The sequence below is a fragment of the Sphaerodactylus townsendi genome, linkage group LG15 (genome assembly GCF_021028975.2).
Source record: "Sphaerodactylus townsendi isolate TG3544 linkage group LG15, MPM_Stown_v2.3, whole genome shotgun sequence".
Taxonomy (NCBI): Eukaryota; Metazoa; Chordata; class Lepidosauria; order Squamata; family Sphaerodactylidae; genus Sphaerodactylus; species Sphaerodactylus townsendi.
The window spans coordinates 521,962-807,183 of record NC_059439.1 but is presented as its reverse complement, the minus strand read 5'-3'; the positions used below and the strand labels follow the sequence as shown (position 1 = coordinate 807,183).

At 49.6% G+C, this 285,222-nt stretch overlaps 5 protein-coding genes and 1 long non-coding RNA gene across 11 annotated transcripts in view; 2 read left to right on the top strand and 4 right to left on the bottom strand.

Annotated features, from left to right (window-relative positions):
* Positions 1 to 7,031: 7,031 nt before the first annotated feature.
* On the bottom strand, positions 7,032 to 47,829 carry C1QL1 (complement C1q like 1). The gene is made up of 2 exons (XM_048517328.1): positions 47,168 to 47,829; positions 7,032 to 8,411 (listed from the first exon to the last, which is right to left on the bottom strand). Exons 1-2 carry the CDS (start codon positions 47,735 to 47,737, stop codon positions 8,232 to 8,234), a joined length of 750 nt encoding a protein of 249 aa, XP_048373285.1. The 5' UTR covers positions 47,738 to 47,829; the 3' UTR covers positions 7,032 to 8,231.
* A 91,404-nt stretch (positions 47,830 to 139,233) lies between these two features.
* DCAKD (dephospho-CoA kinase domain containing) lies at positions 139,234 to 157,153 on the bottom strand. 4 transcript variants are annotated; one of them, XM_048516870.1, is made up of 6 exons: positions 156,973 to 157,046; positions 156,541 to 156,754; positions 151,437 to 151,554; positions 145,379 to 145,582; positions 144,350 to 144,437; positions 139,234 to 140,244 (listed from the first exon to the last, which is right to left on the bottom strand). In XM_048516870.1, the coding sequence occupies exons 3-6, from the start codon at positions 151,546 to 151,548 to the stop codon at positions 139,959 to 139,961; spliced, it is 690 nt and encodes a 229-aa protein (XP_048372827.1). In that variant the 5' UTR covers positions 151,549 to 151,554; positions 156,541 to 156,754; positions 156,973 to 157,046; the 3' UTR covers positions 139,234 to 139,958. The 4 variants fall into 4 exon arrangements, with proteins under 4 accessions (XP_048372827.1, XP_048372824.1, XP_048372823.1 ...); XM_048516867.1 differs by lacking the exon at positions 156,541 to 156,754 and having other exon boundaries at positions 157,033 to 157,153; XM_048516866.1 differs by lacking the exon at positions 156,541 to 156,754 and having other exon boundaries at positions 156,973 to 157,120.
* A 1,715-nt stretch (positions 157,154 to 158,868) lies between these two features.
* On the top strand, positions 158,869 to 188,960 carry NMT1 (N-myristoyltransferase 1). The gene is made up of 12 exons (XM_048518131.1): positions 158,869 to 159,027; positions 172,914 to 173,022; positions 174,489 to 174,654; positions 175,384 to 175,502; positions 177,210 to 177,301; positions 178,543 to 178,659; positions 179,360 to 179,530; positions 180,825 to 180,933; positions 182,717 to 182,887; positions 185,892 to 186,059; positions 186,400 to 186,537; positions 188,577 to 188,960. The coding sequence occupies exons 1-12, from the start codon at positions 158,921 to 158,923 to the stop codon at positions 188,595 to 188,597; spliced, it is 1,488 nt and encodes a 495-aa protein (XP_048374088.1). The 5' UTR covers positions 158,869 to 158,920; the 3' UTR covers positions 188,598 to 188,960.
* Positions 188,961 to 198,177: 9,217 nt separating this feature from the next.
* Positions 198,178 to 269,849, bottom strand: PLCD3 (phospholipase C delta 3). Of its 3 annotated transcripts, none has more exons than XM_048517589.1 (16): positions 269,630 to 269,849; positions 239,843 to 240,004; positions 234,234 to 234,462; positions 232,808 to 232,937; positions 228,573 to 228,798; positions 226,569 to 226,770; positions 225,036 to 225,180; positions 221,072 to 221,224; positions 217,572 to 217,688; positions 216,358 to 216,393; positions 213,535 to 213,694; positions 205,927 to 206,043; positions 202,415 to 202,593; positions 201,672 to 201,807; positions 200,431 to 200,580; positions 198,178 to 199,164 (listed from the first exon to the last, which is right to left on the bottom strand). In XM_048517589.1, exons 1-16 carry the CDS (start codon positions 269,754 to 269,756, stop codon positions 199,076 to 199,078), a joined length of 2,358 nt encoding a protein of 785 aa, XP_048373546.1. In that variant the 5' UTR covers positions 269,757 to 269,849; the 3' UTR covers positions 198,178 to 199,075. The 3 variants fall into 3 exon arrangements, with proteins under 3 accessions (XP_048373546.1, XP_048373547.1, XP_048373548.1); XM_048517590.1 differs by having other exon boundaries at positions 221,072 to 221,221; XM_048517591.1 differs by lacking the exons at positions 216,358 to 216,393; positions 217,572 to 217,688.
* A 2,879-nt stretch (positions 269,850 to 272,728) lies between these two features.
* On the top strand, positions 272,729 to 274,837 carry LOC125444838 (leucine-rich repeat-containing protein 37A2-like). Its single transcript, XM_048517556.1, has one exon. The coding sequence runs from the start codon at positions 272,729 to 272,731 to the stop codon at positions 274,835 to 274,837; it is 2,109 nt and encodes a 702-aa protein (XP_048373513.1).
* Positions 274,838 to 282,434: 7,597 nt separating this feature from the next.
* The window catches only part of LOC125445049, a 3,084-nt gene continuing 296 nt past the window's right edge, over positions 282,435 to 285,222 (bottom strand). Inside the window, exons 1-2 of the long non-coding RNA XR_007246263.1 lie at positions 285,220 to 285,222; positions 282,435 to 282,993 (exon numbers count right to left, since the gene is read on the bottom strand). The exon at positions 285,220 to 285,222 is cut by the window's right edge and continues 296 nt beyond it. This is a non-coding gene — a long non-coding RNA (uncharacterized LOC125445049). The remainder of the gene's footprint in view (positions 282,994 to 285,219) is intronic.

Here is a 285,222-nt window from a genome sequence, read left to right as displayed (position 1 = left end):
ATGTTTTGCTATTTTCAGAAGTGCATATGGCAATATTGTCTCAGTTTCTGAGATTGAAAGCTAAGTTTTATATGGAGACATATCAGCACATTAATGAACCCCCACTCAGCATATTTAAATGCGGTTTGCATGCTCTGGCTATGGAAATAATGATTAGAAAGAAGGGGATTGCTGATGAAGAGCTTAAGTTCTATGTTCAGGAACAATTCTTTAGGGATGCTGGCATGAAGCATTGTTCACAACAGCCAGCCCTCAAAAAATAAGCGGTAGAACATAAGGAGTGCAGTAGTGTAATGTGAACTAAAAAAGAAGGTCAATATGTTGCTCCTCCTTCATGCAGTAGAGATCCTTAGAGAAAGAAATCTCTAGTAAAGCATGGAAAGAAAACTGAAGCAAGAGATGAGGGAAAAGGAAAGCCTTCAAATAAAATTGTGGGACTATTTGATAAAAAAAATACAGAAAAAGACTGAAAAGAGTGGGTACTAACAAAGAGAGATAGACTGGGAAATCCTAAATACTTACAATCTGGAGAGGGAGGTGGCTAAATTGAAGACTACCCTTCATCAAGCAAGGGATTGTAGCAATTCAAAGTCTCAGTTCTCCCAGGGTCTGAGAGACAAAGGAGAGATGAGTAGGCCTCTAAAGACCCACAGTAAGATATGGTGCTTTAACTGTGGATTAAAGGGTCATGTTATTAAACGCGTGAATGTGTCAACTTCAGCCCAAATCCAGAGAATTGAGACATCAAAATAATTACTAAATACAGTTGGTAACCAAGAAGAAAAACTTGTTTAGATGGACCATCTAAAAAAACAGCACTAGCAGAGTTTTTCCAGGTGGGCATCTGGAGAGAAAGCAGACTATAGGTATGGAGTGGAAAGAAACTATTGCAAAAGGTTTGATAGGACCTGTATGCTATGACCTCGTGATATTTGGATGGAGTGAAATGCTGCTGTTTAATAGATACAGGTTCACAAGTGACATGCATTTGTGAGAGACCTTTTATAAAGCCCACTTATCTCATAAAGTGAAACTATGCAGCCTATTAGGGAGTTTATTGGATATAGAAAGGAGCAGGAGAGGTCAGAACCAGTGCCCCTATTTGGGATTTATATTTCTAGAATTGCACATTCAATTAATACTGAAGGTATAGAAGAGAAATATGAAATTTTAGCTCTAGTTTACTTGAATAGCATGAATCAACAAGTTTCAGCCATTAGTGGTACTAAGGCATGAAGATGGGTTACTTATGTCAATATTGATGTAGTTGGGATCAGTTTTGCAACTTTCAAAGACTCGCCATATCGTTGGAAAGAAGCACAGCTATTTAGAGACACAAAGGAAGAAGAATTGAAGTGGAAGAGGGAAGTGAAGTATGGCTGCAGGGTGGAAGGCCTGTACATGTCCCAGCAGGAAGTGCATGCACAGTGACAGGTGTGTTGCAAACTTCACCACAGAAAATAGGAACAACAGTCCTTTTAAGAGGCCAGAAGTGGCAGCTGGACCAGGAGGGTTATCCATCTTTCCACAAATAAAATCCAAAACCTATGGTATCAAAACAGAATAGGGGTCTGTGTCAAGAATTTGACACAAAAGGATATTGTATTGAAGCCTCATACAGTAGTTGCTAAAGCTTCTGAAGTAGAATGGACAAGAGCTCTAGCCCTGTGGGTTTGGACCTCACAAATATAAATGGAAATGAATTCCCAGTTTTAAATTTTGGAAGCTTCAGCATTAAGTCAGTCAGAACAGGAAAGAATTTCTAGCGATATAGCAACAGAAACACCAAGGGTCTTTGCAATGCATGATTTAGACCTTGGGAGAGTTTCAGGTGTTGCCCACAAAATTTATTTAAAAAGTGATGTGCCCTTTAGAGAGAACTAGGCGAGTTTAAGCCTTCAGATTTTGAAGACCCTCTACGGCAACATTTGGGGAGTTGGCTACACTAGGTGTAGTGAAGAAACCAACAGTCCATATGCATCACCAATAGTATTGGTAAGGGAAGAAAAATGGGGCTCTTAGGATGGTAGTGGACTATAGGAAACTAAATAATTTAACAGAAAAGGATGCTTACCCTCTGCCAAGAATAGAAGAAATTTTTTGCTTTACTTGCGGGATCACAGTGGTTCTCTGTCTTAGATTTAAAAGTGGATATTATCAGATTTGTGCCAATGGACCCAGCAGATTTCAAAGACAGCATTTACCACCCCATTTGGTAATTGGCAGTTCAAGATGATGCCCCAAGGGTTAACAAATGCCCCTTCAACCTTTCAACGAATGATGGAAAATGTGATGCAAGGCTTAAACCTTACTGAAACTATTGCCTTTTTGGATGATTTGATCATATTCTCTGCAACTAAAGAGAGCAGAAGAGCGTCTCCTCAAGGTTTTGCAAAGACTTCAGACATATGGATTAAGTTGGCCTTCTAAATGTAAACTATTTTCAATCATCAGTGAAATATTTAGGTCACATCATATCAGCCTCTGGAATAGAGAGCCAGACAAGGAAAAGACAAGATGCCATTACCACCTGGCGGTGCCTACAAACCTCAGTGAACGAAGATTTCTTGGGTTTGCTGGATATTATAGGAGGAGGGTTGTGTCAGGATATTCGGTCATTGCTAAGCCAGTAAATTCATTGCTAGCAGTTAGTTCTAGAGTAAGTAAAATAAAGGAAACCAGTCTCTCAAAGACAAATGGGATTCATAGGCTGTCAAGGAGCCTTTGAGACTTTAAAGTTAAAGTTGACCACAGCACCAGTATTGGGATTTGCAGACTGGAAGTTGCCATATATATTGCATCACGGATGCTAGTCTCACAGGATTAGGTGCAGCCCTATACAAGTGCAAAATAACTGTCTCCGTGTCATACCATATGCCAGTAGAGAGGTTTAAGCCGTGAGTAGACGCAATTATCCAGTGCACAAATTGGAGTTTTGGCATTAAAATAGGCAGTTTGTGACAAGTTCCATGATTTTTTGTATGGATCCAGAGTTCAAGGTGTGACTGATAACAACCCACTGACTTATGTTCTAACCTCTGCCAAATTAAGTGCTGCAGGAGGGTAGAGGTGGGTGTCAGCATTATCTTTATATAATTTTGAAATAGTCTACAGATCTGGAAAAGCTAATATAGATGCTGACTCACTTTCTTAGGAGACATGAAAGAAAGGCTCACTGTGAGGATGAGGAAGGAGATAAACAACTACAGAAAGAATTTCTAAAATGCTCCTAAAGATTCAACATGATCCTAATGCACTAAAGTCATGGGATGCTGAAGTCTGTAAGGCAGTTATCCAGTTCATAGTGTCACGCCCCAAACATCCAGTAGTGCCAAAGATGTAATGAAGTGGACCACAGTTATATTGAGACCTTACCTGCCTCTGAGGACAGTATTCCAGAAGGGTACCAAATGAAGGATGTCATATTAAATCCTTCTGATCAAAATGGCGAGTTTCCTGACTGGAAGAAGTTGCAAAGAAAGAGGGACAAATATATAGCTAGAATAATACACTTTTTTGGAGAGAAGGCATAAACCCACCTGGGATGAAGAAAGAAAAGAGGAATATGAAACTAGACTGTACTTGAGAGAGTGGCCCCAACTTTTTTCTGTCAAATGGAGTTCTATATACCGGAAGGTTCAACGAAAAGGAGAAGATGTAGAGCAACTTGCGATCCCTTACACTCATCGGAAGAGAGCTCTGGAAGGCATTCATGATGCAATGGGTCATTTTGGAATTGAAAGAACTTTGGAATTGGCTAGGGATAGATTCTTCTGGCCTACAATGGCACAAGCTATAGAACAGAAGTGCCGCAATTGTGAACGCCGCATGAACAGGAAAGCTCGAGTAGAAAGAGCAGCTGAATTAGTTAACATAAAAACATATGCTCCTTTAGAGTTAGTCTGTATAGATTTTTTAACTCTTGAACCTGATGTAAAATGGCACCAAAATATTTTAGTAGTTACTGATCATTTTACCAAGTATGCACAAGCATACCCCCACTCGAGATCAGACTGCAAGAACAGTAGCTACAACTCTCTGGGAAAATTTTATATGCCATTATGGATTTCCTAGAAGATTCCACAGTGATCAAGGAGCAGCCTTTGAGTCAGAACTGGTTACAGAACTGAGTAAAATTGCAGGAACTAAGTCCCATACAACACCATATCACCCAAGAGGAAACCCTGTTGAGAGGTTCAATCGTACCACTTTTAGACATGTTGGGCACATTAGAGGTAAATAAGAAATCTGGTGGAGAGAAAGTACATAAAACCATTAGTTCATGCTTATAATTGTACCAAAAAAGTAGTACTACTGGAGAATCTCCTTATTTTTTAATGTTTGGAAGACAACCATTACTACCAATTGATTTGTGTTTCGGGATAAAGTCGAAGGAGCAAACAGAAACTCATCAAGAATATGTAAGAGACTTAAAGCATGAGCTTCGTTATGCATATGATCTGGCCACTCCAGGAAAGTGAAAACATCAACAAGCCAACAAGCGAATGGGATAGGAAAGTCATCAAATCCAACCATTTCAACAGGAGACAGAGTGCTAGTTCGTAACTTAAGCCCCGTGGAATGCAGAAATTAGCTGACCGATGGGAACCTGTTGTGCATATAGTTCTGGAGCAACCTGATGAAACCCTTCCTGTTTACAGAGTCCAATCAGAAGATGGCAAAGGTGTTGTTGAACTCTGCACCGGGATATGCTGAGACCATGTGGTTTTATTTCCTCCTCTGAGGATATGAGTGATTTGGACAGTCCAGAGAGTCCTATTGGTGGTAGGGCCGAGACAAAAGTTAGCTGATGTGAACTCAGAGTAGGAGAAAGATTGTGCATCCACATCTAACTCTCTTTCAGACCTCAATCCCATGGCAGGAATTCACACCAAGCTCCCTTCCAATGAGGTTACTGCAGTCAGAAATCCTTGTAAGAAAGACAAAAGGAAAGAAAAGGTTGTGCAGTCAGATTCACCAAATGTGGTCCCTACCAGTACAGGGATCTCTGGGAAATTAGTAACCTACCCTTAGACCGCCAAAGGAGTTAGAACCCAGCCTACTAAGTTAGCTGATTATGTTCTGAATTTTTCAATGAGGTTAGTGGAGTCAACACTCCTACTGTAATATGTCATTGTTCAATCATTTCAAGAGTTAAATTGTAAATACTGTCGAGGCGACAGAGATTTTTTAGTAGGAGAATGTAACCGCTGTGTCAGAATGGGATGACCCAGAAAGGGGTGGAGTCTGAAATGAAGTAGAATGCTGCAGAACTCATGAGGTTGGAGGAAGCGAGACTACCAGGCTGGGACCTTGATTGATTTTATTAAGCCCTGAACACCTTGTTTAAGGTAACTGCAATGTTGTGGGGAACTAGTGGGAAGGGAGTTTATTTTTTTGCTATATTGTAAATGTTAGAATTTATTGTTTCAGGGTTTTTGTGTATGTCAATGGTGAGAGTTTTCTGGGAACCTTCATCATCTTGAAGCCCATTCACCAAGCCTCAGAAGTCTTCAAAACCAACCACCAGCAAAGAAGAATTGGACTTGGCAATATCAGTAGACTGTAAATAAGGACTTGAAAATGCAAACTTAACAGGACTGCAAAGTGTAAATGTTAAATGTTTTAAAAGTGTTATTTGTTAAGTAAAGTAAACTGTTTTGTTTAAATTTGGTTCTTTGCAACTCCTTCCAAGTACTGCCCCACAGAACCCACAAGCTGAGGTTACACATGCTCCAGCGTTTTTATTTTTTTGGTGTTTTTTCATGTTTCAGCCTTCAGGGGGCGCATTTTTAGAGATATCGGCACCAAAATTTCAGGGTATCATCAAGGGATACCTGACAGGGGAGCTCCACCTCCTTCCGCTGCCCATAGGGGGCATCAAACTCAGGTTTTGCCCAGGGCTCCAGTTTGCCTCGTTACACCCCTGGTTTTCCCTCTTTCCTAAGAGGCCGGCCATGAACTGATGGACTGCTTCTGCAGCCCCCGGTCGGGTGTTCCTTTTGGGTAAGGAAAATGAAATTGGAGGGGGGGGGGAGGCTGAAGCTGCTTCTCTCAGGGATACTCGAGAAACAGAATACTTCGGGGCTGAATGAGTCAAAGTCAAGTCAACCAATCCAGGCACTCCTTGTTAAAAATCATAACAGGTAGCTTGCCAAACTCTTGTCTGCAACCTGTGGCTCTCCAGATGTGCGTGGACTACAATTCCCATCAGCCCCTGCCAGCATGGCCAGCATGGCAGGGGCTGATGGGAATTGTAGTCCATGCACATCTGGAGAGCCACAGGTTGCAGACCCCTATTTAAACCATGTGAGAAGATATTTGCAAGGGTCAAAAGAGAGATTCCCTTGTTACGAGTCTGAAGAAAATGTGCATAAATCTTGCTTGCCTTTCTTCCTGCTTTGGTAGGTACAAGAGCTGAAAAGGACCCCCCAACGCCCCCCACAGGAAAGAGCCAAAGCCCCCCTTTCCCCACAAACAACACAGGATCAGCCGGAGGAAGAAAAAACCAGGAGTCCAGGAAGTTCTTCTTATTAAGGTCCCATAGATTCTGCTTGGACATCATTAATAAAAATCAATCCCTTACTCTACCCTGCAGGTCTGCCTGCTGGATGCGGTTGGGATGGGAGGAAAAACTGATAGGCCACAAATGTTGGCGACGCTGTGGGGGACGGAGAGAGCAGATCCTGTTCCGTTGGGCTGTTGGCTTTCCTCATTATGCAAATGCAGTATTCCTGTCATGGGACCTATCTGAAGAATATATATATGTATATGTATATGTGTGTGTGTGTATATGTATGTATATGTATATGTGTGTGTGTATATATGTATATGTGTGTGTATATATATGTATATGTATGTATGTGTGTGTGTGTGTGTGTATATACACATATGTATATGTGTGTATGTATATATATGTATATATATGTATATATGTGTGTGTGTGTATGTGTGTGTGTGTGTGTATATGTGTGTATATATGTGTGTGTGTATATATGTATGTGTGTGTATGTGTGTATGTATGTATATATATATTTATATGTGTGTGTATATATGTGTGTGTGTGTACGTGTGTGTGTGTACGTGTGTGTGTGTGTGTGTAGAGCCAGAATGGTAGGGTGACTACAGGAATTGATCTCTCAGTGGAGAAAGGAATACTTGTGATTGAGAGCACTTAAGAAGACTGTTTGGGGCTGCTTGGGGGCTGGTGGCTGTCCTTTCTCGGGGGGGGGGGGGGGTTTCCAGGTCACTTTAAGAAATAAGAACACCTGGTGCAGGTAAGCAGGGGGAAAGGATGCATTCGTATGTCCTAAGGTGTTATCTAAGTTTAGAATACGTTACAGGTGGGGAACACTGGGATAAATAACTGCATGCTGTGTTTGTTTGGTATTTTGTGTTTTGATGTTGCGATGGACCAGGGAGGCCACTTGCAGATTCTGGGATGATCAGGAATTGCTAACTTCTCCAGGACAGCAACTGCAGACCAGCAACTGCAGACTCAAAGGGGCTGACAACAGCCAGGAGAGTCTGTTGGTAAAACCCCTGCCTGCCTACGGAGGGAAACGGAACCAAGCCCTGAATTTCACAGCACTTTGGGATGTCAGCATTTTGCAAAATTCGGAATGTTGATATTAATTGCATTTCAGGAAATGGGTTTTCCGTGTTTTAAACAACATGCGTTTCCCCTGCAATGGAACACAGAGGTGGAATCTGTCCTGAACTCTGTCCTGAACTCCAGATCTGGAACTTTGGCTTTTTGGTGTGAAGACTTAGGGATCTTAACTGAAATTCCCTCCTCCGGTTCCCCTTCAAATGTCAGCAAACTCCACGGGAGAGAGATGAACTGAACGTATGTTTCAGTGAAATGACCGATTCTCCGGATTCCCACAACCTCCGCCCCCCCCCCCAAGTCCCTTGAGCAAGACCTCCCCTTCCGTTAGTCCTCCTCTTCCCATATACACAAGTGCCCCGTTGGAAGGCTTCACGGCAGGGGTTGCTCCAGCAGAGGCAGGAGTGGTGGGGGTCGCCAGTTGTTTGTTGCTCATCTGCTGTGGCCCCGAGATGTCACGGCAAGAGGCCCTCAACAGCCACACCTCCTGCCTCCCAGGGGGGGGAGCTCAGCCATGGGCAAAGATGTTATTGGGGGGTGTAGGGGAGAGAGGATTCCTCTGCCGCCTTTGCCTTGTATAGAGACCTGCAGGAGGCTTGGGGTCCACGTGGCCGCGCGGCCCTTAGTCCGAGTAGATGATAAAACCCGAAAAGGTGCTATATTTGTTATTGTTGCCGCCGTGGGCTTTGCCTCCGTCCAGCTTGATGAAAACCTCGTCTCCGGCGTCCAGGTGGAGGATGACACTGTTGCTGGCGTAGTCGTAGTTCTGGTCCGCGTCTTGCGCGATGGCGCTGGCCCTCACCTGCAGCGGGGAAGGTCAGGGGCAGGGGGCAGGGGGCAGGGCAAGACAGGAGGCGGGAGGGGAGGAAGGCCAACAGGGGAAAAGGCAACACTGTTAGTGGCCGTGGGGGAAACAAAAACCCACCTTTCTTTCTTCTGGCTCTGCCAGGATTCTCATATTTGCAGTCCAGCATCATCCCTACCGAGGGTTTGCATCATCCCTACCGAGGGTTTGCATCAGCCCTACCGAGGGTTGGGAAGGTTCTGGGGGGTGAATCCTGAGGAGGGCGGGGCTTAGGGACGGGAGTGGCTTCAGTGGGGCGCAAGGCCATAGGGTCCGCCTTCCAAAGCAGCCATTTTATCCAGGGGAACGGATCTCTGCTGCTTGGAGATGAGTGGGAGACTTCCTGGAGTTTGGCAGCTCTTGGCTTGTCCCCATTATTTGGCCCACAAGATAGGCCCCAATTCCACCTTGTGTCGAATTCCAACCTCTCCAGCTCACAGAAAGAGTCCCGTGTGCAGGTACCCCTGCTGGCACATCCCTGAGGGACAGATTTCTGGTTCTACCTTAGCAAGGGACTATTAGTGTGAAGCATAAAATAGGCCTTTGCCCAGGTTCTTGGCATTCTTTAGTCCAGGGGGATCCCTTCAGATCCTCTGAAGATACCTCAGCCACAGATGCAGGTGAAACATCAGGAAAGAATGCTACTAGAACACGGCCATACAGCCCGGAAAACCCACAAAACCCTAAAGAAGAAGAAGAAGAAGAAGAAGAAGAAGAAGAAGAAGAAGAAGAAGAAGAAGAAGAAGAAGAGGAGGAGGAGGAGGAGGAGGAGGAGGAGGAGGAGGAGGAGGAGGAGGAGGAGTTTGGATTTATATCCCCCCTTTCTCTCCTGCAGGAGACTCAAAGGGGCTGACAATCTCCTTGCCCTTCCCCCCTCACCACAAACACCCTGTGAGGTGGGTGGGGCTGAGAGAGCTCCAAGAAGCTGTGACTAGCCCAAGGTCACCCAGCTGGCATGTGTGGGAGTGCACAGGCTAAACTGAATTCCCCAGATAAGCCTCCACAGCTCAGGCGGCAGAGCTGGGAATCAAACCCGGTTCCTCCAGATTAGATACACGAGCTCTTAACCTCCTACGCCACTGCTGCTCCTAAAGAAAATTCTGTTTGCCCCATTTGCAGGGGCGGTGGGGGTGTGTGTGTATGACATATGGTTATCAGAGGCAGAGAAGAAACCCTCCCACTCCCACAAGAGGTCAGGAAAACAGTAAATATGAAGCAATAAATATGAAATCCAGCCTCAGTGATATTTGTGTGCTGAGACGGCTTCGCTCCCTTCAGGTGGTCCCCCTGAAACTAACATAAGGGGCAGAATCTTGTTTCTTTCAGAAAACCAACAATAACATTAAGCAGAGGAGATTTTCGGAGGGATGCTGTAGATTCTGGGCTCATCCTGCTGCCTGCAGCCCCGCCACTGCCACAAAGATTTCCAGTCTGGCAGGCGAAAGTTAAGCCCTCTGCTCCTCTTTCCAGAGCCCGCGACTCCGTCAGGGATGGATGTTTTGTTGTTATTTTTAACCCCCCTGATCTTCCCGCTTGTTGATCTTCTACAAAAATAGGCAGAGCCCCTGTGGCGGATAAGCCTCCTTCCTGCCACAACGAATATTCCACACAATGAACTCCTGCTTCTGATCGCAGACAAATCCCACCCTGGGCCGCCGTAAGCGGGGATCAGTTGCTTCTCTCCCGGAGGTGCCCAGATATACAGCTGTAATTAAAACCAAACAGTTCGATGAAACTGCAGTACAGAAAAGAAGGACTTTCCTCCATATCCACTCTTCATAAGCCCCTCTGTCTTGGCTCCCAGCCCAGAGTGACACAGCTCAGTGTCGAGGTCTGGAGACGTGTGGTCAAGGGAGGGCGGCCCGCCAGCTGCCCAGGTGGTGCTTGAATGACACTGCTCCGAATCAGGGTCCAAACCAGAGACAGCAGCTTCGTAGAACCAGCCGCAGGGGTCTGCAACCTGCGGCTCTCCAGATGTTCATGGACTACAATTCCCATCAGCCCCTGCAAGCATGTTCATCAGCCCCTGCCAGCATGTTCGTGGACTACAATTCCCATCAGCCCATGCCAATTTGACATGCTGGCAGGGGTTGATGGGATTTGTAGTCCATGAACATCTGGAGAGTCGCAGAATGCAGACCCCTGGTGTAGCCCTTTCAAATGCCACTTTACCATCCACCAAAAGACAGGCTGAGGGAACAGAGGTGAAGCCCTCTTGTTGGGGGTTTTGTGGCTGAGCACGAGCAACCGTGCCTACAGACACTGCAGGGGTCTGCATCCTGCGGCTCTCCAGATGTTCATGGACTACAAATCCCATCAGCCCCTGCCAGCATGTCAAATTGGCATGGGCTGATGGGAATTGTAGTCCACGAACATGCTGGCAGGGGCTGATGAACATGCTTGCAGGGGCTGATGGGAATTGTAGTCCATGAACATCTGGAGAGCCGCAGGATGCAGACCCCTGGTGTAGCCCTTTCAAATGCCACTTTACCATCCACCAAAAGACAGGCTGAGGGAACAGAGGTGAAGCCCTCTTGTTGGGGGTTTTGTGGCTGAGCACGAGCAACCGTGCCACCAAGCCCACCTATTGTGCCACCAAGCCCACCTATTGATTTCCAGCTTCAAACTAAGGAGATTGCCGTTAGTCCCTCTAAAGCTCAGCTGCTGTGCTGTGACGGTGGAGGCTGTCTGTCTGCAGAAGCCGGAGGTCCCGTCCCTCCTGGCCTACAGACACTGCAAAAGGCATTCTGGGATATTCTGGTGCTCTGATTTGCTGGCCTTTGGTCACTAGCGCGCACACACACACACACACACACACACACACACACACACACACACACACACACACACACACACAAACACTCTCACTCACTCACTCACTCAGTCACACCATGGCTGGATCATTTGTAGGATGAGGCAAACTCCAACGGAGGTATGTTTTGCATGTGGTAAAGTCTGTGATGCCCAGCATCTGAGCAGGCTGGGAGGTTTGCCCTGATCATAAACAGTTTGGTGTTTTCCCCTTAAGTAGAAAATGTGTTTGGTTTTATACCCCACCTTTCTCTATTTTTAGGAAGTTTCAAAGCATAATTGCCTCCTTGGGTTGCAAATGCAGTCATCATTGGACAGACCGAGATATCACACAGGATAAAGATGGTATTTGGGGTGCCTGTTTCCTGGGTACATCCCCTTTTGATGTCCTTAAACTGCCTACCTCTTGCTGGCTCAGTCAAAATGGGTCTCAGCCCACTGAGGGTCTTTGCAAACAATATGCTCCTTCAACTGGCAAATACCGCAGTCAAGTTCTGCTTCTTTGCCCTCCTCCCCCCTTCTTGTTTTTTTGCTTCTGTTGAAATCCTTTCAGGAGCTGCCTCTGAGGTGCCTCTGAGGTGCATCTCTCCTCCTCCCCAGAAACCAGCCTGTCCACTGTCACGTGTAGTTGTCATGTGCCTCAAAAACCACGGCAACGGAACATCCCCACAGAGTCCCCCCCCCATGTTCTCCTTGCCTACATAGCTCCCTACATGCCTTGCCACCAGAAGCCTCTTTTAAGCTTTAACACACAACTTTAACACGCAACGTGTAATTGGTGTTTGGAAGATGCTGCCTACATGCCTTGCCACCAGAAGCCTCTTTTAAGCTTTAACACACAACTTTAACACACAACTTTAACACGCAACGTGTAATTGGTGTTTGGAAGATGCTGCCACAGGAGGTGGTGATGGCCACTCACCTGGATAGCTTTAAAAGGGGCTTGGACAGATTTATGGAGGAGAAGTCGATCTCTGGCTACCAATCTTGACCCTCCATATCCATATGCTTTAGCAGACCAGGTGCTCGGGAGCAGCAGCAGCAGCAGAAGGCCATTGCTTTCACCTCCTGCACGTGAGCTCCCCAAGGCACCTGGTGGGCCACTCAAGTAGCAGAGTGCTGGACTAGATGGACTCTGGTCTGATCCAGCAGGCTCATTCTTATGTTCTTATGAATGCACGGAGCTCATTTGCGTATGACCACAGGCCTCTGCGAAGCACCGTAAACTAATCTGGCGCTTTATAAACTACAAACGAACATTAAAATGGCAGTAAAACGATAATCATCACCTTACAAAATAAATGTTGGGAGCTGTTCTCATGGACACTACTCTAGCCCTTGTTTTCCTTATTTATTGCCAGGGAATACATTGACATTCTGTCAGATATAAAACCATCAGAGTCTGAGTGGAAAAATATTAATTTCCTAGTAACAGAATGTAAATGTACATGGGCACAAATAAGAAACTTTGGTCTGATCCAGCTGACTTGTTCTTATGTTCTTATGTTCTAACTATGCAATTGACATATTGCTGTAATGTTATGACAATCTAACAAGTTCCCTAAATAAATAAATTCCTTCCTTTTATCCATCTTTAAAAATCAAGTTTCTAACTCTTTTCACTGTGGAGATATAAGGGGAAAGGCCAAGCCTCCAGGACAAAAAAGGGTTAGATACTTGTTTTCAGTGCTCTCTGCTCCAAAGGGAAATAACCCAGGTAAAAGCTGGGCGTTCTCTTCACTTGGGGAAGTGGGGCAGAGGTGGGATCCAGCAGGTTCTCACCAGTTCCCGAGAGTGGGTTACTAATTATTTGTGTGTGCTGAGAGGGGGTTACTAATTGGGTACGCTTTTCCATCTCCACACCCTCGCCTCCCCGAGAGGCATCCTGCCTTTGAACGTGAAGGTTCCATATAGCAATTGCGACTAATAATGTCACTCCCTGAACTGGGTTAATCCCTTTCAGGTACTGCAGTTCGTTGACTCTCAGCCTTTTGTACCTTTTATCTCACCAGTCTCTATCAAAGAACCGGTGTGTTTCACCATTGCTGTGTTCAGATTTGTGAGTTGGGGCATTTTCTATAATGTGATAATGATTTAGAAATGACCTGGTGCAAAAAAATTTGGGGGGGTCGTGGTGGGGTGGCTGCCCATGGGGGGGCATCCAACTCAGGTTTTGCCCAGGGCTCAGGTTTGCCTAGGTACGCCTCGGCCCCCTTTGCTGAGAGGGGGCTGGCGAGGGAACCTGTTACTAAAATTTTTGGATCCCACCACTGAAGTGGGGGTGCAACTCTGACTGATTCAGCCATTAGCTCAGCATGACGTGTGCCACACAAGGCAAGGGAGTCCTAATATTCCCAAGTGCTGCTGGGGAAAATGGCATGGGAGGGAAGGCCAAACTCCCTCTTTGCCACACTCACAAGCAAAATCCAGCCCTACGGACCTTGAAAAATGTTACCTCCCCACAGTCCCATATGCCAGGAGTTGGGTCAGAGGGCCCCTGACCTGACTCTTTCCCCCTGTATTTTCTGGTATTTGGGCAGGATCCCCTCCACTCCCCTGCTGTCTTCAGAGAGCACCCACACTCGCTCCGCAAGAGAGGAAAGAATCACAGCCAGATCACCTCCTGCCTCTGCTTCCGTTTCTAAATCCACGCGCGTGGCATTGCGCACTCTGTCCTAGCTGTCATGTTCCCACGCCTTCCGGGTGTAAATCAAGGGTGCAGCGGCTCCTGTGTCAAAAGCAGATCGCTTCCTTTTAAGCACTCCTCCCCAGCATTGGCCCCTCCAGTGGGTGTTTGACAGCGAGAACCATGTGACCGGCTTCTCTCCCAAGAGCTCTCTTAATTAGGACGGAGGCACAGTTGCTGCGCATTTGCAAACCCCCCAAGGGGAAGGAGGGCTTCGTTATCTGCATGAGCTTGAAAACCGTGCCCCCGGCTACCATGCCCATGTTTTGCAGCATGGTCATCTCCCAACCACCACCAGTGTAGAACCAAAGACTGGGTGCGAGGAGGTCAGGAGCCAATGGGAGGGACCGTAGCTCAGTCGCTGGGCACCTTCAGTCGCTGGGCCCAGGAACAGTCGCTGGCCAGAAGGATCGGGCAGAAAGAGACCGTTCAGAGAAGGTAGAGAGGGGGGCTGGTTGGAGCAGTTCCAGGAAGGCAATGTTTTGGGCCCAAATGCTACCTCTGGCTCAAAAGGCCACTCAGAGGCTCATTCCGCACATGGAGAATAATGCACTTTCACACTGCTTTCAGTGCTCTTTGAAGCTGTGCGGAATGGCAAAATCCACTTGCAAACAGTTGTGAAAGTGGTTTGAAAACGCATTATTTTGCGTGTGCGGAAGGGGCCAGTCTGTCATCCACCAAAGGACAGGGGGAGGGAAGAGGGAGAGAGAAGGGCCACGCTTGGCCAGTCCCGTGGGTGGGAGCTGTCGTGGGGTTGGTGCTGGGGCCTCAGTGAGTCACCTGGGGCCTGTCTGGCGGCTGTGCAGGTTTGGGAGCCTTGCCCATTTCTTTCCACTGAGCCCAGCGATACCTGCGCGGCTTGGTCAATTTTGCCCTGTGCGGACGAGAAACTGGCACGGGGCTCTAGACAGGTGCACGTGTGGAGGGGAGGGTGTGGAGGAGTTGCTCCCTAGGCACCTGAGAGTACAGGTGAGCAGGTCTGAGAACAGACACTTCTGATCCAGGCCTCTTTTCAAGCAGGCATCAGCAGGTGCTGCACACGAAGTCTCGTGATACGGAGCCACCCGGCCCAGCCTGTCCGCTCCAACAGGGAACAGAGCGACTGCTGTCTCCTCAGAGACTCAGCCCTGCCACCTCTTCCATGGCCGATTCAGGGAAGGAAATGGCCTGGCGGAATGGACAAGCTGGAACGGGTCCAGAGGAGGGCAACCAAAACTGTCAAAGGTCTGGAACCCATTCCCCACAAGGAGAGCCTTAGGGAGCTGGGGATGGTTAGTTTGGTGATGAGAAGGTGAAGAGGTGACATGGTAGCCATGTTTAGATATTGGAAGGGAGGTCCTGTTGGTGAGGGAGCAAGCTCGTTTTCTGCAGCTCCAGACACCAGGACTGGGAGTGATGGATTCAAGGTGAAGGAAAAGAGATTCCCACTAAACATTAGGAAGAACTTCCTGACTGTCAGGGCTGTTTTCACTGCCTCGGAGAATGGTGGAGTCTCCTTCTTTGGAGGTTTTGAAAGAGAGGCTGGATGGCCATCTGTCAGGAGTGCTTTTGATAGCAGAGTCACAACTGAATTATCCCATTTCTGATCTTGTTGTTAATAAAGGTGAAATTATGTTTTGTTTCTTTATAAGTTAGATAGGAACAAGTTGTATTAGGTAGAATGAAGGAATTACTGTTGTATTTTTGTATTTGTGTCTGCATGGAACCTCCTGTGCTCAAGGCAGGAATCCACCCCTGCTCCACCTGGGCACGACCCTTTCATTTGCTAAAACCAGGAATGGACGTTTGACAAAAGGGTCCCGGAAGAAGCGCCTCCATCTGCCTTAATCCCACCAGCAGGCAGATAAGGGTGCCGTCGTCGTTAGGTTTAGTCTCCTGACCTCAAGCACCCAAAGGACTCTTTTGTGTTTTTCCCGCCTGTGCCTACGTCATCGCCTCGCCCTGCTTCGGCCGCGAAATTCAAGAAGGGAGTGCCCTCTGGACTCTAATTGGTTCCCATGTATTTGCGAATGAATGGTTGTAGGTTGTCCTGTACCCTCCTGGATTCCCAGGCGGGGGATCGAAGCCACCTGTGGGCAATTCACGCATCAATTCACGTTGTTGTAAAGCTGCTAGGCAGTTCCAGTTGCTGTAGTGTGGAGGTGCTGACACGTAGGTCAGCATCTCAATAAACTCATTTTTATTTTCATTATTCTCACTGTGTTGGGTCCTGTTTCTGTTCCTCTGCGCTGCTGAGAACTGGCGGATCTGGGAGAATAAAAGTTACCCAGGCAGCACGGTAACACTTTGATGGTGTGTTCCTGCATTGAGGAGGGTTGGACTTGATGGCCCTCAGGGTCTCTTCCAACTCTATGATTCTATGGAACTTAACAAACTAATCATATGCATATTTTGAACAAATACGAGATCTGTATTCTCTGCGGCAGTCCTCCAATACAACACGGAAGCCGTAAAGAGCATAAGCGGGCAGTCTAGACGTCGCTGTTCACAACACCGTAATTCCGGGTTCTTCCTTCACCGCTGTATGTCAGGATACGAAACAGCGCGTTGCTAAAAGAGGGAGCCACAGCAGTGCATCAGGGACAGTCAATTGGAAGACCACCAGGCATTTCTCTTGAGCGGTTCCCTTTTTTAGCAACACGCTGTTTTGCATCCTGACATGTAGCATTGAAGGAAGCCCCCCACCAAAGGGCCCGAGGCAGCTTCTGTCGTTGCCCAATGGCGAAGACCGTCCCTGCCAGCAAGGAAGATGAGCAGAAACCTCCCAGAGGGCCAAGCACGGGGCGTGGTGGGGGGTGGGGGGGTGGTATATGTTTGCTGCTGGTGGATTTGCCTGCTGATCCAGAAGGGCTACTTAAATCTTTGGCTGCTGGCTTTTGTGCAGTTTTAAAAATAAAATAAAGAACTAGCAAGGACGGTCGTAATTAGCTGCCTGCGTGCCAACACAGTATGGCTCTCCACATTCTCCACCCAGCCCTATTTCTGTCCTTCCCGTCACAGCGTTGCCTCCCGCACCCCCCACCCCCCCCCAGCTGCGTCTGCTAGCTCAATGCCAGGGCGGGGAGAGGCAGTTGGGGGGCTGTCACCAGGGCCATTTATCTCCCCTTGTTAAAGGGGCTGCTGCCTTGTCACAGCGCCGGAGCCCGTTTATGACATTATCCTCCAACTAGTGAAGATAAATTGCTGCTCCGGAGCAGTCTCCTGCCAGGCTGATTCCTTTCCTAGGTGAATGTCAGGGAAATGGGCTTCAGCTGATTGGATTTGAATGTGTGGAGCCGAGTCTGGGGGTGCCGGGGAGACACCCCCCGTGGGACTTCTGTTCTCCAATCCCAGAAGTCTCAGAGGCTCCAAACTGTGGGAGTTACGGGATCGAAACCACCCGTGGGCAAGTCACGCAGCAGCACTGCCGTGCCGCCGGGGAACACCCCAGTTTCTTCCATTGGAAGCTGCCCTCTGGGGAGCTGCTTTTCATTCCAGCAGGCCCTCCGGAGGACCCAGATATGGGGCTTCCTAACTAGAATTGGGGGGAAAAACGCTCATAAATCATGGGCATAAAAAGTTGCAAAACGTATCAGATGCCAGAAACACAACCAGGGTCTAAATCGGAAGCCTCCAACGACCAGACGGTCTTCCTGCCCCCCCCCCACGCCCACCCCCCCAGCCCTGTTTCTTGCGCTTTATTCCTTGGGAGGGAGTTTTGATCAGGGAAACGGTTTAAGAGGAGAGTGTGTGGTGTCCTGCCTTGCCATCAAAGACCTGCTTATTTATTATTAAGTCACCCAGTTGAAAAACTGAGATAAACGCTTTTCAAATAGGACCCCTGAAATAAATCATTAAATAAAATAGCCCCCTCCTTCCCCCACCCCCTAGGCAAAAGGAAAGGCACAGTTTCCCCCCGCCCACCCCCAGCACTCCTGCCAGCCCTCCAGACTCCAAGTTCAAATTCCCTCATTCATCCCTGAAGCTGTTAGGACTTGGGCTGCCTTCTTTGGCTCATTCCGCACATGCAGAATAATGGACTTTCAAACTGCTTTCGGTGCTCTTTGAAGCAGTGCGGAATAGCAAAATCCACTTGCAAACAGTTGTGAAAAGTGGTTTGAAAACGCATTATTTTGCGTGTGCGGAAGGGGCTATCGAGCAAAAGGGGCCAAGAACTAATCTGGAACCAGAAAGGCTGTTTTGCATGGGGAGAGCAACAGCTAAGAAAGGCCGAGCACAGCCTTGGGAGGACCCCCACAGCCGCTCCCCTCTGGGAGTCTGGGGTAGGGTTCGCAGCCTCGCCGCTAGTGGAAAGAGCCCGTTTGGTTTGGCTGAGCTCATGTGGTTCGGCTGAGATCTTTGCAAGTCCTGGTGCTGTCATCCATGAGAAACTGCTTCTCCCAGAGATTGGGATGCAGAACTTATCCCCGCTTGGGGAAAGGCAGAGAGCAGCGAGGCACCCTCGGCAGACCCCTGCCCCCCCGGCCTCACCGAAGCGGCTTCGAGGCTTCCAAAAAAAGAGCTGTATAAATTCATCATAAATATAATTTTCAAAGAACAGGGGAATGACATAAATATCAATCATATCATAAATATCATAAATATCAATAAGGAAAAATTTGGAAGTGAAAATGGAAAAACGTGCCACACACACACACACACACACACACACACACCAAGGTTGTGCTACAAGACTCCGGAACCCTCAAGTCTGAATGTTACAAATACAGTTAGAGATTTTTTTCCCCAAGGAGTTTCTCAAGCATAAGTTTGACGCCTTCCCCATTTACCATTCGGGCAGTTCCCAAATAGGAGAGATGTGCTACATTTCCAATGTATGCTGAATTTGTCAGGGTACAAAACAACAGGACAGAAGCAGCGAGGCTCTGAATGTTACAACCCTGACCTGCCTCTCCGAAGCTGGCACAAAGCAGACAACTCTCTCTCTCTCTCCCGTGTGGGAATGTATCGGGATGCCTCAACTCCACGCTCTGGCCCCGAAAAACCACTGGGTGTCTAAAACAAGTTGCAGCACATTCATTCTGAAAGTCGACAACAGACAATGTGGAATTGAAATGTCCGCTTGGCAGTGATCCCCTGGCTTCTGTCAAGGCCCACAACGTGCCGGTGGGGACTTCAGCTGGCTCTGGCCATTTCCAGCAGGGTGCCCGGCAGCCCCAGATTAATTAATGCAGAGTGTACAGGAGAAAAAGGACAGGGGAACGTCTGTCTGTTTAAAGGCAGCCAAATGCACTGTGGCATAAGCGTTCCTGGCCTCCGTTTGCAGAATTTGTTCACATTTGTGAAAAACCCCGTCTGTGTTAGCAAATTCACACAATCGGAAAAACACCCTGAGTAAACCAGCTGATGAAGAAGAAGAAGGAGAGGAGGAGGAGGAGGAGAAGAGGAGGAGAAGGAGAAGGGAGGAGAAGGAGAAGAGGAGAAGGAGAAGAGGAGAAGGAGAAGAGGAGAAGGAGAAGGAGAAGAAGAGGAGGAGGAGGAGGAGGAGAGGAGGAGGAGGAGGAGGAGAAGGAGAAGGAGAAGGAGAAGGAGAAGGAGAAGGAGAAGGAGAAGGAGAAGGAGAAGGAGAAGAAGAAGAAGAGGAGGAGGACGAGGAGGAGGAGGAGAGGAAGAGGAAGAGGAAGAGGAAGAGGAAGAAGATAAGGCCCTGTCTGTGTTAGTAAATTCACACCATCGGAAAAACACCCTGAGTAAACCAGCTGATGAAGAAGAAGAAGAGGAGGAGGAGGAGGAGGAGGAGGAGGAGGAGGAGGAGGAGGAGGAGGAGAAGGAGAAGGAGGAGAAGAAGAAGAAGAAGAAGAAGAAGAAGAAGAAGAAGAAGAAGAAGAAGAAGAACAACAACAACAACAACAACAACAACAACAACAACAACAACAACAACAACAACAACATAATAGATAGATAGTTTAATACGGCCAAAGGCCAGCAAAGACAAAACAAAACAACAGCACACATCCACAACAGCAAATTACAACAATTATTACAGCTAACCATTTACATGAATGTTTGACTTTCAGCTCATCCCTGATTAAGTAGGCCCTTGCGTTTTTTATACGCCAATGCACAGAACTTTGCTACCTGCTGGGAGATGGTTGCATCCTTGTCTTCCTAATCTCTTGGTCAGAATCCCTTGCAATTATCAAGCTGTGTTGCACAAGCAGAGGTAAAATAAAGAGCTCTCTTTCTGCCTTATGCAGCATGCAGTGTAGCAAGATATGTATCATAGAATCAACATCCCCAGAATTACAAACACATTTCCTCAAATGCCAAGGGGTTTTCCCAAATCTGCCTATAAGCATGGATGATGGAAATGCGTCAAACCGTGCTCTAGAAAAGGCCCATCGGTATTTGGCTATGGTAATGTGTTGAATGTAGGGGGCCATTACTGTACCACTACCAGATTTCAATGGTCTATATAGAGCAGGAAGTGAGGCATTATCATTTTGGTAGTCAATGTCATCCAATCGTTGATATACCATCTTAAGAGCTAAGGGCAAGTCCCATTCAAGCATCAGCATAGGGTCTAGCCCAATCTGTTTAAGCTTCAGGATAATCTTCTCCGACCAGATTGGATATGGTGATGTTGACAGAAATGCTGGTAATAGGCCCTGGGGGTGTAGGTGGACTTTAATCCAATATTTGATGGCTCTCTTCCAGACTATAGTTTCCACTTTAGCTATTCCTGCTTCATGTCTCAATACAGTGTCAACAACAACATAAGAACTAGCTTGCTGGATCTGAAGAGAGTTCATCTAGTCCAGCACTCTGCTACTTCCAGTGGCCCACCAGGTGCCTTTGGGAGCTCATATGCAGGATGTGAAAGCAATGGCCTTCTGCTGCTGCTGCTGCTCCTGAGCACCTGGTCTGCTAAGGCATTTGCAATCTGAGATCAAGGAGGATCCAGATTGGGAACCATGGATCGACTTCTCCTCCATAAATCTGTCCAAGCCCCTTTTAAAGCTATCCAGGTGAGTGGCCGTGACCACCTCCTGTGGCAGCATCTTCCAAACACCGATCACACGTTGCGTGAAGAAGTGTTTCCTTTTATTAGTCCTAATTCTTCCCCCCAGCATTTTCAATGGATGCCCCCTGGTTCTAGCATTGTGAGAAAGAGAGAAAAATTTCTCTCTGTCAACATTTTCTACCCCAAGAAGAAGAAGAAGAAGAAGAAGAAGAAGAAGAAGAAGAAGAAGAAGAAGAAGAAGAAGAAGAAGAAGAAGAAGAAGAAGAAGAAGAAGAAGAAGAAGAAGAAGAAGAAGAAGAAGAAGAAGAAGAAGAAGAAAGGCAGCCCACACCATCCCCCTTCTGTAAGCATACTAGATACGCGGCCGTGAATAAGACTAGTGACCTAGAAATGCTGGGGCAGATTCTGTCACGCTGTCAGTGTTTCGATCCTCCGCGCGTGGCTGCGCCTTCTGTATAGCTCCTCCGGAGAGATAGATTTGTTGCTAGAGGTGGCAAATTATTGTCAAGCAAGCACAATAGACTCAAAGTGATATTGACAGTTCGAGGGCCGGATCCTTACTCCACCACCACGCCAGCAACTCCTCGCACCACCAGAAAAGAATACTAATGGCCCCCAGCCCGTCTCCAAGTACAATGTACGTGCGTGCGGAAGGGGGAGGGGCTCTCTCCAGGTGCTCGTCAAATGGCCAAAGCAAGCAGCCGCTTCAGGTGGCGAACGCGGTTTCCAGGGGCTCCAATGAAGCCGTGCGCCAATCCAAAGAGGAGCCCCCAGGATTTCCTTATAACCTTGCAGAGGGTGCTTGGGGGTCGTGTGTGCGTGTGTGTGTGTGTGTGTGTGTGTGTGTGTGTGTGTGTGTGTGTCCTGGCCAGATAAGCAGGACAGTGAAATGCTTTGGTCCGGTTCTGCAAAGCTGCTTGTCAAAATCTTGTGGGGACAGTTAAATTTTAACTTCCCAGTCAGTTGTCAGAAACGGAGGGCGCCTCGTGGTGGGCTGGGGGCAGATGCACAGCTCTGGGTGTTAAATGTGCAGTATACACAGGATTGCCGTGTGCTGCCTTTCTGGGAGGAACGCGCGCAGATTGCGAACACAAATGTCTGGACCTTGTGGGATCCCAGGGAACGCTGCCCTTTAGTGGGAACAGGTGTATACATTGGGAGAACACACTCTTACGTTATCAGTTTGGGAATTCACTCTGCCTGGTTCTGAGAGTCCCTGAGCGCCGCCGCCCCCCCCCCCCCGCAGTTCACCTCTAGGTAGGGGTCATGCCCCCAGAAAAGCTCTTATTAAGCCTCGGTTGTTCCTTCAGTCACAATGGGTTTAGTGCCTTTTGTTTAAGGGAGGGAACTTTAGTTGGACCCTGTCCCTTTGAGAAATCCCCCTAGAGGCTGTCTTCCTTTCATTACCCAGTAGTACCCCTGTTCAGTTTAGTTTTTAGTCTAAGGTGCCAGGGAAGCCGGAAGGCTGTACCATCTGCTATGTCTAAGGTGTATAGAGGATCAAGTGAAGGTGTCAACAGAAAGTAGAATGCAAATAAAGGACAGTGAAGGAGCCAAGAGGAAGCCCAGACAAAGTGGACTTTCCTGGAAGGAGTCATGAAAGGATAAAAGTCTCAAGCTTCAAGTTGTTCTAGTCCAGCTTTATTTTAATCAGACCCTGAGAGGAGGAGGAGGAGGAGGAGGAGGAGGAGGAGGAGAAGGAAGAGGAAGAGGAAGAGGAAGAGGAAGAGGAAGAGGAAGAAGAAGAAGAAGAAGAAGAAGAAGAAGAAGAAGAAGAAGAGGAGGAGGAGGAGGAGGAGGAGGAGGAGGAGGAGGAGGAGGAGGAGGAGGAGGAGGAGGAGGAGGAGGAGGAAGAGTTTGGATTTATATCCCCCTTTCTCTCCTGCAGGAGACTCAAAGGGGCTGACAACCTCCTTGCCCTTCCCCCCTCACAACAAACACCCTGTGAGGTAGGTGGGGCTGAGAAAGCTCCGAGAAGCTGTGACTAGCCCAAGGTCACCCAGCTGGCATGTGTGGGAGTGCACAGGCTAATCTGAATTCCCCAGATAAGCCTCCACAGCTCAGGCGGCAGAGCTGGGAATCAAACCCGGTTCCTCCAGACTAGATACACGAGCTCTTAACCTCCTACACCACTTCTAAGCTACAAAACCTCTCTCTTTTTTTGAACTGTTAAACCTTGCTTGTGAGTCTCCCACTCTGTTCTGGCCGAGTACAGGGCACCTCAGACTGTTTAACTTGGGGGACAGAGCAGCAGGGTCAGGGTCACCTGAAGTGGGCCGCGGAGAGGCCAAATATGCTCAGGACACTTCCAGACGACAACTTCTTTCTTGCCCAATAACTTTGCCATCATTCCTCATCTGCTGGAGGAGGTTGGATCATACTCCACTCAGCCCTGCCATGCTGGCAGGGGCTGATGGGAATTGTAGTCCATAACATCTGGAGTGCCAAAGGTTCGCCACCACGGTTCTAGCCTCTTTCCTGCTCCTGCAGAGGTGGGGAGCTGTCGCACGCCAGCCTACACTCCACAGATGTAAGTTCACATAATGATTATTTATTTCCCTTGTGGAACTTGGGTTTTGCCAATTTATAGGGGGCAGAATTCTTAGTGTCTTTGCCAAAGAACAATTCCCAGGATCTTGAAGGAAAGGGACTGAAATTTACACCGGTATAAAATCAATACCTGTCTGTTGTGCATTTCATCTCAATTACAGTACTTTGTCATGAGGAAACAGCTACAAGAGGGACTCTGCTGCATCCCAATAAAATGTTGGCTGGTGGGTGGGATCACTCCGATTTGCGTTCCTTCCTTTGGATACACATTTGGCGTCAGGGAAGGGGCCTTATCACAGGTTCCCGAGAGTAGGTTACTAATTATCTGTGTGTGCCGAGAGGGGGTTACTAATGGGTGATTTTGCCCCATGATTTTTGCCTTAGTTACGCCCCTCCTCTCAGCAGTAGCGCGCAGAACTGGAAGCAGTCTAGCAGGAGGTGCACCGGCGTGCGTGGTAGCCTTCCGTTTCGCGCAGCATCTGCGTTTCACAGTGGCTGCCGCCCCGCCACAGCCCTGCCCAGGAATGCCCATCCCCGAATGCCTGGCCACGCCCCCGTCGTGCCCCGCCCAGCCCCATTGGCGCTACGCCACAGTTTGAATCCCACCACCATGGGAACCTGTTACTAAAATTTCTGGATCCCACCACTGGCGTAAGTGCCTCTGCACCAATGTAAATACCCCTTACGCTGGCATCAGTGACATTTACATGGGCACTGGGGTCACACTGCATCCACAGCCTTTCCCCCTGCCCCCTTTCTGGACTGCCCAGTGAGTCTTCTTGTACTGAACGGGATTTCTTTCTGAGTGCACCTGCGTAGGGTCGTTCTGCCGCTCAGCGGAGGACGGCGCTTCCTCCTCGCACTTGCCAGCAAAGCCCCTCCGGCAGCAGAGAGTTGCCAAAATAGTTCAAGAGACAGATCACAGTCATTGAGAGGTGAGTTATTTCCCCTGGAGACTGGAATAGCTCTGATCACTGGTAGACATCTATTACAAGGGACGCTGGCTGTCCCGAGCTGCCACGGTTGATTTACGGACATAACGATCCTGCCTCGTTCATCCAGGGTGACCAGGCACGGGCGGCTCCGCTGCTCTCCTGAGACGCAGAGCCCTTCTAAGTGGCTCTTCTGAGTGACTGGGGAGTGGGTGGGGGGGGGGCACAGAAGACCCTCCACATTATACGCTTTTCCGCCCTCTGATGATCCTGAACTCTGAGAAGCACCAGAGAGGGCTTGACATGCATTGCTTGAGCCGGCTTCCTCACAGAGGTTTTTCTCAGCTGTGGCTTTCAAAGGCATTTTCCCCACAGACCAGATATCCTGGGATAAGGAGGTGAAACAGCCCAGTTCCGCCATGACTTCCACACGGCTTCTGGGCTTAAATTGGGCCCGCCCCGCAAGATTTCCCTTATCCTGCAGCTATCAAAAAATGATACAATACTAGAACCAGGGGGCATTCATTGAAAATGCTGGGGGGAAGAATTAGGACTAATAAAAGGAAACACTTCTTCACGCAACGTGTGATTGGTGTTTGGAATATGCTGCCATAGGAGGTGGTGATGGCCACTCACCTGGATGGCTTTAAAAAGCGCTTGGACAGATTGATGGAGGAGAAGTCGATCTCTGGCTACCAATCTTGATCCTCCTTGATCTGAGGTTGCAAATGCCTTAGCAGACCAGGTGCTTGGGAGCAGCAACAGCAGAAGGCCCTTGCTTTCACCTCCTGCACGTGAGCTCCCAAAGGCCACTGGTGGGCCACTGCGAGTAGCAGAGTGCTGGACTAGATGGACTCTGGTCTGATCCAGCAGGGGCGTTCTTATGTACTTATGATAAAATTGGAGGGTCTTTTTTAAAAGCCTGGGCCGCTCCCACTCCTGTGCAAACACCGCGGAAGATGCACCCGTTTATTATTCCTGCTTTGCCGCCTGCTCTCCCCGCCTCATGGCTACAGCCAATCAGAACGTCAGAAAAAACAGGAATGTTCGTGCATGCTCAGAAATCTACTTAAACTACATAAACGTATGTAGGCTAGGTAAACATAAACGTTCATGTGGAAAATGAAAATAAACCGGGGGCTCGTGCATAATTCACCGGAGTTCTTCCTCCTGGCCCGAAGACGCTGATGGGGCAGCTGTTCGAAGGGAGAAGCCGAGATACAAACAACCCAGTACGTTTGATCCTGGTTTTCCCTCGGGATATTATGTCTGTGGGGAAAATGCCCAACAGGAGTATTTCTTTTTTGGGAACATCTACATGAGATGCTCCGGTTGTCCTTTCTGGGTCCTGCGTATGCTCTTCTCCCAACCTCTTTGGACAGAGGGCAACCCAAGAGCCTGGAAAGGAAGTTGTACATTTTCCGAGGACTCTCCCGCACCAAGACCATTTTCCTCACCAGCCCCTGGCAGACACCATTTTCCTTTTTTCACCATCAGAGGTCTATATGAGGGGCTCAAAATAAATTGGTAAAAACTTTACAGCTGTAGCACCAGAGCAGATTTTTAAACTTAATCAATAGACAACAACACATTGAACACATCCCATATGTGGCCTTTTGGGCAGATCAGCAGGCAAAGAGCAGTTAGGAGTGGCTGATGGAGTGCCCAGAGCACTCCTGTGCGAGAGGGCTCCATTTCCAGCCCCTCGGCCTTCACAGCGACAACGAATGCAGAACAGAGAATCCCCCCCCCCCCAATGAGGAGGCAGCTTTGGTAAGCCTGGCGACCCCCTTGTAAGGTAGGCCACACTTGGGAGCTGAGTGCAAAAATACTTTTAGGGCACTGAGTTAATTACCAAGTTGAGATTCAAACTCAGGGGCCGTTTGCTTAACTACTATGCTGCACGATCTCACTGCCCGGCATTTGGCCCTTGAGCAGAAGTAGTGGGCTATATCGAGGGACCCCTCCCAAAGATCACACGAGGAGGAAGAAGAGTTGGTGTTTATACCCTGCTTTTCTCTACCAAGTCTCAAAGGGGCTTGCAATCACCTTCCCTACACAGACACCTGGCAAGGTTTAAGAGAGTTCTGACTGAACCGTGACTAGCTCAAGATCACCCAGCAGGCTTCATAGAGTAGAGGGTTTCTCCAGATGCCAGGAAGTCCACTCCCATCAGCTCTCTCTACCAGCATGGCCAATTGGCCATGCTGACAGAGGCTGATGGGAATTGTAGTTCCTGAACATCTGGAGAGCCGCAGGTTCCCTACCCCTGATGTAGAGGAACAGGGAATCAAACCCGGTTTTCCAGATTAGAGTCTGACACTTTTAACCACAACACTGAAAAAAGGGGCGGGGCGGGGCTGTTAAGCCTTCCTTCTTGCATCATTTTCCCAACTGGGAATAGCCCCTCAGAACTACAATTTGCCCAACTGATATAATACATTCATTCAACAAGTCTAATTGGGATTTGTTATGTTTCCCCAGTGGAGGAGACGACAGCTGGGGGGGGCATACCGTGGTGGTGAACCTATGGCACTCCAGATGTTCATGGACTACAATTCCCATCAGCCTCTGCCAGCATGGCCAATTGACCATGCTGGCAGGGGTTGATGGGGATTGTAGTCCATGAACATCTGGAGTGCCATAGGCTCACCACCACAGCTGGGAGGAAAATTCTGGGCACCACAGTCCCAGTAGGAAAATTGTGCTTGCTTTTTGATGGATGAAAAATGCTCCTTAACTCATCTGCAAGGAATGCACGCAGCTTGGCCATTCATCTCCTGGGCAAAATCCCCCGTATCCCAAGGGACCTTTACATCCCTGTTGGGCACCCACTGGGACACGGTCACGAGCTGTGTGGAGAAATGCCCTCCACGTTGGGCTACATCACACTGCTAAGAATGTTGGGGCTGCAAAACCCGCACATTCATTCTAAGGCATTTCTCTGTGAGTGCCAGGACAAGAAATAGGAGAGCGCTTAATTGCTCTCGAGTACCTCTGTCCTACTGATGGCCACTGCAACCACCCAGTACTTAAGGGCCTGGTTGTTCAACTGCTTCCTAGAGCTACCTCACTCCTTGGCAGGGGTGAGACAACAGGGAGACAGAGATGCTATTCATGGAAAATAATAGGACTGACCTGTGGGGCACACAGGGGGTGGGGGGGGGGGCGGGGGCGTCAATCAAAGGAGTTAAGTTCCCTGCACACAGCGGGAATGATGTCTGTCCTGGGTGATTCCATCTTGGGATAACTTGGAGGAAGACTCTCTCCCAGGTGGGCTGCAGCTGGAGGGCTGCCGTTTCCCCGTGAAGCTGACCGGGGGCAGGCGGGGGGCCTGGCCGAGGACTGAAATCCTCTCCCTCTCTGTGTGGCATGTTCATTCAGCAGGTGGGCTATGGAGATGTCGCCAGAGCCCCTGTTTCTGCAAGGATTTCTTAAATTGAACTTGATAAGGTTAACAATAAAATGCAGTGACGCTATAAATCGTATTTTTACATTTCGGATCTAAGCCCGGGTGCAGCTTTGCAAACTTCAAACCACATTCACTGTTATGGGCACAGGAGCCTCCTGGGGGGAGAGGAATCAATCACCGTCCATGCTGGGAACTGCTGTATGCCCAAGGTGACCAGATGTCCCGCTTTTGGCGGGACAGTCACGCTTTTGAGCAATTTGTCCCGCGTCCCGCTTTTTAATTCTTCCTGATTTAGTATTACAAGATTACCTTCTGGGGTGCTCTTTCCACCCTGTCACAGGGGCGGGAAACGGGAGCACCCCAGAAGGCAGTGCGGCAGCCTCCCGCGCACGCGACTGCAGGAGCACACTGCCTTTTGGGGTGCTCCCCAGTTTCCTGCCCTGTCATAGGGTGGGAAACTGGAGAGCGCCCCAAAAGGCAGTGCACTCCTGTGGCCACGTGTGCGTGCGTCCCGCGTTAAAAAGGTGAAAATCTGGTCACCTTATGTATGCCCCAAATGTGTGCTATGTTGGCATTAAGGAGGGGATCAGTTCTCCAGCCAAGCCAAAGTCAACTCACTGGCACAAGGACAGCATTGCCAGTCCTCCTAGCAGGATGTGTGTGCATGCAGAGGCAGAGCTGCAAGGGGAACCAGGGGGTGCACGTTGCACCAGGCACGTGCCTGCAGGGGGGCGCAAAATTCAGGTTATTGGTTTTTTTGTATTTTTTAGTGTTTTTCAGGTTTTGGCCTGCAGGGGGCGCAGTTTTTAGGCTAGCAGCACCAAATTTTCAGGGATTTTTTGGGTGACACTCCTAATGATACCACCCAAGTTAGGTAAGGTTTGGTTCAGAGGATCCAAAGTTATGGACTCCCAACGGGGGTGCCCCATCCCCCATTGTTTCCAATGGGAGCTAATAGGAGATGGGGGCTACACATTTGAGAGTCCATACCTTTGGACTTGAACCAAACTTCACCAAACCTGGGTGGTATCATCAGAGGAGTCTCCTAAAGATTCCCTGACATTTTAGTGCTGCTAAGCCTAATCACTGCGCCCCCTTCAGGCCAAAAACTGAAAAAACACTAAAATACAAAAAAACAAACAAACGGGGAGCAAAACCCAGATTTTGCATTGAGCTCCATTTTATCTAGCTACGCCTCTGTGTGCCTGTTACTAAGTTCAGTTTGGGAGATGGCTGGAGATTTGGTGGCAGAGACTGGGGAGGGCAGGGCTCTCAGTGGGGCACATTGTCCACTCTCCGATGTATCCATTTTCTTCAGGGGACCCTCTCTCTAGCATCTGGAGAGGAGCTGCAATTCTGTGAGATCCCCACGCCCTGCCTGGAGGCTGGCATCCCCATGCTGGGTGTGTGTGGACATACATGCCCTTCTGGGCCTGGGCCAGCGGGCTGGTGGGGGTACCTTAGTGGAGAAAACAGCATTCCTTGACCAGTCCCTGGATTTAAACCTGCAACCTGGGCACTCCCACCAACAGTTTTAAAGGGGGGGAGGGGAACCCACCCAGAAAACCTATCCGTGACCTTCTTTAGCCTTGAGAATAACCTACTTCCAGTATTTACCACTAACTGATCACGAAATACAGCCTGCTATGGTCTGTCTCAGAAAAAGATGCTAGTAGAGTTGTACATTCCTCTGCCACAGAACTCAACAACAGGTTGGACCTTCTTTGTAGCCGAACGCTCTTCCTGTGTACCAACGCCTACCGCGTATGATGCAGTTTGCAAAAGGCAAGTATTGCTTTTGCATCGAAGGACCATGTTTGATTGTGCACAAAATGATAGTTTTGATAAAGGCACCACGTAAAATGAACAATAATTCTTATATTCATTTGGGACTATATTCTAGTGCGGAAGCATATACTTTTCTCAATGGCTGAACCTCAGCTGAGAAGAAGAAGAAGAAGAAGAAGAAGAAGAAGAAGAAGAAGAAGAAGAAGAAGAAGAAGAAGAAGAAGAAGAAGAAGAAGAAGAGGAGGAGGAGGAGGAGGAGGAGGAGGAGGAGGAGGAGGAGGAGGAGGAGGAGGAAGGAGGAGGAGGAGTTTTGATTTATATCCCCCTTTCTCTCCTATGGGGCTGACAATCTCCTTGCCTTTCCCCCCTCACAACAAACACCCTGTGAGGTGGGTGGGGCTGAGAGAGCTCAGAAGATCTGTGACTAGCCCAAGGTCACCCAGCTGGTGTGTGCGGGAGTCCACAGGCTAATCTGAATTCCCCAGAGAAGCCTCCACAGCTCAAGTGGCAGAGCGGGGAATCAAACCCGGTTCCTCCAGATTAGAATGCACCTGCTCTTAACCACTACGCCACTGAGCTGACCATACTAACATCAAATTAGTGAACACCACTCAACCCTGCCCCATGTCCATGGCTCCCAATCTTGAAGCTCTCGTTTTGTGTTGGGAGCCGCCGTCACGATACCTGCCCGAATTTATAGCATCTTTCTTTAGGGGTCCCCACTGAGACAGCCTGCTTTCAAACTACATCCAATTTGTAGAATAATTGTGCGCGCTTGTGTCAGTGTCTGGACCTGTTTCCTGTTTGCAGTTGTGACCAGAAGGAGGAAGTAGCAAAGAGCTTCACTTCTGATTGCAGGGAACCAGAGGCTGCCCCGAAGCCTCGCGAGCAGAAAGCTAAGGCGAAAGAGTCCGGCCGAACAATGTACACGGCAAGCTAGTTTTCTGCATGCAGCGAGTGGCACGTTTTGTTTGCCTGGGAATCGTCCAGCATCTACCCAATGAGGCAATAAAACCCCGCTGGGATTGTAAAGTCGGATAATGTGGACTTTTCCTGATTAAGTGTTCTTTGCAGCTCAAGCATGATGATCTGCTCATATCAAATATCACTTAAATCACTAATACCTACTTCGATATCTAACTGCTGGAGAGGAGGCGGCTGAGGGGGGATATGATTGAAGTCTATGAAATTATGCCTGGGGTAGAAAATGTCGACAGAGAGAAATTTTCCTCTCTTTCTCACAATACTAGAACCAGGGGGCATCCATTGAAAATGCTGGGGGGAAGAATTAGGACTAATTAAAGGAAACACCTCTTCACGCAACGTGTGACTGGTGTTTGGAATATGCTGCCACAGGAGGTGGTGATGGCCACTAACCTGGATAGCTTAAAAGGGCTTTATGGAGGAGAAGTCGATCTATGGCTACCAATCTTGATCCTCTTTGATCTGAGATTGCAAATGCCTTAACAGACCAGGTGCTCAGAAGCAACAGCCGCAGAAGGCCCTTGCTTTCACATCCTGCAGGTGAGCTCCCAAAGGCACCTGGTGGGCCACTGCGAGTAGCAGAGAGCTGGACTAGATGGACTCTGGTCTGATCCAGCTGGCTTGTTCTTATGTTCTTATGTTCTTATGCTTTCAAAGGCAGAGTTACCAGTTTCAAAAGCTGGCAGTTCTAATAGGAAATATTTGAGCCTCGGCTATTCCCACATTAGACATTTTGTCCTGATTAACCATAATTTGTTCATTGAGTGCAAACTGTCAGGGACTATGTCAGCCACCTGTAATTTTTCCAGACTTTGCGGCTTTTTGTTCTGTTTTGTTCGGCTTTGAACAAAATTGCAGCATTCATTTGTTGACCGAGGACTTGCTAAGCTTTATTGATGTAGTACTCAGGAGGGGGGCTTTAGGTCAGGGACGTGGCTGGTAATTCCTGATTATTTTAAAGAACCCCTGGCTTGCAAAGATGAAATGAGATCAGCATTGTGTAATTGAAGGGCCAATTACACTAATGAGGGGTGAATGGGAAGCTAAGCTCTTAATGTGTTTGTTTGTAAGCAGGAATGCCTTTTTTTGTTTGAGATTCTGTTGCACAACCGTGAACATCTCACCGCATTTCATTCCAGAGCAAGATCTGTAGCCTGCTTCTTCAGAGGCTGTCAGTAGATCTGGGCTTGCCATGAGAGGATCTTATGTAGAAGTTTTGATAGAAAGCTGGTGTGGGCTAGGGGTTAAGGTGTCGGACTAACCCCACTGGCACCAGGGGAACTTGCGGGGTGACCCCGGGCCACCCTCGCCTCGACCCCAGCAAGTATTTGGAGGGGAGATCTTCAAGGAATGCCAGAGTCGTGACTCAGAGGCAGGAAATGACAAACCACCTACTCCAGAGTTCCTTGCCTTGAAAACACTATTGGGTTGCCACATGTCAGTTGTGACTTGATGGCAAAAAGGAAAGCTTTTTTATTTTTCAGAGAGGGAACCAAATGTATGGATGTAGGAGCAGCAGTGGCGCAGTGGTTAAGAGCAGGTGCACTCTAATCTGGAGGAACCAGGTTTGATTCCCCGCTCTGCCTCCTGAGCTGTGGAGGCTTATCTGGGGAATTCAGATTAGCCTGGGCACTCCAACACACGCCAGCTGGGTGACCTTGGGCTAGTCACAGCTCTACGGAGCTCTCTCAGCCCCATCTACATCACAAGGTGTCTGTTGGGGGGAGAGGAAGGGAAAGGAGATTGTAAGCCCCTTTGAGTCTCCTACAGGAGAGAAAGGAGGGTTATAAATCCAACTCTTCTTCTATAACTGTCTGCCTGCCTGCCTGCTTACCTGCCTGCCTGTCTGCCTGCCTGTCTGTCTGTCTGTCTGTCTGTCTGTCTGTCTGTCTGTATGTATGTATGTATGTATGTATGTATGTATGCATTTGTTTGTTTGTTTGTTTGTTTGTTTGTTTGATTTCTTATACCTCCCACCCCTGAAGGGCTCTGGGCGGTGCGGTGCACAACATATAAAATTCAATAATATAAACCCAATTACAACATAAAACCAGTTAAAATTAATAAATACAATCTCAGAGTCAGAAGGCCATTAAATGCAGGGAGTCCCGGGTGAAACAAAATGATATAAAATTCTCATATAATCAAGAGAAACACAGATCAATCCCAGTAGCAACGTTAAGCTAGTCAACCCCTAGTCTGCAACCTGCGGCTCTCCAGATGTTCATGGACTACACTTCCCATCAGCCCCTACCAGCATGGCCAATTGCCCTCGTCACATGTTTTGTCTGGGTGGTGCAGAATGGCCGACTGTGATCAGGAGAGTGGGGTTCAATTCTTGCTCCACCTGAAGCCCGCTGGGTGACCTTGGGCCAGTCCTAGTTCTCTCAGAACTTTCTCAGTCCCACCTACCTCACAAGGCACCTGTTGTGGGAAGAGGAACGGAAAAGCGTTTGTAAGCTGCTTTGAGACTCCTCAGAGGAAAGAAATGCAGGGCAGAAGTACAAACTCTTCTTATTCTCCAGTTACTTATCGTGACGTGAAAATCTTCAACCGCCTTCCTGCCATGAACTGCACTTTCGGATTTTTATCTCCTGATAATTGTGTCCATGCCGTTTGTTTGTTTGTTTGTTTTCCAAACTGCCTACAAGAAATGACTGTGTGGTACAGATGCACTCGTCACACCTGAAGAATTCCTGGAAAGCTTCTTCTACTAGAATAAAATTCTGTTTAGTCTTTTAGGCGCCCCTATCAGTGATGGCGAACCTTTGGCACTCCAGATGCCATAGGAGCAGCAGTGGCGTAGGAGGTTAAGAGCTTGTGTATCTAATCTGGAGGAACCGGGTTTGATTCCCAGCTCTGCCGCTTGAGTTGTGGAGGCTTATCTGGGGAATTCAGATTAGCCTGTGCACTCCCAAACACACCAGCTGGGTGACCTTGGGCTAGTCACAGCTTCTCGGAGCTCTCTCAGCCCCACCCACCTCACAGGGTGTTTGTTGTGAGGGGGGAAGGGCCAGGAGATTGTCAGCCCCTTTGAGTCTCCTGCAGGAGAGAAAGGGGGGATATAAATCCAAACTGTTCTTCCTCTTCTTCTTCTTCAGATGTTATGGACTACAATTCCCATCAGCCCCTGCTAGCATGGCCAATTGGCCAATCCCTTTTCTGCAGCAGGTGAATCAAGCTACACCTCTGGAACAACGAAATCGTTCAAGGGGTTTGTGATTTTGGGCAGTTTTGACCAAAAGGACAGAGCTGGACAGAGCCGGCTGAAATTGACTAGAATACGGCCTTTCCCAAGATTATTAATTGATTTTGGCAGCTTTCCTTAAAGTGTGACATTTTAAGAAAACACAGGGGACCCCGTTCCTGGCTCTAGTCTTTGCAATACTGAAGCACCTCTCGTTGGATAACTCAAAAGATGGTCTTTTGGGCCCAGGAAGCACAGAGATGGGCCAGTGGCCAGTGTAGTGGTTTCAAGCATGGACGTATCTCAGGTGCAGGTCTGGACCTGCTGTCAACTGACCAGAGAAGTGTGCCTTAACATCCGACATCCGACATGCTCACCAACTAACATCTGGAGGTCAGGATACTGGTAAAGGCAAAGCTACAAGGAACCGGTTCAAAAACATATCAGTTCATTGCAGTGGTGTACTACTCACGGGGACAGGCAGGGTCAAACGACCCCGGGCGCAACAGCGCCCACCCCTGCAAAATTGCCCCCCTCCTTCCCCATGCTGCCCCGGCTTGGAAGAGCTAAAGACAGAGCCGGCCTGCTGCCGTGGCACCTGTCTGAGCCAACTCCTTCCCTCCTCAGGCCCTCAGGGACGGCTCGGACAGGTACCGCAGTGGCAGGCCGGCTCCTGGGGTGGCCGGGCTAGGCGCCTCGTCTTCAATCTCCCCTGTAGGCTGTAGCTTCTGCCTCCCTGGGCCTGAGGAGGACAGGAGGCAGCCTGCAGGGAGGCAGGGGGCGGCTTGGGGGTGGCTTGCATGGGCGCTGTGACAGCAGGCCGGCCCAGGAGCCAGCCTGGTGCTGCGTTGCCTGTCCGAGCTGCCCGACCCCAAGCCCCAACCCCAAGCACAGGGGGGGCACAGGGGTGGGAAGGGCACGGAGCAGGTGTTGTCCCCAGGTGCCATTTCCCCCCGATACGCCTCTGGTTCACCCATGAACTGGAATGAGACATGCCATAGAGCCCAGGGCGGAATTCAGATATTAGGATTGTTTCTCATCAGCCCCCCGCCAACATGGCCACCACATGCTGGCAGGGGCTGATGGGAATTGTAGTCCATAACATCTGGAGTGCCAAAGGTTCGCCACCACTGCCATATTCTGTCCACCCTACAGTTTGCAGTATTTATTTATTTATTTGCTTATTTGCTTATTTGCTTATTTATTTATTTATTTATTTATTTATTTATTTATTTATTTATTTATTTATTTATATTTGTATACCACCCTCCCCAAAGGCTCAGGGCGGTGTGATAATGGGGTGATAATCCTGATCTAGCCAACAGGAAAAGTTGGCTTTCATACCCTGCTTTCCTCTGCCTTTCAGCAGTCTCAAAGCGGCTTACAAAGGCCTTCCCTCCCTCTCCCCACGGCAGACACCTTGTGCCAGAGATGGGGCTGAGAGAGTCCTGAGGGAACTCTGACCGGCCCAACGGTCCCCCACGGGCTTCATGTGCAGGAGTGGGGGAATCAAACCAGAAGAGTCCACCGCTCTGAACCACTCCACCAAATCACACTACAAGGCCTTTGCAGGGGTCACTGAAATGTTCATGGACTACAAATCCCATCAGTCCCTGCCAGCATGGCCAATTGAACATCTGGAGAGCCGCAGGTTGCAGACCCCTGGCTGGACAAAGGGACCTGAGCATTACAGATCCAAATGGCATGAATGGAGTCTGAATGGGAGGAAAAAGATTGAGCGGGCGATTTTCCAGGCCATTTTGCACTGAGCCTCCATTTAAAGTACAGGATCGGGGGGCCCCCGGCCCCCGCCGCCTTCTGTTTACAACCCTGCTGTGTAGAAATTTGCCAGCGTTTAAATTCCCCGTCTAGCTGCCCCTTTAACAACAACTTGATTTGCAGCGAACATCAGGCGATGTCATAAGAACATAAGAACTAGCCTGCTGGATCAGACCAGAGTCCATCTAGTCCAGCTCTCTGCTACTCGCAGTGGCCCACCAGGTGCCTTTGGGAGCTCACCTGCAGGAGGTGAAAGCAATGGCCTTCTGCGGCTGCTGCTGCTGCTCCCGAGCACCTGGTCTGCTAAGGCATCTGCAATCTCAGATCAAGGAGCATAAAGATTGGTAGCCATAGATCAACTTAGATGTCATTTAAATCCTGCCAACGAAAAGCTTCCACTGCCCCTGTTTTAGCATTAAGCCTCATTTGAAGAAACTACCCCGTGGGGCTGCCATAAGTCAGCTGTGACTTGGCAGAAACCAACCAACCTTGAAGGGACTGGAGATTCTTTTCCAGGATAGCCGGCAGTTTTAATTGTGCAGATACCGGTTGTCTTAAGGCCTGTCCAGCTCCAAGCATTGTTCATTTCCCAGACTCTATTCTGACCACCTGAGCTGTGAACAGCTCTATGGCGCCTACTCTCTTAGATCTTTGCAAATAAATATAATAGGTGCAAAATAGCGTTTATTTATTCTTTCGTTACCTATATTTCACTGCCACCAGGAATTTAATTCCAAACCCCTTTATAATTTCTTTAAAGCAGCTCTGAAGGGTTACAGAGTCCTCAGGAAATTGCTAGTGCGGGATTCAGGATACACTTAACAAATTTAATTTTTTATTTATATTATGTTCTTTAGCTGAAAAGTTTGCAAAAAACAATTTACACGGAATAAAACTGTCTGAGGCAACAACCTCTGTTTATTTATTTTATTTATTTATTATATTTATATACCGCCATCCCCGAAGGCTCAGGGCGGTTTCCATCAACAATAAAAGTTTAAAACATCATATATATAAGGTGACTTTCAGTCCACTCTCTCGCTCCTTGACCATCTGTGAGGCCCTCTTAGGATCTGACTCCATTTCTATTCTCTCAATGCTTCTGCCTATTTCTTTGGGCAGTTCTACACTTCATGTAACACTCTAAGTTTAGCACAGACAGCCTCTCTCTCTCAGTTCAGCACAGACTCTTCCCAGTCACTCTCCAGTCGCAACCCATCACCTTGCAGCTCTCGCAACCCCCTCTCACCCCGCCTCTTTCTACAACTTTATCTCTCATCATTTTAAAGAAACACACACACAATATTTTAAATTGTTCCCAGCTCTCCTGTCCCCATGTGAATTCCAAGTAAAGTTGCCAGCTTTTGAACCAGTCTTTGTAGCTGTGCCTTTATCAGCTGCTATTTGGATCACCAGGTCAGAGAGAGCCGTTCGAGCTGCTGTTGAAAGCACAAAGACCAGCAGGGCTGGACGGGGAGGGCTGGTCAGTTGTCCACTCTGTTGCTAAGATAAAACTTAATACGTCGCAAAGAGCTCATGCCTGGCTAGTGGCAAGTCACCTGGTGGGATCCTCTTTTCCATTCTTAACACTGAGCACGGGGGGAAAGAGCCATATCTGTGCAGTTAGCACAGAATGATTTGGGATCCTGGCAAAACATATTTCCTCTGGAACAGAGGCAGAGCCACAGGGGGGCCGGGGGGTGCGCGTTGCCTGTGGGGCGTGAAAAATTTTCAGGTTTGTTTTTTAGTATTTTTTAGTATTTTTCAGTTTTTGGCCTGCAGGGGGCACAGCTTTTAGGCTAGCACCACCAAAATTTCCGGAATTTTTTGGGAGACTCTCCTGATGATACCACCCAAGTTAAGTGAGGTTTGGTTGAGGTGGTCCAAAGTTATGGACTCCCAAAGGGGGTGCCCTATTGTTTCCAATGGGAGTTAATAGGAGATGGGGGCTACACTTTGAGAGTCCATAACTTTGGACCCCCTGAACCAAACTTCACCAAACCTGGGTGGTATCATCAGGAGTGTCTCCCAAAGGCACCCTGAAATTTGGTGCTGCTAGCCTTAAAAACTGTGCCCCCTGCAGGCCAAAAACTGAAAAAACACTAAAAATACAAAGAACACAAATATACAAAAAACACAAACGAACATGGGGGGTGGAGGTGGCGGCGGGGCTGCGCAAAACTCAGATTTTGCACTGGGCTCCATTTCCCCTAGCTACACCTCTTCTCTGGAAGGATTCCCAGCCCCAAAGACTGCTGGGTTCCGCTTTTCTCTTCTGGGGATGCACACCCGGTTCCTCCATAATGCAAGCAGGCAAGGGAGGAAAAGCATACAGCTGTGGATTGGAAACGAGCCGTCTTCCTCTTTTCCTCACTCTTTTGCTCTCACACCTGAAGAAAATGCAGGTGTGACATTCAAGGTGACAAGAGCATCCCCATTAAAAGTTGACAATCTATGCTTTAAGTCACATGCTGTTTATTTCAAGGGATTGGTTGAAAGAACTGTGCGGTGTGCATAGAGAAATTTGTCTTTAGCGTGTAGATCACTCCCTGTGATAGAGCAGGAATTCTGAAAAAATATATTCTACAGTACTTCCCAAACTGAGCTGTGATGAAAGGAAGGCAACGGCCTCCTCGGCTGCGTCTGCCTCAGATACTGACTCCCTCCAGGCTCCTTTGCACCCCCTTGGCATGATTTATCACTGCCTGTGATAAATCAAGTGGTGATCAACAGGTGCCAATAACCTGGAAGAAAATCCTTCTCCATCCCTTTAATAGACACATATGCACGTATAAAGTGCCATCAAGTCACAGTCTGTAGGGTTTTCAAGGCAAGAGATATTCATGTAGGGGTTAAGAGCAGATGGACTGTAATCCAGAGAACTGAGTTTGTTTCCCCAATTCCTACACATGAAGCCCGCTGGGTGATTTTGGGCCAGTTCTTGCCGAACTCTTTCAGCCCCTCATGCCCCACAAAGCATCTGTTGTGGGGAAAGGAAGGGAAGGAGTTTGTAAGCTGTTTTGAGACTCCTAATGGTTGAGAAAAGAGGGGTAGAAATCCAAACTCTTCTTCTTCTCTACACAGGTGAGGGAGTTCAGAGAGAACTGTGACAGGCCCAAAGTCACCCAGCAGGCGTCATGTGGAAGAGTGGGGAACCGAACCCAGTTCTCTAAGGCCCCTTCCACACACGCAAAATAATGTGTTTTCAAACCACTTTCACAACTGTTTGAAAGTGGATTTTGCTATTCCGTACAGCTTCAAAGAGCACTGAAAGCAGTTTGAAAGTGCATTATTCTGCATGTGCGGAATGAGCCTAAGATTAGAGCCTGCTGCTCTTAACTAGTACAGTATGCTGGATTACCCTGATATTATTTGCCAAGTGGTTTGATTTACCTTTGTTCCCTGAAAAGGTTCACAGACCAGTGTTTGACTGACCACACTACTAAATTATTAATCTATATCTAATATACAGGGTTGTAAATAAGATTTTATGTAGGGATATAGTTCTGTGTGGGGGGGGGGGTTATTTGTTGGCCTTGGAAGAAGATCCAGCAGGATCAAAATCCATGGCTGATTCCGCACGGTCCAAAAGCAGCAGTGTGAAAACAGTGTGAAAATGGAGTAAAGGGGTTTAAAACGGTGTAAAAGGGTTTATACTGTTTTCACACCGTTTTCACACCACTGGTTTTGGACCGTGCGGAATCAACCCCTCAGAATTTTTTGGGTCTCTTGGGGGATATTTTGCGTATGACCTGAACAATTGAGGTCTTGAGGTTATTTGTGGTATATTTTATACTATTTTACATGTGTTTTTAGATATTGATGTATCGTTTTCTACTGAGATTTTAATGTATAGTTTTCTATTGTCAAGCACAATGCCATAAAATGTGTACCTATTAGGCTCGCCAACCTTTTTGGATCCCTCGCTGGTTTCTTGGGTGGGTCTGGGTTTCTTCCCCTCCCCCCTCTTCTTGGGCAGCTAAAACCTTTGGGGTTTCCCAGAGGCTCATTGGGAGTTTCTCATTGAGAAGCACAGAAACCTTGGACAAGCTTCCCATTGGACGTCAGGCGGAGAATTCAGGATGTTCAGGAGTGGGCTGGCTGATCGTGGTGCAACCCAAGAAGCTTGGCTGGCATTTCCACGCATTTCCTCCATCCGTGGAATCCTCTGCAGTGCACAGGATCCACTGAAGACAGAAAGTAGGAAAAACCTCTCCTTTAGGTTGTAGGCGCAGAAACAGAAAAATATATTTTCCCTTCCTAGCCAGGCCTCGGATGGCAGCGGCCATAATCTGCTAAGCGAGAGGCCATGTAGGCTCTTTGACCTAGTCTATTAGCATTTGGCCTAATGGAATTCATAGTGTCATCAAAAGACCCCTTTTGTTCTAAATCATGCTCAAGAATCAAAGCATCCCAATGATAGACAACTCCCGTCTTCTGCCTAGAGACAAAACCTCCCTGGCACCAATGTTCTGAGATACTCCAGAGAAGTGTCCATAGTTCGCTTCTTTTGTTTAGTTTAAGTCAGGGCCATAAAAGGCACATTTAGATAAGAGAATAGGAACATCCGAGGAACAGGATGTCAATGTTGGAAGAAAGGGACTGTACGCTGTTTCCTGCCTCATCCTGCAGAGGGGGGTTTTTACTAGCGAGCTAGTGGCTAGATAGGGACTTAGGAATTTGTCACCTTTACTCTATCATGCTGTGTCTATCCCTTTGATGTAGACTGATACTCTTAGGGACTTCCTCCCTCTCTTCCGCCTTCTTCTCGACCTCTCCATTACTCTTACCTTCACCATGCCTAGGGAGAGGATGTGTCTCCTACGCATCTGCCTCCATCCAGCTAGATTAGACTAGATAGTGAACCTATCTCTACACCTTTCTATCCAGAATGGAGTTCACTAATAAATACTCTTTTTATTAGACTAGAAACTACAAATGACTCTGACTTTCTTTTGTGTCTGAAGTTCTCTCTAGCAAGCTCAACCACGTGTTTGTACCCAGGTAAGCTTCCCTGTGTTTTTAGCCTCTGTGCACTCTGCTACTTTTCAAGGGATACACACGCACCAGGTGTGGTTCCTCCAACAGGTTAATGGGCCCCAGCATTTAAGAGGTTAATTTTTGCCTCAGCTGTTTTTGGGCACCAACCGTGTTTTTTGCTTTTAAGTTTTGAGTGTATGCACATGCTAACGGGAGCACCTTTGAGAAAGCACATTTTGAAGTTTTGGAGCTTTTGAATGAGAGAGGAACTTGACACTAAGGAGTTAACTTTTGTTTGTTTTTCCTCAGAACTCTGAAGAGGGGTTTGCCGGAGGGCTTTTTTTTTTTTTGAATCCTTCTTTTGTTCACAATGACGGCAAATTACAACGCAAAGTATTCACTTTTGATTTTGACACGGGACAATTATTTGGAATGGAGAGATCGTATTACATTAGCATTGGACGCAGAAAATTATCTGGAGGTCTCTAAGCAGGATCCGCCCCCAGAAGGGAATTCGAATGAAACCCGCGCCGTGTTACAGAAATGGATCTGAATTGACGCAAGGGCGAGACACCTGATCTCCTTGTCTGTGAGTAATACCGCGTTATCACATATTCGTCATTTAAAAACAGCGAAATTGATGCTGGAAAAGCTGCACAACTTATTTGGCGACAGCCCTTGGTGTTCTGTCCACACATTACGAGCCGGACTGTATAGTCTACGGTATAGAGAAGGGGAGGATTTCCTCACCCATCTGACAAAAGTTGAAGACTATTTTACTAAGTTGACAAACGCAGGGGAACCCCTAACTGAGAGTGCTAAAACGTCTGCCTTATTTCTAACAATGCCATCTTCATTTAAATCGATTATATCTCAGTTGGAACGTGATAAGACTATGACATTTGATCAAGCTGCATCTAGATTATCCTCTGAGATCAGCTTAAGTCGCACATTAGAACTTCAGGAAAGCCATCCAGCAAGGGAAAACTTTGCCTTCTTGACTAATCATTCCAAACAAAGGGTAATTAACAGACACCCAAGGCAAACGAATGTCCATGAGGTTGCCAGGGCAACGCAGCCAGAAGGACGTGGTCACATGTCTGTAACCAGAGATCAGTCCTTTGAAGTCCGCATGAGAACAAACGGACAATCAGGCTCTTCGACCAGAGGGCATCACAAAGCCAACCGCCCCAAGTGTTATCGGTGTCACCAAGAAGGACATCTAGTGGACGAATGTCCAAATAACACCCAACGAAAATATTCTCCACCAAATGAGACGAAGTTTAAAGACAGGACAGGTCGTAACTATTTCTTAAAACCACCAAAAGAGGGCATCCGTGAAATTATTCTTGATAGTGGAGCAACCCAAAGTATTTTTAATGATTTAAACTATTTCACAAATCTTCATGTGACTCCTCAGCAACATATTTTTATGGCTAATGGCTCTAGTTTAATAGCTAAACAAAAAGGCACTGTGCTTATTGAGTGCAAGCTACCTGATAATTCAATCAGAAATTTTACTCTAGAGAATGTGCTGTATGTACCAAATATGGATACATCTCTGATAGCAATCTCTGATCTAGAAAGACGAGGCTATGCCATCACATTTCAAAAAGGAAGATGCCATGTCACCAAAGATCACAAATTATGCATGACTGCTTATAATATTGAAGGAGTGTATGCTGTGCAACACTGTACAGGAAACAATGACTGTTTTGATGAATCTGAGAACAATGATGTTTATTATGACTCTGATTTTAAAGTCCATGAGGTGAATTTTGCTAAGTCATGTAAACCAGACAACAGAGAGAGACAATTTATTCAGCAAAGCCATGCAGCTGAAAAAGTGTTTTGGAACAAGGATTTTAAGAAACAATGCTTTAATAACAAGTATGGTTCCTTCAACAGTCAATAGTGTGAAATATGCTAAATCAGGTCAAACTACGGATCTAAATCTCTGCATGTTTTGGGAACATTAAGAACATCTTTTGGCATATTGATGACTTCATTGTGACACTTACGCTGTAATCCTAGATGCACCAATCGGTCTTTTCTTCTTTTGATGTACTCTGGCTTGTACCCTTTCAAAAACCCTAGTGGCAGGGTGGGGATCTGAACCCCGGTCTTCTGGGTTCGAGTGAGTCCAGGGGTCTGCAACCTGCGGCTCTCCAGAGGTTCATGGACTACAAATCCCAATTGGCCATGATGGCAGGGGCTGGTGGGAATTGTAGTCCATGAACATCTGGAGAGCCGCAGGTTGCAGACCTCTGCACTCACTACACCCCCCCCCCTCTCTCTTTCAAATTTCAGTGTATTTTAATTTATGCTATCTTAAAGTGTGTTCACTGTTCTTTTAAATTCTGGCACAATATTTAGTTCCTTTCCATTTCAATTTTTTTTAAAAAAAGATGTGTCTAAAATTCAGTGTGTTGTATAGATTTCTCAATTAAAAACAGAGATGAGCAGAGATGAATGGACTTTGGAGAAGTCCAGTGTAGACCAATCTAACCATCAGATCCAGACCAGCACAGCCACGTTCTAAGCACAGGACTTCTCTTGCTTGGATTGTCTAAAATGCATCCAGAATCCATCAGAAAGGTTCACCGCATCTCTGAGCCTGCTAAGCAAAGCGCTTCCTCCTCGTCTGTTTCAGCATTCCAAGGATATAAAACCATTTCTCTCTCTTGGACTCAGCACTTGAGGACAAATAAGGTTTGTAATCTGACTGAAGCTGTTTTAGCATTCTGAACACTGATAATAGCAATTCAATAATAGGAAATAACTTTTTTTTATCTGATTGAAACTTTTTCTGCACACAGAGCAGAAAATTTCCCCTTGTGTGGGTGTTACGATGTGAAGAGAGACAGTGGCTACGGCTGGAGCTCTTTCCACATTCAAAGCATTTGTACGCCCCCCCCCCGCCCCCTGTGTGGATTTTTTGATGGGAAATAAGGCCTGATCCAGCCTGGCTCTTCCCCCCCGCCCCATATTCTCCCACTACATGGACAGTTCCATCAGGTGAAGACGTCAAAAAAGAGAGACCAGAACGATTCCAAAGCCTTCAGTTCTGCTCCACCAATCCATCATGCTCCAAGGGGTTATGATTGCTCAAAGGCAGGAGAAGGGCATTTTTCACATGTTCAGGGGCACTCTCGTTCCTCCACACAGGCGAGTATGACATTGCAAACAAGGTCTCCTGAGCAGCAGGCTGGACGGACCAGTTTTTCTTTCTTATGTCCCTGTCCATGTGACCTTTGGTTATGTTTATTGAAGCTACACTGAATGGCAAAACCCATCAGACAATTGTTGCCCATTTCTAAGGGGGAGTCCTGAGCACTGAACACCACACACCAAAAGGCAAAAGGAAGCAAGGCCTTCAAGGAAAGGTATAAGCACTTAGGAGGGAATGCCACAACCACAAAAAGTCATCATGGCTAAGCTTTCTCAAGAACTAGTCAGGCCAGCAGACCCCAGCTCTCCAGATGTTCATGGACTACAATTCCCAGCATGTCTGGCAGGGGCTGATATGAATTGTGGTCCATGAACATCTGGAGAGCCGCAAATTGCAGACCCCTGGGCCAGACGAATCTTATATCTCTCTTTTTTTTTGATAGAGTGACAAGCTTGGTAGATGAAGGGAATGCTGTGGACGTATCATACCTTGATTTTAGTAAAGCTTTTGACAAGGTGCCCCATAATATTCTCACAAGTAAGCTAGTGAAATGTGGACTAGACAATGCTACTTTTAGATGGATTTCTAATTGGCCGACTGACCGAACCGAAAGGGTGGTGATTAATGGCTCATCTTCATCCTGGAGAGAAGTGACTAGTGGGGTCCCACAGGATTCTGTCCTGGGTTCAATATGTGGAGGCTGGACCAATGGAGGGATTCAAACATTTTAACAACAGGTTCCGAAGGGGTTGGGATTCAAATAATGACTGTTAAAAAGTATTTAAAATATTTTAATATCACTTTTTTATTTTAAGTATTAAAAATATTAATTCTTAATAAAACATATTTTAAGTATTTAAAAAGTGATATTTTAAATTTTAACAACGGGTTCTACAGAACCTTCGGAACCCCCCGAATCCTACCTCTGGGCCGGACTTAATTATCACATTTGCAGATGGCATCAAATTAGGAAGAGTCGCTAATCCCCCGGAGGACAGAGTCAGAATTCAAAACGGCCTGGACAGATTAAAGAACTGGACCGAAACAAAGAAAACTAATTTCAACAGAGATAAATGTAAGATACTTTACTTAGGCAGAAAAAATGAAATGCACAGATATAGGATGGGGGACACCTGGTTTGACCACAGTACATGCGAAAGGGATCTGGGAGACTGAGTAGACCACAAACTGAACATGTGTGATGCGACAGCCAAGAAAGTCAATGCAATTCTGGGCTGCATCAATAGGAATATAGTGTTGAGATCGAGGAACGTAACAGTACCTCTCTATTCTGCACTGGCTAGACCTCACCTGGAATGCTGTATCCTGTTCTGGGCCCTGAAATTCAAGAAGGGTATTGAAAAGCTGGAATGGGTCTAGAGGAGGGTAACCAAAATGGTTCCTGCATAGCAAGAGGCTGGACTTGATGGCCCCTGGAGTCTCTTCCAACCCTTCGATTCTATATTCCCCCCCTTCTTAAATGCGTTGTGCTCTTAAACTCTGAAAAGCCTCCCTGTCCCCTCTGAAAAGGGAAATAATCTACTTTTGTATTTGTTGATGGCGGCACTTGAAGTATCTGCCTGGAAGGAATTGTTCCCGGCTGTTTCTGTGGGAACTTGAAGGCCCAGAAAGGTGCACAGGTCCCCACAGGTACACATGTGCTTTGCTTTACGCTTAAGAAGATGCTATACAGATGAATCATCCTTTGATGCACCAACGCCCTCCTGTCACACTCGCAGGAAGTTCGCCTCAGCCTTCCCACGCTCCCCTCTGACTGAGGAGGGGATACTCAGCAGCCCCGAGCAGAAGAGGGGCCAGACAATTTCCTTCAGCGTTAATTCAGAGCACAAAGGTGCAAGATGATGTCTGTGGGAGCATCCAGGTGTTAAGCGCAGCCCAGTTATCTCTGGGGGGGGGGGGTGTATGCGCGCACGCAGACAAAAGGAGACAGAGATGGATCTGTGAGTGGATGGGGCTTGAAAAGCAGTTCTGTGGAGGCTGGACTTAATTATGAAATTCAATTAGAAAGCATCAAGAGGCCTTTGCCGGTCCCCCTCTGGCAGGATTAACTGGCGCTATCGCAAAGGGCCAGTTTGATTAAGAAGACAACGGCAGGGCTGGAGGAGGAGGAGGAGGAGGAGGAGGAGGAGGAAGCAAGGAGGGGGGCAGCCCTTTCCTGCTCCCGCAACCCATTTTTAGTTTTTAAATTACCTGAACTGGCCCAGCAGAGCCCTGCTCCAAAACAATCCACAAAGTACAAACACCTTCCAAAGATCTAAAAAGCTTCACAATATCCCGACGGACCCTCCATCTATCCACTCACGGGGGTCCCGGCCTTTATTCCCCCCTTTTTGATTAGAGTCCTGTAGAAGAAATGGAATCAAAATGCTAAGGGGGGGGGGCGTTCACAAGAAGGCTTGGCAGGTGGAAGAGTGGTCGAGAAAGGGGGGTTATGGATGGATTTCTCGAAGAGAAAGAGGATGCTGGGCCACACTGGAAGCAGAGAAGCCCAGAACTTAGGCCGAGGGAGACTCAGAGACTTCTGCGCTTTTCCCCCAGAAGTGTGGGGGGGGGGGGGGGGGAAAACAGGCGACCCAGGAAATGGGCTGAAGGCTGCTCCTCTGACTTGGGGGTGGGGGAGAGGTTACACGTGCCTGCCTGTGTAGGTCCCGCTGGCTCCCCATACCCGGGGATGTTACCAAATTATATTTAGATAATTCCCAAGAAAAAGGATAGGCATTTGCGGGGGGGGGGGGGGGGCGGAGTGGCTTCCTCTCGACCCTTTTGTCATCTCTGGGAAGGCTGCACATTTTGTGTGTGTGAGGAGAGTCGTCTGCCTGGGCCAAGGGTCTGCAACCTGCAGCTCTCCAGATGTTCATGGACTACAAATCCCATCAGCCCCTTCCACTCATTCTGGAGCCTGTTCCAGGGGGTCTCTTCCACTGGGTGGGTTTAGAGCCCCTCAACACAGGAGAGGGGAGTCGAGGGCAGCTAGGAGGGGCTCGCAATGAATGGGTGACGATCCTGTCACCCTCGAGTGTCTCCCAAATATCTGGATCGGCAGAAGGCACCCCATGCGGACAGGCGGCGACGGGGTGCTGTCGTGCCCGGGCGAAGCCAAGAGAAGAGGAAGATTTCTCGCCACCTCTGCGCTGAAATGTCTTCCTAGAGTGCCCGTTCCCTCTCCCCCCCCCCCGCCTTTCCCCTTTGTCTGGGGGAGCGCCCCGACCCGCGGCCCCCTCTTTGGGGTCCTGGGGTTCGATCCCAAGGCAAGGCGACTTTGGGACAGGTTGCCTCCGGCGAGGAGAGGCTGCGCCCCTTTGGGCCCGGGGTCTCTCCCTCCCCCGGAGGGACGGGGGAGTGCGGCGGTGCAGTTGGCTCCAGCGCCGTGCGCTTTTACGCCCCGGGGGCCCGGAGACGGGGGGGGGGCAGGGTTGGCTCCGTCGTGGGCGCCGTCGGGGCGGCCTACCTGCCCGTTCTTGCAGAGGTCGGCCCACATGGAGGTGCCGTCGCCGCCCCGCATCAGGACGTGGTAGGTGAAGAAGTAGGTGCCGGGGATGTTGCAGGTGAACTTGCCGGTGGCCGCCTCGTAGTTGTTGCCCAGGTTGGTGACCACGTCGTCGAACTTGAGCACCTCGTAGCCCTCGTGCGGGTTCTTGAGGCCGGCGTAGAAGGCCACGCGCGGCACGGTGGTGTAGGTGGCCGTGCTGATGGCCCCGCTGGCCAGGGCCGGGCCCGGCAGCCCCGGGGCCCCGGCCTTGCCCGCCTCGCCCTTCTCGCCCGGCGGCCCCACGGGCCCCGGCGGCCCCGGCTCCCCCGGCGGCCCCGGCTTGCCCGGCCGGCCGGGCTTGCCCTGGGGGCCCTGGAGCAGCGTGGAGGGCGGCAGGGGCGGCCCGCTGGCGCGGATGCTGGCGCTGGTGGGGGCGGCCGGGCCGTAGGGCTCGCAGACCATGCGGCAGGCGCCCAGCATCTCGTAGTGGCCGTCCAGGCCCACCGAGCTGACCAGCACCGGGATCAGCACCACCAGCAGCAGCAGCATCACCACCCCGACGGCCGCCGCCACCAGCGTCTTCCTGCCCAGGCTGAGCCGCGGCAGGGGCTGGACGCGCTGCCTCCCGGCGCCCGGAATGGTGGCGGAGGGCCCGGCTCGCCGCGCGGAGAAGGAACGGCCGCCCCGGCAGGGAGCCCCGTCGAGCGCGAGGGCACCGCGAGCGCCCCCCGGGCAGCCCCCCGCCCGCCCGCCCCTCTGGCCGCCGCAGGGGACGCCTCAAGCCAGCGGGGGCCGGGCGGCCGGCGCGGGGTCCCAAAGGGGGCGAGCCCGGGGCGCGGCGGCGGCGGCGGTGGCGGAAGAGCCGGGGGGCGGGGGAGCCGCCGAGGAGGAGAGCCGGAGCCGGAGCCGGAGCCGGAGCGGGACTGCCCTTCTCTCCTCTCCTCTCCTGTCCGCGCCTGGCGCTCTGGCTGTGCTCAGCGCATCTCCGCGAGAGGCCCGCATCGATCCCCCCCCAGCCCGCCCGCCCCGCCCGTCCACTCCCTTCCTCACTCGGCCCTTCTCCTCCTCCTCTTCCTCCTCCCCCTTTTAGGGAAAAAAGGCAGGCGGGGAGGAGGGGGCGGCGGGCAGCCCTTCGACCCCCTCCCCTTCCCCTGGGGAGGGCAGCGAGCCTGGCTGGGGACCCCCCTCCCCCCCTCCCCTCGGGGCCGCCCCGTCCGGGCTGCGGGGCTCGGCGCTCGGGAGCTGTCCGCGGAGCGCCGGTGCTGAAAAGGAGCGCCGCTGCGGGGCGGCCGAGGGGCTCCCTCTCTCGCTCTCTCGCTCGCTCGCTCTTTTTCTGGGTCCGGGTCTCCCTCAGCCGCCAGGCGCTCGTGCAGCCGCCCAGATCCCCCCCCCCCACGCTGCTGCCCCTCAGAGAAGGAGCCCGAGTCGTCCCCCCCACGTCTTGCACGAGTCTGTTGGGCTTTTTGGCTGATCCGAAAAGGAAGGGTCGGTCGGGACTCCTCGACCACCGCGCGACCCTGTCTGGAAACTTTGCTTCCTCGCGAGAAGGCCGCTCGCTCGGGCGCGCCCTGGACGGACCTCTCCAGACGCCCTCGTTCGGCCGATGCCGGGACCCGGGACCTGAACCAGCCTCGGAACCAAGCCGGCCCAGGCAGCCCCCGGAAGCCCCCCGGAATCAACCGGGGCTGCCCCGATTAACGTCCGGGGCTCTTTTACCAGGAGGCAGAAGCAGCCGTGGAAAGGAAGCGGCGGGCCGGCACTCCACGCGTCGCGGTCGGGGCAGACAGACCAGACAGTCAGGAAATACGAATGGTGGAGAGGTTGTGCCATATTGCATCTTCCTGGCTGTGCAGCTTTGCGATATTTTAAACTTTAGGAACTAGCTGTTGGGGGGGGGGGTATTTTCATGCTAAAGTGCTCATTTTTTAAAAAAGGATCCAGCAAATTCACGATTAAAAAAAACCTTTAAAAGGGGGGAGGAGATCCAGCAAAAACACTGCTGTGAGCCACAATGGCTAACAATGAAACCTCCATGTACAAAGGCAGGAGAACTCTTGTAAAAAGAAGCCCGTCGATGCGGTGGGGCGGTTAACGCAGGATCACTGCATGAGCTTTTTGGGGTTCAGAGTTATGGGGTCAAACCTTAACCCTGAAACAGCAAGAGTTTTCAGAATTCTATTTGGGAGAGAAAGTGGCAAACCACGCCCGACCCCAAAAAAGTGGGGTGGGGGGCTATAATTCTGATAGGAACGTCTATTTCACGGGGAGAGCTTTTCAGAGAGAGAAGCCAGCCAAGCCGACGCGAACAGTTCTTTGTGCCTTCGGCAGATCCTTGCTTTGCAAGTTAAAGAATTATTTGGGGGAGGGCGGGGGGGTTGGTGGGGGAGGGCAGCAATATTCTTGATCCATCTTAGAGGGACGGTCCTCAGTTGCCCATGTAGAGAGTGAGGGCGAGGGGAGAGAGAAGTTCCAACATATTTCTGCCATCCAAAGGAATATGATCTAGTTCTGTCTGCAGCTCCTGCCTGGCTATCATCTCTGATCTCTTGCCTTCATTTGCTGATTCCCCGTGACTGGTCTGTCAGCTCACAACCACTTCGTGCCCCTCCAAGCTCCCCCCCTCCCCTCCCTTCCATGTCTGCATCCTTTGTTGGCTGGAGGAGAGCAGTTGAATGATTCGAAAGGATGGCTCATAGGGAGAGACTCGTTTAGAGAGAGACTAGCGCTGGCAGTGTAATGGTTAATTCTCTCTCCTCGTCCCCTTCAACACACAACCTTTTCCACTGTTTTTCTCCTTTCCCGTGACCTCTTCACTCCTTTTTTGTCAAGATGCTCTCCTTTGACTTGCACGGAGTGTCTTCATTTGCACAAACTGACACAAATCTCAATCAATTTGTCACAAACCCACATCTAAAGGATCCCTTGAGAACCTTTGTTTTAAAAGTCAACGCAATGTGCGTTTGCTGTGGACCAAGTCAGGCTGTGTAAGATTGTAGCCCTATCCTAAGATCGCAACCGTTCACATTACAGGCGTTTCTGAAGCGTGTTTGTGCGAACTGGATGCCTGTCTAGTCTTTCAGCCTCGGGAGTGACCCTTTTCAGGGGAAATGGCGACTTGTCTGGGTGTTCAGGAAGTTCACCCCCTCCACATGATATGGTCAACTTCAGCACTGAAGGCTGCTGTTGTCAGCGTTTGCCACGAGGCCTGTGCCATCCTTGACCTGGCAAATTGCACGTCCACACCTCAGCTGCAGACGGCCCAGCCGTTATCATCGCCCAAGGCTGTGGGGCCTCTTTCTTTTGCTCGCCAGTAACTAGCTCAATAGTGCTTAACTGTTTCTCCTTATCTGCCTTCCAGAGGGAGTAAACTGCCTGTCCCAACAACAACAATGTCTCTTTCTCACTGTCCTTTCACATGCTGATATTGTGGGAATGGGAGGGCGGGGGGAGGGGGAGGTTGAGTCAAACTGTAACCTTCAGGGGCCAGAGAGCCAAACCCCAGTTTCGGCCGTCTGGCTGTTGGGCTGACACAGTTCCAAATAAAGCTCTTGAACCTTCCCTGAGTCTTATTGTTGACTGGAGTAACAGACCCTGACCCACCAGGCCAGTCCAACTGCAGAGTCCTTTGCCATGTTTTCCTTCCTTCCTTTGCTGTTGCCCAGACTCTGGCTGACTCCATCTCCTCAGATTTCCAAAGCTCAGCAGGATCAGCCCTGGATGGAGGACCACTAAAGAAGTCCAGGGTCGCCCACGGAGCACGGAGCGGAGGAGGCGGGCAGGGGCCAGCCAATCACCTCTCTTGCCTTGAAAAGGCGATGGGGTCACCAGACAGAAAACAGATACTGGTTCCTTTCGCTGCCTCTGAAGGTCAGCAGTGGACCACAGTGGACCACACTCGCTTCCTCAGCCAGACGGGAGACCCTTATGCAGACGTTACCGTGGCAATAGACCTTCAAGTCAAAATCCTTGGGCAGTGAGGAGGGGATAATGTGCTACTACCCTGCCACCTTTGCCTTCTTGAAATAGGCCCAAAATAGCCCCCTCCAGTTGCTGACCAGTATCTTAGGCCCCTTCCGCACACGCAAAATAATGCGTTTTCAAACCACTTTCACAACTGTTTGCAAGGAGCAGCAGTGGCGTAGGAGGTTAAGAGCTCATGTATCTAATCTGGAGGAACCGGGTTTGATTCCCAGCTCCGCCGCCTGAGCTGTGGAGGCTTATCTGGGGAATTCAGATTAGCCTGTGCACTTCCACACACGCCAGCTGGGTGACCTTGGGCTAGTCACACACGCCAGCTGGGTGACCTTGGGCTAGTCACAGCTTCTCGGAGCTCTCTCAGCCCCACCCACCTCACAGGGTGTTTGTTGTGAGGGGGGAAGGGCAAGGAGATTGTAAGCCCCTTTGAGTCTTCTGCAGGAGAGAAAGGGGGGATAAACATCCAAACTCTTCTTCTTCTTCTTCTTCAAGTGGATTTTGCTATTCCGCACAGCTTCAAAGAGCACTGAAAGCAGTTTGAAAGTGCATTATTCTGCTTGTGCGGAATGAGCCTTAGTCTTATCCAAGTTTCCCATCTTTTAATTCATCTTTAGCGTGGCATAGCGGTTAAGAGCGGTGGATTCTAATCTGGTGAACTGGTTTCCCTGCCCCTGCCCCTGAAGCCTGCTGGTTGACCTTGGATTAGTCACAGTCCTCTCGGAACTCTCTCATCCCCACCCACCTCACAAGAGGTTTGCCGGGGAAACTATCGTTAAGCCACTTCGAGATTTCTTGCAGTTAAGAAAAGTGGGGGTCAAAATCCAAACTCCTCTTCTTCTTCTAGTGAGAAAGGCAGACTATTTTAAAAAGTCAATAATAAATCAATAATAAGTCACTTTCCGTCCCCGAGTTTGAACTTAGGAATGGGTCACAGAGATGGAAATGCACAAAATTAGCACAGATTTTTTTTTTTTAAAAGCTACCCCTCCAATTTTAGGAGGACAGACGCAGCATCGCGTGAGGCAAAGCTCCACCAGCCCCTGCGCTGGGACGAGAAGGAGTGGGGTGACCAGGTCGCAAAATCCTAACAGCAACTTCTGTCGAAAATGCACTGGAGTGGCGCATGGATGCAGCAATAGATTTCTTTTAGCTCTGGATCCCCCCTCTAATTTTTCTTGTCTGGGGTTTTTTTTTGCCATCAAGTCATACCTGACTTATAGCAACCCCTGGTGGGGTTTTCAAGACAAGAGATGTTTGGAGGTGGTTTGTCATTTCCTGCCACTGGTTTTCTTTGGAGCTCTCCCATCCAAATACTAGCCAAGGTCAGTGTGCAGCTGGCCCACAGGCAACCCGCAAGCTTCCAGGGTGCAAGAGAGATTTAAACCAGGGTTTCCCAGATCCTAGCACCCCATGCTGGCAAGACACTTTGGCTCCTGAAGCAGAAAATGCCAAAAAATATAACATTTTATGCTTCGTTTTCAGATTTCTATAATCCTACCCCTGTTGCTTTGGTTATCACCTGTCTTATTCTGTTGGTTGCGCTGACTTGCGATGTGTCCCCCACCTTGAAAAAGGGGACTATAAATAATGTGGTGAAAAATCCATTTTAAAACAGTGGACAATAGGCTACCCTGTCATGATATTCCCGCCCCCCTCCCAAGTCTGCTCCCTTGCCTCACCTAACAGCTGCCCCCCTCCCCTATCTTGTAAGTAATAACGCCCAGCTGTGGTCCTTCAATCTCATTCGCTCTGCAACGCAGATGGAAACAGGGAACCTCTCTTGATCTTGGGAAGTCTGGGTGGGGAGGGAGCACCAAATGCCTCAGGGGACAGCTGGATGTGGACCTCTGTAGACACCCTACCCAGTCTGGACTGCAGAAACAAGTGACTGAGCCCCTCCTCCAAGACAGGAGCCCCTCCCCCCCCCGTGCCATAGGACTTGCACCATTTTTATTTATTTATTTTATTTATTTATTATTGCATTTATAAACCTCCCCATCCCCTAAGGGCTCTGGGTGGTGAACAACAAATATTACCAAACAATATAACAATAACAATAAAATTAAGATATCAACATCATTAAAATATATAAAATTACAGCGTTCTATGAGTCATTTGGCGTACGACATTAAAACTATCAGTAAACCCCCCCCCCCCAGAGAGGGGGACGGTATTGATGTCACAAACTCCCAAGATGTTAAAGGGAGGGACAGGAGGGGCACACACCATCAGCGGCTGGCCTCCCCAAAGGCCGGGTGGAACAACTCAGTCTTACAGGCCCTGCGGAACTCTCCAAGGTCCCGCAGGGCCCGGACAGCTGGTGGTAGAGTGTTCCACCAGGCAGGGGCCAGGGCCGTAAAAGCCCTGGCCCGGGTGGAGGCCAGCCGTGTCATTGAGGGGCCGGGAACCACCAGTAGATTGGCCTCTGCTGAGCGCAGAGGCAGTGTAAGGACATATGGGGTAAGGCGGTCCCGAAGGTACGAGGGCCCCATTAGAAGACCGCAAGCTTAGACCCTCCTCCTAGTTCCATCTGCTTGGAATCCATTCCTTTCAGTAGTAAACAGAAAGAAAACTCTGCACATGCCCGAGTCCCAGAGGTGGTAGACATACCTACCAGCAGCCCACCTCAGCCTCTGGAATGGATTCCGGGAAGGGTTGGATTTTGCATTTGCCACCGTTCTCTGAACTGAAGAAAGATTGCTAAGAGGAGCTGTTGTGAGAAATGTGAGTTAAAGCTGCATGTCAAGACCCTCTCCAGAACAATAAAGCCACACACGACAGAACTCGCCGGCCTGTGGCAATTGGATCCCACCAAGCCCGTTCAGCACAGAAAGATGCGTGGTCTCTTTTCAAGGCCTGTGGTGCGGGGCCTGGGCGTGCCTCTCAGGTCGAGCTCCTGACTCCACAATTGGTTTCAGCTCAGACTGAGCCCTGCCCTTTGCCCCCACCCAGTTTTGTGGTTCTGACTGCAGGTCAGCCCCTCCCCCAAATGTTCCTCCTTGTTTACAGTTTCTCGCCACCCATTTTGCAGACTCTTGATTAGTAAGGGAAGACATATCTTTATTCCAGTGGATCCCAACCCAGCCCTCAAGAAGATCTTCTTCTCCTAAGCACTGGCCCTGTCTACCCTAGACGGATTTTCTGTTATTGGCACTAGCTGGACTGGAAAATAGTAGCAGCTGAAACTTCAGCAGAGATTGTGCTACTCCCTTCATGTCTGACAGAGACCTTCCTGACCCTCCTTGCATTGTGAGGTGGATTTAGAGTGTTGTGTGGTGTAGTGGTTAAGTGTGCTATACTCTAATCAGTAAACCGGGTTTGATTCCCACTTCATGAGTGGTGGACTCTATCCTGTTGAACTTCAGGTTTGTTCCACACTCCCTTCACATGAAGCCTGCTGGGTGACCTTGAGCTGAAAGTCACAGTTCTCTCTGAATTCTCTCAGCCAACCTTATCTCCACAAGGGGAGGGAAGGAAAAGGAGAGATATTAACTGCTGAGACTCCTTAGAGTAGAAAGGTGGGATATAAATCCAAACTCTTCTTCTTGTCCAATGACCTTGACCCTCAACCATATCCCTTGGCTAGAATGGGAGTCCATTCTTGGCAGCAAGAAAGTTCTCTACCCTGTTTTCTGACAGGCCCAGATTTTAGAAGAGACTGACCCACTGCATAGTAGTAGAAAGAAGAGTTTGGTTATATCCCCCCTTTCTTCCCTGCAGGAAGCTCAAGGGGCTAACCATCTCCTTGCCCTTCCCCGCTCCCAACAAACACCCTGTGGTGGGTGGGACTGAGAGAGCTCAGCTGTGACTAGCCCAAGGTCACCCAGCTGGCGTGTGTGGGAGTGCCCAGGCTAGTCTGAATTCCCCCAGATAAGCCTCCAGCTCGAAGGCAGAAGCGAGGGAATCAAACCGGTTCCTCTAGATTAGATACGAGCTCTTAACCTCCTACGCCACTGCTGCTCCTATCATTGCAGTATCACTACCTGCAGTATCATTGCAACATGCTGGCTACCACTTTTCGTTCCCATTTCAAGAGTATCACCATCTCTTTTACCTTGCCCGTGATGCAGTCCTTGGAGGCAAGCTCTGCAGAAATATCCAACAAAAGAAATAGATCTGCGTTGCTACGACATCAAAATCAAAAGTATGAATTGCAAAGTTTAATTTGGGTTTCTAGCAACTGCACGGAGTTTAGTGGTGTGTGACTGAAGGGAGATTTAAAGAGACACATGCTGTCAAAGGTTATAATCAGACACAGTGTACAGTGTAACCACGGCATAATTTTTGTTGTCACAATGCCATATTGAGTGCATGCCAAAGGATTACAGATGTGCTAAAATCTTGTTTTCTACATGGGGCTTAGAAGTTCTCTGGTTAGGACCTCTAAAAGTAGTACATAAATATGTTAACAAATGGCTGGTTTCAGATCTTCCAGGAGAAAAAAATGAGCTAAAATGAGCAAAGAGTTTTAAAAAACCCCTCTGAAGATGGCATTTCCCTGGAATTATTATTCAGTTCTTTGTATGACAAACATAATCCCATTAACTTTTAAATATAAATTCTGCAGAAACAAACAATTCACCAAGAAAACTGTTCAGGAATCACCTATGGATACCAGTCAGCAATACTCCTTTCTTTTCACGAACTGTGTCTTCCATTGACTGGCAAGAATTAACTGCGTATTCTGTTTAGATTTAGCAAGTCAGTGATATTTGTAATGTGCTGTGCACAGGCACTGAATGGTATGGGCTATTGGTTCTGATTGAATTCCTGAGCCTACTGATCCTTTACTCCTAAAATTGATTAATACTCAAGGTGAAGTTTGCTGCGTGGATGTTTGTTGAAGCATTAGATCGGTAGAGGAGAGACCTCAAAGGCAAGTCTTCCCCTTTGAGGCATGTTATCACAACCCACGAATATTCAATAGGAATGTAAATAGAAGGTGTGGAGGAGGTACAGCTGTGTTAACAGGAGGTTTGGAAACGAGCCAACTGATAGTTTAGCTGCTCAGGGCTGACCACACGGATTGCTGAGAGTATAGAACACAGGGTTGTGGAATGCTGATTTTTGTATAGCCGTTCTTTATTTCGTTCCTGCTTAGCCAGGTGTTAATGTGCTTTCTCTTTGACTTTTTTTAAGAATACTTGGTAATATGCGACTTGGAGCTGAACAAAGGACATACAAGCACTGCGCACTTAACTCTTGATTTCATTGGAACAATTCTTGCCACGAAGAGAAACAGTTCATGAAGCAAAGCACAGCTAGTCATTTTTCACAATAGAGACAGCACCCACTAATGCCAACAAAGTTTTAATTGTACCTATGATTTCCCATTTCACAAGTGTTTCTTCTTCTGTGCTCTGTATCACCAAAACTGATTCCTGTTGCTGTTCCACTGCCCAGGGTTGCTGTTTGGGGGTCTGGAGGGCAGGCGGTGGGAGGTTTTGGACAGACCAGCAGGGTGGCAAGAAGTGCAATCTTCTTGCTGTTTGGAGAACTGATAGAGGGCCCGAGCAAGTGGGGCCTGGCTTGGCCTGGCGGAGGTGGGAAGCAGTTAAAGGCGAAGTGGGGAGAAGGTGGTGGGGAAATGGGAGGATGCTGGTGGGCTTCCTGCCCACCCTCCCCAGTGGAGCCAGCTTAGCTCCTCAGACATGGGGAAAGCGATTGGAATGTGGGGAGGCCACTTCAATAATGGAAGTGCAGGACTCTAGCCGGAGTCCGGTGGCCCTTTGGTAGGAAGTGCATCTTTGCCATGTTCCATTCCTTGACAGTATGTCTAGGATGTATCATTCCTACTGATGATCCACCTAGAGGATATCACACAAAATTGTTGCTTGCCCCACAATTATTTTTTGCTTCATCGGTGGAAGCTTACAATGCAGCTGATCCAGAAGTGGGAGGATATTCCAGGTCTTACATAGAGTTCCTGCTTGAGCGATTCTACCATTCACTTCAATGCTGAAAGAAGTCTTAGCGAGCAAAAAAAGTTCCATGTGTACATTTGTTTCAGCAGAAAGTGTAATAATACACCAACATAAAAGGAGTCTGACTGCCATTGCTATCTCTCTCTGAAGGTAGGGAGCCAAGTAATGGCTGCCCAGTTTTATAGAAACCTACAAATAGATGTGGAGCAAATTGGTTGTTATTTCCTTTGTGTTAACTTGAATGTGTTTATGAATGCAAGAATGCATGAGACCTCCAAAAGCCAAATTGATTAGTAGGATCAACCACAAACCCGCCTCTTCTTTGAAGAACTTCCTGTAGTCTACTTTCCAGTTACTGATGGCGGGGCAATAAACAGATTTCTGGGCTGACTCTGAAGTGTACCAGATCTGAAAATGGCGAAGAGCACCAAATGATGTACTCTTTGCACAACCATGAAAGCTGTTTTCTCAGGGAAGAAACAATTTGTGTGCGTGCTTTCCTGCTGCATTCAAGACCACCACTATGGATGTACATAGTAGGGCACTGCAGTTACCAACTGGGGAGCAGCAGTGGTACGTAGGAAGGTTAAGAGCTCGTGTATCTAATCTGGAGGAACCCGGGTTTGATTCCAGCTCTGCCGCCTGAGCTGTAGAGGCTTATCTGGGAATTCAGATTAGCCTGTACCTCCACCGCCAACTGGGTGACCTTGGGCTGAATCACAGCTTCTGCGAGACTCTCTCAGAAGTCACCTACCTCACAGGGTGTTTGTTGTGAGGGGAAGGGCAAGAAGTTGTAGCCGGAGTCTCCTGCAGGAGGGGATATAAATCAAACTCTTCTTCTTCTTCCTTCTTCAATGAGAGTGAGATGCCATCTGGTCCATGAAGTCTGTGAAGAAATGATCAGAAGATCCTGGCTTGCCTCCTTTCTCTGAGCTGCCGTCAGTCTGCCTGTCCTGATTACTCACTTGCTGCTAGACTGTCCTTTTGCATTCCAGCTCAACTGGCATGATTGATACCTGCGTAATTCCAGCCTGCTGGCACGGATGGTGGTTGTTTTTCTTCCCATTCTGTGGGTGTCTGCAAACAGCTTATCTGCACACAGAAATCTGTTTCCACATAAGACTGCAAGTCTTTGTAGCAAATCCACACGGTTAGTGGTCTGCATTACAATTGAGTTTTCAATTTGACCTGAACATCGATGCTTAATGCCAATACTGGTAATGTAGCAATGTGAGGGAGTATTCAGAGTGGATTTTACATGCAAGAACTGATTTCAGAGCCACTTTGTTTATATTCTGCGTGACAAGATTCTTTTTCTAATAAAATGAGAGTCTCTACATCTGTTCTTGTTAAAATGTCTTTTTTAGGAGGCGGAGCTGTTTTAAAACCAAAAGCGCAGCTATGTAAAGCGTAATAAAGTCATGGAGGTATGGGATATTTTATGAAAATGTTTAATTCAACTGTTCTTTGGAATGTAGTAGTCATTGTTTGGAAATTTAAATTACAATTCAATCCTATGTGGTTTTTTTTTTTTCTTTAATGCTACTCCAGTGTCCTTGAATACAAAAAGCGTCATTTAAAGTTAAAAGGCTTTGCTGTTCATTTTGAAATAACAATTTAAAAGTGTCATATTGTCATAGAAAATAAAAATTTCTGTAAAAAAAAATTTGCACAAAGTTTATGATTTTATAAAACATGAAACAATATTATACCAGTAAAGGAAATCATTACATACAGAAGATTTTATAGGTCTTTTTTTTTTTTGAGAAAGAAAAAATATGTTATTTTACACTTTCAAAATTGGCAAACAATCTAAAACAATATAAACTGAACATTTTATAACACTGCCTTTACAAATTAATAACTTTATAAACATATAATTTTTAAATATATTTATCAGTGCAAGATACTTTTTCCCCATTTTAAAAGGTTGCAGTATCGTTTTCCTTTGTCAGCGGGCAGTTTTCCTCAATCCTTCTTTTGAGAAATCACAAATCCAGAATCCTGATTTAACATGGCTGATGGCTGCATTGATGAGGGTCTCCTTAAGCTTGTCTGCAATGCGATTGACACTTGGCTTTAGCTGTGCTGCTGGCTTCTCGGCTTCCTGTGCAAATGTCATCATTCACTGTCAGAGTGGTGCTCTGTAAGTAACATGCCTCTCCTGGGTATTAAAAGGCTGGCAATAATGGCAAGGTTTGAAAGAGCCAAAACAGATGCCAACCACCAAGCACGACTCTTGTATAGCTTTGTTTCGCGGGTACGTACTGAAACGAATGGTGGATCAGAGCAGCCAATGGACTGCAGCCAAAACTTTCCGTTCTAACTGGAACAAAACAAACAGCAGAGCTCCACATCTATTAAAACCAATCGAAACATTTGGGTTTTCCCCCTCTCTCTCCGATTGGAAGTATGTGCGTGTATGTATTCAGACCTCTATTCATACTAATAAGTTTTCATGTTGTCAGCCAGGAGCTTCTTGCGATATAATTCTTGCATTGCAACTTAAAAGATCCATGCAAGATCATTTTAAAGATTTTTAGTGGTTTTAATATCTTCTCCAGCATTGAACATGGCATTTGGGGGGGTCTCTGGAAGTGCCAAGCATGTTTTCTTGGACTTAATGAATGCCAAATGGTAGAGCCTGTATTTCTCAAGGTAATTTGGCATGTGAGTTCATCGCCGCGTTGAATACAGGATCAAGCTGGCCCCAACTTTAGCAATGTGTGAACAAGTGGCAACAGATACAACTTTCACCTCACCAGGCATTGGCTCAAACACAATACTTTCCAATACAGAGAGTTCACATGTTTGTGTGAAAGTGATTAAGATTTAAGAATCATCAATAAGGAGGCAGTGTATGGATGAAACAATCCAAACATGTTACTACAGTTCCCATCATCCCCTGCCAGCATCATGCTGGCAGGGGATGATGGGAACTGTAGTCCATAACATCTGGAGGGCTGCGAGTTTGACACCTATGGCCTAAAGGCACTGCAACTGTGCTCGAGCTCAAAAGACGATACAAGTTAGGTTGGGGGAGAGAAATCGGAGGGGCCCACCTCAAAGTGTCTGCCATGGGGGAGAACTATCAGAAAATGCTTGGCAGTCCCGAGCCAAGTGTCCTACAGGGATGGGGACAGCTGTTTCCAGATAGACAGCCCCCCCCCCCCCGCAGAATCAAAGGTCTGGGATCTTTGGAAGTACCTTGCAACTCAAATAGCAACATTTTGCTGTGGAAAGAAGTGCTTGGGGAAGATGCAACTTGGTGCCAGGGAACACATCAACAGGCACTGTAGGGCTGGCAGTTGCTACTTTGGGGGCCCTGGCATCGGCCGTTTCCCCACTCACCTTTTGTTGTGCGCTACTCGCTCCAAATAACGCGGGTTCCAGCGGCACTCCCCACTACCAGAACGGCAACAACGCAGCCGCCCCGATTCTGCTGCCCTCGCGACCCCTCAGCACGCGTCATTTCTGTTCCTGTTCGGAACAGCGCCTTTTGGGAAACCCCGCGCGACTACCTGCGGTGGGGAGCGTGGCTGCGCGCTCAAAAACACCAGAAGCTTGCAAAACCGTTTTGCCTCTGCTTTTTTTTTAAAGTGAGGAAACGGACGTAGAACCTGTTGGACATGGGGACGGGATTGCCAGTTCTGGGATGGAAAATACCTGGAGATTTTGGGTGTGAAACCTGAGGAGGTTTAAGGAGGGACCTCGTCAAGGTATAATGTCTTAGAGCCCACCCTCTGAAACAGAGGCGTAGGGGGGGAATGGCGTCCAGGGACCACTCCTTCTCCAAGCACCCCTCCGCACGGGTGTGGGCTCAGGGTGGGGCTCGTGGTGCTGAGCGACAGCCCCAGCCTCCATGCAGACCAGCTTTTGAAAGCCTGCCTGCACTTATGCTGGGAGGCGTAGCTTGTGGAACAGGGGCAGGAGCAGTGGTGGGATCCAAAAATTTTAGTAGGTTCCCATGGTAGTGGGATTCAAACTGTGGCGTAGTGCCAATGGGGCTGGGCTGGGCATGATGGGGGCGTGGCCAGGCATTCTGGGGTGCGGCATTGCTGGGCGGGGCTGTGGCAAGGACGCAGCCGCTGCGCAGGTCCTTGGGCGGGAAACGAATGCACGCAGGCGCAGGCTGCCACGCACGCCGGCGCACCTCCTGCTAGACTGCTTCAAGTTCTGCACACTACTGCTGAGAGGAGGGCGTAACTCAGGCAAAAATCACGTGGCAAAATCACCAATTAGTAACCCCCTCTCGGCACACACAAATAATTAGTAACCTACTCTCCGGGACCTGTGAGAACCTGCTGGATCCCACCTCTGGGCATGCCCCCTGTGCTTGGGGTGTATGCAGTGGTGGGATCCAAAAATGTTAATAACAGGTTCCGATGGTGGTGGGGTTCAAACAGTGGTGCTGCCACACACACGCACCCCTCCAGTCCCTATTGGGCAGGGAGGTTGCTTTAGTAACCCCTTCTCGGCACTCAGAAAAAATTAGTAACCACTTCTAGAAAAGTAGTGAGAACTGATTGAATAGAATAGAATAACTTTAATGTCGTTGTGCACACACATTGGGCCTTGTGTCCACACAACGAAAATACAAAACAGCGAAAATACAAAAATACAAAACATCCCCCGATGAACATCTCTACAATCCGCACTAGGCATTGGGGGGCTGCAATCCGCACACCCCCAACTTACAGCCATCCCTACACAACCATCTCTACGCAGCCCCCACCACGTCAACACATCGCCATGGAGTTAATCATAGCCACAGCTCTAGGATACAAGCTGTCTCTGAGTCTAGTTGTCCTGGTCTTCATGATCCTGTATCTTCTGCCAGATGGTAATAGTTCAAAAAAAGAAAAAGCAGGATCCCACCTCTGGGTGTGTGGCTCAGGGGTGTGGCTCAGGGGCACTGAGCCACGCCCCCAGCCTCTCAGCCAATTACTTTTTCCCTCGGAGACCTGAGAAAGAAGTTAAATAGCTTTAAATTGCAGACCCAATTCTGAGACCAGAAACCAGGGGATGGAGAAGCCGGGGCAACCGACAGGCCTGATTTTTGCTTTCTTCTGCTTTCAACGAGGGGTGCTACAGAGTCCACATTTAATGTGTTTTGACAGTGGAACATACTATGTGATCATCCACTGTGATGATCAGATGCGAGCTGATTGACAGGTTGATTCAGTTTGGCAATGAACAACTCAAACACCTTCTGAATATATTTGCATGTCGGTTTGGTTTTTTTCAGAACTGTTCGGGAGCGAAACCTCCACCAGCCCAGGCAGATAGGGAGCGACTCATGATGATAAGGACAGCTTGGATATACTTATTTCTCGCTTGACGTTTCGCCTGCATCTGTGGCTGGCATCTTCAGAGGATGCAGGGGAAACGTGAGGAGAGAATGCTGCTAGAACATGGCCCTACAGCCCGGAAACCACACAGCACCCCAGTGATTCCGGCCGTGAAAGCCTTCGACAATACACTTTACAAAGTTCTTCCCCAAAACTCTTTTTATAACCTTATATTTAGGATGTTATATCTATGCTGTGCGAAATCCACTAATGTCCATGTTCTGTGTGAACTTCACCTGGCATTGTCGGACTGCCGGCACTGCAGTAGAACAAATGCCCGGTCTCAGGGGCTGTCAGGTTGGGGAGGAGAGCCAGACCAGAGAAGAGATGATGACCAGGAGCAATAGTTAGGATGAGGCATCTGAGTCCATCACGCCAGACAGACAGATTCCCCTCTGTCCAAAGCACTGGGCACCATCAGGTCAAATGTTCTTTTTCAATGTTAATGATTTCCACAGGCTAGCTCAAGGCTCTGCAACTTGCGGCTCTCCAGATGTTCATGGACTACAATTCCCATCAATCCCTGCCACCATGGCCAAACGAAACAGAAATCAACTTTTAAGACTGCAAGTGGTAAAACCATAACCAGGCTATCAGATAATTAAAATAAACCAGTCCTCAATGAATATCCCAACAAAATTGCTTTAATCGTGTATAAATAAGAACTGTCCCTTGAAGAGTGCATGGAATTAATCACAGACTCATGTGTGCGCACATTAACAAAATCCTCTGCTGACATGTTCCTATGTAGGACTGCAGAATAACAGAAGAAGCTGTTTGTGGGAGATTTCGTCTAAGTTATTACTGTTAAGGTATCTTGTTGTAAGGCTGTTCTAAAAGATGCATGATGGTTTCTACATAGGAATGGGGCATCAGAGAATTTTGTTAATGTGCTCACATGTATCTGTGACAAATTCTACATATCCTGTTTCCCCGAATATAAGACATCCCCAGAAAATAAGACGTAGTAGAGGTTTTGCTGAAGTGCGAAATATAAGGCATCCCCCAAAAGTAAGACGTAGCAAAGTTTTTGTTTGGAAGCATGTCCGACGAACAGAACACAGAAAAACAAGACATCCCCTGAAAATAAGACATAGTGCATCTTTGGGAGCAAAAATTATTATAAGACGCTGTCTTATTTTCAGGGAAACACGGTACTTTTAAAGGGACAGTTCTTATTTAAACATGATTAAGGTAGGTTTGCTAGTATATGTACTGGTTTATATTAATTATATTATAGCCTGGTTACGTTTTTGCTGGTGGTCGTTTCCATCACATACAATTATCCCTCGTCACGTGGGCACCTTTAAGACTAGACAGGCGTATTCTGACATATCAGCGTTCATGAGTCAGAGCTCTCTCTGCCAGATGTAGAGGGCCTGGAAAATCTTGTTGGAGATCATTATAACCAACTTCGTGGAAAAGGGAGATGAGGAGTTATAGCAGAAATATACCTGTTATAACCCATTCAGGTGTCCAGCCCTTGTGTGAGGGGTTAGAATATTTGAGGGAGGTCAGAGGTTCTGAACTCAGGAGTGCACAGAAGAACAGCAGAGTAAACAGTATCTAATCAAGAAAAATCCAGTATGAAGCATAAGGGGGGGGGGGGGAGTCTGTAAAGGGTTTCAACATCTCTAATGTGAGTCCTGTTGAGCCATTAGCAACACACAAGCATGAGAACTCTGTCATGCGTAAATCAGTGGTCCCCAACATGGCGTCCGTGGACATCAAGGCCTAACCTTTTTTGGCCCTCCCAAAGTGTTTTTTAGGAAGCGGATGGAGCTAGGTAGGGTTTTCGCCCAGCAAAGTTCTGATTAACTATTGGAGATTTGATTGGGTATACAGAGGTTTTCTTAAACATTGCTGTGGCAGCATCTGCCCTTGCAGCACAAGGATCTCCATTGTGTTACTGCAGTTAAGCTGTGACAATCATTTTGAGCCTGTCACTGCTCCCCCACCCCCCCCGGCAGCCATTTTATGGCAGCCATCTTGTTGCTGTGCCCACCATGCCGTGTCAGGAGTGCGGAAAAACATCTGGTTCACTACAGAAGAGTTGGCTGCTCAGGTTCTCGACCCCAGAGAGTCTGAATGGACAATACTGAGGCTGACGGCCCCACGGCCTGATTCAGTGCGAGGCAACTGAGGGTGCTCATGGCACAGATTCAGCGTCCGTGCAGAAGGGGAGCTGAAACTGCTGGATTCCAACAAGCTGCAGTTCTGAACTGGGTTTGGGGGCCCAAGGCAGGTCTTTCTGGCTTTTGTAAGTGGTTGGAAATCGCAGTCTGAGTCAGCTGAGTTCTGTTCCAGAGGTGTGACCCACTTTGGCTCTACTCTAACCTGGGAGTTCATGCTGTGCAAAGCAAATCCTGCTGTGGATATTTCAGTAGACCAAACAAAAAGGCCCCACACGAAAGAAGCAAAAGGTCCAAATGTCCATTCAGAGAGAGGTCGGAGCACGCCTGCACCTGCTTCCTCCTTGTGTCCTTGCCCTGGTCAAGCTTTCATTGGCGGAGCGGCTTCCTGGGCTGTCGGGGGTTAAAAGCCTCTTCGGTCATGCAACGGATCTGGCTAAACTGACTTAGTATGTTTGTATCAGGAAAGAGACACTACAAAGCAAAGATTGCGCGGAGAGGTCTGGGGGGCATCTGCAGATTACTGGAATAAATGTGACATATGTTGATTGTGTTGTACATGAGCTGGCAGCAGTTTTTAAAGGGAGAAAAACAGAGCGCTTCTGTATCACCACCAACCATCCTTTGCCCGGAAGAGCCCCCCGCAGCCACCACGCGTGACGTTCCCTCAGTCACGGAGCAGCTCCTTCTGATCCCAGACTGTCTGTTTGTCCTCCTGCACTTGGGGGACCCCTGGAGGGGCGGGAGGGGAAAGGAATGAAGCACAGATGGGGCGGGAGGGGAGTCGCAGCGTCTTGTTCAGAGTAGACTGCTATGAGTCTTAGTGGAAGGACTGGGTGTCACATGAAGTACGCCAGCCCATAGCCCAGGGGTCTGCAACCTGAGGCTCTCCAGATGTTCATGGACAACAATTCCCATCAGCCCCTGCCAGCATGGCCAATTGGCCATGGGATCTGCAACCTGTGTCTCTCCAGATGTTCATGGACTACAAATCCCATCAGCCAATTGGCCATGCTGGCAGGGACTGATGGGAATTGTAGTCCATGGACATCTGGAGAGTCACAGGTTGCAGACCCCTGCCACAGCCAGTTTAGAACAGGGGTGTCAAACATATGGGCCGCAGCCCTGATTTGGCCCCCTGAGGGCTCTTATTTGGCCCCTGAGCTTCTCCAGCACTAGCCAGGCTGAGCCAAGGGTTGAACTGTGGGCTCTGCCTCCAAAGTCCATATGGATTCAGGCCAGGCCGAGCCCAACGCTAGATTCAGGCTTCGCAGAGCTAGGGATGGGTTCAGCTTCAAACTGCGGACTTCACTTCCAAAGCTAACAGCTCCAAGCTGTGTCCATCGTATTGAACGGCAGGCCCAGCCAGGCTGGGTCCAGCTCTATTCTGCCGGCCACGGCGGCCATTGGCCCCATCCTCCCAAGCACAGGCAGGACTCTCCGTTCAGTTCAACCAGTTGCTCATTAGTTCCTTCAGACTCACAATGCAATGAGGCAGAAGCGTATCTATCTATTTATTTTTATTTATTTATTTTTCAAATTTATATCCCGCCCAACCCCCGAAGGGCTCTAGGCAAACTGGGGCCCGTGGGGCAAGACCTGAGTTTGGTGCCCCCCCAATGGGTGGCCACCCTCCAGAGTGGGCGGGGCGTAGACATTTTGGCACCCCCATGTGACTGAAAATTGTTGCGCCTGAGGGCAAGTGCCCTCCCTTACCCATAGGCAGATACGCCACTGCAATGAGGCTGTTGGCTCTTGCACGCCTCCTGCCTCATGGCTCCACAGTTCCCTTTGCAGTGGCAGCTGCGCTTCCCTAGCAAGCCTCTCCCTGCTGCTTGTAAAAGCCTTTCCACTTGACTGCCCCGCTGCCCCATCTACTCCCCACTGCTGCTGACAGCTGGGCCGATCCCCGGAGCGGTTAGCTCCCACCAGCAACACCTGGGTCCATCTTGCCTCTTCTGAGCAGACTCCTCAGAGCTGCAGGTGGATCCTTTTGCTTCCAGCCAAGCCTGAGGGCTTTCCTCACAAGGAGCACTTCCTGGCGTCCCTTTCAGAGTCACTATCATGTCCACAACAGACGGTTCCCAGGGATGCCAAGACAGGGAGCTACTGCTGGCTCACTCCTTCCCCACCACGAGTCTGTCAGGAGACGATAACTCTATGGGAAGGTTGCCCCACTCAACATCTGCTCTGACATCCAACCCCCAGCTGTCCGGAGTGGCTGGGATTTGCTGTGATTCTGCTGTGCTTCTATCCTTGCTTTTTGGAGTCAGAGGAAGAGACACAGAGGAGCATATTTTGTCACATCAGAAAAGGATTGTGTGCGATGCACGGCTGGACTGAGCTCTGGGGTCAGGCTTGGGAGGGTCACTTTTCCCAGGGTCTGTGATTTCACCTCTAGGAATATCACACGGGCAGCGCCTCCCACCCCCACCCCCAATTTAGCACCGTCAGCAGTGGCTCCTCCTCAGCCCTGCACTAGCTCCTCACCCACCCAAGTCCCCAGGCAAGCAGCAGACAGGGGCTCCAGCTGCCACTCAAGGATGGTGACCTCATGGCCTTGTGTGATGTCACTGTGTTCAGAGCTTCCTTGGCCATTGGCAGCTAATCGTTTTATGGTACTCTCATAGTACTTTATTTTATAGTCCTATGAGAGCAGCAGTGGCGTAGGAGGTTAAGAGCTCATGTATCTAATCTAGAGGGACCGGGTTTGATTCCCAGCTCTGCCGCCTGAGCTGTGGAGGCTTATCTGGGGGATTCACGCCACACACGCCAGCTGGGTGACTTTGGGCTAGTCACAGCTTCTCGGAGCTCTCTCAGCCCCACCTACCTCGCAGGGTGTTTGTTGTGAGGGGGGAAGGGCAAGGAGATTGTGAGCCCCTTTGAGTCTCCTGCAGGAGAGAAAGGGGGGGATATAAATCCAAACTCTTCTTCTTCAAATGAAGTTTAAATGCTTATTCCTGAGTTTACTGCTTCATAATAAAGAAATCAACTGAAGCAGACACAGACGCTCACTATCAAACAGTCCAGGAACACGACAATGCCACCGAAACGGTTAATGCAAACATGGACCCATCTGGGAGAAGAGATGGGGGGAAGGTTTGACTTGGCCGGGTAGCTGGGAGCCATTGGCTCCGTCCAGCCCGTCCCGTTGTCTGCCACGTCAATCGCCATCGATAAGGAATGACAGGCACCCAGGGGGAAGCGGGGCTCTGGAATGAAATGAAGACGCACGCAGCCTCACGGGCTCTCTGCGGAATGACAACATTGTGAGGACATCTGTGCATCTGAAAAGGCATTTTGCACTCGCTGGCTCTGTGGACCCGGCCAGGGCAGTGGAGAGCCAAAGAGAGAGGGCCTTCAGTCACAAATGTACCAGGTGGCTCGAAAGAAGGCTCAGCTCCCCCGGTCTGTTAAAATGTGGTCATAACGCCCACCCGACCTAACAGAATTGCAGAAATAACATGTCGCCCCTGACGTGCAGAGTGACTCCGCTGCAGAGTGACTCCGATCTCAGTCTGCCGAAAGCAACAGGCTTGGGATCACTCTGCACTATAAAGTTTTTCCCAAACGCTCAACAGTCTTTGCAAAGGGATCTGTTGTCAACGCCAGCCAGTCGACCGTGGCATGTATGAAATACAAATAAACAAAATGACTCCCGAGCCCAACGCAGGGGGAAGTTGCATCACCGCTAAGCATCAAGAATCCCTACAGAAGGAAGACTTCCAGAAGGACTTTGGGAACAGGGAGCGCCGAGATCAGAAACGCAACATCTGCTCAGAAGAGGGCAGTCTTAAAAGCGGCCTGGTCCCTGCAGGGGAGGGTAAATTGAACAACAAGGAATCTCATGGCAAAGCAAAGCATGTTTTCTGTGTGTTGCTGCGAGTCCTCTCCCAGTGGCTCTGGTGTCACGGATGAGGGACAGACACCAGGCACCGTGGAAGCCAAGCGCCAAACCAGACAGGCTGGTTTTGAAAGAGCTGGGTTTGGGTTCACGTTTCTGGAACAGAATTATTCTTCTTAGGCATTCATTTATTTTATTTTATTTAGAACAGGGGTCTGCAACCTGCGGCTCTCCAGAAGTTCGTGGACTACAATTCCCATCAGCCCCTGCCGGCATGGCTGATGGGAATTGTAGTCCGTGAACATCTGGAGAGCCGCAGGTCGCAGACCCCTGATTTAGAACATTTTCATACCACCTCTCAAGGGACAGGTCTGAGGTGGACAAAAACAAAACATTAAACGGTATTAAATTGAAATCTAGCATTAAAAACATAGCCAGCAATAAAAGATAATTTAAAAAAACCATCGACAACTTACAATACCAGTTTCCAGACTAAAACAGAGTCAAAAGCATCAGCCCCTGAATTAAAAACCTGGGCGAACAGAAACATTTGGCCTGGCACGTAAAAGAAAGCAACACAGGTGCCAGGTGAGCCTTCCGCAAGCAAGGTGCTCTGAGTGGAAAGGCCTGTCTCTGCTTGCCACCTGCCTACCTCTGAAGGTGTGGGCACAAAGGGCGGGGCTGGTGAGGCAAATTTAACTGGTGGGGCTGGATATTATAGGCAGTGATGGTGAACCTTTCCGAGACCAAGTGCCCAAACTGCAACCCAAAACCCACTTATTTATTCCAAAGTGCCAACATGGCAATTTAACCTGAATGCTGAGGTTTTAGTTTAGAAAAAACGGTTGGCTCCGAGGCGTGCATTACTCAGGAGTAAGTGGTAGTTGGTGGCTTTGCTTTGAAGAAACCATGCATCTCTTCCAACGGGTGAATCACAACCCTAGGAGGATTTACTCAGAAGCAAGCCCCGTTGCCAGCAACCGAGCTTACTCCCAGGTAAGGGATTGCACTTTAGTTCTTTGCATGAAAATCAGCGGGGTTTAACAGCGCTTAACAGGGTTACCTGCACTGGTTCCCCAAAACTAGGTCTTAAGTTTAATGCTAATAATCGAGCCCAGCAGCTCAGGCCAGCCTAGATGTGTGTGTGTGGGGGGGGTGACTCTGCGCGTGCCCACAGAGAGGGCTCTGAGTGCCACCTCTGGCACCCGTGCCACAGGTTCGCCACCACTGGTATAGGAGGAGAAGATCCCACAGGTACCTCGACCCCGAGTCATTTAGGGCCTTAAAGCAGCTCAAATTGTGTCCAGAAACAAATTCACAGCCAGTACAGGTCTGACACGTTTGCTCCAGATGTTTTGCAGTTCCCACATCTGGATGCTGCTCAAAAGAAGACGGCATCGCAGGGCTGGCAGAGGGTCCCTGGGGCCAGACACAGCTGTGTCTTGGGCACGCAAATGACCGGCTGCCCTGGTTTGTGCTCCTCCGGACAAGAATGTTCTCCATTAACAAACGGCCATCCTTTCAGCTGGTCCTCCTGACCACCGGGTCTAATACAATCCTGACTTTGATTCAGACAGGGTGTCTGCCTGCAAGAGGCCGGGGCGGTGGAAGGCCGGGCCCAGCTTCTCCACTTTCCCGGCCTGCCTCCTTTAAACCGAGATGATCCCGGCTCCATCTCTATGAGCGCTGCTCTCTCACGCTCTCTCTGCCTGTCTCTCTCTCTCTCTCTCTTTTCAACCCACAAGGTTTGCTCGTACATCTTTCTCCAAATACCTCATTAGATGTGACAGTTCCAGCCTCACACTTGGCAAATAAATGAGATTCTTCCAATAAAATGAGATGAAACGGTGGGGAAGGAAACGGGAAGGCTTGGAAGGGGTGGAAGCAACTTCGGGCTGCAAGTGACAGAACTAGTGACTCCCCTCACTTAATATCCTAGTTTGGAAAAGGGTGTTCTTACGAGAAGCTGCAACCCACTGAATCCTGGACCCGTTCACATTAGAAATGTGCGTTTATTTCATCATTAATTACAATCATTATGAAAATGGGGGGTCTCTTAATTACTGTAATTCGTATCAAAAGAAAACATATCGCCCAACTAAAGAGGCTGAAATGGCAAAAAAGGAACAAACAAGATTTTCTGTTCTTGTTTCTTTTGTTATCACAGCCTCTGCCTCTACTGGTTCCAATTTTACAAGATAGTCCGCATTTTTCTAATAAAGGAATAGAGATAGCCTAGTGTTCCTTTGGGCTTGGGTGGGGGGGACAAAATCCTCTGGACGTCCTTGATTGACTGCATGTTGTAGCCACTAGGAAAATATACATGTAACCAGTGGTGGGATTCAAATAATTTAACAACCTGTTCCGGTGGTGGGATTCATATAACTTAACAACTGGTTGTTTACCATTTTAACAACTGTTTCTGCCGAAGTGGTGCGAACCGGCTGAATCCCACCATTGCATGTAACTCTCTATATTTATATAACTTGTCTTATCTTTCTATAGAAGTCTTCATGATTGTGTCAGAGAAGCAGGGACTGCTTTCCTCACCTCTTTCCAGCCCAGCTGATCCGGCTAAAAATTTCCCTCCTATCTATCCGAGATCTGGAAACTCCACTGTTCACTTTGCCTGTGGTGATTCCTACTGTGGGCTTTTCTGCATGTTAAACCCACCAACCAACCCCCACACACACCAAGTTCTAGTCCCATATTGCTTTGGTTTATTCCATGACTTCTGCAGGTGTTTTTGAGCCTTTAGCTTTCACTTCAGGTTTTGTTGTCGTGATCCCCTCCATTTGCCCCCCCTCCCCCCCCCCCCGGGGAAGGAGTTTCTATTTCTTTGGAGAGCATTTTTAATCCGATCTCTTTCTGGAAGTCAGTTTTGAGTCACCTTTTTCTTCATGCGTAATGTTTCTGTTGGTTTTCATTGTCCCACCTACTCCCACGCACAGTGGTGGGATCCAAAAATCTTAGTAACAGGTTCCCATGGTGGTGGGATTCAAACTGTGGCGTAGCGCCAATGGGGCTGGGCGGGGCACGATGGGGGCGTGGCTGGGCATTCTGGGGTGGAGCATTCCTGGGCGGGGCTGTGGCAAGGACGCAGCTGCTGTGCCGGTCCTTGGGCGGGAAACGAATGCACGCAGGCGCAGGGTGCCACGCACGCCGGTGCACCTCCTGCTAGACTGCTTCAAGTTCTGCACGCTACTGCTGAGAGGAGGGGCGTAACTCAGGCAACAATCACGTGGCAAAATCACCAATTAGTAACCCCCTCTCGGCACACACAAATAATTAGTAACCTACTCTCGGGAACCTGTGAGAACCTGCTGGATCCCACCTCCGCCCATGCTCCTCCACCCCCCCCTTTTCAGTGATTGGATGGTTGTCATTATCAAACTCTCCCTTTCCTCCCCCACCCCCACCTTGAAGATGAGCAGTTTCATTTTTAAAGGCATTAACATGTCAGTGTATCAATATACTACTGATCTACTCAGTTTGTTCAACCTGGGCCACTCAATATTTCTCTCTGCAGCAATCTGTCTAACTGTAGGTGTCTTCCAACATATGATATACTCTGTGGTGGGATTCAGCCGGTTCGCACCACTTCGGCAGAACCGGTTGTTAAAATGATGCTTGTAAACAACCAGTTGTTACATTCTTTGAATCCCACCACTGGATATACTTCTTATATTTGAATAAAGCGGTCTCCAGTTTTAAAAAGTTCATTCACAACCATCTTTAGTAAATAAACCCATAAGAAATCTAGCTCAGCTTACTCTTGTACCTTGATCAAGCACAAAACCAGGGGCCAAACAGGGAGCGGCTCACATAGTAGTGGTAAATGAGAAGCTCTGGAAACAGGGGATTAATTTTGCTGAAACTTTTTTTTGAGGTTGTTTGTCATATAACATGAAGTTTAATGCCTGCAGTAGCAAAGCTGAATTTACAAATGGACAAGTAACAGAAATCCCACCAATATAACAGTACTAGTATATTTTATCCTCACAACAACCCAGTGAGGTAGGTTAGGCTGAGATGGTATGAGCTTCCATGGCAGAGTTGTGGATATGACGTTCTAAATGCTGCCTCCAGGCCTGTCTTATAACAAGAATGTGTTCAAGCACTTTAACTTGTTCCGGACTTGAGGAGGAGGAGGAGGAGGAGGAGGAGAACAAGGAGAAGAAGAGGAGGAGGAGGAGGAGGAGGAGGAGTTTGGATTTATACCCCACCTTTCTCTCCTGTAAGGAGACAAAGGCCCCTTCTGCACACGCAAAATAATGCGTTTTCAAACCACCTTCACAACTGTTTGCAAGTGGATTTTGCCATTCCACACAGCTTCAAAGAGCACTGAAAGCAGTTTGAAAGTGCATTATTCTGCATGTGCGGAATGAGCCTCAGAGGGACCTACAAACTTGTTTCCCTTCCTCTCCCCACAACAGACACCTGGGCTGATTCCGCATGGGCCAAAAACAGCAGTGTGAAAATGGTGTGAAAATGGTGTAAAAGGGTTTAAAACGGTGTAAAAGGGTTTATACTGTTTTCACACCATTTTCACACCACTGTTTTTGGCCCATGCGGAATCAGCCCTGGTGAGGTAGGTGGGGCTGAGAGAGTTTGGAAAAACTGTAAGAATGTAGGAGTGTGGAAACACATCTGGTTCACAGGAGATTTTCACCTTCTTCTGTTTCCTCGAATACCCACTTAAAGAGGCTTGGAATTCTACCAGAATTTTAACTGGTCTCCGGACTACAGAGGTCACTGATTTGCCCTGGAGGAATGGCTGTTTTGGGAGGTGGCAGCAGGACATCCCTGCCCGGCTACTTCCCCGCCCCAAACTCTGCCCTCCGCGGGCACCACTGACCTGTCTCTAGGAATTTCCCAAGCAAGAGTTGGCAAATGTAAATGCCTTCGGAATATTCCTCAAAACCACCCGTGAGGGGTAGGGGGATAAGGTTGGCTGGAGCCTGCACTCAGCTGTCTGTTGCCAGGGGAGGGGAAACACTGGAATAGCCTCAGAAGCTACCTGCAAGGGAGACCTCCAGTGGCGTTCCTGCCTAGGGACAGGGGGTACCCTATGTCCCCGGGCGCCCCCCATTTGGTCACGTGGGGACGCGCCAACATTTCAGGGTCGTTTGTGTGTTTTTAAATTTTTAAGTGTTTTTTCACGTTCCAGCCTGCAGGGGCGCATGTTTAAGGCTAGCGGCACCAAAATTTCAGGGTATCATACAGAGACTGTCCTGATGATACCACCCAAATCTGGTGATGTTTGGTTCAGGGGAAGCAAAGTTATGGACCCCCAAAGGGGGTGCCCCATCCCCATTGTTTTCAATGGGAGATAACCTGAGATGGGGGCTACCCATTTGAAGGATCATAACTTTGGTCCCCCTGAACATAACTTCACCAAACTTGGGTGGCATCATAAGAATAGTTAACAGATGATATCCTGAAAATTTGGTGTCACTAGCTTTAAAAATACACCCCTTCCAGGCACCCCAATAAATTTGCCCAAGATTCTTTGTTTTGCAGTGATTTTGCTCCATTATAGCTAATGGGGAATTTCTGAGTGTGTAGGCACAGACCTCCAAGGAAGACGGCAGAGGAATGTGATGCCAAACCACCTCACTTGACTTGAAAGGCCCTTGCTGGGGTCCCCTTAAGTCAGCTGAGGCTCGACAGCACTTTACCGATACACACCTGTAGCCAAACACCTCCGAAAATGGGCCAGGTGCACGCACTGGGACTGGCTTTTCACATCAAATACTTCAAAGGTTATTTCAAAGAATGGATTTCCTCCAAACCTCTGCATACGCAGCACCTTGAAAAAGGGAAAGCAAAGCAAATGTCTTCCTCTCTCTTTGAGCATCGCTGCATCACTCCAGGACACCCCCCCCCCCCCCCCGACCCTCCCACGGAACAATTAAAACTGACCAGAACAGAAAAATGCCTGCAATTTGGTTGGTTTCATGACTCTGACTGACAGGGAAGGCAGCTGTAATTAGGACCTGCATCTACTTCCCGGCTCCCCTCTGCAATGGAGTTTTCCTTCCTCCTGCATTAAATGGGTACAGTTAACCAGTCCCTGGCCTGGGATCGTGTCACAACTGTGTGATAGAGGAAGTCGATCGCCTCCAGCTTCCAGGAGCCACGTTTCGTGACCTGGCTTCCCGAAAGGATCTTTGTCCAGGTGCCGCTGTTTTGCAAAGGGGCATGAAGAGTGTCAGAGCTGGAATTCCAGCTTCCCCAAAAGGGGCAAGATGTCACATTTCTTCACAATGCTGGCGGGCGGCTGCACACCGACTCTTCCCTTCCGCGCCACACGCTCAGGGCCTCTCAATCGCCTCCTCCTTTCTTGTCAATGTAGCAGGTTAGAGGAACAAATCGGAGCGGGAACACAGCGTCCCACCGGCATCCGTAGAGTCTTCTAATTAATTCATCTCTGCAAGAACCTCAGAGACTCATTTAGGTCCATTCTGGCAAGGAGAACATTTAATCATTTCTCAAAGCATTGATTTTCAAATCAATTTCTTTGTCTCCCTCACAACGCAGCGCAGCCTCTGTGACCTCCTTATTTTCCCCCCATTGCTCGCGCAAAGTGCTTCAAATTTAATCCATGTACCAAAATCAATTAGACATTTATGAGCTGCAGTTTTACTTACTGTGGCAGCAGATAAAGACACCACCCCAGTTAAAAAAAATTGTTTTAGAACAGGCAGACAATTATTCTTACTTAATTTATCTTAACTAGAGTGGTTTTTTAAAAAGGATTTCAAAAGACCTATTTGCTAGCGTATGGAACTTATCGTTTTTAGGAAGGAAATTTGTTCTCGGAAAAAGCCTTCCGGGTTGCCTGGGGAATTGGATAACTGTTTTGTGAATCCCTCCCCAGAGTGAAGGGGTGTGGTAGAGCTAATCAGAATTAATTGGGCTGCTGTGAGGACTGCCATGTTCGTTCCCGGTCAGGCGCATGCCCGCGCACACAAGCGCTCGCCAAGAAGGTCTCTCATTAAAAGCTGAACTCCTTGCCACACGCTGGAAGCCCACAGAGAAATACCAAATGCAAGATTCAGATTTGGTACCCTTTGACTTTTCAGCATCGTTCAGAGTTTGAAACTCAAGGGACAGCTTTCCCGTTCTGCTACCCAGCCACCTAATTTGTCGCCCATCTAAAACAATCAGCACACAGTTGGAATCGTGCCCAAATTTGAGAGAAGAAGCCAAAATTCCTGCTGACTTCTGAAGTTCCTTCTGACCACGGGTAAGACTGCTTGCTCCCCAGGGAACAATCTACACCAGTTAGTCTGCTATCACTAGAATACACCTGGACTTCCTTTCCTGGAATTATTTCGGTGGATTCCCTTCTTCTAACATTCTTAAATTTATTTATTTATTTATTTATTATTTAAATTTATAGACCGCCCAATCCCCAAGGGGCTCTGGGCGGTGCACAACATCATCCATGTACAATATATAACAAGGGTCACAATAGTGGCCATATGTACTAAAATTCATTAAACACCTCTATCACTTACCCACCTGCTGCCTTTACAGCTTGATCTTAAATAACCATGCTAATTTGGCTTCTTTCAGGCTGCATTGCTAAATGCAAACAACCCCCCCCCCCCGCACACACACACACATTACAGCTTTAGATACCATTAGCCCTGCAGTCCCAGCATGGAAAACCCAGAAAATCCAGGAATACAAACTTACAGGAATAGAAACTTACTAGCTCCCGCCCCAAACTGCTCACAGGTGTATAAACATAAGAACATAAGAACAAGCCAGCTGGATCAGACCAGAGTCCATCTAGTCCAGCTCTCTGCTACTCGCAGTGGCCCACCAGGTGCCTTTGGGAGCTCACAGGCAGGATGTGAAAGCAATGGCCTTCTGCGGCTGTTGCTCCTGAGCACCTGGTCTGTTAAGGCATTTGCAATCTCAGATCAAAGAGGATCAAGATTGGGAGCCGTAAATCGACTTCTCCTCCATCAATCTGTCCAAGCCCCTTTTAAAGCGATCCAGGTTAGTGGCCATCACTACCTCCTGTGGCAGCATATTCCAAACACCCATCACACGTTGCGTGAAGAAGTGTTTCCTTTTATTAGTCCTAATTCTTCCCCCCAGCATTTTCAATGAATGCCCCCTGGTTCTAGTATTGTGAGAAAGAGAGAAAAATTTCTCTCTGCCAGCATTTTCTATCCCATGCATAATTTTATAGACTTCAATCATATCCCCCCTCAGACATCTCCTCTCCAAACTAAACAGTCCCAAATGCTGCAGCCTCTCCTCATAAGGAAGGTGCTCCAGTCCCTCAATCATCCTCGTTGCCTTTCTCTGCACTTTTTCTATCTCTTCAATATCCTTTTTGAGATGTGGCGACCAGAACTGAACACAGGACTCCAAGTGCGGTCGCACCACTGCTTTATATAAGGGCATGACAATCTTTGCCGTTTTATTCTCAATTCCTTTCCTAATTATCCCCAGCATAGAGTTTGCCTTTTTCACAGCTGCCATGCATTGAGTTGACATTCCCATGGAACTATCAACTAAGACGCCCAAATAAAAACACAGTGCACCCCAAGTTCCACGTTCTCAATTCTGGCTCTCAATGCTGGCTCAAGCCACATTTTAACATTATTGCTTGCTACTGAAAATCTGCAATGCACACACCAGTGGTCAGACTGGCAAGCAAGAATCAGGAATGCGTGCCGGAACTGACGTCGCTCTGGCAGGGACAAGGCTAGTGTGGATAGCCGTTCTCCTCTGCCAGTGGGCAGCTGCATTACGACGGTCTCTTAGATACACAGGTAAGTGCCATCAAGATGCAACCAACTTATGGCCACCCCAGCAAGGAGATTTCCAGGCAAAGGAGAAACAGAAGAGGTTTACCAGATGAGGTTTTCCCTGCCTCTGCAGAGCCTTCCTTGGCGCTGTCCCATCCAAGTACCAATCCTGCTTAGGTTTCAAGATGTGACAAGATTAGATGACACCATACTTCTGTCCCTCCACCACCTCTTAGATGGGGAGGAAGGAAGAGGGGCAGAGAGATGATAACATTGAGCAGAAGAATGTGAGAACAGGATAAAGACAGACTACATGGACGGGCTGACACGACAGGCTGTTAAAGGGGGATCCGATATTGCAAAGGAAGGCGGGACATGAATCGGAGTCGTGGAATGACAGAAGGGCATTTGTTGCTGTTGCCCGGGCTGGCGTGGATTCCTGCCCCCTTTTACAAATGTGGATGAGGCTCTGCCAGCACGGAACTCACAACTCACATCTGATTGTTCAGAGCGGGTCTGGGGGGAACCTCACGTGTGGGTAGACCCCCTATTCAAGATGACACAAAAGATAAATGAGTGGGTGGTTTCTCTTAAATGAATACACTCCCAGCTTCTACTAGACCCGCGGTGGCAAACCTATGGCACTCCAGATGTTCATGGACTACAATTCCCATCACCTGCATCTGTGGCTGGCATCTTCAGAGGACCTGATAGTAGGAAAGCAAGAGGAGTATATATACCTGTTGGAGTGTCCAGGGTGGGGGAAAGAACCATTGTCTGTTAACAAGAAAAGGGTGCAATTAGCAAGCTAGATACTCTGAAGATGCCAGCCACAGATGCAGGAGAGAATGCTGCGAGAACACGGCCATACAGCCCGGAAACCACACAGCACCCCAGTGATTCCGGCTGTGAAAGCCTTCGGCAATACATTAAACTAGCAATAGTGCTTAAACTGTTTCTCCTTATCTGCCTTATGGAGGGAGTAACTGCCTGTTCCAAAAACAGTGTCTCTTTCTCACTGTCCTTTCACTTGCTGATACTATGGCTCATTCTGCACACGCAAAATAATGCACTTTCAAGCTGCTTTCACAACTGTTTTTGCCATCCACACAGCTTCGAAGAGCCCTGAAAGCAGCTTGAAAGTGCATTATTCTGCGTGTGCGGAATGAGCCTATGGGAATGTTACACTGGCTAAGGATCAGAGCAAAGAAACCAGTGTTGTCCAAAAGCCTCCACAAGTCCTGGAAAGAACATGTATATACAAATGTGCTGATATTTCACATGGTTTCCTTCTTGCCTTTGTCCCTTTTAAGGTTTAATGTAAGCCCCTCAGTGTTGGCTTTTTTATTTAGCTAGGTTCTCCAGTTGATTTAAGGTTTTGTTACTGTTGTTGCTGATACTTTGTTACTGTTACTGTTACTGTTTGTTACTGTTGTTGCTGATACTTTGTTACTGTTGTTACTGTTTTGTTACTGTTGTTGCTGATACTCTTGCTTATATGTTTATATGGGCTTGTACTGTATTGGAGGTTCTTTGTTATAAGGTTAAGGGATTCTATAGAGTTACTTTAAGTGATAGACAAGAAGAGAAATGGATTAGAAATATTCTTCTTACTTTATTGTATTAATAGAAGAAGCCTCTTAGGATTTTAGTAGTTTTATTTTAGCTAGGTAACAAGGAAGTAGATCAGAAAATGCAAAGTAAGGACAACTCCTCCTTACAATCTGATAAATTTGTCAACACCAACAAAAGACCTTTTGGACTTACAAGGTGTGCCTTGGCCGTTTGGAGGACATCACCCCATTGGACTATTTGAATTTTCACTTTTAGGATCTCAAGACCCATTGGACTATTGCATTTTCCATTTCTAGGATCTCAAGATTCATTGGCAGCCTTTTCTTCTGGGACTTAATCCCATCAGCAAAAACAAAAGACTGTTTTCCTCCTCTTTGTTTTAGATTGTCTGTATTATGTGGCAGGGGACTGCCCCCTTCCTCCTCTGATTGGGTGAAAAACTGTATAAAAAGGGCTGTGTTTCGTTCTGTACTGGGCAGTCTGGCCTGGAAAGAGCTTGAAATCACAATAAAGAACCTCTGCTCTGAAGGCAGCCTGCCTCTGCATCCACTCACTGCTGCTAATGCTGAAATCACTCCGAAATCACTTTCTAGTTACCCCTGGCAGTGGGTAACAGGAATGCGAGGGTGGGGGGGGGGATATGGGGTTGAGTCAAACTGTAACCTTCAGGTATATACCAGGGGCCAGAGAGCCAAACCCCAGTTTTGGCTATCTGGCTGTTGGGCTGACACAGTTCCAATAAAGCTCTTGAACCATTCTTGAGACATTGACTGGGGTAACAGACCCTTACAATCTGGCCATCAAGGAGGGGAACTGCCTGGAACATGAGTAGCTGGCATCTCTTCTCCTCCCTCTATCAGCATCCACGGCTGGCTTCACAGAAACATCATGTTCGATACCCCTGAGAAGTGTGTGTGTGTGGGGAGGCTGTATTTTTCATATTTGGGGAATGACGGTGGGTGAGTCAATAATCTTTCTCTTCTGACATTGTTTTAAAATCTTCCCCATGTTCATCTGAGTCACTCTTTTGTTGAAATAAAAAATGTGCCACGTGCTTGGGTTTTACACCTTCCTGTGACTCCCAAGTTTTCTTGTGGTCACTGTAGAACAAACCATTGTTTGGGGGCTGCAGCAGGTCACATGTACAAGAATCCCTCTGAAGACCGGCTGCTCTCTCACGTAGGTGAGTGTGCTGAAGACCCCAACCAGATTAGTCTCAGACATGCAAATTCTGCTTCTGACAGGCCCGGTGGCACCGCTAAGAGCTGTCACTGGAGTGAAAAATAATAGCCACGCTTTAGCTCCCTTCCTTTCCCTCGCCATAGTCTCTTTCTTATTATTATTATTCAGTCTCCTTTCTCTTTTAATGAGCTCCTAAAAATATTCTCCGCTGTGAGGCTGTGGGCTAAATGAGTCAGCGGCTCCCCGTTTTGACCAATTGCCAGCAAATCCCAAGACATCCAGACCCAGATGGGATTCTGACATTTGAACCAGGCATCTCCCTCTCCCTGAGACTTGGGGGGGAAGCGGGTTGCTGGCACTGCCATGTTTAAAAGGGGCTATTCACACTTTAAAAAAAATAAAGTTTGTGCTTCTTTTCTCCTTTAAAGTCTGCTGCGGGAGAATGGAGAAAGAGGGCAGGCTGCTTGGCGAAGCTTATCTTTTGTGCGGGGAAATCCTAAATTCAGATCCTTCACCACAGGATGCGACTCCACAGGATGCGAAGAAAAGGCGTTCCGTGGGCCCCATCTTTCTTCCAGGTAGCCCCCTTCCCCCATCCATTTGGATTGCTGTATCATATACACTTCAGACTCTGCTCTGCCTACTAGGACCAACAGCCAAAGCCACTATAGCAGTGATGGCGAACCTATGGCACGGGTGCCAGAGGTGGCACTCAGAGCCCTCTCTGTGGGCACGCATGCACAGAGTTTGTCATGTTGGAGGGGGGGCAAAAATCGCCCCCCACACACACATCTAGGTTAGCCTGGGCTGCTGGGCACGACATGTAGGTAACCCTGTTCTGTTAAACCCCACTGATTTTCATGGGAAGAACTAAAGCACAATCCTTTACCTGGGAGTAAGCTCGATTGCTGACAATGAGGCTTGCTGCTAAACCCTCCTAGGGTCATGATTCACCCATTCAAAGCGTTGCACGATTGCTTCAAAGCAAAGCCGCTGACTACCACCAAGCTTACTCCCAAGTAATGCGTGCCTTGGAGCCAACCGTTTTTTCTAAACTAAAACCTCAGTGTTCAGGTTAAATTGCCGTGTTGGCACTTTGCGATAAATAAGTGGGTTTTGGGTTGCAATTTGGGCACTCGGTCTCGAAAAAGTTTGCCATCCCTGCACTATAGAGTAGTCTGTGCCTTCATGTCCCAGTGGCTCACCCCACTTGAATCCTTTGCGGAAAACAACACCTGTGGCGGATTCCACATGGATAAAAAACAGCGGTGTGAAAATGGTGTAAAAATGGTGTAAACCCTTTAATACCGTTTTAAACCATTTGACACCATTTTCACATTTTCACACCACTGGGTTTTTTTGCCTATGCGGAATCCGCCTAAGACCTTACAGCTCCCACCTAAAGGTTGCACGCTTGCTTTTAAAATAAGAACCTTCCTGATTTTACAGAAGGCAGCAGCAACTGTTCATTCTCCAGGGCAGGGGTCCCAAAACTTTCTGAGCCTTTGGAATTCTGACACGGTGTGGGCACAGAAACAAAATGGCTGCCACAAAATGGTTGCTGCAGGAGGCGGAGCCAACCACAAAATGATTGCCGCGGCTTAACTTTAGTAATACAGTGCAGATCCTTATGCCATGATGGCAGCTGCTGCCGAAGCAACATGTTAAAAAAACCTTCACAGCCAATTAAATCTCTACTAGAAACTCAGAAGCCTTCACTGCGCCAAAGCCCAGCCGGGTCTCACCCATTTCCTAGATCACTTAGGCCGTTTCCGCACGGCCTTCTTCCACTACGCCCGCCAAGAGTGCGAGGCGGCATGAAGCGAGAAGCCCGTTCGCATGCAAGCATCCGAACGGGCGAAGCGGAGGCCGGCAGACGGCAGGCGGCTCCGCACGGAGCCGCCTCTGCGCCCTCCTCCGCCCCACTCACGGTGTCCTCCTCGTTGCCTGCAGAGCGTCACAGCTCAAGCCCTTACGCTGCCCTCCGAGCCCCTGGAGGTCGGAGGACAGTGTGGGCGGGCTGCGATGCCCTGCAAGTGTAGAATCGCACCCGCGAGGAGGAGCAATGAGCAGCGTGAAGTATGGAGAAAGCAGGAACTGAAGAACAGCTGCAGGGTGGCGGACGCCCTCCCAACAACAAACCTTTTGAAGAAAGGGTTGTTGTTTAGGCGTTTGGCTTGACAGCCACCCCTGGGGAGGAAGAAGGAGTCAGATCACGAAAGGCGCCACCAATGCGAATGGCGGCCGAGTGCACTGGGAAGCGCCTTTTTAGTTTCCCCTGGTGGCCGTCATAGCAATGGAAACGTCAGGCGTCTTGAGCGCCTCCTTCCTAGTGGAGTTCCAGAAGTGTATTGACGAGGTGCCATCCACGGAACCCACCAGGCCCCTACATTGGTCACCCCTACTCTAAAAAAGTACCAAGACCACCCCTCCGAAAGCTTGCACAAGGGACAGAGTTAGAAGCTTCAAGATGCTTCCAGCACCACTTGCCTGTTAGGGGAGGAACCGGCTGTTTCCTGTTTAGGGCGAGGCGTTAAAAATATCCTCCTATCAAAGGTCCTATGCTGTTACACATCTCTTCTCAGCCTCTAATAACTCCGGTAGCTTGCGGCAATTTTCCACCTGGAAGCTACAGACCCGTCTGTTCTTCGCAGCCTCTAGGCTTTTTGTAGCCAGGGGTCTGGAAACTTTTAGAATCTGGGCTCTGCAGATCTGTCATGGACTTCAAGTGTTCATGGACACAAATCCCATCAGCCTGGCTCTGCTACAATGGCCAAATTGCTTATGCCATGACGGTGTAGTCGCATGAACATCTGGCTTCTGAGCCGCAGGTTGCAGACCCCCTGTTTTAGACTCATTGTTTAAAAGCCTGTACCCATTTCTCCAGCCAGTTAATGCTCCAGGACAGGGGACGGCGCCCAGTCCAACTTCTTTTACAGACGAGCCCGTCATGATGTCGGAAGAGAAGGACTTTTCGCTGTTCCTGCCTCGACCCACAGAGGGTTTTACTAGATAGCCAGTGGCCAAATAGGGACCTAGGGATGGACAGCTTTACTCTATCATGCTGGCTGTATCCCTTAGACTGATACTTTCAGGGACGAACTTCCCTCCTTCCGGGCCTTCTTCTCGAGACTTCTCCATCGTACTTTCTCCATGCCTTAGATGGAGGATGGGTGAGTTACTCCAATGCCATCCGGGCTCTCCATCCAGCTAGATTAGGATAGATTAGTGAACCTTTCCACCTACCTTTCTATCCAGAATGGAGTTCACTAATAAATACTACAAGTGACTCCGACTTTCTTTTGTGCAAGCTTACACACACATGCAGGCAGGATCCCCTCACACGCGCGCTAAGGCCACCAGGCTCAGGCTTCACTGCTGGGCTCTCAGCTCCTCCCATGCACTTGTAACCCCCCATGGCTCCAGGAAATCGGGTTGACCCAGTAAGGGTGGAGACTCAAAGCAGCAAGAGGCTGCAGACCTCATTTAATTGGAGGAGATGAGGCTACCAGACTTCTCGGACCTTGATTTTGCATAAGCCCCTTCTGCCACCTTGTTAAGGGTTTCTTTCGTAATTGTAATGGGTGAGAGTTCTCCTGGAAACCTTCATCATGTCCCGAATCCCTGTTCATCCAAGCCCTTTGAGTCTTCAGGGAGCCAACCCACTTGCAAAGGAAGGATTGGACTTGGCAATTATCAGTAGACTGTAACTAGAAGGACTTGAAGTGGAAACCTGAACAGGGACCTTGAAGTGTGATGTTACAGCAAATGTTGATGTTTCCCGATGTTAAGAAAATAAACCATTTTGTTTTAAAATTTGTTGTTACTCAAACTCATTTCCAAGTTCTGTCCCCACAGAACCCCTTTGGCCAAGCGGAGGGTTACACTCTACTCAAATCAATGTGGTTTTCACAGGAATAAACTCCACTAAACAGCAGTGTCTCTGTCTCGAAAGCGACAACTGCCTCGTTCCAGCAAAAGCCCGCCCCTTTTGGAAACTGCGTAAGCCTTCCCGGGCCCCATCATTCATCCCACATCCAAAGAACCTCTTGGGGCTACAATGGTTCTAATTTAACTGTGTCACTTTAAGGAGAGAACCTTGACAGAGCCCTTTTCTTGCAACTACCAGGCATTGATGGAGGAGATCTTGTGCCTCTGCGAGGGGAGTTGATGGCGGTAGGATCTGTCAATGAACCAGGAAAAGACTTCCAGCAAACAAGTAAGCTGCAAGGCAGACGAATGAATTCCTCACTTGCATGTGTAAACAGAGAAGCACTTAGTTATTCCCACTCCTACAGCCCCACTGCACAGCTAAGAGCCGGAGGTAAGTGTTCCATGCATAACGTGTCCAAATGTGCACAAGGCCTGTAACCACTAACCTGGCCCTTTTAAGACTAAAAGGGTTACCTTTGGCAGGGTCTGTCCAAGATGCAGCGTCCCAAGATTGTTCCCCTGTTCAATGCCTGAAACTATTTTTTTGCTGAAAAATCAGAATATTATGACACTGCATATCCTGTATAATATGGCAGCACATTTGTTAGAAGGCTCGCGTAAGGGGATTTTTACAGATTCAAATAAATCTTTTCTGATAACAATTATTCCTGAGGTGCACAGTGAAGGGACGAAAAAAGACCCCGAGGGTATGGAGCGTAAGTTCGTGGGATTATACTCAGGATGAAGGACACTGCTGATGCTGCACGGCGTGAGCTGAAAATGCCAGTTGAAGCTTTGCAAATCTCAAGTAAAGTTATAACGGAGCATCCAGTTTGGAAGTTTACAACTAGTTCAGATAATTTGTTTAGTAGGGTGCAGTGTGGTTTCCGGGCTGCATGGCCGTGTTCTAGCAGCATTTTCTCCTGACGTTTTGCCTGCATCTGTGGCTGGCATCTTCAGAGGATCTGATGGAGTTTTAGAAAGGGGCTACAATATCAATTTAACCGCACTTTAAAGGGCTTTTAACAGAGCCCTTTTTCTTGCAACTACCAGGTGTGATGAGATCTGTGCCTTTAAGAGGGAGTTGATTTCGCCATTCAAAATATGGCTGTCTGGAATGGTAATGAGGAAACCTGGCGCTTTTGTCGTTAGAACCATCATCCCGTTTAACAAGTGTACAGGGTGCAATTAGCATAAGCTCCAGGTGAAAGCAGCGGCGTAGGCGGTGGTAAGAGCAAGGTGTACCTTTAATCTGGAGAAACCGGGTTTTGATTCCCAGCTCTGCCGTCACTGAAGCTGTGTGGGAGTGCTTATCTGGGGATCGACAAAGTTACCCCAGTGCACTCCTGTACACCAGCTGGGGTGGACCTTGGTTGGGTCACAGTTCTTTGGGAGTTCTCTCAGCCACCACCCACCTCACAGAGTGTTTGTTGTGCTGGGGGAAGGGAAAAGAGAAAGAGGTTTGTCAGCTCCTTTGAGGTGCCCCTACTGCTTGAGAGAGAAGGGGGGATATAGAGACCAAACTCTTCTTTTCTTCTTCTTGATTTGCATGTGAGTAACCATGAAGATAGCATAATCAATTGGTGAGAGTATCTGCACCATAGATCCTCTGAAGATGCCAGCCACTGATGCAGGCAAAACATCAGGAGAAAATGCTGCTAGAACATGGCCATGCAGCCTGGAAACCACACAGCACCCCAGTGATTCCGGCCGTGAAAGCCTTCGACAATTTGTTTAGTACTTCAGAGTTGAAATTGCTAAAGAGAATGATCTGTTTCTTGGGGGGGGGGGGGGGGGGGAGCCAAGAAAGATGTTTAAGATTTACTGGGCAGTACTTCTTCTATGCTGACTCCAAATATTGCTGCCTCTCCTGAGGCATGGGCTCAAGGATTTGGAAAAGCAGTGGGAAATGTTATTCATCCTCACTTGGCATCCGTTCCCTGTTGGAAGCTAAAACTTTCCCCAGGGGCAACTGTACAAAACACCTGGGGAAAGGGAAGTTTTGTCACGTGCAGTGGTGTGAGAATGGCTCAGAGATGCCATAAAAATGACCTGTGTCAGATGGGGAAAAGTGAAGATGGGGGGGGGGGGTTAGCGCGATGATTCAAGAGCAACAGTCCAGAAGTCAGTGCCTTTGATAATTTGGTGTCTATCAGGGGTCTGCAACCTGCGGCTCTCCAGATGTTCATGGACTGCAAATCCCATCAGCCCCTGCCAGCATGGCCAATTGGGATTTGTAGTCCATGAACATCTGGAGAGCCGCTGGTTGCAGACCCCTGCTTTAGATCACGTTTCTGGCAGCATGGAGAGTCCTGAGGAGTTGTATTTTAAGTTTTATACCACCTACTAGCAGAGGGAGGGAAGGAGGAGGGGAGGGAAGGAGGGGAGGGAGGGAGGGAGGGAGGGAGGGAGGGAGGAGAAAAAAAGAGAAGGGGAGGGAGGAGGGAAGGGAGGGAGGGAGGGAGGGAGGGAGGAGGAGGAGGGAGGGAGGGAGGGAGGGAGGGAGGGAGGGAGGGAGGGGAGGAGGGAAGGAGGGGAGGGAGGGAGGGAGGGGGGGGGGGAGGGAGGGGAGAAGGAAGGAGAAGGAGGAGAAGGAGAAGGAGGAGGAGGAGGGAGAAAGGAGGAGGAGAAGAGAGGAGGGAGGAGAGAAAAAAAGGAAGGAGGAGGGAGGAGGAGAAAAAGGAAGGAGGAGGGAGGAGGAGGAGCGAGAAGGAGAGAAGGAGAAGGGGAAGGGAGGGAGGGAGGAGAAAAGAAGAAGGAGGGAGGGAGGAGGAGGAGAAGGGGAAGGAGAAGGAGAAAAAGAAGAAGGAGGAGGAGGAGGAGGAGGAGGAGGAGGAGGAGGAGGAAAAGAAGAAGGAGGAGGAGGAGAAGGAGAAGGAGGAGAAAAAGAAGAAGGAGGAGGAGGAGGAGGAGGAGGAGAAGGAGAAGGAGAAGGAGGAGAAGAAGGAGGAGGAGGAGGAGGAGGAGGAGAAGAAGAAGAAGGAAGAGGAGGAGTTTTTATATCCCCCCTTTCTCTCCTGCAGGAGACTCAAAGGGGCTTACAATCTCCTTTCCCTTCCCCATCACAACAAACACCCTGTGAGGTGGGTGGGGCTGAGAGAGCTCCGAAGAACCGTGACTAGCCCAAGGTCACCCAGCTGGTGTGTGTGGGAGTGCACTGGCTAATCTGAATTCCCCAGATAAGCCTCCACAGCTCAGGTGGCAGAGCAGGGAATCAAAGCCTGGATTGCGCATTCAGATTAGAGGGCACGAGCTCTTAACCCTCCTACGCCACTGCTGCAGAAGCCAGGGGGACTCATGGGCCTGCTTGACACGCTTGACCTGACACTTCAGTCCCATCTTCCTGCGCTACCCAACTACAAAGGAAAGCTGTGAAATGGTGAGACAGAACTCCAAGGCCCAAGGAAGAGAGCAGCAGCCACCCTGAGCACCCCTACTTGTTTCAGCTGAGCAGAAAAGAACGTAACTCCCCAACCCAGATGCCTGGCTCCCCCTCCCAAATGCAGACAGACTCCCCCGAGGCCAGACTCCCGCCTGACGACTTTCCAATGAAATTACTTCAATCAAACACAGGCTTGGTGAACGGAAAGACTTGACCCTCTAAATCAGGGGTCTGTCACCTGCGGCTCTCCAGATGTTCGTGGACCACATTTCCCAATTGGCCGTGCTGGCAGGGGCTGATGGGATTTGTAATCCATGAACATCTGGAGAGCTGCAGTTGGCAGACCCTGCTCTAAATATTTCCAGCTGATGAAGGAGGACTGAAAAGGGAGAAGAGAGCAGGCTAACAAGGAGCTCGGTTGTGATAATGCTGTCAGCTGCGAGTCAGGCAACAGCCCAAAGTGTTGACGATGAATGTGTGTGATGTCACCCAGCAGGCTGTTAGTGAGCAGATGGCAGAATTGCAGAGCAATGAAAACTGCATTCAAACTGGACAACTTTGGCTCCTTCCGCACGGGCAAAGTACAGTGGGTTGCAGTCTGTGTTAAGCAACCTGTGTTGCCCTTGTCAAGATTCGAGGCGCTTGCATGCCCTCTCCGTGTAGGCAGCTTAACTGGCCAGCCCCGCTTGAGGAGCAATGTGGAGCTGCCCGTTGCACCTTCTGTGGCATGGAGGCACGGGGGGGTTTTCACTCATGTCCCTCCGCTGTGTAGCTACCAAGCCAGGCTGTCCCTGTGGCCCGCTGTAGCTACGCAGCTGTTCATTCAGCCGTGGCTGGACTCCGCCTTCAAACTAAAAAATCGCTGATAGTGTAAAACCCAGGTTGGGGGAGAAAACGCGGAGCAGACTCGCATGAGAAGCGGGATCCGTGCAAAGTCCCCCCCCTCACATGGGTTTTATACTGTGGTTAGCCCGCGTTTACACCCCTGTGCAGAAAGGACCCCTTCTCTCTCAACTGAAGCAGCCAGAAGCTCTCCAGGGAAATATTCCAGTGGGCCGAAAGGAAACAAAATCAGGGAGTTTTGTGTTATAAGTTTCAACAAATGTGGGCACCTGACATTGGGGGGGTCAGGAGCAAGAAAACCATATTTTAGTATTCTGGAATTTACAGATGAGGTAGAAGAAACTAAAAAAAATGCAAGAAGTTTAGGAAGGTGGTTCCCAACATAAAGGGTTTTCATGTGTATTCCCCAATGGCATTAGTAGGGGGCCTCTGAAGAAGAGGAGGAGGGAGGAGGGGAGGAGGAGGAGGAGGGAGGGAAAGGAGGAGGGAGGAGGGAGACACTTTACAAATTTCTTTCCCTTCCCTCTCCTCACAACAGACACCTCCAGGCAGCCTTGCAGGCCTGCTATAACCCACCTGCCCCAGGCCTCTGGCCCATCCGTCCTGGCCCATTCCATTCAGTCCACCACTCATCTTATCCATTCTCATCCGTCTGGCCCACCATCTGGTCCCGTCCACCTGGGCCCATCTGCCCACCATTCATTCATCTGTCCGTCTCATCTGCCTGGCCCTATTCCGGCCCGTCTGTCCTGTCTGTCTGCCCTCCCATCTGGCCCACCCAGGCCCTCACCGGCCCTACCCTGGCCTGGCCCACCTGGCCCGTCTGGTCTGCCTGGCCTGGCCCGCCCGGCCTGGCCCAGGTCTGGCCTACCCTGGCCTGTCTGCCCACACTGCCCTCTCTCTCTCTCCTGCCTGGCCCTGTCATCCCAGCCCATCAGCTTCCAAATACCTGGCCCACTTCCTGCCCTCTCTCAAGTCCCTCTGTCCTCTGCCCCTCCTGCCTCCTCTCTGCCTCATTCTAAGCCCTATTCAATACCTATCATTCCACCACTGCCCAACGTCTGTCAGTCTGGCCCACCGTCTCTCTCCTGTCTCTGGCCTGGGTCTGGGTCTGCCTTGGTCTCATTCATCTTATCTGGCCTGCCCATTCCATCTTGGCCTCTCTTGGTCAAGTCTGTCTGGCCTGGCCCATTCCCATTCATTCATTCCGGCTCATTCTCTCCTGCCCCATTCACCATTCCATTCATCCCATTCCACCTCCACTGCCTGCCCAGTTCATTCATCTGTCTGTCCGGTCCACCGTCTCGTCCATTCATCTATTCATTCATCTATCTATCTATCTATCTATCTATCTATCTATCTATCATCTATCATCTATCATCTATCATCTATCATCTATCATCTATCATCTCTCTCTCTCTCTCTCTATCATCTATCATCTATCATCTATCATCTATCATCTATCATCTATCTATCATCTCTCTCTCTGTCTCTCTCTGTCTCTCTCTGTCTCTCTCTGTCTCTCTCTCTCTCTCTCTATCTATCTATCTATCTATCTATCTATCTATCTATCTATCTATCTATCTATCTAGCTAGCTAGCTAGCTAGCTAGCTATCATCAATCTATTTATTTATTTATGGGTTTTATATACCACCCAACCCCCAGAGGGCTCTGGGCGGTGCACAACATAATTACATCTTACAACCCATACAAACAAACCCCATTAAATTAGAATTAAAACACAGCGATAAAATTAACAAAGATGGTGTCACGCAATAAAACCCAATTAAAACCCTCCCAAAGATGGGGGAAGCAGAATGAAGAAGTGGGTCCCATAGATGGCAAAAGGGAACTCCAAACCGGAGGAATAAAAGGGGGCACTCAATCAGCGACTGGACACTCCAAAGGCCCGGCGGAACAACTCAGTCTTACAGGCCCTGCGGAATTCACCAAGATCCCGCAGGGCCCAGACAGCTGGAGGGAGAGTGTTCCACCAGGCGGGGGCCAGGGCTGAGAAGGCTTCATGTGGAGAAGCAGAGAAGCAAATCCTGTTAACCAGATAAGAGTGGGGGAATAAACCAGAGCCCTCCACTCTTAACCAGCACACCACGCAGGCTCTGTAAAGTTGCTTCCCTATGAATGAGTGAAAGCATGGAGACCATTGCCACAGCGGATAAAGGGTCTCAAGTGACCAAAACATTTTTTAAAATTTATAATAAGAGGCTGAAGCACTTAACGCTACAGCCTTTAAGAGGGCTAAGTTTATACGGATTGAGCAAGAGGAATACTCTAATGAAGGCTCCGTTATAATAATTTTAGCACTTCCTGAAGAGCTTGTGGAAATCAAATAAGGAGCAGACGTGGCTACCTGGATGTGTCCAGACTCCCAGGGGGCCTCTGATGCGCCCGTGCTTGTGGGGACAAATTCAGATCTTTTTGATGTACTCGCAAACTACTGCAGACGGCGAGTGGGGGATCAATACTTAAACGTTCTTAAGGTCAACTCACATCATGTCACAGCATATTGGAAGTTTGTTGGAAAGGGAGCTTCGGCAGATGTCCCAAAAGGAATGCAGCAATATGCTGGGCAGTCTTCCCTGACATTACCAGCATATAGTGAGAAGAGTTTGCCTGTGAAAGGCAGTTGCTGGCAAGGTAAAGAAAAAAGCACTGTATTGTTGGAACGCCTGGTGCGAGGGGAACTTTCTGCAGGTTTTCTCTCACAAGAGGTAATAGAAGGAGAAGCGTTGGATTTATATCCCCCCTTCCTCTCCTATAGGAGACTCAAAGGGGCTGACAATCTCCTTTCCCTTCCCCCCTCACAACAAACACCCTGTGAGGTAGGTGGGGCTGAGTGATCAGCCTCCACAGCTCAAGTGGCAGAGCAGGGAATCAAACCCGGTTACTTCAGATTAGAGTACAGCAGCAGTGGCGTAGGAGGTTAAGAGCTCGTGTATCTAATCTGGAGGAACCGGGTTTGATTCCCCGCTCTGCCGCCTGAGCTGTGGAGGCTTATCTGGGGAATTCAGATTAGCCTGTGGACTCCCACACATGCCAGCTGGGTGACCTTGGGATAGTCACAGTTCTTCAGAGCTCTCTCAGCCCCACCTACCTCACAGGGAGTTTGTTGTGAGGGGGGAAGGGAAAGGAGTTTGTAAGCCCCGTTGAGTCTCCTGCAGGAGAGAAAGGGGGGATATAAATCCAAAACTCTTCTCTTCTTCTTCTTCTACACCTGCTGTTAACCACTACACCACCTAATTTTACTTGAAATCAGATCACATTTTGCAACTTTCAGGGGAGACATCAGGTGTCTGGAGGAGGCAGCTGCTTTTACCAGATCACTTTTACCATGTGCTCTGTAGAGATCTATAACTTTTATTTATTTAATTATATTTTTATCCCAACCTATTCCAAAGAGGTCAGGGCAGGTTACAACAACATCCTAAGCTCAAGAGCCTGTCTTATATTCTATCATCTGATAGGGCATAGGTGTCAAACTCGCGGCCCTCCAGATGTTATGGACTACAGTTCCCATCATCCCCTGCCAGCATGATGCTGGCAGGGGATGATGGGAACTGTAGTCCATAACATCTGGAGGGCCGCGAGTTTGACATTTGTGTGATAGGGCATGCATAGAAAGAGGGACAGAAGGATTGTGTTTCATTTCTTTTGAATCTCTTGCTTGATCTGGTGCATGGATGCTGGCAGGGGATGATGGGAATTGTAGTCCATGAACATCTGGAGAGCCGCAGGTTGCAGACCCCTGCCAAGTGTCCTGATTGCATGAATGCCATGTAGGATGTGTGAACGAGTAGAGCATAACATCGGATTCCATGATTCTGGACCATTCAGAGAATGTTCAGGAAAGATTTCTCTCGCAGAAATGGAGGATGGGCCAGACCATCTGCAGGAGTTACCAGCCAATGACATCGTGACTGGATCCTGCAGTCCCCGCGCTTCTCCCATAGTGGTGGGTCAGAAGAATGGCGAGATAAGGATGTGCGTTGACGATTGGACTTTGAATAAACATACAGCACACTACGCTCCAAATAGATTTCTAGTGGTTCTCCATCCTAAATCTAAGAAGCTGGTATTACCAGATTCCTTTTGGAGAGGATGATGATAATGAAAATGCTGTGTTTATCTGCCCCTTAGAATTTTACCCGTTTTAGCAGATGCCCCAAGGAATATCTGGTTCCCCAGCCACTTTTCAATGTCTCATGGAAAAAGGAGGAGGCAATATACATTTGTTCCAAGTTACAGTTTGTTCGGATAACCTGATTGTATTGGGGAAATCTTTAGAAGAACATGAAGAGAGATTTTTTGAAAGCGTTGGATAGATTGAAAGCTTACGATCTGAAGTTGTGTATTGACAAGTGACATTTTTGCCAAACATCAGTCAAATATGTGGGTCATATAATATCTCGAGAGGGCAGGAGCACATATGGGATGGGACTTTGACATCTTCACCAATTCCACATAACTATTGAAAGGGGTGGGTTAGTGCCTTGGTGGCGAACCTTTGGCACTCCATATGTTATGGACTACAATTCCCATCAGCCCCTGCCAGCATGGCCAATTGGCCATGCTGGCAGGGGCTGATGGGAATTGTAGTCCATAACATATGGAGTGCCAAAGGTTCGCCACCAGGGGTTAGTGGATACTATCTCCAAAAGGGTTAGGGTTAGTGGATATTATCACCAATTTGTAAAAAGGTTATGCCACAATAGAAAAACTCCTGAATGTTCTTACATGGGATTGCCAGCATAGCAACATTAAAATAGAAACAGGTCCTCCGGGAATTTTGAGGCAAAATTTTGCAACACTTTGGAGCCTTTTCAAGATAGATGGAATACGAAGAGTACTGAAGCTTTTCAATGGTTTATCTACTGCCTGAGTAATGCACCAATTCTAGCTTTTGCTGATTCTAGCAAGTTATTTGCTCTGCACACAGTTGCTAGTCTAGAGAGTCTGGGTGCTGTATTGATACCAAGACCACGAAGATAAGGTGAGATCAGTAGTTTTTGCCCCTCAGGAACTCTCTAAAAGTGAAACTTGTTACCCTGCTGTCAAATGGGAGTTTCTGGCTTCAAAATAGGCTGTTACTGAAAAATTCCAGAATTATTTCTCTTCTGGTAAATGCCAGGTTTGGAATCAATGTACTAATTAGTGCTAAGTTAGAGGCGACTGGACAGTGATAGGTGGTGGTTCTGGCGTACTATGAATTTAGCATTCAGTATCAGCATTAGGACGTAGCGCAATGCTGAGCATGGATAACATTTGGAAAAGCAGAGACATCAGCATCAAAACCAAGCACAGGCTAGTCCAAGCCATCATCTTCCCCATAGCCATGTATGGGGTGTGAAAGCTGGACTACAAAGAAAGCCGACAGAAGAAGAGGCTTAGAGACAGCTTCTACTCTAGAGCTGTGGCTATGCTAAACTCCGCAGCTTCGTGTTGATGTGTTTGGGGCTGTGGAGGGATGGGTGGAGGAAGGGGAAAGGGAGGATGGGGTATGAGTCTGAAATTGTGTGCATCGAGGAATGCTGCTGTAAATTTCGTTGTGTGTGCACAATGACAATAAAATGCTTATGCTTTTGCTTAATAGATGCGTTCGAGTTGTGGTGTTGGCGAAAGCAACTGCGCATACCATGGATAGCTAGGGTGACAAATGCAGCAGTCTTGAGCCGCATAAAACCAGATACATCACTAGAAGGGATGATAACCAGGCTCAGACTTACATACTTCAATCATGTGATGCGATCAACTTAGCTGGAAAAATCTATGATGCTCGGACTTGTCAATGGCGGGAGAAGACCTGGACGCCAAAGAACACGATGGCTGGATACCATAGAAGCTGATACAGGCACGAGCATCAACCAGCTGAAGGAAGCAGGACTTAATCGAAAAATGTGGAAAGAGCTTGCCTATCGGGTCGCCAAGGGTCGCGGACGACTGAATGGATAACATCAGCAGCAGCAGCAGCCTGGAAAGAGCAACATTTTGCAGAACGTTGATGCACTTTCTAGATGTCCTCAAGATGTAAGGACTGTAGAGATTCCTGCTGATAGTCCTCTTCCCTCCCACCATACCACCAGATGCCCTGATAAACCAAAGAGATGCGGGACCTCTCAAAGTGGGCAAGAGAGGCCAAAGATAAACTCCCCGGGGTCATTTCCTTTATGAAGCAAATAGCAACTCCCCGGGGGCTTTCCAGGTGACAGAGGGCGTTTCCCCACTTACCTTTGCTGCCCTTTGCTGTGCGCTACTCTCAGCGCGCATCATCTCTGGTGCGCGCCTGGGCGTCCCCACATCATCAAAAGCCACCGTTTCGAGGAGCGCCAGGGATGCCGCACGCTGAGGGGGCGCGAGAGCGCAGTGTCGCCGCCCCTGTAGTGGGGAGCGCCTGGGGACCCCGCGCTACTTGAGGAGAGTAGCGCGGGGCTTAAGGTAAGTGGGGAAAGGGCCAGAAACAGCAAGGGGCTTCAGCCATAGTCCCGACTCAAATCAGGTCTCTGCATGCCCCGCCATTCTATTCCAAGCACAGAACGCACAGCGCATGCCCCACTGACAGCCCTTGTGGCCGTCCTGGATGAGATGCAAAGATTTCATCATGGGTAGTTAGACCCATTTAAGCCACATGGGAAAGTTCTGCAAACTGTGGCTTCGTGGATAACTTTGAAGGCCTGCACCACGGGGCGGGGAAAGAGTAATAATGCCTCTCGAAGTTGGCCTCAGCACCGGCTGTATCGGTGGGAATAACGGAGGCTCCAAGACGCACCGAAGCAGCCATTCTCTCTCAAAAGGTTAAGCAAACAGCATCACCCACAAAATCAATGAGCAGCCGGGTGGCAGTTATTTACTTTGCATAATTACATAGGAAGCTGGGCCGGGCAGGTTGGGGAGCCAGGGGTGAGAGCTGCGGTCAGATCGATGCCTTTGCATCCAAAGGACACGGGAAGATTTCACGGCACAAAAAGCCGGGCAGGGAAGGGCGGGAGCACGGAGCTTCTTTTTGCCTCTGACAGAAGCTACAAAGGACATCGCTGCCCGCAAATATTAGATGTCCACCAGCTAAGCCAGGGGTCTGCCACCTGCCGCTCTCCAGATGTTCATGGCTAATTGGCCATGCTGGCAGAGGCTGGTGGGAATTGTAGTCCATGAACATCTGGAGAGCCGCAGGTTGCAGACCCCTGAGCTAAGTAGTGAGGCCTGCTGGGAAGTGTGAGCGGAGGAAATAAAACCTCCCTTCCCCACCCAGTTGATCTCAGTGTGTGTTAATGGCTGATAGTCACAAGGAAAGCTGGGCAGCATCTGCTCAGACCTCAAGATGCAGATAAAAGCACAAAAATGCCACGCAGAGAAGACACAAGACCTTGAACCCCTTCTTCCGAGGTCATTTTGCTGATTTCAATTTCCCCTCTTTGGAACAGCTGTTTCCATCACTGGGGAAATGAAGGCCTTTCCCCACTTTTGCTGCTGCTGCCGTTGCTGCGCGCTGCTTTCAGCGCGCGACATCCCTGGCGTGCGTCCGAGCGTCCCCACAACCCTGCGCTCTGCATGGGGTCATCAAAAGGCGCCATTTTGGCCAGCGCCAGGGATGCCGCGCGCTGAGGGGGCGTGAGAGCGGCAGCGTCGGGGTGGCTGCGCTGTTGCCGCCCCTGACGTGGGGAGTGCAGTGGGACCCCGCGCTACTTGCGGAGAGTAGCGCGGGGCTTAAGGTAAGTGGGGAAAGGGCCGTAGTCACCTTATTTGCCACTGTAGGATCACATCTGTAAAAACAAGTGTTTCTCCCCTGACACCGTGTCTCTAGTCCAAATTTGTCATCCCAGGTAACGGCTATTTGCATTAATAAAAGGGCAAGAAACCCCCACGCAGCTGGAGTATAGTGCAAAGAAGGTCCTAGGAAGGAAATGGGTACACAGAAAGTTTGTGAAGGAAAAGGAAAATTCTTACACTAATGAAAAACGTTGTGCTGAAGACTAGAGCTCCCAATGGTCTCTGGACAAAGACTGGAAAATTGGGGGGGGGGGGTGCTTTGGGAAAGTGGAGTTTGGGGAAGATGTGATGTCACTCCTGGATTACACTCTTGAAACTGTTACTCACCGCCAGGGGTAACTAGAAAGTGATTTCAGAGTTATTCCAGCTTTGTCAGCAATGAGCGATAGTGATTTCGGAGTGATTTCAGCTTTGGCAGCAGTGAGTGGATGCAGAGGCAGGCTGCCTTCAGAGCAGAGGTTCTTTATTGTGATTTCAAGCTCTTTCCAGGCCAGACTCTCCAGTACAGAACGAAACACAGCCCTTTTTATACAGTTTTTCACCCAATCAGAGGAGGAAGGGGGCAGTCCCCTGCCACATAATACAGACAATCTAAAACAAAGAGGAGGAAGACAGTCTTTTGTTTTTGCTGATGGGATTAAGTCCCAGAAGAAAAGGCTGCCAATGAATCTTGAGATCCTAGAAGTGGAAACTTCAATAGTCCAAAGGGTCTTGAGATCCTAAAAGTGAAAATTCAAATAGTCCAATGGGAAGTAGGGTGATGTCCTCCAAACGGCCAAGGCACTCCTTGTAAGTCCAAAAAGGTCTTTTGTTGAGGTTGACAAACTTATCAGATTGTAAGAAGGAGTTGTCCTTACTTTGCATTTTCTGATCTACTACCTTGTTACCTAGCTAAAATAAAACTACTAAAATCCTAAGAGGCTTCTTCTATTAATACAATAAAGTAAGAAGAATATTTCTAATCCATTTCTCTTCTTGTCTATCACTTAAAGTAACTCTATAGAATCCCTTAACCTTATAACAAAGAACCTCCAATACAGTACAAGCCCATATAAACATATAAGCAAGAGTATCCTAAATTAACAGTAACAAAACCTTATAACAACTGGAGAACCTAGCTAAAGTATAATCCTAAACATTTGGCAAATAATAAATCCAACACTGAGGGGCTTATGTAACCCCTGTGTAAGAATGGGATGACCCAGAAAGGGGTGGAGTCTAAAAAGAAGCAGACTGCTGCAGAACTCATGAGGTTGGAAGAAGCAAGGCTACCAGGCTGGGACCTTGATTGATTTTATTAAGCCCTGAACACCTTGTTTAAGGTAACTGCAATGTTGTGGGGAACTAGTGGGAAGGGAGGTTTTTTTTTTTTTTTTTTGCTATATTGTAAATGTTAGAATTTATTGTTTCAGGGTTTTTGTGAATGTAAATAGTGAGAGTTTTCTGGGAACCTTCATCATCTTGAAGCCCATTCACCAAACCTCAGAAGTCTTCAAAACCAACCACCAGCAAAGAAGAATTGGACTCGGCAATATCAGTAGACTGTAAATAAGGACTTGAAAATGCAGACTTAACAGGACTGCAAAGTGTAAATGTTAAATGTTTTAAAAGTGTTATTTGTTAAGTGAAGTAAACTGTTTTGTTTAAATTTGATTCTTTGCAACTCCTTCCAAGTACTGCCCCACAGAACCCACAGAAAGAGGTTACATTTACATTAAACCTTAAAGGGGGAAAAGGCAAGAAGGAAACCATGTGAAATATCAGCACATTTGTATATACATGTTCTTTCCAGGACTTGTGGTGGCTTTTGGACAACACTGGTCTCTTTGCTCTGATCCTTAGCCAGTGTAGTTCGGTGGCAGGCTCAGGAAAATATTTTTCCTATTTTCCTGCTGGTAACAGTATCTCCCTAAATCTATATGATAAAGCATAAAGACTAGGGGAAATTCCTAGAGCGTCACTGTAGAGGCCATTGGCCCTTTCCCCCTCCTGTTCCTCAGTTTCTCAAGGGTGGGGTATTTGGGCTGCAGCCAGGGGGAATTCTCCAACAAGCCTAGTGAAGACATTCATAATGTAAAATGACCAGGGTTGCCAGATCTCTAAATATGTTTCCACTGGAAGGAATCTAGATTGATGAAAACCCTTATCCAAAACAAAAAGTTGTTGTATTTTGCTATGCCAATCTTCCATGGAGGGAATTGTAGCTGTTCGCCATTGTTTGGCCAAGATTAGACGTGCTGCAAGAATAAGACGAAACAATAAATGTTTTTGAGGTTTCTCTATTTGTTTCTCCATCATGCTTGGACCTAACAGGTAAGTTACTATATTTAAAGGGAAAGATAGATATTGATTTCCATCCAATTGATTACTAAAGGTATATGTTTATTTTCAAAAATAATAATAACATAACCAAGAAATTAGATGTAATTTAATTTAGTATTAGACAGTTTGATTAGACATAAAAACTGAACATTGGGTTCAGAGGTTTATAAACTGCTAGAAATGTTAAAGTATTTAATAAATGAATATATTAAGCATAAGCATAACCATTTTATTGTCATTGTGCACGCACAACGAAATTTACAGCAGCATTCCTCGATGCACACAATTTCAGACTCATACCCCATCCTCACTTTCCCCTTCCTCCACCCATCCCTACACAGCCCCAAACACATCAACACGAAGCCGCGGAGTTCAGCATCGCCACAGCTCTAGAGTAGAAGCTGTCTCTAAGCCTCTTTGTCCTAGTTTTGATAGACCTGTATCGTCTGCCGGATGGTCACAGTTCAAAAAGAGAGTGTGCTGGATGAGACGGGTCTCTCAGAATATTTTGGGCTTTCTTTAGGCTTCGGGAATTATAGAGTTCTTCCAAGGAGGGGAGAGGGCAGCCGATAATCCTCTGAGCAGTAGTGATCACCCTTTGGAGCGCCTTCCTATCTGCCACTGTGCAACTGGAGAACCATACACAGATGCAGTAGGTTAAGACACTCTCTATAGCACAGCGGTAAAAGGACACCAGGAGTTTTCCATCCAGTTGTTGTTTCCTTAAAAGTCTCAGATAGTACAGTCTTTGTTGGGCCTTCTTAACCACCGTGGCAGACTGAACGCCCCAGGTCAGGTCCTCTTTAATCATGACGCCCAGAAATTTAAAACTAGCCACCAGCTCTACTTGATATTCTTTTGAAGGAGAAGTCGCTCTTTATATAGACAGATTATAGAATGAATTTATTTAATTGCATCAATTTGTTGTATTAACCTAGATATATATCAGATTGATTACTTTATTATATATTATTTGTTGTTGATGCCATTACTCATGTATGTTGTTATTACCAAAATGCAAAAATAAAATCTATTTTTAAAAAATAATGTAAAATGACAACTCCCCACAGATTCATCCCACTTCTATAATTTGACGAGCCCACCCGAGTAAACAGAGAGGCTCAAGTTCTGACCCTCCCCCCCCTTTTTTAATGGAAGAATTACAGTGGAACCTCGGTTTGTGCGGCTACCGGTGATGGGAGGGATCTGGCCACCTGGCAGTATAGACCGAACCGTTCCAAATGGGCCCTATTGCGGCACTGCTAAGAATGAGCAAGGGTGAGCCAGCCAGCAGGCGATCGGGGTAACTTTGAATAGAGGTGAAATGTAATCTCCGTGGCCGCTTCATCCTAGTGAGCAAACTCCCAAGCATAATAAGCAAACAGGCTGGTTATTTTTTTGAACGGGAGGTAGAGAAGAGGCCGAGGGAGCGACCAAGGAGAGGGGGAAAGGATGAAGGTGGCCCTGAACGGCAGGCTGCGTTGGGTTTTTATAGCGAGAGGTGGTGCAGAGTTGTGGCCAAGAGAGGTCAGGTGGTCCTCTGCCCAGAAAGCAATTCTGACCTGGAATACAAGAAAGGAGTTTTTGTTGGCATTTGCGAGTGTCTGTCACAACTCAGCCATAAAAGGGTTAACTGTCTGCATGTAAACAGTATGTTGAGGTGATATTGTAATGAGCTGGCATATTGATTAGCTATTGGTCAGTTAGATATTACCTGGATTACATGTCAGTGAGCACGTGTGAGTGTTACTGCCCAAGAAAATAGCCAAAATATTTTCTTGAAGTCAAGTTACATGGCTACACTGGCTCCATGTCAGGACACAGAGACTTGTGTGGTTCAGAAGCCTCCATAAGGCTTGCAAAGGAAGTAAACATGTAATTGTGCCAATGTTATATGGTTTCCCTCTTGCCTCTGCCCTTGTAAGGTGTAATGAAAGCCCCTTTAGAGCTGAATTTATGATTTGCCCGCTGTTTAGGATTTTAGGTGGACTAGGTTCCCCAGTTAGCTTAAGATTTTGTTATTGTTAGGAGGTTCTTATGCACTTGTATTGTATTGTTTTTCCTAATGTTTAAGTTTAAGAAAAGTTATTTTGATATTTGTGCTATTAGTAAAAACAGTAGCCTGTAGAAGATGATATTAAGGAAGTGAGCCCTGGAATGCAGCTCAGACCAACTCCCAGCCAACTTCTTAGCGAGATCAAAGACTCCTTTGGATTTGCAAATCAAACTCTGCTGGCAGCACCCAGAGGTCCCAGCCATTGGAAGACGTGGAGGGACCACCATTGGACAATTTGAACTCTCCTTTGTTACAAAGATGAGGCGCGGGAGCCTCAGGACATAACTGAAGGAAACAGCCATCTGATAAAGGAGATAGCTGGGTGCGGTAGTGAGCCCACCTAGATTTTCTGAATGCACTTTATCTGCTTTCCCTTCAGCCCCATTGCAAGATCTCGCGGGAAAACATTTGACAGCGGGATTTCGTGATCCCATTCAAAAGTTGTAATTGTATCTTCCTTTTGTATTGTTGTTTTATTATTGGTGTTTGGTAAGGGACTTGCCCCCTTACCTCCCCTTTCTACCTGCCCTCTTGCCCCCTTTGATGTTTGTGAATAAAAGTTCCTGCGCTTGTTTGCAAGGCGCGATTCTCCTGCCCGGGCTGTGACCATCACCTCCAAATAAAATCCTTTGCTTTGAAGAATGCCGGCTTCCTGCGCCTCATTACATTGCTGAGCTGAAATCACTTATTGTTACCCGAGCAGCAGCGGTAACATGAGTGAGCATGTACATCAGAAGTTATAACCTTAACTTGTTTGCTTTGTTTCAGGACAGAGAGAAGTAGGAAGAGCAAGATGCAGTCTTAATGGGTCTGCAACCTGCGGCTCTCCAGATGTTCATGGACTACAATTCCCATCAGCCCCTGCTGTTTTCATTTCATTTATTTCTCTGTTTATATATGTTTTCAATAAGTAGTCTGCAAAGTATTTCCAATCTTTCAGAAAATTGTCCCTATTCTTGTCTCTTATTACCGACGTCAGTTTTGCCATCTCTGCACACTCTGTGACTTTCAAAATCCAGTCTTGCTTTGTTGGAATTCTGCTGTCCCTCCATTTGTATGTACTATATAAAATCCTTGCTGCAGTTGTCATATACATAAAAAGTGTTCCATATTGATCAAGAATACTTTCCCCCGTCAACCCCAAAAGAAATGCCTCAGGGTTTTTTCAATTGTTATTTTCAAAATCTTTTGCATTTCTTTTAAAAACATATCTCAAAACAATTTTGCCTTGCATGTCCACCACAAATGAAAAAAGAACCACCCTGTTGTTGAACTTTCCAGCATTTGTTTGATATTCCCTTATACATTTTAGGCAATGTTTGGTGTTAAATACCATCTATACATCATCTTATAATAATTTTCTTTTAAGTTATAACAACCTGTAAATTTCAAATCTTTTCCCCATAATCTTCCCCACTGTTCCATTAGTATGCTTCTCCCCACATTTTTGTCCATTTTACCATCACTGATTTTACTCCCTGTTCCTCAATATCCCACTTTAATAACATCTTGTACATTTTAGTAATCAATTTATCATCATTTATACATAGACTACTTTCTGTCATCTGTGTGGCAAAACCTGTTAATGGTGACCCCATTGGGGGATTCAAGGCAAGAGATGTTCGGAGGTGATTTGCTATTACCGTCCTTTGTTAGAGTCCTTGTAACCAGACATTCATTTAAAAAAGAAAAATTTGGTACAGAAAGTTTGAACTTAACTATACAGGACATGGACAATCCATTTCGTGAGGCAGATGGTAAAATGGATTTTCAAAGAAATGTAAAACACCTCTCTCTCCAGAGAACTTTTATAATGAAAAGCATTTTACAAATTCTGTTGAGACGACGACTAAATAAACCTTTTGATTGTATTGTATACACTGGTTGCAAAATGCACGCTGGAAGGAACTGTGACTCCCATCTTAATGTGAATCACATTTTGAGGGGGAATATGAAGTATCCTTGAAAAAACAGCACGCTCAAAACTGAACAGGTAATTTCCTCAAAATAAAACCTGGTGTTGGTTTCCCATTGGTTTTGCTTTGGATTGGCACCCGTTCTCCATTTCCAGGGCTCCTCTCTACTTTAAGACCAACTTGCAACTCCTCTCCTTGCAACGTAACATGTTGCATAACTGTTCCCCTCAGCGTATCTTGACAAGGAAGGATATTTTGGTCCTGGTGCTGCTCTCGAAACCTGTGTTTAGTTAAGCACCCATGACGCTCTGTCCTATCCTGAGCTCTTCACAGTTGTTAAAGTTAAACACAGCTGGAGTCAAAAGCAAAAACCTCCCCTTGTTTATTTCAGGGCACCCTTTTCCGTGTTCTCTGTTGCCTGCACAGCTGGGAGGTTTGGCCGACTGAGACTGTCGCGGCTTCCCTTTGCCACCTTCAGTGCCCCTGCACACACCTGAGCAGGGCTTTTGTGGAGGATTTTTATCTCCGCTGGATTGATTTCTGGTTTTGGCAGAGAATCCTTGGCCACGATGTGTGGGAGCTGGACCTGCTAATATTAGCTGGCAGAATATGAGAAATTAGCCATTCAGACGTCATAATTTGAATGTAAGGTCTGCTGATCACTGACAGGCAGGGAAAGAAGAATCTCGTTGTTCAACAATTTAATCTTTCCCTCTTGTAATGGGGGCCCTCTTGTAGAATCAAAAAGCTGGATTGGACTGAAAGGGTTACTAAGGGTATATTACTACGCAAGACCACACCCTCGTACGTATGCAATCCAGAACACCCCACTGTGCGACCTCGTGTGCCGCAAGCACAGCAAAATATACACCATCATACTCCTGTGGAGCAAATACCAGTACGGAGAGAGACCAGGAATGGTCCAGGGATTATTGGCTGCAAAATTTCTACAACTTGGACAAGGAGGGGGCATCATGCTGGCAGGGGATGAGGGGAACTGTAGTCCATAACATCTGAAGGGCCGCGAGTTTGACACCTGTGTACTAAACGATAAACTGTTGACAAAAGAAGCATCTACAAAATCCAGGTAAAACTCTAGAATATCTAAAGAAAACACTGTGGCGTAGGAGGTTAAGAGCTCGTGTCTCTAATCTGGAGGAACCGAGTTTGATTCCCCGCTCTGCCGCCTGAGCTGTGGAGGCTTATCTGGGGAATTCAGGTTAGCCTGGGCACTCCCACACACGCCAGCCGGGTGACCTTGGGCTAGTCACAGCTTCTCGGAGCTCTCCCAGCCCCACCCACCTCACAGGGTGTTTGTTGTGAGGGGGGAAGGGCAAGGAGATTGTCAGCCCCTTTGAGTCTCCTGCAGGAGAGAAAGGGGGGATAGAAATCCAAACTCCTCCTCCTCCTCCTCCTCCTCCTCTTCTTCTTCTTCTTCTTCTTCTTCTTCTTCTTCTTCTTCTTCTTCTTCTTCTTCTTCTTCTTCTTCTTCTTCTTCTTCTTCTTCTTCTTCTTCTTCTTCAGGCCCAGCGGGATTTGGGTTTTCCTGGCTCACACTGAACTCTTCAGGTCTTTGTTGCCTGTAACTGGCTAAGAAGGAAAGTGCGCACGGTTGCTGCTGATTCACAATTTTTGCTGTTCTTGCAGGGCTGTCAAAAAAGAAACTGCTGAAATTGCACAAACTACAACACACAGTATGGGTAGGGTAAAGGGGTTAGGTAATCATTTTAGGTAATTTTTTGCACACTTCTGTTATCATCTGGTTTTGTTCTGTTGACGACCTTTCTTCTGGCCAAGGCCCTTTGCTTCTAGCGACTGCCTGACTGACTGACACAGACAGACAGATATCTTATAAGTAGTGTTCTGCCAGCAACGAAATTAAATTAGGGGAAGCTGCACCTGAAGCATTTCAGCCTGTCACCTGGCCTTGAAAAGGACAGCTTCACCTGCCAGAAACATCCCACAGCCTCATTTGGCCACTCCAGCACAGCCACTCGATTTGTTCTCGGCCCAAGGGAAGGGCCGGGGCTTTACTAGCCCATCTGTCTTTGAACAATCTACACGGATCCATAACCCTGCGGCCTTTGGGACGGCTGCACCTTCCTGAGCAATCACGAATTTGTGTCGGAAAAGGTTTGCATTCCAGAACGGGCCTCGTTGCCTCTCCTGGGGTCTGGGCAGGGGAAGGTGGAAACGGGCACGGAGGAGACATTTCTAACATAAATACAGAGAAAAGAACAAATTTGTTCTTTGAGATAAATGGATGCCTGCAGAGGAAGCAAAGTGACTAGATGGGCCCCGCCTGACGGGAATGACAGATTGGCTGGGATGTCAGGCAGGGGATTGATTCTGAGATGTGGATAATCAAAGCAAGATGATCAATTATCCAACTAGAGGAAGGGAAAATACTGCACTCTGTGAATCTCGGTTTTTTAATCTATCTGTTGCATGTCCTGGACTTATAGCCCTATCAAAGCTTGTCAAGTCCAGGTTGAAGATCTGGGGGTGGAGCTTGGGATGGGAGCGTTTGGAGAGGGGAGAGAGAGACCTCATCCAGAGATCATCCCATAGAGCCCACTCTCCAAAGCAGCCCCGTTCTCCAGGGGGACAGATCGCTGGAGTCGGGAGATGAATGGTAGTTCCAGAAATCTCCAGACCCTACCTGGAGGTTGGCATCCTCCTATGAAGCCCGCAGGGTGAACTTCAGTCAGTCATCTGCTCTCTGCATTATCTCCGTTATCTACCAGCAGTGGCGTAGGAGGTTAAGAGCTCGTGTATCTAATCTGGAGGAACCGGGTTTGATTCCCCGCTCTGCCGCCTGAGCTGTGGAGGCTTATCTGGGGAATTCAGATTAGCCTGGGCACTCCCACACACGCCAGCTGGGTGACCTTGGGCTAGTCACAGCTTCTCGGAGCTCTCTCAGCCCCACCCACCTCACAGGGTGTTTGTTGTGAGGGGGGAAGGGCAAGGAGATTGTCAGCCCCTTTGAGTCTCCTGCAGGAGAGAAAGGGGGGGGGGAATATAAATCCAAACTCTTCTTCTTCTTCTACCTCAGAGGTTTTTTCTGATGATCAAGTGGCAGGGGCGGGGGAAATACCCAGCGTAGTGAGAGGGTCCCCCAGTGTTAACAACCCCAGTGCTCAGGAGCACTTCCGGAGGTCTTCCTGGAGAGCGTGGCCTGAACAGGTTTTCCTCCCAGCCCAGCAGACAGCAGAAAAGCTAGAGAACATAAACGTTTCAACAAGGGGAGCGTTGGAAAGAAAGGCAGGGCCAAACTCACTTCATTACTTAAAGAAAAGAATTTAGTTAATTTTGGACAATTGGAAACCCTCAATAGATTATTTGAACAAAACAGAAAAAATAAATTGATGATTAGTGAATCTGAAAGCTGTGATGTTTATCAGGAGTATAAGGATCTATCTATCTATCTATCTATCTATCTATCTATCTATCTATCTATCTATCTATCTATCTATCTATCTATCTATCTATCTATCTATCTATCTATCTATCTATCTATCTATCTATCTATCTATCTATCTATCTATCTATCTATCTATCTATCTATCTATCTATCTATCTATCTATCTATCTATCTATCTATCTATCTATCTATCTATCTATCTATCTATCTATTCATCCATCCACCCTGTGGTGGGATTCAAATAATTTAACAACTGGTTGTTTACAAGCACCATTCTAACAAACGGTTCTGCCGAAGTGGTGCGAACCGGCTGAATCCCACCACTGTCTGTCTGTCTGTCTGTCTGTCTGTCTGTCTGTCTGTCTGTCTAGGACTCATTCCGCATGGGCCAAAAACAGTGGTGTGAAAATGGTGTAAAAGGGTTTAAAACAGTGTAAAAGGGTTTATACCGTTTTCACACTGTTTTCACACCACTGTTTTTGGCCCATGCGGAATCAGCCTATCGTCCGTCCGTCCGTCCGTCCGTCCGTCCGTCCGTCCGTCCGTCCGTCCGTCCGTCTACACACACACACACATACATACATATATACATACACATACACACACACATAGTTACAAAGCAAGTGGTAGTATTTTTTTAGTGTTAAAACTTGGTGGAGATGAAACTGGGAATCCTTATAGAAATGTACTTTGTGATATTTGTTCATATTCTAGGTGTTTTAAAGCTTTTAAAGTCATAATAAAATTTAATTGACGCTAAAAACTGGAAAAGCAGGCGAGGGAAGGGGGAAATGCCCCCCCCCCCCAGTCACTCATGAGCTCTTTTTGGTGTTAAAATCAGGACCCACCAACACCAGGCATTATTTCAGGGGTTGCTTCCTGCCCCTCCCCAAGTGTGGCTTTGTCAATCCTATGAGTGCTGGATATTCTGTGCTAGGAACATATGTAGGGACTGAGTAGCAGTGGCGTACCTAGGCAAACTGGAGCCCTGGGCAAAACCTGAGAAAGAAAACAAGCATTGGCAGGAAGGGGGTGGATTTAAAAGGAAAATCTGGGGAAATGCCTGTGGTCAGGGGGTGCCTGCTGTCAGGGGTGCAATTATTAAGATAGCAGCACCAAAATTTCAGAGTATCTTCGGGAGACCCTACTGATGATACTACCCAGGTTTGGTGAAGTTTGGTTCAGGGGGTCCAAAGTTATGGACCCTCAAAGGTGTAGCCCCCATCTCCTATTAGCTTCCATTGGAAACCTTTGGGAGTCCATAACTTCGGACTCCCTGAACCAAACCTCACCAAACCTGGATAATATAATCAGGACAGTCTCCCGAAACATCTCTGAAATTTTGGTGCTGCTAGCCTAAAAACTGCACCCTCTGCAGGCCAAAAACGGAAAAACACTGAAAATATAAAAAAATCCCACAAACGAACTTGCAGTTTTTGCGCCCCCCACAAGGCGGTGCCTAGGGCAACTGCCCACTTTGCCCAATGAGAGGAACGCCTCTGCTGAGTAGTGTGGAGACTGCAACGCATGGTGAGAGGCAGAGGCATAGCCAGGGGGAAAAGCAGGGACGTAGGTATAGATTTTCTATGGGGGGGGTTAGAGGGTGGGGCCACACCCCCACCCACCCCAGGGCATGGCCACACCTCCCCAAGCCCCGCCTCCGGCTCTCCAAGGCCGGGGACGCCAGACTCCCCCACCCTGGCCTCCCCTGCCCCCCACCAGCTGGGCTCCCAGCCGGCAACTGGCAGTTCCTTCTGCCCCCCCCCCCTCTGGGCAGAGGCATAGAGGGAAAATGGAGCCCGGTGCAAAATCTGAGTTTTGCGCCCCCCCCCCCCCAGCAGCCGCTGTGATGCTGGAATCCACCCCCAAACAGCATCACTTTCAATGGTGTTTAAACAGTGTTTAAAAGGAGCCCAAATTCTCCTTTTAAGTCCACCTTAAAGGGAGAATCTGGGGTCCCCAGTTAAACAACATTGAAAGTTATGCTGTTTTGGAGTGGATTATTCCCCCACCCTGAAACAGCATCACTTTCAATGTGGCGTAGTGGTTAAGAGCAGGTGCATTCTAATCTGGAGGAACCGGGGTTTGATTCCCTGCTCTGCCGCTTGAGCTGTGGAGGTTTATCTGGGGAATTCAGATTAGCCTGCGCACTCCCACACACGCCAGCTGGCAGACGCGTATCTGCCTAGGGACGAGGGGTACCCCTTGTCCCCGGGCGCAACAATTTTGGTCACGTGGGGGGCGCCAAAATGTCCCCCGGCCCCGCCCCGCCCCGCCCCCACAGACTGCACCATCGTGTGAAGCAAAGCAAGCGACGCCGCGCCCGCAAGCTGCTTTGCTTTAGAAATCGGTTCTGAATGCCTTAGCCCCACCCACTCTGGACGCCAGTAGCCCACTGGGCCAGTCCCACCAATCAAACAAACCACCAGAGTGGGCGGGCGGGGGAGCTCCGCCTCCCTTCTTCCCGGTGTGCCTTGCCTTTTCCAGGCTGTGCGTGCACAAAGCTCCTTCCCTGCTGACTTGCCAGAAGCAGCAAAGAAGGGAAGGGAAGGTGAGGTGAGGAGGCCCAGGAAGAAACAACAGCACCAGCAGACACAGGCACGTGGCACAAGAAGCGGGCCAGGGCTTTTGCCTCCGAGTCTTGCCTGCCAGTGCCGACTTCAGCAGCCTGTGTCCTCCATCGCAGCGGCCCCGTGCCATAGGAAGGTTTGTTCAACTTGTTTTTTCCTCCCGATGCCCATCGCTTCCCCCCTCCCCCGCAGGCCCATCGCTCCCCCCTCCCCACCGGCGGCTTTGGTTCCTTCCCGTGCCCGCCGCCGGTGCCGGGCTGCCGTGGGCGCCCTCGTGGAGGCGCAGCAAGCGCCCCTGGTGGCCTCTGAGGCAACGAGCCCAGGCCTTCCAGGGGCGCTTGTTGCTTCTCCTCGAGGGTGTCCACAGTGGCCCGGCACCGGCGGCGGGCACGGGAAGGCTTGTTTTCCAATGGATGCCCATCGCTTCCCCCCCCCCCCTCCGCAGGCCCATCGCTCCCCCGCGCCTACAGGGAGACCACCAGCAGCTTCTGTTCCTTCCTGTGGCCGCTGCCAGTGCCAGGCCGCCATGGGCACACTCATGGGCAGCAAGCAAAAGAAGATGCAGAGATAAACACTCCCCCTGCAATCACCGACATCTTAAAACTCCCAAACTGGAGCACCCCAGTCCCCTTACTTTCCCCAGTTGCCAAGAAGAAACCGAAAGGCTCACGTGGAAGGAAAGAAAAACCCCGCCCTAGCTCCCCCCCCCTCCCCAGAAAAGTTGCTGAAATAATCTTATTACTAGTTGCTAGCAATGGAGGACCTTTGGAGAAGTGCGGGGCAAGGAGAGAAGAAAGTTGGGAGGTTTTGGGGGGGTTAATCTTGCAGGGGAGAGGGAGGAGAGCCATATCCTGGAAGAACCCCAACGCCAGCTAGGCGCCTTACGATGAGGGGGTTGGGACAAGGAAGAAGGGCCAAAGTCGCTGCTGGGAAGTTGGCAAGCGGGGAATCCCTGGCGGCCAGGTTGCCTGATCTGGGTTGGGAAATTCCTGGAGGTTTGGGATGGGGGGTGGAGAAGGAAGAGACTTCAGCCATCTTCCAAAATAGCCATTTTCTCCAGAGGAACTGATCTCTGTCCTTTGGAAATCAGTTGTAATTCTAGGAGTTCCCTAGCCACACCTGGAGGTTGGCAGCCCAACTCCAGGAGTTTGCCAACCTGAAGCTGGCAGTCCTAATTTGGCATCTTCTGCATGCAAAGCCTCTGTTTGTGCCTTGGACCAAGGCTCTGACTTTTTACATCAAAGCCTGTGATTGGACTCTATGCTTTTCTAGGGTCTCTCTTCCCCTCCCCTCCTTTTTCTGGTCAGCCTATGAAGTGTCTGCTGATATGAATTCCACTTTTCCCAGGCAGGAGATGAAGGGGGGTAGTACTGGACATGACATTGGGGAGAGAAACCTTGACTTCATCCTCCCCAACATATCCTGTAAAAAATTCAACTGTACTGTTGGAGGCAGGACTGTGCTGCATCCCCTTCCATATTTTCATCCCCCCCTTTCTTTGACAGCCATTTCAGGGGCCACATCTTGTAGCAGGGTGTTTCTGGGTTGCTTTAGTATTGTTAGGCCCCAGTGGAAGTCTCTGGGTTTTGGTGTTGTAAAAGCAGGACCACGTTACTGCTGATTGGAATTCTGTTGGCTGCTGATTGGAAATTAGTTTTAAATTTAAATGTTGAGAAAATTTTCAGTGGACTTGAACTGGTTTCATTCTACAACATTGCTGTTAATTATTATTGTTGTTGGTGTTTTGAATTGCTTTTTTAGCTGCCTCAGGCATAAAATTATTTTAGGAATATATGTGGCCAGGAAGGAGCTAAGATGGACATTTTGAAAGCATTTTGAAAAAAATGTCTAAATGTTTGATTTCTGCTGAGTGGTACGTACTATTGCTGTGTTGGGGCATGTTCTATAATATGATGGTGATTTAGAAATGACCTGGTGCAAAAAATCATTGTTTGGTTGTGGTGGGGGAGGGTGGCCACCCATACGGGGGGGGGGGGCAAAATCAAGTTTTGTCCCCTGGCGCCAGTTTGCCTAGATACAGCTCTGCCAGCTGGGTGACCTTGGGCTAGTCCCAGCTTTTTGGAGCTCTCTCAGCCCCACCTACCTCACGGGGGGTTTGTTGTGAAGAGGGAAGGTTAAGGAGATTGTAAGCTCCTTTGAGTCTCCTACAGGAGAGAAAGGGGGATATAAATCCAAACTCTTCTTCTTCTTCTAAACTGAGGACCTCAGATTCTCCCTTTAAATCCACGCCGAAGGAGGTGGATTTAAAAGGAGAATCTGAGGAAATTTGGGGGGTGCCTGCTGTCAGGGGTGCAATTGTTAAGCTAGCACCACCAAATTTTTAGGGTATCTTTAGGAGACTCTCCTAATGATGCCACCCAGGTTTGGTGAAATTTAGTTCAGGGTGTCCAGAGTTATGAACCCTCAAAGGTGTAGCCCCCATCTTCTATTATCTCCCATTGGAAGCAATGGAGGATGTGTCACCCCCTTTGGGAGTCCATAGCTTTGGACCCCCTGGACCAAACTTCACAAAACCTGGGTGGTATCAATAAGAGAAACTCCTGACGATACCTGCCAGGTTTGGTAAAGTTTGGTTCAGGGTGTCCAAAGTTATGGACCCTCAAAGGTGTAGCCCCCATCTTCTATTAGCTCCCATTGGAAACAATGGAGGATGGGGGCACCCCCTTTGGGAGTCCATAACCTTGGACCCCATGAACCAAACCTCACCAAACCCGGGTAGTATCATCAGGAGAGTCCCCCAAACAATCCCTGATAGTTTGGTGCTGCTAGCCCAAACATTGCGCCCCCTGCAGGCCAAAAACCAAAAATATTTTAAAAACCCACAAACGGGTGGGCGGAGCTTCGGACATGAATGCGGGGGTCTGAACCCGAGAAACCCCCCCCCCCTTACCTACGTCCTTGGGGGAAAGTGCCCAGCGCGCTGGTGCATCCTCCACCCCCGTCCTGCCCCGACACACCCCTGCCACACTCCTGCCATGCCCTCACCCCTTTCCCTCAGGGGCGCGCGCCCAGTGCCAGAGATCAGTTGTCAGAGCAGGAGATCTCCAGCCACCACCAGGAGGTTGGTAACACTAACGTGGGTGTGTTGTCGAAGGCTTTCACGGCCGGATTCAACTGGTTGCGGTGGGCTTTCAGGGCCGTGTGGCCGTGGTCTGGTGGATCTTGTTCCTAACTTTTCGCCTGCAGCTGTGGCTGGCATCTTCAGAGGTGTATCACAGAGGGAAGAAGTCTGCTACACGCTGTGTCCAGTGAGAAGGGAATGTTTAGTGGGGTATAAATTTGCATGTCCTCGGGTGGGGAACCAATCAGTAAGTGTTTGGGTGGAACTTGCTAGGCAAAGGTCTATCAACCACATGCAGGTTTTGGAGGTCAGGATGTTACAGCAGGGTAATGGGTTCAAAATGTTTAAGCCAAAAAGCTTAAGCCAACAAAGGAATAAAATTTAATATTTTATTCACGCCAACAACCGGGCAAACAGCATCAGGGGAGCCACACAAGATGACAGTGTGTTCTTACTTCTATAGGTTACATCAGAATAGCAGTAAAAAGAATACACCCCAAAGTTCATCATCATCAATCAGTCATAAAGAAAGGTGGAGATTTTCCCTTTCCCTAAAACATTTGAGTATTCTAAGACCTTTATTGGAAGATGGGAGCATCTGATCCTTTGACGCAAGATGAACTAGGACCTGTTTCTTTCCTATCTCTATTGCCTTTTGTTGTCCTTCTTCCTAGGAAAAGAGCCTAAACATTTTCATGTTTCTCTCTTCTGTCTCCAGAAGAAGGGCAAATTCAAGGCATCTAAGACCTTAAAACAGTTGAATCTGCACATTTTGTATAACTCTGGACAAAGGGCACTCTGCTTAAACTATCAAGCTTGCCTAGTGACAGAAAGAGAATAGACTTTCAGGCCTGCATCTTTTCTTTGCTCAGCTACATTATGGTTGCCAACTCCCCATTACAGAAAGAAAGTAATGGGGGACAAAAAGAAAACTTTTTCAGAGTATATTCCTCTTATGCCTTCTGCGCCTACAAGGACAGCATCCGGGAAGGGCCCTCAACATGTTCTTCCAGGCCCCTTTTAAAAGAAAAAAGTCCCTACTGTGGCAAAGGCCCGGTCCTCTGCCAGTTCTTGCCTTTTAAATACCCCCCCAACCCCCAATTAGTAGTTTCATCAGTGCCAAAGGGGGTAGGAAGAATTATTTCCAACATCATCTTTAATCAAAGGATTGGAAAAACCAATACTTAATTAGATGGGAGACTTCTTGATTGATAGAAAATCACTCCTCCTCTGACAGTTAATGACCGGCTCCTGCCCTCCCCACCAGCGGGAAAGTAGGATGCTGGTACTTCCTACAAAACTAGGAGATGGTTGACATGAAAGGAATGGGAGGTGGGCAGAGGTGGGATCCAGCAGGTTCTCACAGGTTCCCGAGAGTAGGCTACTAATTATTTGTGTGTGCCAAGAGCAGGTTACTAATGGGTGATTTTGCCCCGTGATTTTTGCCTTCGTTATGCCCCTCCTCTCAGCAGTAGTGTGCAGAACTTGAAGCAGTCTAGCAGGAGGTGCACCGGCGTGTGTGGCAGCCTGCGCCTGCTTGCATTCGTTTCCCGCCCAGGGACCTGCACGGCGGCTGCATCCTTGCCACAGCCCCGCCCAGGAATGCCCCGCCCCAGGAATGCCTGGCCACGCCCCTGCTGTGCCCCGCTCAGCCCCATTGGCGCTACGCCACAGTTTGAATCCCACCACCATGGGAACCTGTTACTAAAAATTTTGGATCCCACCACTGGAGGTGGGGGTGGAATGAGCACAGTGGGGATTTATTTCCCAACGAAGACAGGATGCCTCGGACTCAAAATGCCAAAACCACCCTCCATGTGATGCCTTTCTCAGGACCAATGAAGGTGGCCAGCCTGGCCTTGCATTGGGTGCCGGTGGGGACAGGGCTTCAAAGAGAGGCTCCCGACAGTGGCTGGGGGAGTAGAAGTGGGCTTGGTTCAAAGATCTGGGAGCCACTGCCTGCGGAGGAGAGGACCAGGGTGAAGCAACCTCCTCTGCTTCCAATTCAGACTCCAAGAGAGGCCCACGGCAGAGGCGGCCGGGTGAAACTGGGCAGGACAAACACTATTTATGCGGTGTGCCAGGATGCATGCATCCAGCAAGCACTTCTCAACCCTGCTCACTCGGGCAGTGGGAGAAATATGGGAGATGTAGAGTTGGCAAATTCCTGCAGATTTTGGGGGTGGGCGTGGGGCCTAGTGAATGAAAGGTTTGAGGAGGGGAGGGAATTGTGGGGGTATAATACCATAGAGCCATGGTGGCGAACCTATGGCACTCCAGATGTTCATGGACTACAATTCCCATCGGCCAATTGGCCAGGCTGGCAAGGGCTGATGGGAATTATAGTTCATGAACATCTGGAGCGCCATAAGTTCGCCACCACTGCCATAGAGTGCATCCTCTAGAGCAGCCATTTTTCCAGGTGAATGGAAATTCCAGGAGGCCTCCTGCCAACCCACCCCACCCCCACCCGCAGAGGCTGGCAAGCCAAGGGAAGGGAAGGATGAGTGGGGTGATTGTCAGTATTCCAGTGTGCTGATGTCACTTCCATTGTGACTGGAAGTGATGTCAGTGCATTGCTGGTAACGCTAATATTTGGCCAAAGGTACCTTGGATACTTAATCCATTCTAATCTGGAGGAACCGGGTTTGATTTCCCGCTCTGCCGCTTGAGCTGTGGAGGCTTCTCTGGGGAACTAGATTAGCTTGTGCACTCCCACACACGCCAGCGGGGTGACCTTGGGCTAGTCACAGTTCTTCTGAGCCCTCTCAGCCCCACCCACCTCACAGGGCATTTGCTGTGGGTGGGAGGGAAAGGAGATTGTCAGCCCCTTTGAGTCTCCTTACAGGAGAGAAAGGGGGGGATATAAATCCAACCCTTCTTCAATGTAACTGCTTACAGCTACAAATCAATGCTTCTAAAAGTTATATGTAATCAGCAGGGGCGTAACGAGGCAGCCCTGGACAAACTGTAGCCCTGGGCAAAACCTGAGTTGGATGCCCCCCCGCCCCCCATGGGCGGCCACTCCACCACGACCAATTTTTTTTTGCACCAGGACATTGGTGCCTTCAGGGGGTGCATTTTTAGACATATCAGCACCATATCATCTGGAAACTGTCCTTATGGTATCCCCAAAGCTTGGTGCAGTTTGGTTTAGGGGGTCCAAAGTTATGGACCCTCAAAGGGGGTGCCCCATCCCCCATTCTTTGCTAAGGAGATGGGGGCTACCCTTTGAGGGTCCATAACTTTGGACCCCCTGAACCAAACTGCACCAAACTTGGGGGGTGCCATCATCTCCATCTCTGAAATTTTGGTGCCGATACATCCAAAAATGCACCCCTGCAGGAACATCCTAGAAATTTGCCCAAGAATCTGCATTGAGTTTTCTGCATTGCTGTCAATGGGGGTTGCAGGCTGTGGGGGGCACATTTCTGAAGGCACAGTCTCAAAACTTTCAGGGTCTCATCAGGAGACTGCCCTAATGATACCCCCCAAGTTTGGTGCAGTTTGGTTCAGGGGGGCCAAAGTTATGGACCCTCAAAACTGTAGCCCCCATCTCCTATTAGCTCCCATTGGAAACAATGGGGGATAGGGGCACCCCCTTTGGGAGTCCATAACTTTGGACTCCTTGAACCAAACCTCACCAAACTTGGGGGGCAGCATAAGGACAGTCTCCTGATGATACGCTGAAAGTTTGGTGCCGCTAGCCTAAAAACTGCGCCACCTGCAGGCCAAAAATGGAAAACCACTAAAATACCCAAAAACGAACCCTGCATTTTGATGCCCCCCACAAGGTGATGCCCTGGGCAGCTGCCCACCTTGCCCAAGGGCATTACGCCAGTGGTAATCAGCCTGCTGTATGTTACCACTGCCATCTGGGGCATTCTTTCCTTGACCTTTAGTTTATGGTTTCACACACTTTGTAGACAACTGGGCTCCCCCGACACCCTGGTCTCGTGAGAGACAGAGCTACAGGGGCAGGAAACCAGGGCCCTTTCCCCACTTACTGCGCGCTACTCTCCCCAAATAGTGCGTGGTCCAGCGGCACTCCCCACAAGTCCGGGCGGCGACAACGCAGCCACCCCGACTCTGTGCTCTAACGTCCCCTCAGCGCGCGTCATTTCTGACACTGAAGAAACGGCACCTTCTGACCCGGGGCAGTGTGGAACACGACCCCACAGTGGAAATTGCTCGGGCTGAGAGTAGCGTGCTGCAAACCGTAAGTGGGGAAAGGCCCCAGGTGGCTTCCTCTCACTCTCTGTCGCTGATCTTGGGACGCCTCAGCTCCTGGGACTGTTTTTCACAAATTCTTGGGAAAGCGGGAGGGGGGACTTGCAATGGGATAAAGAGGGTGGCAAAAGCCATATTTAATTTGGCCCTTCCGCTTGTACTTTGGTGAGGCCACCGTGGGAAGGGATTCCACGGCCAGGAATGTCTCTCAATGCCCTCCTTGTGTGAACCTGACCCAGGTGGCATCTTGAAGAAGGCACGATCCAGACTGATCTGCAGAGACTGTTTTGCAAGGAACACCAAAGCAGCAAGGGAGGAGGCGTTTGCTGTAGGACGCAGGCCCTAAGTGAGGAGGAGACAGTTTTGAGGAAAGCATCTCCTGGCCCTAATGATGCAGAGAGCTTCTCCGTATGATTAATGGGACTGTCAGGGCCCTTCAGAGGATGGTGTGTGGTTGAGTGGCAGACGTCTCCTCCCCCCCCCCCCACAACAGAGCCCCAGTCGGTCACGCTTTGGCAAGAAGAAGCAGGAATTGAGCATTGCAAAGGAGTCTGCAAATGAAGTGCCTCTTTGGAGGGGTCTGCCCCAGTGGTGGGATTAGCCGGTTGGCACCACTTCAGCAGAACCGGTTGTTAAAATGGTGCTTGTAAACAACCAGTTGTTAAATTATTTGAATCCCACCACTGGTCTGCACTGTTGAGTTCCTATTTGTTTACTTCTACAGCAAGTTTGTACTGTCTTTATCTCAGTCTTCCAGAGAAGAAATGTACACAAAAGAGGGCAGGTGACCTTAAAATGAGCAGATAAAGGAAAACTGAAATCAGCCAGGTCAAATTTCGAGAATCCCATTTTCAGTTTCAAAAGGGTGCCTTTTGCAGGGTGTACCGGAGCAAGACCCTCCCCCCCACCCACACACTCACACCTTAAACATTCTCACCAGCATTGTTTACTAAGCTTATTTTCTTCCCTCTGTTCTCCACTCATCTTTCTGTCCTATTACTGTGACCATTTTTCTCTCCTTTCCACGGTGCCAATTTGGGCCCCGTCACCTGCTGCTCAGAAGAAGAAGAAGAGGAAGAGTTTGGATTTATATCCCCCCTTTCTCTCCTGCAGGAGACTCAAAGGGGCTGACAATCTCCTTGCCCTTCCCCCCTCACAACAAACACCCTGTGAGGTGGGTGGGGCTGAGAGAGCTCCGAGAAGCTGTGACTAGCCCAAGGTCACCCAGCTGGCGTGTGTGGGAGTGCACAGGCTAATCTGAATTCCCCAGATAAGCCCCCACAGCTCAGGCGGCAGAGCTGGGAATCAAACCCGGTTCCTCCAGATTAGATACATGAGCTCTTAACCTCCTACGCCACTGCTGCTCCAGACCCAGAGCTTCTAGTCTCTCTACCCTAATTTTTCTGCCTCTGAAGGTGCCAGCCATAGATGCGGGCGAAACGTTAGGAGCAAAAGCTACAAGACCACGGCCACACAGCCAGGGAAACCCACCATGACCAGTTGATTCTGGCTGTGAAAGCCTTTGCCAGTGCAAATCTGAACGGGCTGGCATTTGGACTTCTCAGCAAATGGGAATCCGTGGAAGATGTTTATCGTCTGTCTTAGCGCGACCAGCAATGAGAGGGAGCAGAGGGGCAGCAGCCTGGCTCTCCAGCAGAATCAGGTTGGTTTGTTTCATGACATTTGAATGCAGCCCAGGGGAACTTGCACGCGTGCAGCTGAGAGGTGTTTCTGAGATCCACAACACAATTACTTCAGAATACAAAAAATGCTGCATTGCACCGCACCTCCCGCTCTCTGGCATGCCATAATGATCCAGCCTGCCAGATCTTTCTAAGCCAGGGGTGGCCAACCTATGGTGCTCCAGATGTTCATGGACTACAGGGGCTGATGGAAATTGTAGTCCATGAACATCTGGAGCACCATAGGTTGGCCACCCGTGTAAGTGTAACCCCCATGCTCAGAATGGGTTGACCCAGTAAGGGGTGGAGACTGAAAAGAAGCAGAATGCCGCAGAACTCATGAGGTTGGAAGAAACAAGGCTACCAGGCTGGGACCTTGATTGATTTGATTAAGCCCTTAACACCTTGTTTAAGGTAACTGCAATGTTGTGGGGAACTAGTGGGAAGGGAGTTTATTTATTTTTTTGCTATATTGTAAATGTTAGAATTTATTGTTTCAGGGTTTTTTGTGTATGTAAATGCTGAGAGTTTTCTGGGAACCTTCAACACCTTGAATCCCGTTCACCAAGCCTCTGAAGTCTTCAAAACCAACCACCAGCAAAGAAGAATTGGACTTGGTAGTATCAGTAGACTGTAAATATAAGGACTCGAAAATGCAAACTTAACAGGACTGTAAAGTGTAAATGTTAAATGTTTTAAAAGTGTTATTTGTTAAGAGAAGTAAACTGTTTTGTTTAAACTTAGTTCTTTGCAACTCCTTCCAAGTACTGCCCCACAGAACCCACAGAAAGAGGTTACATTAGCTCTGCTGTTTGTGACCCAGCTTACTTTCCAAGGGTGGCACCTCACTTTTGGAGTTTTCTACCCCTAGAGATCACCTGATGCCCACTGTTACATTATCTTCTAATCACCAGACAAAAACCAAAAGATCAAAGCCACCCCTCTACCACATACACACATTTCTCTTGAAGCAGGCTTTCAACCAAGGTTTTCATCAATAGAGCTTAAATGTTCATTCTTACCTGCCTTCCTCCGAAGGACTAAATCGCCTGTCCATAAACAATGCCTCTGTCCCCACCATCCTTTCTAATGCTGATATTATGGGAATGCAAGGGTGGGGGGATTATGGGCTGAACCTTTCTGTAACTTACAGGTATATACCGAGGCCAGAGAGCCAAACTTCAGTTCCAGCTATCTGAGCCTTGGGCTGAGACGGTTCCAATAAAGCTCTTGAAACCTTCTCGAGTCTCGTTTGATGACCAGAGTAACAGACCCTGACAGGCAGCTGCATCTGAGCACGTCCTGCATTCTGGCTGGCTGTTGTTTTTAAGTGGCAGTTTGAATGAACATCAGGCTGGGAGATCAGGCGAATGGGCAGGAAAAATGAACTGGTTCTGCTCTTGATTGGTGTTCGCATGGTAGCAGGCTCTAGCAGACTCATCCCAGGATTTTTTAAAAAAGAACCAGCAATCTGGCGGTTTTGGGATACCCTGGGATGAGGGAAATATCATGGGGCAAAAGTGCTTTAGGACCGGGAACCGTGCGAACATCTCGGCTGCACAGGGATATTTTTCTTGCTCAACCCAGGATATTTTGACTGTACGGAAATGGCTTGTGACTGAGTTGTGACAGACGTTTGCAACATACACACCAGCAGAAGGTTGGTCCAAAAAGCAACCAAAAAAACGGCTTGCAACCCAGCAGAGGATTTTATCAGGGGCTATGAGTTGGAGCTTGGAACACTCACCTTCTTTATGTGCTCTGTCACCTAAATTGGTGTACTACTTCAGCGAGGTATTTTTTACGGCCCCTCACATACCTTCCACATCCAGCGGTGGGATTAAAACAATTTAACAACTGGTTGTTTACAAGCACCATTTTAACAACGGTTCAGCCGTAGTGGTGCGAACCGGCTGAATCCCACCACTGCCTTCCACTCATGGCTGGAATCAACTGGTAGTTGTGAGTTCTTACTATCCTGTTTACTTGTGTCAATCAAAGATCAAGTATAGCTTTCTGCTCTCCTACCTTTCTCTCAAGAGCAGGAAACACACACACACACACAAGCACCATGGCCACATATTTTGGATCAAGGTTAACGATAAACTTGTACACGCTTGGGTGCTGGTGGCACAGATATTTGAGTCATCAATGTTTATTTGAGTTGGGCTGAGGGCAGGTACAGAAGAGAAAAGTTTCCAGGTTTTGCCTTTAGACGGAGTATGGCTCACTGTATCCTCAGCCTTCCTAAGACACATCCTCATTTCCATCTCCAGGGAAAACAAACACCATATTGAAATGTCAGCTCCACGGGCTTTTATTTACCACTGTAAAATGAAGTAGGTATCTTGTGTCTGAGAAAGATCTCCAAGGTGTGTATTCATGCCCTTCTTAGTCAGAAAGGGAGACAAATTTCAACCCACGCACACACAAAAAGGTGAGTATATTCTCAGTTAAAATTAATAAGAACCAACATTTTGTTGCAAGGAAATCAAAATCTTATCTCCAAGATAAGGCAGTCTATAACCTTTATAAATTAGAGAAGCCTTCCTTCCTTCCTTGGCCAGATAAAGGACCTAAAACGGCAGGCACAGAATGCCTTTTGCCTCTGAAAATACATATCCAAAAAGCAGAAACTACTCCTGGGTAAATTCAGAAGCACAAATTGATTTCAATAGGGAGGATGGATGCCATTTTGGAACCATCTTAACCTGTTCCTCTCTGCCTGTGTGGAAACTGTAGTCCATAACATCTGGAGGGCCGCGAGTCTGACACCTGTGCTTTGGAGGATGGACTTTATGGTGTACTCCAGGGAGGTCTCTGTCCACCTGAGGCTCCATTCCAGTTCTCCAGGAGTTTTCCAAATTGTTTTTTAAATATATATATTTTATGTGATTTATGTTATCTGTGCACTGCCCAGAGCCCTTCGGGGATGGGGCGGTATATTAAATTAAATAAATAAATAATAATAATATTGATTCTATATTTTTTTTAAAAAAGAAAGAAAAATGGAGGCAACTTTTTTAGGCAATGCAATGCTGGCTAGGACTTGGTGATCTATCAGTGTACTCCAGACCTTGTAGATCTTTACACAGCTGACCTCTCAAATTCAGTCCCTTGTAGGAGGAGAGATGGGGAAAGGTTGAAAAAGACTTCCCCTCCCACAAGCTCACAAGCCTTGACAGGTGCTGCAAAAGAGAGCTGCAAAAGAGCTGATCTCCAAAGCACCGTCTTTCCGGAAGTCTAGGAGTTTCCCAATCTGGATTCTCCAGAAGTTTGCTGAGCCCGACCCACCATCCCACCACCCCCTGCCAGTGGCCACGGAGGATCTGGTGACCCCACAGAAGTAGGACTTTGGGCAAGTGAGGTATGAGAGTCAGTACACCTGTTGAAATTCCCTCCTCTGCAGAAACATTAAAAAGACAGGGGCCGCCAGACCCTCTGTTGGTGCTGACCACCCTGCCTGGGGATGGCCACAAGGAGACGGAACAGAGATGAGACATACTCACAGGGAAGGCTGTCTGCATCTGTGGCCCATGATGAACATAAGAACATAAGAACAAGCCAGCTGGATCAGACCAGAGTCCATCTAGTCCAGCTCTCTGCTACTCGCAGTGGCCCACTAGGTGCCTTTGGAAGCTCACAGGCAGGAGGTGAAAGCAATGGCCTTCTGCTGCTGCTGCTGCTCCTGAGCACCTGGTCTGCTAAGGCATTTGCAATCTGAGATCAAGGAGGATCAAGATTGGTAGCCATAAATCGACTTCTCCTCCATAAATCTGTCCAAGCCCCTTTTAAAGCTATCCAGGTTAGTGGCCATCACTACCTCCTGTGGCAGCATATTCCAAACACCAATCACACGTTGAGTGAAGAAGTGTTTCCTTTTATTAGTCCTAATTCTTCCCCCCAGCATTTTCAATGGATGCCCCCTGGTTCTAGTATTGTGAGAAAGAGAGAAAAATTTCTCTCTGTCAACATTTTCTTACCCCATGTTTTATAATTTTATAGATATTCCAAATCCATATCCCCCCCCTCAGCCGTCTCCTCTCCAAACTAAAGAGTCCCAAACGCTGCAGCCTCTCCTCATAAGGAAGGTGCTCCAGTCCCTCAATCATCCCCATTGCCCTTCTCTGCACTTTTTCTATCTCTTCAATATCCTTTTTGAGATGTGGCGACCAGAACTGAACACAGGACTCCAAGTGCGGTCGCACCACGGCTTTGCATATAAGGGCATGACAATCTTTGCAGTGTTATTATCAATTCCTTTTCTAATGATCCCCAGCATAGAGTTTGCCTTTTTCACAGCTGCCATGCATTGAGTGGACATTCCCAGGGAACTATCAACTAAGATGCCCAAATCCCTTTCCTGGTCTGTGACTGATAGCAGTGACCCCTGTAGCTTGTATGTGAAGTTTGGATGGAATCAATGCTCTGTTCAACTACATATTCAAGTCTACCGTAGCAGATGAGTTTCATCTGGCCAGAAGAATCAGGGCCGTTCAGCCCCTCCTTGCCACCCTGAAGAGGTAAAGAAGTTGCTTCTTCACAAAAGCCTTCAGCATCAGCCCAGGTGGCCCAGCAGCTCCGGACTCCTGGCCCCGAAGGACGGGAAGAGTCAGCCATCTTGGATCTGATACAAGCCCCAAGTTAGACTCTGGTTGCTCAGCAACCGTTCCTAAAGGGGAGGAGAGGATTCCTCCAGGCCGCAGGGGACTGCAACCTGTGGCTCTCCAGATGTTCATGGACTACAATTCCCATCAGCCCCTGCCAGCATGACCAAGTGGCAGGGTTGATGGGGATTGTAGTCCATGAACATCTGGAGTGCCACAGGTTGCAGACCCCTGCTCCAGGCACATTTGAAGGAGAGTCACGGGGTGGGCGGGCAAGTTCTCATTGCCACAAAACGAAGACGCTGTGGCAGGGGAGAGAGGGAGGGAGGCTGCCGGCGACAGTTGCACCCTGCATGGTCTGAAGATGCTATCCTAGATTCCTCTTCATCGATTCTCTTTGGAGATTCATTTCAGTCTCCCGTGTTGTGCTTCAGTACGCAAAATAATTGCACCTGCTGCTGCCTTAAACCCCTTTCCTTCTGTCTCTGCTTCCCCCACCCAACTGCCTCAAATGGTGCTCCAGGAAAATTACAGCTTTCTCACCTGTGATATTTTCCCTGTGATTTTTCCTCCGAAAATTTCAATGCTGCCTCCAAAAACCTTTTGGGGGCATTAAATGAAGAAGGATACTGTTATACACATGAGGGCCAGAATCTTGCTTTTTATAGAAGACAAAAGGGACTTTAAAACTCTCAAGCAATTGATGGTAATAATCCGATATACAGGGTGGCCGTTAAATGACATGTTTCTGTAAAGTTTCATACTTACAGGCAGTCTCACAAACCATTCGATCGCTGCTGTCTCACCCCTCTAAGTCCCTGCAAGCAACACCACTTGTTGAACTTAACAAAGGTTGTTGGAGCGGAAGGTTTTGCAAGCAGTGTTCAAAAAATCCTTAGATGTGAACTATGCAGGCCGTTATTCAGTTTTAGGTTATATTAATTAACTTCTAATGAGCTCCATTCCTGACACCAGACCAGAAGATACTGAGACCGGAATTATAATTAGGAGAAAAGAAAGGCATGAAGCAGCTGCCCTTCAAAAGTGGTCAGTTGTGTCATTTTGAAACACTGATAGTTAGGTGCAAAGATGGATGGATGGATGGATGGATGGATGGATGGATGGATGGATGGATGGATGGATGGATGGATGGATGGATGGATGGATGGATGGATGGATGGATGGATGGATGGATGGATGGATGGATGGATGGATGGATGGATGGATGGGTGGATAAATGGATGGATGGATGGATGGATGGATGGATGGATGGATGGATGGATGGATGGATGGATGGATGGATGGATGGATGGATGGATGGATGGATGGATGGATGGATGGATGGATGGATGGATGGATGGATGGATGGATGGATGGATGGATGGATGGATAAATGGATGGGTGGATGGATGAATAAATGGATGGATGGATAGATGGAGTGGACTTGTAAGAATCCACAAGGAATTACCTTTCTCCTGCTGCTGCTTTCTCGTGTTCCCCTCCATCTCTGGCTCTGCCTTGCCTCTCCCCGCCCACTTAAGTGTCCTCACCCCCTCCTGCCTGCTTTTTCACTGGGGGCACTTCCCCCTCACCATGCGGTTGGGGGTAGAGAAGATGGTGGACAGGGGGAGGCAAGTCAGAACTGACCTCAGCTTCCTCTCCTCTCCTGCTCCTAGCTGTGTTTGTAAAGATTTGGATTGCTAAGGCAACATAAAATGCCAAATTCCAGAGTTTTTTTAAAAAATGTGCATGATATGTACCCATATAATAATAAATAACAACAACAACAACAACAAAGCACTGCACGGCCAATTTCTGGAGAAAATCAAGGACAAGGTGGTCAATGAAAAGACCTGGCTGTGGTTAACAACTGGAACTCTGAAAAAGGAAACTGGATCCCTGATTTTAGCCTCCTAAGAGCAAGCCATCAGAACAAATTCGATCAAGACCAAAATCGAAAAATCCTCAGATGATGCAAAATGCAGATTGTGCAAAGAAGCTGATGAAACTGTAGATCTTGTCCTCAGCTGCTGCACAAAGATTGCCCAGACTGAGTACAAACAGAGACACAACTCAGTGGCCAAGATGATCCACTGGAATTTATGCAAGAACTACAACATAAGAACAGCTAAGAACTGGTGGGAACATTGTCCAGAGAGAGTAATGGAAAATGGGAAGGTCAAGGTCCTGTGGGACTTTCAAATCCAAACGGACAAAGTGTTGATACACAATACACCAGACATCACCGTGATCGAGGACAAGAAAGTGACCATCATCGACATAGCAGTCCCCGGTGACAGCAGGGTCATTGAAAAAGAACACGAGAAGGTCACTAGATACCATGCTTGAAAATCGAGCTTCAGCGTCTATGGCACAAACCAGCTGAGGGCGTCCCAGTGGTAATCGGCACGCTGGGCGCCATCCCAAAAACACTAGGGCAGCACTTGAAACATCTTCGGATTGACAAAATTAACATCTGTCAAATTCAGAAGGCAGCCCTGCTGGGATCCGCACAAATACTACGCCGATACATGACAACTTCCTAGGCCTCTGGGTGAGGCTCGAATTGTAATGAAGGCCAACAACCAGCTAAAGATCTGGCAGCTGTGAAATCTACAATGATAATGATGATGGTGATGGTGATAGTGATGATGATGATGGTGATGATGATGATATTGGACTCTGTCCAAAAACATCAGATTATTGAAAGGAAAATGTCACACACTCCTTCTGGAGAAAATAGCTGCTTTGGGAGACAGACTGCATGGCTTCATACCTGACTGAGTTCCCTTCCCCCCCCCCCGCCCCCATGTTGAATGTAGCCATGTCTAATGGGCAAAGGAAGAAGAAGACCCAACAGGGGGCAAGCGAGTGGTCAGCTAGAGAGGGCTGTAAAGTTAGTGGCCCCTCCGGCCTTTTGTGTCACCTCTTGTCTGTCCTTAGACTGGGACTCTCAGGTCTAATATCCTGTTTCTTTTCAAAAGTTAGTTGCAGAGACTCTTCCTAGCTGGCAAATAGCAGTGGGCCATTTCTGCCCTCTCCTAAATGTGCTTCCATCCTAATAAACATTTACCCTTTCACCCTTCCACCCTTCCAATCAGTGTGTCAGCTGCTTCTCTGTGCGGTAAACTCCATCTTCGAAATTTCCAAATATTCCAGATTCAAGAGTTGGCAACCCTAATCAGTGACCCCAACATGACAAGAGGAGCAGGAAACTTTGTTTTCTCTGCCAATGGCCCCCTCCCCACGCAAAAGAAAATACCCAAGTGGTCCGCCACATGGCAGGCATAAAAATTATTCCTGTGACAAGTGCACACGGAGCCTAATTTTTTTCCACCAACTTAAGTAAGCTGGGGGAGAGCAGACAGCCGCCTGCACAAAAAGAATGTGCAAAGAAGAACTTTTCTTCATTGAAAATCTCCCCCTCACTCAAGTGATAGATTGCTGGGCCTGATGAAAAACGTGCCTGCAAGGGACGCGGAAGGCCAGGGCTGGGGGTTGGGGGGTGGGCCGCCAGTCGCAGGGTCTGTGGTGAGATGCTGATTCGTGAGACCACGGGGGGGGGGGGGGCTGCGAGGGGAGAAAGTGACACTTGTCAAGTCAGCAAGTAATTGATCCAGAGTGCCAATTTGCAGCAACTAAATATTTGGCTTGTGCTCACAGGATGTGCTCAAACAAACTTCAATTAAGGAGAGAGGCGGGCTGCGAGGGGGGGGGGGCGACGAGGGACCAGCACCAGCAACTGAGATCGAGACACAGCAGATCGATCAGCAAAGGTTTAGTGAGAGGCCGCAGCCTTCACTCCAGCAAAGGGACAGATGGCGTTCAACGACCTGGAAAAGACCAAACAAAAGGTCTACTTCAGGGGTCTGCAACCTGCGGCTCTCCAGATGTTCATGGACTACAAATCCCAATTGGCCATGCTGGCAAGGGCTGATGGGATTCATAGTCCATGGACATCTGGAGAGCCGCAGGTTGCAGACCCCTGCTCGGACTTGGACACACACACACACACACACACACAAAACCCATGGCCTCTCAGAGAATCCACTGCAGCAGACAGTAATTTAAAGTGGCAGGGTCAGCCCTTTCACTGGCTTTGGTGGGTTTGTCACGCTGCATGGTTGTGGTCTGGTGGTTTTTGCCCTAACGTTACCTGCGTTTATGGCCCCGGTGACATGCGTTCCTCTGAAAACCCACAACTACCAGTTGATTCCAGCCATGAACGCTTGCAGCAGATCGTGTCAGCTCGTTCACTTACTGGGACAGTTTCTGGTGGGCCCCTGCCCTGGAAGGCCAACAAGAGCCCAACGGCTACTGCCCTCATCATCAATCCACAATTTCAGGAGTTTTTCCGTGTTGTCTTCCTGCCTTTTCTTAGACAAGATTTGTAGCAATTTTTAGAACATAAAATAGAATTGTAACGCTAGTTTGTGGCATGTGAACAATTGGCTCGTCACCATTACATTATTTCCCTTCTAGATATATATTACATTGTTTGTGTGTGTATATGCATATACATATCTTGTGCTTCTAGGGTGGCCTGCAGCTGATATGGAAATCAAAACAAGCAAAATAATTAATGTTGCCTTTTCTTTTTTGGCAGTTTTCTGTCTTTCTTCTCTTGGGATGCTTATGAATCAATTGTAAATTATTGGTTCTAGTTGGCTTAGGTCAGTGGTGGCAAACCTTTGGCACTCCAGACGTTATGGACTACAATTGACCATGCACCCCTGCCAACTGATTGGAAATTGTAGTCCATAACGTCTGAGTGCTGATAAAGTGTATCCTGCTGTCTCAGTCTCAAAATTCCCTACGTGGGCTTAGGCGATATAGAGGGCCAGCATGGCGTAGTGATTAAGATTAGAGGACTCTAATCTGAAGAAAGAGGAGGAGGAGGAGGAGGAGGAGGAGGAGTTTGGATTTATACCCCCACCTTTCTCTCCTGTAAGGAGACTCAAGGTGGCTTCAAGCTCTTTTCCCTTCCTCTCCCCACAACGGACACCTTGTGAGGTGGGTGGGGCTGAGAGAGTTCTGAGAGAACTGTGACTGGCCCAAGGTCACCCAGCAGGAATATAGAAGTGCGGAACATCTGGTTCACCAGATAAGCCTCTGTCACTCAGGTGCAGGAGTGGGGAATCAAACCCGGTTCTCCAGATTAGAATCTACCTGCTCTTAACCACTACACCACGCTGGCTCTCTGGAGAACCAAGTTTGATTCCCCTCTTTTCCACATGAGTGGCAGACTCTGATCTGGAGAACTGGGTTTGATTCCCCTCTTTTCCACATGAGTGGCAGACTCTGATCTGGAGAACTGGGTTTGATTCCCCTCTTTTCCACATGAGTGGCAGACTCTGATCTGGAGAACCAAGTTTGATTCCCCTCTTTTCCACATGAGTGGCAGACTCAGATCTGGTGAGCTGGATTTGTTTCCCCGCTCCTCCACATGAAGCCTGCTGCATGCTCTTGGGTGCAGGGTCATAGTTCTCTCCAAACTCTCTCAGCCTCACATATCTCACGAAGTGTCTGGAGAGGAAAGGGAAGATAGTATAAGTCACCTTGAGACTCCTTACAGAAGAGCAAGGTGGGGCATAAATCCAGTTTCTTCTTCTTTATTTGGTGCTCAAAGGCTAGTGATCTTTGTCGAAAATTCTGATTATGTCATAATTGCGTTGTTATGATCATACGCAAAGAACAATTATAAGCCGTGACTTTGCCTTACTACAAAGATCAGTACTTGACCCCACCCAAAGGGGCAAAGGTGATAATTAACTATTTGACAAGCATCTTAAGAGAACAAGATCACAGAGAGGAATAAATTAGGCTGAAAACAGAAGGGATCCGTGGGAGATTTCTGAAGCAGGCTCGCTTCTGAGTCATATCTTGCCTTTGGGGATGGATTTATCTGTTTATGGTTCTATATTGTGATGCTATGTGGAATTCTCCTCTCAGCTCCTCTTACCACTGAATGCAGAAAACAGATTTTTCCACTAGGCAAAAACATTGCAAAATGGAACTGCGCTGGGGTTAATGATCCAAAGCTGGACTCTCACTGTCAGGAAGTTCTTCCTAATGTTTAGGTAGAATCTCTTTTCCTGCGCCCTGAATCCATTCCTCCTGGTCCAAGTCTCTGGAGTCGCAGAAAACAAGCTTGCTCCCTCTTCGACACGACATCCCTTCAAATATTGAAACATGGTTACTATCACTGGCGTCAACCCCTAGCCTTTTCTTTTCTCCATAGACTAAAACACATCCAAGCTTCCAAAAGTCTCTCCCTGCAGAGGGCATGGATTCCAGACCTTTGACCATTTTGGTCGCCCTCCTCTGGACCCGTTCCAGCTTGTCAATATCCTTCTTGAATTTCAGTGCCCAGAATAGAACACAGTATTCCAGGTGAGGTCCAACCAATGCGGAATAAAGAGGTACTACAATGTCCCTCAGTCTCAACACTATAGTCCTATTGACACAGCCCAGAATTGTATTGGCTTTCTTGGCTGTTGCATCACAGTGTTTGTGGTCTCACATTCAGATTGCGGTCTACTAAGACTCCGAGATCCCTTTCACATGTACTGTTGTCAATCCAGGCTTCTCCCATCCTATTTCTGTGCATTTCATTTTTTCCCTGCCTAAGTGTAGTTTCTTATGCTTATATTTCTTGAAATGCATTTTGTTAGTTTTGGCCCAACTCTCTAACCTGTCCAAGTCATTTTGGATTCTGAACTTTTTGTCATTTGCATATTCTCCAAGGGGAGATTCTGTGGTTCATGGGCCTGTTCTTTATCCTCCTTGACAAGGGAGAGAACTTTAAATCGATTCTGCAGCTTTGAACTCACAGAATGTTCCCTGGTCCCTCTATTTCTATGAGTCAGATTCCTCCAAATGATGATGATGAAGAAGAAGATGATGAAGACAAAGAAGAAGAGGAGGAGGAGGAGGATTTACATTCCCCCTTTCTCTCCTACAGGAGACTCAAAGGGGCTTACAAACTCCTTTCCCTTCCCTTCCCCTCATAACAAACATCCTGTGGAGGTAGGTGGGGCTGAGAGAGTCCTCCCAGCAACTGTGATCAGCTCCAAGGTCACCCTAGCTGGCGCGTGTGTCGAGCAGTGCACAGGCTAATCACTGGAATTCCCCAGATAAGCCTCCACATTGCTCAAGTGGCAGAGCGGGGAATCAAACCCGGTTCCTCCAGATTGGAGTGCACCTGCTCTTAACCACTACGCCACTGCTGCTCTCTCCTGTGTTTGAGAGCTGCTCTCCTCCTCCTCCTCCTCCTCCTCCTCCTCCTCCTCCTCCTCCTCCTCAGAGAACTCCCCAGTGTGTTCTCTCCCCAGTACAGTCTGCTCCACTCTGTCTGGGAAACCCTCGTTCTACTTAATGGGCTGATGAGTAGATACGTGCGCCTCAAGCTGCAGGGCCTTCTCTTCCAAGAGAGCAACCAACTAGCACTTACTGTAGGTATAGCTACCTGCATCCTCCGACAAAAACACAAACAGCCACACCTGTTGCGGGTGACGGTAGCAACTCCCTGACCATCAATATTCAGTAGTCTTAAATAGGTCTCCCTTTCAAACAGTCTCCCATTAACTCTTCCACAAAATGAGTGTTAACTTTGCCTGTTAGCCAGGCTCCAATTCAGTGTGCTCCAGGAACTGACCTGTTGGAAGAGAAGGATCTTGACGCTGTTTCCTGCCTCGACCCACAGAGGGGGTCTTACTAGATAGCCAGTAGCTAGATAGGGACCTAGGGATTGACACCTTTATCATGCTGGCTCTATCCCTTTGAAGTTAGACTGATACTCTCAGGGACTTCCTTCCGCCTTCTTCTCCATCTTACCTCAACACGCCTAGAGGGAGGATGGGTGCTCCTCGCCAGCCACTTCCATCTGGCTAGATTAGAATAGATTAGTGAACCTCTCTACCTACCTTTCTATCCAGAATGGAGTCCACTAATATTTTTTATTAGATTAGAAACTACAATGTGAACTGGCATAATCTCACAGGGGAGATTATCCAACAAGACCTAGTGACTTAAGCCTCTTCTTCCGATCAAATCACCAGTTCACTTTCTACTCTCTCCTGAAATATTGGTTATGAATGAATTGACAACTCCCCTACCCCCCAAAACACCAGAGCTTACCTTTTGCTCTCTGTTCTGCTGCTGCCTCTCAGAGATTGCTCAAAAGAGCTGGATGTCAGTTAAATAGAGCAGGTGACTCACCAGAAGCCCCGCCTCTAAGAAGACTGAGGCAAGCACGCGGCCAAAAACAAAGAAAACCCAACACAAAAACAAAAGTCCTCCCAAGTCCTAAAAATGCATACATAAGCTCTACAAAAATACAACCACAAAGTCCTCCAAAACACACAGAAAGAGTTAAAGACTTACATTTAAATATTTAAGAAGAGCCTTAAGAGGCTTAAGTCACTAAGAAAACAGAATTCACCTTTTGCTCTCTGTTCTGCTGCTGCCTCTCAGAGACTGCTCAAAAGAGCTGGATGGCCATGAAATAGGGCTGGTGGCTCGCCAGAAGCCCCACTTCTCAAAAGCCTGTGGTGAGCACACAGCCAAAAACAAAGGCCCCTTCCACACACGCAAAATAATGCGTTTTCAAACCACTTTCACAACTGTTTGCAAGTGGATTTTGCCATTCCGCACAGCTTCAAAGAGCATTGAAAGCAGTTTGAAAGTGCATTATTCTGCATGTGCGGAATGAGCCAAAGAAAGCTCCACACACAAATAGAATCCCTCTCCCAAGCACCCCCCTCCAAACAAGGACTCTCAAAAATGTACACAGTTAAAGATCTGTTTTTAAGGTTACCACCCACCCCCCAAAAAACCCAGAGCTCATATTTTGCTCTCTCTTCAGCTGCCTTCTGTTTGCTTTTGCCGCCACTCCTGTGGCTGACCCATTCCCCTTTCATTTTGTTTTGGGGACGGGGTGCCCAAGAGAGGCCTGCAGGACTGTACCAGGGTGGGGAAGGGAAGGCAGCTGTGCTCTGTGGATGGAAACCCATTCTGTGAAAATTCCTGGTGGCTCCAAGCCTGCATCTGAACAAATGAAAACACTCCCACAGGCATGCTGTTTTTCTTGATGTTATTTTCCTCCCAGGTTATATTTTAAATGGAGAATGCAAAAGGTTAGGGATGGGTTCTCAGGGTCTTGCATCTCTTTTGGATGCATCGTTGTTGGCTAGTGTGCAAATGCCTGCAAATAGAATTTCCAAGCCAAAACACATCAAGTACTTGACCTTGAGACGCATATTAAAATAGAAAAGGGGGGGGGGGCGGGCGGGAAAAAAGCCCCGTGGGTTCTTTCTGACTCCCATCAATCCCAGCATCGATACTATGAAGGGGGCACTCTTAATCCAGAGAGAAAAGTCTTGTCCATAATTGATGGGTGGGAGGCCAAGTCATTGCCTAATTATAAATAATGTCTGTACTGATGAGAGAACTTTGAGCATTGATCAGTTGATTGTTCTTCATGTCACCCTGCGACAGAAAGGTTGGCTAATTGGGGAAGGGCGTTTTTCCCCCTGTTTCTTTTTTTTTTAAAAAAAGCTCATTCACGCTAATCAAAAAGGGATCCCTCCAGGGCAGCAAGGAGCGGCCGTTTCCAAAATCCATATTGCTTTTGCTATGTCAGCTGCATGTCCACCTCAGGCGCCTCCACACCCTGGAAACCATTTATCTCTTATCCAGACCACGTGTTTTAAAACTCCTGGTGCCAGAAACCTGATTTCCTCCAGCCCCTGCAATTCTTAGGTTAAGGTTACCCCAGAATCAGTTTTCCGATGCTAGGAATTACATTTCCTTTATGAGTTCCTTCCTGCATGGCCAATTGGCCATGCAGGAAGGGGCTCATGGGAATTGTAGTTCCTGAACATCTGGAGAGCCGCAGGTTCCCTACCCCTGGGCTAGCACTTCCCTGACCAGCGTTCGTCCAGCCCAGAGTTTCCCAACCTTTTCGACATCACAGTACCCTTGACCTCACTCTTCATATCTCACGGTACCCCTGCCATCCTCCCCCCACCGTCTCCTCCCAGTGCCCCTGCTTACCACCCCCCCACCTTCCCCTCCCAGGGTGAAGGGAAGCACTGGGGGAGGGGGGCAGGAATTGGCTGCTGGCCGTGTGGCAGGCCCTGCCTCGTGGGCCAGCTCCATGTGAGGGGGGCCAGTAGTGTTGCTGCGGTACCCCTGGGACATACTCACGGCAACCCAGGGTAGCACGGAACCCTGGTTGGGAATCGCTGGTCCAGCCACTGCTTGAAGACTGCCAGAGAGGGGGAGCTCACCACCTCCCCAGGTAGCCCGTTCCACTGCTGAATTGCATCTTGTTCACATCTGCTCTCTCTTCCAGTATGATGTTGTTGTTGTTGTTGTTGTTGTTATTATTAATATTAATATTTATAAACCGCCCTCCCCCAAAGGGCTCAGGGCGGTGAACAAACAAATAGATAGAGCACAAATAAAATCAAATTTTTAAATAGTTATTAAATATGGCTCTATATGTTAAAATCGACCCCCATTAAAATGCAGCATCTATCAAAATTACCGGATGTATGCCCCACTGTGAGCTCCCCCTAAGAAAAAAAAGAGGGGAGGAAAGAAGAGGAGGGAGGAACGGCAGGGTCCAGTTGTGATTTAGAAAAGGGGGCATCAGCCGTCGGGTTCCCCAAAGCGCCCGGCCGTGGAACAGCTCCGGCCTTGCAGGCTCCTGCAAAATTCTTATTAAGATCCTGCAGGGCCTGCATAGCTGGGAGGTGGGCGCTCCGTTCAGGCAGGGGCCAGGAGCTGTAAAGCCTCTGGCCCGGGTGGGAGGCCAGCCGCATCATTGAGGGGCCAGGGATCACTAGGTAACTTGCTCTCGCTGAGCCGCAGAGGCCCATTTGGGACATATAAGCAAGACGGTCCCGTAGGGTATCGGTAGGGTCCCAGGCTGCTAAAGGCCTTTAAAGGTCAAAACCAACATCTTTGAAAACTATTCGAATTCAATTGGTAACCAGTGCAGGCTGCACAGCACAGCGCAGATATGGTCTCTGCCAGCACCTCCCAGAGCAAAGAGTGCCAAAGCCAATTCTTGGACCAATTTAATTTCCCACCAGATCGCAAGGGCAAGGCCTCGTGTAGAGCGAGTTGCAGTAATCCAGTCTGGAGGTGACCGCTATGCGGGATCACGTGTGGCCAGGTCCGTTGAGAGAGAGTGCATAGCTGGCCAGCCGCCAGGCTTGGCGCAGAGATGGAAAAAACGCGAACCTGGTTAAGCATGGGGCCACCTGGGTCTCCATTGAAAGAGACCTAATCCAGGTGGAGACCCTCAGTTTTAACTCTGCTCTAAGCTGCAACCAACCAGGCAAATCCGCCTTCTCCAAACAATGCTGGAGAGTCGCAGGGCTTAAGCGACCGCCTTCTCTCCATCAACAGAATGAGCTTTAAGTGTCATCAGCCGCATTCGATGACAGAAGTCAGCCCAAAAGCTCCGGCACCAATCCGAGGCAAGGGGTCGCATATAGATAAAGTTAAATAATAGCGGGGACAACAGCGCCTCCCCTGAGGCACACCACACTGGAGTGGGCACTCTCCGGGAAGCTTGGTCCCTGCAATTCACACTTGCTGGACCCCGGGTCCCGAGGAAACGGAGGGCAATTCACTGAAGGGACAGTGCCCCACACCCCCTGAAGCCGCCAGGCGGTGGGTCAGGCTAGTCGCGGGTCGACCACATCAAACGCCAAGTGTAAGATCTAACAACACCAGCAGCGCTCGATCCGCCTTCGGGTCAGGTTGCATAATGAGCCGCATTTCTGTGACGGGCAAACAAGAACAGTCTCCGTCCCCATGCTCCAGCACGGAAGCCAGACTGGAAGGGATCGAAGTCGATGTGTCCCTCCAGGGAAGCCATGAGGCTGCTCCAACACCACTCTCTCAATTACCTTCCCCAGAAACGAAAGATTCGAAACGGGGTGGTAATTGGCCAGATCTCCAGGATCTAACGATGGTCTTTTTAAGAGTGGGCGGACCACTGCCTCCTTCAACCCACCCGGAAAAACTCCTTGCTCAAGGGAGCTATTGATGATATTCAACAGATGTTCAGATCTTGTTGGATTCTGCATCTGTCTTCCAGGATATTGCCTGCTCCTGCCAATGTGACGTCATCTGCAAATGCAATGAGCAGTCCCTCCACCCCCTCACACAGGTCATTTGTAAACATATTGAAAAGTACTAGGCAACCCTCCCTTTTTGGAAATGGTCTAGATCAGGGGTCTGCAACCTGTGGCTCTCCAGATGTTCACGGACTGCAATTCCCATCAGCCCCTGCCAGCATGGCCAATTGGCTGATGGGAATTGTAGTCCATGAACATCTGGAGAGCTGCAGGTTGCAGACCCCTGGTCTAGATGAGTGAGCGGAATTCAAAGATGGCATCCAATTGGGAGAAGCAGCAAACACCCTGGGCGATAAAGATAGAACTAAGTATCAGTAGGGCTATCACTGTTCCCATTGGGCCATGAACTGTTCCCATTGGCAGCGGAGGACAGGACTCGCAATCATTGATATAAATTATGTGGGGGTGGGAACAGAACTGACTGAACATTAAGGGAAACTTTTTTTACAGTTCATAACAGATGATGACATATCAATATTTAACCTCTCTATCAAGGGATGAATATACATAGAGCGTGGAAGATCATAGATAGAACACTCTAAAAGTACATGTTGGACAGTCTCAACAACAGCCATTTTACACTGGGATAGCCTCTTCTCATAGGGGATGTTATTGTATCTGCCAAATGTCATAGCATTAGGTAAGGCATTGAATCGAGCTAATGAGTATGCTCTGCGTTAAGAACATAAGAACATTAGAACAAGCCAGCTGGATCAGACCAGAGTCCATCTAGTCCAGCTCTCTGCTACTCGCAGTGGCCCACCAGGTGCCTTTGGGAGCTCACGTGCAGGAGGTGAAAGCAATGGCCTTCTGCGGCTGTTGCTCCCGAGCATCTGGACTGTTAAGGCATCTGCAATCTCAGATCAAAGAGGATCAAGATTGGTAGCCATAGATCGACTTCTCCTCCATAAATCTGTCCAAGCCCCCTTTAAAGCGATCCAGGTGAGTGGCCATCACCACCTCCTGTGGCAGCATATTCCAAACACCCATCACACGTTGCGTGAAGAAGTGTTTCCTTTTATTAGTCCTAATTCTTCCCCCCAGCATTTTCAATGAATGCCCCCTAGTTCTAGTATTGTGAGAAAGAGAGAAAAATTTCTCTCTGTCAACATTTTCTACCCCATGCATAATTTGATAGACTTCAATCATATCCCCCCTCAGCCGTCTCCTCTCCAAACTAAAGAGTCCCAAACGCTGCAGCCTCTCCTCATAAGGAAGGTGCTCCAGTCCCTCAATCATCCTTGTTGCCCAAAGGGATCACTCAAGATATACAAATAGTTGGCACAATAATCTGACCAGTCAACTCCCAAGGACTGAGGAGAGCAACTTTCCCCCCTCTCCTGCATCATTCCCTGTTTCTCTCATTCTATTAATGCAGATATGATTTCATTATAGCTTCTGGTGGCAGACATGTTTTGGAATTGGCCAGTTGTTAGACCTGTGTTGTTGAGCTTCTTATGTATGTCTGCTAGCCATTTTACAGACACAGATTCTGACAGAAGTTGATATAAAAGGCTGGTGGGACTAGTCTCGAAATGAATTCGAGTCCAGTATCTGAAAGCTCTTGTCCATGCCATCAGGTCCATGTTATTTTGGCCAGTTTGTCTATATAAGGTGACATATGAGACACACCTTGGTGACCCCAGAATTCTTTGTAAGAAATATGACTGTACAGACTCGAGGGATGACTTAACTTGGGTGATGCATATTGGAGCTCCATATAGTAACTGAGGAGTGATCTTAGCATAAAAAATTCTCAGTGCAGCAGGAACAAACTTTAGAGTAGAAAAATCGGAGAATCGCCGCAGCGTTCACCTTAGCTTTGTTCTCCGCTAATTTACAGTGAGGAGCCCAAGATAGATTGGAGCGGAATAGGAGCCCTAAGTATCTAAATTGGCTTACTTGCTCCAGGACATGGTTGTTCGCTTTCCAACTTCGTTTGCACCTAGATTTTGCAAAAATCATGACTTTTGATTTGTCATAATTGAGAGTCAACTTATTTGCCTGACAGTAGTCTGCACTGCCATTTAGTACGCGTTTCAAGCCTACTTGAGAAGATGACAGAAGGACGGCATCATCAGCATAAAGCAGGGTAGAGATGTGTAGGGAGCCCAGTCGTGGGGGGGTGGCCATCTGTTTTAGTTACGGATGCAGGGAGATCATAGAGAAATAGGCAGAATAGACTGGGTGCCAATGGGCAGCCCTGCCTGACCCCCTCTATTGACCTTAATTGAGCAGCAGTGGCATAGGAGGTTAAGAGCTCGTGTATCTAATCTGGAGGAACCGGGTTTGATTCCCCGCTCTGCCGCCTGAGCTGTGGAGGCTCCTCTGGGGAATTCAGAGTAGCCTGTGCACTCCCACACACGCCAGCTGGGTGACCTTGGGCTAGTCACAGCTTCTCGGAGCTCTCCCAGCCCCACCTACCTCACAGGGTGTTTGCTGTGAGGGGGGAAGGGCAAGGAGATTGTCAGCCCCTTTGAGTCTCCTGCAGGAGAGAAAGGGGGGATATAAATCCAAACTCTTCTTCTTCTTCTTCTTCTTAATTGCTTTTGTTAATGTGCCGTCACTTGGGGTTCTTACTTGGCAAGTTGTGTTTGCATGGAACGCTTTGATTAAAGCTAAGAGTCTTTTTTCCATATTTAGAGATTCCTACTTGATGGTCATTGTGAACTTGTCTGTGAAAATGTTGCAAACTTTCTGAAGCATTACCTGGCTGAACGTAATTGTTCTCCATAAAATAGTCATGGTAAATTTAGCTCTCTTGTGTTCCGTATACAGGGTCTGTACATAGAGGTTTAATGCATATTTTTAATGTATTTTAATGGATTCAGTTAATAAACGTCCCCTTTTTTTGTTCTTAATATTGTTAATATGGTAATTTATAATGCCAATAAAGGCTTCTGTCTGTCAATTTTTTTTTTTACAGTGAGAACTGTTCACCAGAAGAAGGACAGTCTTTCAGCAGCAGTTGGACAAACAAAGCACAGTGGCTTAGAAGGAGATGAGAGATGTTCACAAGTGAAGTCCAGTCAACAGGAATTAGCCATGAGAGCTAAATAGAACTTCCAAGATTCTGGAGCTGTCTAACCAGGCAGGTGGCTTCACATCTGGGGAAACAGGTGAAATAGGTCTGTTGGCCACTATTAAAGAAACTAAGAACTGAAAGGTAACCAGATCGTTCAGATTTGTCTGGACACTGACAAGACTTAAGCCAATCAGAGAAAGAGTGAGGCAGATTCACGTCAAGCCATTCTGTCCCAGCCACTGGACACCAGACGCCTCAATGCAAACCAGTTCCTCCGCTTCCCTGCGTAGCTGACAGGACTTGAGCAGAATAACAGATATGGGGCTCCTCTGCAGTCTGTGTGCTTGATAAAGAGAGAACACGTGGTGGGCTAGATTTTTTTAAAAAACACCTGGCAGGAAGTCCGAGTGAGCACAAATGCTGGAATTCCACTGCTACGCTGTGCTTGCTTGCACCGTGTGGGGAAACTGGATTCGCACTGCCCTCTGGTGGAGCAATGGGGTGCTGCCTGCTCCAAATGGGATGCTCCGGGGCCCGGGAGAAAGTAAAACTTGATAAAACTAGTCAAACTGGGGAGCTGGGGGGGGGGGCGGGGGGAGCCAAAAAAGGGTAAGGAAAAAGAGTATGTCTACCCTTAAAAATAAACAACACACAAACTTTAGCGAAGAAGAAGAAGAAGAAGAAGAAGAAGAAGAAGAAGAAGAAGAAGAAGAAGAAGAAGAAGAAGAAGAAGAAGAAGAAGAAGAAGAAGAAGAAGAAGAAGAAGAAGAAGAAGAAGAAGAAGAAGAGCAGGAGGAGTCTGGATGTATATCCCCCTTTCTCTCCTGCAGGAGACTCAAAGGGGCTGACAATCTCCTTGCCCTTCCCCCCTCACAACAAACACCCTGTGAGATAGGTGGGGCTGAGAGAGCTCAGAAGAACTGGGACTAGCCCAAGGTCACCCAGCTAGCGTGTGTGGGAGTGCCCAGGCTAATCTGAATTCCCCAGATAAGCCTCCACAGCTCAGGTGGCAGAGCGGGGAATCAAACCCGGTTCCTCCAGATTAGAGTGCACCTGATCTTAACCACTACGCCACTGCTGCTCCTGCACTACACTTCCCTACATATAAATCCAAACCACTACGCCACTGCAGCAATATCACAGAGTGGGTAGAATATGGAAAGAGAAAGCACCAACCCTCTAAGAATACAGCGAAGGACTAGGTGCGTTTCAATGAAATCTTCATCAGCGGTTCATAGAATAACCACAGGGCAGATTTCCAATGAATGTGTTCGTTTACACAAGACACACAAACACATGGGTCTTGGAGCCAAAATAAAAGCAGTGCCCACAAAATGAGGCCATATTTCCAAAAAGCTAGAAAGGTATAGTTGGCCCTATTAAACCAAGTGAATTGGATTTGTGTCCATATATCCATGTCTGATTCCCCACTCCTACACATTAAACCTGTTGGGTGACCTTGGGGTACTCACAGTTCTTTGGACCTCCCCCAGCCCCACCTGCCTCACAAAGTGCCTGTTGTGGGGAGAGGAAGGAAAAGGAGTTTGTAAGCCACCTTGAGACCAGAGGTGGGATCCAGCAGGTTCTCACAGGTTCCCGAGAGTAGGTTATTAATTATTCGTGTGTGCTGAGAGGGGGTGACTAGGTGGTGATTTTGCCACGTGATTCTTGCCTTAGTTATGCCCCTCCTCTCAGCAGTAGCGCGCAGAACTTGAAGCAGCCTAGCAGGAGGTGCACCGGCGTGCGTGGTAGCCTGCGCCTGCGTGCATTCATTTCCCGCCCAAGGACCGGCGCAGCGGCTGCGTCCTTGCCACAGCCCTGCCCAGGAATGCCCCGCCCCAGGAATGCCTGGCCACGCCCCCATCGTGCCCCACCCAGCCCCATTGGCGCTACGCCACAGTTTGAATCCCACCACCATGGAAACCTGTTATTAAAATTTTTGGATCCCACCACTGCTTGAGACCCCTTACAGTTGAGAAAAGCAGGGTATAGATCCAAACTCCTCCTCCTCCTTCTGAAGTATGTTCCTTCTGTTGCCCTCCAAGTACCTCCTGCTCAGTCTGTCTTGCTTCTTGTCTCTCTGCCCCTTATCTTCCCACCCACCCATCCCCCACCCCCATGGCAGACAGACTAGGGTGGGAGAGACTCCTTAAGGGAATGCAATTCAGAAAACACACCGTTGTACCCGGAATCCCAAATGTGTGGAATCCAGCCAACACCAGCAGGCTCAACGGTCTGAATTCGAGCCACCCGGGCAAAAAGAAGCAACTTGTTATAGACTTGAACTTGCAAAAATTGTCTTAGAAGAATGTAATGTAATATTTGGACCCATAAAAAGATGTTAAAATGAAAAGAAGTAACTGAGCACTTTGTGCAGAACTATCAACGCGACCCCACGTTGACCAGATTTTGGTTCTCTCTGGACAGGGAATTTCTCCACGCGCAGGAAAACATCTCAATTTCCTCACCCCACCAATTCTCGCAGAGTGCAGTGGGAGTCCACCTGGGCCACCTTCAGCAGAGCCACTGTATAACGTGTTCGGAACCCAAGACCAGGTGTGTGCCAACGGCAGCTTGGGGGGCACCGATACCCCCGAGGGGCTCGGCTCACTCCTCGTCATCTATGGCACGGAAGGCAACCGGGGATCCCCCCCTGGGATCCAATAGGCAGAAGCAGGATCCCGAGGAGGCAGGAATACCTCGTTCAGAGCAACAACACACCCGGCCATTATCAAAACACATCATGCTGGCGATGCACGGTGCTCTGTGGGAAAGGCTGTGTTGTGGTAGATTTATCACTGCATCACAATTTCACAAAATTGCGTGCCTGAGATGTGTTTCACCAAACACACACACGCACACGTATGACGTGGTCCTCGGCAGTCAGACCGGCGCTGCTCCAGGCAAGTAGATTTCTACATCTTTTTCCAAAGCAGATGATCCCTGTCCGCAAAGTTTTAGCATCAAAAACGACCCCCCCCCCGCCGCCCCCGTGGCAAATTAAGACACCAGCCGCTGCAGCAGGAAATACAGGAGGCCCCCAGCCCCGACCACAGCGGTGACAGCCACGAAGCGCACCCACAGGAAGCCCAAAGAGTCCTCCAGGGATGAGTGAAGCTTCAGGACCTGCCTCTTGGTGTCTTCCTCGCTGCCCGAGTTGTCGATGACGCGGTCGGCCAGCTTGATCTTCTGGTCCAGGGGCAGCTGGGCGGCCACCCGGGCTTCCGCCTCGGCTCGAGTCAGCCCGTTCCTGTGCATCAGGCGAGACAGCTGTGTTTGCGGGTCACTACGGGAAGAAGAATTCGGGCTCAGGAAGGAAGTCAGTCAAGAAAGGGCTCCTGGGTTTTAATTGAAAAAATAAATGGTAGCCTGTAGTCTTATCTATCCATCTATCCATCTATCCATCCATCTTCCATCCATCTATCTTCCTATCTTCCTATCTATCTTCCTATCTATCTATCTATCTATCTATCTATCTATCTATCTATCTATCTATCTATCTATCTATCTATCTATCTATCTATCTATCTATCTATCCATCTATCTTCCTATCCATCTATCTTCCTATCCATCCATCCATCCATCCATCCATCCATCCATCCATCCATCCATCCATCCATCCATCCATCCATCCATCCATCCATCCATCCATCCATCCATCCATCCATCCATGGGTTTTTTATACCGCCCAACTCCCGAAGGGCTCTGGGAATTGCACAAAAAAGATTCTACATATAATATATACAAAAAACCCCATTAGATTAAAATCATTTAAATTTAAATTTAAAAAACACAGCGGTAGATTCAATAAAAATGGCGTCAGCGATAACCCCAATTAAACCCTCCGAAGGAGGGGGAAACAGAACAAAAAGTAGGTCCCCTAGATGGCAAAGGGGACTCCGAAACCGGAGGAGTAGAAGGGGCACCTCAGTCAGCGGCTGGACACTCCAAAAGCCCGGTGGAACAACTCAGTCTTACAGGCCCTGCGGAATTCACCAAGATCCCACAGGGCCCGGACAGCTGGAGGAAGCGTGTTCTACCAGGCAGGGGCCAAGGCTGAGAAGGCCCTGGCCCGAGTGGAGGCCAGCCGCATCATTGAGGGGCCAGGAACCACCAGCAAATTTGCCTCTGCTGAACGCAGAGGCCGAGTGGGGACATATGGGGTAAGGCGGTCCCGAAGGTACAAGGGTCCCAGGCCGCGTAAGGCCTTAAAGGTCAGCACCCACACCTTGAAGATGATTCGGAACTCAACTGGGAGCCAGTTAGGGTAACAATGGAATGAAATTGTTCCAATGGAACTCAGCAATGGAATAAAAAACCTCTCTTTGTTAAATGAATTCTAGCCAGTGGCTAACATGACTCATTGGAGAATCCAGGTTCCACTGCAGTATACCTCTAAATAATAAAGGCCAGGGCAAACAGTGACTGGGAACTGTTGCCTTTAGGTCAGCCTTGCAGCCTCCCTGCAATCATCCAGCTGCCCACTGTTGAAACAGAAACGTATCCGGCCCAGGTGGATCTGCGGTCTGATCCTAGTGGGTCTCTCCTTAGTAGCACTGGGGATCAAAAGGGACAGGGGACTCAGCAATCGGCAACTAGATCTTCTCGGGGTTTCCCAAAGTCACGCTGCTGCCACGTGCAGCTGCTGCCACGTCTTGTGATAACCCTTGGTGGGGCCAAAGAGGAGATGTTTGGTACAATCAGGGGCGCGAGCATATCTAAGAGATCTCCCAGCACTGAGAGGCAGGGGTCTCCGCTAGACCTCCCACTCTTGACGGGTTCCCCTCCCCGCATTCATTCCCCATCCTACTGACCAGAGACAGGTTGGCAGAGGTGGGATCCAGCAGGTTCTCACAGGTTCCCGAGAGTAGGTTACTAATTATTTGTGTGTGCCGAGAGGGGGTTACTAATGGGTGATTTTGCCACCTGATTTTTGCCTTAGTTACGCCCCTCCTCTCAGCAGTAGCGCGCAGAACTTGAAGCAGTCTAGCAGGAGGTGCACCGGCGTGCGTGGCAGCCTGCGTGCATTCGTTTCCCGGCCAAGGACCGGCGCAGCGGCTGCGTCTTTGCCACAGCCCCACCCAGCAATGCCCCACCCCCAGAATGCCCGACCACGCCCCCGTCGTGCCCCGCCCAGCCCCATTGGCACTATGCCACTGTTTGAATCCCACCACCATGGAAACCTGTTACTAAAATGTTTAGATCCCACCACTGCAGGTTGGGCATTCCCTGCTTAGAACTGAATTCTCAGGCAGGTGGGGGCCCAGTCTGGATTGGAATGGTTCCTGACCCCGCTCTCGCAATGCCCTTTTGCCAGCCTGATGCACACCTAGGGAGCCCCCATTTGTGGGCATGTGCTGATGATGCAGACAGAATCTCCTCCAAACTGTATTTTAGGTGAGAAAAACTGGGCGGGGAAGGGAGAGATCTAGGCCCCCTTTCCCTCTTGATCTTGAGCTGAATCAAACACACACACACACACACACACACACACACTGGTGTCTGGGGATTAAGTCCTGGGCAGGGAAGTCCCTGTGCAGCATGTCTGAATGAAAGGAACAACAGAACACGGCCAAGTCAGACCATCTTCCAGGGCCAGAAGATGGAGAACGAGACCAAGAGGTGGCCGTGGGAAGGGAGGCGGCTGGAATGACCGGAAAGGAAGGAGCCCTTGAGCCCCAAAACCACCTCCTCAGCCAACCAGCCAAACCCATCGGAGCTTTTCCTGATGAATGTCTTGTCGAAGGCTTTCACGGCCAGATTCAGCTGGTTCTGGTGGGTTTTCCGGGCTGTGGGGCCGTGGTCTGGTGGATCTTGTTTCTAATGTTTTGCCTGCATCTGTGGCTGGCATCTTCAGAGGTGTATCACAGAGGTCTGTTACACGCTGTGTCAAGTGAGAAGGGAATGTTTAGCGGGGTATAAATTTTCATGTCCTCGGGTAGGGAACCAATCAGTAAGTGTTTGGGTGGAACTTGCTGTGCAAAGATGTGGTTGATAGTCTTGCATTGTGGGTGGGGTTTTTCAGTCCAGGGATTGACTCATATTTGCATGCCCTGCAGCAGCAGCAGCAGTATTGGTGAACGCAAATCCTGTGTTTGGGTGGAGTCCATTGTCCATGAACTTAGCATGCCCTTGGGGTTTGCTTTTGGTGTTTTTAAGTACTGGTAGCCAAGCTTTGTTAATTCTCAGAGTCTCTTCTTTCTTGCTGAAGTTGGTGCTTGTGAATTTCAGTGGCCTCCCTGTGCACCTCTGAAGATGCCAGCCACAGATGCAGGCGAAACGTTAGGAACTAGATCCACCAGACCACGGCCACACGGCCCAGAAAGCCCACCACAACCAGTTTTCCTGATTAGCCACAGGCCTTCCCTTTTCCACTCCCCTCCCCCCCCCTCCCCGCATTTGGTTCTGTTTTCTTCCTTAAACTGCTAGGAATTAGGAGTGCAGCAGATTTATCTATTTTAATCTGTCAAATTTTTAACGCCACCTGGAGGGAATGGTATCAGATTGATGATGGGTTTTATACTGAGAGACTGGGCGTTGTGCCCTAAGCCCACAAGGGGAGGGAGGGAGGCCAGCTGGCCTCGGCTTTTTCTGCCTTTTGTTCTTGCCAGGGTCATGCCCACCAGAAGCCAAACAATTCAAGTTTTCTGGAGCAGGGAGCTGACTGCATCTCTCTGCAAAGAAGGGCTGTAGCAGGTCTCACTAAAGCAGTGGTGGCGAACCTATGGCACGGGTGCCAGAGGTGGCACTCAGAGCCCTCTCTGTGGGCACGTGCAAACAGAGTGCCCCCCCCCCCACATCTAGGCTGGCCTGGGCCGCTGGGCTCAATTATTAGCATTAAACCCAAGACCTAGTTTTGGGGAGGCAGTGTAGGTAACCCTGTTAAGCGCTGTTAAACCCCACTGATTTTCATGCAAAGAACTAAAGCGCGATTCTTTACCTGGGAGTAAGCTTGGTTGCTGGCAATGGGGCTTGCTTCTGAGTAAACCCTCCTAGGGTCGTGATTCACCTGTTGGAAGAGTTGCACGGTTGCTTCAAAGCCAAGCCACCAACTACCACCAAGCTTACTCCTGAGTAACGCACTCCTTGGAGCCAACCGTTTTCCCTAAACTAAAACCTCAGTATTCAGGTTAAATTTGCCGTGTTGGCACTTTGCGATAAATAGGTGGGTTTGCGGTTGCAATTTGGGCACTCGGTTGCGAAAAGGTTCGCCATCACTGCACTAAAGCCCTTTGGCTCCCTTCATGGTTGCCGGCTTCCCTAGATGCCAGTCTGGCTCCAAAGGCCAAGGGGAAAGGAGCACTCCTGTGGGCAGGACTCAGCCTGCCAAGCAGGCAGGTGCCCAGTAGCACCCGGGTGCGGAGAAACAGGCTCTTTTGCAGCCTCCTTACCAGTACACAAGCACGGTCAGTTTCATGAACCTGGTCATTTTGATGGTTTCGAAAAGCAGGGGGATATCCAGGATCACGTACCGGTAGCCTGGAGGAAGAAAACATCGATTTCCCATTAGACATTTTGAGAAGTGTCTTGACATTGCGGGGAGAGTCTGGAGCAAGTGGGAATTGATGCAAATAATATGCTTTTGGTTTTATTCTATCCAAAGGTTGCTGAAGCTCTGGAATTAAGGTATGGGGAAAACAGGTACGCCGGCATATATCAAGGCACCCGATCATCCCAGCCCCGTGGCTCTGCCAGCCCCACCGGGCCCTTGGTTCCGCCTGCTCTTGGCCCACAGTGGCCCAGCAAGAACTTCCCAGGTAAGTTCAAGGGCCCGGTTTTTCTCCCTCACCACCTACTCAGTTTGCACAGCAGGAGAAGGGAGGCCAAACTTTCTCCAGCTCCCCAGAAAACCACCTCCCGTTTACCCCGTCCACCCTTGATAAAGTATGACTCATTCTAGCGTTGTCCTCCTCCTTTCTGGCACCCCGAGACCCTCCGGAGCAGCGGGCGATACTGTCAGGCGTGAGAAGAGATGGTTTTGACAGCTGTTTTTGTGGAGAGTTATCAGGAGACTGAAGGGGAAGGAACAGAAAGACGCTGTCAAAATCCCAGCTGTCAAAACCATTATTTTACCTTATCGAGTTCGGAAGGAGCTTTTACGGAGGGAGAGCCGAGGGGAGAGACGGGAGGAGGGAGGGATGCGAGGATTTCAGAAGGTGTGACATTATACACAATACTTCCCAGAGAGGCTTTTGTGCCTATGCTCTTTAGAGGCACGCTAGAAAAGCGAAAACGCAAAGGGCAAGGAGAGAAAAGGGAGAATTCTCAGGACACAGGCCGCAACACGACACACACACACACAGGAGAGACTGGATGCTGTGCAGCTCACAAGTGATTGCAAAGTGATCAGAAATTATGCAACTTTTTGTCTGAACAAGAGTCTGCAAAAATCCCCCCCCCCCCCCCCCCCACCTGCTCACCAAGCACAAAGTATTTCAAGATTTGTTTCAACATCTCCTTCTGGATCTCAGGGTGAGTGATGGAATTTAGGAGCTGCCGTTTCTGTGGCTGGGAGAAAACGATGCTTCCCAGAGCTTCACGGCTGATTTCGCCACTCTCCGTGAGAATTTCCGGACCAAAGGCACGCACGATGCGCTGGTAGGCCACAAGGCCCGGCTGGACCACTGCGGAAATGACAATCGATCTTTATTATGGTCATAGACCCAGCATGAGCTAAATAACGCACTCACAATTAAAAGGATGAAATATATTGAAACTGTAAATAGGTATCTAAAAGAATCTACCACCAAAAGAAAATTAAGATGACAAAAAGGTACGGAAACATAAGGAGATGGAATAAGACCGTAAATATTAAAAGGAAACAAGGCATAAATATTAAAAGGAAACAAGGCATAAAGGAACATTGGCAGATAAGAGACTATAACTTTTAGGTCACAGTACACTCTAGTAAGACCACCTTAGTATTCATTAAGCCTGTTTTATAGCAGAGGCCATGTGATATACTTCAACAGCTGCTGCTACACAAAACCTGGCAACTGTGGTGGATTCTGCACAGGTAAAACAGGTTGCAGGCCTTATGAAGGAAACCGTTTCCCTTTTTCCTGTTCACAGGTGTGCCCTTCCCCTGGTCAGGCAGTGACTGGAGCCAGTGGAGGAGGGAACAATCCAGGTTGCTTTCGTGCCTTCGCACCAAGACCCTTCTCTCTCTCTCTCTCTCTCTCTCTCTCTCTCTCTCTCTCTCTCTCTCGTTTCAATTTCCTGCAACACCTGCATAGCTGTACAGGCATACGGAAATCAGCCACCACAGCCACACCTGTGTCCAACAACCTGATCAGCTGCACCTGCATGGCTGCACATCTGCAACACACACACACACACACACAAAGAAAAAGGACTGGTTGTAGCTTGAAAGCCAGCATGGTGTAGTGGCTAAGCTACAGACCAGGATCGGATCTCCACTGTGCTGGGTGACCTTTGGCCAGCTTTTGACAAGGTGCCCCATAATACTCTTGCAAGTAAGCCAGTGAAATGTGGACTAGACAAGGCTACTATTAGATGGGGTTGTGATTGGTTGGCTGACCGAATGAAAGGGTGCTCATCGATGGCTCATCTTCATCCTGGAGAGAAGTGACTAGTGGGGGGGGGGGGGCGCACAGGGTTCTGTCCCGGGTCCAGTGCTATTCAATATTTTTATCAATGACTTGGATGACGGAATAGAGGGCAGGCTAATCAAATTTGCAGAGGACACCAAATTAGGAGAGGTAGCTAATCCCCCAGAGGACAGAGTCAGAATTCAAAATGACCTGGACAGATGAGAGAGCTGGGCCAAAACAAACAAACTGGATTTCAACAGAGATAAATGTACAATACTATACTTAAGCAGAAAAAACGAAATGGACAGGTATAGGATGGGCGACACCTGGCTTGACAACACTGTCCCTAGGAAGGGCCTGCAACCTGAGAGGCCTCAGTCACCACCACCCCCCCGCCCCCCCCGTTCATGGCAAAGCGCCCCAAATCAGCAGCCAGAGAGAATAAAGCAGCTCTCTTGCTTGGATGCACATCGGCTGTACGACCGACAGCATCCCGGGTCTGCTCTGTGCCCTGGAGCCAAGAGGCATCTGTTCATTAACCAGAGATTTAACTCACAGAGACATAATAGGCCCTTCCCGCACGTGCAGAATAATGCACTTTCAATCCACTTTCAATCCGCTTTGCAGCTAGATTTTACTGCGCAGAATAGCAGAAATCCACATGCAAACAACGGGCGTTTTCCCACTTACCAGTAGCTGCACGCTACTGAAGGCAAGTAGCGTGGGGTCCCCCGGCACTCCCCACTACAGGGGCGGCAACAACGCAGCTGCCCCAACGCTGCCCCTGTCGCGCCCCCTCAGCGCGCGTCATTCCTGGCGCTCTTCCAAACGGCGCCTTTTGGTGACCCCGCGCAGAGCGCAGGGTCGTGGGGAAGCCCGGGCGCGTGCCAGAAATGATGCGCGCTGAGAGCAGCGGGCGGCATAGGGGGGTTGTGGCAAGTGGGGAAATGCCCAACTGTGAAAGTGGATTGAAAGTGCATTATTCTGCATGTGTGGAAGGGGCCCAAGATTCGTCAGCTGAACCCTGCAGTCAGACGCAGCCCTTCACAAGGCATCCTCCCAAACTCCAAAATGGGTAGAAAATGGTGCCAATGGAAACAGGAATCAGGACAGAACTTGACTGGTCAGCAGGGCCAGTTTGGGCCACTCAAATGACACACTTTTATCTTTACAAAACTGGAATCCCTGCAAGGAGGAGGAGCCAAGATTAGGTACAAGGTGACGTGAGAGAGCTCAGTCTGAGACTGACAGTCAGAACTGAACAACCCTGACCTTGAAAACAGCATCAAATGGTTTGAAGCCGTTACGGACGACGCAATGAAGAGATGAGACGCAGCGATATCAGGATCCGGGGGAGAGAAGCCAGTGGCGATCTAGCGTGATCTGTGGATCTGGCTGATCTGTGGGTCTGGCTACTTTGCCGAGCTGGGGTCCCTGGCACCTTTTATTAAGGGTTTGGGGAAGGCGGGAGAGCGGGAGAAGGTTGCGCAATCCACGACTCATTGGAGCTGCGTACGTGCGGGAGGAAACGTTCCTGTCTGGGCCAAATCCACACCTGGGGTCTTGTGACCCTTTGTCTGGGGCATCTTGTGACCCGTGAGTCAGAGGGGTCTCGTGATGGGTGTGCGTGTGCGCCCAGAAGGGGACAGATGGCGCAGGCATTCCTGTGCACTTTCTGAGGCTCTGCTGGGTTCGCTGGCTCACCCTGACAATGGTTCACCTGCAAGTTTCATATTGATAAAACAAGTGTGCGTTGGTCATTTGTCCTGACAATTGAAGCCTCGCTTGTCTGCTTCAGGTTACAGTGGATTCCACAGGCCAAATATAACGGGTGGGGGACGTTATATAAACAGGAGGGGTTTTTTTTGGGGGGGGGGGATTTCGCACAGGTCCTGTTCCCAAAACGAGTGTGGCTTGTTTTATTCCTCTCACCCCAGGAGATTTGAAAACTGCTAAGCCAGCCGTCCTTTTGCCCAATCCCAGGTTGGAGGGGGTCTCGCGCCAACACAGCAGGCAGGAGACACGCCGTTCCCCTCCCTTTCGCCCTTTCGTTTGAGATCCCGGGCCGTCCACTAGGTCAGGGAGAATCCGCCCACCAATCTGTACAGGTCGCCCAGCAGGTTGTGGGCGGATTCTCTGAGCACCCAGATGTTGCCATGCCGCCCTGGCATGGCAGGGGGGAGGGGGCAGTGCTTCTTCACAGGTATCCCTGCCCGCGTGACGGCCTCAAGGGTGAGGCTGGCATTACAGAGCTGCAGAACGCCCATTCTCTGGCAGTAGCCAGGTCTACCTACAATTAATTTCCCTTTTCTCGTGCTCTCCGCTTGCTTGCCGTATCAGCACATTTTCAGCCCCACAACCAAGGAAGGACATGTCCTCAACACGATACACTAGCCCTGCTGAACAGATACTCATTTCCAGCCACAAGAAGACTCCTGATGCCCTGATTATCTTAACCCAGATACTCCCTTCTATAACTAACTTCTTCTGACAATGCACTCTATTGTTTCTCAAACAATCCATCCGGACATCTCCTAGAGCAGTGATGGCGAACCTTTTTGAGACAGAGTGCCCAAACTGCCACCCAAAACCCACTTATTTATCACAAAGTGCCAACAGGGCAATTTAACCTGAATACTGAGGTTTTTAGAAAAAAATGGTTGGCTCTGAGGCGTGCGTTACTCGGGAGTAAGCTTGGTGGTAGTTGATGGCTTTGCTTTGAAGCAACTGTGCAACTCTTCCAACGGGTGAATCACGACCCTAGGAGGGTTTACTCAGAAGCAAGTCCCATTGCCAGCAACTGAGCTTAATCCCAGTTAAAGGATCGCACTTTAGTTCTTTGAATGAAAATCAGTGGGGTTTAACAGCGCTTAACAGGGTCATCTACACTGCTTCCCCAAAACTAGATCTTAGGTTTAATGCTAATAATTGAGCCCAGCAGCCCAAACCAGCCTAGATGTGTGTGTGTGGGGGGGGGGGGGGAATTCCCCCCCCCCCACATGATGAACTCTGTTCGTGTGTGCCCACAGAGAGGGCTCTGAGTGCCACCTCTGGCACCGGTGCCATAGGTTCGCCATCACTGTCCTAGAGGTTGTTCTGACACCTCCCAGAGACAGTTCTTCACCCTATAAATAACCTACCCCCCAAAGGACCAATCGCTCAGTGCCACTGACACCTTTCCGTCTTCATCGCTGTGTCCAACCCATTGCTCCCTGGAACCAAATGCTGGCCCTTTGGCTCTGAGCCCTGGATCTTCTTCATGTTGCAATCAGGTCGTATTACTTATATATCCCATACCCCTTTCTATACCAAATCTATTTTCCAACCTATCTACATCTTAGGACTTCTGTGTGTGCATGTTTACTGTATTGAACCAAGTGATTGTAAACCCCTTATCCCTACAATAAACACTGTCAAATTTGCATTATATTCCTCTCTGTGGATTGTCTTCCGAGAACTGATCTTTGTATACACTGAAGTTACATAGCACCAAGCCTTTATTGGCATATAAGACGATACAGGTAAAATACAGAAAGAAAGAAAAAAACACCCCAGATTTAAAACAATCCCCAACGAGAAGGATAACAAAGAATCTCTTAATAACAGAGTGACGCAACAAAGTAAAAAAAACAGAACTACTGTTTAGGGAGTATGATTTCTAGTAAAAACTTGACTGCCAATTCACAAACTACAAGATCAGGGTTATTTAGCAAGTATAAGATCTTTTGAGTATCTGGAACCCTGTCACTGTTCAAGGGAAGAGCATTTGCATATTTTCCCCTAATTCCCTCATATTTAGTGCAATACACTGAAATTAAAGATTCCTTACCCAGCCTCTTGCAATATCAATAAGCAGTTTGCTCTAACCTAATAATTCCCACTATATTAAAAGGCTGTGTCTCCACCTTGGGTAACACAACAGTGTACAAAGTCCCTCAGCACACTTGCTCCCTGTGGCAGCGAGTATGACTGATCTACAGCAACACATTCATTGTTGCCTTTTTCTTTGTGTGTGTGTGTGTGTGTGTGTGTGTGTGTGTGTGTGTGTGTGTGTGTTGCACATGCACAGCTATGCAGAGGCAGCCGGTCTGATTGTGGGACGATCAGCTTGGCTGCAGTGGTTCATTTCTGTATGCCTGCGCAGCTACGCATGTGCTGCAGGAAATGTTTTAAAAAGAGAGAGAAGTGTCAGGCTGAACACACTCAGACAAGGTTTAACTTTGATAGAGAAACTTAATTGATTTGTATCGCCCTGGATACAAGGTGCTGGAACTGAAGCACTTCCCCTCAGTTCCATGCAGATGAACGTGACGGCCAATCGTTGTAGCCCCTGTTCCCGCCCTGGGTTTCTATTGGTGGGTTTTCCCGCTTCTGCAGTCCTTTGGTGAAACTAGGGCATGCTGGGGCTTGTAGTCCTGACAAGAAGCGTCTCCATGCAAAGGGGCCAAAGCAACCCAGATTGTTTCCTCCACTGGCTCCAATCACTGCCTGAACAGGTGAAGGGCAGATTCTGAGATTGCAAATGCCTGAGCAGACCAGGTGCTCGGGAGCAGCAGCAGCAGCAGCAGCAGAAGGCCCTTGCTTTCACCTCCTGCCTGTGAGCTCCCAAAGGCACCTGGTGGGCCACTGCGAGTAGCACAGTGCTGGACTAGATGGACTCTGGTCTGATCCAGCTGGCTTGTTCTTATGTTCTTATGTTCTTAAGGGCACCCATGTGAACAGGAAAAAGGAAAACAGGTTCCTTCATAACAAGTGCAACCCATTCGACATCTGCAGTGCGGAATCCATCTGTCTTGAGTATGAGCTCTTGCTCAAGGACAAAAACTACACCCTGCTGGATCTGACTAAGGACTGCATTTGTTGCAGGCAGGCATTTACAGTCAACCTCTGGTTCACAGAACCAGCAAACGGACAGACCACTCACCTTGTCGGGCGATAACGTCCGCATCAATCACCACACAGCCCAGTTCCTGCAGCATCGCAACCACTGTGCTTTTCCCTGAGGCAATCCCGCCTGTCAGCCCCACCAAAAACATCTTTCCCTGGGAAAAAAAACCAGGAATGTTACGCAACAAAACGGTGAAATTCAATTTCAGCCAACCAGAATTTCGTCCTCTGAATTCAGCCAAACCAGGGACAGGTTTGACCAGTAAGCGGATGGTCCCAAGTGGATTTCTTCCTGGCCACAAGGATAGGTAGCTACTGTATAGCCAGTGGTGGGATCCAAAAATTTGAGTAACAGGTTCCCATGGTGGTGGGATTCAAGCAGTGGCGTAGCGCCAATGGGGCTGGGCGGGGCACAATGGGGGCGTGGCCAGACATTCGGGGGCGGGGCATTAATAATTTCTCTGTTACTGTAAAAAACTCTTACTGTAAAAAAAAAGTTCCTAATTTCCAGCTGGTCTCTTTCTGTCCATAATGTAAACTCATTCTAGCAAGTCCTATCGTCTACTGCCAACAGAAACAACTACTTCTCCTCTAATTGACTGCCTGTCAAATACTTAATACTTCCAAATACTTAATTTTGTTTCTAGAAATCAAAAGAAGGAGACTTTCCTTAAACAAGGAACTTGACCATATTTCTAAAACATGTTTGTAAAACAGCCCAATAGGGAGAATTATCCCGTTTTCTACCTTCGCTAAGCCACATAGGAAACAACAGGACTTTATGATTTTTGGACCTAATGGAATTTCTAACGGAAAAGCAGACCCAATTAGTAACCCCCTCTCGGCACACACAAATAATTAGTAACCCACTCTCGGGAACTGGTGAGAACCTGCTGGATCCCACCTCTGGCCCTTCCCCAAGGATTCAGGCAGAGAGAAAAATTGTCTGGGCCAAAGAACTTATTAACCCGAGGTGCCACAGATTGAACAAGAAACCTTTTGAATGCAAAGCTGAAGTTCTTCTAGAAAGACCTACGGCCTCTCCCCAAAGCACCACTTCCCTCATTCTCTGGGCAGAAGATGCAAAAAGATTCAAACCTCTGGGCGTCGCTTGAACACTGCAGAAAAGAACCAAAGAAGCTCTGCCTAGACCTCTAGGGTAAAATAGGATGCAAAGGAAATAGACCTTGGTTTCTTCAACATAACACCTGTGGTGTAGCGCCCGCGGGATAGGGGGGTGCGATGCCCCGTGCGGGGGGCATGGCAGAGACGTTCTGGGGGCGTGGCAGGGGAGGTCCAGGGTGTGGCAGGGGTGAGCGGCACCGCAGCAGGGGCGCAGGGTGCGCACATGATCCGGACACAGTTCCCCCTCACTCCACCCCTGCATAACACCCACTGCTGTACATGTAGCAAAAATGTCCAATAGATAAACAAAATACCTGACAGTCTGCAGTACTAACCAGACCCTCCGCTGTAGGGCCAGAATACTGTGGATCTGAGAGTGTACCTATTTGTAACATTTTAGTGCCAATTCTACAACCCGCTAAAAGTTAAACTGCCCTAGGCTGGAGAAAATGTGTCGGTTTTAGAGCATGTTCAAATATGCTGCTGCAGCTGCATTTGCCTTCCTTGAAAACAAGCCCCTTGCTTGCTATAGATCTAAGCAGTTTTAACATTATTGAATTTATTCATTATATAATCTTAATGCCTATTTAGAGCATAGTGTAGCACACAGGTGTCAAACTCGTGGCCCTCCAGATGTTATGGACTACAGTCCCCATCATCCCCTGCCAGCTGGCAGGAGATGATGGGAACTGTAGTCCATAACATCTGGAGGGCCACGAGTTTGACACCTGTGCTCTAAACGAACATATGCCTCCCCTTTCTCTCGGAATAAGGCAAACTTCTTGTTGAATGTAGGTCTTTCAGCCCCTCTTAAAAAGCTAAACAAGGCACTTACAATTAAAAGGATAAAATATATTATGGTGTAGCAGTTCAGGTGTACCAGTTCAGGAGTTGGATTCAGACTGATGAGACCAAAGTGCTGAATAATGCACTTTCAATCCACTTTAATGATAATCTGCAAGTGGATTTTGCCACTTCACGCCGTAAAAGCCAGCTGCAAAGTGCATTGAAAGTTCCCCCAGGTCCAAATTCCCATTTGCCATGAGGGCTACTAGTTGTTCTTGGATTACTCACTCGGTCTTAGGCTAACCTACCTCACAAGGTTGCTGTGACAGTAACACAAAGAACCAGGTATATTACCAAGAGCTCCTTAGAGGAAGGACAAGATAAAAATAGACCACATTTATACATAAATAGGGTTGCCAAACATCAGATGGTGGCCAGAGATCTTAAACCTGATCTCCAGGTGACAGGGATCCATCCCCTTGGGCAAAATGGCCACTTTGGAAGGTGGACTCTATGGCCTTAAACTGTGTTGAAATTCCTCCCCTCCCCTCCCCAACCCCCCCCCCCTTCAGGCTTCACATTTCCACGTCCTTCCCAACCAAGAGCTAACAACCCTAATTAAAAAATCTATAAAGGGTAATTAATTAATATATGCTGTTTTGAGTTCTGGTTGGTCCTGACTGCTGGAGGAAAGTTTCATATTAGACGTAGTGAGAGAATGCACAAAATTCTATCTATCTATCTATCTATCTATCTATCTATCTATCTATCTATCTATCTATCTATCTATCTATCTATCTATCTATCTATCTATCTATCTATCTATCTATCTATCTATCTATCTATTTATTTAATTTTATTTAATTTTATCTAATTTTATTTTATTTTATTTAGACTTATATACCGCCCTCCCCCAGAAGGCTCAGGGCGGTTCACAACGGATAAATAAATAAACAAACACCATACATTTAGTAATGGTGTACATTACAACACAGCGTACAGTCATAAAATAAAATCTGGAGGGCCACAAGTCGACGAAATTCGAAAGTATTGAACTGCTACACCATAATTCAAAATTCAAAAGTATTGAACCGCTACACCATAATATATTTTATCTTTTAAATTGTAAGTGCCTTGTTTAGCTTTTTAAGAGGGGCTGAAAGACCTAAATTCAACAAGAAGTTTGCCTTATTCCGAGAAAGGGGAGGGAGAGCACAGGTGTCAACGCGTGGCCCCCCAGATGTTATTTTATGACCACGAGTTGACGAAATTAAAAAGTATGGTTTAACTTTTGGGTTTGGATTCCGATTTGGGCCAACGGCAACCCCAGTCAAGAACCATGCCTTGCTCTCCTCTTTCTCTCCCCTTTTCTTCCCCAAAAGTGGAGGGCAGGCCAGTGCTCAGCCCCTCTTTTATTTCTAAAAATCTTGGGACCTGTTCCTCCTAATCTACCTATTTCAGAGGTACTCACACCATGGTTCACAGAGAGCCATGTTTATAATTGCCACCAATCAAAACTATCAGGTCGACCGCCACCCTTGGCGTGAAGCCCTGTTTACCTATTGCTCGGGGCAGTGCCTATTTCAAGATGGGAACCACTTGGCCACTAACAGTCCTAACAGGCCAGGGGCTTCCTCCAGTGGTGGGATCCAAAAATTTTAGTAACAGGTTCCCATGGTGGTGGGATTCAAACTGTGGCATAAGCCAATGGGGCTGGGTGGGGCATTCATTAAGGCATGGCGAAGACATTCCAAGGCCGGGCATTGCTGGGCAGGGCGCTGTGGCAGGGGCGCGGCGCTCTGCCGGTCCTTAGGCGGGAAATGAATGCAGGCACAGGCTGCCCATGCCTTGATTGCACCTCCTGCTAGACTGCTTCCAGTTCTGCACTACTGCTGAGAGGGCGTAACTAAGGCAAAAAAATCGCGGGGCAAAATCACCAATTAGTAACCCCCTCTCGGCACACACAAATAATGAGCAACCTACTCTCGGGAACCTGTGAGAACCTGCTGGATCCCACCTCTGGCTTCCTCCCTACTTGGCTGAAACATGGCAGAAGAGTGGCAGACAGCATGGCCAAGACGACCCCCCCCCCCCATGGCTCCTGAGCCCCTGAATGACTATCACTGATCTGCATCATTTTGAATTCTACCCTTCATCCAAAGCGGTTGGGTTGCCAGCTCCAGGCTGGGAAATTCCTGGAGATTTGGGGTAGGGCCTGAGGACAGAGTTGGAGAAGGGAGAGCAGTGAAGATGGACAGCCATCGTCCTTTCCAGTTCTACTATTTCTTCCAAGCAACTGATGACACTGATCTTCCCTACTCTGGAGTTCTGTAGTAATGGAAGAACTCCAGCCCCTGCCTGGAGACTGGCAACCCTATCTGTACATGATTCTTCCCCCACCCTCACCGTGAGGTAGGGAGGCCAAGCATGGCTTAATAGCTGGTTAGAGATTTAACCCATGTTTCCCGTGTCCTAGTCCAACACTGTAACCAGTGTAGCACAGGACTGGCTGTAGCTGTTCAGCAGCAAGCTCAGAGGCCTGGACGTACCTCAGTAGAGCAAGGCTCTGAAGGTGAGGCATGCTTCACGGCTCCCTCCCCATTATTACTTAAGCACTCCTTTTCAGTTTGGGGATGTATCAGTACACACCTCCTGCTGCACCTTTTCTGCATCAAGGTACAAGCAGCTGATGGTGACCCTACAGCCGTGGTGGCGAACCTTTGGCACTCCAGATGTTATGGACTACAATTCCCATCAGCCCCTGCCAGCATGGCCAATTGGCCATGCTGGCAGGGGCTGATGGGAATTGCAGTCCATAACATCTGGAGTGCCAAAGGTTCGCCACCACTGCCCTACAGCATAGGTGTCAAACTTGTGGCCCTCCAGATATTATGGACTACAGTTCCCATCATCCCCTGCCAGCATCATGCTGGGATGATGGGAACTGTAATCGATAACATCTGGAGGGCTGCGAGTTTGACACCTGTGCCCTACAGGGTTTTAAAGGCAAGAAATGTGCAGAGGTGGTTTGCCATTCTCTTCCTCAGCGTAACAACCCTGGGCTTCTTTGGGGGTCTCCTACCCAAGGACTGACCAAGGGCCTATCCTGCTTAGCTTCCCACACCCAGTGAGGGTGGTTTGCCATCCTCTCCCTCTGTGTAGCAAGCCTGGGCTTCCTTGGGGGTCTCCCACCCAGGCCAGACAGGCACCGGTGATTGGCCACTTCCTACCTCTGTGTAGCAACCGTGGACCACTGGGGGGGTCGCCCAGCCAGCCTTCCTGAGATCTGGTGAAATCGGGCTGGCCTGAGCGATCCAGGCCAGGGTGGCAATCACCAGAAGGGGCTTGGCGGGTCTGCGACCTGCAGATGTTCATGGACTACAATTCCCATCACGCTTTGCTTTTGTTTCGCAACCAGCAGGGATAATCCTCGGTGCAAAGAATCTGCAAAGGGAAGTTGTTACAGGTCAGAGGGGTGGCCAACCTATGGCGCTCCAGATGTTCCTGGACTACAATTCCCATCAGCCCCTGCCAGCATGGCCAAATGGCCATACTGGCAGAGGCTGATGGGAACTGTAGTCCATGAACACCTGGAGAGCCGCAGGTGGCAGACCCCTGCTTGCCTGCCTGAGCTGAGCGACCGAGGAGTTCCTCGTACTGACCAGACGACCGGGCCCGTCTCCCTCCCTGCGCCGCAGCCTCGCGAGACCGTCTCCTCTCACCCTCCTGTAGGGCTTCGCCGGCGTCCACGTTCTCTCACTTTCGATTGGAGGGAGGAAGTCACGCGGGACAGAACTGGCCAATGGCTGCTGCCGAGAGCCGGGCACGCCGGGCGGCCCTGAAGCCAGAGGCATCAAGGGCAGGGCGAGGCCTACAAAGACGCCCGCGGGGAGCGGCGGTCTCGATTAGCCGCGGTGGCTGCGGGCCGGCTGGCTGACAGGGCGCCGAGCGTGAATCCAAAAAGCGAAGCCTCCTCCCGCCAAGCAGAGCGCCGCCTGAATAGGGTTGCTGAGGCAGTTCATTAACTGCTTCACTCCTGGATTGTGTGACTGGCGCTCCATTCCATTCCATAGGTGTCAAACTTGTGGTCCTCCAGATATTGTGGACTACAGTTCCCATCATCCCCTGCCAGCATCATGCTGGCAGGGGATGATGGGAACTGTAGTCCATAATATCTGGAGGGCCACAAGTTTGACACCTGTGTATTATTCAATTTGTAACCCGCCCTCCCCCGTATGGTTCAGGGGGGTGAACAACAACAATGTAAACAACAAACATCATGAGTCACAGTCAATCAACAAAACATCAGTAGGCATAACATTACCAAATAGTAAGGACATCAATAAACATGAACAATGTAAGCAGCAAATAACAGTAATCATAACATTTCACATTGTAAAAATATCATAAACATAACATCACCAATGAAAACATTCAATAAACATAGCATAGTAGCATGAAGTGTGACAGTTGCCAACCTCCAAGTGGGGGCTGGAGATTTCCCGGAATGGCAGCTGATCTCCAGGTGACAGGCATTGTTTGTTGTGTGTGTTTTTTTTTTTTAAAGTTGTCTCACTTTCCCTGGAACAAGTAGCTGCTTTGGAAGGGGAACTGCACGGTATTCTACTCACCCACCCACTCAGGCTTCACTGTTGAATCTCCTCAACCCCGGGCGGTTGGCAACCCTAGAAGCGGAGAACCTGAAAGGCCCAGCTGGTAGTTAAGGTGTGGTTGTGGTGGAAGCGAACTCTGCAGAAGAGAGACGTTGCTCTTTGCTTTTGTTTCCCAACCAGCAGGGATAATCCTCGGTGCAAAGAAACTGCAAAGGGGAGTCGTTATAGGACGGGGTGGCCAACCTATGGCGCTCCAGATGTTCATGGACTACAATTCCTATCAGCCCCAATTGGCCATGCTGGCAGGGGCTGATGGGAATGGTACTCCATGAACATCTGGAGTGCCATAGGTTGTCCAACATTGTTATAGGCTGACACAAGATCAGACCTGGTGAGCTTTTTGGCAAATCTTACTTTATGATTATTGATGTTTGTTATGTGATGCTATGATGTTATAATGTTGATGCTTTGTTACTGTAACTCCGAGGTTGGAATGTAATATTTATTATAGTTTAGAATGCTGTGTCATAATGTCATGTTGTTTACTGATGTTATGTTTCTGCTAGTTGTTATTAAGTGTTATGATATTGTTATTTTGCAGCTGTTGTTCACCGCCCTGAGCCCTTCGGGGGAGGGCGGTATATAAATCTAATAAACCATAACCAAAGTGACTCCAGCCCAAACAAACTGAAACCAGTTATTTTAGACCACAGTCGCTCCACAACACAGTAAAATCTGCCCCACTTGGACACAGTTGGGGCAAGTAATTTCCTCCCCGGCGGAGAGGAAGCGGTTAACAGTCTGCAACTCCCAAGAGGTCACTACTCCGCCTCTTTAGGGGACGGCCCCGCCCCGTCACTCCCTATTGGTTGGACTCCGGCAAAGAAAACTACTTCTCCCAGCGACACTCGCGCGCGGAGCGCCCCGTCGCTAGTAGACGGCCGACACTGCGCACGCGCGGTAGCCGGCGAGTCTCTCTCGCTCTCCCGTTGCCAAGATGGCGGACGACAGTGAGGCAGCAGTGAAGCGGCCGCCGGGGGAGGAGAACGTCCACGGGCACTGCAGCGACTGCGAGAACGAGGCCGAGCACAGCCACAACCGAGGGTAAGCAAGCCGGAGCGGCGGCCGGGAGGGTCGGTCGCGGCCCGGCCGCCGGCCGAGGGGAGCCGCCCTGGACGGGCTGAGGGAGAGCCCGCCTTTCTCCCGCCCACTCCGCCACTGCTTGTATCTGATTGGTCGAGGGCGCCCAGCTTCGGCCTTCGGGCCAATCCAGAAAGAGTGAGGGAGAGGCCTGCCATGCCGGGAGGGGAACTCCTCGGTGGTGCGGGAAGGTGGGGCACTCTGCATATGCTCAGGGGAAGCCCTTTTCTCCTCCGTCATTTTGCTGTAGCCTGGAAATCCTCCTTTTAACCTCGCCCATAGGTTTTAAGAAGCTTTAAACGAGTTTTTAACATTAATTTTAATAGGTTTTGTGAATGTTTGTAAGTTTTAACAGACTTCGTGGATTTCAAATAGGTTTTATTGTTATACTGTTATCTATTGTAGTTATTTTCAGGTGTATCAATATCTTATGGGTTTTGTCTTGTGTTATAACCCACCATGGACTTTTGGATGTTGGGCAGGCTAAAAATACATATAAATGAATAATAGGAAAGCAATATGTAGGTGTTTTTTTTTAAGCTTGGCAGGATGTTTTGCCAGCTGACTGTAGTTATTCTGTCTGAGCCTAACCGAGCTAACAGGATTATCGTGTGGTTTATTTTTATTTATTTTATTGTGTGTTTGATATCCTACCGTTTCAAAAGCTGGGCTCAGGGCAGCTAACAACATTCAAAGGCATCAGATCCATGACATATCATAATAAAATTATGTATAAAACAATAGTTTTGAAACATACAGCACTAAAAAGTTGTAGTAATCGTCTAAAATTCCCATAAACCTTGCTGCACCAATATTCCCAAATTAATTTACGTTGCCGATTGGTATTGTTAATGTATAATTTCTTCCTGATATCATTCCGGATAATGGAGAAGAAAAGAAGCCTGTTCTAGCCTGTGCTCCTTAGAGCATAGGTGTCAAGCTCGCGGCCCTCCAGATGTTATGGACTACAGTTCCCATCATCCCTGCGAGCACATTGCTGACAGGGGATGATGGGAACTGTAGTCCATAACATCTGGAGGGCCACGAGTTTGACACCTATGCCTTAGAGGAAAGGTGGTACAGAAAGTTTTGTGAAACCAGTGCTGGCTGCTGCCGTTTTGCACCAGACTGGGGCTTGTGGGGCTTGAGAAGAGGCCCGAAGTTACTGCCACCGGGCTCCAAGCAAGGGGCAGCCCTCACTCAGTGCAAGATGGGTGGAGGCTGGTGCTGGCGGTCAGCTGTCCAAGTAGGGAGGATCCAGGCAGCTCCACACTGGGTGGCTAGGCTGTGGACAGGCCACCCACACACACAAGGCTGGAGTTAGCTGCTTTTGTTACTCACCGTTCTTGATATCAGCTAAATTTTTTCGAACACTTTAAAAGCAGCCTCAGGTGTGGCTGTTTTCTACAAACCTCCCCTTCTCCCCCCACATCTGTTTATATACCTATTTTCTGTCTTGACAAACTTTCAAGGAGGCTCAAAGTAAGGCAGAGTTGGTGCAACATACACAGTTCATTGATTGAGAAAGATATTAGAGACTGCGACGTAAAATGTCATCTCCCGCGTTCTTAGACGTTACTGGTTCTTTGTAATATTTCTGCCCCACCTTTTCTACCAAGCCTTAGGTTTGCAACCTCCGCCTGCTGTTCACCTTCTTCTCCTGCTGCCGGGGCCTTTCCGCCTGCCCTTGCTTCTGGGGCAGATGGGAGAACAGTGGGTTTTGCCTCAGTGTGGCATGGACACACAGTGTCCCCACTTATGGCACAACGCAACAACAATAAAATAAGTCGAGAAACTAGATAAGACTAGCAACAATCATGTTAAAACATAGTTAAGAGCAGTAGTGTAACAGAATAAAAAGATCTTAAAGTATTGCATTGCGCCTCAATGCCATGCGCACGGGAGAGGGAGAGCGTTCCAAAGTCTGCACACCAGAGCAAGGAAGGTGTCCTCTTTGTTAATGGCTTTTCTTTTCTTCAGAAGGCGAGAGTATGCAAATAGTGGCTTCTTGGGGAAATCTTAATTGATAGACCTGCAGCAATTGATGGTCTGAGCGGTTTTGAGTTTTAAAATTATCACCAGGCATTTGAATTTAGCACGAAAACTAACCTGCAAGTCAGTGCACATCTTTTCACACTGGAGTGACGTGTTCACAATGTTTGGGTCAGTTAACAATCTGATCGTTGTGTTTTGCATCATCTGAATTTTCCAGGTGCTTTTCAAAGGCAGCCTGTAGAGAGAGTGGTGTGGCATCGTGGCCTGTTAAAACTAGAGCACATGTACGAAACCAAGTTTTCGTTCTGTCCCATGAAAAGCTACAGCTGGAACACCAAAGTGGAGGTCCTACAGTGGACCGACTGCAAAAGTTCACCATGGCTGCAGAGAAAATGCTTTCTTCCTTCAGGTGTGCAGCTCAGCTGCCGTAGTTGGGTGGTGCTGGAAACTTTCCTCTCATCCTCTTCCCCAGAGCAGGCTGCCCATTCTCAGAGGCATATGGGGGGGGGGATGGCACCCAGGGACAACCTGTCCTCCAGCTGACTGCCTGTCCCCCCACCCCCCGCCGGTGCCCCAGGGGTTATTTGACACCCCCCTGTCCCTGTGGGTGGTACGCCCCTGCTCATTCTTGCTGTCTGCCTTCCAGGGGTGTCAAATTCGTGACCCTCCAGATGTTCATGAACTACAATTCCCATCAGTCCCTCCCAATGTGAGCATTGGCTAACTGGCAAGGGCTGATGGGAATTGTAGTTCATGAACATCTGGAGGGCCATGAGTTTGACACCTGGGCAAGGCTTCTTAGACAATACTTCAGCAGAATACTCAGAGCTCTCTCCTGGCCACCCACCCATTCAGGGCTGAAAAGCATCACTTATACCTCCATTGACAGAGTTATGTGTATGCTCCTATCACCAAGGCTAGTATGGTAACAGGAGGAGGTTTCTGTGTTTTCCCCGAATGCAAAGGTGCCTCGTGTGCAAACATCTCTAGTGTAGACAGTGGAGGATTTTCTGTTTGTCTTACCCGTGTGGGAGCTTCTGCTAGCTGAGACCTCTTTTCTGAAATAAAATTAGCTGTTGCACAAAAAAGGTTTATCTTTTGTTGGAGGGGTGGATTGGGGCTTGGTGAGATATGGGTTCAAACACCTGTTCTCTATGAAACAACTCACTAGGTGATTTTGACTCCAGTCGTGTTCCCCCAGCATAACACATGTCACAGCATTGCGGGGAGAGTAGAATAAAAGGAGGGGATTGTGTGTGTTGGCCTAATAACGTGATTAAAGGGGGGGAGGATAAAATGAGCACATTTTCAAAGCCTTACCTTTTTTCTGAGACAGCGGCCTCCTTTTCTGTATGTGCCTCTGACTCAGTGGTTCTCAACCTTCCTGATGCCGCGACCCTTTGATACAGTTCCTCATGTTGTGGTGACCCCCAACCCTAACATTTATCCATTTTACAGATGGAGAACCCTGATGCAGAGAGTCTTAGGTGACCCCTGTGAAAGGGTCGTTCGACCCCCAAAGGGGTCCCGACCCCCAGGTTGACAACCACTGCTCTGACTGGAAGAAGCAAGTCGAGAGGAAGCGACTTCTTTGTGTGTGTGGCTTCTTCTGGTTCGCACAGGAATCTCTCATTATTTTTTGCTGTCCCTTCTAGCAATTCTCTCCTGCTGTGCAATTTGGGAATTGCTGGCTTGGTCTTCACGATGCCCAGAGAACGAACGCATTCATACAAGTTTGGCTTGTTTGTGGGAAAGGCAGAACACTTCCTTGGTCGCGACGTGATCTAAAATTTGGGGAACGGGGCAAAGTAGCAGGTGGGAGAAAAATGGTGTGCAGGTGTGATCAGAGAGAAAGTTGCGCCGTGGCTGCTGGGCCGGGAAGAGGGGCTGGCCCCGGCTCTTCCTTGCGAGTAAGCGCCTTTAAAAGTAAGCACTTACTCGTGAGTCCAGCCCCTTTTCTCGGCCCAGCAGCCGCGGCGTAAATTGCGCCACGGCTGCTGGGCCAGAAGAGGGGCTGGTCCTTGCTCTTACTCAGAGGAAGCACTTTTAAAAGTAAGTGCTTGCTCGCAAGTAAGCCCAGCTTACTCTCAAGTTGGGGTCCAGTCCCTCTTCCCGGCCCAGCAGCCGGAGCACGAGAGAAACTCGCGCCACGGCTGCTGGGCCAAGAAGACGGACTGGAACTTGACTCACGAGTAAGTGGGGCTCCGTTGGGGTGGGGAGGGGGGGCGCCCAGAAGAGGTTTTGCCTCCGGGCGCCATATGTCCCCCACATGCCTGCTTGGCACCTGTTGAACTTTTATTTGGTGGCGTTAGGTTGCAGCCCCTGCTGCTCAGTTCATGTTCTGGCCGTCTCCGCTGCTCCTGAGAAGTGGGCAAACTGTTCATGATGTCTAGTAGTTGGAGGACAATTGTGCCTAGTTGGAGGGAGTTAAGATCTCCTTAACCTTATCTGACCAGAGGGCTGGCTCTTCCTCACCTACGTTGGCAGGTGGCAGAGTTGCTGGTGCAGATTTTCTACTCTGGTCGCTGACACGTTTGCTTAGAGCCGTAAAAAAAAAACCTGCGGTGGAAATGGTGGGAGGGGAGAAGGAAGGTTGCATCATGAGGCTTGTGGTTCCAGAGGCTTCTGAAGCGAACATTGCTCAGATGCTCGTGCTCTTCTTTGTCTGAAGGTTGGCACTAGCAAACTTGTTGCTGTGATTGATCACTTGTCTTGACAACAACCCTAATCCCTCCCCCCCCCCAAACACACACAGACATGGCTTCAAAATGTCCCCTTTCTGGTTTCTGCACCAGCAGCAAGAGAAGGCTTGGGTGACTTTGGGGTAAGGAGTTTTGGCCTCACCCTGACTCTGCTGACAATAATTGCTGCTCTACTTTTTGGAGATCTTCCATTAGCCTGTGGGAAAACAGTGGGAAACAGTTGAACCCCTCAGTTGTTAAATATTCAGAAATACTGTAAAACGGGACTGGAGAAATCAAAGGGTTTGTGTGTGTAATGATGATGCCAGATATACTGGTGATATACAAAGGGTTTGTGTGTGTAATGATGATGCCAGAAAGTTAAGTTGTTCCATTTCCCTTTCCCTGTTCCAGAAGCTTTCTGCGCTCCCTGATACCAACTGGATTTTCTGGTCCTGCTGCCACACTTGGGGGTGTGTTATACGAGCCTGCCAAAATGTAACACAGCAGACTTCGTTCTTATCTTGATGTGTGTTCCACGTCAGGCTCTCTTGTTGTGGTGTGACTCACGAGCTCTAGAGCTGCAAAACAGTGATCTTTTCCAAAAACATAGAGGCCAAAGCTGTGGGGATTTGAGCGGACCCATTCAGTTGCGTCCCTTGAAAGGTTATTTGGGAAGAAGAGAACGATCTTAGAAGATGGGAGCGTTCTGATAGGACTGTTGTCTCGTTGAAGTCCTGACTAGGCTACTATTAGGGAAGTCCGAATCACCTCTGCATTGCAGCGGGACAGACAGAGGTGGCCTTTCACCCAGGCGCTGCGTTCTGCTTTGGTCTCTGAGCCGGTTGAAAAGGCGTTCTTTTCTCTGCACGGAGCTCCCGGGTTGCCCTTTTTCCTCTGGGCCATTTTAAGTAATCTACTCTGCACTCAGGAGATAACTTGTGATCTCTTGTGACACACATTGTGGGTTGGGTAGGGGGTGGCTAAGCTGTGGGGGTGTCAAACTCATTTGTTATGAGGTCCAGATGTGACATAAATGTGACTTCGTCAGGCCATCCGGGGGGGGGGGGGGGGGCTGCACTAATGAGCCTACAGTGAGGTGGGGAGACTGCCTTGAAGGGTCTTATTAAGCCCATCGCAGCTGCCTCAGGGTCCCTTATTGAGTTTTATGGGTGACTAGAGATTTCAACCTGTCCCCGTAACTAACTGCCAGACCAGGGAGCAGGTGTGTGTGGGGGTCTCTTTCTGGAATCTTTGGGGGGGGGGGTCTCTAGCAGCAGTGGCGTAGGAGGTTAAGAGCTCGTGTATCTAATCTGGAGGAACCGGGTTTGATTCCCCGCTCTGCCACCTGAGCTGTGGAGGCTTATCTGGGGAATTCAGATTAGCCTGGGCACTCCCACACACGCCAGCTGGGTGACCTTGGGCTAGTCACAGTTCTTCTGAGCTCTCTCAGCCCCACCCACCTCACAGGGTGTTTGTTGAGAGGGGGGAAGGGAAAGGGGTTTGTAAGCCCCTTTGAGTCTCCTGCAGGAGAGAAAGGGGGATATAAATCCAAACTCCTCCTCCTCCTCCTCCTCTTCTTCTTCTTCTTCTTCTTCTATTTCAGTCCTTTCTGGAATCACTCAAAGGATGATCTAGCACAGGGGTCTTCAACCTGCAGCTCTCCAGATGTTCATGGACCAATTGGCCATGCTGGCAGGGCTGATGGGATTTGTAGTCCATGAACATCTGGAGAGCTGCAGGTTGAAGACCCCTGATCTAGCATTTTTGTTTTGAGTTGTGGGGTGAAGTTAGAATAGCATTTCACAGAAAGCAGCTGTTGAAAGTGCAAACGGTGGTTTTTAGAGATGGAGCTAATGTACTCTGCAGTTGATAGGTTTAGGAAAAGTTTTGTTTGTTTGTTTCATTGGGCAGATTCAGCCTTAAACTCACCTTTAAATATTTGGTTTGATTTTTCTCCTGCTGCCCTCTGCTGCAGCGGGCTCACAACAGAGCAGCATGAAAGTGATAAAATTATCAATTGTTGATTCTGGGTGGTTGCTTTTCACAGCAAAACCTTGCAGTGGGGTTCTGTGGTCCTTTCTGCCCCAGCCTGTGGTTTTGTAGCCCTGTGCATACGTTTGTGTGTGTCTGGGGCAGGTGCCATTTGGCAAACTGTGGCCGGCGTCGCGGAGTGGGCCGTGGCAGATACAGGATTTCACACAGTTCAGTTCGTTCCGGTTCTCTCCACTCAGTTTCACCACAATGTGTTGCCCACATCATGTGGAGGTTCCTCCCGTGGCTGGATTTCTCACCCAGGCATGTTCGGCCATCCCAGCGGTTCCGGAAAGGATCACTTGCTGTAATCATCATACCTGATTAGCTGTGGATTTGCTGGGTAGGATTTACAGGCTCCTAAACTTAAGGCGACGTCCGTTCAGCAGGCTCCGGTGTGATTTTATTGCTGAGGCGCTTCAGTTGGAAAGCAGCAGGTTTTACACCAGGCTTAACGTTACGGAAAAATTGGCTTAATGTGAAGAGGAGGTCAGCTGGGGCACGAGGAAGGCAACCCGGAAGGCTGCAGCATCTTTCAGGGGAGCCAGAGACGCGTCTCGTGTGGGATTTGAGGTTGTGAGAATAGAAAACTGGTTTTCAAACTGATCTCTGGGGGATGTTGTGTGAGAAGATCGGCAATGACCGACGGGCTCTTCTGCTTCCCTCGTAGTGAGTCGCCTCAGGCAAGACGCTCAAGTAAAAGTATTGCTCAGACTGGGGATCCAGCAGATCCCGGGGTCCATGGAGGCATTCCAGGAGGTCCACAAGTGCTTTACGGTTTAAACCTTTGCCTGGACCTCCAAGCCCTTCAAGCAGCAGTGGCTCAGTGGTTAAGAGAAGGTGTACTCTAATCTGGAGGAACCAGGTTTGATTCCCCGCTCTGCTGCTTGAGCTGTGGAGGCTTATCTGGGGAATTCAGATTAGCTTGTGCACTCCCACACACGCCAGCTGGGTGACCTTGGGCTAGTCACAGCTTCTCGGAGCTCTCTCAGCCCCACCCACCTCACAGGGTGCTTGTTGTGAGGGGGGAAGGGCAAGGAGATTGTCAGCCCCTTTGAGTCTCCTGCAGGAGAGAAAGGGGGGATATAAATCCAAACTCCTCTTCTTCTTCCTCAAGCACTGGTCCCTGGTGCACACCGCACTGTCGTGAGCCCTTCCAGAAAGCCCGCAGCAAGCTGCGCCTGCCACGCAAAGGTTGCTGTTTTCAGAGCAGTTCAGCAAGAACGGCAGGTGACGTTTGAAGAACATGTTCCAGGTAAAGTGCTCGCATGATCTGCCCGTGGCCCATGGGGTCAGGTCTCAGAAGGCCGTGGATTCTACGGAGCCATGATGGGTTCTGTAGACCCTGACCCAGGTTCTGCTCCATGTCACCCTCTGACTGAAAGGACCTTGCCCCGGAGGCAGCAAGAAACGTACATGTTGGCTTATGGTTCCTGGTCAGAGGCTAGTTGGTTGGCTCTGGGAAGAGGCCTGGAAGCCTTCAAAGTTGCTCGCAGAAAAGGGAAAAGGGCCGCGATCCTGCTGAACCGGAGTTTCTGCTGTTCATTTGAGGACTGTAGTCCATTCTCGGCAGATAACCGTGTGACTTCTCAAACTGTGTGGTGAAATCCTCTTTCACTGGAAAAAGAGGGTGAAAACCAGTCGCATACCTGAAGTGACTATGACGACTCTGTTGGGACTACCTGGGGCAGGAGTGGCCATCAGGTGCCAAGAGGGCAGGGGCGGGGGGGGGGGGGCTGAGATCTGCCTGGGCTCCAATGTTTTCCTCCACCAAACAGCAGCCTTCTCAGATATCTGGGCGGGGGTGGGGGGGCTGTCCCTTGTGCTGTGTGAAATTGATGAAATTACTAAATCTGTGTGTGTTGGAGAGCAGGTCCATTTGGCTGCTAGATGTACATTTGCAAATTCTAGATCTAAAAGCCGATCTCTGAGCCTATTGTACGCCTCTGAATAGGACATTAGGTAGAGAGATTCAATAGGCAGGCCGATGGAAATAATCTTTCTCACAGTTAGAGAGAACCAGGGGTTAGCCTGCGTGTCCTGCAGTGTCAATGAGACAAGGGAGCGTTCGGATGGCAGGTAGTGAAGGCGGAGCCAAAATCTGAAGGCTCTAAGCCAAGCTTTATGTTCCAGGGTGTTTTGCCCCAGTTCTAGTCACAGGGCTGCGTGAGGGACGCAGTTTGGAACTCCCATTACTTGGTGGGAAAACTTGGATTGGGGGACATTCAGAGCTTGGTTCACTGCTTGGATCCAGATGGGGACCCCATAGAGTAGTTGGGATTCAACCTTTGCATTGAAGATCCTCAAATCTGTGGACCTCAAGGAGAATTCTTCCGGGAATTTCATATGTCACAGACACAAGGAAACAGTCTTTTAAGTGTGGTGTTGAAGAGGGTAGTAGGAAAGTATACATTCCTGGTGTCTGATACGGTGTGTATGTGTCAGAGCTATGATGATGTTGCAAACATTAGTGGACAGGACAAAGCAGCGTGAGCCATTTTTCTAGAAAGAAAGTCCTCCTGCAGTTTTCGTTCCTTGCTCCCCCCACAGCTGGAATCTTGTATTGGCATCTCCTGCAGACAGTTCTGGCTGGGCAAGGGGATTGTTTACATCAACTTTATTCGCTTTTTTCTCTGGGAAGCGGCTGTACATTTGCCACAACTGACCCAGAGAGCTGTATCCCAGAGGCGTTCGCCTGCATGCTGTCAAATCGACTTTGCTGCAGTTGCCACATCTGGTTTCCCAATGCTGAGTTAGGTCTTAACTCTGTAAAGTTTTCCAGAGCCATGGATTCACAAATCCCATCAGCCAATTCGACCATGCTGGCAGGCTGATGATTCCAGTCCATGAACATCTGAGAGCTGCAGGTTGCAGACCCCTGGCGGCTGGAGCAGGGGTCTGCAACCTGCGGCTCTCCAGATGTTCATGGACTACAAATCCCATCAGCCAATTGACCATGCTGGCAGGGGCTGATGGGATCTGTAGTCCATGAACATCTGGAGAGCTGCAGGTTGCAGACCCCTGCGCTGGAGAAACTCTCTCATAGTGCCCATTTTGATGATACACGCAGGCAGGCAAAAAGTACGGTTTGCCATCTTTGTACGATTTTGTGGTATCGTCATGCCTATGGTGTGGCGTTTTGTGTCAGGTGAACCAAATCACCAAAGCATGCACACACACACACCCCCCCCCACACACACACACACAGTGTTACTTCACTGGCAGAATCTGTGACAGCCACACCTCAGTGAGAATTTACAGCCAGACTTTAAATGGACAGAAAGTAGAGCTGCCAGGATACGTGAACGGCTTGATGTTTCCAATGAATTCCGGATGCCCAGACTGCATCAGAAAATTAGGAAATGCTCACAGGAAGTTTGTAAAGAAGCAGCGTGTCAGCAAGCAGATAGCTGAAACTTACTACCCTGTTTCCCCAAAAATAAGCCCTAGCACCAATTGGCCATGCTGGCAGGGGCTGATGGGAATTGTAGTCCATAACATCTGGAGTGCCAAAGGTTCGCCACCATTGCCCTAGCATGATTTTTCGGGATTTTTGGAGGACGCTTGAAATATAAGCCCTACTCCAAAACTAAGCCCTAGTTACAGATTACCTGGCGCAGCTGATCTGGTCATGTGGGGGAGGGGGCAAAATCATGGGGGGAAAATAAGACATCCCCTGAAAATTAGCCCTAACACATCTTTTGGAGCAAAAATTAATATAAGACCCTGTCTTATTTTGGGGGAAACACGTAGATCCTGCTTCACAGTTTGAGCCTACAGTCAACAGACCTCTACTTAAAACTATCCTGGTTGAAATGGAGAAAAGGTTTGTTTTTCAAAAAACATTTACCTCCAAGTTCGGATTTCTTAATCGTATGAAGGAATCAGTTAGAGAGGTGGCTGAATTACCGAACTGCGGTTGATGGGCAGGATTTATTGGCAGAACCAAAGACTCTGGGCAGGATGCCCCCCCCCCCCGCCCCGGCCACTGTCCCCCACAGGCGACTTTGCGTTACCTGACATCTTGTTCACTGAGTCTTGCGTTCCCAAATATTGTTGCGGCTTTGCAGTTGGTGTTGACAATTCCAGTCTTGGTTGAATCAGCCGAAAGGAGTTTGAGCAAACTAAACTTAATTATCTTAGAGTTATCTTAATCGAGTTACACATTATCTTAAGTCAGTGTCACAGGATCAACAAGATACTTTTGTGGTCCTTTCAGTTGAATCACACAAAGCAGAATATGTAGATTTTGACACTGCAATTCGTTCTTTTGCCGCTGAAAAAGAATGAGGTGGAAATTGTTAATTTCATTCATTTGGAGGTGTAGCTTTCTAGAAATATTTCAGGCCTTCACATCTCTTGTGTGCTACGTTGCCAAAAGTATGATAGGATTTTGAGCTTGCAGACTTCATATGCAGTGCATGATGTTTAAAAGAATAGCGTTATGGAGAAAGTATGCTTGGGTGCTGTGTGGTTTCCGGGCTGTATGGCCGTGTTCTAGCAGCATTCTCTCCTGATGTTTCTCCTGCATCTGTGGCTGGCATCTTCAGAGGATCTAGAAAGCACAGAGGATCTAGAAAGCATGTGCTAGAAAGCACACAGCCTGGAAACCCCACAATACCCCAGTGATTCCAGCCATGAAAGCCTTCGACAAGACAAAGTATGCTTGGTATGGCACGATGGCATGTGTGTTATATATTGTTTTTATGCAGGGTAAGAAAAGGTCACTCAAATGTTGTGTCATTTCTCTTTACCACAATGAGCAAATTGAAATGGAAGACGGTGGGGTTAAGAAGAAAGGATTGGAACCAAAGGGAAGAAGGGGGCTATGCCAAGGGGAAAACGGCACCCACTTCTACGCACCCTCTTTTCTCAGGGCTCTCAGACGCTTGCAACTAGCTCCATCCCAGGACTCGGCTGTGGGGCCCCAGTTGCTCAGTGTCTTCTGGGCAGTGTTTTCTAAGGCAGTGGTTGTCACGCTTTCCAGACCCAAATCTATCTTTTAAAGCTTAGCTTTAAAAGGGGCTTGGACAGATTGATGGAGGAGAAGTCGATCTCTGGCTACCAATCTTGATCTCAGATTGCAAATGCCTTAGCAGACCAAGTGCTCGGGAGCAGCAGCAGCAGAAGGCCCTTGCTTTCACCTCCTGCCTGTGAGCTCCCAAAGGCCTCTGCAAGTAGCAGAGTGCTGGACTAGGTGGACTCTGGTCTGACCCAGCAGGCTCTTTCTTGTGTTCTTACCTTCAACCAGTAGGCAGAAGCATCTATTGATGTGCACAGGAAGTCACGTGACAGCTTGGTTGTCTCTCAGGAAGAGTTTCAACATCACTGGTGGGGTGGGGAGTCTGTGCTGCACATTCGTAGAATCATAAGAGTTGGAAGAGACCCCAAGGGCCATCCAGTCCAACCCTCTGCCATGCAGGAAGACACAACCAGGTGGAGTAATAGACCACTGACTAGTCAGGATAGGGAGGGAGCTGCTCAGGAGGAGAGAGTGAAGGCAGGAGAAAGCTTTTGGCTGGAAGGGCTCCTTCCTTAGCTTTAAACAATCCTCTCTACTGCTGAGTGGCCTCATTTCACTCTCCTGCCGCTCTTCTCAATACGCCTGCAAGTCGACCGACCATGGGCACGGTGTGTCTTTGTACTTCACGCATTCACAGCAGCAGCAGGTCTTTCTGGAAGGCTGCGAAAAAGGCAGCTCTTGAGGAGCTGGGTCACTGCAGGTCACAGAAGATGTGCAGGTCCCGGCCTTTGAAAGAGGGGAAGTGAAACCGCCTCCCTGCCCCAGTTCCTACGAAGTTGACAGGGTTCAGTTTGCGCATGAGCCAAAGAGAGGGCAGAGGCATGGAGTTATGCACACAGACCTCTGGGGGCTCCTGGACCACAGTCTGAGAAAAGCTGCTGTATTCAAATAAAATTGTGCTAATGCCAGAATAAAATGGTGAGAGCAAGTCTGATGGAGAGGTTAAGGAACTCTAATCCAGGTTCAGTTTTCCTCCTTCTACACATGAAACCTGCTCTGGTGACCTTGGGCGGTCACAGGTGTCTCTGAACTCTGTCAGCCCCACCTGTCTCACAAGGTGTCTGTGATGCAAGTGCGGGAAGGGAAGCCACTTTGAGACTTTTCAGTAGAGAAAAGTGGGGGTGTAAAAACCAGCTCTTCTTGAAGAAGCGTCGCCCATCTTCTACCTATCTTTGCTGACTTTTGATGTTTTGGCTTCAAGCAGTTGTTCAGGTTGGGTGAATAAACCGAACTCAGTCTTGGAGGACTGGGGTTTTCTGCCTGACACCTGTGGTCAGCATTTTTTGCCTGTTTTGCTTTCCCACCTCGACCGCCATTAATAGGGAATATCTAGGGCAGTGGTGGCGAACCTTTGGCACTCCAGATGTTATGGACTACAATTCCCACCAGCCAATTGGCCATGCTGGCAGGGGCTGATGGGAATTGTAGTCCATAACACCTGGAGTGCCAAAGGTTCGCCACCAAGGATCTAGGGTATGAGTTCCGCTTGCTCTGAAAAGCCATGGGTATTCTATAGCAAGATCTGCATGGGTTTCCTGGCAGGCAGGGTGCTGGTAGAGTTGGAGAAGGTCACAGAGGAAAGCCAAATGTCAGAAGAAGAGTTGGTTTTTATACCCCGCTTTCCTCCAATTTGAAGGAGTCTCAAGGCAGTTTTACAAACTGTTTTCCCCTCCCTCTCCCCAATACAGAGTTTGGAGAGGATTGAGGCTAGCCCAAGGTCACCCAGTAGGCTTCATGTGTAGGAGTGGGAGTTGTGGACCACAGTTCCCATCATCCCCTGCCAGCATGAACTGTAGTCCATAACATCTGGAGGGCTCTGAGTTTGACACCTGAAACGAACATATGCCTCCCCTTTCTCTCGGAATAAGGCAAACTTCTTGTTGAATTCAGGTCTTTCGCCCCCTCTTAAAAAGCTAGTCTCATGGGTCCTGTTACTCCAACCTTCCCACTCAGGACTAAGCCTTTGAGCGCAGGTGACTTTTCTCAAACGTGCACAACAAACACCTTCCAAGGAAGCCGGCCTTGTTCGCTTCGCCCCCCAGCCCGGTGATCTCCAAACCTTATTTTTATCCCTCAGCCCTTCACAGCCCTCCTGTCCTTTTCCGTTTGCTCCGCAGAGGCCTCAGCCCTTCCGATGACAGTGCGGGGAAGCAGAAGAAGAAGAAACCGAAACAGAAGAAAGAAAAGGGGGAGCAGATTGATTTGGCTCAAGACCAATCAGCCAAGGTAAAGAAAGGGGGTGAGGGGGCGGGACTTTCACGCAGGTTGATATTTCGATGCTTCAGCTGAAGTTAAACGATGGAGGATGTGGAGCTATTATTATTATTATTAATTCAGTTTAATAGACTGCTCTACTCCCGGAGGGCTCAGAGCGGTTTACATCAAATAAAGTCACCAAATAAACCACCAAATAAATTACAAATACAAACAGTCAACAATTCAACTAAGACTCAATACAATCAATACCCCTTCAGAGCAGAGGGGTGGCATTCAAGGGATGGCCGGGAGGGGCCCCAGCATCTGGACCTAGCCCACCGACCCTAGCAGAGGGAGGGGTGGCATCTAAGGGAGGGGATGGGGACATATGGGGCAAGGCGGTCTCATAGGTATAAGGGCCCCAGGCCGCAAAGGGCCTTAAAGATCAACACCAACTCCTTGAAGACTCTGGACATGGCCCACCCACCCTAGCAGAGGGAGGGAGGGGGAGGGGTGGCATGCAAGGGAAGGGGAGGGAGGGGGCCCAGCATCTGGACATGGCCCACCTACCCTAGGGGAGGGAGGGGGAGGGGTGGCATGCAAGGGGAGGGCGGGGATAAAGCTTGCCTACTCTGGGCTCGGAAGCAAGTATTCCCTTGGGCGTGGCACAGCGGTTCAGAACAGCAGGCTCCAATCTGGAGAACTGGCTTCAATTCCCCACTCCTCCATGTGAAGCCTGCTGCTGCCCGACCTTGGGCCAGTCACAGTTCTCTCCACACTCTCTCTGTCTCAAGGTGTCTGTTGTTGGGAGGGAAAGGGCAGCTGATTGTGGAGCTCTCTGAGGCTCCTTAAAGGGAGAGAAAAGCAGGCTATACAATCTTGGGTGACCTCTCTTTCGGCAGTTTCCTCAAACTACTGAAGGAGCTGCCAGTTGCGGGGGGTTCGTTTTTGTGGCCACTTGAGAGCTGGTCAAAAAGGCAGTATTGAAAATGCGTGACTTGACCTGTTCTCGAGGTAGAACTGGATGAGGGTGGGAGTAAATGTTTAAGTATTTGGGGAGAAGGTTTGCGAGGGAGGGTGGAGAGATGGCGGGACAGATACCTCCCCCACAAAGCGGGAGCGTATTGGGGGTCGGGGATGGGGGGGGATGGTCTATAAACCTGAACTTTGCATGCTCCCTTATTTGTTTTCCCACACTGGCGTGGACAAGCTTGACAAAAGGTTGTAAGCAAAACCCCAGACAAAGTAACCGGAATGGAATAACAAGGTAACACTTCCTCCAAAACCTTAAAGCCGTTGCTTTCACCTCCTGCCTGATAGCTCCCAAAGGGCACCTGGTGGGCCACTGCGAGTAGCAGAGAGCTGGACTAGATGGACTCTGGTCTGATCCAGCAGGCTCTTGGTTCTTATGTTCTGAAATCTTTCCCTTAGAGCAGAGCAAGAAGGTGGGGCTTGCCAGTCTGTTGATTGGTTCTCCGTGTTTTTTCCCGTGGCAGGTCAATTCGTTGCCCTTGCAGGTCAATTCGTTGCCTGCAGAAAGGATCCAGGAGATTCAAAAGGCCATCGAACTCTTCTCAGTAACTCATGGACCTGCCAAGACAATGGAGGAAGCCACCAAGCGCAGCTACCAGTTCTGGGACACCCAGCCGGTCCCCAAGTTAGGTACGTGCATTAAGAATCTTTTTCTGCGTACTATTATTTCAATCTGGTTGGAGAAAATAGAAAGATGTGCCCATTATTTTTTTTAGTGGTGATTAAGTAAGGTGGGAAAATGGGCTGACAGGGTGAGTGTATTACCACCACCGTCCCCCTCCGAGTTTGCACATTATCCAAGAAGCTGTGTATGTTGTGTGAGAGGGGCTCTTTGAGAAGAGGTGCCTTTCTGTGGCCAGAGACTGCTCTATGGGTCGGTTGGCTGAAGTCCTGGGGCAGAGCCCTTTTCTGTTATGGCCAAAGACACACAGGAAGTTGGGAGGGGAGGGATTGGGAGGCTGGAGTTGCCAAGGCGCAAGGATGGTGGGATACAGGCAAGCAGGGGCTGTGCTGAATCAGAAGTACACATCCGGAAGCCCCGGAGTTCTCCTCCATTGCTCAGAGGGCTGTCTAGGGCAGCACCATCCCCATTAAATTCTTTGCAGGGTGGCCCATGATCTTCTAGGGCAGGGGTCTGCCACCTGCGGCTCTCCAGATGTTCATGGACTACAATTCCCATTGACCAATTGGCCATGCTGGCAGGGGCTGACGGGATTTGTGGTCCATGAACATCTGGAGAGCCGCAAGTTGCAGACCCCTGTTCTAGGGCACTGACTCTGTAGAGCAGGGCTGGGAGAGCCCCCTGGCCACTCTTCATTGCACTTGGAGGAAACCTGTTCTCCCTTTTCCCTCACTCAGGAGAAGTAGTGAACACGCACGGGCCCGTCGAACCAGACAAGGACCAGATCCGCCAGGAGCCCTACACCTTGCCTCAGGGCTTTATGTGGGATGCCCTGGACTTGGGGGATCGAGGTGTGGTGAGTAGGGATCAGGCAGAAGTAACCCTCCTGGAAGGTTTTCCCTTGGAAACGGCCTTTCCTCTTCTCTCAGTGCTCCCCATTGTTAAGTGGAGTTCCGTTGTCCTTTTCTGTATTGCTGCCAGAGCTTCACCCATTCATGTTTTAGTCCTCCTCTTCACAACTTCAACAGATGCGCCCCCCCCCCCCCACCACCTTTGACTTCCAGGGAAGTTGGTACTTCAGCTGCTTTGAGCTCTCTAGAGCTCCCGGCCACACATGGCCAATTGGCCATGCTGGCCGGGGCTGATGGGAATTGTAGTCCATGAACATCTGGAGAGCCGCAGGTTGCAGACCTCTGCTCTGGGGACCTTCAATTTGACAGGTGACTAAGTTGGGGATTGATAAAAGAATTACTAATTCTGAATACATGCGGGATCAGTAGGTGCATGCTAGCCTCTCGGCTTTCAGAAGAACAACCCCCCCCCCCCCCACGCTCTCTCTCTTTACTCTCTTTCCTTATTCTGTAGTTTCACTTTTCCCCCTGCTTTCTATTATTTTTCAGGGTGTTTTTTTAAAATGTCTTTTTAAAGCATCATTGTTGTTTGCATCTATCTTATCCTTTTTTTTCCTAAATCCTTTTTATTGTTGTTGTTTGAAACTGCTTTCTCTGGGCATGCTCCTTTTGCCTCTCTTTTCACATCACAGTCTGACTCTTCTTCTTCTTCTTCACCATCCTTCGTTTTGATCAGGCTGTTTCTTCTCACTACTTGCTGCCTTATAAATTCCACCTGAAAATGAGGGGTTTTTTGTCCTCTTGATGCCAAGGAGAATTTTCTCCTTTAATTTGCTGTGTCGCCTGGAGCAGCAGTGGCGTAGTGGCTAGGAGCAGGTGTACTCTAATCTGGAGGAGCCGGGTTTGATTCCCCGCTCTGATACCTGAGCTGCGGAGGCTTATCTGGGGAACAAGATTAGCCTGTGCACTCCCACACACGCCAGCTGGGTGACCTTGGGCTAGTCACAGTTCTTCGGAGCTCTCAGCCCCACCTACCTCACAGGGTGTTTGTTGTGAAGGGGGGAGAGGGAAAGGGGTTTGTCAGCCCCTTTGAGTCTCCTTGCAGGAGAGAAAGGGGGATATAAATCCAACTCTCCTCCTCCTCCTTCTCCTCCTCCTCCTCCTCCTCCTCCTCCTCCTTCTTCTTCTTCTTCTTCTTCTTCTTCACAACCGCTTGCGCCAGTCAGGCCTTTCTGTTACCTTGAGCACTTTCAGTCCTATTCTTTGCACATCTCATTTATTCCAGACTAGGATCCGAAACTTTATTTTTCTGATTTAGAAATGGGACATCCTAGGAGTGTAGAAACGATTTTGGTTAACCTGGTGGCCTATTGCTACTGTGTGAGCCTTACAGTTTTATTTTCTCATTTTTTTTAAAAAAATCATCATATAGCATTTTTATTTTTGCGCGCTACTGTGTGATGCTGCTGTGCTGTGGTGAACAGCTTTGTGAGGTGGGTGCTTAGAACCCCAGGCAGGAAACGGAGCCTGAGAAAGTGACTTGTTAAAAAAAACCATACATGAGATTTCCTAGATCTCTGCAGTGCTATTTTAGTGGGCTGTCTTATATCCCCACATTGACCTTGTATAATTCTTGCAATTAGTATCTTGCTAGATAATCAGAGACAATTTTGCCTGCTTAAGCAGATCACACGTCTGTTTGGTTTCTTTAGCTCAAAGAGCTGTACACCCTACTCAACGAGAACTACGTGGAAGACGACGACAACATGTTCCGGTTTGATTATTCGCCAGAGTTCCTCTTATGGTAAGTGGCAGGTTTTCTTTGGTCCCCTCAGAGACGCAGTCCTGGTGGCCGTTTATTTTATCACTGGAGGGAGGGGGGAGTGTAGACTTTAAGTCTTGGTTTTCACTTTGTTTCCCACCTCTAGGACATAGGTGTCAAACTTGTGGCGCTCCAGATGTTATGGACTACAGTTCCCATCATCCCCTGCCAGCATCAGGCTGGCAGTAGATGATGGGAACTGTAGTCTATAACATTTGGAGGGCCGCGAGTTTGACATCTGTGCTCTAGAATCATAATAACATGAGTGCAAACACATAGTCTGCCTATTCTGGCATAACGAATCTGAAATATGGGGGCCCTGGAGGGAACAAAGGAATGCTTAAGGAGGCTGCATCTTTGAGAGCCCATAAAGCACTTTGCTCACACTGGATAGTCTGGTACAGGGGCTTGCAACCTGCAGCTCTCCAGATGTTCATGGACTACAATTCCCATCAGCTCCTGCCAGTATGGCTTGGTACTACTTTGTTTTAAGCTTAAAAAACAACTGCTACAAAACCGGTCCTGAAAAGGTGATGAAACTGCTCAGAAAACCCTGGAATTCAAAATGGGCTTTCTGGTCCCACAAAAACAAATACATTTTTATTTAGCATAAATGATCGTCCAGCTGTCTTTCAGACTCCTGTAGTGAGTCATTTGTCAATGAAGGTTATGAAAAAAAATCAAGAGCAGGGTCAAGAGGCAGTGAAATTCAGGAACTCCAGGGCTAGGCCAAGTTATGTATAATTCTAACGAAATCAAGAAAAGTAGAGAGACCGTTCACTGTAGCTGCTATTGGCCATTTTCCTAGTGCTTTAAACTACTTAATATTTGTCTACTTAAGTGTTCCGAGTGTTTTAAACTGAGGAATCCTTTGTTGTCCTCGGGGGAGATGGTATCAAACCTTTGATGAATTCTAAATCTACAGCACAGGTGTCAAACTCGCGGCCCTCCAGATGTTATGGACTACAGTTCCCATCATCCCCTGTCAGCATGATGTTGGCAGGGGATGATGGGAACTGTAGTCCATAACATCTGGAGGGCCACGAGTTTGACACCTGTGATCTACAGTGTTGCATGCTGGAGTCTGACTGCAGAGGCCTGCAAAAACAGAGGGAATAAACAGTGTGAATGGCTGGAATGTTTGCTTGTTGTGTGGCCATTGGTGTGCTGTTTATCAGAAGCACGGAGCAAAGGCTTCTAATGAGAACCTGCTTTCTCTCCAGGGCCTTGCGTCCTCCCGGCTGGCTCCCCCAGTGGCACTGCGGCGTGAGAGTCATCTCGAGCAAGAAGTTGGTGGGCTTCATCAGTGCTATTCCAGCAACTGTTCACATATATGAGGTGTACGTTCTGCTGCCTTTTGGGGCCTAAGCCCTGCTTTTCAGGAGACCCCGTTCCACTGACTCTCTTAGTGGATGGACGGTCGTGGCTGTCCTCGTGGACTGAAATCAGATTTCACTTTGAAGCAGAAATGCCTTGTAACCGACTGTTGAAAATAGTCATGCAGAAGGAGGAGGCTGGAACTCAGTTGGGCTTTGAGCTCCCAAACCTCTTATTTTGCCTTACTTTGGGGGGGATTTTATTGCTTTAGAAATTGACTTTATTTTTTAAAAATCAGAATCTATCTTTCTGAAGTAACTCATCCCCCAGGAGGCTGACATTATGGAGAGACAGGTGGAGGTGGTCCCCTGTGCACGCATTACTGAACCTTGAGGTGATGTCACATCACCTTTGTGTATAGGGTGGTTTGCCGTTGCCTTCCCCGGTTGTTTACACTTTACCCCCAGCAAGCTGAATAGTCATTTTATGGACCCTGGAAAGGTGGAAGGCGGAGTTGACCTTGAGCCGGCTGCCTGAAACGGACTTCCAGTGGGATCGAACTCGTGTTGTGAGCAGAGCTTGGACCGCAAGGCAGCAGCTTCCCGCTCTGCTTTGAGTAGGGGCTTAATCCTGCGTATCTGACGTCCTCGTCTGGCACCTCAACATGGCAGAGGCCAGAAATGGAGTCTTCCTCACGCTTTTTATTTTTGTCTTCCTCTTAAGGGAAAAGAAAATGGTGGAGATAAACTTCCTGTGTGTGCACAAGAAGCTGCGTTCCAAGCGGGTGGCGCCAGTTCTCATCAGAGAAATCACCCGACGGGTGCACTTGGAGGGGATTTTCCAGGCTGTGTACACTGCAGGGGTGGTGCTTCCAAAACCGGTGGGGACCTGTCGGTAAGGGCTTGATAGATCCCGGCTGCATTCCAGCTTTTCCTTCCAGCAGCTTCTTTCTAGAGTTATGCTGACTTGTCACAGGTATTCTCTCTGTACGACTCACCTGGCAGGCTCACCCGGGGCCTTGAAACCTGCTCCATGTCGAAATGTGGAGTGTCGGCCCTGATCTCTACGATTTGTAAACACAAACAGGAAATGAGCCGTCAAACCTGAGGTGAAAAACACTCAGCCAATTAACCGACCTTTGTGGCTGAACCAGCCTGTCCCGGAAATTGCTGGGAGCAAAACTGTAGAGCCCGACGAAACTCTTTGGGTGTAGATGTTCGGAGCAACAATATGGCATGTGTGGATTGTGAGTGTCCAGCTGGCATTTCCCAAGCTGTGTGTCGGACGCTCAACAGCAGGGGTGAAGGTGCTTCGTACGTTCTCGGTGCTCTAGGGCACCGTCACACACAGCTTGAAAATGACGCGTTGCCTGTGCTCCAACCTTCAGTTCTTCTGGAAAGAAACAAAGCTCCATTTCTACCTTTGCCCTCAAGTCTCCTGCCAGTTTCCGCCTTCCTGTCATTCCTCCGGATCCCCTTGTCTCCAAGGAACACCATTTTGAGGAGACAAGTGAGCCGGGGGAAGTAGGAAAGCTCCGTGCTCCTGACAGAAAACTTGTCCTGAATCCTGCCTGCTGAGCTAGCAATGTTAATATGTTAGAGCAGTGGTTCTCAACCTTCCTAATGCCACGACCCTTTAATACAGTTCCTTATGTTGTGGTGACCCCCAACCATAAAATTGGTATATATAGAATATAAAAAGACCGTTTTCCGATGGTCTTAGGCGACTCCTGTGAAAGGGTCGTTCAACACCCAAAGGGGTCCCGACCCCCAGGTTGAGAACCACTGTGTTAGAGTCAGTATTGTCTGCTCTGATTGCCAGGATCTTAGGCCGAAAGGTCTCTCTGGGCTCTCAGAGGTCTTTCATATCACCTGCTCCTGGATCCTTTTAATAGGAAATGCTGGGAATCCGGAACCCCCTGCCTGCCGAGTGGAGGCTCTGCTGCTCAGCACACAGGAGGCCTTCCCAGTATTCTGAGAGGCTCCCAAGAGAACGTGCCGGCCCCTTTTTCTGAGCCTCATCATGGTGCCTGCCTACAATGTCAGTTAAAAAAAATGAGCCTGTGGATGTCTATAACATTTTGGAGACACTTAGTTGGGCTTCGTTGGCAGGATTCACATTTCCCTCGGTGAAGCGAGCAGCGTGACAAATGAGCTGAATTAATCAGGAAGCCTCCTCCTTTCGGCAGGTATTGGCACCGGTCCCTGAATCCACGCAAGCTGATCGAAGTGAAGTTTTCCCACCTGAGTAGGAACATGACTATGCAGCGAACTATGAAGCTTTATCGGCTACCAGAGGTCTGTGCTGGGCTGGGCTGGGCTGGAACCTAATCAGGGCCCCTGGGTACAATCCTTCTGAGTATCCCCTCCCCTAAAGGTCATTCCCCAAGCACAAAGCAGTGGAGTTCACTGCCTCAGGGTGCGGTGGAGTCTCCTTCTTAGGAAAGGAATTGATCATAAAACTGCAAAGATTGTCATGCCCTTATATAAAGCAGTGGTGCGACCGCACTTGGAGTCCTGTGTTCAGTTCTGGTTGCCACATCTCAAAAAGGATATCGAAGAGATAGAAAAAGTGCAGAGAAGGGCAACGAGGGTGATTGAGGGACTGGAGCACCCTCCTTATGAGGAGAGGCTGCAGCGTTTGGGACTCTTTAGTTTGGAGAGGAGACGGCTGAGGGGGGATAGGATTGAATATAAAATTATGCATGGGGTAGAAAATGTTGACAGAGAGACATTTTTCTCTCTTTCTCACAGTACTAGAACCAGGGGGCATCCATTGAAAATGCTGGCAGGGGAGAATTAGGACTAATGAAAGGAAACACTTCTTCCCGCAACATGTGATTGGTGTTTGGAATATGCTGCCACAGGAGGTGGTGATGGCCACTAACCTGGATAGCTTTAAAAGGGGCTTGGACAGATTGATGGAGGAGAAGTCGATCTATGGCAGGGGTCCCCAAACTACGGCCCGGGGGCCAAATGTGGCCCCCTGAAGGCATTTATCCGGCCCGCCAGGCATGGCAGCGATGGCTCCATTCATGTGCAGTGGGGGCTCGAGGGAGAGGAGGAACCGGCCCCAACGGCTGTTGATTGCAATTACATGATGGCACCCCCAAATCTCCATGAATTTTCTGACCCAGAGTTGGAAACCTTACACGTGGCAACTCCTGCTCCGCCCTTCCCTCTCGGCTACTCCATGTGTTGCTCTCAGGCTTTCTGTTCCGCCTCACTCCCATTGGCATCAGCCAGGCTGGCGAATCGCTCGCTGGCTGCTAGGGAGGAAGAACCCAGGAAGATACCTAATCCTGGGTTAGATGGAATGCTTCATTGGGAAAGTTCTGCTTTTTTTTACAGGGGAAGGTATTCCACAGCCTCCCCAACAATATTTGGAGCCCACCCTGTACTTGACATACTTTGGTCACTGTTCTAAAAATAGACCATGACAGAAAGGCTGAAAGGTGAAATCAAACATTTTACAACCATTTGTGCATAGGAATTTGTTCATAGTTTTTTTTAGTCCGGCCCTCCAACAGTCTGAGGGACAGTGAACTGGCCCCCTGTTTAAAAAGTTTGGGGACCCCTGATCTATGGCTACCAATCTTGATCCTCCTTGATCTCAGATTGCAAATGCCTTAGCAGACCAGGTGCTCAGGAGCAGCAGCAGCAGCAGAAGGCCCTTGCTTTCACCTCCTGCATGTGAGCTCCCAAAGGCACCTGGTGGGCCACTGCGAGTAGCAGAGTGCTGGACTAGATGGGCTCTGGTCTGATCCAGCAGGCTAGTTCTTATGTTCTTATACCACGGGGGACAGCTACAGTGTTTCGTTGAGTCTGACAAGTCCCTAGTTCACTGTCGTATCCAAAGCCCTTTTAGAGGGTGGTTATCCAGCGGTACTGACCTACTTATTGAGCGCCGATAACACTTCTAAAAAACCCCAGAGTTTGTCAGGAGATAGTTTGAAAACCACTGTTGTAAAGACACCCCTCCTTTCCCTGTGAAACATGACTTCTGGGACCTGAAGAGGCTTTCCTTCCTGGAAACAGCTTGCCTTCCTCAGAGGTCTCTTCTGCTTTTCTTCTCCTCTAGACTCCCAAGACTCCAGGGCTGCGGCCGATGGAGCACCGAGACATCCCTGCTGTGCACAGACTCCTGGCCGAATACCTGAAGCAGTTCCACTTGACCCCGGTCATGAATCAGGAGGAGGTGGAGCACTGGTTCCTGCCCCAGCCCAACATCATCGACACCTTTGTGGTTGAGGTGAGGCCTTCCCTTCCCTTCCTCTCCACTGCCAGGGCTCTTTGGAGCAGGCGCTGGGAAGGAGGGCCTCGGTCTTCCTGCACGCTCCTTCCTTCCCTCCCTCAAGTGAAACAACAAGAATACATTATATGCGGTATGCTTGTGTGCAGGTGTACATAGTTTAGGTAATTTGTGCACATTGCAGAAGGCCCATTTTCCTGGGTGTAAAATTTGCTACTTACACACAGAACTGGGGATCTTTTTAAAGAGGAAATGTACGCAGCCCTGACATCGGATGTAAGAGCAGTCCTGGGATAATGACAGATAATGATAGAGGGGGGAAGGGCAAGGAGATTGTAAGCCCCTTTGAGTCTCCTACAGGAGAGAAAGGGGGGATATAAATCCAAACTACTACTCCTCCTCTTCTACTTCTTCCTCTTCTTCTTCTTTTTCTTCTTCTTCTTCTTCCTCTTCTTCCTCTTCTTCCTCTTCTTCTTCCGCTTCTTCTTCCTCTTCTTCTTCTTCTTCCTCTTCTTCTTCTTCTTCTTCTTCTTCACATGAAGTACTTCTGAGCATTCGAAGGGCTGTATAAATTCAGCAGCTGCTCTTGCTGGGCCTGGCCGTGTACATGAATCTGCCTGCTACTGGATCCCAACATCCAGCCGTCTTGGTCTTGTCTACTCGGAGTGGCTCTCTGGCAGAGAGGTCTTCCCCATCACCTGCCTGGTCCTGGTAGAGATCCCAAGGGCTGAAGCTGGGGCCTTCTGCTGGCCGAGCAGCCCTCCTCCCACTGAACTGTAGCCCCAGACCCAAAGAGCAACTTTGAGAAAACACTCTTAGAGGCTCCACCTATGACCTTGTCTTCACCCGCAGCTAGATCAAGCGGTGTAGTTCTGGTGTAGGTAGATTTCTGCCTCTGCAGGGTGGGAGAGGCCAGCTGCTACACATTTTAAAAAAACAAAACTGTTTCTGCAAACCAAAGCAACATCAGGGTGAGAGTCTCTAGCTTCTTGCTGGGCCAGATTTCTGCATGCGTGGCAGCATTCCAGGTAAAATACCTGTTTGAAGCCTGCCACACTCTACCACTTCATTCGACTGCTTGTCTGGGCTGGGTCCATAGCCAGATATTACATGGTGAAGGGGGTCCTAAGAACACTAATGGGGGCCAAGCTCCCGTCATTCTAAACCCTGGTGAGGTCATATTGAACAGTCGTACTGATAGGAATTCTTCCACACTCACCTGGGTATGTACAAATCTGTCATTTGTTACAGTCATTTCTCTTTGAAGAATGGGCTGTTTGCCAGACTTAAAAAAAACTTTCATGACGTATAAGATGTAGTTCAGCCAAAATGTAGCACCAGCTGCGGTCCTGTTGCCTGCCTGCCTGCCCTTAGTTTACATGTGCAGTTGTTATTGCAAACAAGCACATGCAGAATCAACCATGTATGTGTAACATGGCATGCAGTCAGCTATCCGGGGGAAGTGATCTGCTCACAATCACACTGGGGGTCCTTCGTTGATGAGGTGGAGCTGTGTTCCTTCCTCAGCAGAGGGGACCACCTACACCAAAGGGGAGGAGTCAAAACTGTTCAAAAAGCAGGAGTGTCTGCAAAGTGCTGTCAAATTGCAACTCACTTATGGTGATTCAGTAGGATTTTCAAGGTAAGAAAAGAGTATGGTTTGCCACCGCCGCCTTCTTCTCCACATGGCTCCCCTGGAATTCGTTGGTGTCTCCCATGCCAGTGCTCCCCAGGCCAACCCAGCTCATCATCTGAGAGAACCGCATTACCCCATATGCCCCCACTCGGCCTCTGCGCTCAGCAGAGGCCAATTTGCTGGTGGTTCCTGGCCCCTCAATGATGCAGCTGGCCTCCTTTACGGCCCTGGCCCTGGCCTGGTGGAACACTCTTCCTCCAGCTGTCCAGGCCCGGTGAGACCTTGGTGAATTCCGCAGGGCCTGTAAGACTGAGTTGATCCGCTGGGCCTTTGGAGTGTCCAGTCGCTGAGTAGGGCGCCCCCCTTTACTCACTTATTTTTACTATTCTATCTTTGTTTACATCTCTGTTACCCTCCTAGGGAGGAGTCCAGCCGTTCCTTCTTTTTGGGGAGGCTTTTAATGAATTGGGTTATGGGATGCCTGTTATTATTGTTTTGACCACTGTTTTAATGGATTGTAATGGATTTTAGTAAATGTAACAATTGTTTATGTGGTCACTATCGTGATCCTTTGTTATACATTGTATATATACTGACGTTGTTGTGCACCGCCCAGAGCCCCTTGGGAATGGGGCGGTCTACAAACCCAATTAATTAATTAGTTAATTAATAAACCAACGGCAGACTCTCATCTGGAGAACTGGGTTTGATTCCCTGCTTCTCCACACGAAGGCAGCTGGGTGACCTTGAGCTAGTCACAGTTCCTTAGCCCCACCTACCTCCCAAGGAGATGAAGGGAAGGTGATTGTCAGCTGCTTTGAGACTCCTTACAGGTAGAGAAAAGTGGGATATAAAAACTTCTTCTGATGATGATGATGGTGGTGGTGGTGGACCAGGGGACAGCCCCAGGTCCTTTCCCTCCTCTCCCAGTTTTCCTGCCCAGTGAATCTGTATCATTGTGGGCATTAAAGAGGAAACAAAGAGCTCAGAGAGAAATACTGTGGATAATAAATGACAGTGAATTTGTTCAGGAAGAGGGTAGCTGGCCCGTCTCTGCCGCCGCCGCCACCACCACGCTCTTTCTTAGGTCATCTGGACAAAACAGGCGGCCACATCATTCACTTGCATTTCTGCAGCCAAAAGGGCTTTGGGACTTGCATTCTAAGAATGGAAGGGGGGGGGGATTCAGATGTGGGGGGGGGGTATATTGCAGTTAGAGGTTGGCTTGGAAGACCTTTCCAATATTCTAAGCATGAATAATGTGATGCTGCTACCCTCCCAGCCAGTTTCTGATGGCCCAGGGCTGACCAGCGTGCAGTCTGTGCCGGGGGGTTCATTCTGACCTGTGTCTCTTCTTGCGTTCTCCAGAATGCCAGTGGAGCGGTGACTGACTTCCTGAGTTTTTACACCCTGCCCTCCACGATCATGAACCATCCCACTCACAAGAGCTTAAAGGCAGCCTACTCTTTTTACAACGTCCACAGCAAGACCCCACTCCTAGACCTCATGAACGATGCCCTCATATTGGCCAAGCTGGTGAGTTTCTCTCTTGCGCGTGCAACTCTCTTTATGACCGTATTCCATCAAAACTACTGCTGTGGAATCTTTTTGCCATCCGTGAGATCTCAGACATGGGTAAATGTGAGTTGGGGTGTAAAGGGGAGCCTCGGAGAGCAAGGTAGGATGGATCCCTGAATGCCTGAGTCGTTGAGGTTTGGTTTTATTAAGGCAGATTTCTGACTGTTGTGGTTAAGAACTGGCCCCTCTCCATTCGTAGGCTCTGCGGACAAAAAAGCAGCCTGTTTCTCATAAATGCCTGCAAAACTACTCAACAAGCAAGCAAACGTCTGTGTTTTGTTTCCCGCTCTCTCTGCAGAAGGGCTTTGATGTTTTCAATGCACTGGACCTCATGGAGAACAAGACTTTCCTGGAGAAGCTGAAATTCGGGATCGGAGATGGAAACTTACAGTATTACCTTTACAATTGGAAATGCCCCAGCATGGGGCCAGAGAAGGTAAGACCAGGAAGCCGGCCCCTTCCCAGTGACGTTGCTTTTCGAGCCGTCCCCTGCTGGTCAGTCTGACAACTGTTGGGTAGTTCTGAGGAACTCTGGTTTCATTTGGCAAACAAAGGAGGTTTCTAGTCAGAGGTGGGATCCAGCAGGTTCTCACCGAGAGTAGGTTACTAATTATTTGTGTGTGCCGAGAGGGGGTTCCTAATGGGTGATTTTGCCACGTGATTTTTGCCTTAGTTACGCCCCTCCTTTCAGCGCAGAACTGGAAGCAGTCTAGCAGGAGGTGCACCGGCGTGCGTGGCAGCCTGCGCCTGCATGCATTTGTTTCCCGCCCAAGGACCAGCACAGCGGCTGCGTCCTTGCCACAGCCCCGCCCAAGAATGCCCCGCCCCCAGAATGCCCGGCCACGCCCCCAGAATACCCCACCCAGCCCCATTGGCGCTACACCACAGTTTGAATCCCACCACCATGGGAACCTGTTACTAAAATTTTTGGATCCCACCACTGTTTCTAGTCCTTCTGCCCTGGAGTTGTAAAAGCACCGAATAAACTTCCTGCCAACCGTTTTGGAAACAAGATGGGGGTTCTGGTAGACTTCAGGCTTGTGCTGTAGAATAAGAACAATAACATCTTCTTGGCATACTAAGCACTAGAGAGATCTTCTAGTGACATAATATAAAGCCGATGGGTCAGTCCTGGGTCATCCTTTGAGCTTCCTGGTTAAGATGGCCTTCTAATATCATGCACGAAATTAGCTCCCAAGTCACTCACACACCCCCAAGTGTTTCCCAGTGGATCTCTGGGGCCTTCCTCTTTGATCTACAGGCTTGCTGCTCAGGAATACCTTGAGAACAGCCCTGATCCCGCCCGTTGCAGAGTAGGGCAGCAGATTCTGATTCAAGCAGAACTTAAACAATAAATGTGTAGAAGTATCCAGCAAAGTTAAGTTGGCCCACTTGAGCTACAAGTCCGTCCCCCCAGCTTTCTGATTCTTTCAGACTTAATCACTACTCTTTCAAAATCTTGACACTTCAGCCTGTTATTAAATATAAAATTTGAGGTTCCTCATCAGGTTCTTCAGATCAGAGTTTGTGCAAAGGTACAGTGCGGAGATTGCTTGCCTGTTTTCCAAGTTACCACCTTCTCCATGTTCCTGAAAAGGAAACTTAATAGTCCCCTTCCGTAGATGGGAGATGTGTCAAACTCCCCGTTCAGACAATCACTCGCTTGATGGGTTCAAGGATTGTGTTGATGACATGAGAGTAACAGCGAAAGACAGTTCTGGCGAAAGGGCGCCAAAATAGTTGCTAATATGTTGTGGCAAATCCCCCACCCACCCACCCAAACGTGAACCAAGGCAGCACCAGAAAGAGTCCAGTCTGAGAGCTCGTCCCAGCCGCAGAGCTCCAAGGCCCGGGAAACAGAGGAGCAGCACCTGCAGCAGCCACAAGCTCTCCCCAGCAGTGCCCCCTCCCAGCAAATGACCTCCTGACCAGTTGCCCTTTCTGTGTGCCTGCTCGAGAGAATGAATTCTGTACATCCACCTCTCTGCCCAGTGTTGTAGCTGCTAGAACAGGGGTGTCAGACATGCACCCTGGGGGCCAGACGTGGCCCCTCGAGAGGGCTTATCAGGCCCGCAAGCCAGCTAAGACAATCCCCCTCCCCAATCTGGCCTGGTGAGCCTGCTGCAGGCACCGCCACCCCCCGCCACCTGCTCATGCTCTCACCTGGCGAATCACTGCCCCCTCCCCAGTGCCAGCCTGTGCAGATGAGCTTGCCGTGGGCTCACCAGTTGAGGCAGCCACACCCGCACCCCCCCAACCAAGTCACATGGATGCTCTACCCAGCTCTCGTCACAAATGAGTTCACACACACACCCCGTGCTAGAGGATTACTTCTCTGTGGAGCCGGTCCATGTGCAGGTAGCATCTGAAGGGGCAGAAGAAATAGATTCAGGCCTATTCGATCGCCTGCTGAGCTGGCCTCTGGTGCGCAGGTGTGAGGTTGGGCAGGCCTTTCATCCTGCGTTTTCTCCACAGGTGGGCCTGGTGCTGCAGTAGTGAGTCGTACCCAGAGAAGGGCAGGCGGAGCCACCGAAGAGCCGGGCCAGATGGGAAGGATTGGTCCTCGTGGTTCCTTTTCCCACAGAGGTGTGGACCTTTTGCAGAAGAGGCCGCGCCTGCTGGCCTGGCCACAGGAACCATCCACTGACACACCTGGTGATTGTCTCGTGGGCCTCGGAGCACCCCGGCCCGTCGGCACCCGCGGTTGGCCTCTCACCCCTGCCCCCCCCCCCAACCCCCGGTTAATCGCATCTTCGTACAAATACGATCAGGGGAATGTAACTGTTGAAAATTGGTTCACGATTGACATAGATTGGAGTTAACGGGTGAATAGTAATAAATAAATATATATATATATATATATTCTATATTATAACAATATTTGGTGTTTGCTGGAAACAGAGATGGAGGCTGCTTCGCCTTTTTGTCTTTGCTGATAATGCAAAGGGGGGGAAATCCCAGATTTTTTTTGTTTTGTTGGGGGGGGGGTTGGAGAGGGGGCGAAACACTTTGATCTGGCCTCTTGTATCACCCGCTGCATCTGGTGCTTTTCTGTACTCCAAAGGACATTCAGGCTGCCTTGTGGCTCTGAGAGACGGTTGGTCTTGACTCTGAGTCGCTCCGTTTTCTGCCTGGCGCGTGGAGCAACGGTCCTTTCCAAGCAGAGTCCTCTTTTCTTCTTCTTTAAGGGCTGTTTTTGGGGCTGCGGGAGGGATTTGCTGCCCAGCAGCTCCAAGACTTGAATCCTCCTTTTGCCATCCAATGATGTTCAGAGCTGATCCCCTTGTGGACTCGCACCGATCGATTTGTTGAGGCAGCCCTTGGATCTCCAGCCACTAAATCTGCCATTCTTTCCCCTCTTGGAGTGGCCCTTTTGTGGAGCTCTCTGGGGGACCCCAACTCCACTGCCTCCGATCTTCCTCCTCGTTTGAGGTTGTCCAGCAGGCAGAATAGAAGGCACCAATAATGCATCCGAAATACCTTGAGCTGCTTCCAGCCATCACTCCTGTAGACTCTTTATATTTTCCACTCTTGAAATGTCTGTGTTCCTTCCGTGTGGCTGGCGGCTGCTGAGGAGACCGGGGTGGCAAGAAACGGGGTCGCCGGTCGGTGAATATGCTGGAGTGAAACCTGGCCTTGTGAAGCTGCCTGTTTGTGTAACCTCTAACTGCGGGTTTTGGGGGGCAGAACTTGGAAGGAGTTGCAAAGAACTAAATTTTAAAACAAAATGGTTTACTTCCTTAACAAATAACACTTTTAACATTAACATTTAACTTTTAACAATGTACAGTTCTTCTAGGTTGCATTTCAAGTCCTTATCTTGACAATCTACTGATAAATGCCAAGTCCAATTCTTCCTGCTGGTGGTTGGCTTATGAAGACTTCAGAGGCTTGGTGAATGGGATCCAAGATGATGAAGGTCCCCTAACGAACTCCCATCAACTACATCCATAGCAAGCCCTGAAACAATAAGTTCTAACATTTACAATTATAGCAAAAATAAACAACTCCCTTCCCACTAGTTCCCAACAACTTTGCAGTTACCTTAAACAAGGTGTTAAGAGCTTATAAAGAATTAAATCAAGGTCCCAGCCTGGTAGCCTGGCTTCCTGCAACTTCACCAGTTTTTGCAGCCTTCTGCTGCTTTGAGTCTCCACCCCTTTCTGGGTCAACCCATTCTGAACATAGGGGTTACATTTGCAAGCTTAAGTTGCAGCTTTTGAAGGGGGGGGGTGTCAGGTGACCCCCTTTTTGGTTTGTTTTTTCCCTGTTGCTAAGTACCAATACTTGGCCAGCATGAGGTAGCAGATTTGACTTAATTTGAACAAGGAGCGTAGCGGGTTTCTGCATTTTCAGCATCAGCACCTTTGCTGCAAGTCCCTCTAGCAGGGTGGAGGACCTTCGCTAGGAGCTCTGGCACTAGAAAGTCTTCTTCTGGGCTTTTTTCCCTCTTCCCAAGCAGCGATGATTTCCTCTTTGCATGCTTCCTGTTAGAAATGCTCTGATGGAGAGCCCAGGTGACACCATCCGTCCTTGCATGGTTGAGTGAACATGTTGGTCTGATCTGGCCAGGACTTCGGCCTGTGCCGGGAATGAAGGGCCAAGGTTGGCGCACCGTGACTTTTTGGCACTTAATAATGTGGAAGGTTGGATCTCTGAAAATGGCAGACGGGTAATGCTGGTGGATTTCTCACAGGTGAGCATAACGGAAGGTGCGGCAACATCTTGTATTGGTAGCACTGAGGTGCTAAGCCTATGCCTGGGCTGTACCAATTTAGGCTGCTTGCAGGGGCTGACATGATGGGATGCTTTTCTATATAAAACACTCCTGGTGTATGGAAAATCCCGTGTCGCGGTGAAGAATGTGTCTCTCTGTTTTTGCATCACAATGCTGTGAATACAGTGCAGCACTCAGTTTCCACATACACCATGCAGTGTGGATAGGGGCTGTAACAGCCAGGTTGTCTGCATGACCCCCTGATCTGGCCAGGTCCCCTTTCAGGCCACCTGTGTACAGGCAGGTGTGTGCATCAAGAATAACCCAGTCAACTTCTAATGCAGGGAAATAACGGAATTCTGAAACCTCGAAGGAGGTGCCTGTTGCAACACTGTGTGAGATGCTGCTCTGGGATCCCTGCTTGCCATTTGTGCCGTGCGTGGAACAGACCCCTCGGAGGAGGGAACATTTATATTTTATGAGGTCGCAAAAGGACATTGTGCAGCCACTGAGGTGCTTGTCCTGGGGAGGAGGCTGCAACTGCCTCGCTCTTCCTCCAGTCGGTCTTAACAGTTCCTTGGATAGTAGTTTTAAGTCGCTAGTGAAGGCTTTTCCTTCAACGTCTGCCAGGCTAGACTGGGTGCTGCGTTTGCCATCCACTGGGAAGTCTGACAGTTGTTTCCGTAACTTCAATTCCCCCTACGCGCGCACACACATACATTGATAAGATTTTCTGATGGCCAGACATTAAAGAGGGGTTCTAGCCCAATTTCCCTGTGGCCCAGCAGACCGTTGTGGAGGACTAAGCATCAGAATCAGCCATGACAGGCTGAGTGGTGGCAGGACAGGTGTGGCAGGAGGGTTCCACCCAGGCCTTTGTGCCCAACGGCATCCAACCTTTGCCATTTACACTGCATCACCTTGGCAGAGGCTGCCTTTGATTGGAGGGCACCCTGGACAGGGATGTAAGATTGCTGAATACTGCCCAGGACAGCCTGAACGGCAAAAGGCTTTACATGTTGTGGCAATGACATAAGCATCTGCATCTCAAATAAGCACGTGTGCCTCAAGGGAGAGTGAAGAAAGACACGCCACCTTTCCTGCAACCGAGAAGTTCGAGGCTCGGACCGATTGGTTGCTCCAATGTATTGGACTACATAGGCAAAGAACGCAGACCCGGTTCACTGCAAAGAGCTTATCTATTTTGGCTTGATAAACACCAGACGTTTGCAGCATGTACTTGCAGCGTAAGTATTGTTAACTAGTAGCCCTGGCCTTTGATCCTGGCTTTTCCTGCCTTACAATCTAAGACAGACCTTGTCCAAAACAGGCAGTACCATTTGTCCCACAGGGAGAGCCAGCCTGGTGTGGCGCTTAAGTGCAGCGGACGCTAATCTGGAGAACCAGGTTTGATTCCCCACTCCGCCACAGGAGTGGTGGATTCTAATATGGAGAACTGGGGTTGTTGCCCCACTCCGCCACAGGAAGCCTGCTGGGCGACGTTGGGCCAGTTGTAGTTTTCTCAGAACTCCCTCGACCTTCATGGAGGCAGACGATGGCAAACCACCCCCGAACACCTCTGGAAAATCCGACAGGGTCACCATAAGTCTGCTGACAACACTTTCTGCCACCCCTCCAGGCCATGCGGTCCCAAGAGGTGGCATGGGAGCAACCTCTCCTTTGGGGTGGGCTGAGCCTCTTGTTTCTGGATGTCCCAGTAGGCGAAAGATGCCAACTCCCACGGCAGTAACATTTTCTACCAGTCCCTGTGGAAGTGAGCTTATGTTTGTTCTAAACTTTCATCCTGGAACATGGCAGGAGGGCTGCTTTTCCCACCTGCACTTGGTGCTCTCCTCCGCTCTCCCGGGGCCTGTTTCTCAGTGGAGGATCCTCCTATTTCAGGAGCAGCAGTGGCGTAGGAGGTTAAGAGCTCGTGTATCTAATCTGGAGGAACCGGGTTTGATTCCCCGCTCTGTCGCCTGCGCTGTGGAGGCTTATCTGGGGAATTCAGACTAGCCCTAAAAATTTGGCACATTAATGAAGAAGACCTTGGGAAGAATTGTTCTCCTAAGGTATTTTCAGTTCCACCCACCTCAGTAGGAAAAGCTGCATAGAGGGGGCAAGGCCAAGGAGATTGTCAGTCTCTGAGTCTCCCTATGCAGGAGAGAAAGGGGGAATATAAATCCAAACAGACCAGGTGCTCAGGAGCAGCAGCCATTGCGAGTAGCAGAGAGCTGGACTAGATGGACTCTGGTCTGATCCAGCTGGCTTGTTCTTATGTTCTTAAACTCCTCCTCCTTTTGTTTCCTCACCAGGCATCGCCCTGTTTGCCGTTCTTCATGTGGCTTTTTGTAGCAAGAGTTCTTTAGTTCTATGCGACGGGGCTATGTGTGGAACTCCTCATGTGAGAATCCACCCAGCTCCTCCCTAGGCAGTGAGGGTGCCCGACGGTGCCCTTCTGCCCCCCACAAAGGGGGTGCTGGGAGCCTGCCTTCATCTGCTTCTTCCATCCGCTTGGTCTCTCCTCGAAGCAATTAATTGAAAATGGAAGCTGGCAGAGAAGGAGCCATCACACACGCAATGCTGCACGCACTGGCTCTTGCGAGCTGCAGTAGCATGCCAGAGAATGGCAGCGCAGACTGATATGCTAACAGGCATGCGTGACAACTCTGGTTCAGTTAAGGTGCTGGACGGGTGCAACGTTGTGTAACTTCTTTTGTCCTTCAGCACGGGGAGCTTGGGCCGGCCTGCTCTCAGCTCAAAAATTAAAACGGGCAACTCTAGGATGTATTTGGACGGGACACCTCCAAGGAATCCCGCCTCCCAGGGACACCAGGGTTGCGATGCAGGGACAGACAAAGGCAAACCACCTCCGAAAGTCTCTTGCCTGGAAATCCCTCTGGGGTCCACCATGAGTCAGTTATGACCTAGCAGCACAGGCAGCTGTAGGCGTCTGTGGAAGTTGGGAGAGAAATGGCTGGGGGAATGAGGGAAGAAAGGGGAAAAACCTGCCAGGCAAAATAATGCATTTTCAAACCACTTTCACAACTGTTTGTAAGTGGATTTTGCTATTCTGCACTGCTTCAAAGAGCACTGAAAGCAGTTTGAAAGTGCATTATTCTGCGTGTGCGGAATGAGCCAAAGATTCCCCGGCCAATTCTCTTTGAAGCTGCAAGAACCTCGCCAGGCAGAGTCAGCCCGCGTCTCTCTTATTTATTCCAATCATTCCAAAATCAGGAATTTACCTCTGAAGCTTTTTGGTATGTCCACAATTTAAATATTAAATTCTGAAATAGAGGTTTTGCATTTTGGAATTTGGACGGGAGACATTCAGGTGGACGTTGGACGCCCTCCCCGCCTGAAGTAAACCATGGCACGTGGCAGTTCACCGCTTCTTTCTTCATCTCTCCACAGCTACGTGCGTTCCACGTGTGTTCGACTTGCTGACAGTAATACTTCCATGAGGCGGCACGCTTGTTAAAATAGAAGTTTTATTGTAGCTATTCAATATATAAATAACGGCTGCTTTCATATTGAGATCACAAGATTCTAGAAGCCAGTGGGGGGTTCCACGGTTCTCTTTCCCTGTAATATCAGAAAGAAGCGGTGGCTCGGTTGCTAAAACCACTCCCCCGGGGCCTGGGCCCATGCCTGAGTTGTAAACTCTGCTTTCTTCACAGTTCGGTTTGCATGATCCAGCAAAAAGGATGGGTGCAAAAACGAGCTGCAAAGAACGTGACGAATGCTAGACCTTTCTATCAAATGGATGGTGTTCTCAGAGAAAGAATGGGACCTCTCCGATCTCCCCAGTGGCACCAGCCTCCGAAACCCATCCCGGATTCTTTAAATAGAAGAAGAAGAATTTGGATTCATATCCCCCCTTTCTCTCCTGTAGGAGACTCAAAGGGGGCTGACAAACTCCTTTCCCTTCCCCTCCTTTCGCAACAAACACCCTGTGAGGTGGGTGGGGCTGAGAGAGCTCCGAAAAGCTGTGACTAGCCCAAGGTCACCCAGCTGGCGTGTGTGGGAGTGCACAGGCCAATCTGAATTCCCCAAATATGCCTCCACAACTCAAGCGGCAGAGCTGGGAATCAAGGCCGGTTCCTCCAGATCAGAATGCACCTGCTCTTAGCCACAGAGAGAAATTCCATCCTGCAAATATGTAAAGGGTGGGGATATGTAAAAGGTGGGGATCACCTGGCAAGCAGGAGAGGCTGACCTCAGGCGCTGGGGCGGGGAAAGGGGTTTGTAGGTGAAAGTCTGCCTGGGTAGCCTGATCTGGATAGCTGAGGCTAGCCCAGAGGTCTGCAACCTGTGGCTCTCCAGATGTTCGTGGACTACAAGGGGCTGATGGGAATTGTAGTCCATGAACATCTGGAGAGCCACAGGTTGCAGGCCCCTGGGCTAGCCCAATCTCATCAGATTCAGAAGCTAAGCAGGGTCAGTTCTAGTTAGAACTTGGAAGGGGGGCCCCCAAGGAATTCCATGGTTGCAGTGCGGAGGCAAACCACCTCTGAACGTCTCTAGCCAGGATAGCCCTGCAGGGTTGCCATTGGTTGACAGCGGGGGCGGGGGGGGGAGTTAAGCTGCATCGGTTGCTAAGTGGGATGCAAGCACAACATTCTTCCGAGGCGGTGAAACGAAGAGGGATAGTTTCAGTGTCTATATATAAGGTGTAATAAAACAGGGACTAGAACAGCCTTTCTTGCTGCAGCTACGGTGCCGTACCCATATGCAGGTAGAAGGGTGGGGGTTTCCTTGCGCCCACGAATCTACGAGACTATGTAGTGTTCTTTTACATATTAGTTTGGCTAAAGTAGTGCGTTAAAATAATTTGCCTGCTTTACAGATGACGGTTCTCAGTGCTTAGATAAACGTACGATGCTTTCGACCCCCTTTCCGAGCTCAGCTCTCCACCTACAGCCTGTAATTTCGCTGGAAAGCACAGAAGTCTTTTTTGCTTGCAATCTTGCCCCCTTCTATGGCTTGGAGAAATACCCCCCCACACACACACACTTTCCTCTCCTCCACCTCTCCTTCCCTTCCCTTGTGAGTGTCCATGCTGGTGTTTTCTTTTATCACACTCCCAAAGCGATGAGGGGGTGTCTGTGGTGCCTCCTCTCCCTCACACTGTTGTTGACAGCAGCAACCCCAACTCAACTTGAAGTTGAGCCCTGGGTCTTTCCAAGCTTTGACTTGATGTTCTACCTCCTCCCTCCCACCGGCTAGTACCATTAACAGGATTCCTGGAGGCAACAGAAGCCAACACTACTTCTTGGTCACAGCCACACACCCACGTCTCATTCCACCCTCTGTCTTTTCTCATACACAGCCCATCTACCTTGTGCGTTTCTTCTGGCATCAAGCACTGGATGCCTGTTTGGGGCTCTCTTTAATATCTGACTTACTAATGTTAACTTTAAAATACTGTCGAGCACCTTTTAATGTTTTTTCTGCATGAGTGAGAACATCAGGACGGCTTGTGGCTTCCAGGCTTCCTGGCCCACGTGCTCAGTTGTAGGCGCAAAGTAGGGGCACGTTCCCTCGTTATGCTGGTGGTTTGCACACAAAGTATCTGAGTGACTGAATCATGAAATCACCCCACGACTTGGGGAGTCACACTCTTTAGAGGCAGAAGCTGGGGGGGGTAGAGAAAAGGGGTTCAGGTGTGGAAAAGGGGCTGGGGGGGGGGCTGTGTTTCTGCAGTAGCCAGCTCAGGAAGAGGAAAGCAAGAAGCTGTTTGTTGCTGCAGCCGGAAATGTTCCTACCGTTGCAAACAGTGGCTGCTACCTGCTCACGAGTCTACTTGTGGATGAAGTCCTACTCACGAGTATAGAGGTTCAGGGGGATTGGGAGACGGGCGCAAGAAAGGGCTCTTCCAAGGAGGGACTCTGCTAGTGAACGTGGCGGCGTTCAACTTCCTCTCCTCCGTTCAAGAGGCTGCAGCGATCTGCCACAAGCTCAGAAAGAGGAGCTGCCCGTGGGGGCACGGAGGGATCGAAGGGCTTTCCCGGAGACCTCTTCAGAGGAGGATGGAAACCTGTTTCAAAAGGAGCTGCTTCCACCGGTGCCTGTGCTTCCGTGTCTGCAGGAAGACAGCAGATTTGGTGCACTGGAACACACACACATACACACACACACACCCCTGGCCTGCCCTTTGTTGAGCAAGGAGAGGTCAAGCGTGGCACAGGGAAATTCCTCCATCTGAGAATAAAGGCAACAGCTGAGCATTTCTGCTGGTGCTTTCCCCTCAAAACACAAAGCACGCACACAACTACCGTTCAGATTTAACAAGTCAATCCTTACTTCCTCTATTGTGCCATTCGTGTGTGTGTGTGTTTTTAATCTACATCAGCAGAACTGTTCTGAACGATGCTTTTCAGAGCAGTTTAGAACTCCTTTTGCGCTGCTTTTCAGCCCCCGGCTCACAGGCCAAGCAAGCAGCGGGCTGCCCCCCTGTCTGGCCTGGTTCCCTCTGGGACTGAAGCGAAGAGGCTCCGGCTGTGGAGGTGAGAACAGCTACTCAGGGGTGAGGTCTAGCAAAAGGGCCACGAGTGGCCAACCCCTGCTTTCTGAGCGTGTTTTTAGACAACTGAAACACAGACAGGTGAGGTGTTCAAAGAGCTTCAGAGACGGCCTTTCCAAAATGCCCAGGGTGAACGGAAGAGGGGAGGCAGCCCTGCTCCGTTCTGGAGGCCGGGAGCTGAGCGCCGACTGCCTTAAGGACACAGCAGCGCCAGGGGCAGAGCGCTCGACCCAGCTCCCAAACCACAGCTGCTCTCAGCTGCCTCCAGCGGAGCCGGCCAGAGGGAAGGCTATTCTTGGGTGAAAAAACGGGGGTGCAGGTGGGGGGGGGGGGGGGGCAGAGAAGAGCTTCTAAAAAAGATGCGGTCGTTTTAAAAAAGGAGAAATGAGCGCGTTTGCAGAAGCTACTCTGATTTTGCCCCACGTAGCCGTAGAGGTCATACATGGAAATCAGCGAGGCAGTCGTTGCTGGTGCATTTCCAGGGTTCTGAAAGGCCAGTGGTTTGGTTTGTGCTTTCCTCTCTGGACTCAAAAGGACTCATTCATCAGGATGAAGTTTGTGGGTGGGTGGCTCAGCCTCAAAAGAACACATATAAAAACAGCCCCACTGCTGTCCGTGGCCACGAAGCTACAAGGAGATGCCATATAGAAGAAGAAGAAGAGTTTGGATTTATATCCCCCCTTTCTCTCCTGCAGGAGACTCAAAGGGGCTGACAAACTCCTTGCCCTTCCCCCCTCACAACAAACACCCTGTGAGGCAGGTGGGCCTGAGAGAGGTCAGTAGAGCTGTGACTAGCCCAAGGGCACCCAGCTGGCCTGTGTGGGAGTACACAGGCTAATCTAGTTCCCCAGAGAAGCCTCCGCAGCTCAGGCGGCAGAGCGGGGAATCAAACGCAGTTCCTCTAGATTAGATACATGAGCTCTTCACCTCCTGCGCCACTGCTGCTCCTAAAACTGGGGCTTCCTCTTTCTAACCTCCTTTTTCAGTGGAAACCATCAGCTGTTGGAGACTCTGATGCTGGAACGGGGTGGGTGGGGGGGCAGGGCTATCCGTTTCAAATGCAGTGGCCGTCACTGGCTTCGAACAGACATCTGCCAGGCATAAGCTAAAAAGCCTCTGTTGCCACACACCCAACCTGACGCTCCGTCAGGCCATTCTGCTTTGGCAATTTCAGCCAAACCCCGAGCCAGTGCGGTGACGGAGATGCTGCTGCACATGGGACAACGGAGGCCTCCGAGGCAGGGCACACCTGCCCGAATTTTTGCAGGCTGGCTGTTCTCTGTTCCGTTTCACACGAGCACTCCTGTTCCCTGAAAGACAGCTTAACAGATCCTTTCTCTAACTGCTACCTGTAAGATGTGTGTCGATTGTAGGAAACTCAGCCAAGGGAACCTCCCCTCCCTGCGGCCCATTTCCCAAGCTATCCCAGGGGGAAAGGGAAGAGAAGGCATCCTCCTGGCACCCCAAATTGGGTTCAGAAGAGGTTTTCCGCTTTTGGACTCCACGCCACCTCAGATCCCTGACTCCAGCAGAGTTGGAACCTTCAAGCAAGGGTCGACTTCCACGCCACGGTTTCAGCCCAGCCCACGGGGGCTTCTGCCCCTTCCTCTTTGTGGCTCAGGAGCCCACAGGGCTTCACGGGGAGGGGGAGGTGTCACCAAGAACTAGCGCAGCTGCTCGGTCATTTTTCTGCTGCGGTCGGAGAGTCCGTTGCATCTTGTCAGCTCCTTTTCACATCTTCCTGCATTTTATGTGCACAAAAAGCGTGGCCGGAGACAGGGGCGAGCCGTCTTTGGAGAGCAGGTGGATATGGCGATAGCCTGGAGGGGAGGAAAAGGCAGAAGGCAATCCCGTCAGAGCGGGGGGGGGGGGGGGGCAGGACCGAACATCCGTGTGCACTTACGTTTGTTTCCTGTCCCACTGTGCTCAGCATGCGTGGCCGGCACAAGTCAGAACAAAAAGTTCTGAAAGATGTCTCTGGGCCTCCTCGCTGGCACTACAGGCAGCTCCGTACAGCCCACCAGCTTTCCAGCTGAGATGCCGGGAGCGTCTGGGGAGCAGGCAGTGCTGCTTGAGAGGAGACAGGAGCCCAGTTCTGTCCCGTTAATCGCCAACATAAGGACTGGAATAAAATGCCAGTTCGACAGAGCAAGCACCAAGGCGATGTGCCAGGCAAGCGTGCTGTGACAGAAATTCACTGCGATTTAGGAAAAAACCTCCTAAGCATCTTCACCTGGCTACCATGAAGATGAAGAGGGCAAGTTAAGAACATAAGAACGAGCCTGCTGGATCAGACCAGAGTCCATCTAGTCCAGCACTCTGCTACTCGCAGTGGCCCACCAGGTGCCTTGGGGAGCTCATGTGCAGGAGGTGAAAGCAATGGCCTGCTGCTGCTGCTGCTCCTGAGCACCTGGTCTGCTAAGGCATTTGCAATCTGAGATCAAAGAGGATCAAGATTGGTAGCCATAGATTGACTTCTCCATAAATCTGTCCAAGCCCCTTTTAAAGCTATCCAGGTGAGTGCCCATCACCACTTCCTGTGGCAGCATCTTCCAAACACCAATCACATGTTGCGTGAAGAAGTGTTTCCTTTTATTAGTCCTAATTCTTCCCCCCAGCATTTTCAATGAATGCCCCCTGGTTCTAGTATTGTGAGAGAGAGAGAAAAATTTCTCTCTGTCGATATTTTCTACCCCATGCATAATTTTAAAAACTTCAATCATATCCCCCCTCAGACGTCTCCTCTCCAAACTAAAGAGTCCCAAATGCTGCAGTCTCTCCTCATAAGGAAGGTGCTCCAGTCCCTCAATCATCCTCGTTGCCCTTCTCTGCACTTTTTCTATCTCTTCGATACCCTTTTTTTGAGATGTGGCAACCAGAACTGAACACAGGACTCCAAGTGCGGTCGCACCATGGGTTTATGTAAGGGCATTATATAAGGGCAAGTTGCTGGGGGAGGGGGGGTGAGCAAACTGTTTCTTCACGTGCCATAATTGAAACAGCTTCTTTGAAGCTGCTGCTAGTGAGAAGGACAGGTGCTACTGTGAAAGCCACACACACACACACCCCCGAAGAAGCACACCCACCTTCCTTCACGCTGGGCAGTGGCAGAGTGGCCTGTCCCACAAAGTCATTGGAAGAAGTTGTGTCGTAATCCTCCACTGCAAAGCGCACCAAGGCCAACTCTGGAACCCGGACCTGGAACGTGAGCGTTTCGTTCCAGCAGGGATTGAATCCTGCATGGGGGCGACAGACACGTTCAAGCGAGGGGCAGTTTTGCCGGCTGCTCAGGGTCAGAAGCTCAAAGAAACGAGGTCTGCTTGAAAGCCTTGAACAGTGGTGGCGAACCTATGGCACAGGTGCCAGAGGTGGCACTCAGAGCCCTCTCTGTGGGCACACACGCACAGAGTTCATCGTGTGGGGGGAGGAATCGCCCCACACACACACACATCTAGGCTGGCCTGGGCTGCTGGGGACGATCTGTAGGTAACCCTGTTAAGTGCTGTTAAACCCCACAGATTTTCATGGGCAGAACTAAAGCACAATCCTTTTCTTGGGAGTAAGCTCGGTTGCTGGCAATGGGGCTTGCTTCTAAACCCTCCTAGGTTGTGATTCACCCATTGGAAGAGTTGCACGGTTGCTTCAAAGCAAAGCCACCGACTACCACCAAACTTACTCCCGAGTAATGCGCGCCTTGGAGTCAACCATTTTTTCTAAACTAAAACCTCAGTATTCAGGTTAAATTGCCGTGTTGGCACTTTGCGGTAAATATGTGGGTTTTGGGTTGAAGTTTGGGCACTCGGTCTTGAAAAGGTTCGCCATCGCTGGCCTAGAAGATGCTTTTGAAAGGAAAAGCTCAACTGTGCAACTGCTTTTCATATATCTCTTGTGGGTCTCAGGTCTCAGCTCCTGTGGCCACCCCTCATGCCTGAGACGTTCAGAGATGGTTTTGCCATTGCCTGCCTCTGCGTGGGTTGAGAGAGTTCTGAGAGAACTTTGACAGGCCCAAGTTCACCCAGCAGACTTTACGGGGAGAAACAGGGAATCAAATCTGGTTCCCCAGATTAAAGTCCGCTGCTCTTGACCACTGCGCCACTGCTCTTGACAATCCCGTTAAAAGGCAAGGCAATGCCCTAAATTGTCCGAGTATTGGCTCACCGAGCTCAGATCTGTTTACCTGAACAGGATGCCACTCCCCTGCGTCTCAAGCAAAGAGCTTTCTAGGCCCTGAAGTCCTTTCCTGCTCCCCACTGGGACCTCTCGCAGACAATACCGGTGCCTCGCCTCTGAGCTGGGGCCTCCCTGCCCGTCCTGAGCCCGGCCTTACCGTTGTTCAGCCGATACTCCGTTTGCTTCTTGCAACAGTCCGCGGGAACCCCGTGAATCTCCACGCGCACAAAGGGGTCCACAATGGAGGACTTCTTTTCTTTGTTCAGCTTGGGGAGCTGCTGGGCTGTGATCACCTGGAGGAAGCCGGAGGAAGGGGAATGTCATAAGAACAAAAGAACATCAGAATGAGCCAGCTGGATCAGACCAGAGTCCATCTAGTCCAGCTCTCTGCTACTCGCAGTGGCCCACCAGGTGCCTTTGGGAGCTCATGTGCAGGAGGTGAAAGCAATGGCCTTCTGCGGCTGCTGCTGCTCCCGATCACCTGGTCTGCTCAGGCCTTTGCAATCTCAGATCAAGGAGGATCAAGATTGGGAGGCAGAGATCGACTTCTCCTCCATAAATCTGTCCAAGCCCCTTTTAAAGCTATCCAAAGCAGAGAAGGGGCTGGGCTCCCTTCGCCAACCCCCCCCCCCGTCCCCACACAGGAAAAACACTCCGCAGCTCTTCAAAGACGACAGCAAATGCCCCACCACACAATGAAATATTGCTCCTCGGTGAATGCTGCCAACGGGTTTTTGTCATTGTTGCAGAGGGTCCCGAGACGAGTTGCCACCGGAAGCAGAACGGGGATTTGCAAGGGAGGAAAATGAACATGCAGAAAAGCCCGTTCGCTTCTGTGTGCAGCTAAACACAGAAAAAGCCCATCGCCTTTGCCACAAAAACATTCCCCACTCGCTGTACCTTGACCGTGAGGGCGATGGGGCGCTGGCCAGTGCCACGCCGGGGGGACTCGGGATCAAAGGTGCTCTGGCTGTGGCGCAGCCAGGCGGGCTTCAGCACGTAGCCGCAGCGCCCGTTCACCAGGAAGCGCCCGTCGTTGAGGTCCATCTCTGTCCCCGGGGTCTGGAAATTAAGTGCCACTGAGAGGTGGACACAGAAAGGGGAGGCGGTTATCCAGGGATGTCATAATTTTTAGAAGCAGAAGCAAGCCTTTATTGGCATAGACAGCAGTACAACAATAATAAAAACAGATTAAAAAGCATATACAATACAGGAAATAAATGTTAAGCGGAAGGAAATCTACTGGCATTTAGTAATTTCCAGGAGAAAGTCTGCCACTATCATACAGAGAGAAGGACCAGGGTTGTCCAACAAGTAGTGTAATCTAAATAAATCGGGGAGATCAGGTAAATGGAAAGGTGTAAGAGTCACATACTTGGATCTGATTTCCTTGAATCTGAGACAGTGTAGTAATTGGTAGGGCCAGAGATTCAACTGGAGCCACCATCATTACATGGGCACAATCTTAGCCTTTCTCCCTGCTCATTAAATCTGCCATGTAACAAGGCAGAAGGCATAACATTAAATCTGGCGAGCATTATGGCTCTCCTTTGAGCAGGGTTTATTAAGCAATACAGGTAGTGTGCCAAGTGGCCCCGTTTAAATGGGAGAGAAAAATACAGGGGGGAGCACATTTTCTTGGCTGTGGTGATTAGGGTAGAGAACTCTCTATCCAATAGTTGACCTTTTAATTTCCTATAAGCTTCTGAATAGGACAAAGGATGTCATAATGCCATTTTGTAAATATCTGCACCTCACCCAGTTGTAATTTCAGAAGGGTCTTGAGGGGTAAATGGCAAAAGAGAGCCAGAAGGTGTTGAACCCGAGTTCAACGGCAAACTCGGTCACAAAGCTCCCTGGGGGACTCTGGCCCGTCATTCCCTCTCAGTCTTGTCTCAAAATGGGATGTTCCATAGCAAAGCAGGAGAGGAGAGGACCGCGTTTGCCCCCCTCAACTTCCCAGAGGGAGGACAGAGTGGAATTGTAACAGAGACAAGGGAGAGAGGTGAGACGTACGCAGCCAAGGGGCCGCTATGCTGGCACAAAAACCCCTCTATGCAGAACTGTGTAATCTGCTCTGAAGATGAAATTAATGCCGTTTCTCCTGGAGTGGCCATTATTTTCTTGGACAACTTTGTGTGGGTTTCAAGCTCCAGGCAAACAGAAACTGCCAGGCATGTAGAAGTGTGGGGGGGGGGGACCATAAGAGCCAAGGGTTCGGTCCTTCTCGTGCAGCCGAAGTGGCCCTTCGTGACGAATCGCTGCTCAGCCGAGCCTCCCCAAAGTTGTCCACTCAGGTGTTGCAGAGCAAAAAAAAGTTATTGCAGCCTTGAGATTTGAGGCTCAGACTGAAAGAGGGAGCCGCCCTTCTGGCCCAGCAATTTTGACCTCTGCCCTGGGGCAGCGTTGAAGTGAAGAAACTGTGCACGCCGCTCCCCAAAAAGAGACAGGACTCAAAGGGGTTTACAGACTCCCTTTTCCTTCCTCTCCCCACAACCAAAGGAGAGAGACTAAAGCAACGGGGCCCAAGAAGGGGGAATTCAGGCTCAGCATAGGAGGCCTTCAACCAGTGGTGGGATCCAAAAATTTGAGTAACAGGTTCCCATGGTGGTGGGATTGAAACAGTGGCGTAGCGCCAATGGGGCTGGGCGGGGCACGACGGGGGCGTGGCCGGGCATTCCGGGGGCGGGGCATTCCTGGGCAGGGCTATGGCAAGGATGCAACTGCTGCGCCGGTCCTTGGGTGGGAAACGAATGCACGCAGGTGCAGGCTGCCAGGCACTGGCGTAATGCCCATTGGGCAAGGTGGGCAGCTGCCCAGGGCATCACCTTGTGGGGGGCATCAAAATGCTGGGTTCGTTTTTGGGTATTTTAGTGGTTTTCCATTTTTGGCCTGCAGGGGGCACAGTTTTTAGGCTAGCAGCACCGAAATTTCAGCGTATCATCAGGAGACTGTCCTTATGCTACCCCCCACATTTGGTGAGGTTTGGTTCAGGGAGTTCAAAGTTATGGACTCCCAAAGGGGGTGCCCCTATCTCCCATTGTTTCGAATGGGAGCTAATAGGAGATGGGGGTTACACCTTTGAGGGTCCATAACTTTGGCCCCCCTGAACCAAACTGCACCAAACTTGGGGGGTATCATTAGGGCAGTCTCCTGATGAGACCCTGAAAGTTTTGAGACTGTGCCTTCAGAAATGTGCCCCCCACAGCCTGCAACCCCCATTGACAGCAATGCAGAAAACTCAATGAAGAACAAAGATTCTTGGGCAAATTTCTAGGATGTTCCTGCAGGGGTGCATTTTTGGATGTATCGGCACCAAAATTTCAAGGTATCATCTGGATATGATGGCACCCCCATGTTTGGTGCAGTTTGGTTCAGGGGGTCCAAAGTTATGGACCCTCAAAGGGTAGCCCCCATCTCCTTAGCAAAGAATGGAGGATGGGGCACCCCCTTTGAGGGTCCATAACTTTGGACCACCTAAACCAAACTGCACCAAAATTTGGGAGTACCATAAGGACAGTTTCCAGATGATACCCTGAAATTTTGGTGCTGATACATCCAAAAATGTGCCCCCTGCAGGAACATCCCAGAAATTTGCCCAAGAATCTTTGTTCTGAATTGAGTTTTCTGTATTGCTGTCCATGGGGGTTGCAGGCTGGGGGGGGCACATTTCTGAAGGTACAGTCTCAAAACTTTCAGGGACTCATCAGGAGACTGCCCTGATGATACCCCCCAGGTTTGGTTCAGTTTGGTTCAGGGGGACCAAAGTTATGGACCCTCAAAACTGTAGCCCCCATCTCCTATTAGATCCCATTTGAAACAATGGGGGATGGGGCACCCCCTTTGGGAGTCCATAACTTTGGACTCCTTGAACCAAACCTCACCAAACTTGGGGAGTAGCATAAGGACAGTCTCCTGATGATATGCTGAAATTATGGTGCTGATATGTCTAAAAGGGCACACCCTGCAGGCACCAATGTCCTGGTGCAGAAAAAATTTGGTCGTGGTGGAGTGGCCGCCCATGGTGGTGGGGGGGGGCATCCAACTCAGGTTTTGCCCAGGGCTACAGTTTGCCCAGGGCTGCCTCGTTACGCCCCTGATGCCAGGGCACCTCCTGCTAAACTGCTTCAAGTTCTGCACGCTACTGCTGAGAGGAGGGGCGTAACTAAGGCAAAAACCACGTGGCAAAATCACCCATTAGTAACCCCCTCTCGGCACACACAAATAATTAGCAACCTACTCTCGGGAACCTGTGAGAACCTGCTGGATCCCGCCTCTGCCTTCAACCCTCTTGGTCTGCAGGGCCTCTGGAGTCCCTTTCCCTGCAATGCAACCTTTCAGAACTCTCCCATGAAGTCTACCGAAGGGTCCACCCAGAGGGCACTACTGGGTCTCCCTCTTCGCCCACTCACCCAGCTGGCAGCCGGCATTCCACATCTCCTGGGGGTTGTAATTGGAGGAGTTCATCTTGAGCCCCAGGGGGTAAACACGGCTGAGGTGTCGTGTGTTGTAGCGGACAAAAAGGTTTCCTGAAAGACAGAGAACATTGGCTGCTTCCCGTTGCATCAATCCTGGAGAAATCCTCCACCTGTGTCCGTAACCCACCTTCACTTCCACGGCCTACATTTTAGCCAACTCATGTCCTTCTCTCTTTTGACTGGTTCTACTTTGTTTTGGGTTTTTTAACCAGTTGTCCTCTCCATCTCTTCCTAACTGGGATTTTTGGGGGGCGGGGCAGGTGGAGAATCAAACTCTGTTTTTTTTCCTCTCTCTTTCTGTTCCACCAAAGCTGGCATTCTATTGGCTAGAACTCCTGGTGTCCTTTTACCGCTGTGCTATAGAGAGTGTCTGAACCTACTGGATCTGTGTATGGTTCTCCAGTTGCACAGTGGCAGATAGGAAGGCGCTCCAAAGGGTGATCACTCCTCGGCTGCCCTCTCCCCTCCTTGGAGGAACTCTACAATTCCCGAAGCCTAAAAAAAGCCCAAAATATTCTGAGAGACCTATCTCATCCAGCACACTCTCTTTTTGAACTGTTACCATCCGGCAGACGATACAGGTCTATCAAAACTAGGACAAAGAGGCTTAGAGACAGCTTCTACTCTAGAGCTGTGGCTACGCTGAACTCCACAGCTTCGTGTTGGTGTGTTTGGGGCTGTGTAGGGATGGGTGGAGGGAGGGGAAAGTGAGGGTGGGGTATGAGTCTGAAATTGTGTGCATCGAGGAATGCTGCTGTAAATTTCGTTGTGTGTGCACAATGACAATAAAATGCTTATGCTAAGGACACCGTTCCCCCGGCCTCGATTTCTTTAAAGCACAGTGACCACGAAAGAATTACAACCAAAAATCACCTTTAAGTGACATTTTCCTTAGACAGACACTGAAAATACATCCCATTTTCTTATCTGGAATCAGGTGGGCCCCTCTGGTGAACCACAACATGGTGGGAGTATCCAGAGCTTTTGAGGAGAAGTCAGGGACGTTCATAACTTCGGGTAGTCCTTTCTCTGACTTGAAACGGCTTCTCACAACCGGTGGAAAAGAATAGTGCCCTACTGCTCACCCTGCCCTGAGGCGGAAAGTCCAGATTGGAGGTTTCTCCTCCAAGACTTCATACACAGAAAACAGGAACGCAGCCTCGCTGGTTGGCAGCTCTGCAGGCACACGAGTCCCCCTCAAGGGATGCCTCAGATGTCTACTGAAGGCAGAGGCTAGAAATATATCTTGTTTTCAGAAGGCAGCTGTGTTGGACTGCAGCAGCACAGCTCGATTTGAGTCCCAGAGCATCACAGAGGCCAAGTGTTTAGGGGAGGGTTTTGAGATTTTAAATCAAATGAAGGAGTTTGAATCTTGGAAACTCATACCACTTCCCCCCACCCCCCAAAAAAATAATATCCTGTGGGCACACGAAAACTTTCACCAAGAAGAAAACTTAGTGGGTCTTAGAAGTGCCACTGGACTCAACACTTTTTCTACAAATATACCTGTACAAGAGAGGAATCCCGTCAGGTCTTTGGGGGAGGGGGAAGTCTTCCCCACTCCCTCAGCCTCCGGTTCTTCCTTCCCTCTTGCTCAAACTCCATTCTCCAGCTGGTGATGTCTCCCTTCCTCCCACTGCTTTCATGCCCCTGTCAGGGGAATTGTATCTAGGTGATGGAGATGCATTCCAACCTCACTGTCACTGCTTGAACCGACAAACCAGATGCTGCTACAAGATACATGTAACCCGCCTGCTATATGTCACCACTGCCAACTGGGACATTCTTTCCTTGATATTTGCTTTATGGCTTCACATGCTTTGTAGCTAACTAAGCTTTCTCCTGACACCCTGATCCCATGAGAAAATGAATCGTGTAATGTATTGTATTGATTGTGAGGTACTGTATTGTTTTAAGAGTCTGCAGCTGTTGCACTGGAATTGGTAATCAGTAGGTGTGTTATATTGAGCACAGCTGCAGAGTGATTTTAGGCTATGTGTGAGTAGCAGCTTTGAAATAAAGCACCATGTTTTGTTCCTCCGACTCCTGATTCTTTGAGACATAACATATTGGCGACGAGGATAAACTTATGACGAGTCTAGCAAGTTTTTGTGAAGCAAGGACTGTGAGTAAATTATGGCTTTTCAAGGGCAGCTGGAACAGTTTAATTTGGAGTTTCCTTTGAAGTGGCAGAGTTATGAGGCCCGATTGGAATTTTATCTTCTGGCAAATGGCATAACAGACCCAGAAAGGAAAAGAGCCGTGTTTTTGAGCCTCTGTGGTAAAGGGGTGTTTGACTTCGCCTCAGCATTGATAAGCCAAAGGGACTTATCAGCAACACCGCTTGTAGAGATACTGACTGCATTAAGGAACCATTTCATTCCCCAACCGTCAGAAATAGCTAGACGGAGTGTTTTTTTATAAACGTGATCAGGAGGGGACTGAAAGCATTGCAGATTATGTTGCAGTCTTACGGCGGTTGGCACAACAATGTAATTTCTCCAATTTGGAAGAAATGTTAAGGGATCGTCTGGTCTGTGGCCTGAGAGAGGCACCATTGCAAAAGTTGCTGCTGGCAAAGACAGACTTGACTTTTCAAACGGCATACCAAGAAGCCTTGAATTTTGAACTTGCTGCAGCCTCTACCGGGAGGTCGCGACAAGCCAGGAGCCCACAGAGATTGCAAACAGCTGGCAGTGGGACTGTAGACCCAGGTAATGGTGAAATTCAGAGACTGCAGCATGGTGCAATGAAGATGGGAAGACCACCACAACAGAGGGGGAGGATGTTAACAGAGAAATGTATGAGTTGTGGTGGGCCCCATGAGAGAGAAAGGTGTAAATTTAAAGAGGCACAATGTTTCTGTTGTAAACGTTGGGGGCATATTGGGAGAGTGTGCAGAGAAAAAAAGGCATCAGGGACCAAGAAGACATGTTCCCGGCTCATCTGCTACACACTCTGTGGATGCACCTTGCTGTCCCCATGTAGCTGGCTTGACTGGCCAACCCCCACATGAGCAGTGTGATGGTGTTTACGCAGCTGATGTAATTAACCACGTGCAACCCGAGATCCAGCGTAAGTTGTCGGTGACTGTGAAGATCCAGGATGTCCCTTGTGTGATGGAAGTGGATTCTGGGTCAGCATTCTCCATCGTTTCATGGGACACTTATAAAACATTTTGCCCACAGGATGATTTGGACATTCAATCTTGTGACTTACCACTTACGGATTATCAAGGACATAGAGTACCTGTGGTTGGCATGTGTAATGTCCATGTGAAATATCATATGTTTGATGGATGTTTGAAATTGTTAATAGTGGAAGGAAGGCGGACGAGCCTATTGGGGTTGGACTGGTTTTGGGAGGTTGGGAATTGTAGTTACTGGAAGGCAGGTGAGGTTAGCAAGTTGACATGGGAGGTGCTAGTGGGAGAATTTAAGAGTGTGTTTGCTGAGGGACTGGGGCAGTATAAGGGTCCACCTATATCATTGCATCTTGATCCTTTACTACCCCCAATACGTCTAAAATCACGGGCGTATTCCATTTGCTTTGGCGCTCTAAAGTGGATGCAGAACTAGATCGGTTATTGGAACAGGGAAGATTGGAGCCAGTAGGAAAGGCAAAAGGGGAAACTCCAAGTGGGGCCCCAGTGAAAGGCAATGGGGATGGGCGCATTTGTGCTGATTATAAGTGCACCATTAACAACGCATTCCAGAAACATCCGTACCCAGTGCCAGTTGTCAGTCAGTTGTTAGCTTAACATTGGCAGGGGAAAGGTTTTTGCAAAATTAGATCTAGCGCAGGCATACCAACAGCTGGAAGTGGATGATGCCACTGCAGAAGCCCAGACGATAGTGACTCACAGGGGGGCATTCAAAGTAAAGCGGCTGCAATTTGGAGTGAGCGTAGCTCCTGGGATATTCCAGAGCTTGATGGAAGAAATATTAAGAAACTTGCCGGGAGTCATACCATATTTTGATGATGTCTTGATAGTGGGTGCAACTGAGGAGGAACTGATGACACGGGTGCGGAAAGTACTGCAGTGCTTCTCAGATGTAGGGTTGCGCGTTAAGCGCGAAAAATGCGTGTTTGGAGTAAGCGCCAAGTAGAGTTTTGGGATACATGGTAGATGCAAGGGGAATCCACCCGACATCAGCAAAGGTGAGGGCCATCCAGGATGCCCCAGCACCACAGTCAAAGCAAGAGTTACAGGCATTTTTGGGATTGCTAAATTTTTACCATTCATTCTTAAAGCATAAGGCCACAACCGCGGATCCACTGCACCGCTTATTAGATAAACGGGCAGTGTGGCAGTGGACAAGTCAGCATGAGAAGGCATTCCGAGATGTCAAACGATTATTTGTCATCAGAAAGTGTATTGGTTCATTTTGATGAGAGGAAGCCATTAATTTTGACGTCGCGATGCCTCCCCGTATGGAGTTGGAGCAGTGTTGAGCCATCAATTGGAGGATATCGCGGAAGCTCCAATTGCGTATTCTTAGAGGCCGTTGTCTACAACGGAGCCAAATTACGCGCAAATTGATAAGGAGGCATTAGCAATAGTGGCTGGGGTTAAGAAGTTTCATGATTACGTGTATGGGCGACCATTTATGATTGTTACAGACCATAAGCCGCTGTTGGGATTATTTTCCTCAGAGCGCCAGACACCACAGATATTGTCCCCTAGAATGCTGCGGTGGGCAATGTTCCTGAATGCATATGATTATGTCTTGCAGCACCAGTCGGGAAAGAAAATTGGTCATGTAGTTGCGTTGAGTCGCTTGCCAGTACAAAGGGAGGAGGAAGATCATTCCCCACTTTTGGAGGTTTTGATGTTGGAATCGTTATCAGAGCCTCCAGTGCAAGCTGCAGAAATAGCAGAAAGGTCAGCTAAGGACCCAGTGCTTGCCCGAGTTTTGAATTGGGCATGGAAGGGTTGGCCATTGGGTAAGTTAGAGGAAAAATTCAGACCATTTGGAATGAGGCAGCACGAGATATCTGTCCACAAGGGGTGCTTACTGTGGGGAAATAGAGTAGTGATCCCAGCAGCTTTAAGGATTAGGGTGCTGGAGGCCTTACATGTAGGGCACCCCGGAATAGTGAGAATGAAGGCATTGGCCCAGTAGTTATGTGTGGTGGCCAAAGATGGATGAGTGAAATAGAAGAATGGGTGGCCAGGTGCAGGAGTGTCAGATAACGCCACCTGCCCCACCTCAGGCCCCTACCTATCAATGGGAGTCCACAAAAAGACCGTGGTCAAGGGTACATATTGATTTTTGCAGAGGCCTTTCCAAGGCCAGAGTGTTTCTTCAATCGTGAGTGGACTCATATTCCAAATGGCTAGAAAGTGCAGTGCCAGTAATGTCCAATGACTATCCCACAAACAGTTATTAGGGGCACTGGCGTAGGATTATTTGCAACCCATCCCTGTCGCGGATCACGGTGGTATCGGATAATCTGGGACAAGCGTTTGTATCCAAGGAGTTTAAGAGTATTCCTGGCCAATGGTGTTATTCGCCAGCGTTACCTCGAAGCCCAACTTTTCATCCGACTCACCAATGGGCAGAGGCCAGAAAGGATAGAATGTGCGTACAACGAAGGATGCATTACAGTATTGCGAATAGTAGAGAGGGATTGGCACCGTCCCGGTTGGCCGAATTTTTGTTAACACAGCACATAACACCGTGCACAGCCACGGGAGGAGTCTCTGTGAGTTGCTAATGAATGTCGGGAAACTTACAAGCGTTGCTGGACCGAATGCCATCCCGATTCAGCTTGATGATCGATCCCACGGAAGAAGAAGATCAGGTGTTAGAAAGCACCTCCGGACATTTGATAGGGGGATGATCACGTGTGTGTATGTCCGAAATTATGGAGCAAGGTCCATGTTGGGTCCCAGCAGTTGTGAGGCAGCCGACAGGGCCCTTTGTCTTATAGGGTGGAAACTTCGAAGAGAGCTGGGTGATCACTTGCAGGACATGTTGACTCAAGTAAGGGAAGAGAGTGCCAGGGTCCAACAGTAGATCAGGAACCCCAGGTCCTCAAATCCCTAGAGGGCATTAAGGGGGCAGATGGAGCTGCAGGATGAGGGAAGCAGTAAAATAGTCCAATTGTCCCAGAGGACACCTAAGTTAATGGGGCACAGATGGAGATGCAGGATAAAGAGAAACAGCAAAGGGTCCAATTGTTTTGCAGAACCAGGAACAAACACAAGACTCCATGTGGGAAGCTACCAGAGCGGGAGCTGAGACGATCTCAGCGAAAGAGAATCCCACCAGATTATTACAGGAGTTAGGGGGAAGGGGTGTAATGTATTGTATTGATTGTGAGGTACTGTATTGTTTTAAGAGTCTGCAGCTGTTGCACTGGAATTGGTAATCAGTAGGTGTGTTATATTGAGCACAGCTGCAGAGTGATTTTAGGCTATGTGTGAGTAGCAGCTTTGAAATAAAGCACCATGTTTTGTTCCTCCGACTCCTGATTCTTTGAGACATAACAAATCGTATCTGTTACCTTGTGCAGGTTCTCTATCTGCCACTGACCTTCGGGCGCCTCAGCTCCAGGGACTGTTTTTCACAATTTCGTGGGAATTTGGGAGGGGGGGACTTGCTGGGATAAAGGGGTAGCAAGCTTTGATGCTCCGACACCTTATCAATAAACGCTACCAATCAACTATACAGAGTCCGTTTATTGGCTTGAGGTTCGAGACCTGACCCCTTTCATTCCCACTTTCTCCCTTTTCTCCTTGCTCCTTTTTATCACCCACCTGCTTACAGTTAATATTGGTCTTGGTCACATGAGATCACAGCTGGCATTTTTAAGCAGTCCGGTGTGTGTGCAGGCCTGCACATTCTTTCTCCGTGGGGAGGGTTAAATCCTAATTTATATTTTCAAATTGAGGAGTTTTTGGCAAGCCTGGAAATTTCCCCATATTTGTAGAAGCACCTCCCCTTCCTGCACCTGCGGCCCACGGGGTGGATTTTCTGATCTGTATTCTGAGGTCAAATTCAGAATTAGATACATGGCTAAACAAGATGCTGCAGGTTGCGTGCCATTTTTTATAAGAAGAAGAAGAGTTTGGATTTACATCCCCCCTTTCTCTCCTGTAAGGAGACTCAAAGGGGCTGACAATCTCCTTGCCCTTCCCCCCTCACAACAAACACCCTGTGAGGTAGGTGGGGCTGAGAGGGCTCCAAGAAGCTGTGACTAGCCCAAGGTCACCCAGCTGGCATGTGTGGGAGTGCACAGGCTAATCTGAATTCCCCAGATCAGCCTCCACAGCTCAGGCGGCAGAGCGGGGAATCAAACCCGGTTCCTCCAGATTAGATACACGAGCTCTTAACCTCTTACACCACTGCTGCTCCTAATATGTCCTAATGTCAACATCTGAATTTTTCACTTGAGAGGCCACTGGTGCATCTCTCTCTTTTCATTCAATTTAGTTTTCTCTAAAAAAAAAGAGAATTGAGGGAATAGGCTGAGGTAAAGAACTTACACTCAGTGCCACATGGGAAGATGGTCTTCCCGAGAGACCAGTCATACCTGATTCCTTGATCAGCTTCCTGGCTTTCCGCTCACTGAACGAAGACATCTCTGAGGAGTGCTGGTGATGCACAGCCCGAGGCAAGCTCTGGAAGGGGACCGACCGGCAGTACACGACCACGTCGGAGAGCTCCCGGGAAATCTGCGTGGCATCTTTCGCCTGTGGGGGCAAAGCGCTGACCATTACCTTTCATAGTGCCTCTTAGAAGAGTAGAAGAAGAGTTTGGATTCATATCCCCCCTTTCTCTCCTGCAGGAGACTCAAAGGGGCTGACAATCTCCTTGCCCTTCCCCCCTCACAACAAACACCCTGTGAGGTGGGTGGGGCTGAGAGAGCTCCGAGAAGCTGTGACTCGCCCAAGGTCACCCATCTGGCGTGTGTGGGAGTGCCCAGGCTAATCTGAATCCCCTAGATAAGCCTCCACAGCTCAGGCGGCAGAGCTGGGAATCAAACCCGGTTCCTCCAGAATAGATACACGAGCTCTTAACCTCCTACGCCACTGCTGCTCCTCTTAAGTGAATGACCACAAACCTCTTGGTATCAGCTCACCTGTGGTGAACAGTGGTCGGCTCCAGACAACCAGGCCCAGAAGCCTTTGTTAATTAGAAGGCAGCAAATGGTTTGTTTTCCTTTCAGACCACAGCTGTGCCCCTCTCTCATCAGCATTTCCCCTTCCTTTCAAGGAAATCAGAACAGCACACCTAGCTCTCCTCTCCTCTCCTGCCATTTTATCCTCACAACCCTATGGGGTAAGTTAAGGTCACAGAGTATGGCTGGCCCAGCCCAGTGAGCTACTTGGCTGAGAAGAGATTGAAACCTGAGTTTCCCCAGTTTTAACCTCCTACTTTCAGTTAATATTGAGCAGCAGTGGCGTAGGAGGTTAAGAGCTCGTGTATCTAATCTGGAGGAACCGGGTTTGATTCCCTGCTCTGCCGCCTGAGCTGTGGAGGCTTCTCTGGGGAATTCAGATTAGCCTGGGCACTCCCACACACGCCAGCTGGGTGACCTTGGGCTAGTCACAGCTTCTCGGAGCTCTCTCAGCCCCACCTACCTCACAGGGTGTTTGTTGTGAGGGGGGAAGGGCAAGGAGATTGTCAGCCCCTTTGAGTCTCCTACAGGAGAGAAAGGGGGGATAGAAATCAAAACTCTTCTTCTTCTTAATATTGACCTTGGTCACGTAAGAGCACAGCTGGCATTTTTAAGCAGTCTGATGTGTGTGCATGCCTACACATTCTTCCTCCGTGGGGAGGGTTAAATCCTAATTTATATTTTCAAATTTAGGGCTTTTTGGCAAGCCTGGAAATGTCCCCATATTTGTAGAAGCGCCTCCCCTTCCTGCACCTGCGGAAAAGGGTAATGATGCTGTAATCACTATTATTATTACTGTTGAGGAAAGTGGGAAGGTTTGGGAGCAGGGGCCTCCTGCAGGCCCATCTTGGCAGCAGTAACAGGCGGAGACACCCAGAGGTCCTGTCCTGATCAGCCCACGTCCGGTTTGATCCTGCCACGTTTCGCGGCTGGGACGTGGGATCCTTTCTGCCCTCACCCCCTCTCCCTCTTCAGTGTGGTGACTGTACTTTCTCACTCTCTGCACGCTCACTCTCCAAGCAAAGCCTGCTCAGCTCATCAGGAACCCGCCGTTGTATTTCTTCCAGAATTGTTTTGACCCCAGAGGGGGGAGGCTGCCTTGTCTCTGGACTGGGGGACTGGTGGGGTGCCATCATCCCCCCTACCCCCGGCAGGGACGTAGGTATAGATTGTTATGGGGGGGTTCGGGGGGGCCACACCCTCACCTGCCCCTAGGGCATGGCCACGCCTCTCCAAGCCCTGCCCCCGCCCTAGCGCTTATAAAAGCAGCTCTCCAAGACCAGGGACGGCAGACGCCCTCCCCTGCCCCCCATAACTTTGGACCCCCTGAACCAAACCTCACCAAACCTGGGTTGTATCATCAGGAGAGCCCCCCCCCCCAAACAATCCCTGAAAGTTTGGTGCTGCTAGCCCAAACAATACGCCCCCTGCAGGCCAAAAACCGAAAAAAACACTAAAAATGTTTTTAAAACCCACAAACGGGTGGGTGGAGCTTTGGACTTGAATGGGGGGGGGGTCTGAACCCGAGAAACATCCCCCCCTTACCTAAGTCCTTGCCCCCCCCCCCCGGTAATGGTAGTCAGGGGTGGTGTTGTGGGATATAATGGAGGGCGCTTTGCTGCTTGTGCCTTAGTTCTGCCAATGGAAGCCTAAATGCGTATTCCTTTTGGCTGAATGGGTTTGGAGTGGGGCAGGGACAATTCTTCAGTTCAGCAACCGGGGTCAGCGGGGAGGCTCAAAGGGACCTGGTTTGCTCCCAGCTACCAGGAGGACCAGGAATCCTTCAAACCTTTTGGGCCTGAACTAATGCCAGTCAGGTACAAGCCAAGCTACGAGTGGCAACGCAGGAGGGTTTGGGTGTAGCCAACTGGGGCAACAAAGAAGAAAAAGAAGAAGAGTTTGGATTTATATCCCCCCTTTCTCTCCTGCAGGAGACTCAAAGGGGCTGACAATCTCCTTGCCCTTCCCCCCTCACAACAAACACCCTGTGAGGTAGGTGGGGCTGAGAGAGCTCCGAGAAGCTGTGACTAGCCCCAGGTCACCCAGCTGGCGTGTGTGGGAGTGCACAGGCTAATCTGAATTCCCCAGATAAGCCTCCACAGCTCAGGCGACAGAGCGGGAAATCAAACCCGGTTCCTCCAGATTAGATACATGAGCTCTTAATCCCCTATGCCACTGCTGCTCCAAACAAACAAAATCATTGAAGCCAGCCACCAACCAGCAAGGGATACTCACCTGTAAGGGTTTGATCTCCTGGAGAGAGTTTGTGGACTGGAAGGAAAAAAGAAGAGAAAGACAAATTCTTTGGTTTCCTCTGAAGAATTCTAGGAATTCTAGATCCTCTCACATTTTTATCCCCTCCTTCCTGCAAGGAGCTCAGGGGGGCATAGATGCCCCCCCACCCACACTTTTATCCTCACAGCTGCCCTGTGGGGCAGGTCAAGCTGAGAGAGACAGAGGGACCGGCCCAAGGTCACCACAGGAGATTCACAGTAACCTGGATTTCAACCTGGCTCTCTCAAGTCCCAGCCTACTAGTCCAGTGGTGGCGAACCTTTGGCACTCCATATGTTATGGACTACAATTCCCATCAGCCCCTGCCAGCATGGCCAATTGGCCATGCTGGTGGGGGCTGATGGGAATTGTAGTCCATAACATATGGTGTGCCAAAGGTTCGCCACCACGGTACTAGTCTATCCTCTGTCCCAGATTGGCTGGCAGGAAGGATGGGATAAATCTACCAGGCAGCAAAACTAAGGATGGCCATTAAACCAATTTAAGGGTGGAGACACCTTCCAAAAGTTTGCCAACTACCTTGATTTTGCCAGAAGTCTTTCAGGGATCACAGTTGTGTCCTGAATAAAATAAACAGCTGGCAACTAAACTAGGACATGTTTTGCAAAAGCTCAGCTGAGAGTGAAGAAAACCCCTTGGCCTGCCAGGTGAACACATCATAAGCCTTGCAAAACATGAGCTGCCGTTTTGGTTTCGACCATTAGCTCCAAATAGCCCGTTCCAAGAGAACCGCCGGCGTGGCACAAAAAATAAACTGACTAATGAAGGATCCCGTGAACCCATAATGCTCATTTGCTGAGGGAGCTGCCTGTTTTGTCTCTGTATGATTCCTGGGTCTGGCCTCCCAGCCAGTCTCTGCAGCAGGGAAGTAATTTTGCCTAGTTTCTTACTAAGTCCGCTGCCTCCCCCAAAACAGCATAGGATCATTGGCTTCAGATGTTTCTGCTGCATGGGTTTGTTTTCTTTTAACCACAAAAACACAGTATTATTCTTCCAAAAGGAAAACATTTCTGATATAGGGTGAGGCTGCTTCCCATTTAAGTTCATTAAAAAAATCCTGCCTTGCCAATCGCCAATATTTCTGGGAACGCTGATATCCAAACTGGCCGTCCATCTTCCTGCAGGGTTCCTTCTTGGGGTCCAGTTTGTTCTTACCTTCTCATCTTCATCCTCCGTCTCCTCTTCATGACTGGAGATGAAACTCCCTCTCTCTGACTCGGTCTTCTCCTCCGGCAACTTCTTCCCCTTCACCAAGATCTTCCACTTTAACTGCTGTGAGGATCAGCAAGAGGGAAATCAGGCAGCTCAAACTTCTTCCGAAAGTCTCTAAAGCAGGGTTTCAAAGGTCCATTTGAACACAGCGGGTGATACAGACTATTTTGGGCAAGGCAACCCCGCTCGACTGGGCTCAGGTCGCCCCAGGTGGTCAGAGACAGCACGGGAGAACTCGTGGGCCCCACGGCAGAAGGCCTTCAAAATCCCAGAGCAGCCGTTATGAGGGCTTTTCCACAAGAACAGTTTATTTCATAGTCCAGGGGTCTGCAACCTGTGGCTCTCCAGATGTTCATGGACTACAATTCCCATCAGCCCCTGCCACAGGCTGATGGGAATTGTAGTCCATGAACATCTGGAGAGCCATAGGTTGCAGACCCCTGTCATACTCCATTAACAGTATACCTTCTATGGGGGGGGGGGGGGGACATCATATGTACTCTGACCAGCTCACTGTCTGCCTCCTTCCAAATGTTGCATCAATATCTGTTCTGACTGGATGGAGCAGACTTGTTTTCTGTTGACCCAGAAGGTCAGACCAGAACCAACAGGTTGAAATTAAATCAACAGAGTTTTTGGCTAAACATCCGTAGTGGTTAAGAGCAGGTGTACTCTAATCTGGAGGAACCGGGTTTGATTCCCAGCTCTGCCGCCTGAGCTGTGGAGGCTTATCTGGGGAATTCAGAGTAGCCTGTGCACTCCAACACAGGCCAGATGGGTGACCTTGGGCTAGTCACAGCTCTTCGGAGCTCTCTCAGCCCCACCCACCTCACAGGGTGTTTGTTGTGAAAGGAGGGTAAGGGAAAGGAGTTTATCAGCCCCTTTGAGTCTCCTGCAGGAGAGAAAAGGGGGATATAAATCCAACTCTTCTTCCTGGCAGTTGGAGTGATTCCTCAGTGGAGAGGGGCTGGGCTCTCCTCCTTTGGAGTCTTTTAAGCAGAGGCTGAATGGCCACCTGAGAGTAAGGCCACGTCTGTGAACTCAGGCAGCTCAAGAGAGGGGGGGAGGGAGGAGTGAGCCAGTGGTCAGCTCTTGTGGCCCCTTTCTTACGTGCCCAAGGAAATGCTGGTGGCCACTTCGGGGCCAGCAAGGAATTTTCCTCCAGGCCAGATTGGCTAGGGATCCTGGTGTTTTTTGGCCTCCTATTGGACATACATCAGGATTCACCAGGGGAACGGAAGATAGTTGTGAATTTCCTGCATTGTGCAGGGAGTTTGACTAGATGACCCTTGAGGTCCCTTCCAGCTGTATGTTTCTATGCCACAAGGGAACACACTTGTACACATATCACAACAAGTGGGACAGAATCTGTGACGGCTATTATTTATTTATTTTTATTTGGGGATTTTCTAACCTGCCTTTCTATTAAGAAGAAGAAGAGTTTGGATTTATATCCTCCCCTTTCTCTCCTGTAGGAGACTCAAAGGGGCTGACAATCTCCTTGCCCTTCCCCCCTCACAACAAACACCCTGTGAGGTGGGTGGGGCTGAGAGAGCTCCGAAGAGCTGTGACTAGCCCAAGGTCACCCAGCTGGCATGTGTGGGAGTATACAGGCTAATCTGAATTCCCCAGATAAGCCTCCACAGAACTCCGGGCAGCTTATTAAAAAAAAGTTTAAAAACAGCAAATAAATAACAATACCAAGAACTGAAATCCTAAAACTAACAGGGAAAAATCCCTAAGCACTCCAGAGATTAGTAATACAACAACAGGGAAACAGCAATAACACAAGAATGAAACAAACAGCAACAGCATGAGAAGCAAACAGCACTGGGAAAACACACAACAACAGATCAGGGAATCAACATCTCCAATCTGTGCCAGGTCTACAGTGTGAGACTTTTTGCCCCCGAGATCCCACTGTTTTAGGATCCTGTTGCTGCAGGAACAAAATGAAGAAAAAAGCCACAATACTACAAAGTGATTCCCAGTTACAGTACTGGAAATGTTGGAAGGTCTCCCCCAGAGGGTGCCATGCAGTCGCTCCCTGATGAACTCCTGCGCATGTTTAAGATAATCTCTTACCCTATTCACTTTTTACCTTCTAGCACTTCCTTTTAATCTAAAATTGTTTTATTATTCTAGCACAAAGTCTGTTAATGCTGGCGACATGCTTTGTGTTATCTGAGCCTTCTTCAAAACTTTTAAACCTGTTATTTGTTACCAGCTTTTAGTTTTGCTTCAGTTTATTTTAATTTTTAATAATTTTATTGCTGGGCATGACACCGGCGTCCTTTTGTTAGGGCTCTGGTTGATCTCTTTTAATATTTTAAGTGGTTTTTTTAATTTCTATTTTTCTTTCTTAGCAACTGTTAGTTTTAGCTAATTGTTCTACTGTGTTATTGCATTTTATTGCCCTTCTGGCTTTTGAATCCTCCGAGCTCCAGGGTTGTAGGGAGGCAAGTTTTAACTACTGAAAATGTCAAACAGGAATAAAACCAGTTTTAGAGGCTTCCAGAAGTCTGAGCGACTGTTCTCCAGCACCACCTTCTGGTGCTAAATCACACCAGACTCGCTGGAGCCGGCCGGTCCCAATTCCTACCTCAGCCAACCAAGCCAGGAGAATTTGAGAGAGAGGGGCAGATGGCAGGCAGAGGAGGGCCGCACCCTGGGCAGGAGGAGACCAGGCCGAGGGTGGACCCAAGCAGGGCCCAGGAGGGCAAGGGGGCTGCTTAGAGTCCACCGTGGAGGGTTGGGGGCAGAGGCAACACTTGGCCCAGGAACATCCCCCCAAACTGGGCCCAAGACCCTTGAAAAATGGGGCGAAACACCTTTACAAAATGGCGGGGGGACCAAGTTGTGTCCCAGTGATTTATTTATTCATTTATTTTCCTTATTGGGGGCCCCCAAGCGGCTGGCCTCAATCTCCTCTTCTCCTCCATTTTATCCTCACCACAACCCTGTGCGGTAGGTCAGACTAAGAGTCAGGGTCGCCCAGTGAGTTTCTAAGCAGAGCGCGGATTTGAATGTACTGACGCTGCAGCCGCTGTACCACACTGTCTTATGTGGTGCATAAATATAAACTGGATGCGAGACTTCAGGGCCTGTTGAATTCAAAGTAGAGGAAAGCTAACCTCGGAACTGCTCTCTTATGACTTGTTCGGCTTTAACAGCCCCCCCCCCCCCACACACACCCCTTCTGCAAAACCAGCAACTCAAGTGCAAATTTGCTCTTAAGAGCAAAAAGCAAAGTTCCAGTTCTCAAGTCATGAACTGTGACAATCTTGCTCTTCCTCCTCCATCAAATTTCTCCTCAAATTCCCCTTCTCCGATTTCCACAGACATCTCGATTCTGATGCACCTCGATTCCACACGGCGCCCAGCACGACCCCAACCTCCGGCGGCTCTGGGAAAGCAGCAGAAAAAGCAGCCGGGGGCTTTACCTCCGGGGAGGGGAGCTGTTTGGGGGTGTCTCCATCCAGCGGCTGAGTCAGAAGCATGTCCCCCAAGATGGTCTTCATGTGGCGGGCCATGGCGGACTGCTGCTCCAGACCGCAGTGGTTTTCCAGCGAGAGGATCAAGGGGTAGGGAGACTGCTGCAGACACAAGGCAGGAGGCAGGAGTGAGGGAGGAAATCAAAGTAGACTCGATTGGCACGAGCAAGACATGCGCTGAGTTCCACTTTTCACTGACTTGGCCTGAGCTTCACATTCTCAAATGTTTTGGTTAAAGTCGCCATCTTTCTGTGTACAAATGACTCTGGCAGAGAGACAGTCAGCCTCTTCTTATTGGGTTACCCCAGTGGTGGCGAACCTATGGCACGGGTGCCAGAGGTGGCACTCGGAGCCCTCTCTGTGGGCACGCACACACAGAGTTCCTCATGTGGGGGTGGAAAATCACCCCCCCCCCCCACACACACACATCTAGGCTGACCTGGGCTACTGAGCACGACATGCGCGCACCGCGGTGGGCAGGGAGGACTCGGCTGGCGGGCCTGGTGCCTGTGCTCCAGGTGGCTGCTGCCTGAGGGGGAGGGGGCGCAGAGGAGGCAGAGATGCTAGAGAGGCACAGAGAGGTGTGCACAGGACTTGCTGGAGGCTAGAGCAGGCTGGCCCCTGCTCGAGCAGGTGGGGCGGAGGAAGAGGGAGCCAACCGTTTTTTTCTAAACTAAAACCTCAGCGTTCAGGCTAAATTGCCGGGTTGGCACTTTGCGATAAATAAGTGGGGTTTGAGTTGCAATTTGGGCACTCGGTCTCAAAAAGGTTCGCCATCACTGGGTTACCCCCTTTCCTCCGGCATCTGTGCTGCAGTAGCAGGATGTCAGTAGCAGGAGGAAGCTGTGTTTTCAGTCCAGTGGCCGCCCCAGCTGCTTTCCAGCTGTTGGGCAGGTTACGGGCACAGATTTTATTTTTTTAAAAGGGCAACTTTATCAAGATTCTGTGCATTGAAATTAACTGACGCTCTTTTCTTCTCAATGTCGGCCGACACTAGGAATGCGAAGGCCACAGAACTGGGAAACTGGACTTTGTGTTAATATATTTCCCCCAAAAAAAAGTTTTTAAGGAAAAAAAAGAGGCGTTGCAATTGTTATAAGTTGCCATCGTTATAAATGAATTAGTTTTCCATTCATAAAACGTTATAAACATGTTGTGTGGAATGAGCCTCAATGATGCACCACGTGGGTCGGTTATGATGCCATCAGACAGGTGAGGGAAGTACAACATTGAAAGGGGCCTCTATGCGGGAAAGGCAGCATCACACAGGTGGCTGTTTAGTGAGCATTTGTATTTTCTGCATCTGGAAAATGAGTGCAGGTTCTACCTGGGAAAATTCTGCAGACTGAAGGGAGAGGGATTTTTTGCCAATCCCTCCCCCGTGGTAGCAGACCACCAACTACCCCCTCCTGCTCTTCAAGGAAATTCCCAGACTCCCAGGAGCAGAAATTTTGGGAGCCCTGTGGGCCTCAGTGAAAAGGGAATTCCCACACCCACCACCAGAGATTCTGCAAAAGATCCGACCCACGGGCTAGACCGCTAGAGCAATGCGGGCAAACCTTTTGGGCTTGGCAGGGGCATAATGCCCATTGGGCAAGGTGGGCAGCTGCCCAGGGCACCACCTTGTGGGGGCACCAAAAATCCAGGGTTCGTTTTTGGGTATTTTTAGTGGTTTTCCGTTTTTGGCCTGCAGGGGGCACAGTTTGTAGGCTAGCAGCACCAAAAATTCAGCCTATCATCAGGAGACTGTTCTTATGCTACCCCCCATGTTTGGTGAAGCTTGGTTCAGGGAAACCAAAGTTATGGACTCCCCAAAGGGGTGCCTCCATCCCCCATTGTTTCCAATGGGAGCTAATAGGAGATGGGGGCTATGAGGGTCCATAACTTTAGCCTCCCTGAACCAAACTGCACCAAACCTGGGGGGGGGCGGGGTATCATTAGGGCAGTCTCCTGATGAGACCCTGAAAGTTTTGAGACTGTGCCTTCAGAAATGTGCCCCCCCCCCAGCCTGCAACCCCCATTGACAGCAATGCAGAAAACTCAATGCAGAACAAAGATTCTTGGGCAAATTTCTGAGATGTTCCTGCAGGGGGCGCATTTTTGGACGTATCGGCACCAAAATTTCAGGGTATCATCTGGAGACTGTCCTGATGGCACCCCCAAGCTTTGTGCAGTTTGGTTCAGGGGGGCCAAAGTTATGGACCCTCAAAGGGGGTGCCCCATTCCCCATTCTTTCCAATGGGAGCTAAGGAGATGGGGCGATATGTCTAAAAATGCACCCCCTGCAGGCACCAATGACCCGGTGCAAAAAAAAATTTTTGGTCATGGTGGGGTGGCCGCCCATGGGGGGGGGGGGGCATCCAACTCAGGTTTTGGCCAGGGCTCCAGTTTGCCTTGTTACGCCCCTGGGACTTGGCATGTCAAAAATTGACTCTGCTGGTGTGTCCCGTCCCGTCTCCCCCCTGCCCCCAAACAAAAGAGAAAGAATTCTTTGTATGTTCATTAAAAAATACAGTCCAGTCAAGGGTGGTGCTATGTATCATACAAAGAAACATCAACTAATTACAAAAATGACTCTGATTCAAACAGGGAGATTAGGTGTGGTCGGGTGTTGGTGAATGCTGACATGTCACCCGAAATGTTGTGACGTATCGCCTTAGACACGCCTGTCGTAAGTTCGCCATCACTGGGTTACAGCACACATTCAGTTTGAAAAATGCTCCCCTCTGCTTCCTATCATTCCCTAGCTACTTCCCGCCACCACCACCCCCCAAAAAAGTTAATCCTTTTTAGCACAACTCCTTACAAAACGCCATGTTTGGCAGGCGTGGTTCTTACAAGAAGCAGGCCTCCTTCTCTGCATCTCAGGAGAGGGGCCGCTTCTTCTGGGGCAGTGGCTACTGTAACACACAGATTAGTTGCCCCAGAATGGCTGTTTCCACCATATGCCAACATATGTTGTCCTAACCCAGGGGTCTGCAACTTGTGGCTCTCTAGATGTTCATGGACTACAATTCCCATCAGCCCCTGCCAGCATGGCCAATTGGGAATGGTAGTCCATGAACATCTGGAGAGCCGCAGGTTGCAGACCCCTGTCCTAACCAGTAAGTATCACAAGTAACTTTTTAAAAAATGAATAATGGCCCCACTCACTGGGGTAATGCCCATTGGGCAAGGTGGGCAGCTGCCCAGGGCATCACCTTGTGGGGGGCATCAAAATGCTGGGTTCGTTTTGGGGTATTTTAGTGGTTTTCCATTTTTGGCCTGCAGAGGGCACAGTTTTTAGGCTAGCGGCACAAATTGAGACTGTGCCTTCAGAAATGAGCCTCCCCCAGCCTGCAACCCTCATTGACAGCAATGCAGAAAACTCAATGCAGAACAAAGATTCTTGGGCAAATTTCTAGGATGTTCCTGCAGGGGGTGCATTTTTGGATGTATCGGCACCAAAATTTCAGGGTATCATCTGGAGATGATGGCACCCCCCAAGTTTGGTGCAGTTTGGTTCAGTGGGGCCAAAGTTATGGACCCTCAAAACTGTAGCCCCCATCTCCTATTAGCTCCCATTGAAAACAATGGGGGATGGGGCACCCCCTTTGGGAGTCCATAACTTTGGACTCCTTGAACCAAACCTCACCAAACGTGGGGAGTAGCATAAGGACAGTCTCCTGATGATATGCTGAAATTTGGTACTAATATGTCTAAAAATGCACCCCCTGCAGGCACCAATGTCCTGGTGCAAAAAGAAATTTGGTTGTGGTGGGGTGGCCGCCCATGGGGGGGGGGGGGGGCATCCAACTCAGGTTTTGCCCAGGGCTACAGTTTGCCCAGGGCTGCCTCGTTACGCCCCTGGCCCCACTGAAATGTTTCAGGCTGCAAGTGCAGCTGCCTCCTCCTGCCAGGAATCTCCGCCTACCTTGAATGCATAGTCCCGAATGCTCTCAATGGCGTCCCGGAAGAGGATCTTCGAGGTGAGCGTGTGGCCGTGGTAGATGACGGGCTCCCCATTGGATCCTTCCCAGCAGTCAAGTTCTACGCACCGGCACCCTTTCATCAACGCTCTGGCAGAGAGAGGCAAACGGGAAGACAGTGGGAAGGTGCCCTGGGCTCAATTGGGCAAATTCCACAACTTGCCAGGAGCTCCTTAAGAAAGTGGCTGCACCATTTAGAAAAAGAGACAGGGTGCTATTCCCCTTCCTGATGGGCAGTCAATCACTCTCCAAGGCACCCAAGATGCTGTGCTAAGGCAACCAGAAATCCACGGAAGCCCTCTTGCACCGGCTCAAGGCAGAAACGTTTGGGTCTATTTATTTATTCATTCATTCATTCATTCATTTATTCATGTATTCATTTATTTGTTTGTTTGTTTGTTTGTTTATTGTTTAGTTTTATATACCGCCCTATCCCCGAAGGGCTCTGGGCGGTGCGCAACAAAATTAAATCATAATACAACGAAACACAAACAAGACTAAACAATTAAACTTCAATACAAATAAATTACTAAATCCCTTTTAAAAACAGCGGTTAACACAGATTCAAAGTCAAATTCAAAAATTCAAAGGCGCCCAGGAAGCCCATTGTTAAAAACCTCCCCAACGGGAAGACTGCTGGCTCCATCCATAAGATATAGGCAGAAACGAGAACAGAGAACAGAGGGGGGCACCATTCAACGGCTGGTTACTTAGCTGGATGTTCCAAGGAGTGGCAGAGTGGCCATCTACTTTTGGGGCAGTTGCCCTACAAAAGCACAACCCAAAGATGATCAAACTGTTCACAGGCCGGCTTCTGACAGCCCTGCTTCTTGGAACTATAGTTGTTGCAGCAAACTTTACTGAAGAGCTTCTGAGAGACCTTGGACAAGTATTATCTTGACCTTCAGATGGTCTGCAGAGACAGCTCCAGTGTTGTACTGCTGAGAACTCTACTGACTGGCTGAATGCCACGTTTGGATCTCTCTCTCTCTATGCCACAAGAAGCTGCTATAAACTCGACACAAAAAGTTGTGTCACAGATCATAGAATCGTAGAGTTGGAAGAGACCCCCAAGGGCCATCAAGTCCAACCCCCGGCCATGCAGGAACACACAATCTATGCACTTCTGATTATGTGTCTAAGTGAGGAAGAGGCCAGCATTAACTAGCAGCTGGGTTGAAGAATTGTTTATAATTGTTTATAATATTGTTTATAATATCTGTTGTCCACCGCCCAGAGCCCCTAGGGGATGGGGCGGTTTATAAATGCAATAATAAATAAATAAATAAAATAAATATTTGGAGTGCTGGCCTTTTCATTGGACTTACACAGTTCACTGGGATCCTACTTTGTGGTATGTTGCTGAGAATGTTGAAAGAAAACTATGAACATGTTCAATAAGTTTCAAAAGCTGATTTGGGGGGGAGGGGAGCGCCGCTTTGACCCTTCCCTTCTGCCGTGGCCCCAAGACCCCTTACCGGATGTAGGCCTCTGTACTGCTGGCCCCTCCAATCTGGTTGTCTGTCAGGTAGGTGTTATGGGAGCTGGAGATGAAGTAGTGGCAGAGAGGCTGGCTCATGTCTTGGTAGATGCCAGCGTGGGCCCGGTTGAGGATGCTCCCGGCCGATGACAGCAGGTACATGGTGAACCCGTCCAGCATCATGAGATCGTGCTGCCTGGCTGTGGGCCGAACAGACCATCAGTAGAAGGAATGGGGAGTCTCACAAACCATCACACACCTGGGCAGCGCTGAGCATGTGCCACAGGTGGACATTCCACAAGCAGGAGAACACAGAAAGCAAGACGGGCACCAGCGGCCAATTGGCTCTGTCTCCTCTGACACGGTTTCCTGGAACGGCTGCACCGTTTGCTCACTGGGGCGCAGTTTTGTGTGTGTCCACGTAAAGTGCTGTCAAGTTGCAGCCCACTTGTGGGTTTCCACTAACAGAAGCGCGTTGCCGTTGTGTGCCTGTGCTTACCAGCCCCGATATTTACTGGTGGTCTCCCAACTATGTAATAACTGGGGCCAACTCTGCTTAGATCAGTGGTTCTCAATCTTCCTAATGCCGCGACCCTTTGATACACTTCCTCATGTTGTGGTGACCCCCAACCCTAACATTAATCCATTTTACAGATGGAGAACACTGATGCAGAGAGTCTTAGGTGGCCCCTGTGAAAGGGGCATTCGACCCCCAAAGGGGTCCCGACCCCCAGGTTGAGAACCACTGGCTTAGATCAGTGGTTCTCAACCTTCCTAATGCCACGAGCCTTTAATACAGTCCCTCATGTTGGGGTGACCCCCACCCATAAAATTATTTGTGTCTCGGTCCCTAAGACCATCAGAAATATGTGTTTTCCGATGGTCTTAGGCGACCCCTGCGAAAGGGTCATTCGACCCCCAAAGGGGATCGCACTCCACAGGCTGAGAACCGCTGGCTTAGATGTTTGAATGAAAAACTGAATGAAAAACTGCTGGTGACCTCCGACCGCTGTGCTATAGAGAGTGTCTTAACCTACTGCATTTGTGTATGATTCGCCAGTTGCACAGTGGCAGATAGGAAGGCGCTCCACTACAGGGGCCACCTAAGACCCTCCACTACTGCTCAGAGGATTAATGGCTGCCCTCTCCCTTCTTTTGGAAGATCATTCCCGCTGACTCAAGAAAGTTCAGAATATTCTGAAGGACCCGCCTCATCCGGCATCCTCTCTTTTTGAAAGGTTACCATCTGGCAGACGATATAGGATCATAAAAACAAGGACAAACAGGCTCAGAGATCGCTATTCTATTCTAGCGCTGTGGCTCTGCTGACCTCCATGGTTTCGCGCTGATGTGGTTGGGGCTGTGCAGGGATGGCTGGAGGAAGGGGATTGTGAGGAGGGGGTGTGAGGTCTGAAATAGTGTGCACTGGGGGATCCGTGTAATTTTCGTTGTGCGTGCAGAGTGACAATAAATGCTTCTTATTGTATCTTATCTAGCTTGAGATCTGATGAGATTAGCCCAGGGGTCTGCAACTTGCGGCTCTCCAGATGTTCATGGACTACAATTCCCATCAGCCCCTGCCAGCATGGCCAATTGGAGGGCATGGCCAGTTGGCCATGGTGGCAGGGGCTGATGGGAATTGTAGTCCATGAACATCTGGAGAGCCTCAAGCTGTAGACCCCTGCAGTGGCAGAACTTCTGGTGTGATGTTTTGCACCGGAATGGGGTAAGGGGAACAGTCAGCACTGGATACTCGGCCAACCTGATTCTCCTACCCATAAACAGCTAGCAATGCTAAGCCAGGCCTACTCTAGTGGAAGGAGATGTTTTCGTTACTCCTCAGAAAGAATCCTCCACGTGCAACAAGAGAGACATTTCTTCTGGGTTACGTCCCAGATCAGAGATTCCAATATTTCTCTCGCTGGCCCAAGCCTTTCACATTTCCTGGCTGGGCTGTCCCAGAATCAAAACAACCTTGAAGGATTGGCAGAAGCGCTCATACCTTTCTCATTCAGCTCGTACATCTGGATGATCTCACGAGCCCGCTGCAAGCTCGCCTCCTCGCCCTGGTCACGCAGGAATTCCCGCAGTTCCTCGGCCGACAGCACGCAGTCCTCTCCCGAGTAGCGGTGGAAAATGTCTTCTAGTTCGGGGCGGGCCATCAGACGCGTGCAGAACTCCTCGATCTCGTGCTCCTCCAAACGGTCGTTGTTCGATTTATCACACTCCTGAGGAAAGGAAGGAAGAAGAGGAGCCCTGGGCACAGGGCCTGGTGGGGAGGGCATCTGAAGGGCACTGCGATTCCCCAGAAGGAACCAGGACCCACAACTCCGCTTTTTCACAGAAGCCACGGCAGCCTATTTCCTGGAAAGCTCTTTCCCCAGATCTCTCCACCTCTCTTCAGTTGTCCCCAAGAAATTCATTCCATCAATAATGCCAGGAGAAATGGGGTCTTTCCTACCATTGCCCCAGACCCGTGACATACCCTGTTTCCCCGAATATAAGACATCCCCTGAAAATAAGACGTTGTAGAGGTTTTGCTGATGTGTGAAATATAAGGCATCCCCCGAAAGTAAGACGTAGCAAAGTTTTTGTTTGGAAGCATGCCCGACGAACAGAACACAGAAAAATAAGACATCCCCTGGAAATAAGACATAGCGCATCTTTGGGAGCAAAAGTTAATATAAGACACTGTCTTATTTTCGGGGAAACACGGTAAGATTGCCAAGAGATGCAGCTGCAGCCTCTCACCTGGCTGTTACAAAACCATGCAAAGTCTGAATTTTTGAACTTTCTTTTGGCAACTGAAGCGGGAGAATAACCGGACACCTGCAGAGACGAAAAGGCTCCTCCCGCGGCGCTCCCAGGCTGCCAGGCTCCCGGCCGACAACTTTAAAGACTGCCAGCATTTATTCTGGCAGTAGCAGCTCTCATGAGTCAGATCTCGCTTCCTCAGACCCACTGTGGTGCAAATTCATCAGGCCGATTTATAGACACAGCAGAAAGATGGAACAGGGAAGGCACGAAGAGGGCGGCTGAAAGTCAAATCCGGCATCCCTCAGCTACTTCCTCTTGTAACTGCTCACTGTCCTGCTCTAGGTTGTAACTCTGCCCGTCTAACAGGAGTTGGGAGTCTCGCGCTCAAGCTGCGTGGTTGACTCCTCGGACTAGGTTCGAAACGGTCTCGCTTTGCTACTCGCCCCGCCCACTTCCTGCTGCGTATACAAATCAGCCTGGAAGATTTACACTCCAGTGCATCTGATGAAGTCAGCTGCAGCAATTTGGAACGCCAGCCTGGAACCCTCTGAGCTCCGGCTCATCTTCAGACTCTGGAGGTCGGTTCCCCTGGAGAAGATGGCGGCTCTGGAGGGCGGGGTCTCCCACGGAGATCTTGCCCAGGCTCCATCACCAAATCTCCGGCAGTTTCCCAGCCTGGTACTGGCAACCCTACTGGTGACCCATGAGGACCGGGCCACCCTGACTGGAATAAATTTTATCAGTCTTTATCTGTATTTTGGGACTTTGCTTATGCTGCTGTTTCGTTGCACTGGGGGGAGGTTGGGAGGGGTTAACTGCATTTCTAACTGTCTTTTCACTGTTGCTGTAGAATGTGGAGTAGCACCAGGTGGTGTTCAAGGTCGTTGCTTGCCCATCTCCTGTTATCTCCTTACACTTACTTTTAGGCGCACTTTCCCAGGCGGGGGGAGGGGGGGCTGCCAGTTGTTTTAACTATTGGAGTTTGCGTGGGCTTTTCTCAGTCTTGGTTTGGGCCAGAAGAGTTTGTGTATATATACACACACACACACACACACACACGCACGCACGCACGCACGCACACACACACACACACACGTCTCCAAGGTACCCCTGATCTACTGCTTTGGTTTCCTGGGACACACTTGGACCTACTTCAGTGGTGGGTTCTGCACAGCATAGGTCCGTGGTGGCGAACCTTTGGCACTCCAGATGTTATGGACTACAATACCCATCAGCCCCTAATAGGCCATGCTGGCAGGGGCTGATGGGAATTGTAGTCCATAACATCTGGAGTGACAAAGGTTCGCCACCACTGGCATAGGTACAATGGGTTGAAGTTGTTATAAAGCAGTGGTTCTCAACCTGTGGGCCGCGACCCCTTTGGGGGTCGAACGACCCTTTCGCAGGGGTCGCCTAAGATCATCGGAAAAGACATGTTTCCGATGGTCTTAGGAACCGAGACACAAATAATTTTATGGATGGGGGCCACCACAACATGAGGAACTGTATTAAAGGGTTGCGGGATTAGGAAGGTTGAGAACAGAGGTGGGATCCAGCAGGTTCTCACCAGTTCCCGAGAGTGGGTGACTAATTATTTGTGTGTGCCGAGAGGGGATTGCTAACTGGGTCCGCTTTTCCGTTAGAAATTCCATTAGGTCCAAAAATCATCAAGTCCTGTTGTTTCCTATGTGGCTGGTTAGCGAAGGTAGAAAACGGGATAATTCTCCCTGTTGGGCTGTTTTAAAAACATGTTTTAGCAATATGGTCAAGTTCCTTGTTTAAGGAAAGTATCCTTCTTTTGATTTCTAGAAACAAAATTAAGTATTTGAAAGTATTAAGTATTTGAAAGTATTAAGTATTTGACAGGCATTCAATTAGAGGAGAAGTAGTTGTTTCTGTTGGCAGTAGACGATAGGACTTGCTAGAATGAGTTTAAATTATGGACATAAAGATACCAGCTGGAAATTAGCAACTTTTTTTTAACAGTAAGAGTTTTTTACAGTAACAGAGAAATTATTAATGCCCGCTTGGAAAGCCACATTACGCCCGTGGAGTGCCTGCCCAGCCCCATTGGCGCTACGCCACTGTTTGAATCCCACCACCATGGGAACCTGTTACTAAAATTTTTGGATCCCATCACTGGTTGAGAACCACTGTTATCAAGGAACCTGTTTTTCGTTCCCCCATTCATGTGTGCGCCCTTCACCTGTTCAGGCAGATCAGAGCCCGTGGAAACAATCCAGGTTGCTTTCACACCTTTGCATGCAGACACTTTTAAAAAAAATTTCCCTGCAACGTATATGTAGCTGCGCAGACATACAGAAATGAACTCCCGAAGCCACGCTGACCGTCCCACAATCTGATCAGCTGTAGCTGCAAATGCGTAGCTGCGTGTGTGCAATGCACAAAAGAAAGGGGCTGCCTGCAATGGCTGGGCAATAATGACCGTGTTGATGTAGAGATCTATATGGCGGTCAAACTCACCATCATGGGGAGGAAGTGTGCTTGGAGAACTGGGTACCCTGTGGGGCGCTCAGAGACTCTTCCCACACCCTGCTGCGCGACCTACACAGAACGGCAGGAGGGCAGATTCCCCCTGACAGTGGGCAGTGTGGAGCCTGAAGTGAACGGGCAGAAGGGAGCGGAATAAAGTTTCTCCTGCCTGTTGAGTTCACATGGGAGCGCCTCCAAAGGATTGCTGGTTTAGCGATTTTCGACAATCCCAGGTTGAGGGGAATAAAACGGGCCAAACTCGTTTTGGAAACGGGACCTGTGCAAAGCCCCTCCCCACCCCAAAAAACCTGTTTATATAATGTCCTACACCAGTGATGGCGAATCTATGGCACGGGTGCCAGAGGTGGCACTTGGAGCCCTCTGTGGGCACGCACACACAGAGTTCATCATGTGGGGGACGGAAAATCACTCCCCCACACACACATGTCTAGGCTGGCCTGGGCCACTGAGCACGACGTGCGCGCACCGCGGTGAGCAAGGAGGACTCAGCTGGCGGGCCTGGTGCCTGTGCTCTGGGTGGCTGCTGCCCAAAGGGGGGGGGGTGCAGAGGAGGCAGAGATGCTAGAGAGGCACAGAGCGGTGCGCACGGGACTTGCTGGAGGCTTGAGCAGACTGGCCCCTGCTTGAGTGGGTGTGGCGGAGGAAGAGGGAGTCAACCAGTTTTTTCTAAACTAAAATCTCAGCATTCAGGTTAAATTGCCGGGTTGGCACTTTGCGATAAATAAGTGGGGTTTGGGTTGCAATTTGGGCACTCGGTCTCAGAATGGTTCGCCATCACTGTCCTACACGCATTTGGCCCATGTGGAACCCACTGATGAGTCTGCAGCCAGAGAGCCACCCATCACCCTGCCCACCAACCCCAGCTCAACAGGAGGCCTGTAGCAGAAACCAAGCAGGGCAGGTGTTGGAGGCAAGACAGAGGACTTCTCCCTGGCAGGACCCAGAGGCGTCAGCGGCAGGACTTACCTTGAAGAGCCTGTAAGCGTAGAGGTCGTTCATGTCGATGTTGATCATGCGCAGCATGCTTTTGATCTCCTTGAAGCTCATCTTGTTGTCCTTGTTCTTGTCCGCTCGCTGGAGGATGTCATGGATCCAAGTGAAGCCTGATGTAAGGAAAGGGCCTGGGAGGCAGATCCTGCGAGGAAATGCTTTCTATTCTGATGAACGCCAATCCTGAAGGGCTGAACACGAGCTGCTGCCCTGCCCAGAGCCAAGATCTAATTCGCAAATTAGGCAGATGATACGTCCATGGAACCAAAAAGACTAGTATTCAAATCTACCAATCTTCCTCAGAGTAGGCCACGGTGGTGGCGAACCTATGGCACTCCAGATGTTCATGGAGTACAATTCCCATCAGCCAATGGGCCATGCTGGCAGGGGCGGATGGTAATTGTAATCCATGAACATCTGGAGGGCCATAGGTTCACCACCACGGGAGTAGGGCAACGTAGCACTCCCATAGTAGGCTTACACCTGACTTACATTGAGGAGCATGATGGGAACAGAAACAAACGCCCCAGATAAGTTTCTCCGACAGGGCAAATGATCGCTCCCCAGGACTATTTAATTGGGCATCAGCCCCCTCTCCCTGCACTCTTCAGTCTCAGTTTGAAGCTCCCTACACACATTTGTGTATCTAAGTTTCATAAGAACATAAGAACGAGCCTGCTGGGTCAGACCAGAGTCCATCTAGTCCAGCTCTCTGCTACTCGCAGTGGCCCACCAGGTGCCTTTTGGGAACTCACGTGCAGGAGGTGAAAGCAATGGCCTTCTGCTGCTGCTGCTCCTAAGCACCTGGTCTGCTAAGGCATTTGCAATCTCAGATCAAGGAGGGTCAAGATTGGTAGCCATAGATCGACTTCTCCTCCATAAATCTGTCCAAGCCCTTTTTAAAGCTATCCAGGGTAGTGGCCATCACCACCTCCTGTGGCAGCATATTCCAAAATATGGCAAACATTTCTTCATGCAACATGTGATTGGTGTTTGGAATATGCTGCCACAGGAGGTGGTGATGGCCACTACCCTGGAAGCTTTTACAAAGACTAGTTCAGAGCAGCTCATTTCTATGGCTACCAATCTTGATCTGATCTGAGATTGCAAATAACAGGCTTAGGTAACTCAGGAGCAGCAGCAGCAGAAGGCCATTGCTTTCACATCCTGCCTGTTGAGCTGCAATGAGAACTGGACTAGATGGACTCTGGTCTGACCCAGCAGGCTCGTTCTTATGTTCTTAACATGTTCCAACATATTTCAACCCAAAATCCCCCATCGACAGTGCCTTGGCAGAGCCAGGGATGGTCTGGGAAACGGAGCAACTCCGCCCAGTTCTGTAGGGCAGCTCCTGCCGCCTCCCTCCGTCCTGCCTGTTCTGGGCCCCAAACGGAAAGGATATTGCTCCAGCTTCTCCCGCTGGCTCATGGCTTCCGCTCTGGCCATCAGCTTGGTGAGGCCCCTCACCCACCGCTGAGCCTCCTCGGCCGTCTGGGCTGCCAGGTCCAGGTTTTTCCGCTTGCCACGGAAAACGACTGTGAAGCACTGGGGCTCGGGGAAGGACCCGCCATATTTTCGGAGCCCCTCGGACTGAAAGCCCTCGCGCACACTCTCAATGTGCAAGATGGAGACTGGAAAAGAAGAGAGGAGAGCCGATGGGAAAGGGCGGCGGGGGGGTTTCAGTGTCGGTGAGTTCCTGTGTTCAGTGTTGTGCAGCTGTGCAGGGAAGTTGCTTCCGTCTCATGAGCCTCCAGGTAAAGCGGGCACAGAAAGCAGGTTGGCTGGAGGGACCATCATAAGAAAAGCAAGAGGTGCCACAGAGTCGGGGAGGAGGTAAGCCAGGAGAGGGGGAAATGAAGGGGTGGGGAAACTATACGCAGGAGAAGTCTTACGTCAGGCCTAAGTGTAGAGAGAGAGCGACCTGCCAGGCGCCTGCGGCTCTCCAGATGTTCACAGACTACAAATCCCATCAGCCCCTGCCAGCATGGCCAATTGGCCATGCTGGCAGGAGCTGATGGGATTTGTAGTCCATGAACATTTGGAGAGCCGCAGGTTGTAGACCTCCGGCTCTAGCCTGATCTTGTCAGATCTCAGAAGCTAAACAGGGACGGTGCTTGGAAGGGAGACCGGCAAAGGTAGACCACATCCGCTTGGCATCCTTCTCCAAATGTGGTTCAAACAAGATTTTAAATCTCTCCCTTCCACCACCCAGCAATGCAGGAAATCTCTCCCCCCACCCTCCCCAGCCAAAGCTGTACCCCACAGCTTCTAAGGAACTCTCTCCGTTTACTGAGAGCAGCCCTTGCTGGGGTCGCCATGTGTCAGTTATGACTTGATAGCATTTTACTGGTGGGATCCAGCAGGTTCTCACAGGTTCCCGAGAGTAGGTTACTAATTATTTGTGTGTGCCGAGAGAGGGTTACTAATTGGGGATTTTACCACGTGATTTTTGCCTTCGTTATGCCCCTCCTCTCAGCAGTAGCGCGCAGAACTTGAAGCAGTCTAGCAGGAGGTGCACCGGCATGCGTGGCAGTCTGCGCCTACGTGCATTCGTTTCCCTCCCAAGGACTGGCGCAGCGGCTGTGTCCTTGCCACAGCCCCGCCCCAGGAATGCCACGCCCCTGGAATGCCCAGCCACGCCCCCGTCGTGCCCCGCCCAACCCCATTGGTGCTACACCACAGTTTGAATCCCACCACCATGGGAACCTGTTACTAAGATTTTTGGATCCCACCACTGGCTTGAAGCAGAGAGAGCCCTTTGGAGCGGTCCGTTCTCTCTCTCTCTCTCTCTCTCTCTCTCTCTCTCTCTCTCTCTCTCTCTCTCAGCCTGACCAAACTCACAGGTTTATTGTGAGGATAAAGGAAAAGGGGAGAAACTGCGTCTGGTGCGCATCTTGGCGCAAAGGGGATGATGGGATAAAAAACATCGAGCACTTCCCAAAAGCATCTCCCAGATTACATGACTTGCCTAATGTTCGGGGCTTCTTCCAAACCAGGCTCCCAATCACTATCCCCTTTTCAATACCAAAACCAGATTTCAGTACACCAAAACTGTGACCAAAATAAGTAATCCAGCCTCCAACCTAAAAGCCGTTCTGTTGCCAGAATGGGTGTCCTGAGGTCAAAAGTATTGCTACTAAATTATCAGTGGTTGATGTTTTCCACATTTTAGTTGCTGGCCGAACGATGGATAAGAAAGTTTATGGTGAGCCTCTTGCCTTTATGGGATTCTTTTTTTTTTTTTTTTTGCTTTCAAATGTGGAAAGCAGGAGGAGTGCGCTCTTGAAAATCCTGCCATAAATCTCGCCAAAGGGGGAAAATCAACTGGCTCTAGGGCATAGGTGTCAAACTCGCGGCCCTCCAGATGTTATGGACTACAGTTCCCATCATCCCCTGCTAGCATGATGCTGGCAGGGGATGATGGGAACTGTAGTCCATAACATCTGAAGGGCCGCGAGTTTGACACCTGTGCTCTAGGGTTACCGATTCCCTGGTGGCCCCCAGAATTGCAAATGATGTCCAAAGGACACAGATCACCTCCGCGGGAGAAAAAGCAGGAATCTGGGAATAGCAACGATGCTGCTAACTGTGGACTCTTCAACAGGAGCAGAACTGTTACAGGCAAGATAGCGCTCAAATCTGCAAAGACTGTTACAGCTGGGAGCAGGTCCATGACTTAAACCCTCCAAGTCCCCTTCCGCATACGCAAAATAATGCGTTTTCAAACCACTTTCATAACTGTTTGCAAGTGGATTTTGCCATTCTGCACAGCTTCAAAGAGTGCTTCAAAGAGCACTGAAAGCAGTTTGAAAGTGTATTATTCTGCATGTGCGGAATGAGCCTATGCCAGGTTGAGAGCATCTGGGTAAAAATTAAGGGGGAGAGAAACAACACTGATCTCATTGTGGGGGTCTGTGTTAGACCCCCCAGGCCAGTCTGAAGAGATGGATGATGCATTCTTGGAACGGGTGACAAAACTTTCAGAAACTTTCCACCAGCCCTCCCCCTGCAAACACATCCACGATCTGAATAATCTGTGTTGGATAAGCCAGGAAGTATTGTTTACCGAAGCCTGCAGTGCAATCATGACAGACACAACATTTGAACTCGGAGCTTCCTGGTTCACTGCTGATCTGCTAAGCTTGCCACGCCTCGGGCCTGTCAAGGCTTGCTTGAAGCAAGATATTCTCCTCTTCCCTTGACCCAAAAATCAACTTTCGGTTCCTTGAGGGCCGGTGTTACCCAGGGGCAAGGCGTGGTTTTGTTTTCCCCAAAGAATTTTTATCTGCAGAGGCAGCAGGGGCTCCTTGGCCAGAAGGAAATCTGAACATTCATTATCCTGTTTAGGACAGGGCAGGGAAGAGGAATTAGCTAACACACCAGTGCTTAAAGGGTTCTGTTTGCGCTCAGCGGAGGCCCCCTTCTTGCTCTGGCTCGGAAAGGGAACAGGAGGGCAGAAACAGTTTGTGTATCCTGCAGGAGCAGGGAAAAGTAAAATGATGGCTGTTTGTGAAAGGCTGAAATGAATGTCTTGTCGAAGGCTTTCACGGCCGGATTCAACTGGTTCTGGTGGGTTTTCCGGGCTGTGTGGCAGTGGTCTGGTGGATCTTGTTCCTGATGTTTCGCCTGCATCTGTGGCTGACATCTGCAGAGGTGTATCACAGAGATAAAACATTCCCTTCTGACTGGACACAGTGTGTAACTGACTTCCATCTGTGATACACCTCTGAAGATGTCAACCACAGATGCAGGCAAAACGTTAGGAACAAGATCCACCAGACCATGGCCACACAGCCCCCCGGAAAACCCACCAGAACCAGCTGAAATGAATGTTCGGTGCTTCTGCAGGGAAGTTTTCCAAAACTTAATTAAAAATGAACCAGTAAGGCCAGGTCAAAGAGTGAGAGGGCGTGTGGTTCCAGCGCAGGAGACCTTCCCATGCCTGCTCTGATACTCAAACCACGTTAGGATTCAGCCCGGAGAGGTTCAAAACATTATTCTGCCATGAAGTTTTTGGCCTACCGTTCGTCATAATGTGTGGCTTGTGGGGTGATTCTGCAGGCCAAATATAATGGGTTCAGGGGTGTGAAAAAACCACTATGGGGGAGAAGTCCCCACAGTATTTGCCCCCTAAATGCTTCTTACCCATTATATTTGGCCGAGCCCAGGTAAAAGCAGTGGAGCAGCAGTGGCGTAGGAGGTTAAGAGCTCGTGTATCTAATCTGGAGGAACCGGGTTTGATTCTCCGCTCTGCCACCTGAGCTGTGGAGGCTTATCTGAGGAATTCAGATTAGCCTGTGCACTCCCACACACGCCAGCTGGGTGACCTTGGGCTAGTCACAGTTCTTTGGAGCTCTCTCAGCCCCATCCACCTCACAGGGTGTTTGTTGTGAGGGGGGAAGGGCAAGGAGATTGTAAGCCCCTTTGAGTCTCCTACAGGAGAGAAAGGGGGGGATACAAATCCAAACTCTTCTCTTCTTCTTCTTCTAAAATGAAATTAGCAACTGTTCAGGCGCTTCCTGTTTGCCTGTGCAAACTACGGCAAGCAGGAAGCGTTCTATTCCCTCCCTGCCCACCATTAACGGTGGGTTCTCTGGGCAGCTGGCATTTTTTGCCAGTAAGTGCGTGTGGGATTCTCGGGTGGGGAGATCCTCAGGTTGGAGGGGGATTCTCAGATGCACGGTTTGCATGGAAACACAGCACCTTCCTGTGTGAGCCATGCTGCATCTGGACATCAGGGTCCCCGTGGTCCCAGACGGCCCCTGCGCCCGCCGTGCAAACGGCAACATAAGCAGCACACGCGCAGTTGCGCAGGCATACAGAAATGAACCCCTGCAGCCATGCCGATTGTCCCGCAATCCAATCAGCTGCACCTGCGTAGTTGCACAGGTGCAACACACAAAATTGGGATCTCCCTGCAACGGCCAAGCAATAATGGATGTGTTGCTACAGCTCAGTCCTACTTGCTGCCCCAGGGAAACGAACGTCCTTGGGGGATTTTGTACCCTGCTGGGTGCCAGAGGCGTTCCAGGGGTAAATGGCGCCCGGAGACAAATTGTCTCCAGGACGCCCCCAGCCTCTGGCCCCCCTCTGCCCCTGATGCCCCCAGGCTCCACCCCCACTGCCCTCGACCCCGCCCATGTCACCATGGACATGGGAAAGGTCTAGGGTGCCCACCTCCCCCCCAGACTCCCCCTGCCAGCTGGGAGCCCAGCTGGCAGGGGGGGAGGAAGGGAGGGGGGTGTCCAGGGTGGGATTGAGGGTGCTTGGAGGCACGTCCTGCTGCCTCATCGTTTTTGTGTGCCTTGGACGGAGTCGAGGCACCCGAAAACAAGGAGATAGCAGGACTTCCTGGTCACGTGGGGGACTGATTTTGCGCCCCCACGTGACCAGAAGAGTGGCGCCCGGGGACAAGGGGCACCCCTTGTCCCTAGGCAGATACGCCACTGCTGGGCGCTCTGAGAATTGGCCCAGAACATGCTGGATGACAATGGACGGCGCGGAACCAGAGGTGGGATCCAGCCACTTCTCGCCCCTTCCCTGGAAGCGGGGGCTAGTTTTTCCTGAGTGCCGAGGAGGGGTTACTGAAGCAGCCTCCCTGCCCAACAGGGACCGGAGGGGCGCGTGTGCGGCGGCGCCACTGTTTGAATCCCACCACCATCGGAACCTGCTATTAAAATTTTGGGATCCCACCACTGCGCGGAACCTAAAGTGAACAGGTGGAAGGGAGGGAAATAAAGTCTCTCCTGCCTGTGGTAGTTTGCGCGAGAGCGCCTCCAACCTGGGATTGTGTAGATGAGAAGGATTGGTTTAACGATTTTCCAAAATCCCGTGTTGAGGTGTGTAGAACACTCCCCAACTAATTTTGGGCACGGGACCTGTGCAAAGCCCCGCCCAACTGTTTATGTAACATGCTACATCCGTCATGTTTAGCCAGTGCGGAATCCACCTTTGCGAGACTCAACCTGGATCCAACCTGCTCAGCACAGGTGAGCCCAGCAGGAGACTTACAGACGTGTTTGGAGTGAGCCCTCTTGAAACGGGTCTCGAACCAGATGTTCATCCCATCGTTCTGGAGGCGGTGGAGCCTCTGCTTCTGCTGCTGGCGGCCTTTGATCTTCCAGAGCAGGGAGCCCTTCAGCAGCACCTTGATGTCTTCGTCGTCCGTCAGGCCTGCAAGAGAGGAAAAGGGGAAGAGGAATGAAATCAGAGCCCAACACAATCAGGGAGTAGCTTGGTTGAGCCTTCGGCCACCAACAGCCATCCAGAAACTGGTTTTCCATGCTGTGAACAGCATAAAATCCCCACAATGCAGGAGAAACTAACATGTACATGATAACAAACGAAAAGGTTTAGTGGAGCTGCAACAAGGAACCTACTACACAAAGGCAAAGGTTTTGTTTGGACTGTGTTTGCTGTTGTCTCTTCGGAGATGTGATTCTTTGTTCTTCACGCTTGTCCTTTGCATATGGCTGGAATAAAAAGACGTCCTTTCTGGAACCTTTAGTTTCTTGAAACCTTTTTCTGATGCTGATTGCTTACAGCTGCACCTAATCCATTGGCCTGTGATATATCTCAGCTGCCAGCATCTGTTAGCATCCTGTTATATTACTATTTCACTCGTGGGTGCCTACTTGATGAATGGGAACATCAGAAGACTTTTATGATTGCTGTAAGTGTTATTCTTTTTTTGAGGGCTTACTTATTATCAGTAATCATTGTGTTATGAATTTTAATATCTATATGACATTTAATGTATTTGTTATAATATATTAAATTTTTGCTATGCAATATTTATGCAATAATTTTGGAGCCTGTTCTTACTACTTCTTATGACTTAGTAAATTGCCATATTTTACATCATACTTCAACCCCTTATATTTCCCTCAACCTGAGTTTTACAAAATGGCTACATTTAGCCATCTTTTGGGAGAAATCAAAAAAGCCACAGCAACTCAGACAGTTTTCAGTCGCTTCCGTGTGTGTGTGTGTGTGTGTGTGTGTGTGTACTACAAATCCCATCAGCCCCTGCAATTGGCCATGCTGCAATTGGCCATGCTGGCTGATGGGACTTGTAGTCCATGAACAACTGGAGAGCCACAGGTTGCAGACCCCACAAGCCACTTCGAGACCCCACCCCCTTTTGCATTTGGATTCTGCGACTGCATTTGAGCGAGCTCATTCAGTGGTGAAGTTTAGGAAATCTCTCCAACTGGGACAAGATAATCAACTCCCCCCCCCCCCCATTCAGGCAGGCACAATTTGTGGTCCACCAAACCAAATGCAAACACCCTTCAGGCTCTAATAGGTCTGTACTAACATCCGAGAGGATGACATGGAAACCCGGCGGACGTTATCCTTTAACAAACCCTTCGTTGGCAGAGAAACAGTGACGTTCTGTGCTCTGGCGATGGGAAACCTAAACAAAGCTGTGGGATTAACAACCGGCTTAGCCATAAGGCGGCAGACAGGCACCCAGGGCACCCGGGGCCGCCTGAAAGAGAGAGGCCGCAAATAAACGCCACAATTAATCCTGGCCGCCGGCCGACTGACGGGCGCGAAGCCCGGCACCGTCACATCCACCACTTGCTCCCCAGTGACAGGCCTGGACAGACCACAACAAGGGCGGCCAGTTGCCCTGGGGATTAGCCGCCCTGGGCAACCGTGTTGAAGTGTTTGTTTCTCTCCTGGCTGTGCCCTCTTTTCAGGCCTTGCCCAATTCGCGCCTCAGTCTTCTCAGAAAACAAATGGGTTGCGGAAGACGGGGCTGCTCTGCTTTGCTGACAATGTCCCCCTATTGTCTGCCCAGAAAAAGGATGAGGCCCCTGTGAAGTTGCCTGGCACCGAATCAGACTCGTTGGTCAGTCAAGGTCAGCCTTGCCCACTCAAGACTGGCAGCTGCTCTCAGGGGTCCAAGATGAGGCCTTTCCATCGCCTCTCGTGTCCTCTTTTTAACTGGGGGATCTGGGGATCGAACGGGGCACTTTCTGCATGCATAGCCGCCGGCCTTCCCACTGGGCTAAAGCCCCTCCCAACTCTGCTCCTTGCAAACAAACTAACTTTGCACGTGTGCAAAGGCGCTCTGCATGCTCAGTCCTCTGCACACATGCAAAGTTAGTTTCTATGCAACAACTTCTAAACTTGTGGTTTGTCAGAACTTTAATAAAAAAACACGCACACCAAGAATTCCCCCGACCTCTTGGAATACAAATTGCAACTAATCCTGAACCTACTGTGATCGGGGTACAAATGCTCAAATTAACCTGGATAGCTTTAAAAAGGGCTTGGGCAGATTTATGGAGGAGAAGTCGATCTCTGGCTCCCAATCTTGATCCTCTTTGATCTGAGATTGCAAATGCCTGAGCAGACCAGGTGCTCGGGAGCAGCAGCAGCAGCAGAAGGCCATTGCTTTCACCTCCTGCACGTGAGCTTCCAAAGGCACCTGGTGGGCCACTGTGAGTAGCAGAGTGCTGGACGAGATGGACTCTGGTCTGATCCAGCAGGCTCGTTCTTATGTTCTTAACCCATCAAAACTTTTATAGTGAAGTGAGAGTCAGTTATGTTCATGGGTTGAAAGGCAGTGATGAATTGCAGAGCCCCGGCTGGGACAATGTTTGACCGAGGGGAAAGGATTTTAGGCGAGACTCAAAATGTTCTCTTGAGCAGATGTCTGGCCCTAGTTGGCCAGAGAAGGAAGGAAAGCCACAGACGTTTAAGGCAACACACAGATGCTCCCTCGTTCCAGAATGGCTCCCTCACTCAGTGTGGTGCTCCTTCAAAATTCGTGGTTATATTTATCCTCCTCCCTGTGACTTCAGCCATTTTTGGAAGCAGCGATGTCATCTGATTTTCTGGGGGGTGATTAAGTATCACCGTTGCGCAACCAGGCCTCCGAGGGAAGGAACGGGCGACGGCTCCGAGACGGGGCAGGGTTGGGGGATGAATGAACTTTGGTCCCTTGCGTGTGCTGAATTTCTAGGGTTCAGTCTGCCCAAAGCCCAACTCCTCTGGCAGCTTCCTGTACTCTGAGCATGGAAATGGGACCCCAGATATGTAACAACCACTTGAGCTGAGAGGCCAAAGAAACTGCCCCCCCCCACAATCAAGTTCGGGGGTCTGCAACCTGTGGCTATCCAGATGTTCATGGACTACAGGCGCTGATGGGATTTGTAGTCCATGAACATCTGGAGAGCCGCAGGTTGCAGACCCCTTTGGCCATGCTGGCAGGGACTGGTGGGATTTGTAGTCCATGAACATCTGGAGAGCCGCAGGTTGCAGACCCCTTTGGCCATGCTGGCAGGGACTGGTGGGATTTGTAGCCCATGAACATCTGGAGAGCCGCCGGTTGCAGACCCCTGATTCTAGTTCTTCAGGCAGGAAGCGACCCTAAAGACCGGCATCCTGCAGGGCCTCTTCTGGCTGGCCCCCTGCTCCCTGGGGAAGAATCATGCACCCCGCCAGTGATTCAGGCAGAGGGGAAGGGAGGGAGCGCATTTTGGGGCGGAGAGGCAGGTGGGGAGGGTTCCCCGGGACCTCTTCCCCTCTGAACTCACTCTGTGCACCCCCGTGTCAATTCTAAAGGTAGCATTTCTCTGATTAAGGACGGAGGGCCTGGTAGATAACGTTTCGCATCCAGTAACCTGGAGCCTTCCTCGGCATGCAAAGCCAATCCTCTGCCCGTCCCTCACTGCCCCCTCATGGTCATGCCAGAGACCACCTCCTGAGCCACATTATTCCTCATCAAAGCCTGTGGCCAGCCCGCCCACAGCGTGGTACCTGCGCTCATTCACCCTGCAAAGGTTCAGCACTCCGGGGCTCCAAAGGCCAGCGCTGCTGCGTTTATTCTTTTCCCTGCCCTCTGTTGCGGAAGCCTGCTGAGTGACCTGGGGTCAGTCTCTCTCTCTCAGCCTAACCCACCTCGCAGGGTTGTTGTGAGGATAAAACAGAAGAGAATTCCATAGGCCACTTTAGGTCCCCACTGGAGAGAAAGAAGGGGTATAAATAAGTAAATAATTAAATAGTGGCAAAATATAAGTACCCCTCTGCGAGGCATCGACAGGTGAAGCAACCGCCTGCCTGTTGCCTAGTGCCTTCACTGCATGCAACACACAACACTTGCGGTTACCTGTGCTCACACCTGAGGAAAGCCAACTGCTCACTTCAATAGTCTACACGTTTGTCTTCTGAAAAATCTGAGCCAAGACAGCGCTTGCAATTCATCCACACAATATTAACAAGGCCTCTTCCGAAGGGAAGCAGCGGGGCAAAACACTCTCAGGCCCCTTCCGCACACACAAAATAATGCATTTTCAAACCACTTTCACAACTGTTTGCCAGTGGATTTTGCCATTCCGCACAGCTTCAAAGAGCACTGAAAGCAGTTTGAAAGTGCATTATTCTGCGGGTGCGGAAGGTGCCTCAGATTGCCCCCAGCTGCCCCTAAGGCCGGTCGGAGCAACAGGAGAGTATCCGTGAGCAGGTGGAGAGTGAATCTACCTGCTGCCCAAACATGGGGGACTAATTTAAAAGAAGAAACTCTGATGTCTGCAGATCCTCCAAACACCCAGGCAGAGGGAGCCAGCAAGGGAACCTCAGCACAGCCCCTGCGCTCCCCCCTGCCTCTTCCTTGCCCCTGATCAGGAGGACAGAAACCTCAAGCACAGAGGAGGGAGGCAAAAATGCTCGCTTTTTCCTTTGGCTCTGCAAAGCGGGCCCTTTGTGTGGCTCGGGTGCAGGCTGGGAGTCTGCCCAGCTCAGCCAGGAAAGAGCAGTGAGTCAGCCGCGGCCTGCAATCAAAATTGTTTTCTGGATCTGAGGTGCAGCCTGGAAAGTCATGGGGGGGGGGGTTGCTGGAGTGGCACGGGGAGGAGGAAGAGGGGGGCTGATCAGCGGCGGGGCAAAACTCAGCAATGCCCCCTGCTTCAGACGACCCATGCGCACAAAACGTTGCCGCGTGACCAGCACAGCAAGCTCCCCACGGGTGTCGGTGGTTTCCCAACGGCTCCGAAAAACATGAGGCGATGACAACACCCCTCTTTTGTTATTTCTTGCATTTCGCCAACAGCAGCCAAGGACCCCGGCTGATATCTTTGCAAGGAGCAACCCCGTCATCACTATTGTCTGCAAAAAAGAAATGCTTGGCTTGACCGCGACACAGAAGCGCAGTCCGGAGTTCTCTGCAGCGGTTTTGACTTGGCGGACTCGATCGTTCCGTTTCATATCCTCCCTCCATGCACCTCCCTCCTGCCCCAACATCTGTGGGGATGTTTGTTTACAGCCAGCTGGGCTTTAAAAGGTCAGGACTCAGGAGGATGTGCAAAAAGGCAGGAAAAGGTCAGCAGAGGAGTGTTTAATGGACATAATCATCCTGTCGAGCCCTGCGAGTTTTCAGCCAGGCGGCTTCCACACAGCGAGGATTCTCGGATTCATTTCCAGAGAGTGTCTCGTTCTAGACTGGTTCTGGCAGGGTTTCCGGGGGGCTGCGTGGCCGTGGTCTGGTGGATCTTGTTCCTAACGTTTCGCCTGCATCCGGCATCTTCAGAGGGGTGTCACAGAGAGAAGAACAGACTTCTCTCCATTGCAAGAGGCCAACTTTCTCTTCCACATCTTGTGACACCACAGAAACTGCAGAAATTGCAACTGGTGTCCAGAAACAGACCACAGCCAGTCCACCCAGGCGGCAGCGGGCTCTGAGACGTCCCACAAAGTCAGTGAAGCAGGCTTGGACAGACTTGGCGAAACGGCTGCCCTTCTGCACCTCTTGCAGCTCGCTCACAGGAACGGCCTCTGCCAGCCTTGCGTAAGAGGTCTATATTTAAACCGTCGTCCTTACATAACTCTCTTGCCCCTTCAGCGCAAAAGCAGTGCCGGTCTGCATTGGCTCTGCTCTCACAAGAGTTGCCTGCAGCCTGGCCAGCGCTCCAAGCCCTGCTTAATTCACTTTTGCTTTCAGGGAGGGCAGGCTGAATGGAGCCGGGGTAAGTCCTGCAGCAGCAGCAGCAGCCACAACCACACTGCAGCCGTCCTGCCACACTGCAAGAGCCCAAACCCACCGTGAATCCCAGCCGGCAACAGGGGGCCCTCTTCAGTGGTGGGATCCAAAAATTTTAGTAACAGGTTCCCATGGTGGTGGGATTCAAACTGGTGTAGTGCCAATGGGGCTGGGCGGGGCACGACGGGGGCATGGCCGGGCATTCTGGGGGCAGGGCATTCCTGGGTGGGGCTGTGGCAAGGACGCAGACGCTGCGCCGGTCCTTGGGCGGGAAACGAACGCACGCAGGCGCAGGCTGCCACGCACGCCGGTGCACCTCCTGCTGGACTGCTTCAAGTTCTGTGCGCTACTGCTGAGAGGAGGGGCGTAAATAAAGGCAAAAATCACGTGGCAAAATCACCAATTAGTAACCCCCTCTCGGCACACACAAATAATTAGTAACCTACTCTCGGGAACCTGTGAGAACCTGCTGGATCCCACCTCTGGCCCTCTTCCAATTCTTGACCATCCACGATTGACCCTGCTCAATTTTCCTCACCTTTCTTTCCTTGCTTGTTCCTTCACTCAAAAGAAGAGACAGAAACGATTATGGTGTCTGAGCTATGGGAGGCACTCACCTTAAACGGGGAGGGGGGGCAGATTCTGATGTGAAGGCTTGGGAGAATAAAAGGGGAGGGGGTTGCGTTTTAATCCTCCTGTTGAGTTCCGGCCCAGCAGCTGAGGATTAGCACTGGAGCCTTGGTCTTGAGTTCAGATCCCCACTCAACTACGAAGCTCCACTAGATGGACGGAGGAAAGGCACGGATTCTCATCTTTTCCTCCCAGCCCACCTTGCAGGGATGTGGTAAGGATAAAACCCAATAGTGCAGTACAGGCCCATCTTACATTTTACTGCAGGTTCACAAGCCCCCTCCGCCTGCCTTCCTTCCTTCCTTCCTTCCTTCCTTCCTTCCTTCCTTCCTTCCTTCCTTCCTTCCTTCCTTCCTTCCTTCCTTCCTTATTTATTTATTTATTTATTTATTTATTTATTATTTAGACTTCTATACCGCCCCATCCCCGAGGGGCTCCGGGTAGTGTACAACACAGATCTCAATACAAGTGTAGATACAATTAAAACCTTTAAAAACAGCAGTAAAATAATAATAAGAGGCGTCCAAAAAACCCTAATTTTAAAATCCTCCCCAAGAGGGAGGGAACGGCGAGTCCCATTAGATGGCAGGGGCCCAGATGTTAAGGGCTAAAGGGGGGGGGAACCTTCAGCGGCTGGTCCCTCCAAAGGCCTTGCAAATAACCACTATGTGCCGGTCAGCCTCATACCTGAAAATTAAAAGGGAAGGGGGTGGAATGCCCCTTTTCCTTCCTCCTCCCGTGGGCGAGGCAGAATATGGCACTGCTGTTACTCCTCCCCAGCCCCAGTGGCGTAGCGATAACAGGGCAGGGCGCCCCACCCTGGGTGCACACCACTGGGGTCACTTGGGGGGCGGAAATCACCCCCACATCCCTTCCCCCCTCGCCCCTCCCCTCCCCACACCACCAGCCAGGCCCCAGCAGCTGGAGCAAACTATTTCTTCAGCCAGCAGAATAAAATAAGTGGGGGACGGGGCGCCGCGGGGGGCAGGGGCCGGGCCCCATTTTGCCCCGGGCCCCATTTCCCTCCCCCCCCACTTTCCTGCCCAGCCCTCCTGCTATTTGGCAATAAATCAAGTTTCCGCAGCCTCCAGTTCTCAGCAAGCAACTCGTGTGACCATCAATCCCCACTGCCAATCAAGCCAAAAGCCTTGGATGACTCCAGGTTGACCGTCGAAGCTCTGCCCCCCAAGTTCCAAAGTATTCCTTCTGGGAGCCCCAAGTACACTGCCTGAAGTTCTGGGTGGAAGGAAAATGGGGGATAAGTGAAATTAAATAAAATACGATGGCTCCCAATCTTGACCCTCCTTGATCTGAGGTTGCAAATACCTGAGCAGACCAGGTGCTTGGGAGCAGCAGAAGAAGCAGCAGAAGGCCCTTGCTTTCACCTCCTGCACGTGAGCTCCCAAAGGCACCTGGTGGGCCACTGCGAGTAGCAGAGTGCTGGACTGGATGGACTCTGGTCTGATCCAGCTGGCTCTTTCTTATGTTCTTAAGGCCCTTGCTTTCACCTCCTGCATGTGAGCTCCCAAAGGCACCTGGTGGGCCACTGCGAGTAGCAGAGTGCTGGACTGGACGGACTCTGGTCTAACCCAGCAGGCTCTTTCTGATGTTCTTATGCTCTTATGTTCTTAAGATCTTTCTTCACACTACAAAGGGAATGTGTTGCTTCGAGATGTGGTGACGGCTTTTGGCTTAGATGGCTTTAAAGGGGGATTAGCAACATTCATGAAGAAAACGAGAGCCAAACGGAAGGCTTATAGCTGGATGCTGTACGCTTCTGAAGGCCAGCTGGTGGCAGCGTGGGGACCAAGCGGAGCTGTTCCCTTCCCATGGGCTTCCCAGAAGTGTATGGCTGGCCAGGTAGGAGGCCGGCTCCCGACTCTTCTAGGAAGGCTTCTGAATAAAAAGGGTGAACACAAATCCCATTCACAAGGCCTGAGCCCCAGACCAAGGAGGGAGGCGTATTTTTCAAGAGAGAAGACACCAAATGGACAACCGGCAAGCTAAAGAAATCCTTAGCCAGGCCCTGTTGTTAAAGAGGCAGCCAGCGATGTGGTGAGACTGTGTATAGCTCAGATTGCACAAAGAAAAGGCTGTAAATACTTAAAAGGAGAGCAATTAACCAAATTATTCCTGTGTGGCATTGACTCAGAAACAACTGAAATAGCAGCAAAAATTTTAGTGGAAGTTATAGAATCACGCAATCATGGAGTTGGAAGAGACCCCCAAGGGCCATCAAGTCCAACCCCCTGCAATGCAGGAGCACACAATCGAAGCACTCCTGACAGAATGGCCATCCAGCCCAGTGGTGGGATCCAAAAATCTTAGTAACAGGTTCCCATGGTGGTGGGATTCAAACTGTGGCGTCGCGCCAATGGGGCTGGGCGTTGCATGGCGGGGGCGTGGCCGGGCATTCCTGGGGTGGGGCATTCCTGGGCGGGGCTGTGGCAAGGAGGCAGCCGCTGCGCCAGTCCTTGGGCGGGAAACGAATGCACGCAGGCGCAGGCTGCCACGCATGCCAGAGAACCTCCTGCTAGACTGCTTCAAGTTCTGCGCGCTACTGCTGAGAGGAGGGGCGTCACTAAGGCAAAAATCAGGTGGCAAAATCACCCATTAGTAACCCCCTCTCGGCACACACAAGTAATTAGTAACCCACTCTCGGGAACCTGTGAGAACCTGCTGGATCCCACCTCTGATCCAGCCTCTGTTTAAAAAAACTTCTACAGAAGGAGACTCCACCACACTCCAAGGCAGCCTATTCCACTGTCGAACAGCCCTGATGGTCAGGAAATTCTTCCTAAAGTTTAGCTGGAACCTCTTTTCCTGTACCTTGAATCCATTACTCCGTGTCTTGGCCTCTGGAGCAGCGGAAAACAAGCTTGCTCCCTCTTCAAGATGACATCCCTTCAAATATTTAAGCATGGCTGTCTTGACACCCCTTAACCTCCTCAGACTAAACATACCTGGCTCCCTACGTTGCTCCTCATAGGGCAAGGAATCCAGACCTTTGACCACTTTGGTCATTTTCCTCCGGGCCCTTCCCAGCTTGTCAACAGCCTATTCTTAAATTGCAGCACCCAGAACTGGACACAGGATTCCAGTTGAGGTCAGAGCAACGCAAAACAGGTTCAAATTAACTCCAAATATGAAAAATCAGTTCTCTGAAAGCTTATTTTGATAAAACAAAATTACATCTTTTTAATTCCAACCTTTAGACAAGAGGAGCCCTGGCCGATAAATTTTGTGAGACTCCTTTATATTTGAAATGCCAATAAGGGTGATTTGATTTGGTTGTATAAAGTTGTGAAGTTTCTCCTTGCTGGATTCACCCATTCTATGGTCTAGGGCACAGGTGTCAAACTCGCGGCCCTCCAGATGTTATGGACTACAGTTCCCATCATCCCCTGCCAGCATCATGCTGGCAGGGGATGATGGGAACTGTAGTCCATAACATCTGGAGGGCCGCGAGTTTGACACCTATGGTCTAGGGGCAGTGGGTCAGAAAGGGCAAGATGCCACTTTGGCCTATTCACTGGTTTCCACAATGACCAGAGCCAGGATGTTGAATCTACGCACCTTTTCTCCCTTATCCCAGAAGGATTTCCTTCTTTGTTTTCTTCTACCAGATAACAGATTTTCCCTGTTTTTTCTAATGTACAATAATAAAACCACAAGGAACAGATCCCTGCCAAAATATTACAAAAGCACGATATGTGCCAATAACTCTGTAGTCAAAAACCTTTCTAAAGAAGCAAATTCCACACTGCCTTGTGGAAAAGCTCAGTCCAGCATCAGGGTGGTCCAGATATAGGCTTGAGGGTCAAGGGCCCTTTCCCCACTTACCTTAAGCCCCGCACTACTCCCCTCAAGTAGCGCGGGGTCCCGGGGCACTCCCCACTACAGGGGCGGTGACAACACAGCCGCCGCGACGCTGCCGCTCTCGCGCCCCCCCAGCGCGCGGCATCCCTGGCACTCCTCAAAACGGCGCCTTCTGATGACCCCACGCAGAGCGCAGGGTCGTGGGGACGCCCAGGCGCGCGCCAGAGATGCCACGCGCTGAGAGTAGCGCGCAGCAAAGGGCAGCAAAGTTAAGTGGGGAAACACCCAAGGTTATCAGAATCTGGTTCTTAGAGCTGAGATAGGTGCTTTGTGAAGCAGGATGTCAGCTGCAGCACAGAGCAGGAAAACCTTTGCGTGAACATAGAATACATCTGGACTTATTTGTTCACTTCATTTTTATCTTGCCTTTCCCCCCAAAGTGGCTTCCATCCCTCTCCTGACACATATCGACTCCTCTCAACAACCGTGTGAAGTGGGCTGGGCGGAATGTGGGCAACAGGCTCAGAGTCACCCAATAACTTTCCATGGAAGAGGGGATGGCTGGTGAAACCTGGCATGATTTTGATGGAATTCTGGATCCTAATCCAGCACTTTGGACAAAACCTACAATTAAAAATAGTGCAACAGGTGTTCTTTTTAAAAAATGTGCACTATGACAGTGTACAGAATGTCGGGAGGAAGGTTTCATGACCCTGCAGAGAACAAGGGGTTACAAAGACCCACATTCCTTTATAGAGGCCACAGTCAGAGCATATATATATATGTATGTATATATGTATGTATATATGTGTGTATGTATGTATGTATGTATATGTATGTATGTATATGTATGTATGTGTGTATATGTATATATATATGTGTGTATATATGTGTATATATGTGTATGTATGTATGTGTATGTATGTATGTATGTGTATGTATGTGTGTATATATATATATGTATATGTATATATCTGTATATGTATGTGTGTATGTATATATATGTATATGTATGGGTATGTATATATGTGTGTGTGTATGTATATATATATGTATATGTATGGGTGTGTGTGTGTGTGTGTGTGTGTGTGTGTGTGTGTGTGTGTGTGTGTGTGTGTGTGTGTGTGTGTGTGTGTGTGTGTGTGTGTACATCTTGGAATCCGTTCACCCTTGGGATTTTGATTGATGATGCTGGGTTAGAACACAGAAAACGAGTTTCAGAAACACACACCAAAGAATAAGTGTTCTCTAAATAAAGACCCAGATCTGTTCCAGAGAATAAATAGCAGGGCAGTAAAATTGAAGGCTGCCCTCTGACCACAGCCCGTCTCAGAAGTCTTCCTCCCAGCCCTCTCTCAAAACAAACATGCCATTTCCCCTGCAGTCTAGAAAACAGCCACAATCCTTTTCCCAAACAGCCGCGCCCCGAGAGGAGAAGAATTTGAAGCCTGCCTCGCGCCCTGGGCTGAAATCCACGATCCCGCCCTGGAATCAAAACCAGGCCAGGTCTCACTAGCAATCTGGCGTCAGTCCATAACAAACAGATCACTCCCCACCCACCCACACCCCGTCTCTAAACCTTTCGCTGCCGGCAAACACCTTGCACATTTCTATAGGTTTCTATAGGTTACCAAACTGATTTTCAAATGGAATGTCGGAGGCGCAGACGTGCCCTGGCGTGCCTCTATCTTTATCTGTCACCATCAGAGCCAAACATGATAAGGGAAGTGAGTGGTTTGTGGCCACAGTTCCTTGGCAGCATTTGCACAAAGGCGGAAGGCATTTGCAGGGGAGAGTTGGCCGGCACGTGAAGGGTTAATCGGCTCCTGACCAACCCTGCAAGCCACCAGGCTTCTGTTTGCCCCAACCAGCATGAACACACCGGCCAGTAATGACAGGCAGTCTGGTGTAGCAGTTAAAGCGCTGGACTATTACAGGGAAGACTCAGTTTCGCGTCCCCGTCCCCCCACAGAAGTCTGCTGGTTGACGTTCCAGTCACATACACTCAGGCTGGCCTACCTCACAGGGGTGGTATGAAGATAAAACAGAGAAGATAATGACTTAAGCTTCTTTGGGCTGCTACTAGGGAGAGCGGAAGAAGGTGGATGCAGTGAACAAATAAAAATGTCAGTCCGGCTTCACTGGAAGACAACAGGCTCAACCGCTACCCATCTTCCTCTGCTCCTGGGTATTTCCAGAGAGTTCAGGGAGCCTTTTGGGGTTCACTCTTCCTTCACGGGGACTGAGGAACCCATGAGCCTCCGATCCAGTCAGAAGGGGCTGAGCCGCTGTCAGCACCCTCCCTCGACCTGCGGCGCCCACCTGAAAGGGAGAATCTGGGCTCCCTGGTTTAAACAACATTGAAAGTGACGCTGTTTGGGGGTGGATTCTCCCACCCTCCAAAAAAAAGGCATCATTTTCAATGTTTAAACTGGGGACCCCAGATTCTCCCTTTAAGGTGGATTGAAAAGGAGAACCTGGGCTCCCTAGTTTAAACAACATTGAAAGTGACGCTGTTTGGGGGTGGATTCTCCCACCCTCCAAAAAAAGGCATCATTTTCAATGTTTTAACTGAGGACCCCAGATTCTCCCTTTAAGGTGGATCTAGTTTAAACAACATTGAAAGTGACGCTGTTTGGGGGTGGATTCTCCCACCCTCCAAAAAAAGGCATCATTTTCAATGTTTTAACTGAGGACCCCAGATTCTCCCTTTAAGGTGGATTTAAAAGGAGAATCTGGGCTCCCTAGTTTAAACAACATTGAAAGTGATGCTGGAATCCACCCCCAAGCTCTCAAACACCTTCCCCCTCCCCACTTCCCCTTAACGGGCCTCTGCACATGCTCAGGGGGCAAGAACAGAACTTGGGCTGGTCCCCCTTTTTCCCACTAATAGGACTTAGACAAATTTAACTCTGATCTTAGAGACCCGGGTGTCAGGCACCCAGGAAAAGCAGGCAGCCTGACCCCAAAGAACACCTCCCTCCAGAAGCATTCCCAGAGCCTTGGTGGCGCAGCGCCTCTGTGCCAGGTGGGCCCGAGGAACCCAGTCCCAGTGTGCCAGCCAAGCAACCACCTCCCCTGGCCCAACAGATCCTTTTACTCTGGACACAAAGGGACTGGGGCCAGGCTGAGCAGCTCCCTGTGTGTCGGGCCACCATCTCCCTCACCCTCTTTGGTTTGCTGGTTCACAGACATAGTTGCAGATAGATCGGAGTGCAACAGCCGCAACAGCCGCAGAAGGCCCTTGCTTTCACATCCTGCAGGTGAGCTCCCAAAGGCACCTGGTGGGCCACTGCAAGTAGCAGAGAGCTGGACTAGATGGACTCTGGTCTGATCCAGCTGGCTTGTTCTTATGTTCTTATGTTCTTATGGGTGGTGGAGATGAGCCAAAACAGTAGCCTCTAGTAGGATATGAGGACCTCCCAGAATGAAAGCTCCTCTCCAGACTACGGAGACCACTTCCCCTGGAGGGAATGGATGCTCTGGACAGGGGACTCCGTGGCAATGAGATCCACGTCCTCCCCAGGCGCCGTCCCCAAATATCCAGGAGTTTCCCCGCCTTGATCTGGCTGACCGCCCCCATCTCCCACCAATGATCTAAAATTGGGGATGAGACCCCCCAAGGAAACCAACCCGCCCCACTGTTTTCGGTTCAACAGCGAGGGATTTCACTGCTTCCTTTGAAGACTTCAGGAAGGCAAGATCTTGACCATTCCAGTTGAGCCCTGAGATCCGGACACCTTGTCTACACCAGGGGTCTGCAACCTGCGGCTCTCCAGATGTTCATGGACTACAACTGCCATCAGTCCCTGCCAGCATGGCCCATTGGAGAGCCACAGGTTGCAGACCCCTGGCCTACACTATTAGAGTGTGCCACACATCATGAAAGATCGGAAATCACACCAAGACGCCATTTCCCAAAAGGAACAGGGGTGGCTAACATCTGCCACTGGGGAAAGACTGTGAGCAGTTGGGGCGGGGGGGGGGGAAGCCAACACCGAGGGGGGGAAAACTGCAGCACAAAACCGCAAAAATGTTCCACTGAAACTTGAATCTGTGTGCAGTCAAAAGGAGGCCCCTCCAAAGCCCCTCAATCTTGACCAGCTCAGCCAGCCGAGACCCAGATGAAGTAGGGCAGCAGCAGGAATGGACTCGGCTGAGGGGCTCACCCGGATACACACCCACAAGCACAGCAGGTTCTGGCTGACAAGCCCTACTGGGCACAACAGGACTTCCTTCCCAGGAAACAGACACACGACGAGGCCCTTCGTTTCTCTGAGCAGGAGGTGAGATGGGATGAAACAAGCACATGAAGTGTGCATGACCACAGTGGGAGGAAATCCTGAAGTCAGGGGTCTGAAACTACCCAACTGCCTCGCTGCCCAAATGCTCTGAACCCCCCCCCCCAACAACTCCCCCTGGCCCAGGCAGACTCACCTTGCAAGACTGCTGGCGTGCTGGCCATTTGGGGGCAGTTCAAAGCCCCCCCCCCCAATAACTCTTTCACGCTCGCTCGCTCTCTGTTATTTTTTCTCTTTCAGCACAATGCTCACATTCCTCCTGCTTATTTCCCGCAAGAAAACTGAAGCCGTTTGGTCTCGTACACGACCTTCCCCTCCGTGCCAGGGCTGAGGGTTGTTTTCGCAAGAAGTTTTTGACAGGATTGTGCAACGTTAGCAAATCCAGCGTGTGCATAAACACACAGCTGGCTCGCGGGTGGCTTTCTCTTTGCAGTGATGTGTTGCCATTTCCTGATTCTGCAATTCCAGTCGTCATCATCATCAACATATTTTATATTCCAGTAGCCAAGTTGACCCGATACTGAAGTCTTGCGACTGGAGATGCGAACGGACAAGATCTTTTTACAAACCTGGAAAATGCCTCAGGATTGCAGAAAAATCTGAAATTAAAAAATACACGGGGGGGGGGGGGGAAACATCCCAAATTATAAAAGGAACATCTGTAGGCTTAAGAAGTGGCAACCCCTTGGTATTGAGACCGGAGCAGAGCATCAAGCCGGAGTGTCTTTCCTGAAGAGCCGATTCTTATCCAGAAGTAAACATAAAGAAGGATGTTTGTAGCCTTTTTGGAAAAGGGTTTTTTTGAAAATTAAAAGCTAAAGGGTCTTTGTGAAGGTATCACAACGTCCTTCAACAATTGGCCCACGAGCATATTAAATTGCTGCTGTGAGCCCTTTGCAGAGGGACAATTTGGTTTAAGAATCTTTGTGTAAATTATCACAGAGTAATAAACCTGTATGCATCTTGTTTATGCTGTAGTCCAGTGGTGGCGAACCTTTGGGACTCCAGATGTTATGGACTACAATTCCCACCAGCCCCTGCCAGCATGGCCAATTGGCCATGCTGGCAGGGGCTGGTGGGAATTGTAGCCCATGAACATCTGGAGAGCCACAGGTTGCAGACCCCTGCCCTAGAAGGAGAGAAGGGGGCAGGGAAAAGAGCCAGACTCTGGGGGTTTGCAGGAAAGGGAACAAGGGAATAGCGGGGGAGGTAAAATGAAATGCCTCCCACAAGTCCTTGCGGGTTCCCACTTGTCTTTTCTAATTGCTTCCATCAGGTGTGCTGAGAGACGAGGGCAGGAACAGCCCCCTTATTTGCTTCGGTATAAAATGTTTATTTATTTTTCAAAAAAATCTACAAGGTCTGAACAGTTTGGAATATACTGCAAATGCCTTAACAGTCCAGGTGCTTGGGAGCAACAGCCGCAGCAGGCCCTTGCTTTCACATCCTGCCTGTGAGCTCCCAAAGACACCTGGTGGGCCACTGCGAGTAGCAGAGTGCTGGACTAGATGGACTCTGGTCTGATCCAGCAGGCTCTTTCTTATGTTCTTATGTTCTTACCAGAGACCAAACACCTTCCTACATCCAGACAGACGTGGGGCCTAGCCCAACCCCGAGGACCACAGGAGATGGTTGCAAGCTGACTGAAAATGAACACAAGTCCTCACTGCGGGCTCTCAGTGCTGCAAATTAGTGCCAAGCTTCCAGCCAGGATCTGCTGAAATGCTGTACGATGCACACAGTCGACACGCAGAAGGCAGGCGCATCTTGTCATGGCATTAAAGAATACCTTTGGGTCAACTCAGCCAGCTGGCCCGATTCCACACACGAATGAAGAACTGGACCGTGATGTGCAAAGAACTGGAATCCACAGCAGGGCTGGCCAACATCTTCGCAAGAAGGTCGTGTCAGAGAGAGACAGGAAGAGGGTTGTGTGCCAAACCAGAGAAATGACTTCGCATCAACACCGCCTCACAATGCCCGTTTCTCTTGGACATGCTCCAAGAATCTGGATCCTGAGCTGGTGACACCCTGCAATTTACTCATCATTTCAGCCAGCGCGAGCAGCGAAGGACGGCCTTGGGCCGAAAGCATGTCAAGGTATACTATTTCAGTCCACACACAATGTGTCAGGACGCCACAGTGCAGAGAAAGCAGTTGCCCCACTACGGGCACTATAGATCAGTGGTGGCGAACCTATGGCACGGGTGCCAGAGGTGGCACTCAGAGCCCTCCCTGTGGGCACGCGTGCTCAGAGTTCGTCATGTGGGGGGAAATCACCCACACACACACACACACATCTAGGCTGGCCTGGGCCGCTGGGCATGACGTGTAGGTAACCCAGTTAAGTGCTGTTAAACCCCACTGCTATAGATCAATGTCTTTGCCTCGAGCTTGCGGGATGTTGTGGGAGGCTATAACTCAAATGAGCAAGTGGAAGAGGGGACTTCGCAGCAAATGCTTTTAAAGCCTTCTGGGTTGGACCAACCAGGCTTTCTGCTGGTGAAAAAGGAAGAGGGGTCCCTGGAAGTAGGGGTGGGTAGCGTGGTGGCCAAGTTTGCAGATGATTCCAAATTATGTAGTGTGGTGAGAACAACAAAGGATTGCAAAGAGCTCCAAGCGGACCTTGATAAATTAGGTGAGTGGGCTAAGAAATGGCAAATGCAGTTCAATGTAGCAAAATGCAAAGTGATGCACATAGGGGCAAAAAATCCACACTACATGGGTCAGTGCTATCAGTCACAAACCAGGAAAGGGATTTAGGCGCCTTAGTTGATAGTTCCATGGGAATGTCAACTCAATGCATGGCAGCTGTGAAAAAGGCAAACTGTGTTCAGTTCTGGTTGCCACATCTCAAAAAGGATACTGAAGAGATAGAAAAAGTGCAGAGAAGGGCAACGAGGATGATTGAGGGACTGGAGCACCTTCCTTATGAGGAGAGGCTGCAGCGTTTGGGACTCTTTAGTTTGGAGAGGAGACGTCTGAGGGGGGATATGATTGAAGTCTATAAAATTATGCATGGGGTAGAAAATGTTGACAGAGAGAAATTTTTCTCTCTTTCTCACACTACTAGAACCAGGGGGCATCCATTGAAAATGCTGGGGGGAAGAATTAGGACTAATAAAAGGAAACACTTCTTCACGCAACGTGTGATTGGTGTTTGGAATATGCTGCCACAGGAGGTGGTGATGGCCACTAACCTGGATAGCTTTAAAAAGGGCTTGGACAGATTGATGGAGGAGAAGTCGATCTATGGCTACCAATCTTGATCCTCCTTGATCTCAGATTGCAAATGCCTTAGCAGACCAGGTGCTCGGGAGCAACAGCCGCAGAAGGCCATTGCTTTCACATCCTGTATGGGAGCTCCCAAAGGCACCTGGTGGGCCACTGCGAGTAGCAGAGTGCTGGACTAGATGGACTCTGGTCTGATCCAGCAGACTAGTTCTTATGTTCTTAAGGCCATTGCTTTCACCTCCTGCACGTGAGCTCCCGAAGGCACCTGGTGGGCCACTGCGAGTAGCAGAGTGCTGGACTAGATGGACTCTGGTCTGATCCAGCAGACTAGTTCTTATGTTCTTAAGGCCATTGCTTTCACCTCCTGCACGTGAGCTCCCAAAGGCCCCTGGTGGGCCACTGCGAGTAGCAGAGTGCTGGACTAGATGGACTCTGGTCTGATCCAGCAGACTAGTTCTTATGTTCTTAAGGCCATTGCTTTCACCTCCTGCACGTGAGCTCCCGAAGGCACCTGGTGGGCCACTGCGAGTAGCAGAGTGCTGGACTAGATGGACTCTGGTCTGATCCAGCAGGCTAGTTCTTATGTTCTTATGTCCCCTTTAAACACCTAAAAATACTCTGCTGGGGATCAGGGGATCTGCACGGTTAAAAAGCCGTACTGGAAGGGTGCTGCCGTAAGAATCCAGTTCACCAGATAAGAGTCCACTTCTCATGTGGAGGGGTGGGGGATCAAACCTGGCTCTCCAGATTAGAGTCCACTGCTCTTAACTACTACTGGTACACCACGCTGGCTCTGATGCAGGTTCACTTAACTAAAAGAGAAAAAGGGCTTAATAAGACACAACATTTTGCACACTGTTGTAATGAGGGGAATAAAACGCACATCTGGAGCGCAGGTGAGTATTCTTGCCATCGAAAGCAAGATGGGCAGGTGAGTTTGCCACAGGAGACTCCAGGGAAACCTCCGCGTGGGCGTTCTGTTTACTTCTTGCTTCTCCCCTGAAGCGCAGACTTTGGGAAGAGCCGCATCACATCACCCTTCAATCATCAGCCTCCCAGCTTTCCCTTGCCCTCCACATGCACTTTTTCAAACCTGTTAAACCATCGTCTTTTTTTTAAAGTCCTAGCAGGTTCGCGTGCCACCTGGATAGGAAGATGTGTGTTTTTTGAAGGCCGCCCCCCGCCCACAATGGCACTGTTTTCCTTCTGTCGGCCCCTTGTGGATAGCACGTTCCCTGGTGTTGCACTGGAGGACTTTTACACAATAATTGCTGTAGCAATTGCAGGTTTTCTAGGGAGCCCTCCGGTAGCACAACGGGGGGAACTGCATGGAAAATGGAAACTGACAGATAAAGAGTGCAAAGAAACCCCCGGCGTGGACGCTCCACGGTCAACGTGCGTGATTCTCCATTCACAGTGGCAACAAATGCAAAGAATGTATTGTCGAAGGCTCAGATCCTCTGAAGATGCCAGCCACAGATGCAGGCGAAATGTCAGGAGAGAATGCTTCTAGGACACGGCCATAAAGCCCAGAAACCACACAGCACCCCAACGCAAAGAATCCCTACCATGTGGATGCGCCCAGAAAACTAGGATCCTCTCCAGATTCAGGGCAGAGAATGAGCAAGTCCCCTTTTGCAAGTTCAAGTGTCAAACCTCAAGAGTCCCTAACAACAGACTGACAACATATTCCTAGGAAGGCGCCCTGGGGAAAAAAAAACATGGTCTTTGGTTGATAGAACAAGAGAGTTGACGAGTCCAGGCCTGTTCTGTTGGTAACACAACACGCAGCCAGTGTCTGGGGTAGTCACCATTCACCTGGGAATTTTTGGCAGCTGCGTCAAATGTCAACCAACAGATATGTTAGAAATGCAGACAGGCCGGTCCGCGCAGCTACAGTCTCAGCAATGACTGAACTCAACATGGACCACTGAATTCTGCCAACGGTGGATTCCGCACAGCGCATTTTTAATGGGTTGCAATCATTCTAAACGAACTTGTTTTCTTATTTTCCATCTGCGTGTGTGCCCTTCACCCACTTAGGCAGCGACTGGAGCTCTTGGAAACAACCCGGGTTGCTTTTGCACCTTCGCTCGGACGTGCTTCTGTGTCTTTTAATTTCCTGCAATGCATGCATCGCTGCGAAGGCATGCAGAAACGAACCCCGGCAGCCATGCCAATCATCCCGCAGTCCAATCAGCTGCACCTGTGCAACATGCACAGAAACCGTGCGGAAACGGCCGATGTGTCTGTGGGTGGGGTGGGGTCAGGAAGCAACTCTGTGTGTGACGAAGAGGGGTTTACGCACACACAGCAATGTCGCTGCTGTCAGCCTCCTTTTTCTTGCCTCTCTGTCACTTCCGGGCAAACGGGTTTTCACATTTTTGTAACAAACCGATTAGGCAGAGATCCGAGCAGCCAGCCTCCGGGAACAACAGCATCCCTTGCACAACGTCTGAAGCCCTCTGTACAGCCAAAATGACTTCTCTCCAGCTTGGGACATGAGCGTGCAACCCATGAGCGTATTTTACTCTGCCTTGAAATCAGGCAAAGGTCACTGCTCCTGAAACTATTCTCAAGGAAGTAGCCCAGATATTCCGTGTGTGTCAAGTGCTGTCGAGTCGCAGCCAGCTTATAGCAACCCTGTAGGATTTTCAACATTGCCTTCTTCTGCACAGCAATCCCAAACAGTCCAGGTGCTCGGGAGCAACAGCCGCAGCAGGCCATTGCTTTCACATCCTGCACGTGAGCTCCCAAAGGCACCTGGTGGGCCACTGCGAGTAGCAGAGAGCTGGACTAGATGGACTCTGGTCTGATCCAGCTGGCTTGTTCTTATGTTCTTATGTTCTTATCTAGATACTAAGGAGGCCAACCCTACTCAGTTCCTGAGAGCTGACGAGATCAGGATCGCAGGGCCCATCCAGGTCAGAAATTTTAGGTAAGTTTGATTCAGTAAGTTTGGTCCAGAAATTTTAGGTAAGTTTGATCCAGAAGCTTGCAAAGTGGCCTGTGGCCCGTCACATCCTCCCAGCTTGGCCTACCTCACAGGGTTGTTCTGAGGATAAAATGGAGAAAGGGACAACTCTGTAAGCTGCTGTGGGCCCCCACCGGGGAGAAAAGTAGGGTATAAAGGAAGACAGCAAACAAATAAATGTATTGTCGCAGGCTTTCACGGCTGAAATCGACTGGTGGCCGTGGGCTTCGCCTGCATCTATGGCTGGCACCTTCTCAGAGGCATGTCGCAGTAAGATATGTGAAACACTGTAAGAGCAGAAACCACCAGACCACAACCACACAGCCCAGGAAACCCACAACAGTCAAACAAATCAATGTTTTAGAACCCTCCGGCCTCTTTCCCCTTCATCGCAGCACGCCAGGTTGCCAAGCCGGAGAGAAAGGGATCTGCTCCAGGAAACCTCAAGGCAGCTGAGCAACAGGGGGCTGAACCAAAGACCTGTCTTGCTCAGCTGCCAAGGATCTCCGTTCCCCAACAGTCCCTGTGTTGACTTTGCACATTGATCAGTCTTAATGCGCAAGATTAATTATAGACCAGACGCCATCCCTGGAAGGCCAGCGGCTATTTTGAGAGGATTTGCTCCCCGGGGAAAACAGGTACCATAAGCAGGGATGGACCAGACCTGCAGGTGGGACGATGTCATCCCGTCTCTTTTTCCAGACATGAGCAGCAGATCCCTGGGCCTGAAAGGAGTCAGGCATGAAACGATGCCTAAAATCAGCCATCGCTTGCTTCAAGTAAAGCCATGATTCTGCCCAATCTAGTTTGTCTCCAAGTTATGCTGAGGAGCGGAGAAACAAATCCGCCACTCGTGCACAGGTGTGGAGAGTCAAGCCCAGTTCTCCAGGTAAGAGTCCACCACTCTTCGCCATGACGCCACCCTGGCCCACCCCCCCACCCTCAGTCATGGGTGAAATGGACATGCTACAAATGGAACTGTAAAAGGACGGATTTAGAGAAGCACGAAGCTGCCTCCCTGGGGCAAACTGACCGCAGCATTCTGCTTTTAGCAGTTTCAACCCTTACGTCAAGCACCGAGCAGCCTGGCAGGTTGCAGGCACCTGGTTGAGTGACCAGCGGTGGCAGCCTGCTAAACAGGGATGATCTGGGCCCTCAGACCTGGAAGTCTGGTCTCTAGCACCAAAGCAGGGACAGTCTTAATCCTGGCCCACACATAGGTCAATTCCGCACTTGCGTTATCAACCTAGGTTCGAGCTGCGTTCAACCTAAGTGCTCCGCACAATCACTGGGATTGAAGTGGTTTTGTACCAGCTTCACCCTGTGTAACGGTCAAATTTCCGACTCCAGTTGGGAACGACTACTTTTTCAGGGAACCCTGCTCGATTCCAGTAAAGTGCGGAATCTCTGGTGCCAGGAGTCCCCCATTCAGCCAATCACAGCTGAGTGTTTCGGGCATGCGTGCAGCTGGAGAACCGCCACGGCGAAAATCGTGCCTAATTTTTTCCCCTCTTCTTTCTTGCATTCGAAGCGATGGCTGGTCACACAAACGGCGCACAATTTCCGCATACCAATGTAAGCGGCTAATCAAAAAACGCCACATTCGTCCCTCCATTCCTGTGGCGGTTTTTTTTATAACGTTTGTGGGGATAGACGGAACATGGCCGCAGAACAGTAGCCAATTGGAAAGGAGTGGCGAAGAGGCACAGGATGATCCGAGCTGGGATCAAGCTGGTTGCAGTGGGGAACAACAATGGCTTCAACCTAGGTTAGTACCCTTCTCAGGGAACTGGGTCGAACCTATTTTACTCGTGTGCGGAATTGCCCATACAGAGTAGGACAATGAGGTAATGAGGTGTCAAAATGCTAAGGCTGTGGTGGCGAACCTTTGGCACTCCAGATGTTATGGACTACAATTCCCATCAGCCCCTTCCAGCATGGCTAATTGGCCATGCTGGCAGGGGCTGATGGGAATTGAAGTCCATAACATCTGGAGTGCCAAAGGTTTGCCACTACTGTGCTAAGGTATGTTGACTGTTGTGGGAAGAGGAAAGAAAGGAGAGAAAGGCAAGGGTGTAAACCCAAACTCCTCCTATACCACTCCAAACTATGGGCAAGAGAAGACATCTTTGCCCCCAAGCAAACTAGCACAGGGTGCAAAGGGCGAGGCTGGCCCCTCTGTCACGGACACGTTTTTTAAAAAGTGAAGATTCTGCACAGGGGCAATAAAAATGTGTTTCCCCTCCATTTGCCGTCTGGAGTGACCGAGTCACCTGACTTCCTTGCGCCTTCAATGGCTCTTGTAAAGAGGGTGCAGCAGATAATTGGGGCAAGGGGAGAGCTCAGCTCTAAGTACAGGATCGCAGGACATTTTGCGGAATAATTAACAGCGAGAATTGATACAATAGACTTTTGCTGTCCAGCTCGGAAAAATACGACTCTGCTCCATGAAAACAGAGTCCATCTTTTTGTAGCTCTGTGTTTTCCAGCAAGAGGGCACGCCGACAATGAAGATCAGGAGGTGTTTGTAGCTTAAGACATGGGCCCTTCAGCACAGCAAACGTTGGGATAAAGGAACCTGCTTTCCTGCATTCTGTGCAGGCAGCGATTGGAGCCCACGGAAACATTCTGGGTTGCTGTGGTGCCTTCTTCATGTGGAGACGTGTCTATTTTTTTAATTACTCCCCACACATGCGTAGCGATGCAGGCGTGCACAAATGAACCCCCACAGCCATGCCGATGTCCCATGATACTACCATCTGCACCTGCATAGCTATGCAGACGCAAGCTGCAAAGAAAAAACTTTAACAAGGAAAAGGGAAGGAAATACATCGCCTCCTGCCAGACCGTTCACTTGCAAGCGGTGGCAACCTGGGATTTTTGAGAAGACCCGCTAGTTTAGCAATTTAAAAAAAACCAAACAGGTTGGGCAAAAAGTACCAGGGCTGGCGGGAACCCCATCACCCGTCTCTGAAAGACACATTTTCCATGGTTAAAAAGGAAGGCGCTGAGGTTTAAAAGATCTTCCAAAAGTGAATTGTCTAGACCAGTGGTGGCAAACCTTTGGCACTCCAGATGTTATGGACTACAATTCCCATCAGCCCCTGCCAGCATGGCCAATTGGCCATGCTGGCAGGGGCTGATGGGAATTGTAGTCCATAACATCTGGAGTGCCAAAGGTTCACCACCACTGGTCTAGACAATTGCCTCGAACAGAATTAGTAGTTTGCAGCGCTGAAGAGTTCTCATTTTAAACTCCTGGGGTTCATCAGATGTCTGAAACCTTTTCTGCACTTTTCTAATTTTTGTAATCCTAGATCTATTGCATTGCATATTAAATCCCTCACGCTATTCAATTATGTTGCTTGATATCACGAACGCACCTTGAGTCTCAAGGACCAAATTGGTGAATAAATAATAAAGCACAAATAAATAAATAATAAAGGAAATAAATAATGATAGGCTGACCACCACTGGACCAGTTTGCCCCCCTCCATGAAAATTCTCTGGCTAGGGGCCTGCTCTTATCCAAACCAGGGACTTTGCACAGGAAAGGTGGTTTCAAGAAGTAATCAGTAACTATTTTGAAAGTGCATTCTTACACTTTTAGCAAATGTTGACAGTCCCATTTCCACTATTAGTGAAAAGGGGCTGTCTTGGAGTGAATCATCTTCCAAAAATGTAGAAAGTTGCAAGTTTACAACTTTCTACATTTTTGGGAGATGATTCGCTCCACATATGCAGAAAAATACTAGTCTGAATTTTTTTTTTTTGAGTTTCAAATAGTTTATTTTTAATCAACAGTTTATATGGTTACATTGATAAAAGTACATAGTAAACCAAATCAAACCAGGTAAACCATAATATACATAAGTTGTCATAGAGGCCAATAGTGATCTTCTTGGCCTGGCTATTTACCTTTATCTTGGGTGTATATCCACCCCGTAGTAATCTCTATTCTTAAATCTTAATAAGATTTTTAAGGCGCTGCCCTTGCTCATCACTCCCGAGAAACCCAGCAACTTCTTTGTTATTTGTTTACTGACTTTGTTTATACCCCACTTCCCTCCCCGATGGAAACGCAACGTGCTTGACAACATTTCCCCCTCCTCCATTTTATCCTCAAAACAACTCTGCCAGGCGAGTGTCACAAAGTCTCCCTTTTCCGCAGCCTTCGTGATCTGTTCCCGTGATCTGTTCCCTTAGTTGTTAGGAATCATTTCATTGTTCAGTATAATTTCTGTGGATCACAGGATGTCGGGCTGATTTCCTTGAGTCGCAAGTAATTTTCTAGCGTTTGCGATGACCAAAAGGCGAAGGTGACAGTCGGGGAGAATAGCCGTGCAGGTGTTACGCGTTGCCTGGCCTCTTACCTCCTGTCTCGGCTGGGCAGCCTGCAGTCTCATGCTGGCTCACCTGGTGAGAGGTGGGGAGTGGCCACCTGGCCTACCTGACATTTGGGATTTTTGCTTGGTCAGGGGGAGGGGGCAACCAGGGGTTCATCAGCCAGTCTACCTGGCCGGGCCAAGACCTGCTTTGTTTAACACTGGAACCTCATCTGGGAAATTCTAATAAAGGGCAAAAGGGGTCATCAATGAGAGCCGCTCTGCAGGACCTTGGAGCAGAAACTGAGAGTAGCTGGTGGAGTCGGGGGCAGGGACCACGCTGTGCAAAGCCAGTCAGAGCTCTGGAAAACCGGACTGTCATGATCTACCCAGTCCTGGTTCTGACCCAAGTGAAGGCTGTGCGCTGTCTCTGGGCCGTGGGACTGGAGGAAGTCCAACCCCCTTGGGGGCTGGTGTTCAGGGGTGGTGTCGTGGGGGCTATAATGGGGGTGCGTTGCTGCTTATGCTTCAGTTCTGGCAACAGAAGCCTAACTGTTTTTCCCCTGATGCTGTTTCATAACAAAGAAATCATCTGAACACAGAGGCCCCTTCCGCACACGCAAAATAATGCGTTTTCAAACCACTTTCACAACTGTTTGCAAGTGGATTTTGCCATTCCGCACAGCTTTAAAGAGCACTGGAAGCAGTTTGAAAGTGCATTATTCTGCATGTGCGGAAGGAGCCAGAAGTTTCGTTATTGAACAGTCCGGGGGGGCATGAGGCTGAGAAGACTAAAATCAGTGCAAACCAATCTTGCCCATTTCACGTGTGTTGGCGAATGTCCTCGCTTAGGGCTGGGTTTCTTACTTTGTGTGGAGTTGTGCCTGCTCTGTGTAATAATTTGTGATCTGCTTAAATAAACTCATCCCTTATATGTTGTGTTTCTTTATGGCTGCCAAGCTGCCCAGTAACTGACTAAACCTTACCCTATAGGGCTGGCTGTAAGGCTCTGGTTTCCCCCACCCACCCACCCACGGCACGGCTACAGACTGGCAATCAAGGAGGGCCCCTAACTTAGGGGAACTTCTTTACAGAAAGTTAGGCTACGAGTGTGAGAGTCGGCCAAAGTCACCCAGCAAATTTCTGTGGAATGGGGAGGATTTGAACAGGCGTCTCCCAGATACTGATCCAACACTCTGCCCACTACACTATACTACCTCTCAATGTTGACAGTGGTCTGGCATCACCTGAGAAAACTGGGGGGGGGGGGGAGCGACTGATCTGCACTATCCCTGAATGACTTAAAAAGTATCCCAGAGGGGGGAATTAGTATTGGGGAATGCACACAACCTCATTATTCTAACTCTACATACACACCACAGTCTAGACTCGAGGGCTTGCTTGACCCCCTTGAAACTGATAGCTCCCCCTGACCTGATGCACGGAGCACACGGGGCTCCCAGAGGTATTAAACCACAGGAGTCAAACTCGCGGCCCTCCAGATGATATGGACTACAGTTCCCAAAGCATGATGCTGGCAGGGGATGATGGGAACTGTAGTCCATAACATCTGGAGGGCTGCAAGTTTGACACCTATGTTTAAACCTACGGTGTTTCTTCACACAGTTGACACGGTGTACTCCAACTCAAGAGTGGGGCAAAGAGGCAGATTTCAACCTTTCGCCACACCATTTCCCCTATTTGAAGCCACCCGAAAGAGCTCCTTGGGACCATTTCAGATTGGGGAAGCGCAGGGGTCAGAGTCCCTCCTAACAATTTTGAAAAACCCTATAGCCACAGTGCCGAACCTTTGGCACTCCAGATGTTATGGACTACAATTCCCATCAGCCCCATGCTGGCAGGGGCTGATGGGAACTGTAGTCCATAACATCTGGAGTGCCAAAGGTTCACCACCACTGCCCTATAGCCTGATGGTAAAAGTCAAGGAGTTTGTCGCATTCCAAACTGCAAAACAGGAAGGAGAGAGAAACTCATGGCCACACTCAGGTCTAGAGCTAGAAGCCCAGCAGGCAAAGCTATCAGGTTACACTGCTTGGATGGGGGGGGGGGGAGGGGGGGTCAGGTCAGAACAGGCTCCATAAAGTGCACCTCACCAAGCCCCAAAGCTGAGCCCAATCACACTGCTGTGGGGAGAGGATTTCCCACCTGACTGAGCCCCACAGCGCCAGCGCTTCAAACGCCCCCAATCTGGTCCTTCTACCCTGTTTCCCCAAATATAAGACATCCCCGGAAAATAAGACGTAGTAGAGGTTTTGCTGACTTGTGAAATAGAAGGCATCCCCCGAAAGTAAGACATAGCAAAGTTTTTGTTTGGAAGCATGCCTGACGAACAGAACACAGAAAAATAAGACATCCCCTGGAAATAAGACATCGCGCATCTTGGGGAGCAAAAATTAATATAAGACACTGTCTTATTTTCGGGGAAACACGGCAGTAGTCAAGAAGGAAGTCCCAACCTCCAGGACTGCGAAATGGGACCACCCAGAGAGCCTGGAGTGTCTCCTTCACAATTGGGGGATATACCAGGAATGCAAATCAAAATAAACAGTGTGGGAAAGAATCCACAACGGGGAGCCTGTCCCAGGCATTCGAGGTAAGGCGAGGTAACAGGGAGGCTGAGAAATGCTCACCTGGCAGGAATCCACATTCTACCTAAACAGTCCAAGCCCCAAATCTGAGCAGGGCAGCAGCACAGACTGGGAGGGGGCCTTCCTCGCTGTCTCCAACTCATTCGGCTTCCTACTGGTGTAGGTCAGGCAACAGACCGTGCTCCTTCCAGGCCTGGGAACCAGAATGTGCACTTTTCTAACCTGCAGGCTGCTACATTCCTGTTCCAAAATCACAACACCTGCGTGACCCCAAAGCACCTGGCCAGACTAATAAACAACAGCTCAACTAACGCTTAACTTCAGGGAGATTTTTAACTAATGCCTGTCTAATTCTTGGAGAAATTAGACTTGCTTACTAGCAAATTAGCCAGTTTAAACTCTTTATACAATAAAGTTCTAATCTAGCGTGTTGAGTTCTTGAAGCTTGCCAACTGCTTAAACTCAACAGGAGAGAGGCAGGAAATCAGGGAAAAATATACTGGAACCACCCACTATGTAACATGCCCCTAAACTGGCTGTTGTGGGTTTTCTGGGCCGTGTGGCCTCGGTCTGGTAGTTTTTGCTCCGAATGTTTTGTCCACAACTACGATCCTCTTCAGAGGCACGTCAGGGCGAGATGTGTTTGGTGCCACAGAGAGAAACCCATCTCACCCAGACATGTTTCTGAAGCTGCCAGTTACAGGTGTGGGCAAAATGTTAGGAGCAAAAACTACCAGACCACTGCCTGGGAACCCACCCACCCACTGCAGCCTGTTGGTTCTGGTGGCTTTCCACAATACTGTCCCTAAACTTCAACTGGTGTCGAACACCAAAATCTAAACCCAAAACAGATGGGGGACCAGGGCTGGTCTGAGCCACAGGGCGTTCGGAGCAACCCAACCCCCCCCCCCCCTCCCCCCGGTCAAGGCCCACCGACGGTGGGGGAAGAGGGAGTGCCAGCCGTGGGTGCCAGTGCCCGACCCCTCTGGCCACCACACACGCCTGTTCACCTTGCATGGGGTCACCCTGGGCCCCAGAATCAATACAACCGCCCCTGGATGGGACCCCCGCAGACCAGCTAATGCACCTGGTTGCCCTTTGGCCTTGCACACAGAGAAACGCATGGACAAGATCCAAAGCGAGTGCTTCAAAAACTTTGTTCCCAGAGTCAGCGTGGTGAAGTGGTTAAGAGTGGTGGACTCTGCTCTGGAGAACCAGGTTCGATTCCCCGCTCCTCCACTTGAGTGGGGGACTCTCCTCCGGGGCATTAGATTTGTTTTCCCAGGAGGAAGCCGACCTCGGGCCAGTCGCGGTTTTCTCGGAACTCTCTCAGCCCCCCCCAGCCTGGCCAGGGAGGTTGTGGGGAGAGGAAGGGGAGGGGTTGGCCGGCCGCCCCGAGGCTCCTTGCAGGAGAGAAAGGCCGGGGGCTCAACCCGAACTCCCCCTCCAGTGGCCTGCGAACTGCTTTTAAGCGCTAAAACAGGCCGGGCTCGTTATGACGGTCTCGATCCTCTTCTTGGGCACCTTCTCCGGGGAGCGGAGCCAGGGAAGCCAGCCACATCTCCGCAGCCTCCGCTCAGCCGGTTCGGGACGCCCCGCCCGCCACGCGTCCCGCCGGGGCCGCCGCCCGACTCCCGAGTAGACTGCCTGGGCGGGGGGGGGGCTCGGCCCGTCCTGCCCCCCCTCCCAAGCCGGGGCCCCGCTCCCCGCCCTCCCCCCCCCCCGCCGCCGGCTGCACGACTGCGCGGCACGAGATGCTCCGGCCCGAAGCCCCCCGGCCCGGACAGGCCGCCCGCCCGCCCGCCCGCCCACCCACCCACGTCGGCGCTGGCGCTGGGGGAAGCGGGGTCGCGGCCCCGAGGGCGGCTCCAGCCCGGGGGGCAAAGCGGGGGGGGGGGTGTCCCGCCGCACTCACCCAGCTTCTGAAAGGTGCGCTGCGCCGACAGCTTCCCCGGGGGCGCGGGCGGGGGGGCTCCTTGGCGCGGCGGGGGCGGCGGGGGGGGGCTCTCCAGGCGGGACTTTTTCCTCTTGCCGCAAATCATGGCTGAGCCGCCGCCGGACCCGCCGCCGCCGCCGCCTCGCCCTCCTCCTCCTCGGCCCGCTCCGCCGCCCGCCCGGCCGCCCGGCCGCCTCCCTCCCTCCCTCCGCCTGTCTGGCGCGCCCGGATCGGAGAGGCGCTCCCTCCCTCCCTCCCTGCCTCCCTCCCGCTCCAGCCGCCGCCTCCGCCCCCCCCCCCGTCCCCCGCCGGCCGTGGCCCCTGCCTCCACCTCTGCACCCCTGCCTGGAAGGGGGGGAGTGAGCAGCCCCCCCCCGCCGGCCTGCCGCCCCTCGCCGGGTGGAGGGCCCGGGCGGGGGTCCGTCTGTGCCGCGGAGGAGGCGAGGGTGCCCCCCCCCCCCCAGCCCGGAGGCGCCGGCCAGCTTGGCGTTGGGAAGGGAACGGCCTGGAGCCTGGGGGGCCCTCGCGCCATCCAGCCCCCTCCCCGCAAGCAGCCGAACGCGCCCCCCCTCCCCGCTGGAGGCGAGTCCCAATTCTGCCAGATCTCCAGGTCCCCCCTCCAGGTTGGCAACCCTCCAGGCCGACTGGCCCAAACGTTCCGCAGACGACTCGGGACGCCTGGATTCGCCCAGGCTTCCGGACTGGAGCAATGAAAGTGACCACCGGCCGCCTGGCCAAAGTTAAGAGAAAAGTTTTTCCCGGTGGTCCATTTGCACCTCCAGCTAACCAGGATTAGACTGGACAACCGGGGAAAATGTCAAAAGAAAGATGCAGCCACTATCATCTACGGGGGGACGCCTAAAAAAGGAAGGAAATGTTGGACTATGATTCTGAGATGCAAAAGAGAACGGAAAATGAAGTTCTTGTTAGATGGTAAAATATGTCGTTCACTATTTTGCCACTTCATGTAGCAAAAGTCGTAGTGACTATGGTTTCTGTATGTGGTGACTGTGACTGCCATTGGGTAGAATTGGGTATCATGCGCATATTGGTGGCACCCCCACCGGAGGGCTCATAGATATGAAGCAACATCAGGAGGAGGAGGAGGAGGAGTTTGGATTTATATCCCCCCTTTCTCTCCTGCAGGAGACTCAAAGAGGCTGAACAATCTCCTTGCCCTTGCTCCCTCACAACAAACACCCTGTGAGGTGGGTGGGGCCGATAGAGCTCCAAGAAGCTGTGACTAGCCTAAGGTCACCCAGCTGGCGTGTGTGGGAGTGCACAGGCTAGTCTGAATTCACCAGATAAGCCTCCACAACTCAAGCGGCAGAGCGGGGAATCAAACCCAGTTCCTCCAGATTAGATACACAACCTCCTAACCTCCTACGCCGCTGCTTCTCCTCTTAACCTCCTAAGCCACGCTGATTCCTGCGGGACCCCACCAGTGAGGGCCCAGGGGAGGGCTCATGGCTCTCTGCCAACGGCCGCCCTCTGTGGACATCCCTGGAGGAACGGGGAGAAACATATCACCCCTAGCTCCCCTCATCTCCAGGGAGGCCTAGCTGGTCAACCATGACCAAGTGGTCTACAGTCAAAAGTAGCTGGCAGATCCAAAAGGATCAGTAGTGCTGGCCCATCTTCATCAAGATGCAATTGGAGAACATCAACTGAGGCCACCTGGACTACCTCGGTGCCGAATCCTGGCTTGAAATGAGACCGGAATGGATCCAGGGCTGATGTTTCACCCAAGGAGGCTGCTCGGCCAAGTGTTCCCTTGCTTCCCAAGAATGGAAGGTTTGACCCTGGGCGGCACTTGGCTCAGCCCCGCTCATCTAAGGGTGCTGGTGCCAGGAGAGGCGTCACAACCACCTCCTCAAGGGAGCTAGCAAAAGGCCCCTAATGCTGCCCTTCGACCGGGGGCCAGCCTCAGCCTGGGGGCCCCAATTCCTGGCTCCTGAGGAGAGGAAATGTGGTGTCAGTGGAACATCCCCCACGTGGACCCTGTGAGGAGTGGGGCCTAGGGCTCCTGCCCCTCCCCCCATCACACACCCCTCACTCAGAAGAAGAAGAGGAAGAGTTTGGATTTATATCCCCCCTTTCTCTCCTGTAGGGAGACTCAAAGGGGCTGACAATCTCCTTGCCCTTCCCCCCTCACAACAAACACCCTGTGAGGTAGGTGGGGCTGAGAGAGCTCAGAAGAACTGTGACTAGCCCAAGATCACCCAGCTGGCATGTGTGGGAGTGCCCAGGCTAATCTGAATTCCCCAGATAAGCCTCCACAGCTCAGGCGGCAGAGCTGGAAATCAAACCCGGTTCCTCCAGATTAGATACACGAGCTCTTAACCTCCTACGCCACTGCTACTCACTCACTCACTCACTCACTCACTCACTCACTCACTCACTCACTCACTCACTCACTCACTCACTGGTGTACGGCTAATAGTGATAGACTCTAATCTGGAGAACCGGGTTTGCTTCCCCACTCCTCCACATGAGTGGTGAACTCTTATCTGGTGAACTGGATTTGTTTCCCTGCTCCTACATTCCTGCTGGGTGACCTTGGGATAGTCACAGTTCTTTGGAACTCTCTCAGTCCCACCTGCCTCACACGGCGTCTGTTGTCACAGGCTGGCCATGACATCTGTTGTGGGGAGAGAAAGGGAAGGCATTTGTAAACCACCTCGAGACTCCTGATAGGAGAGAAAGGCAGCGTATAGATCCAAACTTTTCTTCCGCATAAATGTGTACGAAAGGGGAAATATATCCTATTAAGATGCACATGGGTGTGCTGTACATTGCATGATGATTGCACTTACAACAAAATTTGCCTTTTATTATTATAATAAATTTGAAACGTTCAGACAGCTGTCCCCTAGCGGAGACCCAACCACTGCCTCAAGACCGGTGCCTCATGCCTCTGAATCAGGGCCTTCGTCGTTGCCATAGGTACAGACACACCATAATGCTGGGTGTCCTGCTATATGATGTCACAGCCAATCACACATATTGTATATACACAGTGCTTGCTCTAAAGTCCGCAAGGGCCTACGGCGCTGTCGTGTGGACCCTGCAGCCGTGATGTACGCCTACCTCTTCCTTGGGATCCTACCGGTGCTGCTTATGGTTCTGGGTGGAGCCGGGAGGCCTTGCCCGACCCGCTGCCGCTGCACCCGGGGAATCCTGAACTGCAGCAGGATCACCAACCCCCCAGGATTCCACCAAGTTCCCCTCCCCAAACGTCACCCTCCTCCTTTCACGTACTTGGACTTTACAGGGAATGCGATTCTGTCTACGGGGAAAGAGGTGTGGGCTGCCTATCCTTGGGCTGAGACCTTAGTCCTCAAGAACAACAGCTTCGGCACACTGAAAAACTGCTCCCTGGAAGGGCTGCTCTCCCTGACCTACCTGGACTTGTCATACAATAAAATCCAGGTGATCGAGATGAATGCATTTGAGGCTGTCCCGTTCCTGCAGGTGATCCATCTCCGTGGCAACCGCATCGAGGAGATCGCGGAGGGAACGTTCCGGGCCTGGCACGGCCTGCGGTTTTTGCTCAAGGTGGATCTCAGCCACAACCCACTGGTGGTACTGCAGGACCCCTGCTTCTACCACCTGCCTTTCCTGACGTTCCTAGATCTCGGTGCCACCGGAGTGACGCCCAGGATGCTGGAGGACCTGCTGCAGAACTCCCTGCACCTGAGAAGGCTCACCTTGCCCCAAAAGATGTTTTGCTGTCTTTGCCGCATGAAGAAAGACATCGAGGTTTTAGGTGAGGCTGTCAAGCTGAGGTGCCCGGAGTCATGTGACCTGAATGCAACGGGGTGCAAAAAAGAAGAGCGTTCAAACAGGATGCAGGAAGACATCACGAAAGTCTTAGGAACCCGGAAGTGGAATGGCAGCAGCCTGCTTGACATCTTGCCACAGAGAGCCGAACCCAAAAATGACGCACCCGAGAGAGCTGAACCCAGCAACGACAAGCTGGCACACGGATCTTGGGCATGGATCTGGACTACAGAAGAGCTCCTGAACCTGCAAGACGGCAGCAACCGCCCGGCAGAAGACGGCAGATCTGAAATCTCAGAACTCTCACCTGACATCACGCAGCCCCGTGGGATACGCTGGAAACATTGGGGGACTTCTGCTTCTCCCCCTCTGGGCTTCTCAGCGCATCAAAATGGCTGCCTGCTTCAGGGTGACCTCTTTGAAACTGAGCTGAACCAGACGTCGGCGTCCCTTGTCCCAAATGCAGCCGTGCGGAAACTCATCTCGCACCTGACCCACATCCTGAGAACGGACTGCACGGCACCCGCGCGCCAGAGGGCTTGCTCCAAAGTCGTCTGCAGGTCAGGCCTCCTTGTGAAATTCCTTAGCGAAAATGTCAACGAGAACTCTTCCCTGTGGGATTCGTCCTTCTGGCCCCTCGAGGAGGCAGCCAAATCGACCCAGGGAATTTCAAGGAAGCTGGAGGGGCCTTCAAATGTCACGGCGAGTCACGAGACTCGAGGATACAGGTATGGAAGCAGGCTCCTGCTGGCTCTTTCAGTAACCTCCGTCATCATGATCGTCACGGCTACTATCTGCCTGATGGAGATCTGGTCTTGGTGTTCTATAGCCAAAGACAGGATCTTTCTAGGCAGAAGGAAGAAACCCCTCCCAGACGTACAGCTGTCCAGAACACCCTCTCTGGTGATTAATGGCAGGCCCCTTTGGCTCAAAGACCTGTATCACGTTCAGGATGAAACAGAGCAGAACTACATGATGGGCAAATTGCACGATGAGGAGCACCTGGAGGAAACGGGCAGAGGCCACTGGGGCGACGCCCGGCCGTCCTTTCTGGAACCCGCCATGAAAGAATTCAGTTTAGATCTGTCCTTTGCCCTCACCCTGGAACTACAGGTTGCACCGCCTCCCCCCTCCCCCTATTCCACTCAGCCACAAAAGCCCAGTGTGAAAAAGGGTTCGGGCGCGTCAGAGGGAACTTCTGAGACCACCAGTTCAAAAGCAGCTTCTACAGCAGTGGGGGAAGGAGGAGACGATGAAGATGAAGATGCAGAGGAAGAAGGCTCTGCTGAGAGCCCAACTGCAGAGGCTACGGGCACCAAAGTGCCAGGAAGTGGGAAGATGGAAGGCGGAGAAGGAGAGGGCGAACCCCCTCGTGTTACGCATAGCTATATAGATCCTCTATAGTGATGTTTTAGTGTTGCTTTTGTTCAGTATGATGTGATTTAAAATATACCTTTCAAATATAAAAACCCTAACAGAACAGGTGCTTGGTTGGACTTTGATTTAAAACCGGCAGTCGTGTTTCTGTCTGTAGAAAGGAGCCCAGATTCTCCTCTTAAATCCACAAAGGGAGAATCTGGGGTCCCCAGTTAACACAACACTGAAAGTGATGCTGTTTTGGGGTGGATTCTCTCCCACCCTGAAACAGCATCACTTTCAATGTTTAAACTGGGGACCTCAGATTCAATCTTGCCGGGGGGGGGGGTTTAAAAGGAGAATCTGGGGAAATTTGGGGGGTTCCTGCTGGCAGGGGTGCAATCTAAAGGGTAGCTTTAGGAGAGACTCCTTCTGATACCACCCAGGTTTGGTGCAGTTTGGTTCAGGGGGTCCAAAGTTATGGACCCTCAAAGATGTAGCCCCCATCTCTTATTAGCTCCCATTGGAAACAACAAGGGCACCCCCTTTGGGAATCCATCAACCAAGGGGCGGACAAGATCAGCCCCACGCACGCCTCCCTTTCCCGGGACCAGAACTGCCCCCAAAGCAGCTGCACCTTCCTCCTGCCCCCCTGCAAGCTACGGACCCACCGCCCCCCCCCCAGACACTGGCATAATGCCCATTGGGCAAGGTGGGCAGCTGCCCAGGGCATCACCTTGTGGGGGGCATCAAAATGCTGGGTTCATTTTTTGCCAATCCCTCCCCCGTGGTAGCAGACCACCAACTACCCCCTCCTGCTCTTCAAGGAAATTCCCAGACTCCCAGGAGCAGAAATTTTGGGAGCCCTGTAGGCCTCAGTGAAAAGGGAATTCCCACACCCACCACCAGAGATTCTGCAAAAGATCCGACCCACGGGCTAGACCGCTAGAGCAATGCGGGCAAACCTTTTGGGCTTGGCAGGGGCATAATGCCCATTGGGCAAGGTGGGCAGCTGCCCAGGGCACCACCTTGTGGGGGCACCAAAAATCCAGGGTTCGTTTTTGGGTATTTTTAGTGGTTTTCCGTTTTTGGCCTGCAGGGGGCACAGTTTGTAGGCTAGCAGCACCAAAAAATTCAGCCTATCAGGAGACTGTTCTAGTAAGCACACTCTTACAGTTTGGTGAAGCTTGGTTCAGGGGAGACCAAAGTTATGGACTCCCCTAGCAGCCCATCCCCCCCCATTGTTTCCAATGGAGCTAATAGGAGATGGGGCTGCTGAGGGTCCGGCAACTTAGCCTCCTGAACCAAACTGCACTAAACCTGGGGTATTTCATTAGCAGTCTCCCGATGAGCATCCCTGAAAGTTTTGGGACTGTGCCTTCAGAAATGTGCCCCCCCCCCCCAGCCTGCAACCCCATTGACAGCAATGCAGAAAACTCAATGCAGAACAAAGCTTCTCGGGCAAATTTATAGGATGTTCTGCAGGGAGTCGCTTTGGATGTATCGGCGCCAAAATTTCAGGGTATCATCTGGAGATTATTGCACCCCCCAAGTTTGGTGCAGTTTATTCAAGGGTCCAAAGTTATGGACCCTCAAAACTGTAGCCCCCATCTCCTATTGGTTCCCATTGGAAACAATGGGGGAAGGGGCACCCCCTTTGGGAGTCCATAACTTTGGACTCCCTGAACCAAACCTCACCAAACTTGGGGAGTAGCATAAGGACAGTCTCCTGATGATATGCTGAAATCTTGGTGCTGATATGTCTAAAAATGCACCCCCTGCAGGCACCAATGTCCTGGTGCAAAAAGTTTTTTGGTCATGGTGGAGTGGCCACCCAAGCGGGGGGGGGGGGGCATCCAACTCAGGTTTTGCCCAGGGCTACAGTTTGCCCAGGGCTGCCTCGTTACGCCCCTGCCCCCAGACCTCCCAGCTGAGCGCTCCTCCACTGCCAGCCCCTCCCCCCATCAGGGCCAGAGAGGGAGGGAGGGGGGCGGCCAGACTCCCCCCAGCGACGACGACGATCCTCCAGGGGCGATCCTCCAGCCCCCTCCCCGCACCGGTCGCTTCCGCCTCCAGGGCCCCGCCGGCCAATCAAGCGGGAGGAGGAGGAGGAGGAAGGGCGACGGGCCAATGGGCGCGCTGTGTGGAGCGAAAGGCAAGGCCATTTGGCAGGAGGCGCCAGGGAGGGTCTCCCCTGATTGGCTCCAGGTGGAGGCCAAGCCACGCCCTCCTGGGATGCCCTCCGCCCTCCGCCCTCTGCAAAACGGCACCGGCGGCAGCAGAAGCTCCTTTCCCGCCCCCCTCCGGACCACGCCCCCGCACCCTGCTGTCGTTACAACGATCAGTATAATGATGTCAATGGCTGTTACGCCTGCAGCAATGACCGTTATAACGATCGTTATACCAATCGCTATACCGATCGTTGTACTGATGCCAGTGGCTGTTATGCCTGCAGCAACGATCGTTACAACGATCGGTATATCGATCGGTATAACGATCGTGATAACGGTCATTGCTGCAGGTATAACAGCCATTGATATCAGTATAACGATCGGTATACTGATGCCAGTGGCTGTTATACCTGCAGCAATGACCGTTATACCAATCGCTATACCGATCGATATACCGATCGTTGTAACAATCGTTATAAGGGTCATTGCTGCAGGCGTAACAGCCATTGACATCGGTATAGCAATCGTTATAGCGATCGTTATACTGATGTCAATGGCTGTTATGCCTGCAGCAATGACCATTATAACGGCGGCAAAAGACGTTGTAAGCAGGGCAGGGGGCGTGGTCCCGGGAAGGGGGAGGCGCTCAGGAGGCCGCGGGGGTGGGGTGGGCGACGATCGCAGAGCAGCTGCGGAGGAGAGCTGCTGCCCGGGGGAGGGGGGCGCGCCAAGTGAGCGGGGCCGAGGAGGGCCGAGGGGCTCCCGGGCAGAGCAGGCGGGAGGGAGGGAGGCCGAGCTGAACTTGAACTCCGGCCCCGCCAGAAGGGAGGGAGGGAGGAGGGCAAAGATCGCCGCTGAGCCTGGCAGGGGAGGGGGAGCCCCCAGGAAGGCTTGCAGAGCTCGAGGCGTAAAGGTGCGGGGGGGGGGAAGGCTCGTGAATGGGCTCACCCCCCCATCTGAACTGTTGGGAGAATAAAACAGGGGGCAGCAGAAGGTTTCTGCCGGGGATAAAGGAAAGTATAAATTAAGTAAATAAATAGAAATGTCTGGCGGACCCACGCTGGAAGTTGGAACTTGAACTGTGAGCAGACAGGAGCCCGGTTTGGGTACTGTGGCCAACTCTGCAGGGCTGTGCTGCTCCTTAAAAGAAGCAGAGCCCCCCCCCCCCCCGTCTCATGTGACTGGGATCCAGGTGGGGCTGAGAAAATTCCAAAGAACTGTGACTAGTCCAAAGTCATCCAGCAGGAAGGTAGGAGTGCGGAAACACATCTGGTTCACCAGATAAGCCTCTGCCACTCAGCTGGAGGAGTGGGGAGTGAAACACGGTTCTCCAGATTAGAATCCACCTGCAGGAGCAGCAGTGGTGGGCTTTGAAGGTAAGCACTGACACCTTGAGCTGAACCCAGGAACTGATCAGCAGCCAACAGAGCTATCTTAAGACAGCCGAAATTCATCTATAACAGTGGTGGCGAACCTTTGGCACTCCAGATGTTATGGACTACAATTCCCATCAGCCCCTGCCAATTGGCCAATTGGCCATGCTGGCAGGGGCTGATGGGAATTGTAGTCCATAACATCTGGAGTGCCAAAGGTTCGCCACCACGGATGTATAATGACTCACTCCTGACAACAAGCAAGCTGCCACTTTTCGACTATCTGCAGTTTCTGGCTTCAGCTCAGGTCATATTCAAGGGCAGCCCCATGAAGAGGCTGTCATAGTAGTCTAGTCTCAAGTTTACCATGGCATGGATCTATGCGGCCAAGTTTTCTGAATCCAAGAAGGGAGCTGGTTTTTTAAATGGAAAAAGCTGGAGAAGCACACACATCCCCCTCCCCCTCTTTTCCAAAAGAAGAGCAGAGTCAGAGACCCCCTCCCCAACTGCTCCTCCTCCTGGTCCCCTTTGCGGCTCCCCCAGCTGCTTTTTATCGGTGGTGGGGTCGGTGCAGTGCCCAGTCGGCCCCCAACAGCAGGACTTCCTTCCCAGTCTGGTCAGGTCAAGTGGCTCTGCCTGGAGTGTCCCTCTGGGATCACACAACCTTCTCTTGTTCCTATAACTGATGACCGTCTTCTCCAAGAAATACATCTGCCTGGCTGACCTGACACCACAGCTACACTGCAATATTTTAATAAACACACGCTGACTGTTTATTATTGTGTTTGTGGAGATGTAGTCCAGTTGTTGGTTTTCATGTGTGATGCTGCCCTCTGCTGGTGCGACTCAGTAAAGACTCCTCATGGCCCAGGTGCGCAATTGACAACAATCTCAACAATCCACACCCCTTCCCCACCCTGACAGATATTGTAGTTCACAGGCAAACGGGAATGTTCTGGGGTTGTTTAAGCTGTAGCCCAGGCACAGATTCTCTGGGTGGCCAGTAACACGTTTCTAAAAAGAGAATTGCTGGCAGACCGTCTGCACGAGCCTTGGCCAGGAAACTCTGCCTTCTTGTCTTTGTTTTGTGGGCCTGGGTCTGTATCACAGCCTGTCTTTGCCAGTCTCCCACGGTTCACGAAATGCCATTTTGGAGCCAGCGGCAGTATAATGGGAAATGAATTGGCAGAGGTAGGAACAGAGATACCCAGTCCGATTGCATTACCACTGGGGGCCCCGATTTGCCAAACTAGAGCAGCACTCTCTGCAACACCATAAGCTTGGAGGAACTCTTGGAGCAAAACAGCTAAGAGAGAAACACACCCCATAACACATGGGAAGAGTCTAGACCTCTGTTAAGGTTATTTTGGCTCTATTTTAGCCCCAACGCCCGGTTGTCCTGCCTCATTCCCAGCCACAGAGAATCTGGTAGATCAGCCACTTAGCCGTCACAGTGCTGCTTTTATTTGTCATTTAATTCCTGGCAAGAAACACACCCGCCCACCATGACAATACTCCACCCAACAGAGTCCCATCCCCTGAAATGCTCCAAGGCATCAAAGTGTCCCCATATCCACGCAGGCCAGCACTATTGTAGGATCTATTAACATCGGCTGTGCCATTTTGGACTCATCCATCTGATTCCGACCATCAGTCCATCAAGGCCAGACTTGACTATTTGGACTGGCCGTGGCCCTCCAGCATCCCAGACGGAAGCCGTCCCTTCACACCTGGTCCTTTTTCTGAGCTGGAGCTTCCTGGGCCTGTGACCTCGGATGCTCCCTTCCCACCAACGTGACGTGTGCCAACAAGACTCTTCCGTCTCCACACAGGGCAAGTCCTTCCGTCCCTGCATTTATAAAAATTCAGTCTGACAACATGATTGCAATTCTCAGAAGCCAATCTTTAGCGACACCCGGTTGGTTGCTGATATCACCATTCTCCAAGAGAACAATTTCCGATGGTGGCGCCAATTACCGCCCCGTCTCGAATCTTTCGTTTCTGGGGAAGGTAATTGAGAGAGTGGTGTTGGAGCAGCTTCAAGGTTTCCTGGATGACGCATCGGCTTTCGACCCCTTCCAGTCTGGCTTCCGTGCTGGGCATGGGACGGAGACTGTTCTCGTCGCCGTCACAGACACACTCCGTATTCAGCTTGACCAAGGCGGATCGGCGCTGCTGGTATTGCTAGACCTTACCGCCTTGGCCGTTTGATGTGCAGTGCGACCATGACCGTCTTTTGACCTTATCACTCGCCTGGTCAGCCTCCGGAGATACGGGGCACTGTCCCCAGCTATTGGATTGTCTCGCTTTCTCCGGGGCCGGAGATCAGCAGAGTGAGGTGCGGGGATCAGGCCTCCCGGAAGTGCCCGCTTCAGTCTGCGGTGTATTACCCAGGGGGGGTAATTTATTATCCCCGCTGTTATTTAACATCTACATACGACCCCTTGCTCAGCTGGTGCGGAGTTTTGGGCTGATCTTGTCATCAATATGCAGATGACACTCAGCTCATTCTGTTGATGGAAGTGGGAGCAGTCGCCCCTGGCGGCTCTACAGCATTGTATGGAGGCAGTTGCTGGTTGGTTACGACAGAGCAGGTTAAACTACTGAATCCATCGAAGCATCGGAGATCCTCTCTGGCTTGGCCGCGAAGGGGAGGTGGGACTTTTCAGCCGCCCGGTGTGGGAGGGGGCCATAGGCTTGGCGCCGACCCCCTCCGCTAGCGCTGCCAATGGGGAGTCCACCTGGATTCGTCTCTCTCAATGGGAGACCCAGGTGGCCCATATAACCCGGGTTGCTCTTTTTTTCCCCCATCTTCGCCAGGCCCGGTATTTATTTGCCTTCTCTCTCCCAAGCGGATCTAGCCACAGTGATCCGTGCAACGGTCATCTCCAGATTAGACTATTGTAACTTCGGCTCTCACAGCGGGCCTTCCCTTCGCGTTTGATCCGAGAGACTAAAACTGGTGCGGTGCATGCGGGCGGCGCTGTTTGCTCACAGGCAGCGCCACCTGGGAACACACATCCAGCCTGTGCTGCGTCAGCTGCATTGTGGCTCCCAGTAGAGTTCCGGATCATCTTCAAGGTGTTGGCAGGTTGACCTTTAAGGCCTTACGCGGCCTGGGACCATCGTGATCTTCGAGACCGCAGACATCACCCCCATATATAATGTCCCTGCAATACGGCTCTCTTCGGATCCCAGTTGAAGGGCCAACCTACTCTGTGGTCCCTGGCCCCTCGGGTGATGTCGGCTGGCCTCCACACGGGCCAGGGCCTTCACGGCTCTGGCCCCGGGCCTGGTGGAATGCTCTTCCTCCAGCTGGTCTCGGGCTCCATCGCGGAGACCCTTGGTGAGTTCCGCCCAGGGGCCCGTAAGACAGAGCTGTTCCGCCGAGCCTTTGGAGGAACCAGCCGCTGATGGTGCCTCCCCCTTTCATGGCCCTCTGCCTCATGGCCCTCTACATCTGGGACCTGCCATTCCTCCCTCTTGGGGAGAGGATTTCAAATACGGAGCAGCTGGATGCCATTTATATTTATTATTGTATTTTTATTGTATTATATTTATTATTGTATTTTTATTGTATTTTATTGTATTTTTAAGATTTAGCTTTTGCTGTTTTATCGCAGCTTTTAAAGATTTTGCCATTTTATTATGTTTATTGTTGTACACCGCCCGGAGCCCCTCAGGGATAGGGCGGTATAGAAATCTAATAAATAAATAAATAAATAAAATAAGTCCCTCCACCTCTATCTGTACCCACAAAGACCTATGAAGTACACAGGCCTCACCTGGCAGTACAACACCACACACTTCGTCTTTATTAGGGCTACTTACCCTGTTTCCCTGAATATAAGACATCCCCTAAAAATAAGACATAGTAGAGGTTTTGCTAAAGTGCGAAATATAAGGCATCCCCCAAAAGTAAGACGTAGCAAAGTTTTTGTTTGGAAGCATGCCCGACGAACAGAACACAGCAAAATAAGACATCCCCTGAAAATAAGACATAGCACATCTTTGGGAGCAAAAATTATTCGGGGAAACACGGTAGTAACAATAGTCCTTTTGGACAAAGGTGTTGAGGCAAAAACAAAGTTGTACAGTGCGTTAAACACTTGCATCAAAGTTTATTAAAAGCATACAGATCAGTCTTGGCGAACACACTTTCTTACTGCAATGCAGCCAAACTGGTAGTTACAGTGAGGTGATCTATCCGTCTGTCCGTCTGCTCGTCCATCCGTCTGTCCGTCTGTCTAGAATGGGGCTCACTTACCAGAGTTTGATATCAGGACAGAGGCGAGAAAGAAACGACACAGAACAGCTCAACTTTATTATGGCTGTTCAGTCACGAATAGCCCTTTTGGCCAAAGGTGCTGAGGCAAAAACAAACCTGTATCACGAGTGCTTAGAGTTTTCCCCGACGCCTCCTCCAGCGAGCAGACTTCAGTCTCAGGCAGGCAGCCGGACCTTCCCCCCATGCACAAGCATTGCGTTGCAGACCGATGAGGAGTCTGGATATCACAACCCTGAGAAAACCTCTCCCTCCATCACGACTCCTCTCCGTTCCTCTCCTGGCGAGGGGGGAGGCTGCTGTGTTAGGCCTCAGACACCGACTCATGTCTGCCAGTTATGCCCCATGGACCGGACGCTCTGCAGACCCCGGGGCCTGTGATAGAAAGACACCAGCTTCAATTCCCATATTATAACACCGCCAGGTAACTGCACACAAACACACCATTCGCGTAGACAAGAACACGCACCTCTCCCAGATGCAACTCGAAGGGGCTGGCTTTCACACCTGACCTCTCGCAAGGCAACGCCCTGAGTACATCTCTAAGTGGGCCCCTGGAAGCCAGTGGCCCCCCCCCCCCCCCCCGGAGTCACTGGGGCTCCCACAGATATGTTGGGTGCTGTGTTTGCAACCTCATTTTACTCTCCGGGGTAATCCAGCTGGCAAACTCAGGGCTCTTTCAGGATTATACTGATAATCGTTATTCACTGACTTGACTTGCTATCCATTCCCATCAAGATGTACTCAGGCAGAAAGAGACATACAAAGAGAGGGAGACAGACAGACATACACAGCAACATTAATCTGTTTTAGAAGAAGAAGAAGAGTTTGGATTTATATCCCCCCTTTCTCTCCTGCAGGAGACTCAAAGGGGCTTACAATCTCCTTGCCCTTCCCCCCTCACAACAAACACCCTGCGAGGTAGGCGGGGCTGCGAGAGCTCCGAAAAGCTGTGACTAGCCCAAGGTCACCCAGCTGGCGTGTGTGGGAGTGCACAGGCGAATCTGAATTCCCCAGAGAAGCCTCCACAGCTCAGGCGGCAGAGCTGGGAATCAAACCCGCTTCCTCCAGATTAGATACACGAGCTCTTAACCTCCTACGCCACAGGCATTTCTCCCTTGTAGCTGGTGGGTCCCTGTTTTTGGGAATGTATTGAAGTCATGAAGCTTCTGCCGCCATGCACTTTAGTGGCCTCCACACAGGGGCGAACCTAGGCGAACTTGAGCCCTGGGCAAAACCTGAGTTTGATGCCCCCCCCCATGGGTGGCCACCCTCCCCCACCATGACCAAACAATGATTTTTTCCACCAGGTCGTTTCAAAGTCACCATCACATTATAGAACATCACCCAACTCACAAATCTGAAATTATAAGCAATGGGCTAAATGCCACAATGTGAAATAATATTTTGGAAAACATTTTTCAAAATTCTTTCAAAATGTTTTTTTACTGCTATGAAAAACATTTTATGGTGTTGTATCCAGTCCCCCCAATTGGGGGAAACAGCATCACTTTCAATGTTATTTAAACTGGGGGGGGGGGGGGCTCAGATTCTCCCTTTAAGGTGGATTTAAATCTGGGCTCCCTAGTTTAAACAAGTGATGCTGGAATCCACCCCCAAACAGCATCAGTTTAAATGAAGTGTTTAAACTGGGGACCTCAGATTCTCCCTTCTTTTAAATCCATGCCCGGATAGGGGGTAGATTCTTGATAACAACAACAACAACATCAACCTTTATTAGGCACTGGAGAGGAATAAAAGAAAGAAAGAAAACAAGCATTGGTGGGAAGGGAAGTGAATTTAAAAAGAGAATCTGGGGGAAATTTAGGGGTGCCTGTTGTCAGGGTGCAATTATTAAGATAGTAGCACCAAAATTTCAAGAGTATCTTCGTGAGGACCCTACTGATTATACACAATCAGATTTGGTGAAGTCTGGTTTCAGGGGTCCAAAGTTATGGACCCTCAAAAGTGTAGCCCCCATCTCCTATTAGCTCCCATTGGAAACAATGGGGGATGGGGGCACTCCCTTTGGGAGTCCATAACTTTGGACTCCCTAAACCAAACCTCACCAAACCTGGGTGATATCATCAGGAGAGTCTCCCAAAAAATCCCTGAAATTGTGGTGCTGCTAGCCTAAAATCTGCGCCATCTGCAGGCCAAAAACGGAAAAACACTGAAAATACAAAATCCCTCACAAACCTGCAATTTTGTCGCCCACCACAAGGTGGCGCCCAGGGCAGCTGCCCACTTTGCCCAATGGGAGGTACGCCTCTGCCTCCACACAACACTCCAAAGAAAAGACGGCTCTTTCACATTACCAATATTTAATGACCTTTCCATTGGGAGCAAGTACTGATTCACTACAGAAACAAACGCGCTGCATCAACTGCTTATTATTATCAGTATTCCAACAAACATTAAAGTGCAAACAGTGAAATAAAGTGCAAAAATCAACTGTGCAAAATTCTCATACAGTTCTATACGATATAGCACATAAATTACAATAGCAGCTCTTGGGTGCCGTCTTCAAACAGTCCTCTTAAATTACCAATCCATGTACATGATAGGACCAAGTCTCTTTCTTGAAGACTATCAACCGACCTC

Excerpts from the sequence above, each read along its gene's own strand:
- C1QL1 (XM_048517328.1), bottom strand. The coding sequence starts at position 47,737 with ATGCTGCTGCTGCTGGTGGTGCTGATCCCGGTGCTGGTCAGCTCGGTG. Across the intron at positions 8,412-47,167 it reads ACCTCTGCAAGAACGGGCAG|GTGAGGGCCAGCGCCATCGC; the intron begins GTAGGCCGCCCC and ends TCCCCGCTGCAG.
- DCAKD (XM_048516867.1), bottom strand. The coding sequence starts at position 151,548 with ATGTTTTTGGTGGGGCTGACAGGCGGGATTGCCTCAGGGAAAAGCACA. Across the intron at positions 145,583-151,436 it reads GGACGTTATCGCCCGACAAG|TGGTCCAGCCGGGCCTTGTG; the intron begins GTGAGTGGTCTG and ends TCATTTCCGCAG. Across the intron at positions 140,245-144,349 it reads CTGACCGTGCTTGTGTACTG|TGACCCGCAAACACAGCTGT; the intron begins GTAAGGAGGCTG and ends TTCTTCCCGTAG.
- NMT1 (XM_048518131.1), top strand. The coding sequence starts at position 158,921 with ATGGCGGACGACAGTGAGGCAGCAGTGAAGCGGCCGCCGGGGGAGGAG. Across the intron at positions 174,655-175,383 it reads CCAGCCGGTCCCCAAGTTAG|GAGAAGTAGTGAACACGCAC; the intron begins GTACGTGCATTA and ends TCCCTCACTCAG. Across the intron at positions 175,503-177,209 it reads ACTTGGGGGATCGAGGTGTG|CTCAAAGAGCTGTACACCCT; the intron begins GTGAGTAGGGAT and ends TGGTTTCTTTAG.
- PLCD3 (XM_048517589.1), bottom strand. The coding sequence starts at position 269,756 with ATGATTTGCGGCAAGAGGAAAAAGTCCCGCCTGGAGAGCCCCCCCCCG. Across the intron at positions 216,394-217,571 it reads CGGAGGATGAAGATGAGAAG|TCCACAAACTCTCTCCAGGA; the intron begins GTAAGAACAAAC and ends TTTTCCTTCCAG. Across the intron at positions 201,808-202,414 it reads CCATCGCCCTCACGGTCAAG|GTGATCACAGCCCAGCAGCT; the intron begins GTACAGCGAGTG and ends GGCTTCCTCCAG.
- LOC125444838 (XM_048517556.1), top strand. The coding sequence starts at position 272,729 with ATGTACGCCTACCTCTTCCTTGGGATCCTACCGGTGCTGCTTATGGTT.